General features: G+C 46.3%; 2 protein-coding genes, 3 long non-coding RNA genes and 1 pseudogene across 17 annotated transcripts; 2 read left to right on the forward strand and 4 right to left on the reverse strand.

Annotated features, from left to right (window-relative positions):
- Positions 1–40783: 40783 nt before the first annotated feature.
- LOC117186474 lies at positions 40784–57262 on the reverse strand. Its single transcript, XR_004471538.1, has 4 exons — positions 57097–57262; positions 56955–57037; positions 48274–48408; positions 40784–40993 (listed from the first exon to the last, which is right to left on the reverse strand). It is a non-coding gene; the product is annotated as an uncharacterized LOC117186474 (long non-coding RNA).
- A 7952-nt stretch (positions 57263–65214) lies between these two features.
- LOC108151471 (teneurin-a) lies at positions 65215–213518 on the forward strand. 6 transcript variants are annotated; one of them, XM_033387339.1, is made up of 18 exons: positions 65215–65530; positions 70860–71777; positions 72004–72076; positions 150033–150362; positions 152278–152384; positions 161318–162622; positions 163266–163460; positions 165579–165788; positions 167893–168078; positions 171668–171814; positions 171882–172089; positions 174825–174851; positions 191095–191214; positions 195870–196037; positions 196108–196300; positions 196719–198103; positions 200527–201065; positions 206396–213518. In XM_033387339.1, exons 1-18 carry the CDS (start codon positions 65272–65274, stop codon positions 210271–210273), a joined length of 10248 nt encoding a protein of 3415 aa, XP_033243230.1. In that variant the 5' UTR covers positions 65215–65271; the 3' UTR covers positions 210274–213518. The 6 variants fall into 6 exon arrangements, with proteins under 6 accessions (XP_033243230.1, XP_033243231.1, XP_033243234.1 ...); XM_033387343.1 differs by lacking the exons at positions 65215–65530; positions 70860–71777; positions 72004–72076 and adding exons at positions 77786–77876; positions 78358–78731; positions 103392–104124; XM_033387341.1 differs by lacking the exons at positions 65215–65530; positions 70860–71777; positions 72004–72076 and adding exons at positions 77787–78084; positions 78358–78731; positions 103392–104124.
- On the reverse strand, positions 107128–108190 carry LOC108151472. Of its 2 annotated transcripts, none has more exons than XM_017280099.2 (2): positions 107595–108190; positions 107128–107536 (listed from the first exon to the last, which is right to left on the reverse strand). In XM_017280099.2, exons 1-2 carry the CDS (start codon positions 108064–108066, stop codon positions 107439–107441), a joined length of 570 nt encoding a protein of 189 aa, XP_017135588.1. In that variant the 5' UTR covers positions 108067–108190; the 3' UTR covers positions 107128–107438. The 2 variants fall into 2 exon arrangements, with proteins under 2 accessions (XP_017135588.1, XP_017135589.1); XM_017280100.2 differs by having other exon boundaries at positions 107416–107508; positions 107595–108187.
- A 3277-nt stretch (positions 213519–216795) lies between the features above and the next one.
- Positions 216796–217883, forward strand: LOC108165610. 7 transcript variants are annotated; one of them, XR_001775981.2, is made up of 5 exons: positions 216796–216982; positions 217097–217186; positions 217246–217409; positions 217469–217609; positions 217669–217883. It is a non-coding gene; the product is annotated as an uncharacterized LOC108165610 (long non-coding RNA). The 7 variants fall into 7 exon arrangements; XR_001775978.2 differs by having other exon boundaries at positions 216797–216982; positions 217240–217409; XR_001775979.2 differs by having other exon boundaries at positions 216798–216982; positions 217117–217186.
- A 2952-nt stretch (positions 217884–220835) lies between these two features.
- On the reverse strand, positions 220836–223168 carry LOC108165267 (annotated as a pseudogene).
- A 4604-nt stretch (positions 223169–227772) lies between these two features.
- Positions 227773–228987, reverse strand: LOC117186710. Its single transcript, XR_004471648.1, has 3 exons — positions 228724–228987; positions 228316–228667; positions 227773–228147 (listed from the first exon to the last, which is right to left on the reverse strand). It is a non-coding gene; the product is annotated as an uncharacterized LOC117186710 (long non-coding RNA).
- Positions 228988–259826: the final 30839 nt, after the last annotated feature.

Consider the following 259826-nt stretch of genomic DNA (forward strand, 5'->3'; position numbering starts at 1 on the left):
GGGGGACCTGCCACTCTCCGTGGCAATTCCCATTGCCATGCCCCAACAGCCATCACTTCGCCGGTGCCTCCCGCCCCGCTGTGTGCCGCAGAGCAATGTATCTAATGGCAGGGTCGTAAAATGTATTGCGTATACGCCTCCGTGTACCATGGAATGCTTTTAAATGTTAAATGCGCAAATTACGCTGCATGTGACTGTGACTGCTACTCCGACTGCGACTTGGAAGGTGACTTCAGCTGCTACTGACAGCCGTGCTTCCCCTACTGCCCTGTTTGTGTGTGCGGGGGCATGGCCTTGGGCTCGAATGGGTCCGAATGGGGCGTGAATCTTCACAGCCTCTCCTGGCTGTGACGGCAAACAAATGCTTTGATATTTATTGCCCTCGCAGTCAGCCGCAGTTCTCCATCTAAAGGCCCCTCCTCCAGATATTTGTGCGTCGCGTTCCCCCTCCCCATGCCCCTACACAGTCAAGGTGATGGGGCAGGCTCCCCTAAGTGCACAAAAAAACGCGAATAGCAATGTCATCGTCGTCCTTATGTGGGCCATGACCGTGCACTAGGCGGGCAGAAAAGGAGAAGAGAGATGGTGAGAGAGTCCAGAGTTCCATCGTTTCTGTTGTTGTTGTTGTGGTGGCCGAGTTGATTGGTGGGTGGGTGTGGTGCAATAGGCGTGGATTTGAGGCCAGAGCACGCCACAAAATAAAGTGAGAGCTTAGGACAGGAATCTGGGTTGAGTTCTACTCAATGCTTTTACGAGAGCAGTGACCTATAAAGAGTTCCGCTCTGAATACCATAGATGGAACCATTTTAATCATTACCATATACGGGGTAACCGATTTATAGTACATATAAATTGATAATTTTGGATTGGTTTCCTCCAGACATATGTTTTCAATCGCTGCCAAAAACCTTTAACGTGCCTTGTAATCATTTTTGGTGAATAAAGAGCTTGAAATGAAAAACCTGAAAACTACCATTACAGATGGGTGAAGTCAGTTGCTGGTGTTGGAAATTTTGAAATTTTATGGAAACATGAACAAGGCAATTTTATCTATCGATACTTCAAGAAACCCTCATTCAAAGATTCGAAAAACTCGGAATAAAGCATGGTTTTTTGATTTTACCAGGAGAACGATTCTAACTATACATATGTAGGGAATTTCCCTAAAATTACTAAATCCCTTGACTCAAAAGACTGACTTTAAATGGCATTCAGAATTTTTGCTCGATATTGTATCTAAACGTTATAAACAGTCAGAAATTACTTACAGAGGAGTGGGGCCACAAACAATAAAGGGCGCAAAACAAATATTAATTTTAGGTTTAAAAGTAAAATAGAAACAAACAAGTTTTATGAAATAAAACAGTTTCAATCGAGCTGTGAGATGGAAAGGTGCAGTACTTTGATTTTTAATTGTTGAAAATGTTTTTAAAACAGTTTTAGAAATATATAAAGCTAATTATGTTTAATCTTAAATATATGTCTATCAGTACACTTTTGATTTTCTGTGGTAGGTTAAACAGCTCAGATGTTATAACACTTTTCAATTTGAAAAGTGCTCTGGTTCATGAGCCACTGTAGGGCGTTGGAAGTTTTCAGATTCTTGCGAGGAATGTATGTGGTAGTTTGATGGCAATGATGTGCATTTATTGAATAAGTATGTCGAGGTTAATATTATTACTGCTCTAAGCTTTGCAGTTTAACTATGCGCGTTTGCACCTGATGCGGGGCTTTACTGAGAACTGAGTGATCTCTGCCTCTTTCTATCGGCTCTCTCAGAGCTGATGTCTGCTCTATACAGATGATGCGAGAAATCTGCGACCGCTTCGTGTCTTTCTCTGTCCTTCGTTTCCTACATGTATTGTATGTACAAGTCTGTGACTATTTAAATGAAACACAGGTTCTTCGATAAACAGTCATTTTATTTTTCAGCAAAGTCTCCTTCTAGCTCTATACACTTTGTCCAACGTTTCTTCAATTTTTGTATCCTTTCCAAAGAATGGGAATTGTCGAGGTTCTCAAAAAATGCATTTGATTGTGAGATGACTGCATAGTTGGAATCAAATCTCTTTCCGCCGAGCCATTTCTTCAAGTTTGAAACAAGAAATAAGCACTCAGGGCTCAATCCGGAGAATGGGGCGGTTATCCGTAGGTAATTCGTAAGCTTAATTAATAGAATTTTGACTTGAAAATTTTGTTATCTTCAAAAATCTTTCGCACTTTCAATCTCCGATCAGCCAACACAATATCGTGAGTTTTTTTAATTTTTTCAGGTTTAGAGACCTCTACTGGGCGTCCAGGACGTTTTCAATCGTTTGTGCTTTCTCGTCCATAACGAAATTCAGCAAACAAATTGTTTACCATTTAAATTTATGGTGCAGAGTTCTAATAGTATTTATTAAGCTAAGTCATGTTAGAATAATGGCAGGAATTCACTTTTTTCCATTTACCCAATTACGAGGAAGTCTGCTACTAATGGCCATAAAACACAATTAAAAGAACACAGCTTCCCCAAATTTTGACAGGAATCAGCTGATAAATGCCAGTTGACAGATAATTTCCCTAATAATTATGCCGTTATATTTGTCCCGAGAGTGGAAACATTGAAATGGTAGTGTTTTCACTCACGTTTTGAAATTAATATTAAAATATTTTTCCTAAATATATGTCAAATTTAAAATAAATTTATATCATAATTAAATTAATTATATAAATTTCCTAAAAATTGTATATACGTATTATATTTATTAGAAAGTATTTTATATTTCGACTAAATATGGGTTGTATTTATAAGTCATTTTACTTTGACTTTTATTTAAATCAAAGTGAACTCTATTAAATATCTCAATTTTTTTATTAAAAACAGCCGAGTATTTAATTTAAAAATGGGTGTGTTTCTTTTTACCATGCCGTTTTTCTCCCAGTGTACGTTTATAACGGAAGCAATGCGTAATCGACGGTGGAGAGGGTTACGATCCACACACTCTCCTAACTAACAGAAGTGACGGGTCTATAAAGAGAAATTGTGGGTTTTTTTCTTCTTTGTTTCTCTTTACTTTTTCCTTTTTATTTTTATTTTCTTTGCTATTCTTTGCGTGTATTTTTGAGTCTTCAAGGGGTAAGACGATTCTGACCATTAGTATGTTTAATGAATATAAATTTACTATATACATATATACATATACATAATACATATAACACACGTATTCAAAATTGTATCAAAATCAGAGTACCTTGTGATGGCGTTGACATTGGGAATGTTTGATGATGCATTGCTAGGGTGTGTGCAGCTTCGGTCTCTTTCATTTTTCAATATTATTTTCCAATCTCAGGTGGAATGAAATAGGTGGAAAACGTGTGAGGCTTGTGGCTTGGAGTTCTGTTATATTGAATTGACAAGCCAATATTCAATTTGATTCACCTGCAGCAGTCGCTGATGGGTGCGGGTTGCGGTAAAACACAAGAAGAGTGTCGCATGTGGCAGAGGAGGAGGGATGAGGGTTGCAATGGTTGTATAGATGCTTGCCACGATGCTCTCTCTCTCTCTCTCTCTCTCTCTCTTTGCCACAATATCTGTTTATGGCGCATTTATGCGTTTGTGCTTTTCTTCTGCTTCTGCAACCAGCAGCTAAAGCAAAATCAATTATGATTTTTATTCCTGGCAGCGAAATGCGTAAAGCGAATGAATGGTGGAGAATTGTATTGGCGCCTGAGGCGACAGCTATAATATTTTTTTTAAAGATCAGCCCGGAAGTCGGCATCATAATATCAATCTTCCAAGTTTTACTTAAATTCGAACGTCCGCTTTAAAGGCTCCAACATATCTTATAATCCTATTTGACAGGACAGCTGGCAGGTCCTTGCTGGTGTTTGCCTTGGATGCCTTGGAAAGCTCGGCTTTGACACTTGACAGATCAAAAGCTAAAGCTGAAATCTTCATCATTTTCTGGTCGCTAACATCCATCCACTTCGTTCAATCCGATCTGACAGCCATTGATGGGCGAGACTGTTGAGTCTGCGTGCTGAAAAACATCTCATGTACTAGTGTGGGTTTATGTGGATCATAGGGATAGCCACTTTTGCCTTTACGTACCTTGAGCTGCAATTCCTATCGCAAGGATTCTCCGGAAATAAGTATGGTTGCGCAATGTATAAGGGCTCTTCGATGCTTAGAAATGCATCTCAAACTTAATTCGGTGTCACCTGCACATTTCCTTGGGCCAACGCCAGAAGCCAGACTTAAAATAATAGACTTTGCCGTTACGCTGTGTGGTTACGTGAGTGGTTATGTTCGGGTCGTAGCTCAGCATATTCGTACCTCTGCTAGTGTGGGAGTATGTGCTGTTGACGACGTTGACTTTTGATCGCTTTTTACCCCAGCACTTTCTTGGGAATGGGGTTGGAGGTGCAACAATATGGCCGAAGCTGTTCTCTCCTGCCGTTGGGCGAACGGGGCGAATGGGGCGAACGTATGCGCAATATTTGTATTACAGTTTCATATTGCAATCAGCCCCTCCAGGACACGTGTATGGGAGTGTGTGGGTGGGTGGGTGGGTGCGTGTGTGTGTTTGTGCAAAACGGCTTCGGTTATGGATAACGAATGCTGCGACGCTGTTGGCCCTTAACTCAAATGTACAACATCAATAAATAAAGAAATATGGCAAGGCAGCAAGGATATGAAAAAAGGATAATAAACAGGGTCCCCCAAGAAATCTATAACGGAGTAAGCCACATCAGAGCGCACACAAACACACAGACACATAGATGTGGCACATGGCAACACATTTTGTGCTGGCAGCAAAATATCGATGAGGATATGGAAGGACATGTTTGTGACTCTGGCGGTTCCCACACACACCTACATACACACACACACACACACGTTTAAATTTAAACGATTTGGTGGGTGCATGCTCGCATTCGTGCCACACTTCCACACTGCCACCCCTGCACACACATAAATTTCCATATGGCGAACGACTCATGCAATATGCAAGATAACTTCGATGAAAAGGCGATAAAAGGCACCAAAGCCTCTTACGCTCCCTCCCACTTGGGGTCGGTCTCTGGATGTGGCTGTGGCTGTGACTGGTGGTGTGGGTCTGTGCTTCAACCTCATCTTCGTAATGTCGATGGCATTCAAAATGTATAAAGCAAACGCTTGAGCCCTTCGCTCTCTTCGCCTTCGCGTTTGTCCACATCTCCTGCTTCCATCATCACACTAATGTATCCTTGGCCAAATTATGAATGACAGTCGCGAGGCGAACGCAGAATGCGCCAAAGACATCAAGTTGGTATTTTTGTCTTCGAAATTGGCATGATGAGTGCAAAAAGAGGCGTAAAAAGCAGGAGATGGAGAATAACAAGGAGAAGGGCCAGGGGCAGGCGTACGAGGAAAGCACTGAGGCCGCTGAAAAATGCTAAGCTCCCGCAGACGGAGGAAAATAAACTGCATCGATTTAAGCTGAAACTCTACCGAGAACATCTTCCAGTCAGAGACTTTGACAAAATGTACGAGAAAAAATATGAGGCGAAGAATACAGGAAAAGGCTGAAAATGTTATACTTACACTTAGAAAAATCATCTACTTATTTGAAACCGGAAATAGTAATATCTAGGGGTGTGTCCTGGTGGAACATTTTTTTTGTAAATTAAGTAGGTATAATATCTTAGCCCATACAAAGTGTAAATATAATTAAGTATGTTTTAAACTGTTTATGTGTGTCACGTAACCAAAAAAATACATCGAGCATTCGAGTTCGAGCCAAATATTGAATATTCCGCTCATCCGAAATTGCTGATTGGTGCTATGGACAAAGAATGTCCACATTATCATGCACTCAAATTCAAACATGGGACAGATGGCATGTGTAGCGCATCAGGAAAAGTGCAACGACTTGAAATTGAGACATCACCAGAACAATTGAAGGGACAGCTCATCGGCACGAGCCCAGATTCAAACCTGGTCCTGAACTCCATTTTCGCATTCAACTCATGCTTCCAAATGACATCGTTCGGAACAACAGAACCAGCAAAACAATACTGCCACAAATGGTTTGCCGGGTCAGCTGGCAATCTATAAATGTTTTCTCCCCTTAAGAAACATATCTGTCAAATGTATGTGGGAAGATTGTTTTTAACCGTAGTAAATCTGTAATGGATGGGTACTTTTCCAGTACTTCTTACCTATTTTTTACTATCGATTGGAATACGGTATACCTTCCAAAGTGTAAACATTAATGGGTTTCTTTGAATCAACACCCAAAATACCAATCTCCTCCAACGACACCTGTTGGGAGACAAACTCAGCTGAAATTAATGCGATGGGTTGGATCTAGATTCGGATGAGGATAATGATGATTATGATGAAGATGATTATGATGATTATGATGATGATGATGGGGGTGAATGCATAGCATTCCATCAGCTTTTCAACTGGCCATAACCATTATTGCAATTCATTTTCCAGCTTAGTCCCGCAGACTTCGTGGAACGAGTGGGAATTGGAACGTGGCGGCAGCGGCAGCCGCAGTCCCCCACAGGCCGCTGCCGATGTGGCAGCCACCGCTGCTGCCGTTACCACTGTCTCTGCGGCTGCCTGCTGTTGCCTGCTGATGGCGCGGTTGGCGTCGCTGTCGGCAATGCGAAAAGAGCTTGAGCGTGCGCCAAATTAAAACACCGCAAAATGTCAAGTGCCACAGAGAAAGAGAAAGAGTGGAAGAGTGAAAGAGGGATTAAATAGAGAGTGAGAGAGTGAAAGAAAGAGAGAGTGAAGGAGGTGGCATGAAAGTGGGACAGACAGAGCGGAAGGATACGCGTCGCAGTTATTTTAATGAGCATTAAATGATGTGGCAAGCCAATGCCAATAGCAGACCCACATCCAAGCAACCAAGCACCCAACACCCACTACCCCTTTCGTGCCCCACCTTGGTAGTGCCACCGCCACTGAAAATCCGTTCCTGCCCTGCCAAAAACTGTGCGCCTCATTTACGGCTTAATTATGGCAATCGACAAATATGCATTAGCGTATGCAACACATTTGTAATCCACCCCTTTCCTCCTCTCAATCAAATATCCAATTGCAATGTTTTACAAGACCAAAAGACCGGAGAGGGAGGGGTCTATATGTGTGTGTGTGTGTGTGTGTGGGTGTGGGAGAAAAAATTCATGACATTGCTGCAAATTTATGGGACACACAAAAATCCATTGTGCTCGAGCCCAGCCCCAGGCCTATTGCCCCAGTCATAGTTCCAGGCATGAAACCCGGCTCCAATCTCACTCGCAGTCCTCGAGTCCCATCCCCGAATGCCGACCAGGCTCAGCCGTTTCACGCATCCCAGAATGAGGTTTGGGGAGAGATGAGGGGATGCATTCCGGTATTCCGGCTGTGGCAATCGTTTGTGGGCCATCCGATGTCACATCCGTTGAATCGGTTGAGTTTGGAGATTGGATAACTGGACAGAGCGGCGGCACCAGGATGTGGAAAATGTGCAGGATTGGTAGGGGAAATGGAAACAAATGTTTTAGAGATATTTATTTGCATATTTGCATAATTCTCTTCTTCTATTTCTGGTCCCATTTTTTATGCAGCTTTTCCATTATTCACATAGAGATGCACATACGCGTACAACCCTCCAAAATGTAGCAACCCAATGTGTCATCCTCTCGCCAATCATTGCATTCCCTATGCCCGCAGAGCGAGACCAAAAAAAGTTTATTTAAAAAAAAATATCGCTGTATTGTATGGTCAGTGACCTTCCAGAGTCCATTCTTCGGGTAAGAACGATAAGACAATACGGAATCTGATCTAAAACTAGCGAAAACATACTCCTACTAGCTTTTTGTATATTCATTGCCACGATGGGCAGCTTAATATTTATTATGAGAGGCAGAGATTTATATGTATTCCCCAGAATGTGGTAGTCCCACGCTCTAGATCGAATTTATTATATATCCATTGTCTTTTTCATGCTCTAGGTTAAATGATCCAACTTCCAATTCAGCTGATGTTAGTACAATATAATATATAATAATATAAATTTAGGCTATGCAAGGTCTTGGTATATACATATTGTTAAGTTATTAAGCGTTTTTAATAACTTTTTCTAGTTTAAATTTAATAAAAGTCCAGTTTCAATAATATTCCGAATTAATTGGCATATATAAACCAACTCATTGCGTATGTACAAATATATAGGTAAGTAGGTGAACGATCGATGTGGCGATCTGTTAGCTGCGACGATTAGCTCGAGACTAAATGCAAGTGCCCTCAGACGAGCTTACACGCGAGCGAGAGAGTACGATGCAACGAGAGCGTTACAGCTGCTCGGGGCTGCTGCTGAGCCGAGTACGAAAGATCAATGGAGGCGATATACAGGGACGAAAAAACATACATTTTGTTCAGTTTGAATCGAACTAAATACAGATGAAAGAAGGTTTTATTTTATTTTATTTTATTTCTTTTTCAGCTTTGATCAGATATACTGGTAATGGATATTTTGTTGAAAACTTAATTTAAAATACAATGTAGGGAAGCTGAAGGCCAAAGAGAAAGAGTAGAATAAAATGAATATTATAGCGAAAAATTATCAGGGAATATAAACTTGAGAAAGCTTTTTCTCATTACATTTCTTGTTCGATTATTCCTCTAGAGCAGCACCGTATTAAGAGGAGCAAGACTGGTTGCTCGTTTTAAAGTTTTCTTTTGAAATAAGTGTCAGTTGCTGTTCCTCCTCATCTTTGGCAAATTGTTTGCGCCAAACGATGGTCGGACGGCAGGCGTCGCACTTGCACTCTGCCACTCTGCCACTCAGCCGCACTCTTGAAGCTATGACAAATGCCATTCAAACGGGGTCAATAGTGTTTTATGTGGCACTTTAGTCAATTAGCCGAGCAGATGTTTCAGTGTTTGTTTTTAGTAGTTTTGTGGGCCTGTGTGACATCGGACATCGGACGTCAGTGTCCAGTGTCCAGTGCCCAGAGTTGGGCTAGATATTTTAGCCGACTCCCGTTCGAATGTCCATTCCGGCACTCCAATTTATTCATGATTCCGATGGATTACTTTGCGAGATGCAAACATAACGCAAAATAAATAATACACAAGCTGAAAATCATGCGAAATTATTTATTAACATTTTTGCTCTCCTCTTTTTATGCGAATAAATTTTGTTGTTTTTGGTTTTTTTTTGTTTGTCTTTGTACCGTTGTGTCGTTGTGTTCTTTTTGTTGTTGTGCCAAACAATGCGAAACAATGAGCAAATTGTCCATCTATTCGTATCTGCAGCTCTTGCTGTCATGCATATTATGTATTTGCATTCAATTTTCGATCATTGCCTGCTAAATGTTTGCCATTTCCCCCCACGGACGACAGCACACATACATCCAGAGCGGTAGAGGGAGTGGCCAATCTTGGATACCAATGCAGGGCACTTTTTGTTAATGAATGTGAATACTAAATAGTCTTCAACTGATGCGGAAATAGATAAAGGACTTATAGAAGCATCGACTGATTTTTAATGCTCACCAAAAATGTAAGCGTACATAGAAATATATGTACAATGTACATAGGCTGAAATGCACCCACAGTACATACACTATGTATGTATTCTTCTTTTGGTTTTTCTTCGATGCCTTCGATGCTGGACTGTTCAGCACTTATGTATATATTGCTTTAATCAAATATTATTCCCTGAAATAAAATTCGTTTTGTGTAGATTCACTCGTGCAAGCACTTGGGAAATATCATAATAACCTTTGCACATCGATAGATACGCAGAGAATTAATTTATTAGCATAATCAATGAACAGATTAGGCGCGTGGGAGTGGGATAGGAACTTGGGTGCGGTTAGAAGACGCAGCAGGCTGATATTGGGGGCGGAGGATATTGAGCCTCATCTGCTGTTGCCCTTACATCGGTGGAAGTCTTGGGATTCTCTATCTTTTCAAGTTGCTTGTTCAATTAGTAAATGCTTAAAGTAATACCCGATTTACTGGGACGAAGGTCTTGACAGTTGTTTACCACTGAATAGTATTTTTGGGCAGAGTGGTCATGAATTGGGCAATCATTTATTTCCCATTTTGGTTGGATGCATCGAAGATCTTTTCTCTGGCGCTCCATGAAGATCTCAGTCTCCATCAAAGCCGACCTCATAGTTCTCCCCTCACTGGCTATTAGCTTCAATTTGCATTATTTTTGGGTGAGAACCTTTTTTGACTTCCGACCGGGTGGCAGGCATAGGCCCAGGCCCAGACCCAGGCCTGTCTCCCACAGCATCAGCCACAACCGCAGATATGCTGGCCATAGAGCAAGGTCGTGGCCGGACGGGGTCTGTGAGGGTGAGGGGCTCGCATCATAGCACATTACCATTCATGAAATGCAATTTCGCAGCCAAAGGATACACAAAGCATAGATACAAAGTTCCCACAGAAATACGCAATACATACGCACGCACGGTGTCAAAGGGGTGTGGAAAGCTGGCCCAAGTAAAGTGCCTTTCGATACCTCGCACACGGGACAAACTTGTCGAGACACGACTGATGGTAGGCCATGAGTATGTGAAGAGTAGATGCTAGAAAATTCCAGTGGCTCCTTTACTATAATGCTCGGGACTAGATGGAGTGCACTCCTTGAAAGCTTGGATGTTGCCCCATGTATAGTGTAGGGTCTCATTTCAGAGAAGGGCATCAACCACGTCGATCAACCCCCACTGTTGCCATTTTGGGGATTTTCTTCTTGTTTTGCTTCAATGATTTTCAGGCTTGCCACATTAATGTGCGTCCGTCTCCGTATCTGTGTCCTCCGTCCGTATCTATGCGTTTGCGTATGTCTGTGTCTATGTCAGTGTCCGTGCCCGATCTGTGGATGTATTTGTGTTTATTAGGATGTGCGCGCATGTGTGCGTTTGTATTTATATGCATATGGAAATTGCTGAGGCTGTCGTTGTTTCTGTGCTAGTGTTAGTGTTTGTGTGTGTGTGGTGTGGTGTGCGTGTGTGTTGGCCACCCCTCAATTATGTATGCATAAGTATTAGCCCAAAAGCGGTAAAGTTCTGTGCTTTTGCCCCTGCCACCACCACCACCACCGACACCGACACCACCTCCCAGTCACCATTGCCGTTACCATTCTACCCATCCAAAATGCAGGGCGGCAAAGAGATGGTAAACGAGGGGCAGGATAATAGTGGCTGGCTGGCAGGTCTGTTAATTAGCGTGCCACACAGAGCACAAAATGCGGCAGTGGCAACAAAATTCTGCAAATGCGACCAACTTTGCCCGATAATGAAAATAGAGTTCGTTGTCGTGGTGCAAAGTTCTTGCGCCAAAAAAGCGTTCATCAAAGCTTGCAAATTGTGGCAGGCCTTTTGTCTCGCTTTCACTCCCTCTCACTGGGCCGAACGGGGGTGATGGGGCGGCATCGAGATACTTTTTGATGCCTGTCATGGACACCTGATTATATAATTACTTTGCGGAGCCGTTCCTGATTCCCACAGTCTCTTTCTGTCCCAATCTTGTAAATTATTGACACTTTTTGGAGCATTTCCCTTCGACACGCTCCTTCTGTTGGGGCAGTAGTATCACCGACGAAACACCCATCCTTGTCCGCCGACTTCCCCTCATGACGATCGTTGATCATTCCTTTCAACATCCGTCGGATCTGCCACCCTTGTCTGGCATCCAACCAGCGACGGAAGGAAGTGGAGGAAGGCCTCAAGTGGTGGATGGTCTGTCCCTTCAGTGGGGCGGGGAAAGGCAGAGAATATCCAAGGCGAGCCAGGACCTGGTCAACGGAACAGCAGCTGTACGAATGTCTGTGTATGCTTGTACGAATGGTATGTGGTTTGGCTGGGAAAATGTATAATAAGAAATCAACAGGGCAGGAAACCGTAACGAGGGCCAGAGGTTGGGCCAGAGCCAGAGACAGAGCCACAGACCGACTCGCTGTGCCCCACTTAATTTGCTTTAAAGTCCTGTTCAGAAAAGTTGAAAAGCTCTCTCTTCCTCGACGGAGGAGACAACTGTACTTCCAGTTGAAAATTAAATATAATTGCATATTTTCAAAATTAGATGACTCGTAACCAGAAGGACTCGAGCACATTCTCTGTTCTCTGCTGTTTTATATACCTTTAGTCAACGAATGGTAAGGTCTGCCATTATGCTTTTATGGAAAAATAACAGAATTTAAATAATAAGGTATTCTGATGCGCTGCGTGTAGGTAGATTTTTCGATAGATCTACTTTTTAGGCAGTAGAGATCTCTATGGACTCTCAAAGGGAGCGATACTCAGTGGGTGTCCCCATAACAGATACAATTACCTTAATTGATAAATCAATATTCGAGAGACTGACATTTTATTTTTTAACTGTTTATAGCTGCAAAACGCAGTGTAACATGGGTTTCCTTGCATTCCCTTCAGCCTTGGAAAGTGCCACCCATTTTTCCCAGTCCCCTTTACAGTGAAAGGAAAATGATACTTGATATTTTTTCGTTCGTTTTCCGAATATCGAAGCCGGTGATTGATGGCTTTGAGCCCTGTCCAGCTCGCATACAGGTACCGTATATGTCCTGTCGTTTCTCTTGTCTTCTGTCTGGTGTGTGACGTCCGACGGCTTTTGTCCTGGTCCCTGTCAATTGTTTCCTTATTTATTTGCATGATTGCTCCGCGTCTTGGCAACAACTTTTTGAGTACATGGGAAAACAACGAACGACTGACATTTGAATATTTTATAAGACCTAAAATCGAATGGCAATCGAAGGAAAAACGAAGAGTCACTGAAAAATGCTGCACGAAAGTTTTTCGCCAAAATAATTTCGACTTTTTCTTGTTGGCTTTTTCGGCTGAAATCGCGCGTAAAACTGTCAAAGAGAATCGTCACAAAAATGCGCCAAAGGTAGGGTTCGGGAGTGTATAAATAGAAGGACGTCGGCGGGTGGGCGGTTTTGTGACGGGATGGTGAGGTCCCATGGGGAGCCAAGTGGGCTTCGGGGGTTTGCCTTAGCACTTATTCAATCAAAATCCAAATATATACACTACACTACGGTGCAGTACATAAAAAGAGAGACGGAGTGATGCGAGAACTCCTGTCAGACCCACTCTCAGATCCTGTGCGGCAGTCCTGCTTTATCTTGTCACTCCCCCTTCCCCCACCACTCACTTCCTTTGGGAACGATTCCCGATTGTCAAATTGTCATTGTTATGCATTAAACGAAAATTGCGCATACGACGCGTGTGTCGCTCTATCCCTTTGTGTTTCTTCTGCATCCTCCTCCTGTCCGTTGCCTGTATTGGCGGAGAAATAAACTGTAAGTCCCATATAAAATGCAACTTTGGCAAATGAAACTGTTTCTTCCTCCCTCCCCCCCTCGCTCGAATTTCCCCAAACTCGTTTCCTCTGTTCTTTCTTCGCAATCAAAGTGCACGCAATAAAATTTTCTTATTCCCATTCACTTTCTCGGCTTATGGCAGAAACTCGTTCTCTTATTCTGTGATGTGATGGCGACCCTCTGGGGGAATTGACTCATGAGGCTCGAGAAAATTCACAAATGAATCGCAACAATATTGAAGCAAGCACTTGTCCCGGCCATCAAATCGTATTAGTAACGAAAATGTTGTGCGCCTTGAGGTCTGCTTGCTTCGCAGAAACCTGCATTGTTTTCTCTAGACTTTATTCGAAAAAGAAAATTCAATTATATCTATATAATTATCGTATGAAACTCACTTACTATTAAAAGAGCCCTGAGCCTTTTCAGTAGAAAAATCACTTTTCTTTTGCCCTTAATGATGGAGTTTGGTCGGGATTGAAATCATTTCTTACAGTTTCTCAACGAAAGTTCCTTAAAGGCTTCCATTATCATATGAAAATATAGCTCTCCTTCGATTTCGATAGTACTTCCAGGGTGTTGCACGCTTCGGTTCGCAGGAATTATCCGGTGCCTCCCACGTGGTTCGCATGTTTCGGATGCCCCCGCCTCGCTGTTGGCATACAGCTCACGCACTCGCAACGGCGAACGGGATATGGTATTTGGGATATGGGCAAGAGGTGTGTCCTTGCCAGTTATTGTTATGGCTGCCTGCCCACTGTCGCTGCCTCTGCCACTGCCACTGCCACTGCCAGTGCCACTTCCACTGCTGCTGTCACAGTCACCTTGCCTCATTCCAGTCCTCGTCTCATAACTCTTCCCGTGCCGCCTCAATCCGTGTCTCGTCCGCGTTCCTCGTCTGCGTTCCTCCTCCTCATCCTTCGTTCATCAATCATACGCAACGCTGGCACGTGCAACAGAGCGTAAACGCAGCAACAGAGCGGAAGGCAGTCTAGGGCCTCTGACCCAGGGCAGGCGAAGCGAAGGTTGAGTTGTCCTGACAAGGCAAAGTGTCATAACGGAGCTCTAATGAAGCGTCTCGGTTTTCCCCCTGTCCATAAGCTGCAGGCTCTGACTGCAATCGCCCACAATTACAAAACTTCAAGCTTCCCCTGCCAAGCCCTCCCAGGAATTGTTGGATCGAGCGGGAAATATATATATAAAGACAAGAGTAGATACAGAACTGAGTGAAGTGCAGTGGAAAGGAGTGACGAGGAGAGAAAATAAGCAGAAGGAATCATTTATTATTAATTATAACACATTTTATCGATATGTGCAATTGGTAGAATGCGCGATAAATGTTATTTACAAATGTGTTCTTATAAACTATCTTATCTTTGTATTATTCCTGCTATGCAAGGATATACGAAACTTCTTATCTGTCCACTGAATATGGGCGTGGCGGCGTGGCCTGTCACATTTTGTTTAAAGTTAATATTTACATGCCACACCATCGACCTTCACACCCCACACACGCCCTTTGTGGAGCGCCAGAAGCAAAGTAGCAAAGTAGCAACAAATTCTTGTCATTTGCAGCTGCTGGGAGAAGACGACAAGGCAACAGCGACAGCGACAGGGACAGCATATCAAAAAGGATCAAGACAGCGACCCAGCGCTATGGGGCGATGGGGACGGGATGAAATGAGACGAGATGAGATGAGCAGAGGCGATGGTATGGCAGCAAGTTTTGCTGGGGGTCGCGTCGGGCAGTGACAACTTCAAGTTCATAAAAGCGCAACTAATGTGCAGGCGGAGAGATACTCACCCTCGAAGCAGCACCAACTACCAGCCGCATCGCAGCACAGCACACCTGACAGCCCTACGAAAACACCCAGCCGAAACCCTCTTCCTGCCACTTTATGGGGCGAAATGTGTTTCCCTTTCATATTTCGTGAACAAAACATCAACGTGAAAACTTTGTACACTCTTGTGAAGGGTATCACAGCGTTGGTCGGCTATGCTATGTCTGCCATGTCTGCCATGTCGATCCGATAAATAATATAACGATTAAGTTAGGCCTCAGGCGGAAAACAGTATAATGGTAATATTGAGTGTCAATCAGAAAATCAATCATACCAATGCGATGCGATGCGAAATATCTAAAAGAGTATTTAAACCTTCGGCTTTTAAAGCTAATTTGAACTTCTTGATTCGCCTTCTTCGCACCCCATCACCACCAACCCACTCCTTCTATCCTCTCCAGAATTTATTCTTTCCTCTCGAAATTGTTGTTTTCCTTATGGTTTTGCCCCCTTGCAGACCCCCCTCCCCCCCCATCCATCCATCCTCAACCACCACATTCAGCCCCATTTAGCCATGAGTTCCAATGAGGGAGAAAAGTTTCAAAGAAATCACAGAAAAAAGAAAAGAGTGCAGAACGAAAGAAGTGAAATAAAGAAAATAACTTTTCACATTGACATGTTTGGAGCTAGCCTCCACTCCTCGAACCCCTCCTCCATTGCCGGTCCACCATCAATTTGCGCACCCTTCAACCATTTTGTTTGCCATATTTCTTCCATTTATCTGAGCTCCCCTCCCTACGTTGTCCCATCTGAGTCCTTGGATGTGTATGTGTATGGGTGTGTGTGTGTTTTCTTATTTTTCTTGGCGTGGTGTGGTGTGGCTTTGTTGTAATGCATTTTTACGTTAGAAAGCTCAAAGTTTCTTTATATTCGCTTATTGTTTATAAATGGTTGATAAGTGACGCCCCACTCAATATATTTACTCCTACCCGTGCCACAGCCGAAGCCGAAGCCACAGCCATAGCGAACAACCTTCCTGGCACTTCCTTGTTGCTCCTTCTGTTTGCTGAGTGCCATTGGGGTTCGATTTTGATTTTGATTTTGCAGCGAGTGCCACAGAAGAGCTGTGCAAAGTCCCTCCGACTGTGCAGTGTTGGTTAAGTCTCAATTGTTTTGATATTTGTCCATTTTGAGGCTCTTTTTGTGCGAGTAAGGCTAGTCTCAATTTTTATTAGTTTGTTCATTTTATAGGGTCTTATCCCACTCGTGTGGCTCTGCCATATCTGGAGATGTATATAAAAATCTACTCGTGGTATTATGTATTTAGATCTCCCAAATAAAGTGCTGAGTATGAGTTGTTTTGTTACAGTATTCGAAAGCTATTGGGTTTTTATTATACCAATATTTTGTTCGTTATTTTTACTCCATTTTGGATTGAAAGTGCTAGTATGTTTCTGGATCAAGAAATGGCTGGAGTAGTCTTTCGTTGAGTGTCGAGTAGTTTCCGTAGCTAAAAACCCCTATTTCATTAAAGTACTCCCATGCTGTTCTATACTGATGATATTTCTCTTTTAAAATACCCGGAACCGGAGTATCGACACTGATTTGATTGCCATTCTCGGGTAAATCGATGGAGCATCCCCACTTCTTCCAAAGTCTTTCGATTTAACCCTTTCAGGTCCTGAAAGTACGAGCATCTTGTAACCAAATCAACCAGTTTTGTGGCTGCGGGAGGGGAATCGCACTGCGGCCCCGCCCACTTGGCCATTAAGTGCATTTCAAACTCTCAGTCTCTGATTCTCGCTCATTCTGTGACTCCTCCTAACATTATCTAGATTTTTATGCGAAAAGTTTGTTTCTCCTTTTCTCCTCCTTTTTGAGTGTAGTGAAGTGCAAAAGGGAAACTTCTCCCCCACCTTCCCACCATCCCACCCAGCAGCAGCACCCTGAACTTCGCCCTCCCCGCTCTGTGGTACACTTCGCAGGCAGTGCGTTCCTGCCTGTGCCCTCCACTGGCGGTGTGGCAGTCTGGCACCCTGCAGCATCGACCCACCACAATGTTTAGCTAATTTAACTATGTCTCCGAGTTGGCTGCCAAACAGCAAACTAATGACACTCGCTAAAACCCCGAAAATTGTACGAAGCTCAAGAAAAATTAATTCTGAAAGCAGCTAGGGACGGCTGGTGCTGTCCCGTCCTGTCCTGTCCTGGATGTGACCCTCTCTAAATGAGGGGTTTGGGTCGCGGTTTCAGCCAACTTTTAATAAACAAAATTACAGAAAAACCAGCGCACGCTCCCCGCCTCGGCCAAAGTGTTTGGCCAAATAAAAAGCGAGATAAACGGCTAAAAGAGGGTCGCTAATTTTTCGCCTTCTCTCAATCCCAACCCCCTCGCCCGCGCCAGCAGAGAATGTTTTCGGTGCAGTGCGGGACAGGAGTCGTCTGGTTGGTCTACTAAGTTGTTTTGGCTCATTGCTAGTCCCAGTCCCAACCCCAGTTGTAATGTGCCAGAAATTCATATTCGTAGAGGTGTGAGATTGTATGTACGGATGGAGGTTGTACATACTTTTTTTTGACGGTCAGACACCAATAGTATAGCAGGATTTCGGAACGTGTACCTCTAGCTATGCTCTAACTAGCTCGCCGGAATGTCGTGGGATCTTTCCTACTCTCCTATCTGCTATACGAACACATTCGCAAAGATGTTTTAGGTACACTTGATTTAATGTTCGAAAGGAACTCTACAAAAGAAATCAAAAAGAAAAGAATGTGAATTTTAACTAACTGTTTAACCGACTACCGACAAATAGTCAGGCTATATTCCGTCGCTCTTGGGGAACTCAGATGACGTTGACCCCTTCTCTACCCTCCCTACCTTTGTATGCCGTTTAATCGACAGCATAACCCTAATCGAGCGCATCTCTATTTGATCATCGGACTTCCTCAGGCTCTACTCAGGACAAACACGAAAGGTTTAATGTTCCATTATTATCTACTAATTATTATTTAATAATTCAAAATTTAAGGGTTTGGACTTCATGGTTTTCCAGATAAGTATAAACTTAGCATAAAGTAATTAAATAAAGAAGGAGGAAATAGTATCCAGTTATTCCTAGTTATATGTATATATGTATATAGGACTTATGTGTAGAGAATATGGCGTAAAAGAAATTAAATTGGAAAGAAGAGAAAAATATGATAATTATATAACTAGAAGGCAAACGTGAAAGAAAAATTAGTAGCCGATCCGCTTTAAATTATGGCACGGATATGGTTGTTTTCTATACCGGAATAGAAGTTTTATAAGACAGATATATATTTCGAAAATACTCGAGAATTCCGTTTAAGGAAGTTTCGTAACTCACTCATACTTTATACGAATTATCCGGCGTGTCCGTTGAGCTCAAGGGGCGACGTAGGAACATATTCTGAGGAAGGGAGAAAAATTATGAATATACAGGTCTTCACTTCTAATTCGGATGAAACACCGATTTTCTTTCCATTTCCATACCCGTACGACGACGATTTGCCACTCAACGGCAGATCTTAAAAAAATGTGGTTTTCATTTGCGCTAATTTCTAATTATGGGTAATTATATACATTATTGGTTTTTTTTTTTTCTTTTTAAATCTAGACAATACAAAAATAGTTAGTGCGTAGCCCAATCTTTAATAAATGGAAAATCTCATGACGAGACTCAAAACTAATACTTTGGTACATTTTCACACGACGACTATTAAACGGCAGTGTGGATCGCCGCAGAATAATGTTTTATTTTCACAGTTTGAGAGCCACTCCACACATTGCGAAGAACTACATGCGAAAGCTTTAGCCGCGCGCTTAATTCATAAGAGAGAAGGGTGACGAGTGCGGCATATTAGTTTCTCCGAATTCGCAAGATAACTATTCTTCTCGTCTTACTCCAAAATGTACTTCAGCTCAAGTATGCCTCCGCATAACTTGGGGTTTCACTCTAGTATATCTTCGGACGGCTCTTTCTGGTTTATTTGGTTGTAGTTATCGTTGGTTTATGTAGATGCTGGTTCCTGGGAAATCCGAGGTCTTTCCCAGATCTACTAAGAAATCGATGGACTTTGACGACCTCGTTCTTGGAGGGGGGTCAATTGGTTTTTCTTTCCCAGTGTCGAACGTAGTAAGATTTCCAGCCCTATGATACGAGACTGTTAAAGCTGTGTCACTATTGTAAGGTCCAAATACCTTTTATTTTTTCTTAATCCAAAAGGAATAATGTAGTCCACCAGAACTTCAATTTACTTGGCACGTGTTTGATTGCACAACGTTTTCAAATTCACTTGGATCTATATATTTGTATAAAAAGACACATCCGAATTCGCACAGCTTCACTATAGCAATGATCTAGCCAGAAGTTCTATTACTTGCATTAGCCCTTACGATCGGAACTTTACCTTCCACAACCAACGGGGTAATCGTACGATTTTAGACAAAGCTTACACCTTGCTTCCCTAGATAACGGAGTAATCGTACGATGCTAAGCAAAGCTTACACATAGCTTCCACGACTAACGGAGTAATCGTATGATTTCTAGTAAAGCTTTAAAACATAACTCCCACAAATCCACGCTGCTTCTCTAAATTAGACATTAAGCTCTTCAATGGAAGCTTTAACTACTGCTCTCTTGTAATTGATCTCTTATCTTGTTTTTGTAAAGAGCAGAGTTAATGTTAAACGCGAGGGCCGCACTTCCCAAGCTGTTCTCTGGAGTTTTAGAGTCACAACTGGCCACTACACCATAGTTGAGGAAGCGCTAGTTTTAACTGGCGAAGCCTAAACGGAAAAAGGACAGTTGCCTAGTGTTTCACTTGTATGTCTTTGAGGTGAAATATTCCTAAGTTTTTACCCTGTTCGTTCTTCAGTTGATAATAGGATGAGCCAACTCGTCTAGATACCACGGCTGAAATAAAAACCTAACTTTGCATTGAACTTTTTAATAGCATTGCTTTGGCAGAAATTGCGGGCAAGTACTGGCTCTCCAACCTTAAACTCTACTTTCCGAAAGCGTAGATTATATCGCCTAGCATTTTGTTCATGTGACTCTTTCACCTTTTTCTTTGCCGATTCGCGAATAATTTGTAGTGCTTCCGGATAACTAATGCGGCTATCCTCCGATAAGAGTCTTAAGCGGCGAAGCAACTCATAGTCTTTGCCATTCAGAATCATATTTTGTCCAAAGGTTAGGAAATAGGGCGAGTACCCGGTGCTTTGGTGAATGTTGGATCTGAGAGCAGCACTGATTTCCGGTAATTTGGTATCCCAAGTGGAATGATCCCGGCTTATGTAAGCTCTTATAGCTGCTAACACCGATCTATTGAGTCTCTCACTGGCATTCGCCTGTGGTGAATATATCGCCGTACGAATATGTTGTATCCCAAAGCGGGTTAGAAAAGCCTGAAAGGCTCCAGAAACGAATTGAGATTCGTTATCTGTTAATATCACCTCGGGGACTCCAAATGTACAGAACAAATAATTTTCGAGGTAATCGCACACCCGATTGGAAGTAAACACCCTAAGGGGGCATAGGAAATGAAATTTTGTGAAGTGATCTACGATAATAAGTAAACCAATATGCCCTTTCTTGGATCGGGGATATGGACCCAGCAAATCCATATAAAGCTTTTGAAACGGACGATCAGACCCCATTGGTTTTCCCATGGGTGGTTTCAACACGGTGTTCGGGTGTTTGGTGTGACGACACACTTCACAATGAGTTACATACTCACGTATCTGCTTGTTCATTTTTGGCCAAAACAAATATCTTTTAATCTTTTCGATGGTTTTCCCTACTCCACTGTGGGCGGCATTGGGCGGATCATGGGCCCGTGAGATTACACCTTGGGTGAGTTCCCTAGGAATCCACAATTTCCAAGATAGATTATCTACACCATTATTTCCCTGATCAGGTTCGGTTCTTTTGTAGACAAAATCATTGAGAATCTTCAAGTCTGGTAATTTGTCTTGCTTAGCGCGAATATTATCAATTAAGGTCATATATTCTGGTGATTTAAATTCTGCGGCAGATAGATCAACTATCGGACCCTGCTCTTCCATTTCAGAAACAGTAATTTCCTCTTTACGCGATAGGGCATCCGCTACCACGTTTAGTGAGCCCTTCCGGTGCGTTATCTCAAAAGAGAATCCCTGTAGTTTTATGGCCCATCGAGCTAATCTACCAGACAACTCCTTCTGACGCATAAGCCATTGTAATGAGGCATGATCGGTTATCACCTCGAATGCCTGACCTTCTACATAAGCACGAAACTTTTTAATTCCCTTTATCACCGCGAAACATACTAATTCCGTGACTGAGTAGTTTTTCTGAGCTTTAGATAGCTTCTCGGACATGAATGCTACGGGTAATTCTTCTCCTTCTTCGTTTTTCTGAGCTAACACACAACCAATTCCTACAGTACTAGCATCACATAACAGCAAAAAGGGTTTTGAGAAATCAGGAGTAGACAAAATGGGAGCTGACGTCAGGCACTGTTTAAGTTTTTCAAATGCCTGATTGGCCACGCATACGCTTTCGGTTTCTTTAATAGTTCTGTGAGGGCGCAACTTACCGTTGCATAATTGTCGACGAAACGACGGTACCACCCAGCAAGACCAAGGAATCGTCGCAATTGTTTTACCGTCTTGGGAACGGGGAATTCTTTAATAGCCTCAATTTTACTCGGATCCGTCTTTACCTGTCCGTATCCAATGATGAACCCCAGATACTTAATCTCACGCATGCAAAAGTGCGACTTGGCAATGTTTATCGTAAGATTAGCCTTTCGTAAGTGTACTGCAACTTCTCTCAGTAACATTAAATGGGATTCGAAATCGTCTGATAAAATTAGTAAGTCATCGAGGTAAACAAACACTCTCGTACGCAAGTTAGCAGGTATTACCTTATCCATTAAACGACAGAGGGTTTGTGAGGCATTGGTTAGACCAAAAGGCATAACTTTGTATTGATACAGCGGTCGGTTAGGTATGGTAAACGCGGTGTATTGGCGTGAAGACTCCTCTAGGGGAATTTGCCAATAAGCATGCTTCATATCGAGTCCCGTTATGTATTTGGCAGGTGGCAATCGACTGAGTATCCCATCTATATGGGGAAGGGGGTATGCATCTTTTCGGGTATATTTGTTGATCTCTCGAGAATCAAGGCATAACCTATTCTTGTTCCCTTTCTTTACTAGGACGCAATTGCTACTCCATGGACTATTTGAAGGTTCTATCACGCCCAGCTTAATCATCTTCTCTACTTCTTCGAACATCACTTTCTCTTTCGCGGGGGAAATGGGCCAATGTCGTTGTTTGACGGGTACTTCGGCATTGATTACCATAGAATGTTGTATTAGGTGTGTACGACCTAGTCCGTCGCATTCATATGACGGGAAGGTTCTTATTACCGCCTCTAATTGGTTCCTTTGTTCTTCATTTAGGGAATGCATTTTAGGCGTTTCCTTCATAATCGTGTCGTCTCTATTCTCCAAACAGCTCACAGTTCCTTCTCGGGTCAATAATTGGGATAGAAGACAGAAATCTTTCTAAAAGTCAACTCCTAGATAAACATCTTGCTTTAAATCTGGTATGATAAAGAACTCTACTTCCTTAACTATTTTACGAAATTCAATCGGAACCACCAATTTGGACACTACGGTACAAGCTTCGTTGCTGGCAGTGCGTATGGTTCCCAAACACTTCTGAGATTGTGGGTGATGTGCTAAAAAGGTTGCTGCTCTCCCACCCAAACAACTAATGGTTGCTCCTGAATCCAGCAAAGCCTTATAAGTTTGCCCTTCGATCATTACCTCCGTGTACAATCGGTTATCTGAACTCAGAATAACTGCTGAGACTAAACGTTTTCGAACAGATTGGACCTTTTTCCAGAACGCTCGTCTCCGGACCGTCGATCGTTTGGGGTTAACTATCAATTTAAACCACGTATTCACATTTTCTGAATCTAACTCTTTGCTCTCCATCGTTTGAGTCGCTACATCTATACCTGTACAAATTTGGTGTAGTATCATATCCGGTTTTACGTCAACTACTCCTTCGGAAAGCCCTCTTAAGGTAGTTGGTTTACTTTCGTTTAGTTGCTGCTCTTGGTCGGATGTACTGACTGGGCTCCGGTCGGTACATCCCGTTTCAAGTTTTTCGCTGGGTTACATTTGACGCATCGAGGTTTATAAATATCCTTAGCACCACAACCATAGCAGAAAATTCGCCTTTCTCCTAAACAATCATCAAAACGATGCCCTTCCTGGTCGCAGTTCCAGCATACTAGTTTCTTACGATAAATCTGCGAAACGTCTTCTTCCTCCATATCTTCATTGTCCGTAAGTATTTCTGCTACATTCGGTTTGCTGAATTTACCTCGTGGAAAAGGGTTATGGTTGTCTTTACAGAAGTTTTCATGCTTGCGAACTTCTTCTCTCAGGCCAGTTCGATCGCTGATTTTGAGATGCAAGAGTTCATATCTGAGGGCCGTTTTTGCGTTACGTTTTAAAATGTCTACTAACTTATTTTCGCTAACCTCGTGTGAGAGCCTGGACACTAATTCTTCGACGGCCGTCTGGTAATCGTCAAACGATTCACCCTCTCTCTGACGGCGTTTTCTAATCAACTCCCACAAGTCGAAATCATCTTTAGCATCATCGAATCGTTGTCTAAATGAGGCAGAAAAAGTTTGCCAAGAAAACTGTGGGTTCTTTCTATGGAAGTTCCAAAACCAATCGCTGGCTTTAGACGAGAAAAGCAGATGCATATTGTCACAGAGTAATTCGTAATCGTTATTTAAAGTGGAGGATGTAAGTGAACGAACCCTGTACAGGAATTCGTCGACGTGCATAGCGTCTTTGGATCCGTCAAACTTTAGTCGCCAACTGGCTAAGATATTAGCGGCCTTCCCAGGAGCTATTGCCCTGTTAGAGACATTTGGATGTGGTAATCCCCTTTCCCTTTCATTTTCTGAAGACAACGAGTTTCCTGTTATATTAGGCTCGTGATTTTGCCTTGTCGCTTGCACAGGCGTGCTATCTGAAGCTATAGTCATCCTACCTAATTGTCCGCGTAGATTTTCTTCGATCAAATTCTTAACGAATGAACTTAGCTCCACCATCATATCTTTCTGCTCCCCTTTTATCAGGGCTTGTATAACCTCAAGGGTTCTTTCCGACATATCTCCTTCGCCCGACCTATGGCTGATGCTGCCCAAAGAATTATCCCGAAATTGTTGAGACTGCAACCTAGTATGCATCCCTCTGCGCGATGTAGTTCCTCGTCCCTGTTTAGGCCTAGCCCCTCTTGACTTTTGAAGTCCTCTCTCTGAAGCGTTTGACTCCGGGTTGGATCCCCCTTCTAACGGCACTATACCCGAACCCATGTCGGGTGGTAATTCGGCTGCTAGAGTATTCTCATCAAACGAAAGTTCCTCCGGATTCAACTCCGCCCTACATACGGGGCAATTTCTGTTATTTTTCACGAATTCTTTCATGCAAGTATCATGATACCTGTGCCCACAAGATGCAGTACATATTAGTTGACTTCTTCTTATGGCTTCTTGACATATACCACAGATCTGGGCGTCCACGTCACCCGACGCCTTGCTCCCTGGGGTACGTTGTACTGGTGACATGTTAAGATAACCCAGTAATACGAGCTCTGATCACTAAATGTGGAAATCCCTAATTATAGGACCAAAGCTTCAATAAATTCTACAAAATTTTCCTAAATACCCAATATTTGTCCTTTTCGAGCTTGACTCCGTCCGATATACGCTTTCTCTTGTCGCCGGAATATAACCTCAATGAAATCTAATTTGGTCTATGGTATGTTTATGTGGTCAGTAACCTTGGCAATGGCTAATTTCCAAATCTATATCTAGAAAATTAGACTTCCGAAAGCCATCGATACTCTTCCCTCATAAACTCTTTTGGGGTTATCCTATTATAATTTGGCCGACCTATCCGCCTTTGTGAATAGCTGTCGTATATTCGCAAATTAATTCTGGTAACAAAAAAAAAAATCAGTTTCCATCCCTTGCTACCTGGCGGATTCTATTTGGTTAGGTATTCCGAAACTCAGAATCTTAAATCCAAAATTCCATCAATATCCTCCGTTACAGTAGTTGGACGGGAAGTATTAATTTTAATGTGGAATTTAAAATTGCAACGAGCAAAGTTTTTGGGGGTTTTAACCAGTAGTAACTCGTACTCGGGCCCCACGTTGGGCGCCAATCTATGTAATGTGCCAGAAATTCATATTCGTAGAGGTGTGAGATTGTATGTACGGATGGAGGTTGTACATACTTTTTTTTGACGGTCAGACACCAATAGTATAGCAGGATTTCGGAACGTGTACCTCTAGCTATGCTCTAACTAGCTCGCCGGAATGTCGTGGGATCTTTCCTACTCTCCTATCTGCTATACGAACACATTCGCAAAGATGTTTTAGGTACACTTGATTTAATGTTCGAAAGGAACTCTACAAAAGAAATCAAAAAGAAAAGAATGTGAATTTTAACTAACTGTTTAACCGACTACCGACAAATAGTCAGGCTATATTCCGTCGCTCTTGGGGAACTCAGATGACGTTGACCCCTTCTCTACCCTCCCTACCTTTGTATGCCGTTTAATCGACAGCATAACCCTAATCGAGCGCATCTCTATTTGATCATCGGACTTCCTCAGGCTCTACTCAGGACAAACACGAAAGGTTTAATGTTCCATTATTATCTACTAATTATTATTTAATAATTCAAAATTTAAGGGTTTGGACTTCATGGTTTTCCAGATAAGTATAAACTTAGCATAAAGTAATTAAATAAAGAAGGAGGAAATAGTATCCAGTTATACCTAGTTATATGTATATATGTATATAGGACTTATGTGTAGAGAATATGGCGTAAAAGAAATTAAATTGGAAAGAAGAGAAAAATATGATAATTATATAACTAGAAGGCAAACGTGAAAGAAAAATTAGTAGCCGATCCGCTTTAAATTATGGCACGGATATGGTTGTTTTCTATACCGGAATAGAAGTTTTATAAGACAGATATATATTTCGAAAATACTCGAGAATTCCGTTTAAGGAAGTTTCGTAACTCACTCATACTTTATACGAATTATCCGGCGTGTCCGTTGAGCTCAAGGGGCGACGTAGGAACATATTCTGAGGAAGGGAGAAAAATTATGAATATACAGGTCTTCACTTCTAATTCGGATGAAACACCGATTTTCTTTCCATTTCCATACCCGTACGACGACGATTTGCCACTCAACGGCAGATCTTAAAAAAATGTGGTTTTCATTTGCGCTAATTTCTAATTATGGGTAATTATATACATTATTGGTTTTTTTTTTTTCTTTTTAAATCTAGACAATACAAAAATAGTTAGTGCGTAGCCCAATCTTTAATAAATGGAAAATCTCATGACGAGACTCAAAACTAATACTTTGGTACATTTTCACACGACGACTATTAAACGGCAGTGTGGATCGCCGCAGAATAATGTTTTATTTTCACAGTTTGAGAGCCACTCCACACATTGCGAAGAACTACATGCGAAAGCTTTAGCCGCGCGCTTAATTCATAAGAGAGAAGGGTGACGAGTGCGGCATATTAGTTTCTCCGAATTCGCAAGATAACTATTCTTCTCGTCTTACTCCAAAATGTACTTCAGCTCAAGTATGCCTCCGCATAACTTGGGGTTTCACTCTAGTATATCTTCGGACGGCTCTTTCTGGTTTATTTGGTTGTAGTTATCGTTGGTTTATGTAGATGCTGGTTCCTGGGAAATCCGAGGTCTTTCCCAGATCTACTAAGAAATCGATGGACTTTGACGACCTCGTTCTTGGAGGGGGGGTCAATTGGTTTTTCTTTCCCAGTGTCGAACGTAGTAAGATTTCCAGCCCTATGATACGAGACTGTTAAAGCTGTGTCACTATTGTAAGGTCCAAATACCTTTTATTTTTTTTTAATCCAAAAGGAATAATGTAGTCCACCAGAACTTCAATTTACTTGGCACGTGTTTGATTGCACAACGTTTTCAAATTCACTTGGATCTATATATTTGTATAAAAAGACACATCCGAATTCGCACAGCTTCACTATAGCAATGATCTAGCCAGAAGTTCTATTACTTGCATTAGCCCTTACGATCGGAACTTTACCTTCCACAACCAACGGGGTAATCGTACGATTTTAGACAAAGCTTACACCTTGCTTCCCTAGATAACGGAGTAATCGTACGATGCTAAGCAAAGCTTACACATAGCTTCCACGACTAACGGAGTAATCGTATGATTTCTAGTAAAGCTTTAAAACATAACTCCCACAAATCCACGCTGCTTCTCTAAATTAGACATTAAGCTCTTCAATGGAAGCTTTAACTACTGCTCTCTTGTAATTGATCTCTTATCTTGTTTTTGTAAAGAGCAGAGTTAATGTTAAACGCGAGGGCCGCACTTCCCAAGCTGTTCTCTGGAGTTTTAGAGTCACAACTGGCCACTACACAGTCCCCTCTATTCCATGCACGTTCCATGCACCTCTGGGTCCAAATGGCCAGGGCCCAGGCGAGATTTCTAGGATGGTATGGATATAGAAAGAAGAAGTAGATTAAATCGTGGACTTCAAAGTTAATCCCTGGAATATATACTTTCAATACACAGCTTGATTAATATTGTTCCCGTATCCATTTCGGGAGCAGTATGAATCTTTCGTGGAGTACTTTTTCCAGAAGAGAGATTAAAAGAACGAACCCATGAGAGAGACTAAGAACTGAACTGAAATAGTCATTGAGGCAAATAGAAGGCCACCTTATAGAACGCTGAACAGAAATCACTCGCCAGGTAAGGACTGGGGTACTGGTAAGGAGATTACACCATGATTGCGCAATAAGAGGAAATCTGTTGAAAGGAAACAGGAAAATATAATCAGAGAAGAGTGAACAAAAGAGAAGCATCAATAGAAAATAAGGGGAAAACCGGGAGAGAGGATGCTATGAACAGAACAGCGAAATCGGACTAGCAAAATGTGCAAGAGGATTTCAGATCAGAAGAAAGATCTGATAAAACTTAAGCAAGGTAATTTAGAATAATCTTCTCGAGCGAGTTTCAGTTTAGTGGACTGTTTTCATTTATTTTTATTCTTGTTCGGTTCGAGATCTATTTGATACTGATTCCCGTTCCATTTTTGCGATTGCGTCTTTGCTAAGAGATGGACTTATATCTTTTAATGTCATACAGCTATTAACATAAAGAGACAAAGTGAAAAGTGAAGTTTAAAGAATTCGTAAGACATTCCGCTGGAAACATCGGCAATCAATTGTCTATAGCTTCAACTCCAAGCCATCTCCATTTCAATTCTTAATTGATTAAATTAAGAGTCTTAATTTAGGCTTAAGAACATTTTGGAAAAGGTTTTAGCTTTAGGAAATCAACGATATCCCAATGAACCTTTGAAAAAAGTCGGGGAAGAAGAGCAGAGCCCTGTAGTACCCCAAATTCAAAAGAATACTAAGAGACAAATCAGTAATATCTGTAATAATTAGAGCCTTTAAAGCCTTTCTTACGGAGAAGCTTAAGTCCCACAAAATGAGCAGAATTCGAGCAGGCGAAAGGGCGAAAGCCCTTAAAGAGCTTCCCGGCCACAACAAAATGTTTACAAAAAGCAGAGCAAACAGTCCAATCGACATTCGAACAGGCCAAAAACGAGGCGAGGCGAGGCGATACGAGTCGAGGTCCCAAATGTAATCAGCGAAAATGCGAAATGACAGGCAGATGGTCAAAATATCAAAATATTTCAGGGACCCACTCCATTCATATCTCTCGCTCACTGCCTCCCTTTCTCTCTCTCTCTCACTCTCTCTCTCTTTCGTTCCAAGTAAGGTGTTTCAGTGGGTGTGAGTTTGTAGAGATAAAATTGTTGGCATCGGGGTCACGTGTAAAGGTCGTAAATATCCAAAAGCTCAGACACATTGAAAGAAGGCCAAATCCCTGACCATTGGCTGGAGGATGGCATAGTGGAGGATGGCGGATGAAGCGGGGATGGCTAATTATGACAGGCCATTTGCATGTTGACTGTTAATCACGATTATGCATAATTAATCCTAATTATGCATAAACACACAAATTAATAGACAAAATATGCATATTGCAGCTGTCGGATCAATTATTCCTCTCTCTCTCTATCTCATGCCATCTCACTCCCTCCCCCTCTCTCTCTCCCTCGCTCACTATGTCTCTCTAATGATTGGTATATGCGCTTGGCCTAAGGAGAGGTCAGAGACAACCTTCAATAACTGATGGCCGCATTTCATGTTTAAAGACCCGAGACCCAAACGGTCGGCACTCACCGGGTGAGGATGAGGAGGACCAACCATAAATGGAGTTATCGTAAAATATGAAACAAGTCCCCAAACAAATCCTTGAACAATGGCCAACAGATAGACACATACATGGGGGTGGCACGAGCACCGCCAGTGTGGACATGGAGAGGACCGTGCAGGACGTGTTGAAGCAGAAAGGATTCAACGCTCTACTTGCAATTTCCGTTTGCCTCAGCTCGTTTGTACGTTCGCTGTTGTCCGTTTGTCTGTGTGTCCGCTTTAGATCCTATATAACACACACACACACACACACACATACGAGGAGAAGGACAGACAGAGATAGGGACGGGCACACAAGATATAAACATAAAATAAAATAAATCTTTGTTTAAATACCCGAAGAATGTTTGAAAATATTTTCAAAAACCACACGTACAACGGACATCACACACACACTCGTACGTACGTACATACATGCATGGGCAATTGCTCTTAAGGATACGGGTCCGGGTCTTTGTCTGGGTCTGGAAATAAAAGGCATCCCATAAATAATATTCAGCATCAAATCCGCTTTAAACGACGTAGCCTCTTGGTCCCTTCTCCATCCAATGGTCTGCTGACCAGTGGGTTGGGGTTGGGGTTGGACCCATCGCCAACGCCATCGTCATCGCCAAACATAGATGGAAGGATATGGATGGTTGGTTCGTTGGTTGCATCGATGGGGGATGGGGGATGGGAGTATGCCATTCGCTAATTTGCAGGAAACTTCCAGTACTAACGTTTTGCGAGACCTCCTTAATCTACTTACTTCAGGGAACAGAGGTGATGTACAGAGTCCCATGCTTAATGCTGACATCGGTGTAAATGTCATCCGCCTGTAAGTCTCCTTGAAAGCCTTTTATGATACAAGCCGTAAGCTCTAATAAATTTGTGGTCGTTGAGATCTTCGCTTGATAGATCCATGCTCAGATAGAGACACAGACATATTTCAAGGAGGCTCTAGAATACACGAGCAAGTGATGAGGATAGAAAAGAATCGGAATCGAATTAGGATGCCACTTAAAATAAAATACGTTTGTGTACCAGTGTCGGTTCGAAACATTAGCTCGGAACAGACAGCGGAAGCCGCCCTAGAAATGCAAACGGAAATTCAGCTGCTGCCATGGGGGCATACTCGTGTAACTAGGAGTAAAACAAATCCAGATTTTTGCCAACTTAAATCCGTGTTTATGTCGCTTATTCCCAGCCTTCCAGCGAAATTTCCACCCCCTCCTACTGCCACTCCCACTCCCGCTGCCACTCTCATTGCCATTCCCCGCATTTTCTTCTTTTTTTTTTTTTGTGTGTGTGTGGAGGCGTGACTGTCTGTCTATATGAATGAGCGAGCGCGTTACGCCCTAATAACCTACAAAATAGTTGGCAAACAACTCATCCTATGTGCTAGTATGACGTACCCTCTTGCCGCACATCCAGCCATCCAGCCTCTCCTTCGCCATCGCCCACTCCCACTCCTACTCCACATTTTGGGGCACATGACTTGAACTATGCAAAAAGAGTGCAAAAAAATGGAAGAAATCCAAATGGCAGAATGAAAGCGCAAAGCAATGACAGGAGCAGATGCGAACAAAATAGAAATGCTTTCGAATGCTTTAAAGGGAACACAAACATTTTCGAGTACGTACGTACATATCGCTCGACATTTTCCTTATCCCAGGACGCAAAGAAGATGGCCAACAAGATGGCAAACAACTTTGAGTTGACTGAACAAAGTGAATAAGAAAAGAGCTGTATGCAAATCTACTGCTTTCGATACTATATGATGATTCCGACTCCCAAAACTCTCTCCCTCTCTCTCTCTTTCTTTCTCATTTTATATGTTAAATTTTAAATTGGTGATTTGGAGAGTTGGAATAGCATTTCCATGTGTATATATGTTACTCCCCATGTATATAAAATATGTTCTATATGCCAATCTCAATATTTTCTTTATTTATTGCAGCACTTTATGGTATTATCTTCAATAAGAAAAAACGTCTATAAGCCATTGGTGAGTATAATTATTTATGTTACATTTATATGATTATATTTACATTATTATTTTTATTTTATATTCCATAAATTCTTAAAGTATAGCCTTGACAGGCGGCAACCCTGTTCAGTGGCAAATAATAGCAGCGAAATAAAATAGTTTAATTTAAAAACCTATCAAATAGCACGAGGCACACTCACTTGCATTTGGCATCGCTTAATTTTTGTTGCCGACGATACATTTCATTCATTCCATACTCGAACATTCCATACCTGCCGAAAATATTCAATGAAATCTATTCAGAACATGCACTCACATTCGTATGTACTCGTATATATATATGTATATGTACAACTCCCTCGTCTACCCCTGCCCTGCTCCAGTGCCAGTGCCAGTGCCAGGGACTGGGACTAGGACTGGGCCAGACAGACGGCTCGCATACGATACGTACCATACGGTTGAGTGAACCAGCCCGATGTCAGACTGTGAGGAGGAGCATTTGTGAGTGACCCAAATGCGAGGCTGCAGCGCGCTACGATCCGAATCAAAATCAAAAACAGATAACTTCATTTCCAGACGATGGAAAAGGGAGCACGCGTTCCGCTAACGATGGCATGGTTCTAATTGAAAATTCTGCCAGTAAAATTGCCGCTGTCAAGTGTCAAAAAATGCAATTTTCCCTGGCACCGAGTGGCGGATGGTTATGGTGATGGTGTGTATCGCTCAAAGGAGCTGGTATCTATCGGGGGTATGCATTCAAAAAAATATCAAGTTGGCGGGGTGCAGCGGGGTATCAATATCATAAAATGTATAAATCATAAAGTAATTCTGAGCAACAACAAAAAAAACAGGCTGTTGCTGTGAAAGCTTTACGACACTTGGCCATGGGAAATGATGTCAAATTCAAGCTCAGCCAAGCGAAACAGCCAACAACAAGGACCCACGCTAGACTCAGGAGAAGGCGACCTCAAGTAAAAGTAGAGAGTGGCAGTACCATGGCCAGAACGAGAGCCAGAACCGTACCAAGATCCACGGACAGGGGCAGAGCAAGAGCCAGAGCCAGAGACGGAGCCAGACCCAGACGAAGTGCAAGTAAAGGAGTCAAGGAGTCAAGAGCCAAGTAAAGTCGGAACGTGCAAATGAAATTTATTGTTATGACTGCAGTTTAAGCCTGACAGAGAGACGAAAAGGGCAAGCGGAACACATACAGAGGACACCAGAGCACACCAGGGCATACCAGAGCACAACAGAGTCGACCGGAGGGAACGAGATGCTCGCATGCCCAAGGATTAAATCGCTTAAGTTAATATTTCTGTTACAAGGCAGATCAACTGGGTCAAAGGCGTTATTCGTTTGGCTGTTTGCCTGCAAAGTCTGCTACGAAAAGGTCCCATTTTCTAGAATACTTTTATTCTGGCTTGATATTTAGTCTGGATAACACGTCTAGATACTCGAAACACTTACGAGAGATCTCTCCAGCCCGTCCCAGCTTTCAAGTGCTTCCTACTCAAAGTTCGCAGACCTTTCAATCGATCGAAAGCTGTGAAAGTAAACAATACTGTCCTAATTAATAGTTCTTCTAACATGGAAATGTTTCCTATCGATTTGGCTTATCGATTATTCGTTCAGCTTTCCTCTTTCCTGCGCTTTTTGGCAGCTCTTGCTATGATTAGCCTTCCGTTAATGAACTATCCTTCTGAAAAATTCCTTTACCTTTACCTGTACCTTTTTCCCATCGACTTTCACTCTTTTAGCCATCGGCAATCGTTTGGTTGACGGTTGACGGTACCATTCATCAAAGTTGGAATTTGTGCCTCCTAGGGCCAGTAATCCCCCTCCTCCCAAGGCTTCCTGTTGCTCTGTTCGGTTGTTGTTTATTAATCATTCGGGCTCCAGTTTTGCCAGCAATTTTCCTGCCAACTCATGGCAAATAAAATGAAAGTTTCCCGTTGAACTCTTCATCATCGGCTTCAACTTGAAATGGCAAAACTTTCTCTCCCTCCCAGTAGTTGTATGGACGTTCGTGCAACTCTTCCAAATCCACCGTCAACCTACAGTTGCGCCCAAAAGAATACAGAACACACACAAAAAAGAGGCACTCCTCTTTCAAAAAACTCATTCATCTACAGTTATTTTCTGTGAATTATTAAGTACAAATACGTATGTACATATAATTATAACATTAAGTGAGAAGTCTCACAGAGATGGGACCCCGCATGGGCGATTTATGGTCTATTGTGGTTTGTTGTCGGAATTTTCCCGATTAAAGCATAGTTATAGGTAAGTTAACTAAGGTAACTGAATATTCTTTATACTCGTAAAAGGCGTATACTCGATGAGACCGTTAGATTCTATTCGAATCCGACTCATGAACTCTTGTTTCCTTTAATTGCCTTTGGAATTCTTTTTGACATTACTATTATTTTTCCCACTGCTGTAGTCTGGTGGCAGCGTGTGCGTGTCTGTGTATCTGTCGGTGTATGTCTGTGCGGAGATGTGTTTGTGTGGAGGCTAGAGGCAGTTTATAGACCTCTCTCTGTGTGTGGGCTAAAAATATAATAAAATTTGCCTTTTGGAAATTAGTTGCACTTTGCTCACGTTTCACTCCGTGGCCGGGGGTTAGGATACCGTTGGGGGCGAGCACGGAGAAATGGTGCCGGGCCAGGCCGTCTTTGTTTGGGGAACAACAAAAAGCAAATACAGATGTGGCTTGCGGAAATTTAATATTGATTGTGTGTGTATGTGTGTCAGTCTCTTTCTCGGTGTATATCTGTGAGCAGAAACGGTTTTGGCTTCAGTAAATTAGAACGATATCACGCCACCCCGCCTCTTCCTCTGCCAGACAGATATCGGCTTTAGCCTTAGTTTTGCGGATTTTGGTCATATTTACAGCTTACACATCTCCACCTCCCTCCTTTTTTCAGTTTGGTGTCGCTCTTCGGGAAAGTTAATTAAAATTCTCTGTTGGGAAATCCCCAAAGAGATAACCACTTGGCCTGTGTCTGTAACTGTACCTGTGTCCGCGTCTCTGGCAGTGCATTTTAGATGCTCCATAAATGCTTCACTTCCACTTCTTTCAGATTTCATTGCTCAGGCTGGCATCCTCTCAAACGGACTTGTGTTTTCTTTCCATTTCGAAGGTTGTTTCCCTTTAAATATCAAATACAACTAAAAGATATAAGATATGTTTCATTTCTCACGCCACACTCAAAGCTCAACTGTCGGGCTCCTTGGTGGATAGCAGCCTCCTGCCTGGGGCATACCACGGGTGGAGTGAGCGAGAACTCCACCACAGTGAAAGATGCAACGGTCTCCATAAGGTACTCCACCATCCATAGAAAACGGAATAGATACTCGGGGAATCGGTTGTAGAATTTCAGGCAGAAACTACATATATCTTCCAACAGGCCAAGCAGCTTCTCGTATGATTGAGTAGTATGTTTCGACCCGAGCCTTTCAAAACGACGTCAGTAGAGATAAGAGTACTCGTAATTGTAGTTCCACTAGCATAAACCCACCGAAACACCAAAGAATCCATAAAAATTCCCAGATTATCACAAATTTACTGTGTATCTATTATTAACTATTTCTGTTGCTCCGAACGGTGTAATTTAAAAGCACGAATTTAATGCACGAATAGACTTCAGAAATGGTTTTGAAGTGGTGCTGGTTCTGCTGGTGTGTCAATTAGTTTCAGGTCAGGTAGTTTCTCTTTTAATAATGCGAAGCACATTATATCTGATTCATGCTTGAATTTGAGTGACATTCTTTGTCTATAGCACCAATCAGCACTTTCGGTTGGGCGAGATAAACAAACGAAGCGGATGATGTGGGCGACGTATTTGTTGGCTTTGTCTGCCACTTTCTCTGGGAATGTCAATTACGTACCGTAGCGCTTGCCTCCGCTCCAATTGTCGATGTTGATTTCGTTCATCTCGTGCCCTTTTTTAAATTCGATTTTTATAGGACTTTATTGCACTTCTACCATACATATGTCTATATTGTTTACCGGCCAGAAAGATTCTGCATGCTTAGACTTGTAATAAAGTAGAGCACTTTAGTGGAGCAGTGCAGAGCATTCATATATGACATGTTCCAATGTATCGTGCTCCCTTTCACTGAATCTACAGGAGTTTATTTCTAGCAGTTTCAATTTAATGAGGGACATTCATTAGTATCGAAAGCCTCTACTCCGGGATGAGAAATTTCTAGGCCTGCCTTTGGCCTGCACTATCGTTCCAGTGTTTCATTTCATCGATAATTTCCGATATGTCCTTCTGGCCATTAATGGCCTGTTTTCCCATTTGTAATGAACAGTTGCCCGAACGTAATATGTAAAATGCAGTTAATAAACTTGTGGTTCCAATTAGGGTTGTGGCAAGTCAGCGGAACCCTTTAGCATGTGAAGTGCAATTGGGTGTGAGATTTTGGGTGAACCGAAAGATCACGCGAGCTGGCGACCAATCGCCTACGATATCAACGGGAGGAATTAGGTTCCCAATCGTGGTATTTTGGGCGAGGGAAGTTAGGATGTTACACATTCTTGAGCGTTGGACAAAATGGAGTAAGAGAAGAAAACGAAAAGGCAGGAGGCATCACTCCGTTAAACATCAAAAGAACGATCAAAGAATACAGGGAAGTATTCCAGTCTCGATACAGCGTCCTTCCTACAAAGCTGATGGTTTTATTTGTCTTTTAAATTAATGTTTTATGAGCAATCTGTTTTAAACTAAACAATATCTAATAATTAACCGGATGGTTTGAACTCCAGTGAACTCAATCCATATATTTACATATTTACATAATTATATTGCTATCCACTATCTATTTGGCAGGTCCAGGACGTGGGATCTTTTTAGACCCTTCGGTTATTATAAGTGTTATCTAGTAGTCCTATTGCTAAACCATTGCCGTGGTCATGTAGCCATTTTATGTATCTGTCTGAGCTTCTTTTTATTTCCTCGTTGACAAGAGGAAGCTTGAGGTCTTTGTGAATGTCAAAGTTGGTGATAAACCAAGGAGCACCTGTTAGTGTTCTAAGAGTCGTAGACTGGTATCGCTGCAGTATTTCAATTTTTGATTTGCTGGATGTTTCCCAGAGCTGCAACGCGTAAGTCCATACTGCGTTAGCACGGCCTTATTTAGCCGAATTTTATTTTCAAGGCTTAGTTACGAGTGCGGCCCTAACAGCCAGTAAATTTGTCTGGTCTTTTCTTTGAGCTGTGCTAGTTTTGCTTTTATAGGCTGCCTTCTTTTAAGCCGCCGGTACAGATGCTCTCCCAGGTATTTTACCGTTTCGCCTAATCGGATGGTGGAGCCATTGGGTGAAACTGTAGGACAATTTCCTGGTCTGAGCGAGAATGTGACTTACACTGCCTTTTGGGCGTTCGCCACTAATCTCCACTTTTTATACCCAATACTCAAAATGAGTATAAGGGTATATTATATTTGTGGTGAAAATGGATGTGTGTAACGTCCAGAAGGAATCGTTTCCGACCCCATAAAGTTTATATATTCTTGATCAGCATCAATAGCCGAGTCGCTTGAGCCATGTCTGTTTGTCCGTCTGTCCGTCTGTCCCTATGAGCGCCTAGTGCTCAAAGACTATAAGAGCTAGAGCAACGACATTTTGGATCCAAACTTCTGTAATATGTCACTATTACACGTATATTTCAAAATTTCGCCCAACCCGGTTCCGCCCCCGAAAAGGACGAAAATCTGTGGCAACAACATTGAAGATACGAGAAAATTAAAAACGCACAATCATAGAAAATGACCCTATCTATCAGATTGCCGAATCTGGATCAGATCGGATTATTATAGCCAAAAAATTATATTATATATAAAAAATCAATTTTCAGTCGCTACGCAGCGCTCAGACTGATTTTTTGTATCTCTTGCACGCACTCTTTGTCGTGTCGTTTAATTTTCCCGGCGTCTGCCGGAGGAGAGCCATACTAAGTATCGGGTATAAATGTAGAGTTGCGGTCGCCGCAGCAACTCACAACGTTCCCCGTCGTTTAACCCAGCTTCAATGAGACCAAGTTTTTCTTGAAGCAGGTTTTATGATGGTCTGATGCCTCCTTTCTGTGGGGGCTCATGATCAGCGAAGTAGCTTGTAACAGTAGCAGTATCTTGTATTTATATGTATCCCCGCAAAAATATAAGAGACAAATTTTTCAATATATATCTGAAAGGAGTTGCATTGAAATCTTTAGTTGCTATCCCCTTAACAGATTAGTTTCTTGCAAAGACCCTGTACCAAAGGCAAGAGTCAAGTCGATTTTTTTTAATTCTTTTCACTCTTGAACTCATTTTTGTTTGGATGTATTTAATTTATTCTAATCGGACCTCCGAGGTTGGGGGACTGTATTAATTGCTGTCAGAGGTACGATCGATCTGCAGAGGAATCAAATGCTTCGGACCCTAATGCTAGCTTTCGTTGGTTTGTTTTTGGGTTGAGCGGTCAGCGTTGACAACAATGACAGCGACAGCGACAGTGCCAGTGCCAGCGATAATTAAAAATATTTTTTCTGCTGGCGAAATGAAACCGGGACTCGACCTGGCCAACAATGCTAGCCGCACAGAAAAAGACAGGCAGACAGACAGTACGAATTCGGCGCAGTGGGGTACTCGCATTCGTTGAATGTCAGGCAAGGGTACACGGATTGTTGGGGAGGAGACAAATCAGACAAGTATTATACTTGAACTGAGAAGATAAAGCAGTGAGAGCGGAGAAAACAAACGCTAGTTATGTTCCAATGTTAATTCTTGCACTTCTTCTATCTTAATTCCGCCTAATGACCAATATGCTAGCTGTTTTCGAGCCTCTCTCTTTTCACCAAGGAATAACCATCCTGAAAGTGGCGCACTTTGATAGATTGTGATGATCCATTGATCTATTTATGTGCCTTAGAAGGTATATTTTAAAGGTTCGAAGATATCTAGAAAATGTCGCAATACCATTATTTGAATGTTCATGGAACTCGCTTTAGAATGAACTTCGTGGCACGGAAGTATCCTCTCAGACACTATCTTCGTTTTGGGGTTGGTTTTAATTTGAGTGACATGAAGGTGAGTGCACAGAGTGGGTTGCCTGTTGCCTGTTGCCAGATCCGACCAGACCACGCGTCGTAGGGCAAGAACACATGGATCCGTACCTCAGAACACAGCTCCGCGCTACAATGACAGTGCAGGAAGCTTTTAATGCAAGTGGAAGTGGAATCCAGCCAAAGGCAACGTCACTGGGTCGATGGGTTGTTAGGATACTGGGTCGATGTCGATGCTTTCCCTGCCATTCCCTTTGCCTTGACTCGTCCGGTAGGCAAACAGGACAGCAAGGGCAGGCAGAGCAGACGGGACATGGAGATGGAGCAGCCGTCACTCAGTCGAACAAACAACCGAATCCACAAACAACCAAACAGATGTAGGAGCCGTCAACTGAATCCAGATGGCGGTGGGCACGGAAGCCCGTCAGCATGGGGCCAGCACCAGTCGTCAATCCACACCCGGAACTGGTTTAATTCACTCGACTATCGGTTGCTGGGTTAAGAGTTAAACTCCTTTGTTCAAGCCCCTCTCTCCACATCGCTCGAATGATGTATTATCGTAGTTGAGTTTATTCTTCAAAGAACTTTAAGTACTGCCCTTCTGATACCGTACTCACGAACAGCAACAATAACAGGGACAAGATCTAAAAGATATTGGAAAAACCTGTTTCTCTGGAGAAATTTGTATTAAATGGATTTATATTCAAATACATACTGGTCATACCCTTACGGAATATAAGAGTTTTACAGCAGGATGCAGATTTATGTGCACCCTCATACGTGCTGGTGCGTTGGTGTGTGTGCGATTTAATTGCGTCAACGCCATTGCACCACACGGATATGTTTTCGCCAATCGCCACTCGCCTCTTGCTATTTGCCTCTTGCTTTTTTTTATTATTTTATTTGGCACTTCCACGACTCTGGATGCCCTTACAGAGACAATCATGGATGCGGCTAGTCGATTGTGCTGGATTTCCAATATGGAAAGTAACATTTAATATAGGATCGCTTCAACCATTTAACACTCAAAGGACCAGTTGGTTGAAGCGACTTTTTTTCAGGATGCCTTATTTATCCTATATGGAAGATAACGAAGCTAATTAAAACACTACAGATTCCTATTGTTTTTCGCTCCATGTCGAACTGTTTTTCTTCTCTCGAGAAGAAGAACGTGTCCGCTGTCCGCTGTCCGCCTCCTGCTGTCCGTTGTTTGTCAGCTGGTGACCCCTGCCGGTCGCAACTGGAAACCAGCCTGGTGCCATTCCATCCCGTTCCTTTTCAATTATTTTCTTTACTTTTCATTATTTCCCCCACTTGATATTGCTACTGGACCTGTCCTGTCTGTCCTCTTCTGTCTCCTGTCTCCTGCCCAAGGATCGATGCGGTTGTTGCAATTATTCGTGCACTTTTCGCGCTCGCTGGCCATCTGACGGCCAACGCATTGCGATACCCATAATTTATGCATAAATATCGAGGAAAATCTGCTCCTCCTGTCTGTCTGTGTGTGTGTGTGTGCGTTCGAAAGCATTCAATAAAATGCCAGCAGAGGCTACAGACAAAAATTGCAGAAATTGTTGCCACCATTTTCCTGGGCAGCAGTGTGTGTGCGCGTGTGTGTGTTTGTGAAAAGGGAAAACGCACAGCGATAGCGATTGCCACAGTTACAGCAGAAATATGAGCGGCAACCGCATAGAGACCAAAAATATGTGACAATTTTTATTATGCACGCGGTCAAGCGGCAAAAGCCAAGCGATGATGTTTCCCAAAAAAGGTGGCTAAGCGAATGGAAGGAGCCGTCCGAAGTACTCGGGCGGTGGGGGAAACTGCTTGGAAAAATCAATTGAAATTTTCCTATTTTTTGGCTTAAAATATTTAAAATTACCCTAACGAGCGGAATTCCCCAGCGGAAACGCCAAAGGAAACACATGCAAAACCAAAAACAAAATAATAAAGACTGCACAAATGCAGCTAGAAAAATGGAATTAGATTAAAATGTGTTTCCGATTTTAAAACAATACAACGGATAACGTTGAAACTTCGAAACCAACTCGAAACTAAAATTAATTTTCCTTTTCCTAGCTAGAATTGGTTGTTAGATGGTTAATTAATAGAAAGGACAAAGACACGGTGATTTTATGCTGATTATACTTAATATACACCCAGTGAAAAAAGCCTCAGGGCCCCGAATAGTTACACTTAGATTTAAAAATTGTATGCCAGTAAATTCGCACCGTGATCTCGTGGGAGTATTAAAATGGAAGAATTTTTACTCACATTAAAGTAAAAAATATTTGATCAAAACATATTTCATCAGGCAGGCTCCGTTTTTCATTTACTTTTGCGGATTACGTTTTCAGCCATAACGTTTCGTTTTCGTTTTAAGGTTCTCCAGCTTTCACATATTTTTGCTGTTCGCAATTTTTTGGCCAATTTTTTCCGAGCCAAATTTGAGGTTGAGCTAAAATAAAATTATTTATAAAGAAAGCAAAAGTTAAATTACCCTGATATATGTAGGTGTCAAGCTTATGTTAATGCATCAATAAGTCATCTATTTTTTTCCTTTTACAATTAAGGTTCGTTTCGTTGTATAAAAGGCCGTTTACTTTTCATTTCGTCAACGAAAATTTTTTCGTTTTTAAATCGAATAAATCTTGCGGAATGTGAAAATGGGAGCCCCAATTTATGTGTATTCAAAAGTAAATCGGAAAACTTTTGTGAATGCATAAAAACGGAACCTGGCTGAATATATAAAATTTATATATTTCATATCTAAATTAATGAATGAAAATACTTTTGAATACACTAATATTAAATAATAAATTAATAAACCTCAATTCTATTTACTTAAACTCTGTTTGTATTTAAAAACCGATGAATATTTAATTTAAATATGGGTGCGTTTCTCTTTACATTGCAATTTTTCTCTCAGTGTATAAAGTCAAAGTCGTTTTAAGAGTTTTACATTTTTTAGCAATACCTATCGCAGACCGTCGATGCTTTCGAAAGAGCATACATATGATTCCGCCACAGTGTGTAATCCCATGTGTGTTTAATGGATATGTTACGCTTTATGGGTACATATGTATGTATCTTCCTACACACACACACACACACACACACACACACACATATGTTGTGTATGTATATGCAAATAGAAGTCAACATGCGTAAATATGAAAGCAAAATGTTTTAATCGAATCTCGACTTGGAAATACACTTTGTTCGATAATTGACCAGGAACCTCCGAAAACGCAATGGAATTCGCCGCATGCCGCATGCCGCATACCGCATACACAGTGCACCGCACCGAACCGCGCTCCATCGATGGCGGGCCTCCCAGAAGAGGATTCGCTGACTGAAACGAATCACCGAAAAACTATTTTCGCGCCCGATACATGCTTCGACTGCGGCACTACTCCCGCACCCGTATAACCGGAGTGCACATACATACATACGTACGTATGCGTATGCGTACATATGTAGGGCGATTGTTCAATATTCATTGGCCGTAATTTGACTGAAATAAGTGAAGCGCGCCTTTGTGCGTCGCCCGAGTGAGCAATGAACGGGCGGGGGCGGGGACAGGGACGGGCAGAAGTTCTGTGTGTTTGAGAGCCAGAGAGTTAGCCAGGCTCACGGTTTCATCATAAATTTGATTAAGCATTCGACCTGCTGGCACAGGAAATTAAAATTATCAAGCGTCACTTTTTCGACACCCCACACCCCTCGCTATCGGATATCGGATATACACGTGTGCATACACCCACACGTACGGTGTATGTGCACATAGATATGTGTATAGGGGATAGTTACTCGTCTCAAATGCACGGGAGCGAGTGTGTTTAAGGACTGCTGCTGCTGCTGCTGCTGTGAATCGCACACATTGTAGGGGTTTTTATGGTCGTTGTCTACAGTGTTACGGGCACTTCAAAAAGCCCGTTAAAAACAGGCCAACATCCTCTCGCTATCTGTTCCGCAATGCCCTATAAATCCCGACAACATTCAACTTAATCGCTCGCACGAAATTCACCAGAATTAATTTCTTTATTAACAGGAGCAGCCAACGATTATTTGAGACCTGTCATATGTACGAATCTATCAAAACCAAAATCTGCATAATCATAATCATAATCATTCGAGTTCTCCCGCAACTCTCGTATACACTGTGAGAAAACTTCAATATAGACTTGGTCTTCTTCTTGTATGGTGAAAATCATCTACTATATCGTCTTAAGTAATGGCTTCTTGCAGCTGTTGACTGTTTAGTTCCTTTGGCTGTGGAATTCTCTGGGCTCCTGCGTTAAAGCTCTGGCTTTCCTTGAGTATTCCTGCCCGATTACCTGTAAGAATTGCTCAATGAATCGAGAGCAATCTTCAAAGACACTGGCTCACGTTCATGCCAGCAAACGGCTGCAAACGGCAGCCGACTAAAGCACATGGTGGTTCGCATGAAGTCCACAAAGTTTGTTCATTAGAGAGCGCATGACTGTAAAGCAAATATCAGGCGGCTAGTTCAAATGTAATGAAATAAGTTGAGCAAAGTCGGGCCAAAACATGGAGCACCCAACTGATTCCTTTGGGGAGAGCTCCAGGTTTGGCGGGAAGTTTTCCGGAGGTAGAGGCGAGGCGCTGTTTGGCTCTAATTTCGCAGCCAGGCAAGCGGTCGTTCATTAAATTTTGCGTAGTTTTCAGAACGCGTCTGAATCCACAAAATGATAATTAAAATTTTCCCAGCTCAGCCCGGTGCGGGTTTCTCCGGAACCTCTAGAACCTCTACAGCAGAACCTGAATCTCCTGCCCGCATCATGAATTATTCCCTGGCGGCACTTAACACCCAGCACCCAGCACCGAGAGCAAGAGATAGAGACCGAAAGCGAGGGCAAGAGTGGGGCGGCGTGCTTCGTGGAAAAGTGGTCGGGGGACTGGGGAGTGTGGAGTGGGACCTGGGCCGAAGGGTAACGTAACTCCTTCAGTGCGAGTCATAAATGTTGTGCTACGGTCTCGTTACCGGTGCTCCGTTCCCGTTCCCTGCTCCAGTCTCTCCTGAAGCAACACTTCCTTTCGTAGGAAGGTGGGCTCTTTAGCTTTGGCTGGCATACGCTGCGTATGCTTGATACAGTGAAAATTGCCAAATAGATACTAAAAGACGTAGAAGCTTGAGGTACAGTACTGTTTTAAAGCCAGGGGGGGGGGCGAGAATAATTGTTTGCCTTTATAATTGAATTGTTTACTGATCAATTATCCCCGTTTTTGCTTGAAAATAGTTCGATCGATAAATGGAGAGTGTCTTTGCTAGACCCAAGAGATCAAGTGATGTCAAACATACCCTTCTTTACGAGAATTAAGGTACGAGTAGCTCTCTCCATTGATCAATCTTCGAGGGTGCATTCATAGCGAATGAGTGCTGTGGGCGGGCCATTTGGGGCTGTTCCTGTATTTGAGCGAGAGTGTGTGCGCTGTGCTGTTCAGCTCAGGTGAGCTGATTTATTGCATTGAGGTAACTTTGGTATCGCCTCCGCTCTCCCTTATGCGTGGCCTCTTTTTCGCTTAAAAGACAAACCGCTAATTTGTTATCATTTATCACCACGCTGAGCACGTGTGTGTGTGTTCGTGTGCGTGTACGTGTGCGTGTGCGTGTGCGTGGGCTGCTGTGCTTGCCTTTGTCCATCCGTCTGTCTCTGTCCTGTTTGTTTGTTTGTTTGTGTGTGTGTTTGTTAACAATTTGTAAATGTGTTACACTTAAACCCTAAAGTAATGTCTTCGCAACAACCCCCCCGATGGGATCCAGCCCTTGCCCTAGGCTCCAGACTCCAGTGATTTTGTCATTGTGATAAATACTTTGACGTAAGCGTAACAGCAGACATTCCGCCCTCTGCACACCCCCGCACACATGCTTGCTAATAATTTATGAAGCGCAGAGCCTGGATTTGGTCCAGTCCCTGAATATGACAGGGCAGAGCCCAAACCGAAAGATAAATATTTTTTATGGAACAAACGGACATGGACACCGCGCCAAGCATTGGGAACACCTTCGGGAATTTCGTGGGCGGCAAATGCCTAGCGGATTACAACCTACTCAGTCACAGTCCCCAATCAAGGACCGACGACACGCAAATCGAGCTCTCCCAATGTTTGCCTTACACTTACCATATGTGGCTGGGAAGAAACTGAGAAGAAACGTAAAATACATCAATCGTTCTCTCTCCATCATATATGTACATACATATGTGACATATTTGAAGCCGTAAGCCCCATGTGGAAGATGTGGAACCAGATCGTAGCATGTCTTGTCATCCTCTAAAATGTCAGATCAGATTCTCTCAGAGCCCACCATCAATGTAGCCTTGGCTTTCAAGCCCGTGAATATGAAATACTAAATCATTCTCTTATTGAAGCCTAAGCAGAGCAGTTCGTTCGGGGCTCACATTGTAAATTTTTTGTTTTCGTGAATTATTTGTATTTTTGGAAAATAGTTTTAACTTGAATTTTTATTTCCAAATTACATACTCGTGAAAATGTGGTCTGCCAAGCTATTACTATTTGCCGCAGCCGGTGTGAGCTTTTTAGGATACTGCATTTACTTTGATCGGAGGCGCTTGGCACACCCGGACTACAAGCGCAGGGTCCATGAGCGTCGTCAACGCGAGGCGACGGCCCGGAAGTTGTTGGAGGCGGCAAAGACAGACTGGAAGAAGTCGAGCGAGCAGGAGGTCCAGGAACGTTTGCAGATGCAGGAGCGGATGGGCATCCGTGGAGGTGGCATGGTGCCATCGGTGAATGACGATGCCGCCAGCGTTGGACGGAAGTCGACCGTGCAGCTGCACTTTGAGTCGGAGTTCATGCTGGGCGAGAACCTGTTGATAAATGGTCACGTGGACGAGGGTCTGACCCACTTGTCCAATGCCATCCTGCTGTGCTCCAAGCCGGGCAGTCTTCTACTGAGCATCCAACAAAGCCTGCCGGAGCAGCTGACTCATCCGCTCTTGATGCGGGTGGCGGAGCTGCAAAATCAAAGCACGCGGGAGCTCAACGAATCTCGGCGCAGAGAGGTTCATGGCGACGATGCTCTGTGGGAGGACGATCACGACGACAATGAGTGGAACAGCGAGGCCGGCAGCTCTTGCGATGAGTGGCTCATCGATGGTGATGTCGATTCGTGGACCATCGCCGACAGCTCGAGCATTGCGAAGTCTTCAGTCATTAACAGTCCAGACCCGCCCCCAATCGTTTTAGCAGCCCCCTCGTAATCTGGCTAATACATCTGGACGGGATCATCGATAACGACTCGAACACTGCGAGCTCTTCAGTCGGTAACAGCCCAGCCCTGTTCTCCAGGATCGACCAGAATCTTCAGAATTCCACAAAAGGCATCAATAAATTTTAGCTCAGCTTTTTAAGCGGTCCCCTTGAATCTTTATAGAGGAGTGTTGGTAGCCAGTATCCCATTATCCTTCACCATGGCATCGATCCAATTAGATCGAGGTCGCGTGGCAAACGCAAGTTCCATGGAAGTTGTTTTCGGCATGGAATTTGGGTCTCTCTTCTGTGCTCCGTCGTAGAATACCCTTTTCCCTTGGCAAATTTTTGACGACATTTGTTTGCCTTCGTTGCAGGTAATTTCTCTGCCGGAAAATTTTTGTTTCCACATTGCCGACGTTGTTGTGTGTTTTCCGTCTCTTGGTATTCTCTTGGTTCTTTTGGTACTCTTTTGGTACTCCCCGGACGACCATCTTAAAGTTAGGGAATACATTGAATTTTCACTTGAACTTTAATGAAATTTTTCTTCCAGCCTCCGCTCTGCTTCGCCTGTCCCGCTGTGTGGGATTGGACTCGGGGCCAAAATGATCATATGCATATTTCATAAGACCTTTTTCGTTCTGTTCTCTTTTCGCTGGAAGTTATGGTGAAATTTTTACAACTTCGGCGCTGCGGAACGGAATGGGATTGTACGGGCGAGTGCGGCGAGTGCGGCGAGTGCGGCGCGGCGGTGTGTTGAGAACAATAAAAGATTGAAGCCGGGCGGAATGGAAGGAAAGGACCCATAACGGAATGTTGCTGCCGCCATTACCTTCTTCTTTCTTACCGTAATTTGTCGGTGATTCATTTTTCTCTGCCTCCCTCCCGTCTCAAGACCCCCCTTTCTCTTTCATCTTCTCTTTTGGTTTGCCATCCAGCCACCACCATCGACTGCAGTCTGCAGAAGGCTGTGCTTTCTTTTACCTTTTTTTGCGTGGCTCTTTATTAAATGCTTCGTGGCACTACTTCTCGGCTTCGTCAACGTAAGCCCTTTCCTACTCCGCCGAGTCCCCAACTCCCACCCCAGCCCCCGGAACAGAACCCTAGGCCTACTCTACATTAACGTGGAAGGAAGTAAATGGGGCTAAAACATCTCTGAATCGGCCACATCGAACGGCGAATGCACTTTTCCCCACCACAAGGATGGAGATAATATCTTTGGTGTTAATGCAAACAATCCATAATTATTCTAGAAACACAGAACAGAAGAGATGCTTCACAACATTTTTCTTTAAAATTGGAATCTGATTTACGAAACTCTTTCTTTGGCTCGTCATTTCGGTCAAAGGTTAGGGTATTCCCTTCGTTTCGGCCGTTCGTGCTTTTCATTTTCTAGCTAAATGTAGTTTCTTTTTTAGCTGCTGTCGCCGCGCTAACCCGCATCCGGCAACTAGAATTAGAGGGGTATGGCGCATGACGTTGCCCACAAAGGTTCGGCGGATAGTGGCCAGGGGGCTGCGGGCTGGGGGCTGCGGGCTGGGGGCTGGGGGCTGGGGCTTAGCAAATAACATGCCAACAGCGCATATGAGTGATACACGTGTAAATTTGTTGAAGTACTCCGACAAAACGACACAACGACAAAGGCGGCAAAAGCTGGCAAAACTACAAAGGAATATAGGAATTTCCAGCCCCCATCATCGCAAGCGCAACCCAGAATGGCTCAGAAACAATGTAGATCCCGACCTTATTGTTACCCCTAGTTCTACTGGTTGTACACATATTTAAGGTAGTGCTCAAAGGGATATACATTAATGATCAGAAATGATTTGACCAACAGGAAGTATAGATCTAAGCTCTCTAAGATCTGGCTGGTTTCTGGCCATATTTTCAGATAGAAGATTGAACAAAAAGAAAAAACAAAATGAAATTATCCGATTTCAACCTTAAAGAACACAAATGGATCGCAAGATCGTCAAAAGCCTAAATATCCGTGTATGGGTGATAGGGAATATAGAGACTTCCAGCGATTGTGCGAGTATATGGGGGAAAAGACTTCATATCCTTATGGAATGAGAACGTGTCTAACCCAACATTTTTCCTGGGATTAAAGGGTAAGCAACTGAAGAATAACAATTGCATTCAGATCCACTTATACACTCACACACACATACATACACACGCACACGCAAATATATGTACTAACACACTCAACGGGACCTGCACTCATCTGTGTCTGTATCTGGCTCGCGTATCTGTGTGTGTGTGTGTGTGTGTGTGTTTGAGGAGGCTCTCCGCCTGAAACTCATGTATTTATGAAGTGTCAACAGTGTCGTCATCATGATGCATGGCACCCAGTGCTATCTGCCCCTACCACACCACACCTCACCTCACCTCAGCCAGAGACACCTACTGTGCCCCTACAGCCAGCCTTCAGGCTTCTCTTGTTGCAACACATTCTTCTGCCCCCTTTCCCCGTTCCCCCAACGCAGTATAAGCACTCACCTGAGCCGAGCACGAGCACTCGTCAAATTCTTTTTGCATCTCTGTCTTGTTTTTTTTTCCTTTTTGTCACGAGGGTTGACAGAAAATGTCGGGCAATTGTTCTGGGTTCCATAAAAGTATGCCCCGTAAATTATCCTAGAAAGAAATATGATAGTTCAGTGTACGTAATAGCATACATTGTTGGGGATAATAGCAGAGTTAAGACCGAAGCCCAGACCATCGAACGAATAAAGTAGAGCGGAAAGAACAGACGAATGAATATACCGAAAATGTGCGTGTGAGCACGTCGCAATTGCGTGAATCTCAATCACAAGAGTCTCGACTCTCAGAGAAAATGACAGACAGTGCCAAAAAGTTCGTCGAGCACTTTCATCCGCTTCGTTAACCGCTTTCGGGTTAAAGCCAAATAGTGAATATTCCGTTCGTCCGAAAGTGCTGATTGGTACTTTTCCTGTGTTGCGCTTTGGGAAAAGTGCAACAACCTGAAACTGAGACACAACCAAAACCATTGAACGGCCTGATTCCTAAATCACAATATTAGCTATATATAATTGCTAGTTTCTTTGGTATAACTTTTATTGAAATCATAAAGCAGAATAGATGTATCGTTTGAGCTCAATCAATAGTTAGTAGGTGCTGGAAAATCTATCTTGGACAACTCTGATGTATGTAATTTACGAGCCACCCATAAATTGTTGTAAGCTTACGCTTTATTGCATGTACGAGTATATAATCAAATATAGAAACACGGAAAGAAAGTCCCAGTACAATTTGTACATATGTATGTACACACGAGTATGTATTTGTCTTCCCCGAATCCCAACTAAATTTGTTAAACGAGACCAGAATACCGCAAAGCTCTCTGTCGCAGACATGTGGCTAAAAATCATACAGATTGTATAGTATTTCTTAGCTGCCGAGAAGAGCACAGTCGATTATTGATGCAGGCCCTCCAAAAGTTGAGCCTCTGCCAAAACTCAAGCAGATACTGAATGCTGAAGGAATGCATAGTTGGCGGCAGGTAAACTGACGGACACTCGACTGATGATGCAGGTCAGGACTACGAATATATGCGGTGCAAGCACCTGGTGCAAAGGTACAATACCCTCGACACGGGGCCAAATAGAGGCACGGAAGGGAATAAGAATAAAATGGCCGTCAGTCAGCGAAAAATCGTGTTTCTATGTCAAGCATAAATTTCTACCCTCTTCTGTCACTGTTTCTGTTTCTGTTTCTGCCGCTGTCGCTATTTCTGCCCCTCCCACGTCCCCCTCTCTCTGCTCCAACCCCATCCACAGCCCCTTTCCACCGTGTGGCATGTTGAAGGCAGACGATTATGGGGGGGGGGACTCTAGCAGATTCAGAGAGAGAGAAAGAGAGAGAGAGTTTGTTGACATCGCCCAGGGAGATGAAAGATGGTGCACTTAATGAATGCAGCCGAGTCCTTCTGCGCCGCCGCTTGCTCCTTGGAGTCACCGAAAACCCAAGGCACCCACGCACTTATATCATTTCTCTCGTAACGCAAATAAATTATACGGAAATAATTTCATTAAAATGAAGAATGAAGATGAAAAGTGTTACAAGTGCGGCCTAGAGGAGCCACGAAGGGAGCACAGCCACAGCCACAGACACAGACAAGGGCCAAAGGGATGGAACGGGATCCACTCATGTCACAGAGCACACAGAGCCTGCTGCTGCCTGCCTCTGAACTACTCGTATAATTTGCCAAACAATCACTCGAGCCCGAAGCATTTACCTCGAGACGCGAATAACTTGTCCCCCGAAATAATGACAACCGAGGGATGTGCAGCATAATTTCTACAAATTGGGGAAATTCTTCCACTCGCACTCTGAACTTCATTTTAATTCTTGTAGATTATCGCATTTGGACAAAGAAAATAATATACAAATGGTAACGACAAGAAGGGATCTCATTTGAGAAATTAAGTGCCGGTATAAGATGCAGAACATGTTCTTTCATCACAATAAAAATAGAGAGTAGATAAGATTGGAAATAAATAAAAAAAAAGGAAGAGGAAACTAAAATCTGAAAATATAAGTATGGGAACCTCGGCAAAAAAAGACTAGTTAATGATAGAGCAACATTTTGCAACCTTTTAAATAATTTATGGAACAATTGATTCAAATTCAACAATTATATGTAGTGCCTAGTGTTTCAGTAAGGAATCTGATCAGCTTTCCAAAGATCATTATTCCTGCCGAAGTTTCCCTTAAAAGAATCTGTCTCGAAAAGCCAGACAGTCAGTCAGTCACTCACAAAAACGTTCATCTCCTTCGAAGCGTGTCAGGCGGGGATTTCGCGCTTCCCTTATGGCCAAAGTTTTGATGGACATGGCCTTGTGAAAGAATTCCGCAAGCCAGAGCTCAAGAACTCTGTCTATAAAAACTCAATAAGCAACAAGAGGTGCCAGCGAAGCCAGCAGCTGAAGAATTCAGAACCAAAACCAGTTCAAAGGCAGGCTATAGAGTTCACAAGAAAAAAAACGATGAACACGAGTCAAGGATGTGCTGAAGAAAGAGAAAAAGATAGAGATAGAGCAGAAGAGAAAAGGGAAGCCGCAATATAAGCAGCCGCATGGTTACCCTTAAATTGTTTTCCAACCAAATTCAGCGCCAGAGCGAAGGCGTCGAGAATATTTTAAAACTCAGCTGAAGTGCTTAATTACACAGAAAGAAGCAACTACGAGTGGATATCGGCCAAAGAGACAGAAACAGAAACAGATGGACAGAGACAGAGACAGAGACAGAGTACAATTGTAGGTGGCCGAAACAAAGCCAAGCCCCGAACAATGGGGCCCAAACACTCCCTACTAATGCAGCAGCTACAAAATCAAAACCCACTGAACAACTGCTCGGTTATTTGTGCAGGCGGCAACCACAGCCACAGAAACAGGAATAGATAGGGACACGGACACGAACACGGGCACAGACACAGACATGATGCACGGCACACGGAATACGGAATACGTAACACGGGACATGGATAGGAGACGGAGATTCTCCACCGACACGCCACGAAACAACAGGCACCACAGGCGTCACCCATCCATTGCTAGACGGGATTCCTGTTGGAGTCGCCCACTGCTGGCCCTGGCCCCGCTGCTTAGGTGGCCATTAGTCCTAATGACTTGGGAGCCAGCCGACGCCGACTGCACTCTATCGTACTCCCCTTTTTCGAAGTACAGCGAAAGCTGTTTGAGATGCAGCTGGACTGACTCAGACCCCCCTTATGCCTTTCAAGTAAAGCTCCTTATTGACCAAATTGGTGGGAAACAAGATCCAATGTGCTTAAATATATCGAAAATTATAGAATCTTGCAACCGCCAGTAACCGAAAACATGGCATTTCTCTCATTTACAACTTGGGAACCAAAACAGAAGTGACAAAAGTGCTTGGAAATTCGATTCAAACTATTTTGCACGTAGATCTTTTCGAAGGATACGAGCACACAAATTATCCGTCTATTCGTAGTAATATTATTTGCGCCCTTGTATTGAGGTTTCTATCGCAATATCAACAATAAAACCACGACCCTGCTCGTAGTTTCCCAGAATTATGGCGTAGGCTTGGGAATACCCGGAGATAATTAATGTCGATATGCAATATAGTACAAATAGTCTGATGTATCAGGGAATTTCCTGTTACCCTTTAGCTCTTACCAAAAAGGAAGATCACAGGGAACCATGGATAGAGGCAGGAGCCTGGCAGGGGGCAGGAGGCAGTAGGCAGTAGGCAGGAGGCACGAGGCAGGGCGGCGAAGTGTGGCAAAGGAAAGTTGCTTTGTGTTTTTAATTCATTGTTCGTTGCATTGTTTTCTGTTCTGTTCCTCTCACAATATCTTTTCTCTTTTTCTTTGTTTTTGTCTATCTCTCTGTCACCCTCTCTCACTCTCGCACTGTGCTTTTCTATCTCTGTCTAGCTGCGTGTGTATTCTTGCAACGCTGCAGTTAAAAGAACTTTACGCGCCACACGCCACTGCCAACTGCCACGGTTTTAATTCCACTTTGCCATACGAAGGGTAATTTTTAATGAGCAGACAACAAGGAGCAGCAGCCACCAGGAAGTGGAGCAGAGAACACGGTCTTGGAGAGGGAGCTGTATCTGTATTTGTATCTGTATCTGTAGCTGGCAGCGGCAAGGAGTCATCGTGCCGCTTTATCATCATCTCAGGACTTCCGTTTCAGTCCAGGCTGCTTTCGCCACAACAGGCAACAAATAAAATGCAAAAAAAAAATAGAATACAACCAAAAACAAAATACAAATACTTTGAATACCCTTACATATCCATTATTCGTACCTATGAGATATAGTCATTCGTTCTTGATCAGTTTTCTTCAATGAGCTCTGGAAAATTCCAGTAACTTATTCATTTATTATAAATTTGGTTGGATTGTCTCTAACACACAATCCAACACCTCACTCGCTTTGCAGAGACTCGTTTTTGCGCGATATTTGTTCCATGAAAACTATATGATATAGGGATCCCTACTTGGGAGTATTTTTATCTGAGCTACTCTTCTCAGCCTTGCAAACATCTGCTCAAAATCATTATACCCGCTGCATGGGTATCATGAATAAAATGAGATGCGTGGGGAAATGTGGGGAAGTGGGGAAGCGGGCAGCTACCTTTTTGTTTACGACCGCCGGGTTGTGGGGCGGGGCTGAGGCTGAGGCTGAGTCCTGCATCCTGCGACACCAACATCCTGCTGCACTTAACCCATATTCCAGGCCGAGCTGCTCTTTACCGCTCGCTCTGGTTGGTGGCATTGCCAGAAAAAGGCATAATTTGCACGCATTCGTTTAGTCATTTTCATAAATTACCCCTTGCTCGTACTCGAACAAGGGAAAGCGAAAGAGAAAGAAAGTGGAAGAGTGTCTGAGAGAAATCCCTTCCTGCATGCCTGCCACGAACCTATCATTATCGAGCTCTGTTTTTCGTCCTTGTTTCCACCTCGAACGCAATGCATTTTCAATGATCCAATGAAAGCGGAGATTTTTGTTTGTGTAAATGAAATATGGAATATTATGGAAATTTCGGGCTGGTAGAAAGTTAATATATCTCGGCCTCATCGCCTGAAATGCATGATATTGAGAAGGGATAAATATATTATAAACTGGACCGTGATTTATAGGAACGGGGAAGTAAAGAAAAATAATGCGACGAGAATCGGATGGACTTCACAGATAAAATAGAGCTATTGACGGGTAGACATTGTATAGGATAGAACATGCTATAAAATATGATACGAGGATGTTTGCACAGAAATATACTTGAGTAAGAGAAAACTACTCGAAATTATCTCGAAACTTTTCGTCAAACCATTCTCATCCTGTTCCACTTGAATGTTCACCAGACTCTTCTCCAATCGAACCGAAAATTGAGAGATAATGAAAACATTACTGGAACAAACATTCAAAAACGGAGAACAAAAAAAAAACGAATTCCGTTCTGCTTGGGGGGCGGAATGGCGGAGGTTCCAGTTCCCTGGCCTGCAGGATGAGGATGAGGACGGGGAGGGGTCATGGGCCAGACCCGCCCTCGGTTCGCTGCACATTCAAGCGCATTCAAGTGTGCTTGCAACAATGCAACACTGTGCCACCGAAGTGGCAGGCGGGGACGTGAACCGTAGAACGGGGAACGAGGAGCAGGGAACAGGGAACAGTGAGGGGGGAACGTGCCCCACAAGTGGAGCAGGGAGTCAGAATGGCACAGTGGATGTGGCAGGACAATGGATCGGATCTGTTGGATCGGTTCCGGGAATGCAGTTCCGGCAAAATTCAGTTTGATGTGATGCCAAGAAAATTGTTGCAAAATAATTGAGATGACGGTTTTCTCAGTTTCGGGCAAATCTCTTCCACTCGAGTTGTGCTGCCGGCGGACGCACAGTGGGTGTTTTGCCATTGTGACCACTGTGAACGCCCCGTGCCACCCTTGCCACGTGCCAGATGCCCCTTTGGTACAGCTACAGCTACAGTTACAGTTACAATGGGTGCGGATAAACAAGAGGGAAGAGAAAGCAACACTTGAAACAATAATAATAACACAATCAAGTGCCTGTTCACACACGTTCTCTGTCTGTCTCTGTCTATGTCTCCCAATGTGGGTGTGCGTGCGTGTCCGTATCTGTGTGGCACTCTGAGTGCACACATATGCATTCCACCTGAATGCATTACGTATACGCCACCTGCACCTCCGCCTCCCCGCACACAGCACATTTCTTTTCACACATGCATGTGTACTAGTGTACTCGCATGCCCATGCCGATGACCCAGGAAAGGGCAGGCCATCCACATCCACATCCATCCATCCATCCTTTTGTTGGTAAGCCTTGAAGCCATCGTCCTCCATAGCCGCCCCCACATCTTCCACTCGCCACTTCTCCTCTGCCGACGCTGAGACGTGAACAACATTCTGCAACAATGAGGGAGTCATCAGCAGCCAGGGTTCGCCAGGTGAGGGCGGCGGTGTTTGCTGCCCTGTCTGTGTTTGCTTTGGGTAATCATCTTCAAGCGACCAGTGCACATCGCCTACTGTCCGACGTGTGGTCGTGGTCGTGGTCCTGGTCCAAGTCAAGCAGTCAGCAGTCAGCCGGCAGCAGCTAGATGAAAGACAGTCCACAACTCCTTGGGATAAAGGCCAATCATAAATCTCATTCTCATTCCCTCCCCCACGCGAAGAGGGACAGAGGGAAGCCATCATGTCAGAGTCCGGTGGTGGCTGCTGGCTGCTGGATGCTGGATGCTGGACGTGCAGCGATCCTGTGCAGCCTCCCTGTGAATGGATGATCCATGGCTGTGTGTTAGAACTAAAGATACTTACTCGTACATCTAAAGGACCTTCCTTCATTCGTATTCACTCGAAATTCATTGAAATTTTGTAGATTCTATATACATATTTTGAAAGTTCTATGAAGACTGTTTTGTATCGTTTAAGGATTGCTTTTTGCCCAGTTTTGCAATGGTTCTGTTGCTTAAGATCAGATCTCAAGAGCAGATATATCCACATATGTATGTATGTCTATAGTATCAATGAGCCGATTCAGTAATCCACTGCAAGCACGGCTCTCTTTTTTTGTTGACTTTTCTTTTACGAGTAGAGTACACATTTGAATTTCATTTTCAGATTTCCCTCTGTTCGATTCCGTTTTCAATCTCAGTTTCTTTATCAATTAAGCTTCCTTTGCATTTGCTTTGGAGGTGGAGTGGTGAGAGTGGGGGCGGGAGCGGGAGCGGGAGGCAGAGAAACGAACTCTCTTAGTTGCAGTCGTCCTCTCCATCGTACTTCTGGCTTATACTGGCGCTGGCAGGGTTTTCCTTTGCCTTTTGGCGAAAGAAATAAAAGCAGGCCAGGATCAAAGGCTGTCCATGCCTGCAGCTATAGCAATATCCTTCCATATATGTATGCAATTTCTGAAATTTATTTGGCATCCCAGTGCCAGCCAGGCAGCCCCTCTGCTCCTCCAAGAGTGTGTATGGGGCAAAGTCAAGTTTGCAAAATGTTGCCAGCCAACACCTTCTAATAGTTTTTCTTTGCATCTCCGTCCTCTGCTTTTCGCTTTCAATGGCAGCCACTGCTGACACCATTCTGGATCCAAATCCATAGGTCGGGGTAGGGTCCATGTGTGTCTGTGGCTGAGTCCGGGTCCTTGCCGAAGAGCTAAAAATTAAAAATGTGTATAAAAAAACTTTTGCCCTTTGACTTTTGACGCCGTTATGCATTTTTGTGCAAGCACTTGGCATCTCTCGTTCGTCCTTTGGCCGCACTTTCGGTGAAACGGAGCAAAAGGGAGCTCTTAAGGCTAAAGGAAGTAAAGCCAGAGACGTGCCGCCGCGTGCCATGAATTTCATAAACCAACTCCCTCTACTCAACTCAACTAAGCTCAACTCCACTCCACTCCACTGTACTCCCTGTTTAGCCATTCCTCTTCGTGGCTTAAGCGAGTTGCTGCTGGTTGGCTGTAATAAAGCTGAGGCCACAGTGGAGAAATATGTATCTGCAGTCGAAATTCATATCAATTACACGCTGAATTACGACGCTGTGGTACAGTTGTTGTTGGCGAGTGTCACTTCCAGAAGCGAAGCGGCTGCGGCATCCGTTTGCTGCCACTGACTGACTGACATTCCCCACATCTCACATCCCACATCCCACATGAAGCTGCCCGACACAACCTCAAGCACATGACACAACCAGTGCAAAACGTGGACCGGGATCGGGATCGGGACCGGGACCTGATGGATTATGAAAACTATTCTGATGAAAAGAAGCTCAGGCCTAGCTAATGGACAGGCGGCGTCGTGCTGTAAAGTGAATATTCAGATGGAGCTCAACACTCAAAAGCTTCACTGGTTCTAAGGGTTCTAACGGTTTGCCAAAGCCCAAGCCAAATCCAAATCCAAAGCCATGCTGGAGGTGGGGGAGTTCATTAACTGGCTTTGGTTATTTTTAGCATCATCCTGGAAGGATGAATACCGTGATACCATTGATAGACAAGCCGTGGGCGGTTCCTTTCGCCCGGAGCTGGAATCAGGCCTCTCAGGGGGTCGGTGGGCGAAACTTAGTCAATAAATGTGTTAGCAACCCCGCAAAAAATAAATTTCTGGTGTACAGGAAACAATTATGGAGCACGAAGCACACGAAAGTACTGAAAGCCAAATCGCACCACAGTGGTGTGGACCAAAGGGGCTCCAACCGCGAAGGATTCTATTCTGAAGCTTTCCAAATTGTACATTCATCGGAGAGAAACTGCGGAGAGAAATTTTCTTTTGCATTGAACTAGAATAATCATTACTTCAAAATATTACTTTTTCATTCCTTTTTATAACATTTTGTATGGCCAGAATGGAAGTGCCCATACACAAAATAATGCCAACGAATTCACTCGCGAATATAAACTTTTTTCACTTTTTATTTCCCCAATAAGCAGACGCTAAAGAAGTTTCGAGAAACACAGATTAGTGTGACCACCAAAGGCATCTTGGTAAATACCATTTACACAAAAGAATTCATCGATAAATTACCAAAAATTGGAAAACCCATATGCTTAAATATTAATATATTAATATTAAAATTAATACTTCTATAGAAACAAATGTGTTCCAAATAGCTTTGGACAAGTTTTTCAAGCCCACACGGCTGCGAAAATGCTTACCGAAAATATCGATGCCAGCATAGAGCCTTTGCGATAGTTTTAATCGCAAAGATCGAAAATAAATGAACGTGTTGGCATTACCCGCAAGTATTAAATACAAAGAAAATTATTTTGTACAATAAATATGTCGCGTGGATTCAGACACTGGACTTTGGAAGAAGAGCGGATATCCTGGATAAACGGAAAAGCGGAAATTGAACAGATCTTCGGCAGAGTGGAACATACTTTACAGGCCGTTCAGTCGCTCATTACTGAGGTGGCAAAGCCGCGCATGCTCCTAAAGCGTCACAGCGCACGCATCGCACATTTGCCCGCGAAGATTGCCAAGATGTCGAAGGAACAGTCGGAGCCCGTCAACTCTGTGGCCGAGGAAGCGCTAATGTCGGTGGATGTCAAAATGGAGTAAACTCCGTATTGTGTGGACTGGCAAATTCAACAAATGGCAGGGTCTGTCATAAAGTCTTAAATATAAATTTGATTTGTGATTTGTGTTGCTTGTGATTTATTTTATTCAGCTGTATAGTTGTTCTTGTTCGTATCTCGCTGCAGTATCCGTATTCGCTAGCCTGCTAGCCTTCATTCCTGTTCCCTGTGGCATCTGTGCTTCCGGGTTGACGAGCTGTGATTGGCAGGCGCCGCAGTTTATCTTGACGCGGAGTGTGCCCCCGTGTGACGGGGTGCGCCGTGCGCCTCTGTTCTGCTGCACGGACTTTCTGCTCGACACACAAGTACGAGCGAGTATCTGTGTGCTGTTTACACTGCCGGTGCGGCGCCTGATGATGAGGCCTCGGGTGCGAGCGCGAGCGCGGGTGCGGGTGCACAAGTTTGTCTGTGTGTGTGTGTGTGTGTGTGTATCTGTGTTCTGGGCCCATGTTCTGTGTTAGTAATGAGGTTGTTTTTGCATGTTTAGTCATAATACAAAATTTTGAGCTGTAACGTTGCGCGCTTTATGTGGATCTATGGGGAACAGCACTGCTGATGGAGCGTCAGCGGCTCAGGAAGCGGGCGAATGGGAATGTGTAAATGGGCTGGTGGGATGGTAATGGTTCCTGTGTATTTCTCAATGCATTTCGCATTTTGACATGTAATTAAACGTTTTGCGGTTGACAACGTGTAACGGTAAAGAGAGCTTGTGGTTTCCAGAGTCATTTCATTTGTCATTGGATATGGCTACCATCCGATCTGGTTCTGACTCTGGCATCATACCCCTCCACCGCCTCCTTCGCCACCACATCATCAAGCACGTAGCACATGCATATATGTATCTATCTGCTACAGTCACAGCCGGTGTCTCTTTTGGCCCATAACTATTGTGGCTAGAACAATAAAACTCAACAGAACGATTTATGACGTAGGAAATGCTGATAGAGAAACCGACAAAACGACAAAATTCGAATTGAAATCAAATCAAATCCCATTCGAAAGTGCAATAGCAACCACCCCTAACACACAACCCACAGCACATATGTACATCCATACATACACATCTGGCTATGACGGACAGTGTATCTTATAGGCCCCATTTCTATTCCAGGGACTAGTGGCGATGGCCTTTGAAAACCTTTGAATACTCATCAGCAATTCGCTGGATCCGATCCGTGGATCCCCCGACGATCCGGTGGTTATATCGAAAGTAGAAACGAAACATTGGTGTTTCCATATATAGTGCATATGTATATCAAATATAGATATGTATGCATAATGATTGAGCATTCAAACTGTCCGAAATTTCTTGATTAGTTGCAAGAACAAGTGCTTGATCGATGGCGAGGGCTTCAGGGAGTGTATTCGTCCGAGATATAAACCTGCTTTGGTTCCAATTACATCGTTTCCTTTGTGAACGAACCGATTTTTATGAAAGGATGATTTCCTTAGTGGGTGGTGTGCCAGCTGGCTCTACACCTCCTTCGGAAGTCTCTGTGGTAGTGCGAGTATTATTATCTCTTTGAGGTCATTTCTGAAGTGAAATTCTTAGACTGCAATTAATTTAAGGCGTCGTCTGATGGAACAGCTGAGACGAGGGGCAAAGTTTTTGTGGCAATGAGAGAACGAGGACGAGGACGTAGACGAGGCTGGGACTGTGGTCGTGAAAAGTTTTGGGGGGAAATGAGGAAAATAACGTACTTTTAGGGCAATGCAGCTCGAGTTAACTCAATATTTTCTTAGATCCTTGTGGCATTTCGTACTCGTACTTGAGCATGCATATGAAAATGCTGCCGCCTTGCCTCACAGCTAGGCTTTAATGCCCCACTTTGCATGCCCCTGCAGCTGGTAGGTGGAAATGGAGATGGAGATTGGGAGTGGAAGTGGCAGTGGCAGTGGAAGGGGGTGGGGGTGGGGCAACATTCAGTCGCTTGCGCTGCCCATTCATTCATTCATTCGTTTCCCCATTTCACCCGCTCACTTTTCTTTCTCCTTCCCCGAATTGTTAAAATGGAGCATGCAAAATAATTGCGTACATACCCCACCCCCAGCACCAGCACCAACCACACCCCCCTCCCCAAACACCACTCAAGCACCACAGCACTAACCGGCAGCAGTCCTGTTGTCCCCCACTTTATGCAACATTTTGCCAGGCATATAATATTTTGCTCTTAATTCGTTAGCAAAGTTTCCTCGCAGGCAATGTGCGGCCTGCACTTTAAAACTGCAATTGATGCTGAGAAATTTTTGCATTGCATTTAGGCCTAGCCACACGGGTGGGGCAACGAGCAGCGGGCACCAGGCACCGGGCACCGGGCACCGGGCAGCACCCATCATGCTGCCATGCACTATGCACGATGCACCACCACTTGCTGGAGGGAGGGGGAGGTGGAGGGGGAGGTGGCAGCGACAGCAAAAGAGAAATGCCTATTTGATTATCTTTCGGGTCGGGCTTTGGCTTTGGGCCAACAAAGCCATACAAATGGATGCCACAAATATGCATTTTGTAGACCAAAATGTTCATTTTCCATGGGGGCAAAACCAGAGAGAAATGTGGTGTCCAAGGACTGGCCGGAGTCACTGCACCGTCACCCTCCCAGTACTGACTTCACTTGAATCCCAAAATGCAGTTCCATTCGATTAGGCTCTGTTTAGTTTACTGCAGGAGCAAAAGTACTTCAAAGACGGTCCTTCGCAGCGCCTTGCATCAGCCGCTGTATTATATGTATTGACCCTTTTGAAAATTCTAAAAGCTGCAGTTATACGGTAAAGGATTGAAGCTATCCCTGACAGAGAAAACAAGTTAAAACAGGGAACCACACCATTTACATACTTCCACAAATTATAATTTTGTATTTTCATTCTAAGAATGCGTTAGAAGAACATCAAGTGATTCGTTCTTCTCCAGCAAGCAATTTATAGACGCTACGAGTATCAAGTGCCTGTATAGATATTGAGTTTGAATCCATTCGATTGAGGTAAACATGCTGAAATTCCGCCGATTAAATAGAGATTCAACAAAATACAGCAGAACTACATTCTGTTCATAAGAATTTCAGTCGAGAGTTCAGTGCTAAATTTTGAAGAAATTTATTGAAGAGTGTGAATTGGTGTCGAAGTGCGCCTCTCTTTTTTTCGGCCGTTGAAAACCGCTCCTGTTCGGCTGTAAGACTATTCTCGTTCTGCTCTTCTTCGCCAACGAGGATTTGAACGTCTTTAAATGTCTTAAATGGAAAAAACGCTAGCAAGTATATAGAGCACTTCCACCCGCTTCGTTTCTTCGTCTCGCTTTCGAGTATGAGGCAAATATTGAATATTCCGCTCACTCGAAAGTGCTGCTTGTTGCTATGGACGAAGCATGTGCCCAGTGTCATCTTCTCGGCCCGGATAAAGATGCAAATCATCGTACATCGCTCGGAGCAACAGAAATAGTTCACCATTCTGCGTTGAGGAGTTTGCTAGGTCAGCTACGATATAACATATACGAACACAATTTTTGGTTTCTCTCTATCTAGTAGAGTATTCTCTGGCTGTCTTGTAACGTCCAAGCTTAATTCGGCTAAAATCCCACGATTGGGAACCAAGTTCCATCCGTTGATATCCTAGGTGATTGGTCGCCGATTCGCGTGATCTTTCGATTCGCCTAAATCTCACACCCAATTGCACTTCACATGACTCGACACAACCCTGTTTGTTTGTCCTCTGATACCTCTGATAACTTGGCTAAACAATCTACAAAAAGGGGTTGTACCCGATCAGCAGAGCGAGTATACATAGGTGGTTTGATTGATGGTGGAGTTGTCGGGGGGGACTCTCTGGCGTCAGCTAGCGTATCTTCCTGGGGGGGATTTACTGCTAAAAGAAGAAAGTCAGAACAAACCAAATTCTGGATTCTTGCTAATGCCTATCATAAACGTTTTATCGTCTTAATACAGGCTTTATACTGGAATTTATACAGGTATTGCAGTGCTGAGAATTCCTACCTATTCTGTATTCTAATACCTAGACCTATTCTTGGTCTTTTGCTCTTTTTTCACGCTTTACTTTCGGTGGCAATCATATAAATAAACAAGCTAATAAATAGATACCATGTTAGTACCTCTGGTTGTGTCGTAGGCACTCCCTCTTTATGTCTGCCGAAGGCCTTCGTCGTTGCGATGAGGTTTGAGGTTTTCTCAGTTCTAATGGCACTAATTCAAAACGGATGATTATTTATTTGAGGCACCACGTATTTTCTACATTTCGAGCAACTTGCGCGTTCAATCCATTATTTTTGCATTTGTTTGGATTTCCTCTTTGCGTGCTTCTTACCCTTTTTTTTATTCCTCTACGTTTCTTTGCTTTCGTTCGGTTTGACCAGACACAAAAAGAGAAGAACAACAAAGCACAAATATGCTTCCGTTGTGGAGTCGACTACGGAATACTCTGTTATGGGTATCCACGCTCGCTGAAACTTTAGACGCTACTGTGGATCATGGAGATATTGCCGTTCTAGATGAAATTTGAGACCTGTAGATAGTTCCCAATGCTACGATCAAACCGTATGACCTCTTGGTTCTCCGAGCTTCCTTTGCAAACTCAGATCGGGGACACCGAATGCCAAGGTTAGAAAAAGGGGCTGCCTGGTTTCTTCACTAACTGTACACTCACCCAACAAATACGTATTTGCACTGATTTGAATTGTTTTCACGTAAATTTATTTCCATTTTATTAATGCAAATGCCCGCGGATGTTTTCAATTTACTTGGCTTTTTGGGATACAAGTTGCTGACTTTTCCCTGGGGCTGCGCGTTTGTATGTCGGCACATTGGAGTGGCTTGGAAGGAAAAACGACGATGGTCAGCCTTCTGCATTGCTCCATGCTCCCAGTAAGATGTCAGAGAAAGAACGAAGTCGAGCGAAGGAGAGAGAGAGATGTCTTCTATTGCCCCTATTACGTTACGGCGTAACGTAACCTCTGCTCACTGTTCTGACGTCATTGGCAAAACTCGCACTTTCCCATTGTAGATTATTAACTCCATTATACATAATTTGGACGTTGATATGCAATGACTGCATCTTTCAAGTGGCGATGCAATTACTGCACCATCGAGTGGCCCGTGCGACAGAAGGCGTAACAGAAGGCTGTTACGCGCGGATCCCAGGCAAAACGCAGCCCTCCTTCCACCCAACCGACCGAGGGGCGCTGCCGCATAAACATTTTACATTCCTGCAAACTGTTCATTACAGTCTAAAGATGCATGTTTGGGGCGATATGTGAATGATAATGTTTCTAAAATCACAAATGTATCGCCAAGCGACTCTTAAAATATTAAGTATACGTCGGACAAATTTCTCCACCAAAATTATTCCAAAGTCGCTCATTATTATGCAGATAAAAAAGCACTTAAGAACCTCAGTTAAGCGATAAAAAAGGTTAACATCAACAAGCAATCTCTTAATATTTAATTGCTAAAATTTGGAAAACTTTAAGAAGTTCATTCCATAGAAATTATGCGTATAGGTTTCAAGTTACTTCAGTTGAAAGTCGTCTGTTCGAGGAACGTTACGCGCTACGGGGTAAAATTAACGATCCGCATCTGGAGCTAAATACAGTTTCCTTATTGATTAATTCATTTGGGTTTCTGGACTTATCTCGTGTAATCCTTGCAAGACAAAATTCCAAGGTCGAGTGCCTATTCCTCAATCACATATTCTTTAACTTCTTTGAGCTAAACGGCATTTGAGAACGAGAAACATTTTTCGCAAGTCAATGATTTCTGGCAATCATGAAATATCGCATATCGGTAGGCAGGCATTGTAGTGCTTTCCAGAAATATCAGCGGCATTTGGAGAGCAGGGCTACCGTTTGCGGCTTATTTATTATATACTTTTCGGTATATTTTGAGGTCGAAATTGAATTTTTGGTATATTTGGGGTATATTTTAATAATTATAAGGTTTATTTCTGAGGGCCAGACGGTATTTGTTATCGGTATTTTTGCACTGTTGGACAGATTTGCAAGTCAAAAGCCTAAGATTTGCAGGCCTTCTGTAAAGGAAAATAGATAGAGGTTCGGAAAATGAACTTGGTGTCAGGGGTAAACTGTGGGAAATTTAATCACTTGATGGAAGGGACCCTCCTCGATACACTGGAACGTGAGATAATGGATTCAGAATTGAATATTCACAATGTGAATATTGTATTCTTGAGAGACGATTGTGATTGTGAGCAGAAGGCCATGGACAAGCTCCTGAGGGCTCGTCTAGTGCGCGATATGCTGCCGGAGGACAAGCATTTGCCCCGGTCCCGATGGCCGCTGAGATGCCGATGCAACAAACGACCAGTAGCACCGCTCGGAATTTTGACGATCTTTGCATTTAAATTTTGGGAATTTACAATATAGTCTTTACAATAAATGAGCACATTCAATCTGCATTTGGGTTCTGGTATCCTATAAGATTTTTTGCCTCAGGAAGCATATTTCCAGCATACTCGTATCTACATGTTTCTGATCAGCATCGACATTCGTGGCACATGCTGTTGGAATTACCCTTCGTCTCTATAGAAAAATGTAGATGGGGTAGTGCCTCTACTGCCAACCCTAGAGGGTGTGAGGGGGAAGGGGATTGTGGCAGTAATGACCCACTTGTCCCTGGCCCTGGCCCTGCTTTAGGGCATTTAAATGCTCGCTCATCAAAATCAAAAGTCAGAGTGTCTGTCCGGACACCGGTAGCCAGTAAACGAGGCCCAGCAGCAAAACAGGCAACTGAAACCAGACGGATCAACCGGGCGGGCCGTTTATGGTAGGACTGGGGGTGGGGGCCGGTGGGCGGTGGGCGGTGGGCTGGCTGCAATTGCCATTAAGCTCACTTTACGCCCCGGAGTGAGTCCAGGAGTCAAAGGGAAAGTGCCCGGGGGGCGATTGAATTGGGAGGGAGACCTCCATTTGAAGCTCGGCACCGGCTGCTATTTATTTTCATTTTCGTGCATTTATGGCTTCATCTCTCGGCCGTGTACTACGGCTGTTGTATCCTCTGCAGTAGCAGGAGTAGTAGCCTCCGGATCCATTTACGGACGCACAGCACTCGACTGACTCATGCTCTCTGACACTTTGTCGTTTTTATCGTTGCAGCGTTAATTCGGTTAAGCACTTAAGGCGAGGTCCTGTCAGTACCCTGCCGTCCCGTTCCGTTCCGTTCCGTCCTGTTCGGAGGAACACATGGACTGGTGGGGAGTCGTCCAGCCGGACGCTGGAGCAATGCGTTAACGGCCACAGTCACTGGAGCAGGAGCCCTGGAACAGAAGCTGCTTCAGTTCCGGCGAGGAACAAACGAGGATAAATTGCTTGGCAAAAGCCACGTTCATAGTTCAATTGAAGGTGAATCCGAGAAGATCCAGAGCCCCGGTCAGGGCCCTGTCCATCATGTCCAGCAGTCACTCCGGCACAATTGGCCGTAAGCGCGCCGGGAGCGGCAGCGCCAGTGCCAGTGCCGCCAGCAGCGAGTATTTATACGGCGGCGGCGACCAGATGCGGCGCCAACGATCGGCCGAGTGGCACAGCCATCGGCACGGCCACGGCTACGGCAGCAGCAGCGAGGACGAGTACCAGAACACGGCACAGGCCACTTCGTTTGATACACAGCTCCTGGCCCAGTTGCTCCTCCAGAGCCAGCAGTTGGCAAGTAAGTACCACACCCACTATCCACTATCCACTATCCACCATCCACACTGAGAGTAAGCTAATGGGAAGAGCGAGCGGGCGGGCACACCATTTACTCGCTCTAATTTTGTAATTACGAATTTTCGGAATGCATTTGCAGGATCTCAGGCTATACTTGCGGATGAATCTTTTATCGCGGCACAAAGTGCCCCTCGCCCCCAGTGTCATCCTTCTCCTCCTGAAAGCCACAAAAACTCTAGACAACCAGGTGCCTCTTGCTTGGAACAACTTTCAAGGCCAGGCCTTGTTCATTTGACTGCGCTCCGCATTTGTTCCTTTTGTTTTGAATAAACAGCCGGTGTTTTCCTAACTAAATTCTAATTATACTTTCTAACCAGACAACAATCTGGAAACCTATTCATTAACGCGAGTGCATGCCTTTGATTTGTGTTAAAACATTATTTAACTTTTTATTTTTCGGCGTCGGCTTGTGCTTTTGTTTGTGTTGTTGCAGTGAGTGAGTACGCATTACATTGCATTGCAGTCCGCTCTCGTCTGGTAGCTTTTGTTGTTTTATCACTCTCTCGCTATCACCTCAACTTCAATAACTGTTCTTTCTCTCTCGCTCTTTAAACTTTCTGAGCAATAGCGCTCTCTGCTTAGTAGCTCTCGCTACTACTACAATGAATCTCCGAGGCGCAAAAAGGTCACTCCGCGGGATCTGCAATTGCCAACCGTCACTCAGCCGTGCGCCGCCGAAAAACTGACTCCGACCACTCCAAGTGTGCAGCAGTTGATCTCGTTTGCCACTCCAAGGGCAACGACAGCTGCTGGCGATGCAGATTCGGTAGCCGAATTCATCGCCTCGGAGAATCCACGCAGCCAAGTACGTCTGCAGCGTCCGTGTCCGTGGTGTCCGCAAGTTCGCTAGTTGTCCCGTCTATCCCGATCCCACCAGTAAATAGACGTTCCGGACCTCCGGATATTGCCACCACAGGTACTAGGTGGGAGTCCCACCAAAACGACAAGTTTTTGTTTCTCGGCTGGCCCCTGACCTCACATCTAATGATGTAATTGCTTTTATTCAAAGCAAAATAAAAGCCGTGGGTTTAAGGGTGGAGAAATTTAACTTCTCTTATGCCAGGGGACACCATTTGCTCCGCCAAATTTTGGCCGGAGCATTTGGTGGTGAAGGAGTTTAAGGCTAAGAAGAAGAATAGGCCCCCCATATCCCTTCCAAATCTTTCCAGTGTGCCACCCTCACCTCAACTTCCTGTTCCTCAACTTCCCGTCTTGCTTCCACCTCTCCAAAAAACTAACTTCTCTTTTAGTGACCTATCAGAATGTAAGAGGCTTGCGTAGTAAGCTCAGCATTCTTTTCCGGGACAGTGTTGCATTTGCTTCCCACGTTATTGTGTTTACTGAAACCTGGTTAAAGCCGGACATTCTTAGTTCCGAGGTTTTGGCAGGTCGGTACACAACTTTTAGAAAGGACCGTTCGTCTCGACGGGCAGGGGGGGTTCTAATTGCAGTGGACTCTTACTTCACGTCGGAACACTTCACAGTCCAAGTTCAACAGGAGCTGGAATTCCTGTGTGTTAACCTGATTCTTCCCGCTTTCGCTATATTCATTACTTACTCGTATTTCCCACCTTCTTCGGATATTTCAATTTATGAGCAGCACTTGTCCGCTTCTGATAAAGATCGTATGATAGTTCTTGGCGACTTCAACTTGCCAGGAACTGTTTGGTCTTCGGTAAACGAGTCTAGTATCCTAGTGCCCATGTCATGACATGACTTTGTTGACGGCTTGCTTGACCTATCCCTGTCTCAAGTCAACCATGTGAAAAATTCCTTGGGTCGATTGCTTGATCTGTGCTTTGTATCGGATCCGACCATAGTGTTGTTAACCCGAGCCCTTCCGCTCACTATACCTGAAGACGCCTACCACCCTACTTTCGAGGTGTCGCTAGATATAGGACCAACTGTATTGGATCGGTCGAGTAGGCTGCCCGAACGTGTCCGCTGCTTTCGTAAAGCCGAGTTGCGAAGCTTAATAACCTCATTAGGGATTTTGATTGGTCCGCTTTGTACTTGTGCACTGATATCATAAAAGGCACAAACATTTTTTACAATGCTCTTGGCACATTTTTCGATTCTTGTGTCCCGCTTTCTTGTCCGACTAGATCTGGAAAACCCCCTTGGTTTACCAAAGAGTTATCCAGTCTAAAAAACTTAAAATCAAGACTTTATAAAAAATTTCAAGAAGTGGGTTCTCCTACTTCTCACTCTCGCTATGTATTAGCTCGGTCAAACTTTTCAGTTCTTAATGCTCAATGCTATAAGAACTACCTATCTCGATGCAGGATACGTTTTTCTCAGGACCCTAAACAGTTTTACAGCTTCGTAAACAGTAAGCGTAGAACGTCCGCACACCCATCCTCGCTATCATTTTGTAATACGTCGGCAAATAATGATCAGGCAATTGCCGATCTTTTTGCCCAATTCTTCCAAACCACCTATTCTGAGGAAAGCTACTCTGGTCATCCGTACCCATACGGTTTACCGAGGTCGAACGGCATTTTCAGTCCCTTGTTAAATGAATGTTCCCTACTTCATGATCTTCGACTAGTTAAGCCGGTGTTTTCACCGGGTCCAGACGGGGTTCCAGGTTGTGTACTCAGGCACTGCGCCGAGGCTCTGTGTGGACCTTTGCTTAAACTATTCACCCTGTCCATTGATTCTTCTTGCTTCCCCCCGATCTGGAAGGAGTCGTTTATAATTCCTCTCCATAAAAAAGGTAGCAAGTCTGATGCAAAAAATTATAGAGGTATAGCAAAGTTATCCGCTATTCCTAAAATGTTTGAGAGGGTTTTAACTCCGCACTTGCAACATCTCTGCAAGTCACTTATATCTCCAACTCAGCATGGATTTATAAGGCGGCGATCAACCACCACGAACTTGTTAGAGTTTACCTCTTTCATTATTAAAGGCTTTCAATGTAACTTACAGACGGATGTTATTTACACCGACTTTAGTTAAGCATTCGACTCTGTAAACCATTCCCTTTTAGCGCATAAACTTGACCTTTTAGGGTTTCCGCCCAACCTCCTGAGATGGATTTCTAGCTATCTTTGTTCTAGGTCTCAAAGAGTCCTCTTCAAAAACTCCCTCTCTTTACCAGTAAAGGTTTCTTCGGGAGTACCACAAGGCAGCCATCTAGGCCCCTTACTCTTCACACTCTTTATTAATGACTTACCTTCAGTATTAACATACTCTCGAGTACTTATGTATGCGGATGATGAGAGAATTACCCTGGTAGATGATCTGGGTGTTATGTTAGACCCCAAGTTAAAGTTTTCCGAACACATTTCTACCATGGTAAATAAGGCCATGGGCGTGCTTGGGTTTATAAAGAGGTGGTCAAAGGAATTTGACGACCCCTATATAACAAAGACTCTCTATACGTCGCTTGTTCGTCCGATCTTAGAATACGGTGTATCCTGTGTATGGTGCCCTCAGTACAAAGTACACCAGGACCGTATAGAATCAGTACAGAAAAACTTTTTACTCTTTGCTCTGCGGGGCCTTAACTGGGATGCGGGTGTAAGACTCCCATCTTACTCTAGTAGACTACTATTAGTAAACCTCCCATCCTTAGTTAACCGTAGAAAAAATGCTTGGTGTGATTTTTATGCACAACTTGATCAGGGGTGACATAGACAGCCCTGATCTGTTAAGCCGCATAAACTTTACGATTCCTATTAGACTTACTGGAAATTTTATACCGTTGTTCCTTCCACTTTGTAGATCGAATTATTCCTTGCATGAACCGTTTAGGGTCTTATGCTCGGATTATAATTCCCTCTACCATATTATATCCACCACTAATTCTCTTCCTCTTATTAAATTATTAATCCTTACACACCTTTCTATTAATTAGTAACTGTAGTGGTATTTGTATTTTGATTGCATGCTTAGTTTCTTAGTAAGTTTAGTACTAATTTTCCTCGAATGTTAGTCTAATAGCTATCTTTCTTGCAGTAACTGCATCGCCTCTTGAAAGATGCAGTCATTGCATGTCAACGTCCAAAGAATGTATAGCCAATTCATTGGTAGCTTGAGTTTGAATAAATACATGCCTACATAGAAATATTATGTACTTGAATCGAGGTGCGCCGCCTCCTTCCCTAGCCTCTAGGACAGCCACCTCGTTCAAACACGTCCTGGAATGTTTTCGTCGGTGCGGTCACCAGTTGCCCCTCCTTTTGGATGTTCTCGATCTACTCTGTTTCACAGCAGAACTCTGCGCAGAAATTTTCATCCTCTGGGGTCCACTGATTACGGTGATCATACTCTAAGGGATCCCAAACGAACATTCTTTTGAATTATAGCCTCCTCGTCAATCCAATTGCTATCAGCAATGGATTTCGAACTCGAATTGAAATCTGTGTGTTTCGGTTTTTGCAAGCTCTTTCTATCGGTAGTCTGAAATATGCCCTCGTTTTGGCAATCCCACTATATGAAAAATTCGTGAATTAAGGAAAACAAAAAGTTGAAATCGATAGTTTATCTGTCAACGAGTGGACGGTCTTCTAAGGGCTAATCCACAGCAAAGCGGAGCAACGGTTCAATGTCAAAAGAGAGTCAGAGTTCTCTATCGAAGATCGCCCAAGCATCGAAAGGGTCTACCTGACCCTCATGATAGGTCAGCGTTGCATCGCTCACCACGAATAGTCATAGAAAAAGCAGTTACAGCCGGCCGCTTTGTATAGTTCAAGAAATCTGCGACTTGGAGTTGAGTTAATAGTCTATAAAGTCGTATTCTCATTTCAAAACGAGCAGGAACGTTGTGAGTCGCAGCTAAGGCCGCGGCTCTACTTTATACCAAAAACTCAGTCACTATGGCTGTCCTCCAGAGGGCGCACACATTGCACGACGAAGAATGTGTGAGAGAGCGAGACAGAGAATGAGTAAGCGCGTGGAAGGCCACTGCAAACTGATTTGTTCATTCTGGCTTTAAGAATAATCAGATCTGATTCAGATTCGCAATATGGTAGATATTGGTCATTCTCTGTAATTCTGCGTTTTTGATTTTTTTGTTTCTTCAAATTGTGAATGCGCAGATTTTCGGTCTTCTTGTTGGCGAATCTTTTCGGTTTCCTTCTAAAAAAATCATATCTATGCTCTATAACAGACGAAACTGTACCTGCAAAAACACGATAACTGAAATTGGGGAAGATTACCCCCATCGTTTCTTTCATATATAAATCGATAGAGCCATTGAGGAGCAAATACTTCCCATATTCCCATAAGAATAGTACTAAGTGGTGTTGTTATTTTTGTTGCAGGCATGGAACACTACAATTCGGACTGCGAGCCGGAATATCTACGGCAGCGAGACTGTCGATTGGGCCAAGGAGGCAATGGCCCCGGCGCCGGCTCCGTGGCGACAGCCTCCGCCTCCGGCCAGGAAGTGACCTACGCGCAGCCGCACCAACGAGGTGCGGCGGGCAGCGTGGTCTCGCCACTGAAGGTGGCCACCGTGTCGACCAGCAAATATCAATCCAATGCCAATCTGGGCCTCTTTCCCAGCGGCAGTGCCACTGCCACAGCCACAGCCACAGCCACTGCCACAGCCGTTGCCACACCGCGCAGTACAAACCCCTTCCTGAGCGCCAAATTCACGGCGGACGAGGAGGCCACGGGCACGTTCTTGCTGCCCGCCTCGGCCTCCTCCTCGACGGCTGCCTCCAGCCACAGTCGGAGCCACCGGGGCAGCAGCGGAGCGGCGGCACGCAGCACCCTGAACCGCCTAAGTGGCATGACCAGCTCCAGCAGCGGCACCTCGGCCCTGTCCGTCAATCGCAGCGATTCGCTGCGGCAGCGGCATCCCAGCCACAGCCACAGCCACAGCCACAGCCAGGCACAGCATCTGCACCCGAGCCAGCAGGCGGTGCGGCAGCAGCACTCTTTACTGCAGCCGGAGGCGCGGAGCATGAGCGGTGCCAGTGGTGCCAGTGGCGATGGCGATGGAAATGACGTGGGCGTGGGCGAGGGCGAGGGCGAGGGCGAGGGGGACTTTGACGATTTTGCCGGAAGCAGCGGGGAGTCGGAACCACCGCCAGAGCCGGCGCCGCCGGAGATACCGCCACGCACGCAGTCGCTGCTGATGTCCTTGCGCAAGCACTCGGACTACAAGCTCAAATACGAGGAAAAAGGGGACCAAAAGCACGAGGAATTCATCCCGACCAGCAAGCTCCAGATGGGTAAGTGCCACAATGGGAAATTACTCCCACGAAGCTTTTTGTGACAAGCTCCTTTGCTGAATTTCCCGAAAGCTGCCGAAAGCTTTCAGTTGGCTCGAAAAAGTGCTAACAGAGACAGCTTCTGGCCCAAACCTGGCTGTTAAGTGTGGAAATCTGTGGAAAAGCTTTGCGGGAAATCGTTACGTGGAGTGCCTGCCTCTAACTGTTGTGCTCTTCTTTCTTTTAGATTATATCATCAGCGATAACTTACGTTCAACGGATCAGCAGTTGAAACCCCAGTCGCCGGTCGACACGCAGGGGTAAGTACATAATGGGGCACAAAAACACACCTCAATGGGAATGGGAATTAAGATACTATTCCATACATATGTTGAAACACTCGTAGCTGAAATCGATCGCTTGCTTATCATAGACCCAGTATGAATGTCTCTCTCAAACCTAAACTGATAATCCTCTCCATCTGGCGTTGGATGTTGTATGTTGTATGTTGTATGTTTTATGTTGGTTGGCGCTGCAATCCTCCTGAAATCGGAGACTGTTAATCGGTTCATCGGTATTGGGATTGGGAAGGAGCTGGAGCCAGAGCCGGAGCCCCCACGATGTCAACGCTTGCCCTCTAATCTGCGTGCGGTCTCTGGGCTCGCATCGTTTGAGGCTCCTATTACAGCAGCGACAGCCTGGACCTGCGTCCTACGAGCTAGGACCTAGGACCTAGGATCTGGGGTCTGGGGTGTGGGAGGTGGGAGGTGGGAGTGAGGAGAGTCCCATGTTAGCGGCAATTAAATCCGCAAAATGGTTTCACATCGCCCGTCGTTGTCGTTGTCGTTGTCGTCGTCTGGACTGCTGTTTGTTTGTTTGTTTGTCTCTGGCAGGAGTCTGTTTGCTTCTCGTATCTCATGTGCGAGTGCATCAGCATTGTAATCCTTGCCAAGAGGAGCGCAAGGAGGTGGAAGGAAAGCCACAGTCCCAAACTTCAAAATGACTGCCATTGGTGGTGCCATCGGAGTCGCTCTTTTTTGTGTCCTTTACATTTGCCCTCACTCCTCCTCCGCCTCCTCTTGCTGCTGCCCCTCTTCCAGCTTGTGGCGCCTCTTATGTTGCTGGCCAAAGATTTCCGTAGCATTTTGCGGTTGTATAAGCGGCTTTTGCTTCGTATTTTGTTTGCTCCTCTACCCATGACCCAGGGCCCAGGGCCCACGCCCACCCCCACACCCATACACAGGTTTCTGGTGCTGCTCGTTCTGGCCACGACATCTACGCCTGCAATGGTGCTGTCCTTTGGGATCGCCTCCTCTTTCCCAATTACTAGCCAGGCAGCTGGTTCCTGGCTCCTGCTGCCACCTGCCACCTGATGCTCCTCTGCTCGCTGTGCTGTGCTTCTTGCAGCATAATTAAAGAACTCACTTGGAGATTACGTGGTTTTATAGGTTTAACCGTTACCATTGGATTCCCTCTCCCGTTCCCCTTCCGGACAGGTGCTCTCCTCCTCCGGGAGGGGTCTCCTTTCAGCCGGATGCGAGCAGGATGCAGCAAAAGGGGGGAAGTGGAGATCTGGGACCCGGGTCCCTGGGTCCCTGGGTCCAACCGCAACACAGACGCTAATGTTTCAGCTAATGATTGCCGTGGCGCACTCACAGTAGCAGCTACAGGCTGCAGGCCGCAGAATTATGAATGAATCATGAACCGAAATATTCCATGAATCTGGATGGATATATTTATTCCCCGGGGACTTGCACAGTTCCATAAATAGTAAAAGCTAAAAATATCTATAACAATACCTTCAAGACTTTCTATATCAAAGCGCTATGATTAGGGTTTCTTCTATTCTAATAATTCTTTTAAATAAAACTTAAGGATGATTCGGCTATATTCTCGAAAAGTTTGATGCTGCTCATTCAATAAGTGTTTCTGTCAGAGAGAAAAATATATATAGAAACCAGTTGAAAGACGCAACACCTTTAAGAGGCCGCCGCTGTTTGAGGATTTGGGACTGCCACAGACGTCAGCTCTGTGGCCACGCTGCAGTCGATTGACCGCTAACTGTTGCAGGCTGTTTCGCAAGGACATGGGCGGGGAGGGGCCACGGATACGGACACGGATACGGACACGGACACGGAGATTGCGGGAGACAGGACAGCTTAAGATGTGGCCAGACAGGCGAGCAGGGCAGGGCCGCCCCCCAAGCCATCCATCGAAACGGATGAACTGAAACGGGACTATTATATGGACCAGAGCAGACCAGGCCAGGGCAGAGAAACAATATGTCGTTGACAGTCGTCATGCGCAGCTACTTAAATGGACATAAAATTATGATTACAGCAAATACCACATGTTCCACACACACACACACACACACAGACACAGAGGGGCACAGAGGGGCACACAGAGACACCGGACTTACACACACTCCAGGGTGAACGGAGTCGGAGGCGGAGGAGGCCTGTCCGTGTCTCTTTGTCCCCGGAAGGAATCCGAATCCGGAGCCCGGAATCCGGAATCCGGGGGCAATTCATTACAATAAGCTCACGAATGTGCCATAAAAATCGCATCTCTGGCACTGCATTCGAAGCATGAAATTGCCAATTCCCATTCGGTTTTAGTTGTAAAAACTTTCATGATCCCGACATTAATAGAATATGCCACGTCTCTCATCCCACGCTCGTGGCAGAGGCACGTCACTCCAGCCATGCGATATGTTGTACGTTCCATCTGTTCGCTTTGTCAGACTTAAACCCGGGGATCTGCCGGGCTGGCAGCTAGGGCTGCTAAAGTGCTCAGGGATCGTCTCATTAAACAGACAGATAAAAACAATCGAACGATTAAAAAATCGAAATAAAAGTGAAAGATTCTGGCATCCCTCAAAGATGGCTCAAAGATGAAGTCTGAATAATTTGAAATTCATTCACCATTTAATTGATTTACAATTTGAGTTGATGAAAACTCTTTTCGCTGCTACGAGGATTGTTTGTCATGTTTTGCCTTTTACTTTCTCCCACGTGAATGTTTCCCGCCTTTTTTTTTATTATGGTTTCAAATTTGTGTTGGCGGCTCGTTAGCCAGGGGATTGTAAAATAAGTGGAAGTCGAAGGTGAACTGTGAACTGTGAGCGGGAGAGAGAGGTCGAAGAACGCGATGATGAAGACGATGATCGCTGACAGTCGAAGATGTATGGATGGAAATTAATAAAACAAGCGTAAACACTTAAAAGGCGCTCCGATCCGAGTTCGGTACTGACTCAATCGATGCCCTCCAACCCCTCAGCCCTGTAAAACGCCCTCGCTCGCTCGATGGGTCTCCACCGATGGATTGAGTGAGTGAGTGAGTGAGTGAGTGGCTCCGTTGCCGTTTCTGCCTTCCTTCGTTCTGTTTGTGAGGAAACAGAAAACACACAAAAAACTAATTGAAAACAATCATTAAACCGAGCCACAGATACAATGCGGCCCGGGGAGATGGCCAGACGGGACGACGGGCGAACGTTTATGTGTATCACTTAATTATAACTGTACACACACAGGTCGCTCGCTATAGAGACATGAATGCTCGTACCCGTCGACTCCCTGGGACTGGCACTCCATTAAAGGAGTCAGTCGCACACACAGCAAAACAAATGGAACTCAGATCGGAACGGAACGGAACAGATCGGATCGGATCGGTGTGGTGTGGCGTGGTGGGAGGGGAGTGAAGTGAAGTGAAGTGACCCACAGCTCACACACTCGGACAGACCGCAGAGAGACGACACCCAACTGAGTTCGAGTTCGAGTTCGAGTCTGAGTTGGGTCATTCGAGAGACCTGTAAGCCGAGACCTTCATCAGCGTGGCTGTTTATTTCTTTATTAATTATGGTCTTCTGGCCTCTCGCTTAGGTATCACCGTATCCGTATGTTTGTCTGTATATCCACTCGCTTTGGGAATGCTGATTTGTGATGTTGATTCTTGGGGATTGCGGATTGGGGATTGGGCATTGTGCCCTTCTCTGGCATCATCTCTGCGAATATTCCGGGCTCATCGTTTCGCATAATTATATTCAATTGTTTAATTGCCAGATGATTTGCCTTAATTACATTTACTTCAACTCAAAGCACAGTTGAAGGTCCAGACACCAGACAGAGGGGAGACATGCAAATATTTGATTCGAAGTTTGCTGAAAATATTTCCATAGATTTAAAAATAATTTGTGCAAAGTTAAAGAACTCTTTTCCTCTAAAGTCCTGGTTTGCTGAGCACCAAACTTTTTGCCCCAAAAGCCTCCGAATATGCCACAGATCCTCGTATAAGATCAATATCTTGCTTTAGGTACCACAAATCGATTCATTTCGAAAGGTTTGTGGTGGAATATTGTGTTACTCCGAAAAGGATTGATAAAATAATCATCTATATTTTCGTACATCGACAAAGGGGAAATCGATGACAAAAGCAACGACCAAGAGGTAGGAATGCATTTTCTTATACGGCTTACCTTATGCATTAATCTTTAATACACCTTGGCAGGGAACGGTGGACTCGAAGGGTGGATAGAGAGAGGAGGAGGGTGCCCCGCCACTCATCAGTCATGTGAAAATTTCAAAATTTCCGCTCCTCCCGCCATTCGTCTCTTAAGCCCCGTCCCACTCCACGCCATATGATGCTCTTTCTTCCTCCCACTCCCACTCTGCTGCTGCTGCTGCCGCTGACGTTGTTTTTCTTCACTATCTCTCTCGCTGTCATTGTCGCTGTCGCTGTCTCTGCGCCTGCGCAGCAGTTGATAAATGTCCAGCGTCAACGCCAGCGTCAGCGCCAGCGCCAGCTCTGCCGCCACCCGCTGTTCCCGTTGATGACCTTATTATTTGTGGGTTCGTTCCCTCCGCCACCCGCTGCGTCATGTTATTCTCTGCCGCTCATCCTCTCTCTCTCCCACAGGGCTTATTTTCGTAAGACTTAACTAATATTGAACGATTCATTCCCAAATGATAATTTTATGCAAGATTTCCCGTCTCACCAACAATTGTTTCCGAAAAGAGAAGGAGAAGAAAAACTTTTTAGCGGATTCTGCAACCCTACCCAACCATAAAATTGTATAAGCGTTGCTGCCATAAATGGCTCAACATAACTGTTATACCAGATTTCGCATGCTCTCTTTTCCTGATAAAAGGATAAGAGAAAAGTTCGAAGAGTGCGAAATGTGGAGTTAAAGAGTAATGTAAATAGTTACATAAACAACAAATATCCTTAGCTAAAGGTTGACAAAAACAAAATAGTGTTATACGGCTAAAAGCGTTGGAAAAACGGAAAATTCAAGACATTCCTTTAGACTGTTCGTCCTTAAGCCAGCTAACTTTTTGATGTAGTGATCCCATAGGGATCCCATATCGCTGATTCTAACATATTTTCTGTGTATTTTTATTGTAAGATATCATAAACGTGAAACATTTTATTGCTAAGGGATATGCAACTGTTATACTCGTAGCATCATGGGTACAACATGTTGACAGGAAACTTTTATACTCAACAGCTGTTTGGCAGGCAGCAACAACGAAATTCGCATGAGCAAACAACAACAGAAACCTGTGGCGGCGGCTAACAGAAGGTAGGCGCCATGTCAACAGCGAAAGAGCGACGTTAACAGGGAGAGAGAGCAGAGTTAATAGCAAGAGAGAGCGCAGTTAACAGCACGAGAACCGGATTTGCAGCAACATTTCTCTCTCTGAGGGCGCTCTCTCTCGCACCGAACTGTGCTCTGCCATGGAAAGGTATGGACAAGGTGCGCAAAGCCCAGCAACACCAACGGCATGCCATACGAACCGCACCTCACCTTAGATTCCAATATGCCATGAATTTTGTACATTTTCACAACAATCACGGTATGTTGGGCAAAAGGGTGAGCTGAGCCTGGCATGCGTATGCCCTTGCTGGCCGTTCTGCCTGTTGTCCATACCTTCTTTTTCCCCAGCAGCACGCGCTTGTTGCCGAGCAACATTTCTGAGCACTAGCAACATTTGACGCGGGCGGATTTGAAAGAACGGCCTTGCCGCCCCAAATTGCCCAAACTGTGAACATGAATGAACGTGCCGCGGACAAGGAAACAACAGAAGAATAGAGGATAGTGTCGAATAATTCATAAAAGTCAGTTGGTGTATCCCACGAAAATAACCATATTGATATATTCGCAAACAAAATATCACCAACGAAAATATTATCGAAAAAATATACACAAATATCCATATTCGATATATCAATATGTATTCAACTTTCGAAACTCGGCGCGAATAATATATCCGAGAAAACGTCCGCATCCAGCCGCATTGTCATCCGCATCCGCGTGTACGTGTACGTGAGTGCCAAAATCTGTGTGTTTTGTGTGTGTGTGTGTTTTCGCGTATTTTGTTAACGTTTTTTGTGTGTTTTGTTCTGACCCTAACCGAAACCCGTAACCCGAAATCCGAAATCCGAAATCCGCTTCACCATTCCCTTCCCTTCCGTTCCTACACGACCCACGACTACCTTTGTTGTAGTTTTCTTGATTTGCGCAAAGTAAAAAAGAAGGAACTTTTCATATTTATAATTTGTTGCTCATTTGTTTTTATTGTGACCAATTTTTTTCAAGTGTTGGAAAGTGCTCAAAACAAAGAAGAAAAGAACCACGAAAAGAAAACCCGAAATTCAAGATAAAGAGAGATAGAAAGAAAGGAGAAGAAAATTACAAGAAAGATTCCTTCCAAATGACAAAACAGCGACAGAGGCCGAACAGAAGCAGCGGCAGAAGCAGCGGCAGCGGCAGAATTGCATCAATTAACGGATTACAACAACAACAACATATTTTCGGATAGAAAAATCAACGGGGAACAAGGCAGCGACTGCGGCAGAACGCAGCAGCGACAGCGGCAGCAGCAGCAGCGCAGCGCAGCGCAGCAGCAAACAGCGTCGCGTCTCAACGACCATTTGGACCCTCAACGAAAAAACCAGCCACAAAACAAAAATGTAGGTCATTCTATAAAGATTTTCCACTTTCCTAGACCTTTTCCGCTGCCGCAGATTCTGAAAAGAAATACGCAGCGAAAAAGGAAAACAGGAGAACAAACCAAAAGGAAAATATCGCCGGTGTTTCCCAAGAAGCAATCCATCCAGCCTCATAAGAAAAACAGCCCAACCAAAAAGAGAGGCATTTTTTCCTCAAATGAATTTAAAATTTCAAATGGAAAATCCTGATAAATCCTCCATCAAATGGAAAACGATTTCCACATTCTTTTTCCATTTTCATATGCATATTGCACTCAGGAAATGCCTCGAAAATGGCAAACATTTTCATTCAAATTATTTGATTAATGTTTTAGGAACAGAACAGAAAGCCTTTCTTTTTGGAGTGAAGTTTTTTTTAAGTGAAACAAGTTTCCTTTTGGTTTGTTTTTGTTGTGAAGCCAGTCGATGTTTTCCAATTTTCCATATTTTTGTACGCAATCTTTTGTGGTCCTCGTTACGCCTTACATTGCCTGCGACCGCCCGCCCATAAAGTGGGTTTTATTTGTTGTTGCTGTATCCCCAGCATAGCCTTCGACCCTTTCGCTGGAGCTGTTGTTGTTTCTGTTTCTATTATTTGCGTTCAAATTATTCAAAATGAAGAATGCAAATAAATTTCAGCCACCGAAACAGAAACAGCAACAGAAACAGCGACGCGAAAATGCAGGAAAAACGAATGAAAATTCCCCGCTGAGGAAAATGAAATATGAGTTAAAAAAAAAAAAACAAACACCGAAACTGCAACGGTAATCATAGACGAAATAAAATATCTGTACACAAACCATACATTCTGCGGGGAAAGGAAAACCAGTTTTCCTTCCACCTCCAAAGTGCCTGCGTTTTACACCAGTGACCTGTGACCTGTGACCTGTGACCTGAACCGCTGGAAATTGATTTAGAATTTTGCCGTGCTTTTGTTTCCGTTTAGAACAATTAAACAATTGGCGAAAAAGCTGTGGGGGGAAAAAACCACCGAAACGGGATTGGAATTTACCTTTTTAATTGGGAATCGGGAAATGGGACTCCGGGAGGAGGAGGGTAACTCTGATTGCGTAAAACGCAATGAAAAACCGATTAAACCGAATCCCAAACCGAACACAAAGATAGCCGTCAATTAAATTCGAGGGAAAACCCCCTTAAAACACGGGCAAAGCGGATGGATTTGTGCGAATTCCAGATGTTTATTGGGATACGAAGATACGAAGTTCCATTACAAAACCTTAATGTTGCATGCAGCTTCCATCAATAGAACCCCCAGCAGATACATTAGATAGAGTGCCAAAATAGTCAATCATTCATTTGTTTTTATTTGTTTTTGTTTTCCGTTTGTTTGTGGACCGCCGCCGCCACCCGTCGGGATTTTCCATAATCCATAGGCGACTGACTCCCCAGTTTTTTGTTTCGTTTTGCTTTTTGCACATTTGTTTAATGAACAAAACCCGAAATGGTTATTGCTCTGTGTGTGCCCCTGCCCCCTGGCCCCCTGGCCCCTGCCCCATGGCACATGTTGTCCACATCCGCGATCTTCTCTTCTCTGGGCCATAAATCAATGCCGGAGCCAATCAGCGGCGGTGGCAGTGGCAATGCGAGCCCAGGCGGACAGATTTATGCCCCTTCGTGCCCCTTCGTGTTGCAATTAGGCAAACAGTTGGAAGAACTCTTTGGAGTTTACAAAAATGTTGTTTCTCTGCTTCTCCGTTTCTTTGTTTGTTTCAAAATGAATTCAAATGAACCTCGAGGGATGCCCATGAAACGCACTGTACTAACTGCAACAATTACCATTTTGTTGTTCAATTTTTGGGAATTTTCATCTGTTGAATAAACGGGGAAATTTGTTGTAATTTCATCGAAGGGCAAGGGTGAATATTTTTACTGAATGCTGGCTGATTGAATGCTGAATAATAGCTGAATACTTTCTCAAATCGTTCTGGAAAATGTTGCTGGAAAACTGAATGTAAATGTGGAAAATTCTTTGGATGGATTATTGTTAAATTGTTATATAAATGCAAATGCAGTACAAGAGTTTTTTAAACGCTTTTTCCTTCAGCCATAATTCAATCAATTTCCCATAAATTCTTTTCCAATTTTCTTGATTTTTTGGAGAATTTGCTCTGCGATTTCTGTATTTTTGTTGGATCTATACATTTCCGAGAGTTTTTCCATCTGAGAGTTGGATATTCCTTTCATTCCAACTCTCCGCAGCTGTTTCGCCTTTCGCGCTGTTGCCGCATTTCACGGGGGCTCTCGCTGGTGCAAAAGATACAGATACTTGCTACGAGCACAACCTGCCTCTCAGAAATGTGCAGAAATCAAAGCCAACGCAACGCAACGCAACGCAACGTTGATGAAGTCCTCATATTTTGTTCCCATGCATTTCTGCTTTCCCCCTGTGATCCCTGCCGACGGATCGCCGGATCGGATCTTTGCGCCGCACAGCTGTTGCAAGGGGGGAAAGATACAAAGTGTATCTGTATCTCGTGCAGCAGCAGCAGCAGCAGCAGGTACCTGTGAGCGGCTCTCAAGCGAAATGATGACCATCCGCACATCTGTTATTCGTTTTGGTGTGGCAGCAAATTAGTGCAGCGAATATGTCAAAAGTTGCACGGCGAAATGTGAGCTGGGAAGGCGAGAAAGAAAACTGCAAATGGAAGATGGGAAATGGGAAATGGAAAATGGTACTCGAGATGGTGTTGGCAGGCAGCGACGGCGTCGACGGTGTCGACGCTTTGAATGACAGGCGGCCGGCCGCGTGATGAGCGGCAGAGTGTGTGTATCTGCGAGATACTCTTGCAAATTGTTATAGTTGTAGCTATGAAAAACCCAAAATAGCAGGATTTTAGCAACAAGAAAGCAGCAGCAGAGTGAGAGAGAGAGAGAGAGAGAGAGAGAGAGCGGAGAGGCAGAGACAGAGACAGAGGCAGAGGCCAGGCCCAGCCGCCACTTGAGATGATTTATGATGCCAGTCGCTGGCATCTCTGGGCCTCATCTCGGGGCTCGTCTTGGGCTCTGGCTGTGAGCCTCGTCTTTGGGCTCAGGCACAAGTGCAGACAGCAAAAATAACAATCCACAAAAGGTTTTGCCATTGATATCAACGTCGGACCATGGGACCATCCTCTCCGTGGATGATGATGATGATGCTGCAGAAAAAGCGGGGCAAACGGAGAGGTAGAGAGGGACGGGACGGATAAGAGGTTTTTGCTGCTGGCTGCAAAAGGTGTGAAGCACCAGCGGCAGCGGCAGCGGCAGCAAAACCTTGAATTGAAAAATTCCAAAAAAAAAAAGAAACCAAAAAAATATGCCTGCAAAAATATGTATCTGTAGATGTGTAAAGGAGGAGTATCTGTATCTGTATGTGTCTGCATCTGTAGGTAAAACAAAAACAGAGCTGGAGATGCTAGCGGTGCTGCGAGGGAGCAGAAGTTGGGGCAGGAGCGGGAGGTGGAGCTGAAAGGTGCTGAAGGAGGATGTGGATGCTGTAGCAACAATGACGCAGCAGTCGAAAAGAAGTACACGACGGGCCTGTCTACGGGGCAAAATGTATACCCCTCATTTGCAGGGGTATTCCGGGGCATTCAGGCATTCCTCAAAATATGTTCGATAAGAAGAGAAAAGAAAGCTGAAGAAATGCAAGAGAGGACTGGAGGAGAAGTGCAAATATCTGTGAGATTTCAGCTATAATTTTGGACAGTGCCACTAGTTCCTAGAGTTCCCCTAGACCCAACGGCCTACCATTCTCCTGCGGATAGATACCCTGTAATGAAGAGCCAAAGGATGGGGCATGGTGCATGGGGCATGGGGCAGGCAGGCAGCATGGCGTTGGTCATTACCGTCATGCCTTGTCATAGACAACATCGTTTATTTTCCAAGCACTTGGACGATTCCCCGTTCCTCCTACCTACCCCGTTTTTTCACACCTCCCCTGCCGCCTACCTGTGGCCTAAGCCCTGGCCCCTGGACCCGGCCAGGTTCTGGCCATGGACTGGACCCGCTCTGTGTGTGAATCAGCAAAACTGCTGCTGCTCTCCGTGCGTTTCTACCTAAGGAAAACACTTGACTGATTTTGCATCAGAGGGCAAAGGGCAAAGGGCATAGGGAAATGGAAATGGGAATCAAGAAGGAATCGCCTACGAAACGAAATTTATATTTTCAATAATTATTCAAGATTTATTTCGGGGAGGCTTTGAAAAGTTTTCCAGTTCCAGATTTTCAGAAACAATAAATCGCCACAAATCGCTTCCAAATGAATTGGAGCGCGGCGACAATCGAGTCGGGGGACGGGGGACGGGGAGGGGGATGGATCGTAAATCTTGAATCAGAAAGACAGAAAAACATAAAGAGTTTTCCTCGTTTGGAAACTACATTTCGGATGAAATCCAAACATCCGACCGTCCGAAAGCCCATTCGACGGTGCAATGGAAAATTGAAATTTGATAATTCTGTTCCTCGATAGGAGAGACCTGTTGAAGAAAGAGAGAGAGGTGGAAAAGATGTGGTTTTCCAGGGAAATGAAAGATGGATGGATGTTGCAGATGCAAAAGCAGAGGCAGCATCGGGCTAATTTGCTTTGCCACAAGGGAGAGCCCCGAGAGTCGGGACTCGAGACTGGGGAGGCGGTGGCAGAGGTATTTTAGCATTTAAAACTCAAGTGGCAGGGCGGCAGGGCGGCAGGGCGGCAGAGTGGCCAAGTGCCACTCCAGGAGTCAAGTGTGTGTGTGTGCCCCAAGACGTTGCACAGAAAAATGCACACAGGCAGCATAATTAAATTTTTCGCGCTGCTGCAAAAACTGGAGCATCGGGATTTAAAGCCGGGAAGGGAGACAAGAAAAAGCTTTTGCTGCGTGAAAACTCATTAAACGGCATTGTGCTGCATTCTGTTTTGTTTTTCCATCTGGATGGATGGATGGATGGATGGAAAACTTGTTGCCAAACTTCACGCTAATGCAAGTTCTCAGTTGCAAGGAGCCCCTGCTCCGGCTCCTGCTCCTGCCTCTGTCTCTGCCCTTCCATTTCGCACAGCTAATTGAATGGAAAAGAAAGCTATGCTTAATGCAATTATAGTTCCTTATTAGCGCCAGCCATAGACCTGCATGCTCGCGTGCTTCTCAGTGTTACAAAGCACAGTTGTGCAACACTGACGTCCTCACCGAATCTGCTCTCTTTCAAGGACCATCCGTCGGTCAGCGCAGAACGTAAAACGTTTGCCATCTCTCTGAGAGCCGAGAGAGAGAGAGAGAGCGCGGACGACGTCCCCATATTAAAGAATTCATCTAGCGCCAGTCCTGGGCCCCTGGCAGCCCTGTCGTCCCTCAACTTTTGATTGCCTTGCGATAGAAGGAACGGAACGGAACGGAACGGAACGAAGGGCTCTGTCTCCGGCTCCGGTTTCTCCCATAAATAAAGCGCAAAACGCTGCAATTATTTTGGTTAAACTTTTGCGCCAAAAGCAAATACTCGTCGGCCTGGCCTTAAATCATTTTCATTTGGTGGCTTTTGTGTTTTATGGGCCGTTGGTTTATTGTTTCTTAAAATGTATACAAAATAAATGAGAGGCTAAATTGTGGCTCCCGAAGTGATTTTCCGCCTTTCTCCTCCATTCTTTGCACATTTTTTGTATTTTTGGGGCAGAGCGTGACTTTGGTTCTGATAATTTTTTCCTTACACACACACACACACACACACACAAACACACACACACACTCGCTTATAGCATTCGCATATTTATGGCTGGAAAATATATTATGCGTATAATTGTTGTGGCCCCCCTCGCTCGCTCTCTCTCTCGCACTCTCCTTTTGCACCTTTGTCTTTGCTGGCGCTTTTTGTTGAATCAATTACAGGCAGCAGGCAGGTCCGTTCCCAAAACAAAAATCCAAAGGAAAAGCGCAGAAAAGAGGGAAATAGAACAGGCATAGCGGAGGGAAAGAGGGAAAGAGAGGGAAAGAGAGGGAGGCCCTGGAAAAAATGGCAAATTATGGCACCCCAGAGATGCGCGATAAAAGCCCATTTACTTAAACTGAATATTTATTATTCCTGTCGCACCTTCCCCCCGACCCTCCACCCTCCTCCTCCCTGCTGCTTGCTCCTGCCTTCTGGCTTTTTTGGCCATTTTCATTTCCACTTCCCCGATGCAAAGCGTTTTGACTTCATCTTCGGGTGGCGTGCGGCGCGCCGGCAGGTTCCCCGCACAGAAAAAGTTGAATATCATAAACTTTGGGCCTCCCAGCCCCCCTCCAGCCCCCCCCGCACGAAAGTTTGATTGAATCGCAGGGCGAAAGTCTACCGTAAAGTGCTTCGAACCAAGTCATTAATCCAGCCACAAGCTCGGATCGTGGGATCTCTCTCCGGAGATCTCCAGAGATCTCATCCGAATGGCAAAAGAAATCGAATCAATACCAACAAAGGGAAGGAGAAATACAAAGAGAAAGAGCCAACGAAAGTGTTTCATAATTTTTGTTTTTGGATTCTAAGCGACGCCTTGGATGCCATCCGACGATGCCGATAAGGGCGTCCGTCCAGGGGCCCCACATCGGAAGAGAGCGACACAGAGACAGAGAGACAGAGAGAGAGAGAAAGAGAGAAAAATTAAATAATTTATGTTTTATGTGCCACAGGAAGAGCTCTTCGCCCTTCTGTTCGATTGGTGTTGGGCGGAGGAGGAGCGGGTGGGGAGGGAGGGAGGGAGTGTATCTTTTGGGGTGCGAGTGCCAGGGCGAGGGGCAGACTCAAGTGATTTAGGAAGTGTTTGTCTGCGTTACGCTTGGTTAGTTGATAAAAATCAGTCGACGCTTTTGTGTATTCTTTTTTGTTTGTTTTTGGCCCAGAGAGTGTCTTGGGGCGTGGCACAAGCGAAGGAGCGAAGGGCACAGGCAGGCAGGAGGCAGGCAGGCCCTCTCTGAGTCACTCACTTAATTGCATCGAAGAGTAAATTGCATTTTAAGCTCTGTTCTGTTTTTGCGAGAACCGAGACCGAGACCATATGATTTATAGGTGGGAACACGCCTCCGTCTGCCGAGCTACAAGATACAAGATACAAAAAACAAAAGACGTCTCTTAAAAGATATGCCACAGCATCTGAGAACGATTGGATCTTGGTCGGAGTCGTAGACGTAGACGTCGACGGCAGCAAATGGGTTTGTTGCGTGCCAAATGTGAATCAAAGCTACTCGTCGCACTGCCATTCGTATCCGAGAGATACTCGCAGTCGTGCACTTCCTGTGCCGAAGTTTAAAGTGCCATTAGCCCACAATTGCGAAAACGATTGGGGCATTGGAGCTACATCTGTGGCATTGTGTATCTTTTGGGTGTTTTAATTGCGGGTTTTAGCTCAGCTGCGTGTCAAAATATCATTTCTGTGAATGCAAACACAGATACACACACACACACAGAGATACCAAGATACTTCTGTGGACTGGGGAAGGCCATTAATTGCTGTGGCCTGTCATTTTGCGGTACGAATCTGTGGCTAAATATGTGCCTCCCCTCACCACTCTCCTCACTCCCCTCTGTCTATGGCCCTACCTGAGAGACACAGATACGTAGATACATAGATACACAGATACACAGGCGGCATTAGATGGCCGAACATTTCAATAGTTCGCTCCCCGACCCCCGAGGCTTGTGTGTGTGTGTGTGTGTCCTTCGAGGGAGGGTTGATTCCGTCGAGCAGCAGCTGCCGCCGCCGCCGCCGCCGCCGCCAGGACCCCGGATCATCATCGCTGCAGGATCTGCCGGATCTGCAGGACGGGCATAGGCGGCGCGCGATAAATTTCGAATAATTTGATGCGTCTTGTTTTATTTGACAGCCAACAAATTCGTCGCCCAAGGGCCCTTGGGTATCTCCCCTCTTCCATGACGTGTGTCCTGTCCCGAACGATGCCCTGGGTGGTGTCCTGCGTATCCTGTGTCCTGCGTATCCTGCATGCTGTCCCAAATGTAAACAAGTCGTAAGGCCGCCAGGGCGGCAATTAAACTGAATTTTCCCCGTGATGTTTTTTTTTCTTTCTTTCTTCTTCCACGTAGGGAAATTCAATTTGTAGATTAAAATGTCCTTTTGTCCTATCCTATTTTTGTGTATTTCTATTTCACGTTTCTTATTTGTGTTTGTGTTTGTCTGTAGTCTTCGTCCCTCATCCTTATCCTCATCCTCGGGGGGCACCTGGGGCACAGCCCGGCGGAGGGCTAGACGAGAGATCCATCCTCCTCCCTGGAGTCCACATGCATCGAACATTTCGCAATTAGAAACTAAACGAAGTCGTAATTTGTATTAGCCAATACCATAAATCACGGCAGGGAGAGGGATGGAGAGGGGGGAGAGAAGGGGGGGAAGTGGAGGGAGTGAATGTGGCACGGCAGGAGATTGATTCAATGAAAAATATAAATTTAATAGAAATAATAGATAAAGATAATTATCGATTTAAATCGAAAAAGTCCACAAAAGCTATCGATAGAAGGAAACAAAAATCGATAAATAATCGATTATACAAAATAATGAATAAATAACAAAAACTAAAATATTTCAATTTAAAAAAATCAGATACTCCCGATATCGATAGCTAAAAGTAGGGAAAACCGGGAGCTATATATAGGTCGTATGTCAGTATGTTCCACACGTTATGGATTGTGCATATGCTTTCAGGAAAATCTCTTTTCATTTGAATTTTCCGCTCTCTTTCTTTCCGCTCTCTTAAGTGCCGTCTGTCTTTCTCTCTCTATCTTTTAATGCTCGCATTGCATAGAATGCGATTTAAACCATTTAAAAGTTGCACTAAAACCAGACTTTATCCTGCCCCTTGGCCCTTGACCCTTAACCCTTGCCCTCTTGTGGGGATAATGCGCTCACAAAATGAAATGAAAGAAGAAAAAAAAACAGAAAAGGGATGGGTAGGTGGCCGGGGGGGGAGGGCGAGGAACGTGGAGACGTGGAAAACAGAAAAGAGAGAGAGAGAGAATGTGGAGAAAAGGGTGGGAAAAAAATGCAATTTCCGCACAGACGCACACATTTTCCGGCCAACAAAATATTTGTGTATAAAAAAGATATAGATAGAAAAAGAAAAAAAAAGAAGGCAAAGGGAGAGAGAGAGACAGAAAGAGAGCGAGAGAGATGTGGGTTTCCAGAGGAAACTCGCGAATTGGGGAAAACTCAATTTTATCCCGAAAACTAAAATTCAACTAAGAAAAAACATTCGTTGTGTGTGGGGGAAAAAAAGATTGTGAAAATTGTATTTGGCAAACGCATTAAACTTTCATTTTTCTGTCATCCCAAGGATAACACAGACCAGAGAGAGAGAGGGAGAGAGCGATAGAGGGGAAAATGCAAAAACCCAAAAGAAGAAAAATGCATCGGCGGATGCGTTGGAGGGGGATGGAAAGGATGGAAGATATTTGAAAATCAAAGCGAAAGTTCTCAGCTTTTGTCTGTCCGCAGAAACCTTCTTCTCATCCGTTTTTCCCGGGAAAACTTTCCACACCCCCCCCCCGGCCGCTCCCCGGCCACACACTCTGTCTGTGTCTGTGTCTGTGTGCGCCGAAAAACTTTTGTCATGAATTGAGGCTGGGGAAATGTGCGAGAAAAACACATCAAAGCAATCAAAAAGTGACGCCAGAGCAATTGAAAACTTTTCGCATGAAAAACAAAAAACGAAAAAAACGAACGAACGAAAATGGCAAATCCACAGGAATAGCAAATGCAACGCATCAATGCATTTCCCAGAGACGGGGGCGGAATATGGCTGAAATCAGAAGCTAAAGAGTCAATTTATCCATGGAAGGGAGTCCTGCCCACCCGCTCCCTTTCTGGCAGAATCGCCTCCCAATCGCCTCCCAGTTAATGGCTTTGTTTGCGATGGCCATCAGCCAAGCGCCCAGCGCCAAGAGCCAAGCGCCAAGAGCCAAGCGCCAAGAACCAGCCGCCGTTCGAGCGCCAAATATTCAAGCTCCCATCATTTGTTCCACACAAATAATGAGCAGAGTAGAGCCACACACAAACAGACACAGGCAGAGACACAGATACAGATACATTTCTGTATAAAGATACACTGGGCGAAACGGTAGATGGAATAGGAATTCACTGTAGCTTCCTGAAGGGCTATAGAGCACTGCAGCTAGAGAAAAGATACTTAAATGAGACTTGCAACCGCAACTGACCGATGAGCGCTGCTGCACGTACGTCTTGGGAGCATTCGTTGCACATTCATTTCTCTCAGTGGATGCATCAGCGCTGGCTTAATGTTCCTATTTTGCAAAACTTGTGCTTAAACTTAAATAATTTGCGCATAAAATATAATTTAATGCCTTCAACCTTCTACCCTACGAGGCACAGCCCTTCCTCCGACCCTCCTCTCCGCTCCTTCGATGTGTTTGCTTGCCAGAAGCTTGCCAGGGGAGATAGAGACAGAGAGAGAGAGCGAGAGGGTTGTGGCAGAAACATGGCTTAGCACACAAAAACGAGGTCAAATGCAATGCGGACGCGTGCCAATGCGATTCTCAATTTGGCAGGCAACAAAAACGCCAGACTCGAAACTGGAAACTGTGGCAGAGACGACGACGACTCTCTCCCTCCCCCCCTCTCTCTCTGCCACCCTCCTGTTCATGCAACCAACCATCTGTGGCAGAGAAAAGGGGAGAGGTGGAGTGGGGGAGAGGGAGAGACACACAATATTTCATAAGACCCGAAAAAGTTTCGAAGCAACGAGCCAAGAAAATGCTGTTCCCCCTTCACTGCCCTGCCCATCCCATCCCCTCCCTTCCCTGTTCATAAATGTATCTCACAGATATGTATGTTTGAGCTTCTATCTTTACGCTGGTTCCCGGATCATTGGGGAGTCTCTTTGGGAAGGTGTTTCGGGATATTAAAGGAGCGAAAGATGTAGAAAAAAGAACTTTGAAAGTGTGAACAGAGAAACGAAAAGAAAATCTATGAAGGGAAGAGGAGTACATGGGAGTACCTTCAAGGCCCGATCCGGAATGGAGTGTGCTCTCTACTCTCTCTACCCCGATATGCGAGTATGTACCATCATTTAGAGAGGGTGATCACATTTCCACAGTACTTTGAATGTTTTGTTTTCTGTTCTGAGAGAACATTAGGGCGGCCCCCGAGGCCCCTATGCTCGTGTGTCCCAGTGGAATAAGCTCTACTTTTCCCTTCCCCCATGATCTCATGATCTCATGATCATTTGGAGTTTGTTTTGTTTGTTTTTTTTGTTTTTTTTGTTTTGTTTTTGGGTCTATGATCTATGGACAAAAGCCCCGCAAATGGTAGACCATTTCCCATTACCATTTCCCATTCTCATTCCCTTTCCATTTCCATGAGTTTCTATTGGATCTATTGCAGTATCCGTATCTCAGCTGGAGTCTGAGTCCGAGTCCGTCCCTGGGTCGCCTCTCAGTGTGTTGTCCCCCGTATTTAAATAGCAAATGATTAGCTTCAATTGGCTTCAATTGATACGTTCATTCGAATCAGAGAATCAGAGCATCAGAGCATCAGAGACTCGGAGCGGTAGAGGAAGGCGGCCTGCAATCCACACACCTACAACCCACAATCCACAATCCACTCTCGCATTGTGATGTGCCCCTCCTCCTTCCGTTCATTTCTCAATGACTTTTGCCCGTCTTAAGTCTCTTTATCCCCGCCCTTTACCGCCTTGCTGCCCCCTCAGCACATCACGCACATTCATTTGAAGTATTTTCACTTTCAGCCCAGCAGTTTATGAGTTACTCTCTCTCCATCGCTCCCTCCCTGCCAGAGGGAGAGGCGGACGGGGAGCCTCTGAGCCGACGATTGAAGTGGCTGGCAAGTTAAATCATTTGGAAATTTGAGGGTTCTCCTCCATCATCGCCCACCCCCCACGATCCCCTCTTATTGGCTTAGCCCCGAATTTAAGTTTCAACAGAAAAAGATACTCTCGCACCCAACAAAAGATACAAAAGTTGAGTCTTCGGTCTCAGATTCCAACCTCTTCTCTGCTTCAATTTTTCGTGTGTAAATATTTGATTCATTATTGAGGCAGTGCTTCATGGGAAAAGATACTTTCAAAATGGTTCAATATTTGACAGCTGTATCTCCTGGATGCGCATAAATATCTTTAATGATTTGTGCAGTTTTTTAAGTATTTTTTTGCGGCCGAATTGCAACGGAGCGTGCCCGTGACCTTTGCAGCGAGCAGACCGCAGCAGCACCCACCCGCAGCACGCAGCACAGATGCACAGATACAAAGATACACAGATACATATGCTGGCTGGCTGGCTGGCTGGCTGGCTGGCTGGCTGGCGGGATGGCTGGCAAATGAAAAGTTAAACGTTGCGTGCTGCGCCTGTTTATCTTACGGATGCGCCCTGGGATGCATCACTCACTCAACTCGAGCATAGCATTTAACTCATTCGTATAAAAGATACAAGAGCCGCGAATGTATCTGCATCTGTATCTGTATCTGTGCATGTGGGATACGCACGCACACACTTGCAATCTCTGTTTAAACAAACAAATGAGAGGCGGCCTCCTCCTCTGCATGTAGTGCCGCTGCCGCCGCTGCTGCTCCATTCATGGCGTTGCACTCGATTAAAAATGTTTCGTGTGTGCCACAGATACTTCTCTATCTATCTGCTGTGCTGTGCACTCTCGCTGCTTGCCGCAGCCGCAGCCACAGCTCCTTGTTGTTGTCGCTTTTGTTGCAGGAAGTGCTCATCTTCATTTACTTTGTTGTCGCTGTTGCTGTTGCTTTTTCTTGACGTTTTTCGGTTTTGCAGATGACACTGTACTGCTCCTGCTACAGATACAGATACAGATACACACACACACGCACAAACACACGGATACACAGCTACAGATTCGGTTTGAGATTATTGCCAATTTACAATCTCCTCCTCGCTCCCTCTCTCTCGCTCTCGTTCTATCGCTCTCTGGCAGCACTCTGCTAATTAAATATCTATGAATGGCGGTCTTAGCATCCGACGCAGTCCTCTGTCGTCTGCCTCTGCCTCTGTCTGCATCTGTATCTGTGACTGTGTATCTGTGGATAGAGTATCTTTGACTCCGTCGTCGTCGTTGTCGTTGTCGTTTGTGTTTTAATTTACCATCTTCAAATTGCTACGGAAATTGCTTTAATTTCCATCGAGTGTTTTTGGTTGTTGCCCAAAAACCGAATTGCTGCCTGTTTCTGCGGTTCCTGCCAATTTGTTCGTGCACATCCCTTTGCGGCAGACACAGTCGATAGTCGATGTGCGCGATAGATACACATGCAATAAATATAATCCAAGCTTCGATATGATCTTTAAATGATGTACAGTTCTTGCACAGATCCTAGGCTTCGATCAACAAACAATCGATGCCAATCGATGGCAATCGCTCAGTTATCGATCGGAAATTCGGGTATATCTTGAATGCTTTCGATCATTTGAGCGACTGTTGTGCCAATTATCGATACTTCAGTCGAGAATCGTTAAAATGATCGCTAACTCATTCGGAAATCGGGCAAGGAAAGGGCATTTCATCTCCCTCCCTCTCTTGACGATTCCTTAAATGTGTGGCGCCTCTGCTGAAATCCGAAACCCACTAAGCGCAAGTCACTTGAAAGATTTTCATTAACATACTCGCAGATCTCATGGATACTCGCACTCGTATCTCGTATCTTGTGTGAGTGGCAGCAACCCACAGTCATGGTTTTTGCGTGCAGCCTAGAGCCTCCGCAGGGAAAACTTTCAACTGAAGTGCGAGAGAGATAGAGAAGGAGGCGTGGGGGGGGGGGGGGGGGGGGGGGGGGGGGGGGGGGGGGGGGAGGAGAAGTGGATAAAGACATCAATCAATGGAATTTGTTCGCTGAACTGATTAGAGCAAAATCTTCATTAATCTATGCCCCATGCCAGGCCATGCCATGCCATGCCACGCCATGCCGCACGCCGCACGCCACGCCACGCCGTGACGCAAAGAGTGAAAAGTGAAACTAGAACACGCCGCGAATTAAAATCCAATGAAATGTCATGAGAAAGCCAATTTGGTTTTTGGGTTGTGCTTTGGGTTTTCCTTGGGATTGGTCTGGGGATTGAGGCCTGTGGTTGGTTGGGGATTCTAGATTGGGAACTGGGGACTGGGGACTGTGGATAGGCGGGCACTCGAAAAATCAAAGCGAAGGCAACGGCAACGGCAACGCCAAAGAGGAGCCAAAACACTTGAGCTCATTTCCCAAGCGTTTTTCGCTTTGGTTTTCTTTGATCTTTTTTCCGTGGAAAGCCCTGCCACAAGGGAGGAGAAGCCCCGAAAGGGAGACACCAAATCGATTGATTGGTCAGCGTCTCTTTATACACACACACACACACACAGACAAACAGGCAGATGTGGCAGATGGGACCGATGAGGTGTGGACGAAGGGAGGGAGGAAGGTGGGTCTGTGGCTGGGGGGGCGGAGCAACTGAAGTGCGAAACCCGAAAGAGGCTGCCGCCAAATGGAGCGAAATGCAAAGGCGAACCCCTGCCCCCGCCCCCGACCCAAATGGCAAAAGTTTCAGTTCTTTTAAGCAGTTTTCGAATGCGTTTATGCGTCCGAATGCTACGCGCTCGTGTCCGTTCGCTTAGGGGAAATTTGTACAGCATCTGTTGGATATCTCGAGATTAGAATCAAACAAATAAACGGAGTGGAAGTTATCCAATAAAATATACGTATCTTATGGTAAAGACATAGAAGTCTAACAGATACAGATACTATTTAGAAGGCAATCTTGTAGATGTATTTACGTTATTGAGACACGCATAAACGCACGAATCGAATGCTTTTTTTGGTCTTCTTTTTGTCGAATTTAATTTGTTCTTATTCCTTTTCGCTACAGACACACAGACACACGGACACTCGGCCAAAAGATACACTTTTCGAATGGCCAAGGCGTCAATCGCCCCCCAGGGACCGAGCTCTGGGAACGGAGCGCGCGTTCCGTTGGATACACTTCGATTTGGTAGATTTGACAATGGCCAAAGAAAAAAGCCAACGATGTCCCGAGCTGTTTATCTGTATCTATGCCAGTGTGTATCTTGTAGCTGTGTCTGTCGCTGGATGCTGTGGATTTTCATTTGAATTTAGTGGCAAATCGCCCGCTGACTAATGACGAAAGTGTGACCCAACTTTTGGGGGCTGACTTTGGCAATTTATTACAAATAATATATCAACTCCCCCTGGCCCATGCCCCATGCCACATGCCACTGATCCACTCTTGCGTCTGCTGTCCAGCGCTGCGCCTCTCGCGGTGCGAGTATTTGTCAGTGTGGCATCACTAATTGGTGATTACGAGCGGAAGTCGACAAAATATTTTATGCTTTTATTTATATTTTGTAAACATGCGGCATGGGGCATGTGCCGGGGGGCAGGCGGCAGGGGGCAGGGGCAGGGGCAGGGGCATGCATCGTAAAGAAGAAAACGGCGGAAATTCAAGTGGCTAAATTTAAATCGGGGAAAAGCGCGTCAGCGAATGAGATGCTCTGGGTTAAGCATCGCTGTGTATCTGCCAGATACATATCTGCTGTGTATCCGTGTATCTGGCGGATCTTCCACTGCCGCTGCCTGCTTTTCATCAATGGACTTGGAATATCCCTGGCCCCGTGCCAATTATTGTTGCACGTTTGTCAAGAGGCACGCACGCAGGCACTCGCCTCGTGCGCTTCGTATCCGCATCTTCATTCATTGAAAATAGCAGAAAGTGCGAATGGAAGGAAATCAGCCAGCCTCAAATGCACACTTCATCTCTCAAGCCGAAAAAGATTGAGACCCCAGAGGAAAGAGTGCCGTGCCCCAGAAGGAGGCAGAAGGCAGAAGGCAGAAGGCAGGCGGCAGGAGGCATAGTGCAATGGCCGCCTAATTGCGCTGCTGGCAAGTGCCGCGATGATGCCACCTCGCACCACCTACCACCCCCCCGACACTCGGGCACTCCCTGACACTCCGACACCCGAACGTGCCAATCAACACCCCTGTTCCCGGCACCCGGCACCTGCTGCTGTCACGCTCCTCCCCACACCTCTGCGCCTCTCCTCATTTATCAGATACTTTGTGTGATTTTGGGGCATAACCGTTTAGCGCTGCAGTAGTCTCGAAAAGTATCTCAATGCACAAGATACATAGATATATCTCAGGAGGGAATACCGCCACGAGTACTGCCGCTTATGGCACACAAAATCTGAGCAAATCTTCTTTGTCTCCACACAATCTGCTCCCCCAAGTAAGATACATGTGTATATAGTATCTATATCCGATTAATGTCCGAAAACAACAAGCAAATCGACAGCTGCCAAGGCGTGTGCTCTTCATCTTCTGTCTGTCGGTTTGTAAATTTTTGTGTGTATAATTTCCTCGTTGCAAGCTTTGTTTTATTTACCATGCAACTCATTTAATGTGCTTGTATCTTTGTATCTTTCTTGTGTGTTCTGCTTGTGGCCTGTGTTTGTGTTTTTGTGGCATGTTCCTCTGGTCCGCGCTGTGTGTCTGTGATAATTATTATGGCGCTCTTGACGCCTTTATTGAGTGTAAAACGTTTCGCAGCCGGTCGGTTGGCGGTGTGGATGGATATGCGATGGAAATGTATGCAGATGCGGATGCACAGATACAGATACAGATGCAGATGCACGCCTCCGCCCACACGTCCCACGTTCACGGATTGAATCTCATTTCGAAGGCAAAACGATCGACGGCGATAAGCCGATCAGAGTTACAAGATAGATCCCCCAATACCCCGCCAACCCCCCCCAACTGCCCCTAAGATCCCATGCTGCCTTTTTGTGGCAGCCCCGTTAACGATCCATGTGTGTGGCAACCATCTTTGCCCCTGCCCCTGCCTCTGCCTCCATTTTCACCTCCGAAGACTGGGCCAGAGTCTTGGGGCAAATGGCTTGTTAAAATGCAACAGCAATGAAGCACTGAAGCGGAACGTTCTCGGGGGTCCCAGTCCCATGTGCCATGCCCCATGCCCCATGTCGCATGTCCCATGTCCCATGTCTCGGGGATTCATCCAATTTCTGTGCCTGCTGAAGCGACAAATAAATGTTACTGTCTTCTCCACTGAATTGTGATGCGATTTGTGGCGTGTGGGTGGGGAAAGCAACAGCCAGACAGACTGACAGACAGACAGACAGCCGAACAGAAAAGGGTTTTCCGATGATCATCAAAGTTGGGGCTTGGCCCTGCCATCGGGGGACGTAGGCAGATGCAGATGCGCCGCAGATACATTTTACGAGTAACAAGCTGTCACTCATTCACTCGTTCGGCCTCCCATTTGGATGGCAGGCCCCTCAAGAGGAAGTCCAAATTAGCCCGAAATCATCATCGATGGGAATCAAGCGATGCGAGCAGATACATTCGGTCTTCGAGTGGGAATATCTACGAGCTTGTATCTGGTAATTGTCTCGTGGGAAAAGAGAAAATGCGAGGGCATCTTCTCTAGTATAATATTCCCCATTGCTTCCCATTCAAGCATTAAATCTCCCCGAAAAGGATACGCCATCCGACCGAGGGGTGCTGCCGTATGACAAGCGATATACAGATGGGATAAAATATGGGGATACTGTACTTTAACTTTCTTTGAGTTTTCCCCCCGTCATGGAAATCCATAAACCAAATCCTAGAGAACTGTCCCTCTTTTCGCCTCGCGTATCTGTGGAGCACAGAAATTGCCCTACAACAGTTTTCACTTATCCCCGACCCAGTTTTTCCCATTTTCCCTTAATTTTCCGTGCCCCATGCCCGTCTCCTCCGATTTCCCGACCACCTACAGCCGAATTCTCGGCGCTCTGCTCTGCTCTGCTCTGCTTTATTAGCTTAACTTTAGTCTCTCTCGCTTCGGGCTGGCACTGTGTTAATGCAAAAGATACAGATACAAATGTGTGTGTGTGTGTGTGTGTGCGGCTAAGCCCAAGTCGAGGCTCTCCCTCTCTCGGAGCCGCCGCTTCGATAATAATCAAAAGACACGACAGTTTCTGCCTCGGCCTCGGATTCCGATTCGGTTTCGGTTTTTTTTTTTTGGCTCTGATTCTGTTGTTGGATTTCCCTGGAAGTCCATGCCCCATGCCCCATGCTCCAGAGTGTGTGTGTGTGTGCATATGATATTAGCATTCTGTGTGTGTTAATGCTTTCATCTTACAGATACATTTTTTTCTTTTTCTCTTTTTTTCCCTGCTGCCTGCTGCCTTTGCCTTTGCCTTTGAGTTTATTTCATTTTCAGTTTCATTAAATAACAAATTGCTCTTTTGTTGAGCACCCATACGTGTACCCAAGCCGAGTACTATGTCCATGTGTTTCTCTGTGTGTGTGTGCGTATCTTTGTATCTTCTTCTCGTATCTTGAGCTTAACTTTTTTATGATGTCTATGCAAGCTTATGTGTATCTCTCATTCCCGTCGCGTCGCCGGTCCCCAGTCCTCAGTCCTCAGTCGCCTGTCGTTTGTGCACTTTACTTGACTTTACGTTACTTTACTTTTTCTTTATTTATTCGCTCTGCCCCTACCTCTCCCTCTCTCGCTTTTATTAATGTTGTTGTAATAAAAAAAGCTGCGAATGGGGGAAGGGAAGCAATGGGATGCCGAGAAACGGAGGAGGGAATGGAACGGAACGGCGGCGGCTCAAAACTTTGTTTGTGTCTCGTTTCTATTTTATGCTTTCAATAAATATTAACATTTTCCCTAGAAGAACCGACCCCTCCACTCGCTTCACTCGCTCCACTCGCTCCACCACCACTTTTGCCAAAACTTTGGCTTTTCTTTGTTTTTTCCTGCTATATTGGATGCCCTTTTACAAGGGGCCATTCAGACTTTGATCAGATGTTGGAAACCGCACAGAAGGAAGATCGATAGATCTCGCACCGAACGTATCCGTTCGCTTATGGGAAACTTTATGCAGTGTTTCCCCAGATACTCGCAGAGTATTTGTATCCGTGCGTATCTGAAGGGTGCTTCTTGTTTTAGTTAACGCATATTTTTCAAGTTTATAAAATGTTCTGAAAGATTTTAATCTCATTTCGAAATGAAAAGAGCCACTGGAACGTGCACCGTGTGAGTGCCACGTCCTCTGATAAGCTGCCCCCTTCTCCTTCGACCTGGTCTCGTGACAGGACCAAAAAGTTCTGACACATTATGCTGCCTCTCTGACGAGAAAAAACATTTGCCGCCTGCCCTGCCGCCCGTGCGAAACTTTTCATCCTCATTATCATCATCGTAATCATAATCAGCAGAAGCAGTGGCAGCAGCAGTGGCAGCCGCTTCCATGGAAAACGAGCCGTGAGGAAAAATCCATCCCCATTTTCGAAAAGGGGTTCATAATCGAAACCAGAACCAGAATCCGAGACAAAACCGAAGGCAGTCCATCAACAGCTGCATATTTGCTGCCTGCAACTTTGTGGCTTCCACTTCCACGCGTACACTGCGGGAAACGGGAGTGCAGTAGATAGAGAGATAGACCACGCGAGTTCTTTGCGCCTCCCCCCATTTCTGCCAGTGCAGCATCTTTTGGTTCGTATCTTCCTTGTAATTATGTAGGTGTGAACAGAGGGATCTCCCGCTGCCTCACCGATCCACGATGCACGATCCACGATCCACGATCCGTGCACTGGGGATCCGCGTTTGGGGCGCGGGAAAGGGAGGCCCGAGAACAAGCGACAAAAGTCATAAATTTAAAAGCAATAAAACTTTCAAGACAAATAAATGCCAGTCGTCCCTCTTCTTCGCTGCAATTGTTGTTGCAACACCACCATAAATCCCGGAGCACGCAAAATATTTAAACAAAAAACGCAACAGGAAAAAGGGGGGCCCTGTGGGGCGACGCGTGCGTTCGCGACGGTTCGCCCCAAAGGGAAACCAGACCTTGAAATGCGCAATGCACGGCACACAGCGCACTCGCACTCGCACTTATGACAGGGGCGTTAATTTATGTGAGAGGAGGAGATCGGAGGATCGCAAGATCCGAAGATCGCAAGATCGGGAGGAGTCGAAGTCGACTTTCTGGGTGATCATGTGCCTCAGTGCCATTGAGGAACGTTGCGTGCCAGAGATGCATCCTGCCCTGAGGAACCCCACACACAGATCGGATCGACAGATCGTTTTTCATCTTTAAACTTCAAGGATGTTTGGTTCTGGGCAAGCGAAAGAAAGCGCGAGCTTTGTTTGAGAGCGATCCATCGATCTATCGAGAGTGATTGACTTTTCCCTTAACTGTTCCTTTGGTGATCTCCCAGCCAGATCTCGATCTCAAACTCAATCGAGAGTTCAGTTCAAGTAGTTCCCAAAGTTTCACCCGAAAGAAGATTCCATTTCCATTACAAAAACAAAAAAAACGAAAACAATCGTGACAAGAGCTTTCGCTTAGAGTGATCGTTGCAGCGCAGTCCCTCGATGATTATTTTGAGTGATCTTTCGTGGAATTAAGATGAGAGATCGTCGGGGAGGGAGGGAACTGCTCTCTCGCTCTCCAGCTGTTTGTGGCATCATGATCTAGCCACCGCAGTTGTGACACTCGCCACCCAATGGCTGGCCCCCTTTTGGCCAATTAGCTTTGGCCCCAAATCAAAGCCAGCCCCCCTGTCCACCCTTCACCCTTTCTTGTGGCACCTCCACTCCGGCACTCCGCCACTCCGCATCCATGGCATCTGCTGCCTTAATTATTCGGTCCCTCAACTCGGGAATCATCTCATCTCTTCACAGTTCCCTTCGCAGGCGTGGAGCGGAGAATGAAAATGAAAAACCAAATAAACGCTAATTGGAAAAACATATTTTATATGGAGCGACGACTCCCTCTCTCTGTGGCACGCACTTCCCACTCGTAAAAACTGGAAACATTTTTGGGAGACGACACCACGCCACGGCACGCCACTCCACTCGACTCCACTCGACTCCTCCAGCAGAAAACACACATAAAAATGCTGTTGGGCAACCCTTTGGCTTGTTGTCTGTCGTTCTGTCCGCGTGTCGCCTCCCCCGGAGGAGGAGGAGGACGGGGCGGTGGAGTGCCCCTCCTCATGTTGTCAAATGAAATGCCGTGTTGGCCATCATGATTATTTCTGACATTTGTGGCAAATGTTGTGCCCCGAAAACTTTTCTCACTCTGTCACCCTGCTGGCTGACACTCTGCACAGCAATCGTCGGGCCCTCGGACTCAGATCCTCCTCTACTATTTATAAATAATCAAAATTGTTGACACAAATTGTTGTGGTGCGAGTGTGGCATGGAGGGGGGGGGGGGGGGCGGGGGGAGAGCGGAGAGCGGTGCCCCTAGATTTCGGGTTAGACGCCATTTAATTGTTTTATGTTCAATTTTCGTAGGGAAATAAAATCAATTTTAATTACATTTAGCCGTTGACATTTTCAAGGGGATCTCGGATGAGAGTGTCGGGGGAAACCAGTTTCTGCCCCATGCCCCATGCTGCATGCCATGCCCCCCTCCTGCCTTCCAGCCTGTGTCGGCGTGGTGTCAGGCTTAATTCCAGTCTCCAGCCAAGACCCCGTTCGAGCTGCGGCCCGTTTCTGTTTTCTGTTTTCTGTTGGGGAAACCAGTTTTGCTCCATGCCCATCCCCCCCGCCCTCTCATTCTTCATTCTCGACTCTCAATATCAGTTACAGTCGAAGTTCCAGTCTCCAGAAGAGTCGAATTCCAGAGGTCCAGTCACAGTGTCAGGCGCGCAGTTCCAGTCTCCAGAAAAATGCAAGTCTTCCAGTCTTCGAATCTCTGTTTTAGTTTCGACAATCAATCAGTACAGGGGGTGTATCTCTCCACATTCCTCCCTGTAACGGCCGTAGATGGTGGGAAGAGGGAGAATATTTGCCATTATTTTATTGTCACAAAAATCAGAGTTTCAAGTCCAGTGTCCAGTCTCCAGTTCCCCATTCGAGAGCTGCTGTGGGTCTGTTGCATCCTAACGATATGCGGGAAACTTGTTGCAACTGGCTGCGAACTCGTTTGGTAGCATTTTGGGGCAGGCAGGAGTTCCGGTAATGCGGGGGAGCAGGAGACCAGAACAGAAGGAGAGGAGAAGGCGAAGGCGAAGAGTGGAGCAGGCAGAAGGAGTTGTGGGAAGAGTAAAAGTGGGAGGCGGAGGCATTCATGCGAAGGCGGAGGGGCGTGCTACATGATTTGCACCACAAAGCAAAGCATTTTTTTTTCAAAGGAGTCGCTTGCATCTCTCTCCATCGGTAGGGGGGAAACCTTAATGATCTGGAAAGAGAAAGACAGAGAGAGAGAGAGAGAGAGAGGGTACGGCTACGGGTACTGCCTCTCTGTTTCTACCTCTTTTTCGCGCTGCATTTTTTGCGTAGGCCGTGGAATGGAGTGGAGTGGAGTGCAGCGAACCTGGTAGCCAGACGAGAGATTAATGCGCTGCGAGACAAACCCGAAACTCGGGAGCATTACATGAGAGGGGACCGAGTGCTGACGGGGAGGGGGGTAGTGGCAGATGGGGGGGAGGAGGAAGGGAAGCAGTGACAGGGCCATGTTCGTGCCTCTGGCCACTAAATCTTGAGCTGTTTGAGCCGCTTTCTGGCCTGCCTTTTGCTGCGGCTTTGGACTTCGGCCAACAAGTAGATTTCGTATCTGTAAGATACATTTTGAGAGAGAGAGACAGAGAGCGAGAGAGAGAGAGAGAGAGAGCAACGGATCAGTGAGCGATCAGTCATGGGAATGCCCAAGATATTGAAGAGCAAATAAAAGTTTAACCAGTTTCCGAGAGAAATATTTGATCGCATCCCAAGATACAGGTGAGGAGTATCTGTGAGATACAGATACAGATGTTTTAGTGAATGAATTAATAATTGTATCTGCAAAATGTATCTTCCAGTAAAATACTCAACAAATTGCAGAAATACTCTATAAATGTCTTCAAAAATGTATCCAATATTTGGAACATCCCAAAGATACTTTATTACACAATTCGATTCCGAAGAATTGCAATTAAAAACCAAAAAATTATTCGAAAATTCATCGCTTCAGCGATGACATTCCACCATCTGTGCGGCGATACTCGAACCCTCGTATTTTTTGTGCCCTTTCTTAAACATTTTAACACTTGTCATAATTTGTTCATCTTCGGGATGTATCCGTCTGTATCTCACTCCAACGATGTTCTCTTTCGGTTGCGTGTGGAAATAAGTGTGGAAGATATCTCTTTGCCTTTTGCTTTTCTGCTTTTTGCTTTTGAATGCTTTTAATGAACGTGAAATTACGTGTATTACGTGTATTACGAGTGTGTTTTGTTTACGAACGAACAATGCTCGTATTTCATTAGCTCTTCGGACCTGCTGTTCGACCTGCTGCTGTTACAAAAGTATCTGTATCTGCGGAATGTGCTAGTTCATTCTGCTGCGTGTTAATTAATATGCGACATGCCGACCAGCACTGGTGCTGTATCTTTGATATTGTTTGATTAATGGCAGAGTTTCCATTTCCATTTCCATCTGCATCTGCATCTCTGGTGTTGGCCCAAAAAATAGGCTCCCTCTGCATTTCGTATCTGGGCCTCGGGGCAGGCTTGCGGCTCACTTGAGGTGACGCTTTTCGTTTTCTCTGTGCCTGTGGTGTTTCATTCAATTTTTTGCCATATCATAAATTTAATTTGAGATGAAAATCCCGCAGATATGCCACATTAACCCAAGACGAGATACTCCATTGTGCGAGATACATTTCGATCTTTTCCGCTTGCCTTTCTCCATCCTACATCCTCCCTCGTCGCTTTCCCCTTTCCCCGCAATAACGGATTACATTCGAAATTGTTTGGAATTGGCGCCCGTGCCCGTGCCTCAGCCCCTCCGCTCCATCGAGTGCTTTTCCAATATTACACAATGACTTTGAATATTTGGTCCGTGCCGCACGCCGCTTGCCGCCTGCCGCCTGCCGCCTGCTGCCTGCCGCACCGTGGCGCACATCATGGGTGGGATTTTGTGATTAGAGCGATACACCAGCCAGCCAGGCAGCCAGCCAGCCAGCTAGCCAGCCAACAGTCCGTCCGTCTGTCCGCCCAATCGGATGAAAGCAAAGAGAGCGGAGAGCGAACGGACTGTGGCGGAGGCAGTGGCTGTGGCTGTGGCTGTGGCTTGGGCTTGGGCTGTGGCAGTGTCAGTGTCAGTGGCAGGGATTGTTGTAACAAATATGTTGTGTGTGAATGCTGGTTGGGTGTGCATCGAGATACAAGATACTCTCGTACCAAAATCTACAGCAGAATCTACACTTATTCTGATTGTTTGTCCAGCAAATGCGGCTTTGCTGGCTGGCTCCAGACCCACTCTCCCGTTTCGGCCCTCGCTTTGGCCCTGTTTGTGGCCCTCTGGCCGCCCCTCGAAACCAGTTTTTGATATTTGAACATTCTTGAACGAAAGCCAAGAATGATTTTTGCTTCCCTTCGCATTTGGGCAATCGGTGGATGGGTGGATGGGTGGATGGGTCGAAGGGGATGGCAAATGAAGCCTGCGATAAATTAAGGTGGACACTCGTGATCGTGAACTCCAATCGGGATCGATCACTCGATGAGAAATCTAAAGACTGTGATTAGGGTTACAGAATGATCAAAAATAGGTGGAAAATGCGGCAATGTAAAGCGTAACGAAGGGTCACGGAAGGTGTTGCAACCGCGTGACGCAAGCCTCCAGCTAATCTTTTGCAAACATGTATTTATTTGAATCCCTTTAGATGCCAATGAAAACTATGTGAAAACCATCGACAAAGAACCACGAAAATAGGAATTCGAATAACGAAATCGAAAGGATACTCGGAGGATCGGATCTGCAGAGGAGGATCGTTCATTGGGAAGAGGAGGAGAGAAGATACTTTCAGCTCCCGGTGCTCCAGGCGGCTGGCTGCGAGGCTGTAATGCCACCGAGGCGCCCCCACGGGCCATGCCGCATGCCTCAGCGATGACGTTGACGACGACGATGACGAGGGCGTGGCACTGAAGCGGAGCGGAGAGGAGAGAGGGAAAGCCCTTTCGGATGATTCATGATGCGAGTGCAAATGAAATGCAAACGTGGCCAATAATAGTGATAAATAATAATAAAAAAATAATTAATGCAACATTGCAACATAATTAACGCGAAGAACAGCAAACAAATTAAAAATTCACCATAAATATTCGTGAGTGAAGTGCTCGCTCGCTTCACGAAACCAGAACCATTATTCCCCTGAAATACTACAGTGAAAACGCTGACAGAAGGACCCGAAAAGCGAACGAGGACGAGGACGAGACCGAAACCGAGAACGTGGCGCAGCGCGATACCAAAATGACTATGAAATCGATGAAGTACTCCGATTGTGATACCATTATGGATGGCTATAATCCGGTGCCGCCGCCACTGCCACGGCGCGTGCCACCCGTTCGCAACATTTACGCGGAGCCCTTTGCCCATGAGCCGAACCATTCCAGCAGGTAAATATACACTCATTCACTCATTCATTCATTCGTTCGTTCGTTCGAGTGGACAAAGGATGGATTTTGCCACATGTCCACGTGTCTATGCAAATAATTGTAATTAAGTGAAGTGTCTTCTGTGCTGTTCTGGCGGCAATCAAAATGCCAGAGACAGAGAATACGGGAAAACAGGCATTCTGTGGATGGATACTTGCCACTTAATCGAAGCCACTAAGCGACACTAAGGTGTTGCAAACTATATTAAAAAATACAAAAAAAAAAAAGGTAAACGGGAGAGAAATTGTTGCAGGGAAATGTCCCATATATAATAGGGGATGGGGGGGTGCTTTCACTATGCATTTTCATATCTGAATAAATAGTCATAGCCGTCGTCGTCGCAGGCGGGAGAGGAGGAGAGATGGATGCACCTTCCACGCCACTTTCCTCGACAATGCAGCCAATGCGGCCACGCGGAGGAGAGAGGAGCCAGAAGGACAGACAGACAGATGTAGGAGCTTACGAGGCACCCAGGAGGCACCCAGGAGGCAACACAACGGCCAAGTGGTAACCAACAGTCAGCCAACTGATACGATACAAGAGCCTCCTGCGTCGTGCCGCCTGCCGCCTGCCGCCTGCCTGGAGAATGGGTTTTAGAGCTTCGAGGGGCTCTGGGTTCTAGGGAGGTTCTGGGGGAGGGTAGAAAATGCGGCAGCAATATGTTCGCCTGTCAGTTTCATGCATTTCATATCGAAAACCATTCCTTCTTTTACTTGAGTGAGTTTTATGAGCAACGAGCCGAACCAGAACTGCTGCTGCATGGAGTGCGGGTGTGGGTGTGCGTGGGGGGGGGGGATTCATCTATGATGATGCTCCACTGGATACATTGTATCCTTGTATCCACCCCATCATCATCGTGCCACACAGATGGAGTAGCATCAGTGGCCCCGTTTATATGCATAGTTTTTGGTTGCTGCTGCGATTGTGGAGAACTGTGGACAACAGAAGAGCGAACCCGTGGGGGAGAGAGGCAGAGAAGAGAGAGAAGTGAGAACTGGGTTAGAGATTCGTGTGTTCCGCTGCTGCTGCCAGTGTTGTTCTCCTCTTATATTAAATGAAAATTCCAATTACTTTTTATGGGATGTACAGCGCGCACACACACACACACACACACACACACACACAGACACACTGGGACGCCAAACACTTCACTCAAATGCAAAATGGAGGAAAGGAGAACACTGTCTGAATGGTTTGGTTGAGGAAATTGTACTTTAAAGCGGGACCTTTTGTGGCACCTTTCAGGGGAGACTCGAACGATCTCGTGCAATGATCTCCGAGTGTCTGTTCGCTTATGGGAATGTGCGCACACAGAACATTCAACGGAAATTGCAATGAATATTCGCCCTTTTTTCTACTCCCGCTTTAAGGTAAGTTATGGAAACATTTGCCTCTGGGGCAGGAGTTGGTAAATAAGCAAGAATATATGTTATGTATATATGTGCCTGTGTGCTTGTATCTAAGGGGCACGCTGACACGCGGTGGGAGGGGGGAGGGGGCCACGGGGCAACGTCGCTCAACCGATATTTGATGGGGTCACCGAATGCTCGACCGAAACTTTCAACTGCATCGCAACAAACTTGCAGCGCTGGATGTGGCACCGTGGCACCGTGGCACACCGGGCACACCGTGGCAGAAGGGAATTTAATAATTCAAGTAGCTTCAGAGAGAGCCTCCACTCAGGCCGCAGGGTGCAGGGTGCAGGGAGCAGGGAGCAGGGAGCAGGGCCTGACGTCCCCTCTAATGACCTACTTGAGAAGCTTGCAACAAACAACAACTGCAAAAAAATGGATGCCTCCCACACGAATAATTTGTGTGTGGTGCATGCCACGGCCCACCGCCACCGTGTGGGTCAGGTGGTTTCTGTAGCTCAAAAACTTGTTCAGTGGGGGCCTGAGGCATGCTTTTGGGTTGACTTTTGCAAGTTTCGTTTCGTTTCGGTTTCGACAGAACTTCAAGTGCGTTCCGTCCCCGAACCCCGAACCGAAACCCGAGCGAAGGACGCATTCCACTTGCGGCAAATGTGTGTGCAACCTCTTGGCCCAGCCCAGTCGAAGGAGAGCGGACAAAAGGAGGGCTCTCTTCAAGGAGTGGAGTTGCAGGAGTCCACAATCGATATCTTTCCATCAATAGATGGATACCTATAGATAGATACAGATCAACAGTAGATTTGATGAGTCCCCTGTACCCTGTCGCTGTACGCTGTCCCCTATCCCGAGCCCTGGCTCGCATTATGATTGAAATGCTGGCTGGGCTTCAAATCATTTCGTTACGTCTTTTGTTGCACAAACAAGCAGATGGCCAAGAGGGTGGACATATCGTATATCACATATCACATATCAAACAGACACAAAACTCGATTTTGCTCGTTAGACAGCATTTGTTTCGGACAGTTGGCAACTAATTTGTTTTGAAATGGATGTCGAGCATCCTACATGGGGTCCAGCAGGGGAGCCAGAGGTCAACAAATTGAATAAAAAAAAGGCAAGGCAAGCGAAGATTATTTGGGTCACCGGATGGAGAGGGCGTATGATTATCCGTCGAAAAGAAACAGATTCGAATGTTGTAACTTCTAAGGACAGGCGGATGAAATTCTACGAAACACAGAAGACGAAACCTCCGAAAAACCTCCAAAAGATGGGATTTATCATCTATATTTATGTGCTGTCTCGTGTCACGGCTGAGCGATGCCAGGAAGGTGGACCGCTTTGGCCGTCGAAATGGTAGACCGGAAACGCACGAAAAACTGCAAAACTATTACGAAAATGTGCGTGTGAGCATGTCGCACACCATACCTGTGTAATAGCACGAGATTGGGTATTAGCTGATGAAAAACATTATCAGAAGATTTAAACAGACGTACCAATTGAATTGAAACGCATTCAATTTCCTATTAGACTCTCATTGGCAATGGCGGGTCAGCTAGTTAATGGATAGTTCAGTGATTCAAAAAGGGATTTCGAGTTCGTGTTTATGTAGTTTGTATTTTGACTGGAAAAGTGTTACAACAGAACAGCAGATGTTGTGTTCAAGTGTGGGTCGGCAGTAATCGGTGCGGTGTGTTCCTAGTATTGCTTGTGGTCTATTTGGGTCTGTGGCTCAATCCGGACAACTGATGAAGCCATTCAACATCCAGCTCTCCGGCTGCTCGCCTTCATCGCACAGGCTGGGCGGAGGATTGGAGGACGACAACTGGATGATGACTTTGAGGCCAAGGTCACTGTCGCACAGGCGCTCCTCGAAGGACACAGTGGGGCCAGTTCCAGTTCCCGGAGCTAGAAAAGGGACGTCAGCGAGTAGAGCACATCGTCAGGATCATCCTCCTGGCTTGCCTCTATCTTCTGCCTGTTTTGGGCAGAGACATGGATGTAGCCTGAGATTCGCTTTCTGTTAGTTTTCGGGATCTTTGCCCCGCATGTGGCTTTACTCACGTTGAAGCTGCTTCCGGAATTTTCGAATCGGATTCGGCTTCGGACTCGTATTGGCGGGGTCATTGGCGTGGGCATCCTGCCTCTGCTCCTCCTTCTTCAGACTCACCCTCGAAGTCACCTGTTGGGGGACCGTGGGCTTACGCTGGCGGCTGGTGGCCGGGCTCTGTCTGGCAAAGGACATCGACCGAGCGGCGATGCGGCTGGGGTTGGCGCGGAGCGATGCCACATCCTCCAAGCTTGCGCCCGTCTGTATGATGCGCCGGAGGAGGGCGTTCTCCTGCATTAAGCGGGCGCGCAGGTTGCGCATATCCTCCATCAGTCGCCCCCGGCTCTGCTCCAGAACCATCAGCTTCTGCTGCTCGGTGGCCAGCGTCTGTAACAGTCGGTTGTACATGTTGTTGTTCTGCTCCTGGTTCCACTCGGGATCCCGCCTCCGGCTCGATCGGTCGCCAATCTTCTTCATGTCGGACATCGTTACGGGCCGGGCTCTGGAGCTTTCTTTCGGAAACAACAAATTTTGTAGACTGGAATTTGGAAGTGTTCTGTGTAGGTGTTTTGTGTGCCGACTGTGCCAAACAGATCTGAACAGCTCTATTCCGACAGGACACAGGGCCGAGGCCTACCTTTTCCTTACAAAATTATTATCGAATGTGCACCAATCCGTACTTTCGGATGAGCGCGATATTCAATACTCGTTCACAAATAGATGATTGACGGGATGGGAGGAGTGCGTGCTCTTTTCTCTCAGTGTTGCGTCTGCCTTCCTTTGTTTCTCGAAGTGTGGCTGACGGCTGCCTTCCCCATTTTGTCAGTGTTCGAGCGTGGGCCTCCTTCCTGCTTTAGCGCCATTAACCATCCATCTCTGCCTTTGCATGCATCAAATTGGTTCAACTATTAGAGTGAAAAACTTTGGGCCTCCCTTCCGCGCAGACGGGGGTTCGGCTCAGACGTTCGGTTTCATGTTCTTTCCCTGGAAAGGAAGACTCTCCCGCTCCTCCTGCTCGTCCTGCTCGTCCTGCTCGTCCTGGTTCTCCTCTTCGACTGGGTCTAGCTCATATTTTGGCAGACAAACTTCAAACTATTGTTGTGGCAAGTCAATGAACTGGCAAAATCGCCTAATATTTCCACACTCCACACTCCACAGACACTTTACACTCTCCTCCATTCTCCGTCCTCCTGCAGTCCTCGAAAAAAGCTCCATTCGGGCCCTGGTCCTGTCCCTCCTTCATGTTTTGTGTGCTGTGAATGGCCAAGTATATTAAAAGTCTATTTCTTTTGGCAAGACAATAAAGTTCAGCGCGCGAGGGTGCAAAACGAACCGAAGGGATGAAGGATGAGGGATGATTGGAGGATTGGAGGATTGTAGGACTCTGGATTGTGGATTGAGGATTGAGGATTGAGAAGGGTGTGCAGTGTCGAGAGAGAGAGATAGTGACAGTGTCCCTGGTCGGGTCCACTTTTTCCCTCACTATCAACGGCGGCGCTGTAACAAAAGCACAAGAAGATGAAGTACTGGCTGTAGGAGCCCACGACTCAGGACCGAGAACGAAGGACCCAGTACACAGTACCCAGGACCCAGGACCCTGTCTCGGATCCTCAGAGAGCGAGCGGTGGGAGCCGGGCGGCTATTGTTCTACTTCGCGAAATAGCGCACATAAAAAGCCAAAGAACGACGGGCATAAATGATAAAAAACAGAAGAAGAAGCAGGAGAAGAAGAAGGAGAAGAGGTGGGGGGCATGTGGCAAGTAGAGGGCTCGCAGGGAGGAGCAGGAGGTTTTGAACGAAGCCAAAGCCAGGGCGAAAGCTGAAACAGAGGCGCGAGGCAGACAGGGAAACCGAGAGAGAGACAGAGAGAGAGAGAGAGAGAGAAAGGGAGGGAGGGAAAAGAGTTAAAAAGAAATGGATAGCGGGAAAAAGGGAGAGGGAGAGAGACAGGGAGAGTATAGAATGAAAATGGGATTGTGTCGAATGGTTACAGAATGGCAATCCAAGGCCCTACGTCGAATCGGTCTGCCTTTGCCTTTGCCTTTGCCTCTGCCCAAAGAGCCTCCTGCCCCTGCCCCTGCCTCCTGCCCCTGCCCCCTGCCTCCTGCCCCTGCCCCTGCACCCAGACCATGCCGCGCCCCAACAATGTGCGACTGTCAATTCCAGCGACAAGGAAAAGGGTTAAAAATGTTTCATTGCCTCGATTCCGACTCCGACTCCGACACCGACTCTGAATTCGGCGTCCGACCTTCCGGCTCTCCGTCGCTCCGTCTCTCCGGCTCCCCGACTGTGAAGACAACATATGCCAATAATTTACGCGATTTAGTCTTGCAAAAAAGAAAATAATGAAGAAAAACCAGAGACTGACGCACAAGAAATGGGGAAAATGTGTGGAAATGGGGAGAGGCCCAACCAGAGAGACAGCAGCAGACAGGGAGATCCATCAGAATCAGAATCAGAGGGGCGGAGGGGGGGAGTGATTGGGGGCCTGGTGCAGAGGCCAACGGCAAGAAAAGACCTATAGACCCATAGACCCATGGGATGGGATGGAATGGGATGGAATGGAATGGAAAGCAAACCCCGAATTGATGCTCAATTTGATATTTTAAATGTTATTCAAATTGTGTCACATTTCTCAGGGTAATGGCTTGGAATTGTCTCCGGCAAAAAGGAAAAGGGTTCGTTCGTTCGTTCGTTCGTTCGTTCCCTTCTTCCAGGCGACCTTTTTCGCTCTTGTTTTCTTATGTTGTGGCCATGTCTCCCATTTTATTTATTGACTGCCATTTCCCACCCAACCCCCCACCCCATCAGAACTCAGAGAGAGAGAGAAAGGGGTGTGCCCAGTGCCCAGTGCCGAGCGATGCCATAGAAATGTGATCCGATGCGATGTGTAGTTCAATAAGCAAACGATTTAACCAGCGCTAAGCTAATTAGCAGCGTAGGAAGTTTCTGGCCAACCGAACCTGAGCCTTTATCTGAACCTGAACTCGAACCCCTGACCCCTAACCCCTACCACAGACCCCAAACCACCCTCCCCAACGGAAATTGCGTCATTAACAGCCGCTTAGGCATGCACCTCCACCTGCCACTCCCCTGGACTGTGCCACTTTGTGGCCAGCAGAAAGTTATGATCTGGGTCTCAGGGCGAAAGACATTAGCCCTTGATGGATGCTCAAACAAAGAGGGCCACAAGACAAAAGACAGATACAGATACAGATACGGATACGGATACGGATAGAGACCTGAATGATGTCCAGAAAATACATATCTTATTGGGACACTACATTGCAAATGTATCTTTGTGTCTGTGGGATATCGAAACGAAGAAAGTTCAAAGCAAAAAGATGGGACATCTTGTTGATATCCTGCCCATGTCCTCCATTGAAGGAGGACTCGTTCTCTCTCTCTCTCTTTTGTACCCATCTCAATTACAGCACTTGAATGGAGTCCCATTTTGTTCGAGGAACAGGGACTGTCTCTCGTTTGATTCCTTTGGTCATTTCACTTGCCTTCGGGCCAAGCCACCGCTTCTGCCGCTGCTCCTGCCATCCTCTGCTAATGATGTCCAATTCCTTGTTCGATTCGGGTTGCCTTGAAGCCACAAGCACACACACAAAGTGAACAACGTAACGTAACAACATGACATTTGAGGAGTGCACTCCTCGTTGACTGCTAATTGGACGATACGTACTCCAAGTGAAAGTGAGAGCAGAGAATATCGAATAAAATGAGGTTAACCCAAAGAAAACGAATGAAAATGAAAACAACAGGAAGAGAGGAAAAGCAACAGCAACAGGAAGAGGAAGACAAACTGAAGACTGAAGCACACACACAGCCACAGACACAGGGGCTAAGAGGCTAATCAGACACCCAACCTCCATCTCCATCTGCATCTCCATCTTCATCTTCATCTCCATCTTCGTCCTTGCTTTGGCCTCTTCTTCATCCGACTAATGCCAAGTCAAAAGGAAAAGCTCTCTGCCAAAACCAGTGTCTCAGCGAGAGAGAGAGAGAGAGAGAGAGAGAGGGAGGGAGGGAGAGAGTCAAAAGTAGCATATTTTGCGGTCACCACGCCTCACCTAACCGACGCCTCAAATCCTCGCAGCGTCGCACTCGCAGTCGCAATCCTAGACCCAATTCCAGAGTTGCAACTCCGAGCCATCCATCCACTTTGCCACTTTGCCATTTCTTCCATGTTTCATTTTTAGTTGCCACCGAACTTCTTCTGCCTCTTCCATCCCGCATCCCCTTTTGAGTTCTCCTTTTTTAGAGAACTTTCCCCTAGCACTCACCTCTCGGCTCCACACTCACCTCTTTGTCTGTGTGTCGATGTGTCTGTGCGCCATGCCCCATGATGCTGCACAAAAAACTTCCGACAAAAATTCTGCAAACGCAAGCAGGAAAACATAAATCTGGCTAAAGCTAAAACGCAAACTTTTATTTAAAGAAAAAATACAAAAAAAAAAACAAAACAAAAAGAAACGAAAATAAGGAACAATTTTGTGTGAGTGCGTGCAAGTGATAGAGGGATTGAGGGACTGGGATAGGGCAGAAAAGAGAAGAGTGGAGAAGAGAGGAGAGGAGAGGAGCAGAGCAGAGGCAGGAAGAGTGTGCTGAGTGTTTCTCGAGATGGGTGGGGATTGCGGATTGGGCTGATGGACAAGGTCGACCCTAACGGGGCGCTGCAATTCATAGTCGAAGGTCCGAAGAGCCATATATCTGAGGGAAAAATATAGAGAATGAATGGATTGCGCCCCCCTGTAATACATAATACCCGTATAAGATCGTTCCCAAAAGTAGATGAAAGTCTGTCTGGAAGCTACTCATTTCTCAGATCTATAAAGTATCCCTGAAGAGAATCCTCGGATGCTATAAAGATGTTTTGTTTCGTCCACTCTTCGTGTGCCATCCACCGGATTGTAGAGCACAACAGCAAACCCCGAAGGCCCCGCACTCGACCGCACATAAAAATGCGAAAACAAGACTCCTCGCTCCCGTCGTCTCTCCCTGAGTGCGAGAGCGAGGTGGAAGAGACTTTGCTGGGGGGTACGACGAGTGTCTCCCCATTCTTTTTTCTTCTTTTTTTTTTTGTTTTTTTTTAAAGCAAATGTCCACATTTTGACCATTTGAAAGCCAAACATACTCGCACAGGCAACGTTTTATGCCACTGACGTGCGACTGCCTCTGCCTCTGCCTGCTGCCTGCTGCTGTTGCGGGGCATGTATCTTTTATTTCAGCTGGAGCTGGATTTTGATTGTGTGCCCCCGAGTGCGAGTGTGCGGTGTGCGGTGTGCGGTGTGTGTGTGTGGTGTGTGCAACAAACAGACTTTGGCTGCCATTGCGACGACTTGAGCTTGAAATTTTGCAACATGCCTTCGACATCGACATCGACATCTCTTGGGTATTTTTACGACTATCTCTGCTTCGGTTCGGCTCGGACACAGGAATGGACAGCGAGACGGACTGGCCACAAAGCCAGGCGCCCGAGAGCCGCGACCACGTACCGTCCTTGCCATCCTTCCCCCCTCCCTCCTTGCCACCACTTGGATTCTGATTCTGGTTCTGGTTCTGGTTTGGGCTCTGGTTTGGGTTTGGGTTCGGGTTCGGGTTCTGGGTTTATGTTTTCGGTTTAAAGCCAACGTCAATGTTTGTTGGCCAAAAAATTCATCCGTTTGCACTGGGGCTTGCTCTCAAATGGGAGGAAGAAACGAGAGAACCAAATGAAATACATATAAAAGACGCAGATACAAAGAGCGAGAGAGAGGGAAACTGAGACTGCGACTGCGACTGCGACTACGACTGAGAATAGCAAGACGATGATGATGATGATGATGCACGTGATGCGATTCCCTGGCCCCGAGACTCGAGTCCAGCTTTAGCTTCAGCTGATTTGCCGCCAATTAGCGACTAAGTGGATTTGTGGACCAGAAACCGGGCTCCCTCCCCTCTCTCTTATGGCTTGGGTGGGTTACGTGCCAGGTCAAAATGTGGGGGGAAAAGTTGCCAATATTTATGCCGATAAACAAAATAGGAATAAACATCAGGCGAAACCTGTGCTCCGGGGCGGCGCTTGAGACTAAGCCACGTGTATATGGAAGAGGATGCGTACGTGCCACCCCGCTCAGAATGGGGCAGGCATCGGCATAGGCATCCCCTACTGCCCGCGAGGAGTGTGGTACGTGCCACGGGCGAACGAGACAAGTTAAATCGTCGCGTTATTGATGGCGAATGTACGTGATAGGCTCACATGCCGCCGGACCACAGCGCAACATCATCATGCCTCTTGCCCCTGGTCCCATGCCCCGCGCCACATGCTCATCATCCTCATCATCCTCATCATCCTCATCATCATCATCATCTGGTTAATGGCCATAATGAAGGCCGGGAGAGAACTTTGTGCCGACAACAGCTTTCAACAAACAATCGAGGAGCCTGTTACCTGTAAGCGAACTTTTTCTTCGCTGGAGAATCGAAGGAGCAAAAGTTTTTAGACCTCTTAGGTTAATATGATTAAAGCGACACACGGCTCTCTCTCTCTCTCTCTCGCTGTTTCTCTTTCATCGTCACTTTCTCTACGAGTGCGTACATCCTTTAAATTCCTTCAGATTTAATGGATTTTTTTCGTCTATGCATCTTTAAGGGGTTCCCGTTTTGAGCTCCTAAGAATGTTGGAATGTTCTTTAAAATTTCGTCTCGTTAATCTCCTCACTGCCTACGTACTAGATATGAAAGATTTTAAAGATATATTTGTCTATCTTTTGCCACTCACCATCGAAACAAATATTGATTTGACTTTCGGTTCGGACACTCAAGCAAACCCCGCCCACCCTAGCCGCCCCCCTATACTCAATGGCAGGGGGAGGGGAGGGGCGAACGCGCGTCTGCATCTGACAATTTAACATTTAATTAAAAATCAATTAAAAACGTATTTTTGCACTTTGCTGTTGTGCGATGGCGATGGCGATGGCGGGAACGGGGTAGAAACAGCTACAGAAAGTTCCAAGAGGAAGCATCTAGAGCACACAGATACACGCACACACACTCACACATGGACATAGATGTGTGTGTGTGTGTGTGGCATCGATGAAAGGGAGAAAGAGATGGGAAAGAGAGACGACCCCAGCGCACAAAAGGAAGTCGAACAATGTTTTGCTGCTGCTTCGATGGGAACAAAAAACTATATCGTAAGCACTATAATGCACTGAAAGAAAGAAATAAGAAAGAAGAAGGATGCATATGCTTTCGGATAAACGGCAGAAGCGCAATTCGACTGAGGAGCGCTGCTGCATAACGCGAGACACTTCCACATATTGCGATAGCCCACAATCTGGAATTCTGAATATTTTTGTATTTCGCTCAGTGTACTGTATGTTTGTATGTATGCATGTGTGTGTGTGGCATGATTATTGGAATTGCAGTTGAAATTGAAAGAGTTTAATTGAATTAATGTTCGCCGTGGGTTTAGATCCGAGTGCCATGCGAGAGGGGGGTCTCTGTATCTTTCCCCATAACTTCATAGATGGGAATCTTTGATGGGAATTTGTAGCGCCTTTCAATGGCTGAGGCCACCGAGTGTTGAGTGGAATGCTGTTCGTTGGGGTGGGGGATGGCGATGGGTGGATGGATTTATGGATCCATCCATCCTCCTCCTTCTGGTGTTTCTGGTGGCATTTCATTTGAGCAACCTTCGACACTTTTGGGTGCAAGGGGTCGTGGCTCCTGGACACCGTTTATCTGTTGACTGCAATTAAATTGACGTGAAATTTGATTTATGAGAATATCCATCAAACACATCAAACACAGACGAAGGCACAGGTCGAAGGCTGCCCTACAATTACCTGCAATTAGAGGGCCACCAAAGTGCATGGCATTGCCCCTCAAATTATGTTCTTTGGATTCCTCTTCTCCCCATAAAAAAACACTCTTGAAGTCCTCTCATCCGTTTCTCTTGTATTTCAACAAAAACCAAACCTACTCGAATGAAATCTGATACTTTTTTTCCCAAATAAAAGACGGGACTTTTATTACACAACACATCCCCCGATTCTCCGATGCTCTGATGACGATTATGATGAAAATTATGATGATTAGAACCCAAAAAACGAACTTACAAATACATTCACATGTATTTGTTGTAGAAGATTCGAATTCATTTGAATTGGAATTGGAGTTTGAATTTGCATAAAAAACGAAGCGAAAGAACAGACGAGTATAAAATTTGTTTGATTCCGGAATCGTTTTATATGGTTATAATGTGTCAGATGCGGGCCGTTTCATGTTGGTCATGTTGCAACACACTCGTATAGACCCGCCGAAACCGAAGTCAATAAAACGCATTGGGTGGTGTCAATCCACCAAAAGAAAGAGTGAATGGAGTGGTGGGCAGGGGAGAGGAGGGGAGAGGAGATAAGTGGAAGAGGCACAAAGACGACGGCACCAATCAAACAATCTGTCCATCCGTCCATCCATGCATCCCCCCCATGAGGCCTGAGCGCGGAAGAGGAGGGGAACTGCTTTTTATTATTAATTTATTTGCCATGCCGGAAAATCCGCCAACAAAAGAATCTCAAGACGGACCACGACGCTGCAGGAGAGCTCTTAATAAGGATGTGAAAAAGTTCGGCACTGCTAATTGAGCGAACATTTAATTCCTTTGGCCCTTCTTCTCGTTTAATTACGGCAGAGAGAAGAAAGGAAATTATTATTAATATACGAGTACAGACAAAAGGAAGGCCGTGTGGGTGTTGCGGCACGAACATGGGGAGTGTGTGTGTCTTGGGAGGGAGAGATCAGATCTAAGTATGTATGATCTATCGGCTCGGATGATGAGTTATTCCAGATGAGATACCCTCTGCAAGGGTATACAAAATGTTGGAAAATTTTGAGGAATCACAGACGACAGACGACAGACGAGAGGCGAGAGGCGACTGCTGCCCGCATCTATCGAGTGGCAGGCAGGCAACAAAAGAGCCGCAGTCGTGCCTCTGTATCTGCATCTGCATCTGTATTTGTATCTGCATCTGTGTGGTGTAGAACATGTGTGTGTGTGTGTGTGTGCATTTTGCATTTAAAAAGCCATAAAAATCGGGAAGGAAAATGCTGGCGACTCCACTCCACTCGGATGGAAGCTGCTTCCTCTCTGCGCTCTCTCTCTCTCTTTCTCTCTGCTTCTCTGCCGCTCTTTAAGCTGCAATTGGCATTGAAATTTAACACTGACCAATCCATTAATTTGCTAGGCACGTTTCTTGACCCCCATACTCCCAGACCCTTACGCTGGAGCGGTACTCCCCTTCCCCACACACAAATGCATCCTCTCTCATCCTCTCTCTGATGGCGCTTTGTGTGTGGGCTGTGGCAGTGGCAGTGGCAGTGGCAGTCATTGCGGGCCTCCGACTTCCCATTGAATTAATGTGCGCAATCAAATGCGAGCAGTTCTCAACATTCTGAATGACTCCCGTAATTGCTGCACACAGAGAGAGAGAGAGAAAGGAGAGACTCATAATTAGTTAATTTGCCTTCAAAATCGAAATATTCTCAATTTCTGGGCTTGCAGGGTTCTGGGTGCTGGTGGCAGGGTCCAGGGTGCATGGTGTGGGGGGTAAGCTTATGAAAATATCCATCAGGAAGTACAATACAATTATGATTGATCGGTAATTAGAAGAATTACCTCACCTCAGAGCAACGCAGACAGAATGGGTTCCCCATAATTCCCCTTCCTAACCGAAATATCGGAAACCCTGCAAGAGCTTCCGGATGGGATAACAGTCCCACAGTGCAGGAAAGGGAAGATCGCCAGCGGCACCAGAACGGGCCGAAACCGGCCCAAGTGTGACGGGCTCCTCAGCCTAATCTAACCTAAGCACATTGAATTAATCGAGACTGCTGGAAGACACATTTAAATATATCTACCCTCTCCCGGAGAGACAGCAGCTTCTGCTTTTCCCCATTCGGATGGTGCGTTATCGTTGCCCTCTCACTTGCCCTCCCTCGTGCCATACACTTGGGTCATCAATGTGATGTGGTACACAGCCATGCTCCGTTGTGTCCGCAAGTTCGCTAGTTGTCCCGTCTATCCCGATCCCACCATAGACGTTCCGGACCTCCGGATATTACCACCACAGGTACTAGGCCTGTGGTGACTAAACCACTGGTGGGAGTCCCACCAAAACGACAAGTTTTTGTTTCACGGCTGGCCCCTGACCTCACATCTAATGATGTAATTGCTTTTATTCAAAGCAAAATAAAAGCCGTGGGTTTAAAGGTGGAGAAATTTAACTTCTCTTATGCCAGGGAGATAGCCTCGTTTAAGATAAGCATCTCCCCAACTCAATTTGACACCATTTGCTCCGCCAAATTTTGGCCGGAGCATTTGGTGGTGAAGGAGTTTAAGGCTAAGAAGGCTTCCTAAGGCTAAGGCTAAGGCTTCCCGTCTTGCTTCCACCTCTCCAAAAAACTAACTTCTCTTTTAGTAACGTATCAGAATGTTAGAGGCTTACGTAGTAAGATCAGCATTCTTTTCCGGGATAGTGTTGCATTTGCTTCCCACGTTATTGTGTATAAATTTTATACCGTTGATCCTTCCACTTTGTAGATCGAATTATTCCTTGCATGAACCATTTAGGGTCTTATGCTCGGATTATAATTCCCTCTACCATATCATATCCACCACTAATTCTCTTCCTCTTATTAAATTACTAATCCTTACACACCTTTCTAGTAATTAGTAATTGTAGTGATATTTGTATTTTGTATTTTGAATGAATGCCTAGTTCTTTTAGAAACTTTAGTGCTAATCTTCCTCGAATATTAGTCTAACAGCTATCTTTCCTGCATGCTCGCGTAACAGCCTTCTGCTGGTGTCACACGGGCCACGTGACGCCTCTTGAAAAATGCAATCATTGCATGTCAGCGTCCACGAATATAAAGCCGGTTGCTAATAAGAATACAAATTATTTTTTGCCGGAAAACAACTACAAACATATTTGCTGATATTATATGTTTTAAAGTTAATATTTATTAAATTGCAGATTAATTTTATAGATTTACTTCATATCACACCTAAAATTGTACTGCACTCAAAACAAATAAAATGGCGAATTTGCGACTAAATATCGCTATCCTATGCACACCAATGCATGGATTATATAGTATATACATTATATATTATTATGTGTATATAGGTATATCGTCTATCCTTTAATTATTTTACGTTTCCATAATGCTTATCGATTGTCAAAACTAAACGCAAAATAATTTGGGGCTTGAAATAGTATCCGAAAACCGGAGCACTCAATCGAGATCGTAATCACAAAAATGTGCGATAAACGTTGAAATCCTTTTCATTGCTTAAAACTTTATTTATTTTTCTTTAAAGGTCGATACTGCAGACATTCTCTATCAAACATAGTTTTAAATTTTAATTAGCACTTTGACCTTCCGCCGCCGCGCCTGTATGTTGGTGGGAGTGTAAATGTGAGTGTGAGAATCCATCAAATTTCAGTCGGAATTTGTTATCCAATTAGGAGGCTCCGCAAAACAATTTTTAACTTGAGAAAAAACAACAAATGTTACTTATTTTTGATGGTATTATTTTGTTTTCTTTCATTCGGGTGCGCTGTCAAAAAATGTTTCAGCTGCAGCGGCAAAGTAGATTAAAATCTAAATAAACACACAGATACACACCCATGCATTTTGGCCAAAAATAAACTGAATTAAAAGTGCAAAAAAGGACAGCAACAATACCATGCAAACGGAGATACATATATGTATATGTGCATGGGGAGGGAGATAGAGAGAAAGGAGAGATGGAGAGAAAACTTTTGAAAACAGTTAAGTGTAAAGGCGCGTCATGTTAGGACACACCGCAAGCCACTGCCCCACGGCAGGGCACGGCACGGCACGGCACGCCGCTGCACGGCACTGCCCGGCACGGTCTGGGCTCCTGGCTCCTGGCTTCTGTTGCTTGTGTCCGTGTCCTGGCACTTGGCTGACTGGACTAACTTTTGACAAAAAGTCGGAGAAAAACAGTGGTGCACAGAGAGGGGGACGCAGAGATGGCCACTCGCAAAGAGAAAGAGGGAGAGAGGGAGCTATGGAGTGGGGGAGAGGGTTAACGGACAGCCGACAGCCGCCACACACACACGGAAGCCATAAAAACTTATGGCAAAATATATAAAAATTCACCCTTTTTATTGTGGAAAACAACGAGAACGAGAAATAAAATAAAATGCAAAGCGTTTTACCCCAAAACACACACAAAACACAGCACACACACGGCGTGGCGTGGCATGGAGCGGCGTCTCGATCCTGAAGTAAGAACCGACCGACGACTGTCTGTCGTCTCCCGTCTGCAACCCTTTGGGCCAACTAAACTTAAATGCTGAGTTTAGCAGAAGCACACAAGCCAGCATAAAAAAACAATAGGCGAGGAAAGCGAAGAGCAAAACGAAGGGAAGCCAACGGATACCCTAACAAAATCGTACTTCAGCAAAGAGAACAACTCGATCAGGGATCAGTGATCAGTGAGCAGTGAGCAGTGATGGATTTCTTACGATAGTGCTAGTGAACAGATCTACAGAAATGGAGCCTTAAATCGGTACGATACATTTTCTTGATGCATTGCTGATGGCCTCTATCGATAGCTGGCATATCGATAAGAAGACACAAGTCGTTAACAAAGATGAATACTTCAGGCTTACCAAGAATTATTCCAATTTGAAGTGACTGTTTACTGGTGTGATATCCTAGGAGTTCACCAGCACTCAACACATGATAGATGACGCTTGATCTATGTTTTTTAGGTGCTTGTTTTTGAATAGATAGCCAGAGGAAGATCTGGAGTCTGGACGATAGCAATATTCAAGCTCTCTTCATGTGTTAGGGTATCAATGAAGGGCAACAGCAGCAGTGGCAGTAGCAGTAGCAGTAGCAGCAGTGGCAGCAGCAACAGCAGGAACAAAAGCAGCACCAGGAGCAATGTGGCATGCAATTGTTGTAAAACAAAGGCAATGAAAATTCAAAATGAATACAAACGGCCAAATGGGGCAGCAACAGCAGCAGCAGCAGCAGCAGCAGCAGCAGCAGCAGCAGCAGCAGCAGCGGCAGCGGCAGGATACGACCCCTCATACGTATAGGAATACGAAAACGAATACGAATAATACTCGTAATAATAATATAAAGGAATATATATCGGGATGTGTGGCAACAACGGTCGAGGCATAAATAACGGAATTGCAGGGAATACTAAATGGAACAGAAGCCGACAGGAACAGGCACGAGCACAGGCTGACGCACGAGATATGGCGAGGAGAGAAAGTGGACAGCGGAGGGGAGTACTCCTACGTATGGGGGAGCCCTGAAATGGGGACTTCCGAAGGTCTTAAACCATCCAAACGAAACATAAGGGAAAAACATGTAAGAGATCCGAGAAGACAGTGTTCTTAAACCTTAATGATTGAAGAATTCGGAAGAGCAGAATAGCGTAAAGGGTCTGCAAAGAGAGAGAACGATTGATAGATCCATGGACTATGCCTATAACCGTAGGAATACTGTAGAGAGCTCTAGAGAGCGATGACCCACTGAGGAGAGTTGTCTGTTCTACAGATCAAATATTGACAGACAGACACGAAACACACACATCTACGTATAGCCCTATGTATATGTGGACGGACGCCTGCTGGGCATAACAGGTGCCCGTCCGTCGATCCCTTGGAGTCGACAACGAACCCCGAAAACACCATTCGCCTCGTGCCTCTTGGTAGGGGAATGGAGTCCGTCGTCCCTAGGGATGCCGATGCCGATGCCGATGGCATGGCCATTGCCGCCTGCTGTTGAATTACCTTTTTTGGCTCTGGCTTTGACTTTGCTTAACCCTTCTGCCGAGCGTTGCAAGGGCGCTGCTGAGGGTTAAACACGAGCTAAATGTTTGTACCGCTATGCGGCAGAGTGCACGAGGGGCATTCAGGAGGGAGGCAAGACAAACAATGAGCCAAATGGTTAGCAGCACACACACACACACACACATACAGACAGACACCTGGCGGCACACCAGGGTGGGGAGCGGGGGGGGGGGGGATGTAATAGAAGAACTATTTTCTTCTTATGGGATAGCGTTGATTTCACATCTCCTTCGCCCTGCCTGCCTCCCCCTCTCTAACGCCTGCTAAAATATTCATCCTGTATTGCATATTCCCCCGTGTGGCAGTAATGGCTTGAGAGATTTCGCACGTGTGTGCCACCACACACTTTGCTGCATCTTTGCTATTCGTCCATCGTCCATCGTCCATCTTCGGATCTGCTGTTGGTTTTGGTGCTGGTGCTGGTGCTGCTGCTCAATGCAGCTGTTTGTGCAACCCGGGGAGGGCATGAGAGAGGCTATGGGTAAGGGCTAGTTCTAGGGGTGTTGCTGGGAGGGAGGGTGCGACAGGGCGGAACGATTGTACACATTGTGCGCCGGTCGGAAGGGGGCGCTGGAAAACAAATTAGCAAAAAAAATCCCTGTACAATCTTTAAATGTCAGACAGACACAGTGGGACAAGGGCAATTTCTCTCGAAAAGTGTGAAAATGAGTGGAAATTCGATCCGAAAATTAAGGGAGGAAGTCCCAAATAGGGACTCTCTTGTTTCTTTGCTATCTTTATGGTCTCTCTTCGCTTCCCAGCTCAAATCAAATTAAAATCAGACTGATAAGCAAATCTATTGCCCTCGGACCACTGTGTTGGCCAAAGGAGGCCCTAATCCACTTCGATTCACGCTCACTTTCACAGCAACAAAGGAGCAACCCTACAACCCCTCGAGTGCCACGAAGGACAGAAGGGATGGGGCGGAGCAGGGGGTAGGGGGTGAAACCTCAAACAACAACATCCATCTATATCGGGACGACGGGCACTGTGGGCTGTGGGCTGTGGCAGCAGGCAATAAATTTATAAGTTCTGCTAATGTGCGTTAATGGCTTGTACTCGCAGTGTTCTTCGCTTTTCCAAAAACCAAAAAAAAAAAAAACCGAACAAATAATTTCGGTCTCTGATGTGGTGGTCGGGCGTGTGCCTACTTAGCATATTTCTGTCCCTGCCCCCAGCCACTGCCACTGCCACTGCCACTGCCCCAGCCAATGCCTCCTTCCGTTGCCGCTCTTGTTGTTATTTAATTTTTTCGTTTGTATGATTAGAGGTTATTATGCTAATTTGTTTTCTCTCTTTTTTCTGTGCTGTTGCTGTGTGTTTGACTGTGTGTGTGTGTGTGTGTTGTACCCCCAAATGTTGCAAGTTTCGATCCCATTCCAAATGCCATCCATCCCATCGCCTAGCCTCGGACGTTATGGCCGTAATTAGCAATACCGTTGTGTGTGTGTCGATGGTTAATTTATGCAAAATTACTCCAAAGAAGCAAAAAGGAACTCCTCCTCTTGTTATGTTTCCTTCCTTTCCTTTCCAGCTCCTGTTTTTTGTTTTTGTTTTTTTATTTCTGTGTGGGATTCGGCTCCCTCTGTGGGCCTTCTGCCTCTGTTCCTCTCTTCCTCGGTTCCCCGGCTTTTGCTTCTGTTTCTGGGGTTATGTCACTCTCTGTATTTGAACAATGTGCTAAATGAGTCGAATGTTTGGCCACCGTTGGGGGAATTCGAGGGGTAAACATCCGAGGGGTGCCCTAATGGCGTCAATAATTGTGACCAGGGAATTATATATTCAAATGGAGGAGGGCTTGGCGCTGGCGCCACAATTCTATAACAAGGATTTTTCAGCTATCCCTCCGTTTCAGAGTGGCAAATAATTGTCGGTTTAGATTAAGATGTGCAAAGTGCATTCCCAGAACTCGATTTGAATGCAAATGATTGCTGAAAAGTGTACGAAATCTGAGATCCAAGGCTATAATCTAGCCTCAATTCGTTGAGCAGTCGTCTGGTCGTTTAGATTGGGATTTCGCATCTGTTGGAGTCATCACAAATCAATGGGTCACCAAATTCGGATTTCCCGCATGCATTTCGGGGTCACCAATGGTGGAATATAACCTGATCTGATTTCTTTAAGGCCTTTGTACTTGATTAATTCTAATTTCCGTTTGCTCTCTTTTCTTTCAGGTATGTATCCGTGAAGTGCAACTTTTGCCATGACCAATGGCCATCATCCGAACCGCAGTTCAGGCTGAGTACCAAACCAAACCACATCATCATAGATACACACATGCATATACATATATTTACATAGATAGTAGTCGGGAGTCGGAGTTGCGAAAGTTTTCGTTAGTTAACTGAAAAAGTATTACGCAGTCCACTGCCCAAAACTATGGCCAAAGCCAGGGCCAGGCCAGACCAGGGTTTCGGCCTCGAAACTTTAAATATAACCACATAATTTTTTAGGCATGACTTGATACTCGGGTACTCGGTTGGGCACTCGGTCGGTGCCTGGTAAAACTTTCCTCCACACACTGGCATCATAAATGTGTGTGTGTGTGTGTGTGTGTGTCCCAGCAGCATCCCCATCCCCATGTCCTGCCTCCTGCCACTCTCTCGCTCGCTCTCTCTCTCTACCTAGGAGATATTTTTGTGCTGAGTTTACATTATCAATGAACGGCTTTTGCGCTCTTTGCGCTTTTGTGCGGCGTGGCGCGGTACGGCACGGCACGGCACGGCACGGCGCTCGCCTAAGTATCTTCGGGGGCATTTGGCGGGGGGTGTAGGGTGCAGCGTGCAGGGGCACTGCGGCTTGGGGCGTGACGGCAACTATGAAATAACGGCACTAACGACTAACGCTCGAAAAGTAAGTAATCTGCAGGGCCCACACACACACAGACACGCGCACAAAAGGCAGTAGCGCGGATAGAAAGGGTTGCCAGGGAAGAAGCTGGTGCCTGGTGGCTGCTGGCTGGAGATATATGCATAGATACGCCGTGCCGCCTCCCTCTCCCCTCCGTCCCTGCCACCAGGATGCCCCATCGTGTGTCGTGTTGTTTGTGGCCCGCCAACAGAAATTTGTTGGGCAATTTCCAAGCCAACAAATCTCTGCAATGCTGGTGCCCGTCCACCCATCCACCGATTCCCATCCCCAAGCCCGAAACTCAGCCGCAACTGGGGAGTGGAGAGTGCCAGCCTATGGAAGAACCGGTCAGGGCAACTTCTGATTGCACCCTATGCCCGTAACGAATGACCATGTGGCCACTCGGCACCAGAGAGTCTTCTTGTAGGGATTCCTTTGCTGCCTCCTTGGCTCCTTGGCTCCTTGTTGTGTGTGGCTTCACAGAAACATTTGGCTTTTAGTCCGAAGAGCTCACCATTTCAATCGTATGTGGCAATGCCGCACTGATCTGGCACTGCCGGACTCAATCTTCTTTCGAGTGCAGCGCACCACCTGCTTCGCGCTGGCCCAATCAATGGCTTGATTCTTGGATGGAGGGAGGCGTGGCTCTTGGCTGCCTCTGCGCGGGGAGCGGGGGGACACACATGCAGCTTGTAACTTGCACATGCACCAGCTGCTGATGATGCTGCTGCCTCCCCCTGCCTTCTCCTCCGCTGCCTAACAAGCCTCGGACGAAGGACCAATGACCCAGGGAGGAGCCCTACTACAGTGGAGCTCAGGCCTGCGTGGCGCATACAAAAACTGTCGCCCAAAAACAATTTCGTTGAGCTTTAAGTTTTGTTCAACAATTTCCGCCCTATCCCTCCGCCCTCCCTCTCTCTCTACCGCTTTTTCGGGACTTTAAAAAAGAAGGAAAAAAAACAAATGGTGAAAAAGAATGAATTGAGAAAAACGGGAAGCATCACCACCCACCGTACACCACCCACCACCGCACACCAGAAGTACGACAAAAACCACATTCATAGATAATATGCAGCTTGGGTTTGTGGTTATTTTGTATGCTTCGTCGGTCTGCCAGTTTCCATGGACTGGACCCACAACCACTCCCACTCCCACTTCCCCATTTACCCATTTCCCAATTCCAATCCGAATCCTGGGCAGGCGGTGGTGGCGGTGGCGGTGACGGTGGCGGAGGCGAGTGCTCATCCAATTTTCGTTGTCGTCGTGGAAATTTTTGGTTTGCTCTACAGAAATTGCATTTTTCCCTGCCGCCCGCTGCCCGCCGCCTGCCGCCTGCCGCCTGCCGCATGTCTCTTGGCTCTTCTTCTGCTGACAATATCGCGCGACGTCGTCGCTTTTAGCCATTGTACGAGTACGTACCAGCAGCAGCTACCAGCTACCAGGGAGCATACACTCGCACACAGAGAGATAGATAGAAAAGGGAACTAAAACGGATTCGCCGGCCATGATAGGGCCCAAGCCCGAGCCTCAGTCTGGGCCCAAAGCCGCCCGAGCCTGATGTGGGGCTGTGGAACCCAAAAAGTTCCAACAGTCAAGCGGTCGGCCACAAAGTTTTGGGCACGATTTTTGGCTAGCGAAACAAAAAAAAAAAAACACAAAAAAAAACAACTGTTCTGTTCCCTCCATTTTTTTTCGGTGCCTTTTCTGTTCGCTGATGCCTTTTTTCTTGTTTTGTCAGTCAGTCAACGTTAAAATGTGCTGACTGTACTTGGCTGTGTGGTGCACTCTGCCACACCACTCGCATCCACTCCACTCCTCTGTGCTGCTGCCTTTGTCATTATCAGTCCCTCCTCGGTTGAGGGGACAACTCGGAGGAGCTGTCTCTGGCAGCGGAATTGGTGGCAAGGATCTTCCTCCATTTTTCATTTTTCATTTCTCATTTTCCATTTTCATTTCTCTCCCCGTTTAGTTTGTGTTTTTCTTTTTTAGTTCGGTTTTAGCCAAAGTTCAAAACGCGAATCATTCGATTCTTTGGGCTTCGAATGCAGGTTTTCTCGTTTCGATTCCCTGGGATTTTAGTTGGATTGAGTTTTCGAGCGGGCTCTGAAGATTCTGCTTGAGAAGATGGGACGCTTATGGTTGTGGTTTCATAGCAGGATAATTATTTTCCTTTCACTAGATTATTGGGAAAACTCTTTCTAACGCGACCGAGAGGCGCTGCCGTATGACGCGCGACAGAGATAACTCTTCTATAGGATCCAGTTCTTAAAACCTTTTTTGGATTCTTCATTTCGTAAAATAAAAACAGTTCTAACGAGCACCCTGTCTCTCTCTCTCTCTGCCGCTTTTGAGGGGGTCAAAAGTTCACGTATTGATCAAAGCCAGCAGTCGCTGTCTGTCATTCATTCACCAGTCAGTCGCAGGCCTCAGGCCTCAGGCCGGTGGCCTCCAGCCTGCAGGCTCTTTATGCGCCTGTGATCCCTACCTCGAAAGGAATCAAAGTAAATTAGGATTTGAGATACAAAACACAAGATAGAGATAGGGATAGGGATATCGACAAAGAGAGGGGCAGAGAGAGATGGAGAGAGAGGGAGAAAAGGCAACCGTTAAGTTCAATTCTCTTCGCATTGATTGCGCACTTGATTACGATAAATGAAACGTCAACAAGGACGAGGATGAGGACGAGGACGTAGACGAAGACCAGGACAGAGCCTTGTGTCTGTATGTGTGTCTGTGTGTGTGTGAGTCCCGTATCCTTGGGGGCAGCATCCTGCTGCTGCATGCTGCACGTATTGTTGCTGCTGTTGTTGTCCTCACTGATTTCTTTTGTCTACTTTCCATCATTCAAGGCTGACTTTCTGCCTCTGCCTCTGTCTCTGCTTCATGCCTCATGCCCCATGCCCCATGGCCCATGCCTTCTTCTCCTACTTCCCCCTGCTCGCTGCTCCACCAGCCTTCGTCAGAGCTGTGTCAGCGTTTCTCTCATCTCCACGACCGAAAAATCACAGAGAGCCCAAGTCGGAAAATCAGGCTGATGTCCCCTGATGGCCGGGCGTCCAACGCTGGGCGTCTCAAGGCGCCGGACCAAATGTTGACATGCTGGCAGCAGGCCGTGACTGGACTAGGGACATGGACATGGACTCGAGCACGGACATGGACACGGACACGGACACGGACAGGGACATGGATCCGTATCCTAAGCCGGACACTGCGTTACATTGCCCGCAGAGACATGGGGTCATAGGGGGTGGGTGGTGATGGTGCTGGCGAGGAAGGGGGGTCACGTCGCATGGGGGGGCCATATGTTTGTCATTTTGCCGCTCGGCCACTTAAGGCAACAAAATGTCACCTACCCATAAGAACGAGGCTCAGTGCCCATCACACACGCGCACACACACACTCGTACACACCACAATAAGGACCTCCAGTGAGTGCACTCTATGCCCCTGTCTCTTTCCTCCGTCTTTTCTGAGTCCATTCTCTTTCTCTCTGTCGTTTGTGTGTGTGTGTGTGTGTCCTTACCCACTGGAGAATTCATTCATGTTGAAATCCGCAAATTTGTTATCAACGCTTTATGCCATTATGTTCCTGCTGGCCGAAGTGGATTCTGGCTCGTCTCGTCGCTGCACGCCCACCCTTTCATGGCGCCTCCTGCCGCCATAACAACATTTGGGCAACACTTTGGCCACTTGTTCCCTTAAGATGGTTCCTGCGAAGAGCCCATTGTGTGGCTCTGCCACAATCCCCGGCTTACCCCTCTGCCAGTCCCCAGACTCACGAGTGTGTTTGCCTTTGTGGCGGCTGCCTCATTAGTTATCGATGAATGGCGGAGTCTGAGTCTGACCCAATTTTGTCCACCGAAATAGAGGAAAAGGGGCACCACAATGTCGATTATCGAACATTGGACATTCCCGGAACGAAACGTAATTAGAATTATCTCAATGTGTGCCCCAGACATGTGCCTCCTGTTATCCATTCATGCCCCCGAATTTTGCATATGGAATGAGTTGCACATTGGAAAATATTAGTGGCTTCAGCAAATGGCAAAGTTTTGCGCACTGGATGGAAATGAAACCCCCTTCCCCCCCCTCCATACACCCGAAAAACAAAAACAACAGCAGGAGAGGCAGCGGGCATTTTATTGAATAGAAAGTTTTGAGGCACACAGGAGGCTCTGTCGCTCTGTGGCAGATGCAGAAGCAGGGCCGCAGTGTATTATAAATTAATAAGCGCACACACACGCGCACACACACGCACACATATATGTATGCATTTGTGGCATAAATAATAAAGTTAAATACGCTTACATAACGCGTTTCGTGGTGCCCCCAACACCTCCCTTCGCCCTCCCCGGAAAACTCTGCAGCCGCAAACTCCGAAATTTCGCCTCGAGTTTCGAATTGTGTTCTCACTGGCTGTCTGTCTCCTTCCGTCGTTGCCTTTTGGGTAACATTTTGGCCAATTTGAGACGTACTCGTAGGCTAGGGCAGGGTAGGGCTCGGGGAGGCTCTGGGCCTCCCAGTCGCTTCCAAAATTGAGCGGAAAACTCGCCACGAAAGTTCGAAAACTGAAGCACAATTATGGGATGGCGCCGTAACTACAGTGCGGCTCATTCCCATAGCTTAATTCCGACACAGTCTCAACGACGACGACTTCGATTACCCGCGAATTTTCCACCGCAATCTGAGTGGTCGAACGGCAACTCTATCAAAATTCGTGGAATTGTCAACGCGCAACGTATTCCCATTCCATTCCATTCCCGTTCACATTCCCATTCCTGGGAGTTATTTTGATTAAGTAGCTCGAGCAAATCAATATATCAACGCGGTTGCACGCGACTCAGCAACACGAGAACCGCAGCAGCAGTCGCAGCAGCAGTCGCAGTTCGCGTTCCAGTTTCAGTCCCCAAAACCCCATCTACAGACAGACATACATCCTCAACGAAATCCATGGCCCGAGACCCAGAGACAATGACAAACGCAGGGGCAACGTTTACGCACTGCCTCCTCGGAATATGGGGAAGTGGAAGTGGATGCATACTCGTACGAGTCGTCTATGTGGGTACATACTCGCATAAATGTATCTGTATCTTTGTTTGATTTATTACCGAGTGGAGCGAACATAACCGCGCACTTTAATATGAATCATTTGACATATTTCGGATGTTCCTTTTGTTCTTAAGCGTCTCACATATTTTTGTGATTTATCGCATACAAATTTTCTCCTGCCCTGCCCTCTGCCCGGCCCTGCCTTTCGTTCACTTCCTGCTTCATTAAGAGGCAACCACAGCAACGGGGGGGAGCCAGAGGAAAAGAGAGGAAAGCGGAGGCGACAAAAATTAATAAGAAAATTTATTGCATGTCTGCTATCAGAGGGTGACTCTTTTTCCCGGGGTCACTGACTGCCATTCAAACGAAGGAGCCAAAAAGTGGCATCTTTAAGGGGCCAAACAGCTTGGCAGGTGACTGCTAGTCTACTTATTTATTTATTTTTATATATTTTCTGATAATTTTGAATATAACTATGTGGAGATTGGTTGAGTCTCGGTTCAGCTCCGCTCCGCTCCGTTCCGTTCCGTACGGGCCAGAGGGCAGATGAGGGAGGGTAAAGTGCATAAAACTGCATTCTGCAAGTGCATGCAGGAGTGGAGCTTCACACGCCTTGTCCTCCGCACCGCTGCCACAGAGGACTCCGGGAATGGGGCTCTAGGGCTGTGGCTGTTGGGTCGCCGTAGCTGCTGATGACGCTGGCGCTGCCGTTGCCGCTGCCGCTGCGGCAGCTGCGAGCTGGGAGGCGCCACTGGTGGCGGCGCTGGTGGTGGTGGCGCTGGTGCTGCTGGCCCTGGCAGAGTCGTCGCTGGGCTGCTCGCTGGTCGTCTCGCTGGAAACCTCGCTGCTGCTGCCGCGCCGGTTCATCTCGGCCAGCCGCATCATGAGCGGACGGAACAGCTGCTCCGGGAGATTGGCCTCGAGCATCTCCAGGAGGGAGCCCGGGTGGGCGCACAGCATGATGGCGTTGGACAGGTGGGTGAGGCCCTGGTCCACGTGACCCTCTTTGATGAGGCGCTCGCCCCTCTGCACCTCGCTCACGAAGTGCATCTGCATCTCCATCTCCAGCTGGTCGTCGTCCGCGTTGCGCGGCCGCGCGTCCGCGGCCAGTCCTGGGTGGCCCCGGCTGATCCCCAGCCCAGCTGGCTCGTCCTTCGCGGCATTCGCCTCCCGCTCGCGCCGCTCGTGGACCCTCTTCTTGTAGTCCGGCGCCGAGGTGCGCTTCCGGTCGAAGTAGAAGCAGTAGCCAATGAATAGGGCCCCGGCCGTGCCCAGTGCCAACAGTTTAACCGATCCGGACGACAGCATTTTACTCCACAAATTTACCGAAGTGTCGAAAAATAAATTTGTAAAACACGAACTCGAGCCAAAGTAAAATTTAGGAATGAAAAAAAAAAAAGGAAAGGAAAGGAACACTCAAAAACTTGATCTGAACTCTGTTGTGTTCAATGTGGGACTGTGCTGCTCTACGAACTATATGTGTATGCCCCCAGACAACCCAATAGACCTTTCAAATCCCAAAAACTCAAGGCCGAGTCGATGGCTTCGTGTCAGCACTTTTGTGAGTTTTTTGCGAGAGAGTGGGCTATGCTCTAAAATACATCTGGGATCCCTTAGAAAAGAAATTGAGTATCAGACGAGAGCGTTGTCACCTTCTGGCCTCCACTTTCGGATGTGGCATGAGGATAGGCCAAAGCACAGGGCGGTGATTGCTGGATTGCTGGATTGCTGGATTGCTGGGTTGGTGGGTTGGACTCCGACTCCGATTACTACAGCCACTTTGGCACTTGATTCATTCACTTGACACTTACTCAATTTCTTGCTGATAAACAAATTGAATGCCAGCATTCCAGGAAACTCCCACCTCCCTGCCTCGAAGGAGCAGGAGGAGGAGACGCTGGGGAGAACTTGAGAGGGAATAAATAACGAAAAGCGCATTGATTTATTTTAGCCCCAGCTTGTTGTTAACATTTTAACGATTTTGTCCTTGCGTTTTAGCTCTCGTTTTTGGGCTCCATCTTTCCTTCTTACCTTCTTGCTTTCATCCCTACCTGGCGACGCTCCGTTCGTTCTTCTTTTTCTTTCCTTTTGGGCCGGGCCGGGACGGGCTGTTTGTTGTCTCCGTTGTCTCTCTGTCGCTTAGCCAAATTGCTGAACATTAGTCACCGATTGACAAGGCACAAAGTCGGAGTAGGAGCCGAAACGAGTCTCAATCGATTCACACCCCACGTCCCACATCCCTGATGCCCGGCTCTACTGCTTACCTGTGCGCTTTTATCCCATGATTTACCATAAATACAAATCAACTAATTTCAAACTTCGTCGATACTCTCGATATTTGAATGAAAACACAGAAAAATGTTGGGCAGAATAGCAGCAACAGAAGCCGAACAGAAGGCGGGCTCGGAGCAGACGTGAGATATAGGGCTACTGTCGTTCTCCTGCTCTCAGACATTTGTCATTGTCGTTGTCGCCTGGTCGCCAGGTCGCCAGGTTGCCAGTCGGCACTTTGGCTAATGAAATGCCCCGAATCGGAGGCTAACGTGGGGTCATAGGCCATAAAAAGCATTAAGGGCTACCTGACTTGCCTCACATCAGCATCAGCATCAGCCTCCGAATCTGAATCAGACTCCGACTCCGACTCCGACTCCGACTGGGACTCTCTGGTGACCCAGAACGCGTTCAGATTAGCGAAAACGTGGTGCATTTGTGGATGTGGAATGTGGACTGGGACTGTGAATGATGTGCAGTCGGATGAATCAGCGGCTCCAGGCTCCACCTGAATGGTGACTCAGGTGAATGTTTAAAGGAGAAATGCCACTTGGGTGGAATGGGGTGAATGTTCTTCGGGTTAATAATTGATAAGACGCCACTTTGATTTCAATTAATGGTAAGAATGGTTAGAGGATACCTGCTGGGATGCTGGAGAAAGGGAAGCTGGAAACTCTGTGACTTCTGTGGCCTGACGACTCTATTTGAAAGTCCTCCATTCATTGGATGCTTGAAGGAAAACATTTGTGGCATATGTGAAGGCGATTCGGAAGAAGAGCCTATGCTATTTCGTAGCTGGTGACAACCCTGGCGGCATCAAAGCTCTGACAACCCTCTTCGGCTTTAGATTAGGTTTCTCTTTGCCGACCGGCTCCTTTCTCCTCTCCTTTGTGGCGAATAGTGGGGCTGGGCTGGCAGCTGCTTTTGTTCGACTGTCGGGCATCGCAACCAGCAGTCTCCCCATTCCCCACTCTCTACGGCCACCCACCCACTGAATAAGCATTTGCCGCCCAAATTTGAATAGTTCGCCATTGGCGATGGCCATGGAATGAGTGTGCGACACTTGGCGATTGCCTGTTTGCATTCTACAATGGCCAAAACAAGCAGAGCTCTGCCGCCCCACCGCCACCGCCACCCCCGGCCCCAACCTCTACCCGTACTCCTCCTGCGTTATCCTGCCCGCATCCTTGGTGGAGGGGAGGGGTTGTTGCTCCATTTGGGGGATGGGATGGGGCTTCGGTTGGGAAAATGTCTGACGAAAAATTTCAAACACGTTTCAATAAAATTCAATTTGTAGCACATTTCAACGCTTTCCGGCAGCGGCACACACAGACACACACATAGGGGGAGTCCTGCCTCCCAACCCACTCCACCCCACTCACATATGCATGAATTTCCTTTTGCACTTTTGGGTACACAACCCCCCACCCCCACCCCAAACAGGCCCACCGATTCCATCTCCATCTCTCGATTCCTTCCTCCCGAAAACCATTTTGGCACTTTGCTTTTGAGCTATGCAAAATGAACGACAACATGGGGAGGGAGTTGTATCTCTCGCCACTGCCACCCCCACCCCCATGCCCACCCCCATCCTCCATCTCCCATCCCGCAGTCGTGAGGCAACCACTGTACCCCGTAAATTTCGCGATATTTTCGATTTTTCGCTCACATTGCCTCCTGTTACGCCTCTGCCGCTGCCTCTCTCTCTGGCTCAAGGATATTTTTCATATATGTCGCACGCACGCACGCTCCCGTGCCCCACCTGCCCCACCATCCATCCTCCCCTGCTGCCCTGCAACCCTGCTGCCCTGCTACCCTGCTCCCCTCTAGGCATCCGTTTCAAGGGAGAGCTCTGCTCTCTCTCTCTGTCTCTGTCTCTGTCTCTGTCTCTCCTCCCCTCTGTCGCTGCCTACAAAATGCAAATGCAAACAGCATACGAATTAGTAAAACGGAAACAGGCGTTTGTGTTTTGTAATATTTGCCCCAAAACAACTCACACACACGCACACACACACACACACAGAACCACTGACAAACGGATATGTAAACTCATATGGGCATACACCCATCCACCCACTCGCCCATTCACACACCTCTCCGCCCCTCTCCAGATTCCCACCATTTCACAGGAAGTAAAATTTCGTGTTGTGGCAAAAGAGCTAGAAAAAAGGAAATAAAAAAACGTGGAAGGAAGTAGAACAGAATGGAAATGGAACAGCATTTTGTTTGGTTATGTTATGGCCGCGCAGTAATGTGCCACCTTCTCTCCTTTTCACCTCAACTCACCTCAGCAGAAGAGCTCCTCCCCCGTCACCACATCTTCATATTTTTACAGAGTATTTTCTAAGATAAAAATGATCTGTTACTTGCTTGGATTTCTTCCAATATCCGGAGGAATATTACACAAGAATCCAGGAAATAAAAAATATGAAAGTTCATATTTTCCATTCGTTCCATCCATGACGTGTTCTTGTCTTAAGATCTGTTAATGGCATCTTTTTTATGGGTTTCTGTTTAGAGATGTAGATGGATAACCAGATATTACCCTGTAGCTCTGAGGGCTTGTCTGAGCCCTTTACGAGACTCTATCAATCTGCCTTCGATTATGGGACACGATATTCGACGAGTTTGGCATCTTTTCTCTTGGCCGTCTCTCGGGCTCTTGTTTGCTTTGACTTTGGCTCGGCCTGGGATTCATTTTGTGATATTTTTATGCTTAAATTACCCAACAGGCACGTTCTGTTTCGGCGCGGATCTAGCTCTTCTTTTGCATCACTTCTATTAGATACCCAGCGATGCGTAAGGTTTAATAAGCAGCGCGTGATATTCATTACCCACAAAGGCACAACAAATACATACATATATGTACATACTCGTATGTATATCGGCGATGAGGAGAGGCAAATGTATTACGCGCGTGGCTCGTGTGGATTCTGCAATAATGCGAAATGAATACACAGAGGCCCAAGGAAGAAGAGCCCATCCCACATCCCACATCCACCATCCACCATCCATCAGAGGCGGTGGCCATCCCCATTCCCCGTGCCGAATGGCACCATAGCTCCTTTCTAGCGGAAAATAAATAAAGTACGACGAGAGTACAAGCGGGAAAATCAAGTGAAATCAATTTAATACACTTTTCATCTGCCTCCGCGGTGGGAGATGGTGGGCGGCGGCCATGGGCAGGGGCAGGGGCAGCGGCAGGGGCATGGCAACCCAATGGAAAAAGAAAGAAAATGAAAGGAACCCCTGATTCATCTCTGATTCACCATCTCGCATCCAATGTGTGGCTTCTTTACGTGGCCTAATTTATTACATTTTAATGACTTTTTCATACACACGCCGCACGCCGCACGCCGTACGCCCCCCACACCCCTCCAACCACCCAGCACCCACCACACGCCACTCGAGGAAAAGTCGCATAAATCGCATCTTGATATCGCCATTGATATGCACGGTAGGCACACACGGAGGCTCCGCACATAATTAGGAGGTGCCATTGCCAGGACAACGGCACTCCCCCGAAGACAAATTTGATTGGGATACGGGATACGGATACGCGCCTCGAAAGATACATAGCAGGCTACGGAACTTCAATCAAATATCCGCTCTCTATGCAACATTATTGTCTTGAGCTGCCTCTCTTGTTGTTCTCCAAATCCTGCGCCAGGGTTTCCGTCTGCGGTTTCCACAGAATTTCCTCCTGGCTTCCGACATTCCTCAGACACGATCGCGCGGCTGGCAACCGAAAGCGTATGATGTAAGTTTTTGCAGCATCATCTTAGTCATCGTGGTTGTTGCATGCAACAACATCCGCCAACCGCCATCCGCCATCCAACAGCAACAACAACAACCATCCCCAGTGCTAATCGCTTCGACAATTTGCATTTTCGGCAATCAAATAATGTTTGCCGCCGTCTGCAGTTGGCGTCAATGCAAGCGAAACCAGCCGCAATACAATGTGCCCCGTGTTCCATGCTCCATGCTCCACGCCGCACGCTGCATGACTGGGAGACACAGTGGCAGAGTGGGAGATGGGGAGAGTGGGAGAGTGGGAGAGCGGGAGGTGGGGGACGTTGACAGGCTAATTACACATGCCACTCATGCAACAGCAGCGGCAGGCGGCGTCTATGGCGATGGCGATGGCGATGGCGATGGCTATATCTATGGCCATGGCGATGGGGATGTTGATTATGCCACTGGTTGGCCGCAGCTTGCTGTTTGTCATGTGTCACGGAGTGTCGATGGCAGACATAACGCCCCACGCGGCAGCCACGTCATAAATATCAAAGGCTTATGACGATCGGAAGAGTGGATTTTGGATTTTGGACTGTCGATTGTGGACTGTCCAGCGCTCCATTGATGGATTGTTCATTCTTTGGACGTAACCTGCAATTATCACCAGGGCTGGGGCTCGGGTTCGGACTCGGGCCCTGCCCCCGTAATTACTAGTATGAGCCACGATCCGGGCAACTGTTGAACCCTCATCATAGGAGTATCGCCAGCTGGCCAGCTGGCGGCTCGAACTTCAACCGGAACCCTTCCTCCCCATCCAATCTGAGCGAGCTGTGGCACATAAAAGTATCAAAAACAGAGACCCTAATCTCATTATGCCACTTCAAACGGATGCCAGTCATTCAATCAGTCACTCACTCACTCATTGCAGCATTTCATCAAGTGGATTGAGAACTCAAAGCCAGAGAGACATGGCTTCAAAGGGAATTCAAAACAGTTTGGGTCCTTAGCTTGGACATTCTCGATTGGTATTGTAAGAAGGAGTGATATCTGTTCCAACTTTGAGTTGTTGTATCTCTCAGAATCGACATAAAAACGAACGCAATTCGAGGCAGACACTGACTTCAGAGTACCAGAGTACACCCAAAAAAAGGGTGCCAATATTCCCACAGCTAATACCCGTATTATGGGCATGCAATATTCCATCTTCACGTATATTTCTGCCCGGAAAGATGTCTTTTGTTGGGGAATATTTTCATTCAAAATTCCATTCACAGATGCGTGCAGATTGTGCCTCTGAAGTTCTGCCCAAATTTTGCTGGAATTCCCTTCTCTGATTGCATCCTCATCGATCTGCTATCTGCTGTCTGGTATCTGGTATCGCCTCGCCGCACTTTTCATGCACCGAGTGGCAAGTGGCAAATAGCAAGTGGCAAGTGGCAAGTGGCAAGTGGGTTTGCCTCTCTTCCTCGGGGCAACACCTCAACAAAATGCTTAACCCTATTAGGCTCCGCCCACTTGGTGGGTGGCTGGTTGTCTGTTTTAATTGCTGGAAATCCTTGGCTTTTCTTCATTTTCGGTTCTCCGCAATTTGCATGCGTCGATGTGTCGATGAGAGAGGTGGGTTGTGAGAGGGAGAGGGAGGGCTGCCAAGAAGTTGCCCCAGCACTTTGAGTGCGGTTTCCTCCTCCGTTCCTGCGTCTCCCCCCCCCGCTTGTGCCGTCTCTCCCTCTCTCTACTGCAGTATGTAGTTCTGTTCGGATTGGGACTCGAGCTTGGGACTGGCACTGGGACTCGTCTCTTGGCCAGGATAAACATGTTAATTTTGAAAAATGCAAAATTTCTATAATCCGATTTAATGTTTTATTCATTCTGGCTGAAAAGAAGAGGAGCATCGCACATCGTACGTCCACACAGACGAAGACGGGGACGGAGACGGGCACGGAGGTGGAGAGCAATTAGAATTTTAAATTCCATTCCTGCCTAGACATCGAATAACGGACTACCACACGACGGGGGACACTCAGATTGGGGGCTAACTGTGGAGTACTGTGGAAAGCCCATGGATACATCCATAAAAGGCGACTGTGTGTGTGTGTGTACATCTCTCACTGTCAATATACGACACACATACATATATTTTTATCGACATCGACGCACATTAACCTACTTCGGGGCGCCGTTTACTTCGGCTTTTCCTTGGGCCCCCTTCCACTGCTCCCATCTGCCTCTATCTGGCACATCTTTTGCTAATGTTACACTCTCCTCTCGTCCTTGTTAGATATTCAAATTTGTCCGAGGGGATGGCATGGGACGGGCTGGGGCTTAGGGCGAGAGGAGGTCAACATCTGATTATGCGTTGACACCAATTTCGATTTCACGAAAAAAGATTCCCAGATTTCACTTTAAGCCCGGAAGCAGGGCGGGCTCCTTTTGGCGTAGAGTGTGCTTTTTCGGAAAGTTACTGCATGAAACTGTCCAGTCTTCCATCGCATAGGGTCCAGGTCCGTAGAGTGGTTCCAGAATTCCACCACAAATACGATTTGTTGTTCCCCTTGTTTCGGCACGAGACCCATTCAACACCTCTGACGGCTTGTCAAACATTATTTGAATGTCCTGCTCTCCTGCTCTCCTGCTGTCCCCTCATTATGCCGATGAAAACAGGGTTGGGTTTTCTTTGGATATGTTTTTCGGCGGGTTTCCCTTTGGGTTCGGGACTGGCGTTTCCTCGGTTTTATTTACTTTTAATTTACTTTTAATTATAAATTCATGCTTTCCTTGGCTGGGATTAAGCTTTAAATGCAAAACGGTAAACAGGGGACTCCCTCCCGTGCTCCTCTCCCACTGGCTGCCTGGCTGCCTGCCGCTTGGTGTTTGCTTTGGCTTTTCCCCAAATAAGAAATGGAAAAGCGTTCGGGAAATTGTTTGGGGATGGGTCATAAAATTTTCTACGAGTATTTGGGCCACACGATTTATGCTACGGATTCGGTTTCGGATTCGGGCTCCGAATATTTATACAGGCGCTCTCATCATTCGGTCGAGTGGGTGGTCCGATGTGGTTCCGGGCTGGAGATCCTCTCGGAATTAATTTCAAGTTTCACTTTCAGCGGGCTCTGCCTTCCGTTTTTTGTAGCTTCTGTTTATTTATAGCGCTTTATTTGTGCCCCGCCCCAACTAATTTGGATGATGGGCTCTGGGCCCTGGGCCCTAGCTCTGGCTCCAGCATCGAACCACATCTGGCCACCGGTCCATTAGTTGGAAAAACTGTACCAATTGTCAGATTATTGCGTCTCCCAACCTGATATATCATTGCAAGCCATTTAAAATATGTCAAAATTAGGAGAACTAAGACTCTGAGAATGCACAGCCCTTCCAGCTCTTCCATTTCTGAAGGTAGATCCATCTTTAGATGATTCCGCAGAGTTCTCTCAAATTTTGATCGGAAGGAAATGGATATGAATGCAGAAGCCTCAGTGTCGACCTTCTATGAGTCTTTAATGGTAGCTAAAGTGGTTTTCCGCACTTCTTTTTCTTGTTTTCCTTGAATCCACCATCCACTCTCTCGCTCCCCCTTGCGGTTTGGTGCCTCCTCCACCTCTTTGGGCCTTGTTTTCGGGGCTTGGTTTCTGGGCCTTTGGCTGCCTTTTGGTTTTTCCATCTATCATCATCCCCATTTATACGCGCAAATATTTGCGCTTTACGTCGGATTTTTTTTTGCCTGCTCTTCTCGCTCTTTGTTTTGCCATTTTCTCCCTATCTCACTGTCTCTTTCTATCCCTATCGCTATCGCTATCGGCAGCCAGCCTGCCGTCTCCTTTGCTCTCCCCCTCTGTTGCCCTTTGTATGGATTTCCATTCAATGCGACTGCCGCGCAACGAGCCGAAATGAAAATGTTTAAATGAAAGATTGATTGGATTTTGATGAATTTCGGCCACACTCACACACACACACACACACACATACACGTTGACTTATGCTGATGTGTGTGCGTGTGCGTGTGCGGGTGTGTGGGTGTATTTTTTGTGATCCCCCTTGAGCCCGTTTTGTTGCACGTTGATACACGCGCCCCGCCCCACCAAAAAAAAAAATTACACACAAAAATTACATTCAGATTAAAGTAAAGTAAATCAAAGCCAAACCCAAACTCAAACGGAAAAAGGGAGTCGATGGCAGACGAAGCCGTGGATACACTTTCAAATATTCCAACAAATATACAGGGCAGGCTCAAAGGGAAGGATCTACGCAAATTGTCGGGCAGATGTCTTCAAGTAGAGACCAGACCTCGACTGCTGACGCCAAAAACCCTCTGCAAAGGGTATACAAAAAATGGTGGAGCAAAAAATGGTGACGGGACCAAAAAGGGAAGGATCAACATTGGTTAATACGTCACTGATGCACGCTCCCTGGAGCCAAATTCAGATTCTGATTCAGAGCATTGTGTATCGCGTATGCAAAAACGGGGCGAAACGAACCCCGACAATGACATCGACATTGACAGGGACATGGAGAGGGAGAGGGATATCGCAGGGACAGGTACAGGGACGGGGACGAGGACAATGGTTCCGTTAGCCTTTGTTGCAGTCCTGGAAAATGGAAAATGCCGGAGATGGGAATCACAATGCTCCAAAGTAGCAGCTAACCTTTTTTTCTTTCCGTTGCTGGGTTAAACACTAGTAACACATCCGATGATGTTCGGGTTCGTTGATGTTTTAATTTTAATGAGGACGTTGCTTGGTAATTCGGTAATTGATACTTTTTCCAGTGCAAAAACGTAACTGTTCGCCTGAGGGGACCAAAGTTGAATGGGGCTTCGGCTTAAAGTCCTTAAAGTTTAACAAAATATCCTTTGTAATGGACAGAATTGGAGTATCTATGATTCTTAGGGTTAGTAAACGCCATTCCTTGAGGATGGATAGCTATATATCTGTAGTATTTTTGTGCCACATATCAGCCAATAAATATTGGCTTTCGTTCAAAGATTTTTCCCCAGTGAAATTTCGATTTAATTTGAATTTTTCATTCGATAAAAGAGAAGGCAAGAAAGGCTTCCGATTTGCCCATGGAGTCAATGGGATTTCCCGTAATGCCGGAACGGATTAATGGTCTATGGCGGATGTATTTTGTTGGCTAATGCTTTGCTCATATTTCCGGATCCCTTTTTTGACCAGCGACTGGACAATGCACTGCCTCTCGGGTGGGGGTGTGGGTGTGGGTGGGGGTGTGGGTGTGGGTGGGGGTGTGTGTATGTGTGCCTGGGGCATCATTAGGCTCATATGTCGTCATCTATTGGATGCACACGGAACTAATGAATTTTTCATAAATCCCAACCACCGTGGTGCGCCGTGCTGTCAAGGGTTGATTCCTGGGGTGGCTTTTCCCGAAACTCGAGTCCTCGCCCCCTGCCCACCCACTTTTGGGCTCTGTGTTTTGCTGTTGGTCTGCGTTTGACACAAAAACCAGATTAAAAGATTATGTTCCAAATTAACTTGAGGGCGAGCTGTCGAAGGCCCGGCGAAAAACCTCCTTCGAAGAGAGAGCCTCCTTCGAATCGTGTTTTAAATTTCGAGACTCTAATGATAGTCGTGTCTCCTCCACTCCGTTCCTCGATAAGGTAGCGGCACTCTCTGCGATTCCGATCGGAAGGGCAAAAAGATTGCTGAATGGATCTACGAACGGACCCCGTAATTGATTGCCCTCAGGAAAATGGGGCGTAAAGCAATCTAAAAATATGACCACGCCCACTGATTTGATTATTAGCCAGATGGACGAACATACGAGTGCGTATTACCACGCTGCTTTATGGCCTTGACGGGACGAATGGAAATGGAAATGGCAAAATGTTCAGAGGGGAGAATCGGGGATGCGGATGGTGGTTGCACTTGCAGCTGCGATTCCTCTGGCCTCTGGTCTCTGGCCTCTGGCGGGCCGTCTAATTCAATTTATTCCATTTCAAATCGGAATCGGGCGCTGGGAAAAATCAGAGAGACAGAGGGATACAGGGATACAGGGACCTGCGGTATGGCCACGTGGCTGGAAGGACGATGACCCGCTGCGATTTTTCGATTTCGGCATTTCTGTTTTTCAGGGGTTTTCGGTCTTCGTCTGTAGGCAATTTCCGCTATTAGCTCGATTGGTTTTATTGCCACACTTCTGGCAAATATTAAAAAATCTCCCCCGCCCAGCAGGTGGCCGTGGGAGGGCGCCAGATTAAACTACAATTTTCCAGCTTTCTCTTCGTTTTTCCTTAGAGCTGCATAATCCTTTGGCAAACACCACACCCCGCCCCAGCCCAATCCTCCCTCCCATTTGCTGGGCTCGGGCTCGGGCTCAAGCTCAAGCAGCAGCCGTCGTCACTCGACAAACACAATTAATAAGCGCTTGGAAAAATGTTTGAGGCGCTTATCGCGCGTCGCTTTCATGCCTCCCATCCAATACCAACACCAGCCAGCAGCCAACGCCATCCAACGCCCACCTCCTTCCTCCTTCCTCCTTCCTCCTACCTTCTCCTGAAAGGACGAAATGACGAGCAGGCAAAAAAGGAAAGCCGAAAGAGTTTCCCAGGCAAAAGCCGAAAGCCGAAAGCCGACCAGGCAATGCTCTCCAAGTGAAGGGAATCGAAATGGAAAGACGAGTGAAACGATCTACATCTCATTCGTGGCTCGACGATATGTTGCAGATACAAATGGCGGTCCCTTCCATCTCCTCCTGCAAGGAAAGGGTATGTGTACGTGTACCTGTATACCATCCAGGATTCCGGGGCGCCCCTATGGACATCCTGGTCGATGGCTGTGTGGGTGCGTACGGGTATGCTTGTGTCTGTGTCTGCGCCTGTGTGTGTGTGTGTGTGTGTAAATAATTAATCTAGAAGTGACAGCAATTAAAGGCGCTTTTCAAACTTGCCAAAACTGTAAATATTTAATAAGGCCCATAAACAGGGAAAACGCAGCCAAAGGAGAGACAGACTCGAGTGGGTGGTGGGTGGTGGGTGGGGGCTGGTGCTGTGCGGTGAGGGGTGGGTGTGGATGTGGGTGTGGGCTGGTGCCTTTGTCAAACAAAACGGCGTGCGGCATTTGCTGATAATGACGTAGCCGTCTTCTGCCTCTTGTTGTCGCCGTTGCTGTTGCTGTTGCTGTTGGCGCTGGTGTGGTGGCATCGCAAAATTATCAACTCAACGGCTGCACAAAAAGAAAGAGAAGCAGCGCAAACAGAAACAAACAAAAAAAAAAATAGCAAAAAAGGTGGAAAAGGGGGAGAGCAGGGACAGCGGAAAGACCCATGGCACCACCACACCAGACCGTGGCAGAAAATCGACCCTTAATAACATTAATTCCGCCGTCATAACAAAAATTTAGCATGCCCCGAACCCAACCCAGGCCGCTGCCGCCTGGCATCGCATCGTCGACGGATGAGGATGAGGATGAGACAGAGTGCCGAGAAGGAGGGAAAAGGCGAAAGGAAAATGCTTTGATCATTGCCAGTCGCCGCCGTTGCCGCTGCCGTGGCTGTTGCTGCTGCTGCTGCCACCACCCACGCCCACGCCTATATCCACATCCACATCCATGTCCATGGCTTCGGCTGCGGCCTCGGCATCGGCCCCGCCCTTTGGCGGTTTGCCGGATTCAAGTTTTGGTTCTTGCTGCTCCCTCGGGGGGTTATTAGTCGCTTCAGCGGCAGCGTCAGCGTCAGCGTCAGCGGCGTGGATGCATAGAGGGGGGTGGCGGGAGGGGTGCTTTGCTCTCGGTTTCATTTTTATTCCTGCAGAATCGTTTGCAATGAGAGCGCGAAACTGATACAGCGACTCCCTTCCCCGCCCCGCCCCTGCCGCTCGAAGGCAAATTCCTTTAGCAGATCATTAACCTTTCGTCGTGCCGTGAAAACAGACAAATATATATCCGTAGCTGTGTCTCTGCAATCCTGAGCTTCTTTAGAAGGAACCCTTATCCTTCTATTCTATAATCTCTCTTCTTTCCATCTGAGACTGCGAATGTTTGCCATCTGTTTCTCCCCCGATTCTCTGTCATTCTTCCAGTTCTTCCTCTCAGCTGTGACGTGTGAATGATCTCCATGAAAGATCAGTCTCGGAGACGAAGTATCCCCCGTACTATAGGAAATTTTTCGCAAAAAGGGAAAGGAGACCAGAAATAAAAACGAAAATAAATCGAGTATACAAAATTGTTCGAGGGGTTGGTGGGTGACGTTGCGCTGCTGCCGCCGCTTGCATATCGTTTGACAGCGTTTTTGGCATTGCACCCTTGTCACTCTTCCGCTGTCGCCTCCCCACCCTTTCCCCTCGCCCTGTGCATTCTTCTCTGCCCTCTCTCTCTCCCTCGGCGTGCCGTGCGGTTCGCTTGTTGCTCTTACGCTCGATAAAAATTGCTCATATTTGTCTGTGTCTGTGTCTGTGTGTGTGTTTGGCTGTGTGTGCGTGTGCGTTTTCCCCCTGCGGGCGTGATTACCTGCCATCCTCCCCCTCTCTCTCTCTATCTCTATCTCTCTCTATCGCTTTCGCTTTCCCCCTCTTTGAGATTGTCCTGGTCCTGTCCTGGACTAAAAGCAGCAGAAAAGAGAAAATTTAATAAAAGCGCAAATTAATTTTGCGTCCAACCCTCACTCTTGTTCGCTCTTCTCTTCTCTCTTCGCTCTTCTATCGCTTTCTTCCCTGTCTTCTTCTTCTGGCTCTACTTCTACTTTGGCTTTCTCCCCCTCCCCCGCCCTGCTTTCTGCTTTCTCCATTCTGTAGTTAGATACAAGTTTCGGTTGCTGCTGTTTGTGTTTTGCTAAAAGTTTTTCCCTTCGTTTATTTTCGCCGCTTCGCTTTTCTTTTCGCTGATTTTTTTCCTTTTTCGTATATTTTTTCGTTGTCGAGAGTTTGCGTTTGGCGCTGGCTGGCGCTTAATTTATGGTCTCTGGGGCGCTGTCTACAGATTTATGCATAATTTGTAAATGAAAGTCAGAAACTAATTAAATTGATTTGCCCCCACCGCCGCCGCCGCCGCCTCCAGCGACAGCCCCACTCCTCCTTGGCCACCATCCGACCCCCCCGAAAAACTGCTCCTGTCTCTATTTGTGCTGTGTGCCGTTCTCCTCCTTTTTTGGCCCTGGGTTTTCCTTCGGATGCTTCTTTTGGTTTGGTTTGTTTTTGATTTGCTGCCTCTTTTGTCTTGTGCGGTCTCCAGAGAGGAGGCCAAACGATGGCCAAAGGATGTCTAAGGATGGTGGATTCTCGCGGGACTGCTTTATGCTGGCCTTAAATACACAGATACCGATATCGAAATGATGGGGAAATCAATAATGGAATGATATGAAAGGGTTGTGTATGGATCACAAAGGTCCTGCCACATGTAGGCATATTTGATTCCACTTAATCGTGCCTGAATTCCGATAGATCCCATCCAAATTGATGGGCTCCTTCCGTTCGTTCATTCAGGAGTTTTATATCATATCCGAGCACTGAGTGGACGATTTCCCCTCCGCCATTCAGAACAAACAACAACGAAATGCTAAACAAATTTGATGAACAGTCTTCGTGGGCGGGTGGGGGCCTCCTTTGCCTTCCTTCCCTTGAATTTTCCCCAGAGCCCGATCGAGCCTGAAGGCCATTGAACGTTTTGTTGCGAAACTTTTCAATGGATTGCAGTGGCAGTGGCAGTGGCAGGGGCACACACACACGCACACATATTTTGACACAGAATCTGTACTACAGATACAGATACACACAGTCAGTCATACGCTTCTAATGGAACAAAGTGGAACAAAACTATGAATTTCGTTTTTCTGCCCTGCATCGCATTGTTGGGTTAAGCCCATGTTCCTACCCTACCCTATCCGACCCTCCTCACGTCTCCCCTCTCCGCTCATAGGTCCTCAGGTCTCACGTTGGATGTTGGTTTCATCAGATTCGTGCCTTACAAAGCGAAAACTAACAAAACGCCCACCAAAAACGTGATTTTCGCAAAATTTTCACACACACACACACACACACACACACACACACACACACACACACATAAAGAAAGTTTTGAAGAATAAAAGGGATGGGAGGGAAAAGGAGTGAAGAGAAGAGAGGGGAAGCGAAGAGGGAACATGAGGTCTAGGGGAAACGTACGATAGATCCAAACAAAATTACACGTTGTGTGCGAGGCGGCGCTGAAAACGTGCTAGAAAAATGAAGCGCGAAATCAATAATAACACACAGAGAGAGAGATGGAAACAGCCACGCCAGAGAGAGAGGGAGAGAGACAAAACGCCAAATAGGTGAACAACAAACTGTGGCAAAGGGCTACGTGCAACATTAACATCTGCAACGGCAACGGCATCCAAATCAGAGCCAGAGCCAGGGCCAGAGCCCAGCGCATTGTCCTGTCACGCACTCTAATGCAGCTATAATGGGCCCTGAGAGCAAGTGAGCTGAGAGAAGCGGATTGCAACCGAGGGATGGAGAGGGGGAGGGGTTGGGAAGTGTTAGGCGGAATATGCGGCGGAGTTGATTGATTTGTTCCCGGCTACAGGGTACTGCGAAAACACGACCTCAGATTCATTCCCGAAATGAGATTAAAAAAAGGAAACTAATCAAGACACCGATCTGTTGCAGCACTTACAAAACAAAACTCTCTCCAACACTTGCCAAAACTCTCTTCCATTTATAAATCGAAGAAAAAAAGCAGCAAACGAAAAACTTCACTCACTTTTCAACACTTAAAGCACTTACTGCATACCCACCAATGCCCCCCGCTTCATGCACCAAAAATACTGAACGCTTTCGGCCACTTAACAATGGAAAAATCAATGCCTTGAACAGGTGATTATATTTCAATAGGGAAGTGCAGTGTTTTAGTTCAATTTCGAGCATTTGTTTTGTTCTTTTCGCCCCCATTTAAGACTTGTTTTTGTTTTATCCGAATTCCAAAAACAGTTAAAGAGACCCGATGTGTATCTGTGTGTGTCTCGTGGCTCAGCTTAAAACTGAATTTATTATCGCCTGCCCCGCACACAGCCAGAGACGGAAGGCACACAAAATTGAATAAAGGAAGAACGTTTTGCATTGTTGTTGTGTTTCATTGCAAATGAAATGAATATTATTTGATTGAATAACAAAACAAAAAAAAAACACTTGGCAAAAAATAATTGCCAGAAATCTTTGTTGCGCGCTGCTTTTAAATCCAAATTTAATTAAACAATCAACCATACACACACACACACACACACAACACATACACAGTGAAAGAGAGAGAGAGATGGAGAGAGAGGGAGAGATGGAGAGTCGCCCAGTGGCGACAACAAAATGCCATTTTTTGTGGGTTACAAAATGCGATGCACGCTGAAAAGTATGCAATGGTTTTTTTTCCCGTCTGCACTTGCACTTGTCTCATTCTGCGTGTGGCACAACTTTCGTCCGAGTGTCGAGTGGTGCACAGGGATCGGGTGCATGGGGCTCTGCTGCGGTTGGTCAACACCAATAATAATGGCAGCAATATACACACTGCCACGCACACACATTCAAAACAATGGGATAGAGCAGGACACTCACAAACTGCTGGCAAATGCATGCACAGGAAGCATTTGTAATGCCGCCAGCAGCGCGAGGAAATTTTACTGCGACCCCACCATGGCCCCAAAGACACTTCCTGCTGCCTGACTTTCCCCTTCATTGCCACCCCTCAGCTAGTGCTGCTGGTCAAGAGCACCATTCGCATTTCGATTGGAACTTTTGAGCACCCCTTAGAGGATTAAAGACTTTAAAGATAATTCAGAGACTTTGAGAACTTCGACTGCAAGTCGTTTCGAGCACCTTTAGCTTAAGACTGAGTCTGCTCTTAAGAAGCTCCACCTTTCCAGCCTTCATGTCGAAGAACCCATAGCAATGGCCGCCTTCGAGGGTATCCCCACAGCCAGGCAACAAAATACGCTGCGTGTCCTGCCAGCGAGGAGACGGAAGCGGCAGGCGGCCGGCAGCCGGAGCCCTACCCACAGGGCCGCTTGGCAGACTGTTTATGGTTTTTGGCTACAACTTAATTTAAATTGTTTAATTCTATTATTGTTGCTAATAAATCACAGGCACAGCTTGCGCTGTTCGCTGGCTGGCTTAGCATTTGCTAAGCGCCACAAAACACACACGCACACGCACACATACTTAGATACTTGCACACATAGATACAGATACACATTTGTCTTGTGCCGCCTGCTGCCGCCTGCTGCTGCCTCTGCTGCTTTGGCTGCTGCTCCTGCGGCTGTTGGTGTTGTAAGCGGCTTTCGCACTCATTTGGCACTGGCACTGGCCCTGGCACTGGCCCTGGCCCTGCGCTCTCGCTGTGGTTCTCTCTGGCCCCGGGGGTCCCATTCATTGTTTCGTGTTGCATATTTTCAGGCGCCCAGCCACATGACCCACTCCCCACCCTTCCCCCCGCTATAAATTACACTGATCTGGTTGCTTTTTGGCCCCGGGGCCCGAACTTTTGTTAATAACTCGTAAATTTTCAGCTTGATTTTTGGTTACATTTTGAACAACAAACAAAAACAAAGCTACAGAACGCTACAGCCAATGCAAATCTCTTTCGCAAAAGTGCCAGATTGGAGTGCAGTTCATTCGGCGGTTGAGCCGATTCCCAATGCATTGCATTCTCCGAATTTCCAAAAACAAACCCAAAATGAGAACATATCAAAATAAAAAAAAAAAGCAATACAAATTTTCAATAGCCGAAAAAAGAGAAAAACCCGCACCGCACCGCACGGCACACACAAAAACCGCATGTCAAATGCAGGCCAGACCCCGAAACCGAGGACGAGGAGAAGGACTCGGAATCCGGGACTCGGGAGAGAGTGCGGAAGGAGGACCAGAGGCAGGAGCGGTCGCTAGTGGGCGTGGAGTGGAGTGGAGCTTGACCAGCCAGCGACCGCTTGACATGGCCATAAATAACAAAGCCAAAATGGCGGCAGCTCAGAGCCAAAACCAAAACCAAACCAAACCGAACCGAACCAAACCAAAGCGAGAGCCAAATGTGATATGTCAAATGCACTCGACAGCAGCTGACGATGGGACTCGACGCGACTCGACAATGATGCTGCCGCCGCTGGGGCACTGAGACGGGAACGGGAACGGGAATCGTACTCGTATAAAAATAAGCACTGGAATAGATAAGCTCGACGGGCGTAACGGGTTAAACAGTGCTGCCTTTGACGTGACTGTACTTGGCAAGCAAAACTTTCATTGCATCAAAGCCGGCAGATAGCCTTTCATGCAACATTTTCATGACTTCGCGGAAGAGACTTCAAGGCTGCCTTTGCCCCATTCCATCACGCTGAGGCTGCACCATGGAAATAATTGGATGATTTCGCCAAAACCGAGATAAATACTTGTCCCTCAGTCTCTCTCGCTGTCAAAGAAAAGATACTTTTAGAAAACATTTATATACCAAGTGCTGCGCATCGACAAAAGATGGCAGAGATTGCCTTTGAGGCAGCTGTACTTTGCAAGAAATTACCTTTGAGGCAACTTCTCTTCGTCTTCTATTCTTAATGAGATATCATTTATTTAAAGTGTGGCCAGAGGGCGGTGGGACTGGCCTCGTTCTTGCCCCGCAATGGGAGTGCACTCCCAGCACAGTTTTCAAATATTTTTGCATAAAATCTTTGAAAAGTTTTTTGTAACTTCGCTCCCTTTGAGCCCTGACCAAAGCAAACGATTCTCTTGGGCCTTTGTGGCGACTGTACTTGGCCCAGAAAGTGCACTGAATTGTGTCAGGCATTTTTCTGGAATGCTTCCAATATTTTTGGCTCAGTTGTCGACAGCTCCGTTGCGTCCTTGGAACGCACACGCACACGCACTCCCCGCTCGCGCGTGTGTTTGGGTGTGTGTGTGTGTGTCCGCAAAAATGTTTTCGAGAAATAACAAAAAGGGCAGCAGCAATTTGTGCTGCATACTTGCGGGCGGCGCCTGAAAATGGCATCCACAAAGTGTGGCACGACATGGCCGACACACAGTAGCTGCCAGCAAAAAGAGGCAACAATGGCGAGCAGTTATCGAGCGCTAGCAGCACTGCATTTCCGCTTAATGTTGAGCGATAATAAAACACAAACAACGGCCGGCGGCCACCAGGAAGGGAAGGGAAGGGAAGGGACGGGCAGAGATGGGAAGGAAAGGGATAATGAAAACTCTCACCATACAATGACTGGGCTGCAGACCAGACCAAACCAGATCAGACCAGGCCAGACCCTACCATACCCTACCCTACCCGACCAGAACCGACCCACTCACATATGCATTGATTTATGTTTTTTAATTTAAAATTTCCGCATCACTTAACCGCTGAAAATAATAATGATAACAGCAGCGGCAGCGGCAGCGGCAGCAGCAACAATAAGCCTTTGTCCACAAGGATGAGATTTAAATATTGCGGGAAAAGCGGTGGAAGGACGGAGGATGGAGGACGAAGGAATTTGCGAATGTAGGACGAAAACTTGTGCACATGTTTTAATTTCCGTATTACAAGCGCTTCTCCCATTCGCATTCTATCTCTCTCTGCCTGGGAAAAGTCTCCGAAAAAATACAGAGAATCTCCTCCATCACTCCAGCACTCAACCAGTAGACCACCCACATTACTCGTACTCCATGCACTCCACTCACTGATTGTCCATTTCTCTTTTGCCATTTCAGATTGGGCGGCCACCCACAACAGATGCCACAAAGTATGTCAACTGGCAGCAACACAATCGGCCATGGCGGCATCGATCGCGGTGGCGTCGTCATGCCCATGGGCGCCGGCACAATGCCCGTCGGTGTGGGCGGCGTGGGTCAAGTGGGCGGCGGCGTTGGCGTCGGCGGCGGCGGCGGTGGTCCCAATGCCAACGTCGGGCCACCGGGCAGCGGCAATGGGGGACCCCATTGCCAGATAAGCGGCTCACAGCCGTTGGTCATGCCCGGATTCCCATTGCGTAATTCCCACTCAACGCATGCACCGCATTATTCGCCATATTCGCCATCCAGGTAAGCAGACAGACCCAGTTCCAATCCCAGTCCCAGTCCCCCTTTAACCCATTAACACATGCCCCTCTGCAACACGAGTTGAATGCCGCGGGTGCAACTCCAATCCCCAGAATTCAAGTTAAATTGAGTGTTCGCTCTGGTTCGTGGCCCTCCGATATGACTTCCAGTCCACCGATTTAATTCAGGCGCAGGCCTCGGGCGCCTCCTTCTCCGTTTTAATGGCGGTCTCATCCGATGAGTGCGAAGATTAAATCAGACCCTGTTTCCCCTTCCTACTGCTTTACTGATGTTCCTGCAGCCTCTAAGCCGTTGCAAAACCCTCCCAAAGGACAGGGAAAACACCTGGCTAGAGTCAAACCTCCAACAGGTACCATACGCCATACGGAAGATCCGACCTGGTTTTTGCTTCAGTCTACTGTTCTTCCAGAGTGTCTTCAAGCAGCGGTGCTTGCAGCCCGTAAAGGCGTAGCAGGACCACAGACAACTCGCAGCAATGTCCTTCAAGCGACTTGTCTTGAGGCCTATCGCCTTTGACGTTAACAGGGCCAATGAGTGTTTCAGGCGGCAAAAGCCAAAGAAAAACAGTCCGAATGTGGCTGCCACAAAGAAATGACCAAAGACGAGGGAGAGAGCGGAGAACTGCACGTGCCACACGTAGCACTGCCTGCCACTCAACGGGTGCCTTGCCCTGAAAAATATTCAAATTAAATTGAAATCGTTGTGGAGATATAGTGCATACAGGCAATACACACAATACATATGTATATTCAGAGTCCAAATCATTGGTTTTTTTGTAGGGTCGGTAGGGGTGGAGGGGGAGGTGGATCTCCTTTGGAAAAACCATGTGGGAACGACCTTCCTTTGCTGGGATCACTCCTAGAGTTGTTCATAGTTCAACAATGCTGGGGGTCCTCGTCCTCTAGCTCCTTGATTTATTTTGCTCCATAGCCCAGGGGGATGGCTTCGTTGGGGAGGAGGGGGGCTGCACCTGTCCTTTGAGAGAGGATATTGAGTGAGTTGAGTCACCTTTGGTAGTGGCTCGAGTCAGCCTCCCTCGAGGGACGAGAGGGACGAGAGGGACCCTGTCCTCTGGGCACTTTCGAGTCTAACCCAATTCTGGCCAAGTTACGAAAGTTTCGCCAACTCAAGAATTGTTAATTCCCTTTAAGCCACCCCACCCCACTCGCATTTCCTTCAACTTTTACGCAATTAGACGGAGGGAGGCGGGAGGAGGGCCAAGACCAGCACCGAAAGACAGCTCTGAAGGCCGGAGGCGACTGCCACTAAGAGTAGTATGTGTGATTAACACCAACACCAACACCGTTACGTAACTGTAGTTCTAGTGCCGAGTGGTGGGTGCTGGGTGGCTGTTTTCTAGGGATTGGGTGCATAATTTTCCATGCGTTTCGCCATTCGTTTCGTTTGGGTTCGGTGCGGGTGTTTCGTGGGGACTTGGAGCGGGAGGGGGACCTGGTACCTATATTAAAAAAGTTGCCAGCCGTTGCAGCAGCAGTAGCCGTGGCCAACAGTTTGACAAACTCATTGGCGTACTAACTCTTGCTTGTTGCGAGACCCAGTCCCAGGCCCCATTCTGTCTGTGCATGTGTGTGTGTGGCGGTGGATGGGGGGTTTGGGGGGTTTGTGTGTTGTTTGGTTTGGTTTGTTTTTGTGGTCCTTGTGACATGTCAAGCGTCTAAAGCCACAGGACGAGCCAAGGCAGCAGCAGCAGCAGCAGCAGCAGCAGCAGCCGAGTCATCCAGATGACGGGGCTTTAGCCGTGTGTCTTGCGGTTTCTCCTCATCGCTCATCTCCCTCCCTCTGTTTGCCCGTTTTGTTAATTACAAATGCATTTCACAGTTTGTTTAAGCCCCACTCACTCTCTCCCGCTCTCTCCCGCTCTTTGTCTCGTCCACAGGTTTCACATAGATAAGCGCTGTCAGCACCGATGTTCCTGGAAATGCTTGAGCATCGCCTTAATATTCGTATCCGTCGTCCTAACCGCCATGTTGGCATACTTTGCAGGTAAGCATACATTTACTTATATCCTACATATATATATATATATATATATATATCGTCGTACTTTGCGATTAAACGGCAAAAACGGACCCCTGTCCGCGGATGCCGAAGCGGATGTCTGTGTGTGGACTGTCATAATGCCAACATAGTTAATGAAAAATACACACACACACAGGGGCAAATATTCGCTTAGTTCCACACTCACCCAAACAATCGTATTCCGAGTACTTCGAGTACATACATACATACATAAGTGCAACGTGCTACAAACGTAGCGATAACAAGGCAAATACATCAAAGTGTTTGCTTTACATTAGCGTTAAATGGTGTTAACATGTTAACACACACACAACTTGAACGCTTGTTGTTAATTGATAAATGTGCCAACTCTTAAGGTGGTGAGTTGTGTGGAGGGGGGGGGGGGGGGGGCATCTACTACAATTGACAAGCAATTAGAAACCGCATCGCAAACCCCAGACACCTGGCATTCCCTGGCATTCCCTGGCCATCCCGTTGCCATCAAACAAACCACCAGATCGGTGATTGGATATCGACGTCTCTGCCTCTGGGAAAACCCCAAAAATCATTTTATTACCCCGATGCGGTGCTTGTGGCAATGCATACTTTCTGACAGCCTTGTGGTTGTGGTGCCACTATTATGATGAGCTCTTGGAAATTTGAATTTTCTTCTGCAGCAGAAGCTGCAACAGTCAATGGTGTATTACCACGGAGCCATTATTTCCATTCAAATGGTGTCTATCTTAAGGAGGATAATCCTTCGCTTAAGTCTTATCCTTTTAGCCTGATTTGGTGGGAACGTCTGCGCATTTCATCTAGTATGATACCTGAACCTGCCTCAATGGATCCCTTCACTTCACTTCACTTCAGTTCAGTTCAGTTGAAGTTCCATTGAGCTCCATCTGAGAGAAGGAAGTTGCTCCATCTCCTGTTGTGTCCTGCGTCCTTTCCTGTTTTTGCTTACAACTTGGGAAATTAAACACGTTTTCTGTCGCTTGCTCTCCTGCTCCTGCTGCTCCTGCTCCCTTCCAAATTATATTTACAGGTCAATTTAATTTATTTTTTCTCTCCGTTTTTTGGCCAACTCTGTCGCTGTCACTGGCTATGGCTATGGCCCCTGACATTCCACCGTGTTTGTCTGTTGTTTTCCTCTGGCTTGTTCCTTCCGTGCGAGAAGCGTTCGGCAAAAACTTTGCACATTAAAATATGTAAATTTTAATTTGAAACAAAAGGGTTGACGTGGCAGCCCCGCCAACCGTTGACGGCAATGGCGACGATGACGACGCCTCAACCACCGACCACCGACCACCTACCACCTACCACCACACAGCCATCCTGTTTCCTCTGCCACCGACTCCGACCTGCTGCGGAGCTGCCTGCCATCCTGTGGTGGCCTCTGCCCTGACGTTTTATCTAGTGAAACATTGGCCCAACTTTTTGGACACTTTTAACGTTTGTGCGTCGACATCTGGGCTGGCAGCTCTGGTGGCCCATCGTTTTGTGGCAAGGCCTTGCCACGGAGCGGGAGCAGAAGCGGGAGCTGCCATTTTGTTTTTGATAAATCTTACGCGAAAGAGTTCAAATTTATATGCCAGAGCCTCCCAACGAAACAGAGACTGTCCCTCGACTTTCTGGCTGGGGTTCGGATTCCCTCAGTTACAGATCCGATGCGAGAATGAGGCCTTCTTTGAGGCTTAAAGTGTGTGAAACATAACTGAATGTAAGTACATTTAATCGCACTTCCATCGGATGCATGAATGGGAATTAGGACCGAATTTAATTGCTAATTTATTGGTCTAATGCCTACTGCATAATCCCAGTTAAATCCTTAGTTTATGACGATTATGTTCCTGCGGGAGGGAGTACATAGTTTCCTCCTCGCACGCTGAGCTGCAGAGCTTCATCAATTTCCCTTGCATTCCATTTCAAATTCAAGCCAATCTCTCCCTCCCCCCAAAAAAGCCCCTTCCGCCCTTTTTGTCTTTGCTCACTCTCTCTCTCTCTCTCTCTCTCTCTCTCTCTTTCTCTTTTCTTTCACTTTTCCTGTGCGTTTAATTTATTATCTACGCAGCAACAGAAGGCGAAGAAGGACGAAAAGCACAAGCAGCAGCTGCTCGAGAGTCGGAGGCACTGATTTACAGTTAGCTAAAAGCTGCGGCTTGTCGGGGGGCGGATAGGGGTGGGGGTAACCAAAAAAGGTTGGGGCGTTGGAGTGAGCCTCCCCGCTGCTGCCGCCGTTGCCGCTGTTGCCGCTGATGTTGATGGGGCTGCGGTGTCACAGCGCTGCAAGTGAACGAAAACAAATTTACAACAAACCACGGGAAAAATATGTGATGCCACTTGGAAGTAACTCTCTCCGCTCCCCTTCACTCCCCACAAGCTCATCTTAGCCCACACACACATTGGGTGGAGGCTGTGGGGGTGTGTGTTTCTCCTAGGACATCCCAGTTTTTGGCACAAAATGAATTTAAGTTGAAAAGTTGTGAACATTTTGTGGATAGCCTCGCCTGCGGAGGGAGTGGGGGTGGTTCTTCGGTGGTGGCGTTGTGGAGGGCAAAGCTGTGTGTGGATTTCACTGATTTAATTGTTGGCAGCAGCAGCGGCAGGAGGAGAAGGAGCAGTAGCACATGCTTGAAATATATCCTTTAAAAATAATGTATTAATTTTTGTGGCACTCCATCTCCATCCCCCTACCGCCAGTTCCCCAGTCCAACCTCTCCCCTAAGCCACCGCCATAAACTCATTTGTGTAAAAAGCTTTTTGTCTGTGGCTGTATCTCTCTGTGTGTGTGTGTGTGTGTGTGTGTTGGCTTCTGTTTCCCCCATTGCGGTAAATGAATTTACGCTTCGCCTCTGTCTTTTTACGCTCTCTCTCTTTTCCTTTCCTACCATACCCTTAACTCCTTTCTCCTCCCTCTGCGTGGGTCGTTTTATGGTTGAATAGTTTTAAAACTGCGGGGCATGCTGGGGTTAAGACATGGCAACATCAGCCAGTTATCCTGTTAGAGGGGCAGGTGGACCAGAAATGGATGTTGTTTTCACGCTTTTCCCACCCAGCCCCCCCCGTCTACCCGTCCAGCCAGCCAGCCAGTCAGCCAGCCAGCCAGTCGCAGCCCTTAAATAGTGGCTAATACTTTTCGGAGCGGCTCCAAGCCCCCCGCTTAGCTGTTTGCACAATAATTTTCTATTAATTAAGCGCAAGAGGGTTTCATAAAATTAGCAAAACACTTGCGGGCGATGTGGATGTGGCCCAGCAGCTGCTCCACGCCCCTACGCCTTCGTCCCTACTCCTTAATCCTCTTGCTTTTAAGTGCCAGTGGATATTTAAGTATGTATGTATATATATGGAGGTACTATATGAGATTATATCTCTCAGTGTGAGTGTGAGTGAGCGAGTGCGAGTGCGAGTGTGTGCGCTTGTGTGTGTCACGCCCGTTGTCAGTTAATTAAGAGTCAGACAGACGCCATTCGTTTGCTGCCGCCTTGCACCGCACTCGTGAGGGGCACTGTACTCTTTCCCTTGATTTGCATGTCTGTCCCACACTCGTTGGCGGCCACGCCCAGAGAGACAAACAAGAGACAAACGCCCCAAAAAAAGATGATGGCTGCAGAAGGCCAGCGGATGGCAGGCCCCAATAAGTAGGCAATGATAAAGTTCGGCATCGAATATGCACTCATTCGCTTCGCGAATACTCACTGTACGCATTTCATACGGCTGTCATATCTGTCCCGATAATCGACCGCAGTGTCAGCAAAGGCCAGCAGCAAATGGAGGCCGAAAGAGATGGATAGAGCGGATGAAAAAGAGAGGGAGGGAGCCAGGGAGACGGGAAAAGGCCAAACAGCGTGGAGACAGCAGAGAGACAGCTGCAACAACTGCATCGACCCATAAAGTTGCATAAATGTTTGCCGAGCGATTTACAAATGTGCCACTTTCTATCACAACAAACCTACAGACAGACAGAGAGAGAGAGAGAGAGAGAGAGAGAGAGAGAGAGAAAGAGACAGAGATAAAGAGAAAAAGAAAGAGAGGGATAGAGACAGCAGACAACAGTTAATATGCTTGACTGGCAGCTGGCCGCTCCGCCTCCCACCTCCCACCGCTCCGCTTCTCACTCCCTGGGCAGTCCCTTCAGGATGCGCATTGCAGTAGTTATCGGAAATAGGTTAATCGATTTTTAAGCGGATAACTATCGGAAACTCATTCGATATGCACTGTTTCACAGCCAGATGGATGTTTCCCTCTCTCTCTCTCTCTCTCTCTCGCTCGCTCTATCTCCCTCTGTCTCGCCCTCTCCTGCTCTCTCTCTCTTTGTGAATTACATGCGGAGGCCAAATGGCCAAGTGCGTTCGTGCATCCATCTGTGTTGAAACTTCATTGCCCCCTCGGCTGCACGCCAGCCTGGGATGGGGCGCCACCATCTGTGTGGTTGCATGCCCTGCTGCTGCCCTGCCAGTGCCCCCCGCTCTGCTGGTCTGCTGGTCTGCTGCTCTGCTGCTCTGCTGCCCTGCTGCTTTGCAGCTATTACTGCTGCAATGACCCCATGGGGCCTGTCCTGTTTGGTTCTGGTGTGGTCTGGTCCTGTCCGGTCTGGTCCTGTCCGTCGTATCCTTCTTCTCGCTCCGATGAGTGGCAGTCCTTGCCCCTTCCCCGTCCTATCGGCGTTGTCATTTACAGCAGCTGGCCTTGTAGTTTATGCGATTTTATTTTCATTTCACTTTACGTTGCGGTTTGCTGGAAATTTAATTTGTTGCCCTGCATTCTCGTACTTGGAGACAGGTCGTCCTGCACTCGTAGCTGTAGCTCTTGGCCTGCTGTTCTGCTGTTCTGCTGTGGTGATGTCATCTCCCACCACCACCACCAGCACCACCACCCCCACCAAAGCAGAGAAGATCCAGAGGACACTCGAATCCTACTGAAATTAGATACGATGCACATTGCGTTGCCTGTCAATCGCTCATCAGTGGATGCTTGTCGAGATAAATTATCCTGAATATGGGCCACTAATCACAATCGCATCGCATCGCATCGCATGTGGGCAAGGGGCTAAATGGAATGTTTTGGCACAAATCGAACTGTTTAATTCATTGAGAGGCAAAAGCCTCCATTCCATCTCCTCCATTCACCATTCACCATTCACCCGTAAGTGGCTTATTTCTGCCACTTGAGTGCTCAAATAATTACTAGAAACCTCTATTTCTATCTCAGACGTAAAGTGCTGTTTCGGCAATTGATAATTGAGTCAAACTGATACTGTTAACTGATAGTATTAACTGTATCTGAAGACGCAGTCTGCCATAAAATGGCCATCATTTCAACAAGTGCACCACCAAGTGCACCGAGTCTGCTCGTATGGCTTTCCTTTGGCTGTAACAAAAGAAATCCTTGAAGAAGCCGATATGCAATCTGTATTCCAGGATGTGGCGTCTCCTCTTCAACTGCAACGATTTTCGCAATCAAACGCTCGGCTCCCATTCCCTCGATTCTGATGCATTCTGATGCACTTGCTGTAATAACCACAGAGAGAATACGGCCTCACTGGACCCCACTGGACCCCACTGGACCCCACTGGGCCACTCAGTGTGCGGCAAAACTGCCAATTAGTGAATGGAATTGTTCATTTTTCTGCGGTTTCCTTTGCGCCTAACGAATTATGCAAAGCACTCGGAAAATGTCCGGCTCGAATTTGGTTTTTCCTGTAGGTCAAACATCAGTCAGTCCCTCAGTTATTCAGTCAGTCAGGCAGTCAGTCAGTCATTCGGGAGGGACGATAAACGATGGTCTGCCCGGAGGGGTGGGGGGCCATGGCCGGAGGCAGGCCAATCATCCGGAAATGCGAACGTCACGCACAAACCGCAACAAAGAAAGTCAATTAGCAGACGACAGAGGAGCCACAGCACCAACTAGAGCCCCAAGAATGCCATTAGAAGGAATTTTTGTTGTTGTTGTTGTTTTTGTTGGCTTTTTGCTGGATTTTTTTGGTTAACGAAGAAATGGGAATGGCCACAAATAATGTTTCGCAAACATTCGGCAGATCCATTCAAAGGAGGACAAACATATTGAGAGACATTTCAATTTAAATTACACACACACGGCCGGGGACTCTGCGAAGGACATTTGTCACTGGCAGTCACAGCAGCAGCAGCAGCAACAGCAGTGGGAAATGCCCAGAGGGCGTGGCCTTACAATCCTCCATCCTGCCGTTGGACTTAAGGTGTGCGCATGTCGTTTAAATAAATTATTTTCCTCAAGGAAGTGCAATTAAGGAAATGTTTCATAAATTTTGCTGCTGCTGCTGCTGCTGCTGCTGTAACTTTTCGCCTGACCCTGACACTGGAGCTGGAACTAGCTCTGGCTCTGCATTTGGCTGTGGGACGTGGTTTTTGTACCCAGCAGGAGCAATTAGGAAGGACCCTTCTGTGGCCCCGACCTATGATGTGACTCATTAAAGCAGAGCTCTTTTATTCATATGTTTGTGCTGGGATTTCAAACGAGAGTTCGCCCCTGAAGGAGAGCTTCAAAAGTTATTGCCTACTTCTGGGCCAGCACACACAGTGCGCAGGAAGGAAGGCGGGGAAGGAACTAAAAGCGGAAATAATTAATCGAACACATCCGCTGCACACACCCTTTGAGGCAGCAACTGGAGCAGGACTTGAATTGAGCTAAAAATAAATGCCAACACGAGTGTTCCATGCCCCGTGCTCCGTGCCCCGTGTGTGTTCGACTCGTGTGTGAGTCCAGGTCTAATGATGTGCACACATACCATGTACCATGTATCTGGAAGACACTTTTGTATCTGGGAATCCATCTATCGACCTTCCCCGGCCTGACCGGCCTGACCGGCCCGGCCTTGCCGCCGAGAAACAACCATTAACCACGAAACTCTTGGCAGGAGGACTTTATTAGAACGAATTGTAATCAAATTTAATTGGTGGACGACAAAAAACGAACAAGATTGACGGCTGAAAAGGCAAGCACTGCCCAGCCCCAGACGCGCTGGGGGCTCCACTCGGGAGTCCGTCATTGTTTGTCTAGCGGTTGTTCGGCGGCCGACAGGGGGGTTGGGGGACACTTGAAAGAAAAGCTTGTTAACTTAATAGAACAGAGAACAAGGAACTGCCCTGCCCTGCCTGTCCCGCCAGAAGTCCTAATTTATTAATGATACTCGGCCCGCACTATCTGGAACTTTGTTTATCCCCACTCCTCGGCCCATCCGCGTTTCCATTCGTGTCATTTTCATTTCTCGTGTTTCCTTGGACAAATACATATCGCGAGGAGTGGAGTCCTGAGAGCGCATTAGTTTACATGTCAAAGAAATGTTTTGTTTCCTGTCAAGTGCTACGGAATGGGAATCAGAATGGGACTGGGAATGAGAGGATTCCTGGCAGATGGCGATGGCGATGGCTACAACGTAATTCCCTCGAAGAATGACAGACCAGCACCAGCCTTTGGTCCTATTATTCAGATATTTATGTACCAAGCGCACACACACTCTATCGAATATGGTGCTCCATTAACATAATTCCAATCGATATATGCAAAGCGAAGGACCACGGTCCACAGTCCACAGTTCAGAGTCCTGTTAATTGCTGAAAGGCTTTTGGGTTTTGCCTGGGATCGAGTCCCAGATTTGGGGACACAACTAATGATTGATCGATTGAACATATGTAGCTGCAACTGCACGGAGACTTGATTGAAGCACCTTTGGCCATGCCACAGATACATTTTAAATTCTTCTTCCCGAGATTCAGTGGTTCCTAAACCCATCCTTATCGTTCATCTTGGAGCAAATCTTATGCGCAAACGAGTCGTTCAATCATATCCTCCTTCTTCGCCTCCTGGCGTCCAGGACCTGCTGGCACCGCATTCCTGGCGAATGGCCATGGGCCATGCCAGGCCCTGCCATAAATTGCTGGCCATGGTTATCGATAAACGATAGCCCGGTCCTAGTCCCGCTGCCAGCAGCTGATGGCGTCGGCCAAATGCAAACGTGTTAACAACGGCCACTTTGTGTCCATGTGTGTGTATCCATGTCCATCCCTTAGCTGTGTGTGTGTGTGTGTGTGTGCAAAGGATAGGGGAGACGGAGGATGGTAGGGGGATTTTTGATTTATACTCGTGTGCATATTAATATGGCGTTAAAATATGATGCCGAAATTTATGTGTGAAAAAGCAGGGCCGGACAGGGGCAGCAGGCAGCAGGCAGCACTGCAGTGCTGCAGAGCATCTGACGCCATCGCCATCGCCATCGCCGTCGCCTGGCCACCAACTACAGCACCACAGAAGACATTATTGCCCCATTGCAGCTCCATGCCTGCCCCATGGCTGCTATACGGCTCCATCCTGGTGGCAGCAGCCCGAGCAGCCCGAACAGATTTATGGGTGGGAAGCGCTCTCGCATCTCTCTCGATTTATGGCCGCACATTTGGCCAAGCCGAATCGAAAGCCAGCCAAAAGGCAAAGCTCCTGCTGCTGCTGCAACAGAAGGCCAGCTAGAAGCCGACGAACAAGTTATGGCTACACTTGACAAAAAATACAAAGAAAGGGAACTTGGAAAATAATTCAAGGAACATTCAAAGAAATTGAAGAAACAGCTCCTCGTAGACATGGCTATTTCGTAGGGAAATAGTTTCCAAAGTTCTAAAGTCTAAGAAAAATAAAAAAAAAATAACTAGGAAAATTAAGAAATCTCTTGCCGGAAGAAGAAAACATATTTCTAGAAAGTATGTTACGATTCTCAAAGCTCTGAAATATACAAGAAAATATTTGTAAATTGATCAATTGATCTTAATGGTTTCTTGAGTGTATCCATGGCCATAGCCATAGGGTATCCCCCAGATACAGATACTCTTTTAATGCTCAAGTAAATAAAGAAGATACTTACCCACTTTTAACCCTTTTTCGTTTCGTTTGCACAGCTGTCAGCTCGATGAAGCCGAACATGGACAGCACCAACTGCATCCTAGTCCAGGACGTCAAGTCGCAGCCGCACGATCTGCGCGGTGGGCCGGGGGGCAAGGCGAACGACAAGAGCGGAGGCGGGGCAACCGCCTATCCCACGGAGGAATCGATACAGACCAGCACCTCGGACCACGGCAGCAACGGACACGGACTCAATGGAGCGGCGGGAGGGGCCGGCGGTGGCGGCGTCGGAGGCGGGGCAACGGGCATTCAGCAGCAGTTGCTGCTGCAGCAACAGCAGCCGCACTCGATCAACCAGCCGCTGACGCCGATGGACGCGACCAACACCCAGCTGCAGGACCACCAACTGACCTACGGAGGCGGCATCGGCAACGGCATGGGCATGGGCCCGGGCTCCCTGAACGGCCAACAGCACAACATGCTGCTGGCCCAAGCGGGCGGCGGCGGGATGCACCACCACCAGGCGCTGCAGCCGCAGCTGGGAGGAGGCCAGTGGCCGCAGGTCGTGGAGCTGAAGGAGTTCAACGAGGTGTACCACGCCAATATACCGGCCTACCAGTTCTGGACCTTGGAGTTCCGGAACAAACATCCGGCCTTCATTCGGTTCAACTTCACGCTGCCGTGGGGCGCCCACTTTGCCGTCTACTCGCGCCGGAACGTGGCCCCGTCGGTCACCCAGCACGACTTTGTGGAGTTCATCAAGGGCGGACGTCTGGACAGCCATCTGCGGCACCGTCGCAGCCCCCCGGGCAATGCCTCCTCGATCGCCGGCAAGGACTGGGACGCCGTGTACCTCGACGAGCAGCAGCAGCACCTCCAAGAGCGGTTCACGCCACGACCAAGCCCCCAGTTCAGCTACGAGGAGCAGGACCCCGATCTGATGGATGACAGCAACGACGACCCCGACCCCGACTCCGACTCTGGCGAGTTCTTCGATGTCGAGACGCCCCTGGACACGGCCAAGCACCTCCAGCGACAGATCCACTTTCAGCAGCAAAATCCACAGTACGCGCAGCACTCGCATGAGGTCAAGAAGCGCTCGGCGGTGGATGGCGGCGGCCTGCCCGCCCTCGACATGGACGCGATGACGGTGAACGTGTCGCTGCTGCAGTATCTGGACACCGGGCTCTGGTTCATCTCCGTCTACAACGACGAGCTGGTGGCCCACTCCGTCTCGCTGCTGGCCGAGGAGGCCGAGGGCGTCAGCACCACCTGCCCCAACGACTGTTCCGGTCGCGGAAGCTGCTACCTTGGAAAGTGCGACTGTATCGATGGCTACCAAGGCGTTGACTGTTCCAAGAGTGAGTTTCCGAATCTCCTCCCCGGATTTTTGTTTGCGTTTTCTTTTTCTTTTTCTTTGGGCTTTCGTCCTGCTATAAGTTGACCTGTCAACACCACCTGCCGCGTTCCGTCCCGTTCCGACCCGGCAATCTGCGAAACAAAGGAAGCCAAATCCACTCTGAAAGTTTTCGGGGGGCTACTTAGTTGGGGCATTCCTCAGGGGCACAGTGGTTCAGGGGCTCAGGCTCTGGGCTCGATTGCTTTAAATAAACTCTGAAAAAGTGTTGATTTCCTTGGGGAAGAGCACCGCTTCATAAAGGAGTACTTTGAGTATTTACTTAGGCTTGTATATCCTTTTCCTTTCTTTTCTTTAAAGAATTTAGCGCCAGAAATGATCTCTTCTGTAGAATGTATAGAAACTTCCTTGTAACCCATGATCTTTTTTACATTTAGGACCAAGTTAAAGTATTCCCTTTAGAACGGTTTCCATATCCTGCAACCCTTAGAGTCCCATGTCCCATGTTCACCATCCTCGACCCACTGTTAAGGTCCAGAACTTGCGTATTTTTTGTTCTATTTGATTTCCTTTCTCTCCCACTTGTCGGCCATCTTTCTCTATCCCTTTCTCAGAAACTGATGCCTTCTCTTTCCGTTATTTTGCAGGCGTTTGTCCGGTGCTGTGCTCGGCGCATGGCCACTACGGCGGCGGCGTCTGCCACTGCGAGGACGGCTGGAAGGGGGCCGAGTGTGACATTCCGGTGGGCGAGTGCGAAGTCCCCAACTGCTCCAGCCACGGACGATGCATCGAGGGCGAGTGCCACTGCGAGCGCGGCTGGAAGGGACCGTATTGCGATCAACGTAAGTGTCAAGGCCCAGGCCTCTTCTCTTCTCTCCTCTCCTCTCCTCACCCTGTTCTGTTCTGCTGACTTGGCATAAAAATGCTAAAATTATTTATTTGCCTTGTTTGAGTTCTATCTCTCTCCGGCCTTCGGTCTCTGGTCTCCGGCCTCCAGTCTCCATTTTTGTGTCCTGCGTCCTGCGTCCTACGTCGTGGGCCATGTTGACACTGCCCGATAAGGGCGTCACCACCGGGCAGGAATGGGGAGACGACGGGACGACCAAAGTGGATGCCAAAATATTTCAGTTATTATGCCGACATCCCTGCGCCTCTCTCCTCTCTCCTCCCTCCAAGCTTTGTGCTTGCCTTAAATTGACAAAGCGAGAGAGAGAGAGAGAGGGGCAAAGAAATGCCAACCATTTTTCAGGCTTTCATTGGAAAGGGGAGAGGGAGGATTGAGGTGGAGACCGGAGACTCCGCTCTCTCCCCACATGAGCCAGATGTCTTTGAATTAGCCAGGACAGGACAGGACAGGCCAGGCGTCGGTCGGTTGAAATTTAAAGAGTTCCACGAGAACGAAAAACAATCTGTTGAATAATTCGCAAGGGAAACAGAAAACACATTGGAAAATCATTTGCAGAAGACGCACAAATGTGGAAAGAAAAGACGACGAGAAAGCCAGTGACTGTGACTCGGCCGGGAAGGATTGCTGTGGAGGAAGGAATCGAACGTTTGCCTCAAGCTTGAAATAGTTTACCAGGCAGACTGATTGACAGTTCAGGGGGACAGCCAGTGCCGGGCCACGAGTAGTGGGTGGACCATAATCCTTATAAAGTACATGTCCATAAAGCTACGCTCCTCCATCGACCGTTACATACGTGGCCATAAAAACAATGGACACCGGCACTCTGGCACTCTGCCGCTCGGCCTCGTGGGTTGTAAAACAAACAACAACAAAAAGCGAATAAAATATGCAACATGCAACAATACATGGCTCCGAAATGCCGCCATTGCCTTGCCACCATTTTGTATATGTTTACTGTGACCTCTCACCCGCTGTGCCACCCAGCCGCCTGGCCACCCCGCCACCCCGCCACCCTGCCACCCGTCTCACGGGTGAATAACGGACCCCGTGGCATACGAAAACAAACAGGGGCAAACAACAAACAGAATCCGAAACAGAAACGGGAACAGAAACAGAAACAGAAGCCGAAAAAGTAAAAGAAAGAAGGAACCAGAGACAGAGGAGGAGGAGGAGGAGAAAGGAAAGGAGAGGAAAGGAAAGGAAAGGGAAAAAACGTTGAGCAAACATAAAACGTATAAAATCGAATTTATATGTCGAGAGCATATTTCTCATACACTCATGCACGGGGGGAGGGGCTGAAGGGGCGAACTTTTAGGCAACCGCGCCGCATGGGGCATGGGGCATGGGGCATCGAGCATGGGGCACGACACACAACACACAACAACGAAGGAGCCAACAAAAAATTGCAACAACTGCGCAAAATTACCAACTTGAACTAAACTGGAATTTCATTTTAATGACCACTTTTGTACGTGTCTAACATACTAATCATGTCATATGTGTGTGTGTGTGTGTGTGTGTGTATCTGTGTTGACCAGGCCCAAAGGGAAGAAGAGAGAGGGAGTGCTGGAGGGAGAACAGAGGCCAAGTGGAGACCTTGATGGTGGCAAGCTTTTTGTTTGGCCAAGGCTGTCACGACTCATTCTTCATTCGTATTCCTCCCGAAGGAGTCACGGTGCACACTCCATAAATTATACGATACACTTAATAAGGATAATAGACCAAGATACTGTGCTGTGATCATGTTTTAGGCTCCGAATTGCAATTAAAATTAAATATTTTTGCTAATTACTTCTTGCTCCTTTCAATGAAATGATCAAGGAGGGAAGGGGAGTCTCCTCGACGCTTTTCTCCAATTTGTTTCTCCTTACAGCCAAGCTAATAACAAACGAATTTCACTCTTATCGAACTCTACTGTACTTGCGTGTGCGACTAACAAACGTTTTGTATTTTTTCTCTCCACCCGCTTCAAACAACCAATCAACCATCAACCAATCTGCCAATCTACCCGAACCATTCCCGAACACGCACTCTGGACCCACTGGATGCACAGACGACTGCCTTGATCCGCTGTGCTCGGGGCACGGCACCTGTGTGGCCGGACAGTGCTACTGCAAGGCCGGGTGGCAGGGCGAGGACTGTGGCACGATTGATCAGCAGGTGTACCAGTGCCTGCCCGGCTGCTCGGAGCACGGAACCTACGACTTGGAGACGGGCCAGTGTGTGTGCGAGCGCCACTGGACGGGACCGGATTGTTCACAAGGTAGGTGCACCCTTTGCCCTTTGTTCTTTGTTTCCCCTTGTCCGTTGTCCCCCCTCCCCACCATCCATATTAAATAACAACAAGCATGGAGTTTTGCTGATGCTGTTCATTGTCGATAAAAAGTGCTTACAAATTACTACACTCGTACCCTGCCACACTGGCAACCTGCCACCCTGCCACCCTGCCACCCTGCCACCCTGCCACACTGCCACATGTTATGGAATAATTGTTTATTTGTGTGCTCGGGTGCTGGAAATGAATTGAATTGAATGTGCATTGTTTAAATGGCAAATGGAAAATGGAGAATGGAACGGAAATGGAAATGGAAAGTCCTCGAGCAAAGTCCGAAATGCATTTCGTTATCTTTGAGATGCAAATACTTGTTTTACAATAATTTGCCATGCCAAGATCCAGATTCCGATACCTATCGAAGCACCTCAGCAGGCACCTCCTGGTCGTGGAGGTGGAGGTTCAGGAGAAGCTGGAGGCCAGCAATTACTTTCGAGATCTTGATTATGCCTCCCCCCTCACACACGAATGATCAACCGATGCTTTGGCTCTGGCGCTGCTCTGCTGATATGATGATGTTTTATGGACACAGCTAAACCCGAAATTAGGATGCAGGCGAGCCATAAAGCCGAAGCTTCCAATTAGGCAGGAGCCAGAATCAGAGCCCAAACGACGCACCGTTCCATAATCAGTTCAAGGAGAGAGACAGAGAGAGGAAAAGCGAGAAAAAGGAGCTGGACCTGGACCTAGATCGGGGGGTAATCTCAATAAAACAAGCAGCTTACGATGCCACAAATGGCCAAAGGACACGTCTGCCTCTCTCATTGGCACGCACTCCTAATTTGCTTACCTTTTTAGCACCAGCCATCCAGCCATCCAGCCAGCCATCCAGCCAGCCATCCAGCCAACCATCCAGCCAGCCATCCAGGTGGAGGTGGAGTGACGACTCTCTCCAGGCGTAATGAAGCAGAGCTTCATAAAAATTCATTATTTATTTAATACGCAGGTTTTTCCCGGCTCCAGCTTCACTTTCATCCTTAGCTGCTGCCATCCTGCCATCCAACGCCCCTCTGGAGCTGCGAGGGAGAGGAAAATAAAATAAATTTACGCCTGCGACTGTTAAGAAGAGAACAAAAGTCATGAACCGCACACCCGCTTTACTCCGCTCCACTCCGCTCTGCTCCCGAACATAGCTCCGAACAGGATTATGAACTAAGCCATAAATCAAGCCACTGAACCAGGGAGCAGGGACAAAGCTGATGCCGTGCCGATGCCTACTCCTGAACCAATCGGTGAACGAATGAGACAGATTGAAGCCACAAAATAGGTCATCGAGGGGCAGCCTTTGACGATATAACCTCTGCTCTGATTGCACTCTTTGGAATGCTAAAGAAACTAAGATTGCAATTTGGATCTGGATCGTGAATGATTTCAAATAGAACAGGAGTTTGGCTCTCGGCTATAAACGGATCCACAAACTGAACCTGAAATGCATCTATGTATCTATCAGTTCAAGAACTAAAGCAATCCTCGAACAAAATCATGACTGAGACCGTGAACTAACGCACGAAACAACTCCTGAACCAGCAACGCAAGAGCGGCCCCAAGAGCAACCCTTAACCCAGTTAGTGGAACAAGTTGTGAGCGAACCAGTGAACCAATCCACTCTGGATTCATGCATACACCATGAGCCCTTCGCATCTCCGTCGTGGCTGTGCGGCTATGTGGGGGTAAATACGGGGGTGGCGTTGCGCAGATTGTTAGCAAAGTGTGCCACCACGTACATGTTACATTTATAATGTTGTTTTTATGGTTCAACCGTTGTACGCACCTCCTGCCACTCCAGTCCCCAGTCCCCAGTCCCCTGTCCTCAGTCCTCATTCCTGCTCTTCCTGCCACATTATGACCATGGCTGGTCCTGCTGGCTGCCGTAGAGAGCTTTAATGAATTTAAAGGCGCATATGGACAAATGTGCGGATGAACCCCGTAAGGAAAACAATCCGCAGACTTCGCATCTCTCCCTATTCTAAGAACTAGGTTCTGTATTGTGTATCCTCGTACCCTAATAGCTTATCTACGTCCGTCTCCTCCACAGCTGTTTGCAGTCTGGACTGCGGGCGGAACGGGGTGTGCGAGTCCGGTAAGTGCCGCTGCAACACTGGATGGACGGGCAACCTCTGCGATCAGCTGCCCTGCGATGCTCGATGCTCGGAGCACGGCCAATGCAAGAACGGGACCTGCGTCTGTTCCCAAGGATGGAATGGCAGGCACTGCACCCTGCGTAAGTACAACAAAATATGTATCTACTTTGAAAATGCATCTCTAGGATGCATTCTACATATATCTAGAGTTAAGTCTAGTGGGCTCATCGAAATCATGGGCCCACTGCCGGTGGGGAGATTTCCTTCGCCATCCGCCGACGGTCAATCGATTAGCACATAGAATCCCTGCCAAGCGGCAGTGCCACTGCCACTGCCACTGCCAGTGGCAGCAACCGCAGCCGCTGCTGTTGCAGCAACATTGTCGCCTCCTGTCGCAGCGCAGCTGTCCAAAGCCAGCCAAAAAAAAAAAAAAAACAGCAGCAGAAGCAGTAACAACTTTGTGGTGGCTGTTGCAAGTGCCACTTCCCACTGCCACTGCCACAGCCCTTTGCCTCGCCCTTATCCACAGTCGCGGTCCCAGTCCCTGTCCCAGTCCTAGTGCCTTATCCCCCAGCACCAGCTCCAACTCCAGCTCCAGCTCCAGCCCCAGCCGCTGTACCTCTCCTCTCCCTTATCCCCTGTCAATGTTGCTGCTGTCGTGCTTTTTATCAATTCCTTCTTTCTTTTTTCGGGTTTGCTTTTTGTAGCTTGGCGCTGGCTCTGGCGCTGGCTCTGTCCCTGGTTCTGGTTCTGGTTCTGGTTCTGGCATTGGGGCTTTCTGTCTGAGGAGTCGATGCACCCAAAGTATTTTGTACATGTTTACGCCATTTGCCGTCGCCGAGCCGCCCACTGCCGTGACACCATCGCTGGCTCTGTCCCGTTCCTGTTCCCTGACTTCCACTCCTATCGTGCCTTTCCAATGGAAGTGCGTTTGACAGTTTTGCCGCCATGACTTAACCATGTTGTTTGGGGCCAAGGAACAGGAGGCAAAAAACAGGCAGCAAAAAGCAGAAGCAGCAGCAGCAGCAGCAGCAGCAGCATGGATAGGGACAAGGGCAGAGGCAGAGGCAGAGGCACTTGGCAGCAATGCACCATGATGATAAGTAGCTATCGATTGACAGTGATTAAAACTTTTAAAACAAACAGTCATGTTGCAAAAACATCCACAACCGCAACAACCCGGAACGTGTGGCGCCTCGTCCTCACCCGCCGCCGGCTCAGGCATGCATGTAATGCCATTACATCTCTCTGTCTCTGTCTCTGTCTCTGTCTCTGTCCCTGTGTGTGACTGTCTGTCTGTCTCTTTCTGGCGATCAACATTTCGTTGACGTGTGCAAAACCAATAAAACTTCCGACGTCATTCCAGTCAGACCCAATCTTGGCTCTCGACTAGCCTTCGCCCTCCCTCCCTACCTCCCTCCCTCTCTCACGGCAAGGGCTTTCAATCGATTTGAGTGTTGCAGGCCATATGGGAGGGGGCGGGGCGGGGGTTTTGGGCTTTCCGATGGGGCACGATGGCTGAGGGGCTGAGACGTGCGAGTCACGCTTGCACGGGCTCAAAGTGCCACCCAAATACACTAATACGAGTACATGCATACGACTGGCTCTACCTCTCGTACTCGTATTCGTACGTATATCCATGTCTGCGGTGCTGAATGTATTTTTAGAAAGTACTTAACGACTTTCCCCCCTGAGATAGTACATACATATAAGAGGAGTGTGTGTGTGTACGCCTTTATGCCGCCCTTTGTTACACATGGAGTGAGTCGAGATTAGACCTTTCAACTGAACTGTATCGAACTGCAGTCAGTCAACGACTTCAATGCGCCGGAGCTGATTGAATTCGAAACAGAGATTTCTGGCAAATTACGCGCCTCTGCCTGTGATAGGGAGTTCTTTCTGTAGGAATCCGCCAAGGGGAAGACTTGGAAAACATAGCGATTAATGAATGATTCTTAAGTCGAGTCTGACAATCCTTCCAATTAAAGGATCCTTAAAGATTTGTAGATCTCATTTCAGTGCGGAGCAGCAAGGGCTGCTCAGACCCTCGACCATTGCCATTCCAGCGAGTGCGCCACCTACGCCCAAAAATATGTACAATATTCTGCCCTACGTGGTTTTTTGTATTATTTTTTGTTTCTGCAGTTTATGTTGCTTTACGCTCCCTGTGATTTTATTATGGATTGCAAAACATGTGTCGGCCTGTGTCGCGTTGGCCAGATTACAACATTTTTCAATGGCCAGACATAAAAAGCGAGGGATTTGTCCGCCAAAAGTGATAAAATAGGGCAGCAGAGGCAGTAGCAGGATAGGCAGGAGGCAGGCGTCAGGAGGCAGGAAGGGTGCAAACAATCAAAAGAAAAACAGAGACATGGGGCTGAGCCGGAATCAACTGTGAACAATCTCAGCGAGGACCCTGAGACAGAGACATAGGAATGGAACCAAGCCTGCAGAATAAACAAAGACTATGTGGGCTGTTTCAGAGGACAGAAGAACATTCTGTAGAAGATAGATATATCGGGGAAAAGCTGTGTGACAGGCATAGATCGATGATAGGCGCTCCTTCCCGTTCCCTGCTGTAACGGTTAATTATCCATTGGATAATCTATGGGTTTTTTTTACCAAGAAATTAACTTAGAGAACCTTCCTCTATAAGGTATCACTCTTTGCCATCACTCATCTTTGGATATCTACCACCTATCCATCTTAGTTTCTAAATAATTCTCGCAAAGAAATTTCCCTTGGGGAATTGGGTTTCCCTGAAGTTCGTGTTCGTCTCTAAGCCAGTCAGCATTTGACAGATTTCTCTGAAGGTGGGGGTCGGGCCCAAGCTGTCTGAGAGGGGAGCTGGACGGGCCGGGCCGGGTTTCAATATTTGCAACAACACTTGATGTTATTGCCAATATGTGTGCACAAACACGCACTCAGGACTCGGGACTCGGGACTCAGGACTCAGGACTCAGGCTAAGGGACTCGTAAACAGGAAGGCAGTAACAGGCAAGGAAGTCATTTTATGCGCCGCAAACTTTTTAACATAACGGAAGCTGGGTTAGCAGGGCTCTATAGGGACCGCTCCACCAGTAGCGGTGCCAATGCCAGTGCCAGTACCGTACCTCATTTTGCAAATGACACATGTCAAGTGACATTAACTTTGCGTCAAATGCTATCGTGGCACAAACAAATAAAGCCCAAACGAAGAGGGGTAAGGGAAAACGTGTGGAAGGAGCTGGGGAGCGGAGGAGAAGGGAAAATCATCTATCGTTAGGTTACGTTTCGTTGGGTTTTTATGTTTGTCGAACATTTCGTTGAGTGTTCGCTGATGATGATGCCGCCAAAGGTTAACTTTGCTTTTCTTTCTATCCTTTGCTCCGCAGAGAGAGAGAGAGAGGGAGAGAGAGAGAGAGAGAGAGAGGGGAGTGTGGGCAAACATTAAAATTATTTTTATATTCATGATGTTGACAATGGGGTGGAACGTGGAGGTGGTATGCTGGATGGATTGGGGGATTGTGGATTGGTGGAGTGTTCTCATTCAATTTGAAGCCCCACTCGATCTTCTGGAGGTGTACTCTTTATTAAACCGAAACACAAATTCCACACTGGAATATAAAGTGGAGGCTTATAATAATACGGGGGCTATATAATTATCCCTAGTGGGATATTGACGCAGCCGATGGGCGACTTAAATCAATCAAAAATCATTAATAATCCTCCCTTCCATCGACTCTTTAGCTGGCTGCGAGAACGGCTGCTCACGGCATGGACAGTGCACCCTGGAGAACGGCGAGTACCGATGCGACTGCATTGAGGGATGGGCTGGCAGCGACTGCTCGATAGCCCTGGAACTTAACTGCAAGGACAACATTGACAACGATGGCGGTAAGTGCGAGGAAAGCTGAATGAACCCCTTCTCTTCTGCTACGACAGTCGTTCTATCCGTTCCCAGATGGGATGACCGACTGCTCGGACAGCGAGTGCTGTTCGCACCCGGCCTGCTCCGAGCACATTATGTGCCTCTCCTCGAACGATCCCGTGGAGGTGCTGCTCCGCAAGCAGCCGCCCTCGGTGACGGCCTCTTTCTACCAGCGCGTCAAGTTCCTGATCGAGGAGAACTCCGTGCAGTCGTACGCCCACATGGATGAGTACAGCGAAAAGTAAGTGGCCCACCTTATCGATAAGCTACCTGCAGCCTGCAGCCCCCAAGGCTATACTATATATAGAGACCCCCCATTTATCCATATATCTCCATATACATATAAATATGTAGATATGGGTCTGATTCTTAGTGCGCAGTCTAGGCCCACAGGGCCACAGGGAAAGATATATAGATCGCATCTATCGAATGTAAATGCAGAGTAGCTCAAGGAGGTCCTTGCTTTCCATTGAGCGACTCTCGAGTTTCCTTCCTGAGTTCGAATCTTTTGTTTCCGTTACCGTTACCATTACCGTTTCGATTTTGCGTTCGCTATAAGTTTTGTTGGTGAACCGGTTGCAGGCCGCGGCATTATTCATCTTCCACCTCGAACGAGGACGCATCTAGGACGATCTGCCCGGCCCGCAGCGAGTGAGAAATTTTACATTGGAATTTCGTTTGAACTATTTCCGTTTCCGTTTCGGTTCTGTGTGTATTCTTTAAGCTTTATGGGTGCAATGAAGAGAAAAAGCTCAAATTATTTCCGTACATGTATCTACGTAGATGTGTGCCTATATATATCCGTATCGAACACCATATCGATCTATATACACACACATGTACACATACTAAATGTTTTTACTTTATGCTTTTCACCACAAAAGTTTCCAAAACAGAAACCAAAAGAAAACAAAAACAGAAACAAAAAAAAAAGAAAAAGAAAAAGTAAAAGTTAATTTATTTTTACCAATTTTTCAACTAAATACACTTCAAGTAGTCTCAATCAATCAATCAATTAATCAATCAAATTCCAAGCAAAAAAAAATAAAAAAAAATAAAGAAAACAGCAAAAGAAATAAAAAATCTTAACCCATTCACATTCCCACAATCCCGTACGCCTCTCTCCCCTCAATGAGTCTATCATTTATGCGCTAAAAATATGTTCAAATGAAGAATGAAAACAAAACAAATTGTTGAATTTTTGGCCTTTTCTTTTCTCTTGTTCCTCTGAGTTCCGTTCCATTCAATTCCATTCTGTGCCTGTATTACTTTCGGTGACATTCCTGAGTTCCGTTTCGATTCTCTCGGTTTTCTCTGTTTTCTCCTAAAAGAGTAGAGCATTTTCCTAGCTTGAGCTTTTTCTTTTCTTGCCTGCCTGGGAATCAAGATCAGATCGAAGAAGAGCAGAATGATGAAAAGATGCTACAAGCCCGAGCCCAAGAAACAATCCCGAAAAAGGAAAATAAATTCACAAAAATAGATTATTATTTAACCATTTAGTTGTTTTTCTGTTGAGTTACGGAGCTGAAATATAAGTGAGTGTCTCATTTCGATTTGATTCTTCGTTTCCATTTCAATTTCTGTAAGCCGCCTCATTTCTCTCATTCTCTCAAAAGAAAACTCAGAACAATACGAGAAAAGCCAAACCAAAATCAAAAGCGAATATATAATGATAGCACTTCATTGAGTATGTGTGTTGTCTAGTGTTCTACCTCCTTGTGTTCGTCTTACCCAAAAAAAAAACAACAACAACAAAATAATAAAAGAAAACCTCAACAAAATGAAATGAAACTCTATAAAAGATGGAAATATAAGGCAAAAAAAAAAAACAAAAGCAAAAAAGAGAAGTCCCAGACCCTACGATAAGTATATGTATGTATGATCACCGATCAAGGTCCTAGGTCTAACTCTAGCTGCGGTCGAAGACCCGGCTACCATTTTGGTAGTTTACTTTATATTTGATTTGCTTTCGTTTGGTTTCCTTAACCTTCAGATTACCACCGAAATATATGCTCCAGCTAGTGTATATATATATATCTATATCTATATAGTACTTGAATATTTAGCGTGTACTCTTTTGTTGTTGCTTTGATTTCGATTCCGATTTCGATTTCGATTTTTGTTACGATTACATCCTCCGCGAATACCTTCGCTGATGCCCAGACCGCAAAGAGGATTCCCAAAGAGAGGAGGAAAGATGAGCGATGAATCGATTTTGATTTACTTTCGTCTTACTTTTTTATGTTCATATCTTTCTGGTCAACGCGTGGTTTCCGTGTCAGTTCCAGTTTCAGTTTAACTTTCATTTTCGTTTCATTTCATTTCGTTTCGTGCATTAACCAACTAACCATACTAAAAACCAACCAAAGATGAAACCAAAACCCCAAAGATGTCTGCCGATCTCCGTCTCTGTCTTCGTCTCCGTATCCGTCTTCGTATTCGTCTTCGTCTCACCATCAGACTAAGTGTGTTTGTCAAATGTGTTTTTTGCGTTCGTTTCTTATTGTGTCGTTTACTGTTAGTTTCAATTTCCGTTTCGTTTCGTTTGGTTCCGTTTCGTTCCGTTTCTTAACTCTTCTGTTTACTAAGCTATGAAAGTACAAATCTCAACTTTAGGTATGCTAAAAACAAAAAAAAAAAAAAAAAACAAAACAAAAAATACCAGAAAATTATTACAAATTCTTAAGCAATATCAAAGTTTGAACAATTCGTTAACGAAACGCATTTTTGTCTTTTAATTTCTTTTTTATTGTCCTGTCAATTACTTGTGTACTGTCCTACTCTGTTGCTGTGGCTCGATACCTTCATGTTGTGTGCTAAACCAAACCAAAAACCAAACAAAAAATCAAATCCAAATCAAATTTCAACACCAACCGAAATGCATTTCCCACATGCAAATCAATATCCAAATCAAAAAAAAAAAAAATCACAAAAAACAAAAAAAAAATCCTACGTTTTCTACCCGTGAATTTGTAGTCTCTTCTGGAGCTCGTTCACACCTTGGTAAGTCGAAAAAAATACAAATAAAAAACAAAACAAAACAAAAAAAAAAACACTTGAGAATGAAAACAGGCGTAACCATTTGGGTTTCCCGAACAGAAAAGAAAAACCAAAACAAAATTCTTTGTTATAGTCGCATCTACCTCAGTTGATTCTGGATTTTATGTTACCCTCATCCAAACATCCAAACATCCAGCCATCCATCCATCCACAGAATGCATTTTGAACACGGCTTGTTTGTTCGATTTCAGTTCTCATACCGTAAAATGCATCCGAACCGCACACGAGACGTTTTTATTTGATCCTACAATATAAGATGTATATCGCATTACCGATCCTTCGATCCTTCGATCCTTCGCCCTCCCGATCTCTCCCCATCAATTACAGCTAAAAGCAAACCTTGGAATCCATCCTTCCACAGGAGAACCTCCAATACTTAGTGAAATGGATTCTCCAAGCTACAGCCACAGTTCTGCAAGCACCCAATATCGTATTGTCGTATCAAGCTTTCAAAGAAAGAATCACCAAAAGGATTCCAAAACGATTCTATAATATTGGGAACTATGATCCCCCACAATCCAATTGCGAAAAGACTTTACTTTGCTTTGAGCTTCGAATCATGCTCAACTTTTCATCGAAATCCTCCACAATACAATATTTCCAGGGCCAATGGTAGATGGTCCTCTGCAGCTGTTGCAACTGTTGCAAGTGTTCGGCTGCCTTTCGGCTGTAATTACTTTTCAAATGCGCCAGATATGCAGAACAGTTCGCTGCCATCTCTGTCTCCATCTCCTGCACCGTTCCAGCTCGTTGCACTGCCCCTTGCTTGTCGTATAATGCCATTTTGTTGATTTTAAATTACATTTTAACATGCGAAAAAACAAAAAAAAAACGCAGCGTATAAAAAAAGGGATCGAAAAGTCAACAAATCATTCATGTAAATATAACACGACAACAACAAAAACAACAACAACAACAAAAAGTAGAGTAAAGACAAGAACAAAAAAACATGTATAATGGAAAATGCATTCATAATTTTGTACCTCACTGATACAGACACACACACACTGAAACACGCACACACACACACACACAGTTGCAACCACACGCGCACACTTGCATATCATGGATATATTTTTTGCATATTTATTTGTTAATTTCCATCGTTTTTGTGTTTTTTTGTAGGGAAAAATGAGAATTGAAAATAACCGAATATCGATATATACGTATATATCCCCCCATATATATTTATATATATATATGTATGCATATACCGTATATATATATATATATATATATATATATATATGTAATTGTATGTGTTATGTGTACCGTGTCTATATGTGTATTTAGTTTGATTTCCGATTTGTGTTTTCCGTTCGCCAATCAACCAATCAACCAGTATTAACACTCATACTAACCCAGACCCCAACCCGAACCCCAAATCCATTCAGAGAACCTATTTATTCAGTTACTGCCCATCGTTTTTCCTCTATTCTACTCTACTCTATTCTCATTGATTTGGCATGTGAGCATTGCGAAATGACCTTTGGACCACTTTTCATTTGATTTCCTCGACGTTCTTCAGACACTCCACTCCAACACTATTTCTCTCTCTTTCCCTCTCTCTATCTCTACCTCAGTCACTGTCTCTCTCTCTCTCTCTCTCTCTCACCACTTACACCAGATCTTTTTTGAGTTGTACGTTTATTTACGATTGTCATCCAAAGTTTAGCCCATCACTTTTCCACACTCTCTCTCTCTCTCGTTCTCTCTCTCAATGTTTATGTTTCCTTGTCCTTTTTGGTTCCATTTTTAGTTGAATTTTGATCAAAGCTTTTTAAGGTAAAAATCTCATTAAATGTAAATCACTTACTTGGTTTTATTTATCGATTATCGATTAACGATTATCTGTTATCTGTTCATTTTTTGTTAACCAAACGAAAAATAAATTGAAAGAAATATGTATACAAAAACAGAAACCAGAAACCAGCAAACAGAAACCAGATACCAGATATCAGAGAGCAAGTCCTGATTTGCTCGATCTACCAGTTAGGTGTTCCCCCCTCCAAAAACCAAAAAAGAACAAAAACCTCCCAGCAGATCAGCCTCTGACAGGAGGAAAAGCAACAGAACCAATAACCAAAAGATATACAATCAAAGTCTATATTTGTGCGAAAAATGCAAGTAAAACGAAAGAAAATATCTATCTATATCCTTATATGTTGTCCACCCGAAACAGAAACCAACAAATATAACAAAAAAAAGAGAAAAAAATACAAAAAAAAATATATGAAAAAATTAAAGAAGAAAAAATATGAAACGAATAAAAAACATCCCAACAAACCCCTAAACGTATCCCTAAATGTCCTAATTGTCTGCGTCTAAGCCATTTGTTTATATGTTTTCCAAATACAACAAAACTCGCCCACACAATCGCATAAACCCATCCATCCATCCATCCATCCATCCATACATCCCACCGTCAACACAGAGAAATCTCCATTAAAGCTCTAACAAAAAACAATACAAAAAAAATAGCTAAATAAAAGCACACAAAAAAATACAAAAAAAATATGATGAAAAAACAAGAAGAAAAAAATGAAAAAAGGAAGGAAGAAAAAAATTCTTTAAAAAACAATTCAGAATGCAAATTATTTCATCAAATTTTGTGTTTCTTTTTTCGGTTTCTATATTTTAATTATTTAATTTTTTTCTACAAAATATCTTTGAACTGTCTATGCAAAAATGTGATATTTTTCACGGCTATTGGGCAAATGCGAAAAGCGTAAATTAAATTATGAGAAAACAGTAGAGGAAGGCCAACTTCGGCAAGCCGAAGCTTCGAACACCGTATTCCGTAGCCTTGTGGAATAGTGCCCTACATATCCAGTGCTAGTCTTAATAGATTTTTGTGGCTTGATATACGGAAAACCCTTAGATGAACTGTGGCCCATAATATATGTATGTACATACGCGTAGTGTTGCACCGGTAGTGACTGTCCTCTCGGTAAAGTTTAAACCCCCAACTAGAAGAGGGTATACAAATGTTAATGTTGAAAAAACAAATTTCATAACGTCCAACTAATACCCACTGAATTGATTAAATGAACAGGCTCAATGGGCTCCGAATTAATAAACTAATAGGCCCGACTAATTAAGTAACGCTTCAGTGGAGTCATTGACTAAAGACCACCGCCATCCATTTCTGGGCATTGCTCTGGCTTTAAATTGAAATCGCCTCTGGGAATAATCCTCCGGGATAGGAAAATCGACAAAAACCGACACCCTGCAGCACCCAGCAATCAGCATAGTGCGCTGTGCCCCCCCCCCTTTTTGCTATACATACTACTTACCTTTCATCGGCTCTGGCGATAAAGTGAAAGCTAGCCATAATGATATAGGATGAAGCATAGCTTAAGTATAGATTTAGACACAGTTACAATGCTCTATTTAACTTTTTATTGCAGCGCACGGTAAATGTCTCCTCCTTTCAGCAGCTTGTTGTCCCTGTTGTCCCTTTTGTTCCCGTTGTCCTTGCAGTCCTTGAAATTCTATCTTCCATCTTCCCTCTCCTCTGTTGCGGTGTTGCAACCATGCTGCACGCTCTAAAGAGTGCTGCGAGTAGGGGTTCCGAAGGGGGATCAAAAGGGTGTGGGTTTCAGGACCATTATCGCTGCTTGCTCCCGTAACTCGTAACTCGTAGCTGCTGTTCCTGCTGCTCCTGCTGTTCCGTTGCCGCCACCACCAAAACCAGCTCAACGCAATTACAAGGCAATGGCGAAAGAGACAACAATGCCAACCCAAAGGGAGTCCTTCATTCGGAGCCCGCTGCTCTGAATACTCTTCTCCTCATGGCTGCTGCTATGTCATATGTTAAGTTTTTTAACTTTAATCACACATCCAATCTTGACGTTCAGCAAGAATGTCCCCCACCAAAAACTTGTATATTTACCGATCGATTCTGTGGTGTCTACAATACGAACATTAGAAGAAGGTCCTATCTCTAAAGATAGGAAGGGTCTGTTAACAATATCATCGAAAGTTGTGGTGCTGGTCAGGAATACACGTGCCTTACGGGTGACAAACATCTCTTCATAACCATAATACCCTCTCCTTCTCGACGGTATAATGAGCAAAAAAAAAAAAGAATGAAAAGACTGGCATCATGGCGAAGAAGACGGATACCATCATGTGGAAGAATAGGAGGGAGAACAGATGATGATACCATGGAAACTGGGTGACTTTTTCTGGTTCTTGTTCTTGTTCTTGTTCCCGCTGCTGCTGCTGCTGCTGCTGCTTCTGCTGCCGTCGTCGCCTTTCCGATAAAGCCAAATCCAAGTGAATGTGATACGGGCATGTCATGAGGCGGAGCAAAGCTCCAGGGGGAAGGGTGCGGTGCTTGAGTGCAGAATGGAGAGGGGGGACTGGGCCAAGACGGCCGGCGTTGACAACGTCTTCGTCTTTGGCATTTGGATTTGCTTTGTCTGCCTCGTTCTTGTCGCCGCTTCTGCCGGCTATTTTCTTTTTACCTCTTTTTACTTTCTTGGGTTTCTTCATATTATTTTTTGTGTGTTGTGCCTTTGTAGTGCTCAAGTGGCATCGTTGAAAGAGCCGCGGGATGGGACTGGGACAGGGACTGCGACTGCGACTGGGACTGGTACTGGGGCATGTGGCAGAGAGGCAGGAACAATGGGCCAGCGCCATCAGGCGCCCTTTTCCCCCAGGTCCATTGTAAAAAGTTCTCGCTACTTGCAGCGGCAAATGCAAAAATTGTTAACAATAGAAATAATACAAGAAGAGGGGTCGCAGGGGCAGAAGCAGGAGCAGGGGCAGGGTGGCCCGAAAGAAAGCGAGGCAAGAGTGCTAAAGGCAGTGGCAGTGGCAATGGCAGGAGCGGGAGCGGGAGCGGGAGCGGGAGGAGCAGGAGGAGTAACAGGAAGTAAGCATAACCAGAACGGAGACTTGGATGGAGTCGAAAGTTGGCTGGCGGACGATGGAGCAACGATGTCTAAAAATTAAACAATAAACAATGGCGGAGCGACTATAGATTACTTCCTGTTTTGGCTTCCATTTTGTTTTGTCCAGGCAGAAGGAGGAAGAAGGACCTAGCACTGGTCGGCGGTGTGGGTGTGGGTGTGGGTGCGGGTGCCTTTTCTTGTTTAACTCCGGAGAAATGCGTTCAAGGATCTGGCCCCGTTGACTCCCGTTGACTGACGCCCTGATGGACTGGTGAGGTGTGGCCGGTTGCCCGTTTAAGTGGTTTCCCTGCTACTCCTTCAACTTCTCCCCCTTTTTCGTCTCTCTCTTCTGGATGTGTGTATGTCGGACACATTTGTGTATGCAAATCAAGTTGTCGGCGTTGGGGCTAAAGCTAAACTGATTAGTGTCAACTGGCTGGAAGACGTCAAGTGGATGCTGTGGAGAGTGCAGAACCGAGAAAGGAAGTCCAGATTGGAGAAGGGTGGACTGAAGAGCTGTCTAAGTCGGGGCATGGCGTCCCTTTTCGCTGCCATAATCTACTCCTTTTACGGCTCGTAATCGTTTGATCCTTGATCTTTTGGGGGGAAACGGATACGGATACGGAAATGGGCTGAGCTTTCACTCCTTATCCGACAGTGAAAGCAGTGAAAGCTTGCTAGCTGCCCGCAGTTTTTTTCAATCGGGCTTATCTCGAAGTGATATTTGTTGTTCCTGTAATGTCTTGCCTCTGGAATAACTTTCTTCCAGCCATATATCCTCCTCAGTGTTCCCTTGATTGCTGTTTTTCAGGCTGGGATATATCTCTCCCCTCCCAGCCCATTCCAGCCGATTCCGGCCCGTTCTGGCCTTTCTCCCGTATGTTCTTTGCTTACTTCGAAGACTTATGACCCGAGACACATGCATATATCCTGGATACATGTGCTGCACATCCATACATCCGAGTGCACATATCGTATATAAATTAAAAAGGCGCCATTCCGAATGTTTTCACAGTCATTGTCCTTCTCCATTGCTGTGTTATCAACGAGGCCATTGCCAGGACTATAGCTCTTCCTGCCATTGTTGTTGGTGCTGTTTGCTGTTATCGTCATCCTTCTGTGCCTGCTCCTGTCCCTGTCCCTGTCGTCGTATGAAAGACAGCATACCCTAGAAAAAACGACAAATTTACAACTTAACAGCAGAACATAAACCAAAATGAATACCCATATAAAACACAGACAGACACACAGTATCGGAGAAAGCGGTGTACGAGGGACAAAGGACATGGCATAAGAACTGCCTCTCGACTTTAAGACCTTCTCCCCAGCAATCAAACGCGGCCAATAGAAATGGCAACAAAAAACTTTCCAACAAGCTAAATAGAATGTCGTATGCTCTTCCTGGGACCTTTAAATGAGAAGATCTCTGACGCGGAATACTTTCGTGGCAAGGGGAAATTGTACACTACAGTCAGTACGAGCTGTTACCAAAGAAAGGAGGGGCTCTTGAACCAATTAGAGTGTAACTTCTTCCTAGTTGAGATTGCATTGTGCACTGGATGTGTGGTGTGTAGACTTCGAATCAATGAGAATGCTCGCTGGGAAGCCTAATGTTTTCTACATTTGGTTTTCCCTCAGTAGCTTGAAATAAAAATAAAAATTGGTGTATAGTCTGCCTTGATAGTTTATTCCACGAGCATATTATATGAATTTGAATAGTTCTGAATAGTATGGCCTTCTTTAAATTAGAAAACGTTCTGTGGCTTCATTTGATGAACAGTGCCGGTGCCCTCCAAATAAGAGCAGGGCAGCCATAATCTCCATGTGTATACATCGCTTGATCGCTGCCAACCTTATGCCCTAGTCCATATATCCTTAAGCCCCCTCATCCCACTGCCAGTGGTCCTCTTGCGCTTGACATCCGACGGGGTGGGGTGTTCGGTTCGGTTGGGGGGAGGTGGGGGAAAAAAGTGAAAAACCATAGAAAAATTCGCGGAATTTTTGTGCAGTCGCACAAAAAACCAAAACAGCTACAGTAAAAAAGAGAAAGAATGAAGCAAATATGTCGACAGGCCGGGACATGGCTGGTCAGGGATGGGGTCATGAGGAAGCATAAAATCGTTTTGAGGGTATGTGTATGTACCTATGTATATAGAGAAAGAGGTGGCCATAGAAGGGAAGAAAGAGGAAGGGAGGAGGAAAAGGATGAAGAGGGAAGAGTTGTAGTATAGTTTGCCATAGTTATAGTCTGCGGTCGACGGCTTCTACAATCCCCAGGATTCGCAGCCATTCTCCATGTGCTGTATACATACACATACAATGCTTGTGTTAGTGTGTGTGTGAGTGTGCACTCAATATAATTTAATATTTTTCGATAGCAACAACGGCAGCTGAAAGTAATTACTTTTATGTGAGATTAGATATATTTATGTGTTTGCAGAGACAGAGAAAATGCACACATGCACAAATCCACAAGGCGGGGGGGTGAGGAAAAGGACGAGGTGAGGAACTATAGAGAGCGGAAAGGATATAGAAAGCCCGTTGCATTGGGGACCCCACTCCGCGCTAATTCGACATCAGCACAAAATTTTTTAATGGCCTGCGGCGAAGCTTTTCCAAACTCACGGGAGAGAGGGAGAGGGAGAGCGAGATCGAGAACCCTACCACCCTTCCGCCACCCCCCCCACCGGCAGTCATAAGTTTGAAATGGGGCTGGGGCTTTTCGGGGGATCCACATCCGCATCCGCACCCCCCTCCAGCCAGGGCTTACATTTTCGTTATTCTTTTGAGGGTCGCGCGCCGCATTTAAGTGAAGTGCAAACTGCAAAACTACAAAACTGGGTTTCGTTCTCTCTCTCCCTCTCTTTTATGTGGAAGGGAACGCCAGGAAACGGAGGGGTACGGAGGGGTACGGAAGGGTTGGGCAGCGTCTAGGGGGTGGTGTGGCGGGGCTGGAATGGCTGTAATGGCTTCATATAACTATAAAATATATAAGCTGTGTGCCATTGTGTTGACTGTCCGACTGGCATGAGAAATGAGTGGGCGGCGCCGGCAGTTGCCGCTGCCGTTGCCATTGCCATTGCAACATTGCATGCGGCCGGTGCGGCAAAAGTTGATGAAAACTGTTTTGATTGCGGTATAAAATTGAGGAAGGCACCATCACCAGCACAGCCACCAGCACCACCAGCACCACCAGCACCCCGGCGCCCTTCAGGTGGTGGAATGATTATGAACGGAAATGGAACGACACAGCCACTCCCCCACTGACACAAAAATGCAACGAGGGGCGGAGAGTGATGGGCTTGAGGAGTTTGCCTGTTTCTTGGAACCAATTTCTATTTCCTATCGCTTCATTCAGGTCTTATCTGAAGCAAGGAGATAAATGCTAAATAAAGAAACCCTATGATAGGTCTTAAAACACAATAGCGACTAAAGTCATACCATTCTATATGTAAATACATATTCACCTATTAATTAGCTTAGAGCGGATGCAAATGTCGCCAAAGGCTGTCGCGTTTGCTCTACCCGATACTTACTCGTATTCCTATATTTTCATTCTGATGTTTCCCGAGCATCAGGTTCTTTGAAGCTTAAATGTAGAGAGCGCTCGTTTTTCTGGCTGGCAGGAAATCGAATAAATACGATACCTTTCATTAGGGGGACTCTAATCTTCTTAGGGACTGTCGACTGTCGGAGAATCTCCTTCTCTCTCCGTCTCTCTCGCTATCTCTCTGTGTGTTTGTCTGCTTCCCTGCTTATTTTTCCTCGGAGGCAGCAGTGCAGAAATGGAATTTGTTTTGTGTGCATCAAATTGAACAGCCAAAATGTGTGCAGGGTGGAAGATAGATATATGTATGTGTGTGTGTGTGCTCAAGGCATTAGCCGCCAGGTGGCGCCATAGCTAATCTCCCGTCCAGATGCAGATGCAACCGGAAACGAAACGAAACTGAATGGAATGAAACGGAAGTAGGATAAGGCGCGGAGAGGAAGGGAAGGGATGGGAGCGGAGAGGAGAGGAGAGGAGCTGCAGCAAACGAACGAAAAGAAAAGAAAAATGATGGCAAAACCCAAGCTAAATGGAAATGTTGGAACCAATGAATGGCATTTTATGCAGGCACTTGGTGGAAACCTCACAACCCCACAGCCCCCCCCCTTAAAGCGACGACACATGGTATGGCATTTACATATCGTCTCTATCTTGGACTTATGCCAGGCCCCCTCTCTGCTCCTCTGCTCGGCTGTGTGCAGCTTTTATGCAAATTTACAAAGTGCAAATTACACGCTACTAAAGGCTTTCTTTTGCTCGCTCTCTCTTTCCTTCTCTCCCTCTCTCTCTCTCTCTCTCTGTTATCGGACGGCGCGACGACTTGTTTGTTTGTGTGTATGTGTGGGAGCGTGTGTGTGTGTGCCAGTGTTGGTAAATGGCAAACTTAAAAATTCTATTCAAACTTTTCTATACACATGCAGCAGGAGCGGAGCTGCTTTGTGTGTGTCCCCATTCCAGGGCCCAACTCCATTCACACGCCTATCGTCCTCGTCCACAGCCGAGCGAGCCCTCTGCCCTGCAGCTGCTATTTATTTATAATGTGTATGGAGCTCTCCTTTCATCTTTCACTCCGTTGCTACACGTACAATGGGCAGGAGAGCCACAGTGACAGCCACAGCCCCGCAAGAAGAGTCCTTTATGGCAGCCCAGCCAAAATTGATCGATCTGTTTGGCGAAACATAGTCATAACACCTCTCTGAAAGAAGATCTCTGGCCATCATACGGTGTGCGGAATACACATATATTTAATTCAATATATGCATGGATCTATGGATATAAAAAACTCAAGCATATGTAGATCATCGGTTGATAATCCCAGCTGCCATACATATCTTTTGCTTAAATCAATTTATATTGATTCGATTGCCTCCTGATGGCAGTTCATTCACATTCATTCATTCAGACGTAATGGAATTTCGATAGTTTAGCCAAAACAAAAATATAAGGAGAAAATGCAAAAATCCAACCATTTTGGCCACTGTTCTTCCTGCATTCTCCTGTCCCTTTGGACAGCTCCTCTTTATCCCACTTCACTCGCTACTCTATATCTTGCTTGCTTTATTTTGTGCGCCTTTTAATGAAAAAGGGCGAAAGATGCAAAAAAATAAAATAGCAAAAGTGCAGGAAACATTTCATCAGGCAAACCAAACACACACACACACACACACACACAGGAGCTGGCGCTCCCCTTCATTTGCTAGGCCCTGGCACCTAGTGAGACTGCATCCGAAGGCCCCCTGCACTCGTACTTCAGGCCCATTCGCCATCTCCGGCTCTCGCTACATAAAGCACATTTATCGTGGTTACAAAAGCGTAAAAGAAATGTGTGGCCCAGGGTTCTCTTTCTTCGTTGCTGTTGCCGTGGCTGTCGTCGTCGTCGTCGTCGTCGGCGGCGGCGGCGTTGCTGAAAAATGTTTCAAAAACTGTTTCAGGCTAAATGAACATAAAGCGAACCACTCGGCTCCCCAGCCCAGACCCAAGCGCAAGCCCAAGCCCAAGCCCAGACCCAGCCCCAGACCAAGGCCCAGGACCCTTCCCAAACCACTTCGCCTACAGCTTTGGCTTTGTTTCAGAGCCATCTTTCGAACTGGTTCTGGCTCTGGCTCTGGCTCTAGTTCTGGCATCCTGCTCCCCTGGCCTCCTCGTCGCGGGCGTCATGAAAATAAAGCCAAATTAAAATTATATCCTTTTTTGTGCTGCTGCTCCTGCCACTGGCGCTGACGCTGGCGGTTAGTGTCCTTTTGTATGCACAAAAGTCAACTAAGTCGTGCTCAATTTTTATGATGGGAAGACGACCACGATGACGATGGAGACGGAGACGGAGACGCCGCCACTTTGTGTGTCGCTATAAGCCAAAATGGGGCAGGGGCACGAGTACGGGTAAGGGTACGGGCACACTGGCACCAGTTCCCATTCGGCTCGTGGTGCAAATGAATGGCAGGCAGCCGCTTTATGAATGGCCACAAATCCACCCGCTCCCCGGCTCGGCTTGGCGCGGCTCCTGTTGACGGGTCTGCCAGAGTTCAAAAAAGAAAAGAAATTAAATGCACTTCCTTTATGGGGGAGCTTCTCATATTTCGCTGCCCTTACGGCCACCTCCTCCCCACACAATGCGCTAATAATGGAAGTGCACTTTTGACACAAAAGGTGCAGTGGCGACAATGCCTCGCCCTGCTCCTGGCCAGAGTCTCAGTCTCCTGGTCTTCCTCCGCATCGGCATCGGCATCGGCAGCCTCGTTCTCGTCTTGCTTTTATTCCTGCTCCTGGATTCTGCTCCTAGTCTCGGCCCTGGCCTCCTTTGTCGTCGCCTTTATTGCTCATTCGTTGCAAGGACGATTAGTCGGAGGGGGTCGCCGCCATCTTTTGGCTGTTGCGAATGAGATTAGAAATTTTTGTGGCATTGCTTTCACTTCATTGGGGTCCCTCTCAGGGCAGCGGCAATCCCGAGATTGCTTTTCCTGAACCCTTCGTGAATGCTCGTCAATCTGCTTTTATTCCTTAGCTAAATGCTTTTATTGCGTCATAATTCTGAGTGGCCATCGCTGATGATGATGCTGATGCTGATGATGATGGGGAGCTGATTGAAAAGTTTTCCCGCAGAGATGCAGGGGGTCGTAATGCGTGTGTGACTGTGCGCAAAGATACGAGCACTCGTACAATGGAGGAAGGACATTCTATTGGCCTTTGATATCTTCTGCTGGAACGAGCAAAATGGAAGACAGAATCGTAATTTCGCTTAGATTAAACGCAGAGCTAATCAAATTTGAAGAAAAGTTCCCATGGAGATTGTGTTGGAGTAGTGGATAGATTATTAGTGGTCACGGGATGGATGGTCCTATCATAAGCTGGAGCTTGGACTCCTGAAATCGTTTTTGGCAGCTTCTTCGATTCAATTCGATTCAATGAACTCTTTCCCAAACTGAAACAGTTGAAAATGCTGGAAGCACCGAATCCCTCGTGTTATTTCTGGATTCGCTTGGATTCGCACACTCGAATGCAATTAGGCCACCGAATCGGTTTTCAAATTAACACTTATTTCCTGCCAAATATTGCCACTTCTACTCGTATTTTGTATAACTTTGAATAGTTGTTCCCACCCTCGCTGCCGCTCAATTGCGGCACCTTGTAGCATATTGTGGCACATAGATTTGAGTGCAGCTGGAGGTGGAGGTGGAGGTGGTGCAACATTTCGATGGTCAAAAAATCAAAGAGAAACGGCTCTCATAACCAAATCAAACCAATTCAAACCGAAACGAGACGAGACGAGTCGAGACGGGTGGCGACGGGAGAGGAGAGGAGAGGCGAAGCTAACCAAGGCAAACAAAACAAAATGTGCTGAAGACATTCGAGTGGGCTCTTTCGGTGGCGTATGAGTGATTTACCTGGAAGCTGGCAGCGGGGCAATAGGAAGGTGCAAGGGCAGGGACAGGGGCAGCATCATCAGACCCAGAAGGCCAAAAGGTTGGCCCAAAGAAACGTACGGTGAGTGGGAGGGGGAGGGGGAGGGGGAGGGGGAAGGGGGAGCGGAGGAGCTCCTGTTCCTTGGCTGCAGTTCAAATAAATCAAATAAATAATAAATGAAACGAAACGAATCAAATGCGAAATAAAAATCAATGGCACTCACCACTTCAATGAATTGGAATACACATACACTTATAGTCGCACACACACACACACACTCTGACAGAGGGATACTTACACACATGCAATTTGCTCCTCGGTTTGATTTCAAATAAAATTTTGCTTCATTGAATCGAATTGAAGCAGCAAAAATGAACGAAAGCCGTGGCAAGTGAACAGAAATTGAAGGAGGTGGAGGGCAATGGATTGAAGGAAGGGCATGGCGATATGGCAGGGGATGGGGATGGGCTGTGGGAGTAGGCGTGGCACAGAGGCAACCAGAAACAGAGGCAGAGGCAGAGACAGAGACAGGGAGAGAAAAAGTTGAGCAGGATTCGGCTTCGGGCCTCTCGCCATTTGGTCAATTGCAATTAGAAGTCTGTGAAGAAGTTGGCCACTCTTCAAGAATTCCAATGCGGATCAACCCGCCCGGAGACCATCACCATCCCTAATAAAAATGCAACAGTGCACATAAAACTCTGACCCACATACTGTACATTATGTGTTTATGTACACCCATACAGGCACATGCACACTCACACCACACACACACAGTCAGCAGTCAGGATGGAAAGATGAGAGGGCTGCCAGGGAATGGGTCCGGGTCCGGGTCTTGGGTCTTGGGTCTCTGGGAGATGGGAGGTCATCAGGAACAGCAAGCATCCATGGAGACGGACGGAACGGACCCTGAGGGGTAGGAGTGAGGGACAAGAGAAATTGCAACACTTGAAAACTTGAAAATGTTTTCGAGAACTTGCGCTGGCACAAAAGTTTAAAGAGGCCAACTGCAGTCCTGTCTCGGACCCAGGCCCAGGTTCACCTGACGACGTCGTTGGATGGATGCTCATGCCCATGCCCCTTCCCGTCCCCTATGGAAAAAGGTGGAGATCCTCCTAAACTGCACAGTAATTAGTGCAAACAATTGCGCCAGTTTCCGATATCCTTGGCAAGTTTTGCTCGCCCTGTCCTGTCCTGTCCCGTGCCATCCTGTCCCGTCGTGTCCTGTCCCTGACTCACTGCGGCATTTTGTTTCAAGGTTTGCCATTCGGCTCGGCTCCGTCGCCATCTCAAGAACCATTTCAGCTTTCTACAAGTATATTTATAGCCTCATAGCATCCTCCAGCACCCATTGGAAATATAAAGCATATTTCGTGTGCTCCCGTCTTTTGACTTTTGTCATAATAAATTGGCAAACTTGTAATCGGATATCGGTTCATTGTTGGCTCCGTCTGCGCCATGCAGCCCGCGATTCGTGTGACAAAAGAAAAGCCAGAACAGCAGCGGAAAGCAGCTCCGACAGGGTTGCCATAGTTTCTTTTGGGAGGAGTGCTCATTAAATGGAAATGCAAATGGAAATGATTTTGGATTTTTAGCTGAGGCTGAATGCCTGCCTGCGTGTCCCACGCATCGAATATTGAATGACAATACCACAGAAGACATCCCCCAAGGACGCGGCAAGGGCAACAGGGCACTTACCCCATAAATTCAGCCCGTGAAGAGTATCGCATTGCCGCCGATTGACAATTCAGCGATATTGTTTTGGAGTCGCCAGCCAGTGGCTGACCCGCCACATGCTTTTTGATTTACAATTGTTCTTTTCATCATGTACATTCACAGTTTTCGTTTCATTCTCTCAATTACCTCCGGTCTAGCTATCGCTAGCCACATCTATCGAATATCGCAGGAAATTGAACCAATCGAATAATGAATTTAAATAGTTTTTTCCTTAATAGTTGTTAATCAAATGCATGTCGTTTTAAATACTCTGATGGAACAGGTTGATAGCTCACGGCGGTATCGATGGTTATTCATCGCTAACTTACATTTGTTCGATGTAAATAGTGATTTATCGATTGTTTATGCTACAACCATGGATATTGAATGTGTATTCAATTAATGATCGATAACGTTAAATATTTTTCGATCCTAAAGCCTATTACTAAGATCAGAAAGAACTTCCAGCCGGCGAAAGCTGGGAACAACCCTGTTTTTTGGCAATGAAATCTGGGCACTAGCAAAGGATAGAAATATTCCATCAATTTTATTATATTATTTCATAGAAATATTCTATCTTTTGCTGGCGAACAGGCAGGAACAACAAAAATGGAGGGAAGCAAGCGAGAAAGTGCCAGCCGACTAGAAAAATATAATAAAAGAAAATAAATGAAATCTAATTAAGGCAATCTTTAATATATTATTGCTATATTTCTGCTTGCTTTCATACACAAATTGTACTTTAAACAAGCGCCTGTAAGCCTGGTTCCACTCTGCCGAACAGATTTTCTTATCCGAGTATTAGGTTTTAAGGCAAACAATATTTACTATCGATAAATAGCCCGAGCTACCAATCGAGCCCATCAACCAATCCTTTTCAATGCACATTTCTCCTCAGAACCCCACCGAATCGTAGTTCATTTGGTCGCAACTCCATCCGAATCCCACTCATACTATCATCCCGTCTCAAGCCAGTCCAAGCCACAGCTCACCTTTCCACCCCTTCACCTCTGATCAGGGTAACCAATCCAAGCCATCGATTGGAATTCCAAGCTCGAGACCTTCCAAGTTCCTCCTCTGCGTGCCAAATGACATTTGGACATTCGCTCCCCATTCCCTGCTTCCGATTTCCCTCACACAAGAGAACAGGAGGCACCAGCTGTACATACTCGCAGATACGTAGATACATAGATACCAGAAGAAGCAGGGGAAGTACGGGTACTCAAATTCTCCCCTGCTTCGGCTTCCTACTCATTTTCCTTAGACAATTGTTGGACATTCAAGTAATTCCACCACCGCCACACACACTGACACACCCACACTCAAATTCACATCCACACTCACATTCACGTACATCCAACTTTCAATAACTGAATTATCCCTCCGCCCGAAAAACGCTTTGAGATTTTCCCACAAAGAACTTCCCAGCCACACAGAACAGACAAAGATACATATGCAGATACAGATACAGATACCATGTAGAGAACGCACTCCTACTCCTCCATACATAGCTCATGTGACAAGGCCCATTCCATTCTATTCACCCCTGTCTCTATCTCTCTCTCTCTCTCTCACTCTCTCTTTCTATACATACATATACTCGTATACAATATATATATATATATACCTAGACCTATACATATGCATACTCGTACCAAGAAACAGATAAAATATTTTAAATATCTTTATATAAATATTTCTTCAAATTATTGCATACTTTGAGTTTTCTTCGGTTTGTCTTAGAGACAGAAGCAAATCAATCCAATCGTTTATTTTTGTCCCCAAGTTACGTTAATCCGATAATACATAAATACAAAAACTACATACAACAATTGTTCGATGTTTTTTCACTTTTCAATCTTATGATTTCATCAATCACCAACCACAAATTTGAAAACAGCAAAAAACAAAAAAAAACCAAAAAAAATAAAAATATCGAAAACAAAATCTAAAAGAGAAAGAAAAACAAAATAAAACCAATGAAAACAGCAAGCATTCAAAGTTTCTAACAGATCAATTTCTATCTTTCCCTATCCAAAAAAAAAAACCAAACAAATACCGAAACTCCCCAATCGCCATGACCATCTGCGCCATGGATCTTGGACACATCTCCACATCCCCACAGTCGCGTGTCTGTGATGCGAGGTCAGGTGATCACTCCTCAGGGACTTGGCATCGTCGGCATTCGTGTCTCCGTAGATCGGGACTCGCGCTTCGGGTTCACCCTCACCCGCCAAGGAGGCTGGTAAGTACAATCCATTGATATCTGTATTCATTTTGTACGTTTTCAAGGGATTCTTTACATTGTACATGCATGGGAGTGTTCCCATATACAGAAAATCAACCGCAAATTACATTTCCGTAACAGTACACAATTTATTTTGGAACTGTCTTTGGCCAGATGCAGAGGCCTCCTACCTCTGAGGAGGCTATAAGAACACCGACGATTATACGTATTTGATATATGCAAATTACTTACGTATGAGTAGATTCTCATTATCCGAGTGGGGACTGGCTCTGGCTCTGGCCTGGTCCAACTTTTAGTCTTGATTAAATTTCTGATGATGGAATCTGCAGATGATAGCCAGCAGCTACGCCAAAAAAATAAAAAACAACATCAACAAAAAAACAAAAGAAAAAAAAGTAAAAAGGTACCATACCGCAGAGCGACCAAGTTATCAAATTTTTAATTAAATCTTTTGCTTTGATGTGGCCCCCATCAGAGCTCGGAAACTTCTTCGGGCCGCTGTCCCCAAGTCCAAGTTTGCGCAAGTGGTTAGCATAATTAGAGCAGACTACAGGGCAGGGCAGACAACAGGGCAGGACAGGGCTGGCCAGGGACAGATTGGCATTGGCCAGCAGCCGCAAAGTATAGGCCGGGCCGGGCCGGGCCGGGCCATACGTCCGGAGTGCCCGAGCTGGGAACACATTAGTTTCAATTATTTGACATTTTGTACGAATTGCTTTCCAGTCAAAGAAACAGCAACAGAAGCAGCAACAAAAACAGAAACTTTAAGCAATTCTGTATAGTTCTCTAATTGAGCCCATCAAAGATGCATAGACAGGGAACGAGTGCGAGTGCGAGTGGGAATGGGAATGGGAATGGTAGTGGGAGAACGGGTATTTTGCCATCTGGAAAACGGGATATGGACGGAGAGACGGTTGCTGTAGCAGTGGCTGTTGCTGTTGCTGTTGCTGTGGCAGGGCAGTGGCAGTGACAGCCAGTCGGCAATCCAATATATCTAATATAAATATTTTTGCAGTTGTTTTTCCCCATTCTTTTGTGGGGGATTGGGGTTGGAAAAAGGATTTCCGTTTGCTGCCATCAGCAACATTGTTTGCTCTCTCCTGCTGTTCTGGCATTTTCTTTTCCCTTTTGTGTATGTGTGTTTGTTCCGTGTGTGTGTTGGCCAATTTAAATAAACATTTCGCACCCGTCCTGCCCTGATTCTATTATGGCCAAGCAGCAGTAGAAGCAGCACCAGGAGCAGCAGCAGCAGCAGCAGAAGCAAAAGCTTGCCTCACGAACAAAATCTGTGCAATAGACGGGCGGTCGGGCGGACGGACGGACCCACAGCTCCAACTGTCTGATGATTATTTGTGTTTACTCCCAGGGACGGACTTTGTTTATTTCAATCTCTCACACACACTCGCATTAGTCTGGGCAAACAGTCAGGTATATGTATGCGCATTCGTACACTACACACCATATCTATATGGGCCAGACACAACACGACTCCGCACACAACACATATCCTCGGTGATTATTTCTTTTTACCTTCTCGTACGAGTAGATGCGGCCATAATTTCTCATTAGGCCAATGGCCAAGTAAGCGATGCCCTGCCCGGCTCTGAAATATGTGCCTGTCGTCTGTCTGGCTTTCTGGCGGTCACACCTTCGGCGCCTTGCCGTCAGTTTTTACCACAACGAGCCAAAGAGGAGCCAAAGACGAGCCAGAGCCGAAGCCGGCCTAAGTGTGTCAGATCCCCACTGACATATGAGAATTTTCGTCAGTAAAGGAATATCAGCGTTTAAAACAATAGTGTTTAGCATTTTGAGATCCCACTTTACTTCTGAAGGTGCGCTTATGCAGAGAAAGTCTAAATTCCGATCGTATGAGCCTTGGGAATCAGGAGGAAAGCAACAGCATCAGCAGTACCGCACCGAATCACAAATATGTCCAGATTTCCAACTTGTTCTGGAACTACTTCCGGTGGTGCTGCTGCTTCCGCTGTTGCTGTTGCTGCCCCGTTGTTATTGTGGCATAAATTCCTCAGCTTTTATTTATGTATTTTTATTATGACAACTTTGTTGTTATTTATTTCACCGCCGCCTGCTGCACGGCTTTCTCTCTCTCTCTCTCTCTCTCTCTCGCTCTCTGTCCTTTCTTGGCTTATTTGAGGGAATTTAAAGTTTTCTCTGTGTCTTGGCCTTGTTATTTCTTATGTTGCTGTTGGCCTCCGTCTGCCTCTGCTGCTCCTGCTGCTTGTCCTGTTGTTGGCTGGCAATAATTCCTGTTTATGTTCAAATTATTTTCGGCTCTATATAGGAGGGGATATTCGCATCAAGGGAGCACAGTTGGTCAACACTCTAGGACCTCGTTTCGAGCCAGGCTGCAACAACTGGCTGAGACTGGGGCTGAGACTGGGGCTGAGACTGAAAAGCGCTGCTCGCTGAAGCTTTTCGGATTTACTTCTGATTGTTACTTACTTCCACCGAAGGTTTATTTATTTCTCTGAAAAGTTTTACTGCATCAAAACATGGAAATGGAGTGAATTGTCCCTTGTTCGATTGCATTTTCTTTTTAAATATAACTGGTTTCAAGAGGCAATCGTCTTGAGCTCATCTGACGACTGTGACTGCCGCGGTCGCTGTGGTGCCTCAGTGGATTCTTAGCCAGTTTCCTTTTCCTCTTATAATTCCATCTTTAAAGCAAATGCCGATCATATGTATAAACATATCGCTGTACTTAAAAGACCTGTTATGATTCTGATGAAGTACATTTTTCGATAATTTTTCAACTACCAAACAAGAATAAATCGTATCCTAAAGGATCCATCCTATTATCATTTGATATTTAGTTGAAATGTATCTCCTTTTAAGAGGTTTCTCTTGAATATTCTTGCTCTCGTACCATATTTTGCCATCGTACATTCATTGCGTACATATATTGCGGTTCCTTCTGCTGGTTCTTAGGCATCTTCCTGGCTTTGTATTTATAATGTTCATTCCAATTTGAGTTTACTTTTATAAGCTTGCCACACATTCTCCCAACAGCCCAGCCACCCACTCCATACACACACACACAAACACACATGGCCGAAGGAGCAACAATTGTTGTTCCACGTTGCCATTTTCCATCCCCTTATGTCTTGACGTTCTCATTGCTTTGTCGGCTGGCTCGACTGGCTCGCCTGGCTCCACTGGCTCCACTGGCTCCACTGGCTCCTTGCTTGCTTTCCATTGCTCGCCTTTTCTTAGCTTTTTCTTAGCTTTTCCCATGATTTTCCTTGGCTTTTCTTGTTGTTGTCTGACATGCATTGTTGGCTGTTGTTGTTGTTGTTGTTGTTGTTATTGTCATAGTAATAAAGGTAATAAAAGTCATTATATTGTGCTGCAGGGGATTATGGTTGGCATTTTTTTGTTGCATACGTATTGTTATTAGACTCTTTCTCTCACTCTCTCTCTCTCATTCCCTTCCTGAAACGTATGTTTCCATGTGTGCATGTGTGTGCGTGTGTGTGTGTGAGTGGTATATGTTTTCGGGTTGTTGCCTCCGCTAAATGGTCTACCCACCCACACACCACGCCACACCCCCCGGCTCTGGTCAGGCTCATAAAATCCAATTCAATTACAAATGAATGAATGCGCGCCTGAATGTATGCAATGCCCGGCCACAGCGGACTCTGTGTGTATCGGCGTGTGTGTGTGTGTGTGTGTGATAGTACTTTATACCCGTCCGCCATTATGGCAGCCACAACAGCAGTTGTGCTGGAAAACGAGGAAAAACACTAAAATTAAATTAGCAAAAATTGTAACAAATTTTACAGAATATCCTCGTTTTTTCCCCTTCTTCTTCATTTTTGCTGCCACTCTTTGTTAATGCTGTCCTGGTTTATGGTTTCGTTTATGACCCGCTTTGGTCGCCTCTTAAATGGTGGATATTTAATGTTTAATGCCATGTCATTTATTGCAACCCTGTGCCATTTTCCAGTGCAGGGAAACTTAAAGCAATTTAAAAATCCCCCTCTATTTCTCTCTCTCGCCCTCTCTGGTATATCGCTATCTCATGCTCAAAGCACAATTAAAAATGGCCATAATTAAATATTTAAAAAACAAAAGTCTTGCTATTTCTTGAGCTTTCCCCTCGTTCTCCTCGTTCTCCTCGTTCCTTTCTGGTCGGTATTATTCTGGTTGTTGTTTTGGCCTTTGTTTTCCAACAGATTCTGCTATTCTTCTCCTGCTGCTTTTTCTTCTTCCGACAGAAGTTTTGTGCAACTTTTTGGCCCCTTTGCCCCGCCGCTGGAATTGGAAAATGCTCCAGCAATAATGGCGGCGGCCTCGGAATCGCCATCATTATATTTAATGCGGCTAACGCATGACGAGGGGACCGGCCCAGCGCAGCCAAAGAGGGGAAGGGAGCACAATCAAGCAAAAGTCTAAAGTTTTTCAATTTCCAACAAACAATTGAGGTATTATCTGGCCAGACCAACAAGTCTGGATTTCTGGATGTTTGGGAATGGGTCTGGGAATGGGTCTGGGAATGGGTTCGAGTAAAGTTCATTAAAATATTAATTTGCATGTTTGCCTTCTGTACTTTTGTACTTTTGTGCTCATTTCATATTCCATTTCGTTCCCAACCACACCATCTTAATCGCTATCCGAATTGCTATCCTCAGGTTTGATGTTCTCGTGAATGGCGGAGGAGCGGTCACCCTACAGTTCCAGCGATCCCCGTTCCGCCCCTTGACGCGCACCGTCTTTGTGCCGTGGAACCGCATCGTAGTCCTGCCGCCCGTCCAGATGCAATTGAGCGATGACGACGAGACCACCAGTCGCAACATCAAGTAAGTAGCAGGGAAAGGGATCCATAGGGGATCTACAGGGGAACAGAACTTATGGCTTGCCTGCTTCCAGGGTGGCGCCACTGAATCCGGCCTTGACGTTCCTCAACTCCATCCACTACCACACGGCGGATGAGGCCAATGATGCCAGCAAGGTGTGCATGGACCACGACCACGAGAAGCTGCGACCGCAGCTGATCAGCACTTGGATGCCCAATGGCGTGGGCGCCATGCCCGGCAAGCGGGTTATCTTTGCCGAGACCCAGGTAAGTGGCCCCCCCTCCTCTCCTTTTAATAGGTGGGTCTCCTCCTCTTGTCGTGTGGCCATCTCTGTAGAGACATTCTTCGCTCCTGCCCTAATGCCATTCCTAATTAGCGGCCTGGCAGCATCTGGACCGGCGCAGCGCGCAGTTTTAATTAATTTAAAGTTTGCCTTAATGACATTATAACTTTGCATCTGGCAGTCTGAGCAGGAGCCGGAGCCGGAGCAGGGGCACGAGCACGAGCACGAGAAAGGGCAGCCCTGGCAGGACATTAATTCTGCTTGGAAAGGAGCCCGGGCCCCTACCCGTACTCGTACCCGTGTCCGTGTCCGTGCTCGGGGCACGTTTAATTGCAGCACTCGAGGCTGTCCAGCTGCGGTCCTCTGATGACCTTCTCTCTCTCGCTCTTTGTTTCCCACAGATTGTCCAGGAGTCCATACAGATACCCGGCTCGGACCTGCACCTCACCTACCAGTCGTCGCAGGCATCGGGCTACCTGAGCATCGTCCGCATGCGACTGACCTCGGAGACGATACCCACGACCCTGACCCATGTGCACGTGGGCGTGGAGATCGAGGGGGCGCTGCACGTGAAGACGTACGAGGCGGACCCCAACCTGATCCACACGTTCGCGTGGAACAAGCGCAACGTGTACCGCCAAAAGGTGTACGGCGTGACGATCGCCCGGATATCGGTGGGCTACCAGCACACCACCTGCCAGACGCCCGTCTGGATTACCCAGACAGCCAAGCTGCAGGGCTACGACGTGGACATCTCGGACATTGGCGGCTGGGGGCTGGACATCCACCACCACTATAACTTCCACGAGGGGATCCTGCAGAAGGGCGACGGCAGTACGCTGCACATGAAGGAGTACCCGCGCACCGTCAAGGTGGTGATGGGCACCGGCCTGCAGCGGCCCCTCAACTGTCCAGACTACTGCAATGGGGTGGCCAAGGACGCCAAGTTGCTGACTCCCATCGCCCTGGCCACCGGCCCCGATGGCAGCCTCTACGTGGGCGACTTCAACCTGGTGCGCCGCATCACGCCCGACGGCAAGGTGTTCACCATCCTCCAGCTGAGCGCCACCCAGGTCTCGTACCAGTACTACCTGGCCGTGTCGCCCGCCGACGGGCACCTGTACATCTCCGACCCAGAGCGCCACCAGATCCTGCGTCTGCTGCGCCTCGAGAAAGTCAAGGACCCGAGCATCAACAGCGACCCGGTGGTGGGCAGCGGCCAGCGGTGCATCCCCGGCGATGAGGGCAACTGCGGCGACAGCGGACCCGCCCTAATGGCGCGACTCTCCCACCCCAAGGGGCTGGCAATTGCCGCGGACCGCACGATGTATATCGCGGACGGCACTAACATCCGGGCCGTCGACTCCAAGGGCATCATCCACACCCTGATCGGCCACCATGGCCATCACAACCACTGGAGCCCGGCGCCTTGCACCGGCACCCTAATGGCCAACCAGGCACAGCTCCAGTGGCCCACCGGCCTGGCCCTCAGCCCCCTGGACGGGTCGCTGCACTTCATCGACGACCGCCTCGTGCTGCGCCTCACCTCGGACATGAAGATCCGCGTGGTGGCCGGCACCCCGCTGCACTGCAGCAACAACGGACAGGACAGCCGCGTTAACAAAACTGCCACCGACAACGTCCTAGGCACCGTGCTGGCCATGGCCTTCTCGCCCTTCGGCGCTCTCTACATAGCGGACAGCGACTCGCGACGCATCAACTCCATTCGAGTGGTGGACACGGCTGGAAACATGAGATACTTTGCCGGCAAGCAGGAGGGCACTGGGTAAGTACACATCTGCCATTGATTCACGAGGATCTTTACATAGGTTGGAGATAGATACAGCTTATCAGGCCTTGCAATATATACATCCTTAAACTTGTTTCACACCAAAACTGTGTAGTATTGAGGGCTCTAGCTAGATAAAGAGACTTTATTTTTCATTTTCCAGACCCTTTGGTGTTGATAACTTGTTAATAAGAACAGATTGAACATGTTTCATAACGATAGAGCACCATTTCTGTTCCTTTATCGATCATTTTCCACCAATATACGTGGGAGGTCATAGGAAAAAGGCATAAATCTGAGTAGCGGGTGTCGGATACATTCCACTATCGCATTCATGTTTGTTTTCACACTCAAATATTGACTGGGCCCGGGTCAACATGACTGCCAATGTGGTCGAAGCACCGCCGCTGGACTAAACTCAATTCGATTGCATGGTGCATGAAGCATGGGGCATTGGGAAGGGGGCAGGGGGCAGGGGGAATGGGGAAGGGGGCACGCGGCTGAATAGAACAGAAAACTGAAGCGGAGCTGGGTTTGACTCCACTCGGACTTGTTTATGCGCATACTTGACCCAATTAAGTGAACTCCGGGCTATTTGCATATTGCCGAGCGATATCACCCAATTTTTCAAAATGTCTACCACCAACGACAAACGGGACACATACACACACACACAAACGCAGTGGTAGAGGGTTAGCCGAGAATATAGGGGATATAGCGAGGCACAGCAATGGACGACAGAGTGGGCATAAATAATAAAAAATTCAGCAAGAGCAGCACAAAATATCCAATGCACCAAAACGGCCATAAATGTCATGCCAACTAGGCAAATGCCCCAAAGAGTGTCTATCTACCTCTCTCTATCTCGCTCTCGCTCTCCCTCCCTCTGCCCCTGTCTCTCTCCTGCTATGCGTTACCTCTTTCGATGTGGAGCGGAGCTCTGTTAACTTTATTTGACTTTATTAACCCGTTTTGAAGGCATCGGAAACGGTGACCAGAAATTAATTGGAATTCTCACATTGGGGAATTTCATTGTCTGATTTTTCATGGGCTCCTCCTGTACTATACAACTAGTGTGTGTGTGTGTGTGTGTGTGTGTGTGTGGACCAGAAGCACTAAAGCCATTTGCATTGCTGCATTGATTAAATCGCGGTGGGGATACCGGGGGGATACACATTCATAGAGCAGCAGCAGCAGTCAATGAACTTCCCTTTCTGGGGCAATCGAGTCAAAAATTTAAGAGAAAAGAGAAAGAAAAGTATTTTCGGGTTCAGTGTTGGACAGCGTCGCGCAGTGTTGGTACCATATCAGTAGTGTTTTCGGGGCGGATGTGAAATAGATTTTTGAATAGGAAATAAGGATAAAACGTGTAGGAGTACAAGTGAAAAAATAAGATAGGGAATATACTCGGCTGAAATAGCAAAAATCACAAGAATCGATGTACTAAATCGGAAGTACGCATCACGGGTAGTGGCTATCCCTATTGCTATATCATGAAAGGCTTAGTCGGCTACCACCACACACACACACACACACACACACACACACACACAGAGAGAAAAAAAAAACGTGGAGTGAGGTCCAGCCCGGCAGCCCGTACTCTACTTTTATGAGCCCCTCCGATTTACATCGCAAATTTTACACTAAACCAATTAATTTGGTTCTTTGAGTGGCGTCCAAAAAAACGGAGTGGCTGCTGGAAATTGAAGGGACCGGGACCCAAGAGGGGAGTTATGAGGGGAAGAGGGGGTGGGGATAGCCAGCGAGTGAACCAACAATTTGTGCAACTTTATTCAGTTCTGGACGAGGGTCCACAGTTTATTTAAGCAAATAGAATTCCAGGGACCACTTTTATATGGGCACCGAACCAGGGGTCATGGGAATGGCATCAGGTGCCGGAGGGGTCCAACCGGAGGTGGTGTTGGAGTTGGAGGTGGGATCCGGATGGATGGTGGGTCAGTGGGATGGGGGACAGTACGGAGGCGTGGCCACCAGACGTGGCAAAGTAATTAGCGGCCGTCGCGCCACAGACAGAAACTATAAATCAACTTTTTTTACCCCCTTTTTCGTTTTATTGTTGTCTTGGGTCCTTTTTCTTCGTCTCCGGTTTTCTTGTGTGTGTGTCCGTATCCGTTTCCGTCTCTCTGTCGGTGTCTGCTGTGTGGGCGTGTCCAGCGATAAGCGAGCCACCGAGCTCCCCCTTACATTAGACTTTGGAATGTTTATCGAACAAACAATGTCATCATAAATACGCGTTCCGGGTAGGACCAGCAGCAGCACCGGCAGCGGCAGCGGCAGCGGCAGATAGGGGTGCGACCAGGGATAGTCAGGAGATGAGGCAGGGCCAAGCAAAAACCATTTCCTGTTGCACCACTAACTCTCAATCTATCCATCCATCTATCTTACCGTAACCCGAGCAGCTCCCAGACCTGCGAGTGCGCCATTGGCACGGGCAGCAACGGCAGCTCGGCCTCGGCCGGACTAGGCGGGGCCAGTGGTGGCGCCTACTCGACGACCGTGAACCCGACACGCAATAATGGCGGCACTACCCCGACGACCCCGGCGGGCGGAAACGGAAACAACGGCAGCGCTTCTGCCTCCACCTCGCTCCCCACGGGCAACGGCAGCTCCGCGGCCTGCATCTGTCCTGGTGGCATCGGCATCGGCACGCTCTCAGGCTCTGGCTCTAGTTCCGGCTCCGGCGCGGGCACCGGCAACGGCGGCGGTACCCTGGCCAGCATCGTTGGTGGCGGCAGTCTCATGTCCACCGGCCCCACCACTACCACCACCGTGCTCCTGGGAGCGAAGACCACGGCCTCGGGCATCGGCAGCGGTGCGACCCTTAACGACGACGGAACCCTAAGCAACGCCGAGACCCTGCTCTCCTCGAACGCCCGCTTCCAGGCTATCTCGGCCATTGCCGTGGCCCAGGACGGCGTCATCAATGTGGCAGATCAAGGTGAGTGGTTTTTGAATGATACTTATCGAATTTATAAATTATATATCTAAGTTTATGTTAGTCAATTGGACATATAGCAAATATATATTTATGATCTACAGATTATATGTACAGAATGTGTAAATCGCCGCATGAACAGGCAACCGAATCGATTCGGTGGGATTCGGCATTCGTTTATGGGGTTTTCATCTCGCTCACTCTCCATTCGGTTTTCTGGTAGAGAGAATCAGCAAGTAATGCACTACTTTTCTGTGTTTTTAAAGAGCATTAAAGAGGCATGAGTAGAGCAGTCATTTTATGAACATTGTAGAGGTTTTATACAGGGATCTTATATCTAGCTTCTAAATATCTCCCTGATATCTAGCATATTTTCGCTTTTGATATCAACCGAATCACATTCCACACTCCAATAGATACCCATTGGGTCGTACACTTTTACTGGTATACCCTGGTATTCCTTATTTAATAATATAGTATACAATTATACATATGTACATATGTATATTCCCCATATACGCATATACTGTCATCAGATATATAAAAATTAGTCATCCTCCCACGCTGTGTGGCACGGCAGAAGCAAATTGCACACAACCCCCGACACATTCGCATGGAAAATGGAACATTTCCTTTGGCAAATTTTCCACTTCTGCTTTTGCTCCTTATTCACCATTGTTCTTTTTTTGTGTGTGTGTGTGCTTGTGTATGCGAGTGTTAACAAGCGGTAAAGAGGGAGCGAAAATAGGACGTGGGGAAAAACAAAAAATGTTAACTGCTGGCACAAGAAATACCAAAAATATGTAATCGAAGTTCGAAATATTGCAACACAAAAAAAAGCAAGAACATTGCAAAGAAAATTATATGTACAAAAAAAATAATGATGACAGCTACAACAATAAGACAATAACAACAACAACAATACAACAACAGAACCTTAAGAAGAATCACAACAACAATCTGAAGAACAACAGAAATAACAGCCACAAATAAAATACAAGAAGGAAAATTACTGAAACAAAAAACCTGACTTGAGGGCAACCACAAAATGATATTTTGTAATTCACAAAAATTTAAGAACAAAAAAAGTTAACAATAAAGTTAACAAAATCAACTATAAACCATGTACAAAACTCAACAACAGATTCCATAATTAACTTTCAAACTAAACCTTAGCAACAACGTGTACAGTGAGCTCAACAACAACAACAACAAATGTACAACAGACTCAACAATACAGTCAACGACAACCAGACCAGCAAATTCTTTAAAAATAAAAAAGCTCAATAGCGACATATTTAAAAAACTCAACAACTCCAACAACAAGGGAACAAACGGCGGCAGAAACATCGCTGAACAATGAAAAAGCATCGAAGGAACAAGCAATTGCTGTTGTAATTGGCCATTATGTCGCTCGAATGTCGAAGACTGGGGTGGGGTGTGTACCCCAGGGAGAAAAGGACCCAGTGGGGCCGGAATGGGGATGGGACTGTAATCGAAGGTACTCGAGGAGTTGGAGAGTCCTGAAAAGGAAAAAGCGAAACCAATTTCCGTTACAATTCGAACGAGGACAAATTAGGACCCACGCACACACAAACACACACCCACAGGTAGCACCCGCTCTTCAACGGAAGAGGGAGAAGGCGAAACACAAAACAAAATGGCTGCCAATAAGTGAAAGAAAAAGCGGGAGAGAGAGAGAGAGAGCGAGAGAAGAAGCCAAATGTGAAAGCGTAAGCGAAAGCTCAAAAAACATCGAAGGTATAAATTTGAGTGCATTAGCAAAGCGTAATTTGATAAGACCAAAAACGTAATTAATAAATTTCCACAATGGGAGAGGGTGGATGGATACGGATGGATGGATGGGTGGTTGGATGGACTGGTGTGGACTGGAGTGGAGTACGGCTCTCGCACTCCGGCGCTAACGATGGGTCGCACAGACTGCCGGATGGACAAAGGGTGGTACGACCATTCAGTGGCGGCGAATGCCAGGCAACGCAAATTAATGACGAGCCAGACATGGGGGCTGGGGCTGGGGCTGTTGCTGGGCAGAGGCTTCTGCTGCGGCTCCCAGTGGCCGTGGCCATGGCAGGGGCAGGAGATGAAGCCGTGGAAAGCAAATCAATGGCCATAATTAATCAAGTTTTAGTCGTCGACATTACTGTGCGGGGGTGGGGAGCCTGGGAACACGTGTGAGTGATTGCTGCCCAGTGTCTCTACCACTGCCCTCCCCCTTTCTTTCGCTCTCCCTCGCTTTCTGCAAAAGTGTGAAAAGCGAAAAAGTGAAAATCAATCTTATTACCTACGCGGAATCGAATTGGCCAACTTTACCTTCCACCCCGAATCTTCAGACCCAACTCAGAACCCACATCCCATATACCAGCCCCAACCGTAACCCACTCCCCTCTGAAACACATTAATCAACAGTCTGCTGATGTCTTCTATGGGAGTGTGTGTGTGTGTATGGGTTTTGTGTACTCGTACATATATGTGGATATACATAAATGCACCCCGTGTGTCCGCTCGGAGGCTTAGCTCAAAGTTTATGATGCTTCCCCATTGACGCTTTGCCGCTAGAGACTCCACGCTTTGCTCCACGCAAATAAGCTTCATTAAAAGCTCACAGCTTAAGTGGAGTGCGTGCTCTTCTGACCCAGCTCCCCGCTAGGAGCACGTGTGAATGTGTGCCAATGTGTGTGTGTGGGTAGCATTAATTGCGCTGCCAAGAATAGCCATAGGGAGGGTCCAACAAATGGGAATGTATTGAATGTATTCAAAAATATTTAAAAATGGACGGACGGATGGAAGGACAGAAAACAAACATCAACATTTCGGAATCAATACGTCAATACGAGTATCTATGGAATCACGTTTCTATTTATGAAATGATGAAATGTTTGAGGTTGATGTACCATTGGTGTTACCTCTTGGGCTACAAGGTCGTCTGTCTCTTGCAAGAGGCTCAGCTGTGAGACATATTCTCACTTCCACTGCAATCCATCAGCGCGGTTGAGTCTCTATCGCTTGGACATATGTCAGAATATCCATGAATACTTAAAGTTTAGAGAGAGGAGAGAGATAGAGTCCGTAAAAATAAACCCCCTCGAAAGCGGGGGCCCACAGCCAACACAGCAACACACAATCGGTGACACAATGGCAGGAACGGAACCCTTTGCACTGGGCACAAACAAGTTGTTCAGTTTATGGGGCCATTACATTACATTACAGCAGCCACCATACTCAGAGAGGTGGGGGTGGGGTCAGGACAAGTGGTTCTGGTGGTTCAACCTCCAGCGGAGTGTCACACATTTATTGCATTGAAATTCGCTCAATCGTTGCCTTGGCGCCCTGGCGCCCTGCCAAAGACCCCTAGACGCAGCCCAGCCACAGCCACAGCCCCCACCCACCCGTCACCACCCGAAGCGACTAAACCAGGCCACACCCAACAACAGTCCCAATTACAGTCCGGTTGAGTCCTCCCACGAATACCCGAAACCCAAACGCTCCTCTAAAATGAGACCGTAATGGCTTACGCTCCAACTGCGCCTGGAGCAGGAGCAGGAGCAGGAGCGGAGCAGGAGGACGTCAGGGATGTGTCTCCGATGGAGATGGTGGCGGTGTCGTTCGGCGCGCGCTGCGTCCGGGTAAATGAACTGTAACGCAATCAAATCAACACTGCCAGACCGCAGTCCCAATCCCAATCCCAATCCCAATCCCAATCCCAATCCCCATCCGCATACCCGTGCCAAAATATAGCAACAACAGCAGCCCGAATAACCCCACAATGTATTTAATATTTTTATTGTGATATGTGTGCAAAGGAGCAAAAGCTCCATGACTGTTGGGGCCAAACCAAAAAGCATAATTCGTAATCAGTGGGGAATTGTTTCATACGATAATTGTACGAAATTTATGGCCTTTCTACGTAGTACAGGCCATTGGAAATGGCGATGTCGGATTGATTCTGTGTCGAGGTTGCAAAACCTCGGAACCTGGAAGAGTAATACTTAATCATGCCAATCTTTTTCTGGATATATTTCTGTTTTAATATTGTTCAAGATATTTAAATTATACCTTTTAAATTTATTGGAAAACTGTAATCACAGTCTTCAACGCTGGACTAAGATCGAGCCATATCCGTGGCGTACTCTTTCGATCCTGCATTGATCGGTGGTCCAGATGCTGCGGATTATAGAAAGATATACATAGATTTCTGTTGTTGTCGGAGCAGTGATGATGTTACGTTAATGTCCTCTAGCAGTGTCACTCCTCCCTCAGGACCCCCCAGTCTTATACAAAACGCTGTCATCGTCTTTGTTGTTGCCTGTTTGGAATGCAAATCCGAAACGGGCTGAAGGCGTGGCGCTGGGGTGTGTGGGGTGGTGGGGTGGTGCGTAGCTGCGGAGGGAATGAGTAAATTTATGCAAATCCAAAGCGATTTCCAACACTAACTAAAATGAAACGGGGCTTCAGAGTCAACAACAGTGGGCGAGAGTGTGGGTGGCACTAGTGCATTGGTCGATGTGCACTGGGTTGGTGATGAAGCTGAGGAAGCGGTGGGCGGAGGGTGGAGGATGAGGAACAAATTGCACAAAAATACTTAAGACAGAGGAAAGACTCATAGAGCGTACCTACGCCATTTTGTATTTGTGCACTTGCAGTGAATCAAAACTTGGAGCGTTTTATGAGCAGAGAGAGGGGTGTTCTGGGAAATCGGGAAATGTGGGGTGTGGGCAGAACTGTGGCTGTAAAAACAAACAGCTGCCAGAATCTGGCGTTTAGCTTAAGCAAATGATCAACAATCCGAAGGAGACAGACAAAGAGAAAGAGAGAGAGAGAGAGGGAGACTGGCGAAGGGAAGTGCGAATAAATTTGATGACCAGTTAAAAGGAATTGTCTAAGACCATCACAAGACTCCCGGGAAGCAGAAACAGAAACAGAAGCGGCATAATAGTTTGGGAACAACAGGCCCCTCCCTCCCTGTCCGTTAACGGGGAGGGAACTCTTTTATGGGCCAGCGGAAGGCAATCAAAATGTCCAGCAAATGTTGGTGGCGGATAATAGAGCTGTAGAAATAAAGATACTCCAACAGAAAAGTGGCCAAGTGAAGGTGAGTAGATAATCATTTCCAATGATTGTGAACTCCACCGAGAGAAGTGCTGTTCTGAGAGACATTTGTCATATGGAGTGTGGCATAATCGAATGGTAACGATAATGATATCGATAATGACCTATGTTCTGTACTAAGTAATAGTTATACATATGTGTAGTAGTAGAGGTAATAGAAATTCCATCCATGACTGACATTCGTGTTTACCTTTTGCCAATTGCAGGATCCTTGCATGTCTTGGCCTTGGAGCATTATCTGCCGTCGCACGACGAAAACGGAGAATTCCACATTCCGTTCCCGCCGTCGAGCGAGATCTACGTGTTCAATAGGTACGGCCAGCATGTGGCCACCAAGGACCTGACCTCGGGCAAGACGCGCTACAGCTTCCTGTACTCGAAGAACACCAGCTTTGGGCGCCTGTCGACGGTCACGGACGCGTCGGGCAACAAGATCCAGTTCCTGCGCGACTACAGCAATGTCGTGAGCTCCATTGAGAACACGCAGGACCACAAGTCGGAGATCCAGATCAACGGTATCGGCATCATGACCAAGCTGAGCGAGAAGGGGCGCCAGGAGATCGAGCTGGACTACGACAGCAACACGGGCCTGCTCAACTCGCGCTCCTCCGGCGGCGAGACGTACATCTACCAGTACGACGAGTTCGGGCGCGTCACGGGCATGATCCTGCCCAGCGGCGAGATCGTGCGCATCACCTCCCAGCTGGCGGACAACAAAGGACTCACCATCTACGTGCACGCCTCCGTGGAGTCGCTCTTCTCCCGCGAGCGCGTCGTCGGCGTCGATGCCAACGAACTGCTCGTCCTCGGCAGCGTCCGATCCACCTTCCTGAAACGCGGCCTGGCCCACGCCGATGCGGAGCTGAAGGCCAACAACACCCTGGTCATCCACGGGGCCAACGGAGTGGTGGTCGAGGCCTCTGCGGTGGCCCGGCACCCTCTGCTTGAGGCCGCACTGCCCGTGGAGGCGGAGATGCTGGCCATGTGGTCGCACCAGAGCGTCACCATGGGCGACGGGCTGACCAACTCGATGTATTCGGTGTACAACCTGGTGGGCGATGTCCGCAATCCCCAGCAGACACTCAACCGCGAGATCTGGGTCAACCAGTCGCGCGTGATCGGAGTGGAGTTCGACCAGTTCACCAACCGTGAAACCTTCTACGACGGCCGACGCACGCCCATCCTGATCGTGGCCTACGATCAGTCGGGACTGCCCAAGTCCTACTACCCCACCAATGGCTATCCGGTGAACATCACCTACGACCGCTTCAACCGCGTCGAGGGCTGGGCCTGGGGCCCTGCGGAGCTCAAGTACAGCTACGATCGGCACGGCCTGCTCTCGGAGATCACCTCGCAGCAGGACGGCATCATCTCGTTCGTGTACAATGACTGGAACCTCGTCTCCGAGATCGGACTCGCCAGCCAGCGCAAGTTCGTGCTGCAGTACGACGACGCTGGCGGCCTCCGGCACGTGGTCCTGCCCTCGGGCACACGCCACAGCTTCAGCATGCAGACCTCGATCGGCTTCATCCGCTGCACGTACACGCCGCCGGGCAGCACCCGAGCCTACCTCCAGCACTACAGCCACGCCGGAGCCCTGCTCCAGACCATCCTTCCCGGGGACGGTGCCCGCATCGTTTACCGTTACAATGCGGCCGGCCAGCTCACGGAGGTGGTCCACGGGGACGGACGCAGCGAGTTTCAGTACAACGAGGCCAGCGGCATGCCCAGCACGGTGTCGCACGCGGAACGGGAGCTGGAGTATCGCTGGGACTTTGAGTACGCCGCCGGCCTCCTCACCGAGGAGCGCATCGACTACGTGGCCAAGACGGGGCTGAGCAACGCCAAGTTCAGCTACGAGTACGACAGCCAGCTGCGGGTGGTGGCCCTGCAGGGCCGCATCGGGGGCCAGAGTCTGCCGACGCAGGCCTTTGCCTACGACCCACGCACCGGCCAGCCCAGCCTCATCGGGCAGTTCAAGTTCACGCGGCCCGCCCTCAACCAGACGCAGCTGCACGACGGCACGGCCAGCTTCACGCGGACCGTGGACGGACGCTTCCAGACACAGCGCATGGCCCTGGCCATACATCGGCTGGAGGTGTTCCGCATGGAGTTTTCGTACGGCGTGCACGGCCGTATCTCGCAGACGCGAACCTACACCCGGAACATGGCCGTGAACAGCTACACGAACGTGAAGAACTACACATGGGACTGTGACGGGCAGCTGGTGGGCGTGGAGGCGCAGGAGCCATGGGGCTTCCGGTACGACGACAACGGCAATCTGCTCTCGCTCACCTACCGCGGCAACACGATCCCGATGGAGTACAACGCCCAGGACCGCATCGTGAAGTTCGGAGAGGGCCAGTACAAGTACGACGCCCGCGGCCTGGTGGCCCAGAACGCGCGGGAGGAACGCTTCCACTACAACACGCAGGGCCTGCTGGTGCGCGCCTCGAAGCGGGGTCGCTTCGACGTCCGCTACTACTACGACCACCTGAAGCGGCTGACCACGCGCAAGGACAACTTCGGGAACGTGACCCAGTTCTTCTACACGAACCAGCAGCGACCCTACGAGGTCTCGCAGATCTACTCGCCCCGCGACGGCAAGCTGATGTCGCTCACCTACGACGACGTGGGGCACCTCATCTACGCGCAGGTGTACCGCCACAAGTACTACGTGGCCACGGACCAGAGCGGCACGCCCCTGATGCTCTTCAACCAGTACGGCGAGGGCATCCGCGAGATCATGCGCTCGCCTTTCGGCCACATCGTCTACGACTCGAACCCATATCTGTATCTCCCGATCGACTTCTGCGGCGGCATCCTGGACCAGGTGACCACCCTGGTGCACATGGGCGACGGCCGGGTCTACGACCCGCTGATTGGACAGTGGATGTCGCCGGACTGGCAGCGCGTGGCCGAGCGCATTATCACGCCCACGCGACTCCACCTGTACCGGTTCAACGGCAACGACCCCATCAACGTGGGCCACGAGCGCCACTACCCGCAGGACTTTGCCAGCTGGATGCGAACCCTTGGGTACAATGTGGGCAACCTGGTGCCGCAGCTGGCACGCGACCTCTGGCAGTCGCCGGCCCTTTGGGGACGTCCGCCCGCCAACCCCATTGCCCTGAACATGCGCCGACCCTTCGACAATATCCCCACCATGGCCGTGGAGAGCGGATTCCTCGCCCACCTCAATGTGCGCCGGATGTCCGACTTCGAGCAGCTTTCGGCCCCGCCGCGGTCCGCCCTCAAGTGCGACGTAATGGACCCCTCGCCGCGCATCATCGGCTCCGACACGGAACCTCCCTTCGGCAAGGGCATCGTCATCTCCCGGACGGCGGACGGGCAGGCCATCGTGTCCAGCGTACCGGCGGCCAATGCGATCTATCGGGACGTGTACACGAGCGTGTTCAACCGCTCGAAGCTGCTGCCCTTCACCTTCGTCGTGCACAACGCCCAGCAGGACTCGTTCTTCTTCGTCAAGGAGGATGCGTGGCGTGCCAGCGAGGACCGGCAACAGCTCAAGCGGCTGCAGGGGCAAGTGAACACCACCTTCCACGAGATCACGCGCGAGGCTGCACCGGCCGGGACGTCTGGCTCCAGTGGCTCCGGTGGCTCCTCATCGTCGGCGGTCTCCGCTGCCGGCACCTCGGGCGGCAACTATCTCGACGTGAAGATCCATGGAGCGCACGCAATCATCAATTTGCGGTACGGCACCACCGTCGCCAAGGAGCAGCAGCGCCTGATGCACCACGCCAAGCTCACCGCCGTCCGCAAAGCCTGGCATCGGGAGAAGGAGGCCCTGCGCAGCGGTCTGACCACCGCCCTAGAGTGGACCCAGCAGGAGAGCGACGAGATCCTCAAGCAGAGCTATGCCAACAACTACGAGGGTGAGTACATCCACGACGTGGCCCTCTACCCGGAGCTCGCCGAGGATCCGTACAACATCAAGTTCGTGAAGAAAAAGGGCGCCACCGGCGGCGCTGCCGGGGTGCCCAATGCCCGGCGCAGACGCCGGCGCTCCCCGGACCGCGATATCGACGAGGATGCGACGGCCGAGGAGGCCGTTGCCTGTTAGCTCTTGGACGATGCCCCGATCTCGGAGATGCGATTACCATCCACCCAGCAGCTCTACTAAGAAGAAAGAGAGTGCCGTAACGGCTTACGGCGCAGGAAGCATAATTATTTATATATATATATATAGGACTAAATGTATGTTATCGAACAGTTATTTGATGTCAAGGAACATATATATACGGATTTTTTTTATCGTTAGGAACTAGAGAGGTGCGACAAAAAATGCATATAAGTAGGGACTCGGATCCCATGTAGATGTCATGGATCTCATGGCAGATGCATACATAATCCGAAGTAGAGGTATACCCGTACTCGTCTATGTGTGTGTGTCATCGGCTATATCTAGACAGATGCAGATACAGATAATGATACCGATACCGATACCGATACCGATACCGATACCGATACACTGATACACCGATATCGATATCGATACAGTTATAGATACTACCTAGAAGCATACATAGATATACATACATATATGCTATATAGCATAGTGCAGTAGTCATATAAACAGCCCAGAAAATCAACCTAAAACACATACATAACCATATACATATGTACATGCATACTCAGAAACAATAAGGCGTGGCAAGGGGCGTCAGATGATTGGGTAATAGTAAAAGAGTAGAACAGTAGAAGAGTAGATGGGATACAGGGGAATGCAGTAGGCAAGGAGGGAATCTTTTTTTCGTGGTACTCGAGCTTTTTGAGACTGGCATAGTTTTAAACGAATCACAAAGCGCGCGGATACGAACACACAGAAACAGACACTCGAACAGACAGACAGACGAATATCCGACGGAGTGGGCCCAGAAGGATATTCATAGCCAGGACCATCAGCCATCTTAAATGTATATAGAAAATATATGGCAATGGGAATGAATATGATATATGAGAAGCGGAATAGAATTAGCAACAGATGGAGCCCTGGCACGCCGTCTAGGCCACACCACAAGCCACACACATAAACGACTACATTTGGCGACACAATTGGGGGCCTGTGGGAGATTTTTGCTTAGCGAAAGCGTTCTCTCATTTGCTTGGCACAGTGTCTCAGCTTCGGAACAAACAGAAACGGAAATCTATTCAAAAAAATGCAGCAAAAAATATTTATTATTAAAAAAGAAACAACAAAATTTAGCTTATAGGAAAAGGAAAAGATTTTTTTTTTTTTAATTATGCATAAAGATAGATATAAACACACAAAAATATATATAGGTATAAATATATATATATATATATATACATTTATATATATAGAAATGGATATGTATGAATAGAAACCTATAGATGTAAATTCCTGATAGATAAGCTTAAGTTTTTGTCCTAACTAATTTATTCACTATTATTGCTCGCAGCGGCGGCAAAGAAGGAACATCCACGATCCAAAAAACAACCACAACTCGTCTAAGATCGAAATAAGTCTAATGATACACATATACATATATATATATATATATATACTGCTATTATCGTATGGAATGTGAAATGTTATGTTATTATTTATAAGTTTGCTTTTCGAACCCAGCTGAATGCGACCCAAAATAGAACCCACACATGAAAAAGAATCGATCTAAATAAAGCTTGAAACAGTATTAAAACAGAACAACAACAAACACAATAAACCAAAATTATGCAGGATTAAAGAGGCCGAATAAATACGGAAATCTCCAATCGGAAAGATCATTTCAAAAGATCAGTTTCCGTCCAAAATCAGATGCAGATACAGATTCAGATTCAGATACTGATACAGATTCGGACTATGATCGAGAATGAGATGCAAAGTTAGCCCCCAATTCAAGCAGACATATTGGCTAGATATAGCCTCTCTCTCTCTCTCTCTCTCTCACTTTCAGATATTAATTAATAAATTTATTAACAAAACAATTATTACTGATTTTCACTCGAATCGCTTGAAAGCCCTAACATTTTTGTTCGTTTTTTTTCCATGAATTGGTGCTTATCGAATTTATTGCAAAAACTATATGAATATATACATATAGATGTAGCTGTTAAAGTGCATGTGCATAAATAAGTTGGTCGATTCCTTGCCTCCTAGACATTAGCCGGAAGGGCACCTATGAGAATGAGAATGAGAGTGGACTCTTAGGAGAAATCCAATCCCCAAAGGAGAAACCAAACAGAAAGAATTGCTGAATTAAGTAGTTGCAAAGAAATGAAATCTTTAAGACAAAACACCGACTCAAAACCCAAAAACACACACAAAATGAGGCCAAAACGATCGATCAATTTAAGGAAGAGTATGCTGTACGCAGAGAATGCCCGCTTGTGGAGAGTCCGCATCTGTGGGATAGCGTTATATCAAAAAAAAAGAAATAAAAAAAAAACGAAAAAAAAAAGTAGAAGAGAAGAGAAATGAAATGAAACGAATTACAGTTGCTGGAGTATCTGTGTATATACATTAAGGCTAATCAAGGTAAACTAGTGTTATATCGTATATAGCACCATGCATCGTAATCTTAATACATATATAAAATATAAAGGATATGATATATATAGTATATGAACAGATATCTGTATGCATAAGTGTATACAACATATTTTTTTGCTTCTTTTCTCCATCGTTGTTGCGCCTAACTAGATGTAAAATAAACGATACAGAGCAAACGGATATAATATATGATGATACGGAGATGTAAGAGTATTGCGTAAGGTATACACAATACATATACATATATATACTTATGTATTTTAGATATGTATGTGCGTGTGTGGATATGTAGGTGCATGAATGTCATACGATATGGGGGTAGCACTCCACTCCGTGCGAGTGTGCGAGTACTCCTCTCCTCTCGTTTCTGATTTGTGTTTCGTTTCCGTTTCGTTGATTGGCAAACCAAAACCATTTGAAAAAAGAGCAGGAGTCAGTTACCTATTAGAATTTGGCAAGCATATAGGAAAAGGAAAAGAAACGAAAAGAAAACAAAACAAAACAAAACAAAACAAAACAAAACAAAAGAAAATAAAACAAAACTTAAATTGCTTCAAAAGCAAACAAAAAAAGAAAAACCAATGGCACACTAAAATTAATATTATGGATTGCCGAAAACTAAGGAGAAAATGGCTTGGAGAATGGGGAATAGATAATAGAAAAACCCACAGAGAAAATAAAAGTGCAGAAGCTGCGGACGGAACAACCAATATGTATGTGTAAATATCTCGAGAGAAAAAGCAAGTATTTTAGTGTACGAGTATTTATGTTAGAGCTACACGAAAACAAAACTAAACTTAAACAGAGGAAACAGAAATAAACCTAAACTTAAACTAAAACTAAACCGAGGGTCAGTCAGAGTCAGCCGGCTCAGCGGAGGAATATAAGTGGGCGAATGGGAGCGGATGGGGAGCGATGGCCAGAAGAAGAATACTTAGCAAATAAAGAAACAGGGAAACAATTGAGATAAATTAACATTTAAACGTTTTGCACACCACACATGAACGCAAGAAACTCACAGATACACAGACACCCACACCCACACAGAAAGACAGACAGGTGCACAGACAGACGCACAGAACATAGAAACACAAATACAGAGGCAGACAGAACTCGCCAGCAAAGCAAACAACAAAATTTAGCAACAACAAGAATTTATGAGATATAATAATTAAATAAACCCAATCCGAAGGCAGCGACAGTTGAGAATATATATAGCTATTATTAACGACAGCTGCAGAAAGAAGCAAAATAAAAAAATAAAAAAAATACAAGAAGGAAGGAAAGAACGGGAAACCATTGAGAATGCAAAAACCAAAAGATGAACAAATTATATTTATTAGACAAAATAGCAAAGGAGCCAGAGAAGAAACTTAAGAATCTGTAGTATATCGAACTATATAACTCACAAATAGCAAATAAACCGAGGCAAGCCCAGCAAATACATACATACCTAGGGTACACTCAAACCCGTACCCGTACACGTACACGTACACTCGTATTGTAGGGAGGATTCCGCTTAAAAGTACGATACCAAACACTGCCCCTAACGTTTTTTTTGTCGTCTATGTAAGCTGCTTAGTGAAGGACGAGGAAGAGGATGAGTCGCAAACGATTTGGTACGAGTATGACAGAGTCCACACCCAAAAATCCACCCAATTCCCCTAGGCGTATGCATATATCTAACGATAAATGATAAATGAACAATTATATATGGCATTATAGTACCACAGCAGAAAATAAACTAACGTAAAATAATAATTACGATAATTATTGCAATAATGATAATGATATACCATATATATAATGATTTGAACGCAAAACGAGAATATTTTAAGCGTATTATATACATATATACATATATATATATATATATATATATATACACATATATAAATATATATATATGTACATACATATATGTATATATGAAAAAAAAAGAGGAGAAAATGCAAACGCGAAAAGCGATTTAAATAAACCAAAACCAACACACACCACACAACTTCTGAGGATATCAAGGGTCTAAGAATAAATAAAAACTAATGAATTAATTAAAAATAAATAAATAAATATGAAAACTAAATGTGAACCAATCGCCCGCCGTGTTTTATTTCCATAAAAAGATCACTTAACAGGGATCTTAACGAGGATAAAAGGAATCTTGCATTGCAGCCCAAAGATCCATTAAATAATTGTAATCTATTTGTATGAATTGACTTGTCAGTCAGGCTGCTTGGGTGATAATTGCAGATTGAAGAAATGGAGCAAAACTAAGTGCTAAAGAATCCATAGAGTAAGCTTTGTATAGACGTGGATACTTAAAGACAATAGATCGTAGAAGATCCGCCGTACACCCACGCTTGCTATTGAAAACCCGGAAAACTTCTGAGGCTTCCAAGTTGGCTCGTGCCCCCAAAGATGCTCCCACGGTAACTGCGCCGCTCTCTTGGCCAGAGCGACACACATGCATGCCAGTGTTCGGGTTTGGGTTCGCTTTCGCGTTCGGGTCTGGGTACGGGGCCACAGGCCGGATTTTGGCCAAAGATTTGCCCAGTCCACGACGAGGACAGGACAAACTGACAGGTGGACAGGTGGAGAGGGGGACAGGCGCACAGGCAGGCGGAGAGCCATGGAGCAGCTGCACTAGATTTTAGTGAAATGTTACTACTTCTGGAGCTGGGTCTGGGACTGCCACTGCTACTGTCAGAGCCAGATCCTGAGCCAGTGCCAGTGCCAGTCCTAGTGCCGGTGCCAGTGCCAGTGCAGCTGCAGTTAAATATTCAAATTTATACAAAGCATCTTCAGGTGCTCGTTGAGCAGTTGTGTGTTGCCTGTTTACCAACTACAAACTATGTGTCAACAGCGGCTCAGGCCCGAGACAGATGAAGAAAGCATCTACTTCCTTCTCCTCCGGGCTTCAGGCTGCTGCATTATTTATCTTTAAGGGAGAAGCGAGGCCCATCCACAACAGCAGGAGCAGGAGAAGGAGCACTAGCTCAATCCCCAGCCCCTGTTCTAGCAGTCACCTTAGCCGGGTAGCAGGTCGAGGCTGCTTGTGATGCTCTCCATTTTCTGCATTTCAATTACAGACTACCATCATCATCATTCACATTCGCATTCACATCATCCTCATAGACAGCATCAGTATGCGCACTCGGTGCCACTGTTTGAGAGCTGGGCTCTAGCCTAGAACCTACATTCAGTCAGAGCCAGAGCTAGAGAAGGAGCGAGTACGAGTACGAGTACGAATACGGGTACGGGTACGGGTACGGGTATATTTCGATTCGAAATGCGAGTGCGGGTGTGCTGGAAATTATAAGCGACCCTGGACATGGTTGGGTGTAGCCATATTCCAAATGGAATGCATGAATGTATAATTCCAAATGTATTTATACATTTCACTAATGAGGGATCTGGCGCCTTCTCACATCTCTATCTCTATTTCTACCTCTGGCACTCGACCCCTTCGTGTCCTTGTCCTGATACTAGCGGAGTTTTTAAGCCCCGGACACGGCTAATGGTCACTGGACGGAGAGTAGAAGCAGAAGCAGGATCAGCAGAAGTAGCAGGAGGAGCAGGAGCAGGAGCAGGAGAGAGTCACGTAATCAGCTTACGTAAATGTGCGTGGCTGCGGTCAAATGTAGTTGAAGGATTTGCGCCAGGAGGAAAGAAGGAGCAGCAGAAAGGATTTCCCAGCTGTAATCCAGCGGCCAAGCGGGGTGGCACTTTGAAGCGAGTGACGATGAAGCGATGGGGCAATATATCGTAAGAGTAAGAGCCAATGCCCAAAAACAAATCGAGAGGAGTCAATGGTTTCAGGAGTCAGTAGACTTATCCTTTCTTGAGCATGCTTTGTAGGAATTGCCATGGGTGCAACTTCAAAAGAGCAATATTACGAGCATCTAGACATCGTTTTCAGTCACATGGGCTTTAATTAATGAAGTATGGTTCTATGAGAGTCGGATCGACCTCTGTTTGAAAACCATTTGACGGAAACCAGCAGGCCTTGAATTCGATTTGACTTCTGCCTCTTTCCTAGACCCTGGAATTTTTTCCGAACTTATTCAGTTAACAGCTGCTTGTAGCAGAGAAAACATCTACTTTTGTTCGGGAAAAAAAAATTCAAAATTTGTAAACCGTAAAGAAAAATCGTTTTTGGAAAAAAATTTCGATAAAAGTGAATAAAATTCAAAGTTAAATATAAATTTTTCGTTGTTGGAAATACTTGTAAATTTCCTTTCATAGTGCGCATACAGTAAGAACAAGTTCCGATGTAAATTAGAATACAAATTGATTAATTAACTAAGTAATGTGTATTGAATACATCAAATAGTTACTATAAATTAGTTTGTATTCGAATTGAATTCAGAACCTATCGTTTGCTTCTAGTGTACTCTCGTACTTACATATATCAAGGATATTTATTATTTTACTACATGAGTGCAACGCTTGTGTATGTGTAAGTGCGCTGACATATTCGTGATTCGGAGAAGCAATTGAAATTAATTCCAGTTCCAGGCTCCTGCTGCATTTCGATTGACATTATACACAACAGATTGACAAACGAGATAACGTAACGAAATTTCCAAATGGTAACGAAATTTTCTAAATTTGTCTGTCATTATGGATGATCAAGTCCCCAACGCAACATTTGTTTACATTTTTAATAATCTTTAATACTGGTAAGGGAAAGTACTCAGTTATAATAAATGTTTCCTATTAATGTCACTAATTTCTCCAGACACCAGGCGTACACACTTTGTATGAGTCTTTGCAGTGCAGCTTACATTCAACTAGACAACGACTACCTTTACTTCAATACTGTTCCAAATTGCGGCGGTCATTGTTGATGCCTAATCTTTAGATATATTTGAATGCGGCGGTGAGTGAAAGTACCCGATTATCATCAATGTTTCCTATTAATTTTGTTCATTTCAACAGATTTTTATTTACTGTCCTGCAGCCCCTGCCTTCTAACAAATAACTAATGAACACTGTTAGTTCGGTGTGGTACCGGTGCTTTATACAAGGGACGAGCTAATTGCACCCGCAATGTTTCTTTCGTTTTTGTTTTGTTTCAAAACAAGGAATACCGCTAATACAAATATTCCACATACACCGCAAGTGCCATGAACAATAAATAATATATGTTATAATTCACACGTGTAATTCCTTCCACCGATATCATAATCCCCTATGTGTTGATGCGGAGTATTGAATTAAAATTCACCAAAATGATTTTTCTGATATTTACCGACTGCAAGTCGAATCAGGTTGAAACGAGATGGGTAGATTCCCGTGTACATGTGCGTTACGGCGTTACGCGTTCAGATTCAAGACCTCTTCGTGAACGAAAGGGGCACCTAATGCCTCGAAGTATAAAGTAACGGCATTTCATCGTTCCAGTCCCTTGTTGGCTCTTTACACCCTATGCGGTGGTTCTCTCGGGAAAATTAGCCTGGTGGATGATCTTGGTGTTATACTAGATCCCAAGCTTAAGTTTTCTGAACATACGGTTTTAGAATAGGGCTCTTGTGTATGGTGCCGTCAGTATAAAGTACAGGGCCGTAAAGAATCAGTCAAAAACAACTTCTTAGTTTTTGCTCTGCGGGATCTAGTTCTAATTTTAGCTCTAATTTCCCTCGAATGTTAGTCAAATCTCTATGTATCGTGCCTGCATGTTCGCGATCGATTCGGTTTACGCGTCGCGCGTCATACGGCAGCGCTCCTCGTTCGGTTGTGCGGGAGGAGGGCTGCATTCCTGCCTGGGATCCAAATGGATAAAAACAAGAGTTCCTTTAGTGCATACTTTGTCTTAGAAATGCCTACAGGAATGCTTCTTGTTGAAATCTTTCGAAGGGTTTCACTTCTGTATTTCACATCATGCTCAAATACATCCTGAATCTCTTATATGTATATGTTGACCTGATGAGCCGCTTAATACATATTTCATCCATTCCAAAATGGCCACAAGGTATGGCTCCTTTGGTGCGGCATCGCACCGCTTCGAAGCCGGGATCGGAGACATGTGGTGACAACGGAGCAGATATAATGACCTCCAAGATGGCCAAGAGTGGAGTAGTGATGCCCCTTCACTTGATGTCAAATTAATTGCATTGTTTTAACCACAAATTACAAGGCTGCACCAGGCACCAAACACCACAAACGTCCACGTTGGCTTCTTCCGCTTGGTCCGGTTCCTATTCCTGCCCGATCTCCAACTCTAGGTCCGATTTCCTGTCCTCCCCTAACACCAACCCAGCTCCAACTCCAACTGCAGCTGCATACAGCTCTCTTCAAGGGCCAACCTGTGTGTGTTTACGGCTGTCCGTGGGTGGCTAGGTGAGAGTAAGAGCACCTGTAAAAGAATCAATTGTGTGTGACCAAATTAAGTTCCCCGACTCACCCGCTAGGTGCGGGCTGGGAGCTCCCATCGTCAAGTGGAAGCAAAATGGGGATACATTTGAATAGAGTGGCGAGGGCTCGAGCGCAGGACGCAGGGCGCAATGGTGCAGGACGATTCGGGAGCTGACGGAGGTAGCCCGATCCAGGTGTTGCCCAGCCAGAGGAAACAGAGCACAGCAGTTGTGTGAAGGGGGAGTTTGGCCAAATTAAAAACACTCTGTGTGAGAGGCAAGACATGTGTAACTCCGTTCGGTCTCCGGTTTTAACTTTTGCAAGAAATTTCCGATTTACTTTTGTAATCGCAAAAATTAGACGCTTCCATTTTCCGTTTTTAAAATGCAGGGAGTACAAACTTAAACGAATCTTATAAAAAACAACAGAATATAAAGGACCGTTTGAGGCATTAACAATTAGAGGAACTTAGCTAGTGTCTTTTTATAGTTAATTTTTTATGGTGCGCCACATCCCAGCGATGGATATCGTGGTGCGTGGTAAAAGTTACAAAGAAATGGCTGGAAACTTGGAGGGACTCGGACCTTGAATTGGCAAAATCAAAAATTAAATTGAGAATAATTAATTAGGAATAATATTTTGGTTGATTTCTCAAATGTCGTTGCTTTCCCTATTGGCATCAAAATATAATTATCTGTTTTTAAAGACTTAAAGTCAACATATGTACATATGTATGCACTATTTAGTACATACATATATGTAGGTGTATAGAACATTTTTGTAACTTAAAAAGATTCCGGTTCATTCCTGGCACCAAGATATACTCGTAAGTAATCTACGGAATGACAAAAATATCCTGTCCTAGAAGCTGGTGGATGTGGGCTGTGTGTCTCGCGTTTGGACCCCAGGGCCAGGCGTGTGCATGTGACAAAAGCAGCTGCCTTTTGTTTGGCCAGGGCAACCCTGACTCGTGTGTGTCTATGGCTTTCTGCTCTGTGCTCTGTGAGAGCTGAGGCATTCAAATAATTAAACTCATCAGGCAGCCATCTCCTGTTCCACCTCCTGCTCCGCTTGGTCTAATCTTCTTTGTCTTCCTTTTATTACAGCGCCGAGTCCTGGGTCGAGTCAGGGGCCCCCGCCCCCACCGCATCCCAGGCACACACGAAGCACGCATAATCCTTGATCTTTTGTTAGTTGTTTGCTCAACTTCTGCTCTCTGTCTTGTTCCCTAACCCCCACCCCCAGCCTCACGCCCAGCCGCATCCCCACCCCTCTGCCGCTAAATTATTAATTAAAGTATTTAACAAATATGCAAAAGTTTGCCATGAGTCACCGCACCTAATCCTGGTCACGCCCCAGCCTTGGAGGCATAGAGTGGCGAGGCGAGGCGAACCGAAGCGTGGCGAGTGGAGTCGAGTTTATTCTTCCGAGTTAATAATGTGGCCAGCACACAGGGAGACGTAGACAATGAATGTGTGTTGACAGTACATCTTTTTGATGTTCCGTTTCCGCATCAAAGGCAACTCGCAAAATTGTTCAGATTTTAATGCTGCAGACTCCTCCGGGACCCATCCTCAGACGCACCCCCCGCTTCCATCCACAGAAAGCCATTGGTATCGCAGAAAGTGTTTTAGATCAGCTGCTCACAATTGTACATGCATATACATATGCACATTTATGTCGTAAATTATTTCTTGAACTTCCACCTCAGACCACTTACTACATAGGGTTTCTGCGCGTGTTCTGTAGGGATTGGTTTGTATTTTAAATAATCTTGATTTGGCGAACATCCGTTTCTTATTCTCAGATTTAACATTATGACTAAATACAATTTAATTTTATGTTCAAATGTAGCTGTGATTGTATGCATATCTTCACTGGATAAAGTACATGTATACATACATAAAATATCATTCATATCTTCCTACTTTGAGTCAAGGTGAGTTCTACTCCTGTCCTATTCTTAATTTGTTTTTTTTTGTTCTTTTCTATCGATCTTTGCTTGATGTCAATCACTGATCGCTGCTGCTGACATCCACTCGCTGGCGAGAACTTCCTCCAGATTCGGACGGTCAACGGGACTCCGTTGAAGGCACCAGATCACCAGCTGCTTAAAGGCTGAGCTAGCACTAAGCCAGCGCTCAGATTGCTGATTGAAGGACTCTAACTGGATGCGCATCTTCAGGACCACATGGGCGTTGCAGCTGTGATCCACGTGATCCGCCTGGTCCCGGCGAAAGGGAGCGTGACCCACCAACATGGTGTACAGCATGGCACCCAGGCTGTAGACGTCGACAGCAGGCGAGTAGGTCACCAAATGCAGGTCCGAAAGTAGCTCGGGGGAAGCATAGTTGACCGTGTAGCGCGGCGAGTCCTTCCAGCTCTGGAAGGTGCTGTTGTAGCTGTAGATTATAAAAGGTTATACTCGAAGAAATGGCTTAGAAATATGAAGGACCCTCACCAGGCATTGCCAAAGTCAACCAGATTGACAGACAGATCCTTGCTGCCCACAAACACTACATTCTCGGGTTTCACGTCCCCATGGATGAACTTCTTAGAGTGGACATGGCGCAAGGCCTGAACAATCTGGCGGATGATCGCACGGCAGGCGTCCTCATCCAGCTGGTTGCGGAAAATGGGCCCGGTGAGCTCCTCGCCGCACAGGAACTTCGTGAGAATCCAGACGTCGCATTTGTCGCGGAACGTTTGATAGTAGGTAACAATGTTGGTATGTTTTCGAAGGCCCGAGCTGTCCAGGGCGCAGGAGATCAGGGCATCCACCTCGGAGACCCGAAACTTGGACAGCGGGACAACCTTGGCCATGAAGATCATGTTGGTGGGGCCATCCACCGCAATGTGGCACCTTCCGTATGCCCCGCTCGTGAAGTGGCTGCCCAGGGGTCAACGGCTGACACTCTTGTATGCGTCGAACGATTTGCCGATTCTCGAGCTTGGATCCAAAGGGTGGCTCTCCGATGAGCAGCTCGAAGGTAAGGACTCCCAAGGACCACCAGTCGACGGCGTAGTCGTAGCCCTTCGGCCGCGATTGAATCATCTCCGGGGCGATGTACTCCACGGTGCCACAGAAGCTGTTCGCTCGATACGCATTCTCCGCCGTGAGAAACTTCGACAGTCCGAAGTCAGTGAGAACCACATGGCCGTCTGCATCCAGCAAGATGTTTTCGAGCTTGATGTCGCGATACACGATGCCCAGGCGATGCAACTCCTCCAGGGCCAGCACCAACTCTGCAATGTAGAATCGAGCACGCGCCTCGTCGAAGGGCCCCTGCTGTATGAGGTGCGTGAACAGCTCCCCGCCTATGGCAAAGTCCATCACGAGGTACAACTTTGACGAGGACTGGAATGCATAGTGGAGGCTTGCGATGAAGGGGCTGCGGGGGCTGCACGCGCTCCGTGCGTGTGTGAACGGCAGTACGCCATTCCCTCACCACATCCGTCTTGTTCAGGACCTTCATCGCATAGAGTGCACCCACGTCGGATCGCGTTAGTTTTCGCACCAGAAACACACGGCCAAAGGCTCCTGAACACAGAAGCTGCAGAATTTGGAAATCATTCGGACCCACTGCCTGGTCGTGAAAAAGGGTACCGTAGAGACTCAGGTCGGTGATGATCTCCAGTTTCTGATGTTCGGAGCCGTTGCTCAGCCTCAGGGACATTTCATATACAGGTGGTTCATGTTCGGAGGCCATTGCGCCTTCCAAAGGCTCCGCGTCCACGTCCACGTCGAGATGCCATTCAGAGTTCAGGGCGCGAAAGTCCGCTTCCATGTCCAAGTAATCGTGTTCCTCGCTTTCGGAATCGGAGATGCAGATCACCTCTGTCGTATTTATGCTTGGGGTCGAGGACGAGGGCGCAGACAGGGGCTGCTTGTTCTTGCTGGGCCCGTACCTCCAGTCAGTCGTGCATCTGACGCCCCTCCGCTGTCCATTGCTATTCGGGTGCAGGACTTCCATTCTTCCCGCTGCAGTCGAGTCAGGTGGTGCCACCTGCTGTGGTGCCGCCGGAGTTAGTCCGATGCCACTGACACTGCTCTTAATCATCCATTGGCACCTTTACGCGGCACTCATCTCTCCCCTTTTGATTTCATCCTAGACAATGATAAAATTCTTGTATTAGAAATTAGTTTCAAGCTTAAACGCGCGTCTAATGCCGAAGAAAAATGCATCAACGAAGTTTGCAAGTCTCAAGAAATGCTACGAAAAATTATTTTTAGAAGAATTTCGAAAATAAAGAGACGTGAAAAAACATCCTGAAGCTTGTGCCCTCGGCTTCCACAATATGTAAGTATCATACGAGTACCATGCTTAAGAATTTGAGGGCCTGGCAATCGCCGAATCACAGTGGGGCCTTCGGCCATTCCAGCTTAATAAATGAATAACTTCTGAAGGAATAAAGATATCTTCATTATAAAACTTCGTTCGAAAGGAAAATGTAGACGGTGTTCCAAAGTCCAGAATCTTACCAATAATTTGGTATCAATAATTTGATTCCTGTGCATATTTGCATATATAAGATAATAAATTTGTATTTTTCTTGGATCCATTAGAAACGTTTAATTGTCAATTTCGCCGCACATACAAATAAAGCTTGGTCCAATTGTTTATCGTTGCAAAAAATAATCATCCAAATTGGAGCGAATTTTGTGATCTCCCATGTATAAGGGATATATACATAGATACATAGATCATATAAACATCACAGGGATCATATACATTCATATATGGATTCATTAGTATATGGATATTATATTCCTGAACAGCACTGGCTTTAAGAGCAATCTCTCCCAAAGCGGACAAAGTAGCGCTAACATATGTTGTTTTATACCTGCGAGAGCTCATATCTCCTTAACTTAAACTATCCTATTTTCATAAATTTGTGAATTCAAGTTCTTTGATGTGTTGTCATATCAATTCCATGTACAAATCTATGCTTTTTAATAAACGTTGTATAGTATTCGGATTCATTCTTTGTCCAAGCAGAATCTGATTGAATTTGTAAGTTAGTCAATAAAAATCAAGCGGTTGGCGGCGCAGCGGAAGAGAAACGATATTCCTTTTTTGTAATGTTAATGGTCGTATGATATAGATAAAGCATAACTAAGACAAAGAGGTAAATTGCGGTCTCCGTCAAGTAAAGTATAACAATTGATCATTTCAGCCGCTGTTCTTTTCCCGTGAGGAAATCTTTTTCTTTCAGATAAGAGAGGTAGTGAAGTCTGGTGTCAGACGACCATAATTTTGCTATTCAAATGAACTGTGCCCACCAGTGGAGGGAGTGTCAGTGATCCCCTTGCGGGGAGATCCAAAGCCTAGACCCCTAAGATCGCCTTTCCGTCTGACTTCAGTTTATTCTACGCATTTGTTTGCTTACTTTGTTCACGAATTTGATTCCTTTTTGAATGTACGTGCAATAATGGTGTTTTCTGTTACTCGGATGTCGGCATGGGCGTCTTATTACAGCTTTGTTTGTATAAGCATTTTTACACCCGATAGTCAATGAGTATAGGGTAATATTAGAAATGCGCTGAAAGAGGATGAAATGTCCAAAACTAAGTGTTCCGACCCCATTAAGTATATACAATCTTGATCAGCATCAATAGCCGAGTCGATAGAGCCATGTCTGTCTGTCTGTCGCTCTGAGCGCCTAGTTCTCAAAGATTATAAGAGCTAAAGGAACCAAATTACACTCCTGTGATATCGCCCCTGCTCAGGTGTATTTCAAAATATCGCAACACTCCTTTCCGCCCCCACAAAGGACGAAAATCTGTGCCATCCACAATCTTAAACATACGAGAAAACCAAAAACGCAGAATCGCAGAGAATGCCCATATCTTGTGGACTGCCGAATCCGGCTAAGATTGGATTATTATAGCAAGAAAGAACAAATTAATTTGCAGCCACACACACTTTTCGTAGTACTGACTGAGTATCGGGTCTATATGTAGAGTTCCCCCTTGTTTATCCTCGATTTCGGCAGACAGAAAAATAAGACTAGACCTAGAGGCGCCCCCGTACGCACATTCTTCATTTACCGGAAGGCATCTTTTAATTAATTTAAGCCAACTGACACTGTTTCACGGGACCACTAAGTCTCGAATTTCCTAAACAACCAATCGCAACTGCGGCGATCGCCTGGGGCTCACTTGTGCTTCCGGTCTTCCATCTACTACGTTGCAGATACAATGAACTATCAGCAATCAGAACATCCAATAATTCGAGCCCCATTTCTTTTCCTTCATTCACTTTTTAAATATAATTATTCGACCATCGGATAAACCACACTGGGACCAAAGGTGACCATGCTTCCTGTACAGGAACAGAGGGGAATGCCTTGTTGGCTTTTGCTTAAATAGTTGATTCTTCAGAATCCACATATTTTCCCCAAATTTCAGACGCTTTTCTCTTTGAAGCAGATGCGTACCATGGCTCGGGGATTCTGCCGAATTAGATATTCGATGTGCACTTCATTCGGTTTTCTTGTCCGACTCGGTTTCAACTGAGATTTTCGTTTATGAGATTCGCCATTAAAGAAAAATAATGAAAACTGATTGACGCCGCTCTCCAGCTCTTGCTTATAAGGTGCCGGTGTTCCCGGCCAGAAGAAAGCTGGCAGCGGCCCAACATCTAACTGTCCCTGTCGCCCGCGGAAGGTATTCGCCCAGCTGGAACCAACACAAGCAAGAGCCCCATAGATCACGCACGGTGGAGGAGCACCTCGGCCTCAAGAGAATATCGCATTCTTCTCTTTATTAAGAGCTGATAGCCCCTTAGATCTTCCATCAGTGAGTTCTCATTTGGAATCTCTAATCGGCTGAGCTCTATAAGAGAGAGCTTGAGCTGAAAGAGCAACTTCGTAAGAAAGCTCTTGAGCGATGGAGAGACTCAAGCTGCGATCGATTGCATATCTGTGTTCGCCATGTTGCAGACTCATGGAATTGCAGCATGTTGGCCAGATGAATTAAATGCATTTAATGTAATTATGTATATGTAGATAAAAAAGCAGCTGATGAGCATAAAATTACAAAGTTTTGGTCTGAATTGTGAAGTTTTTACAATTTTAAATTAGTAAATTGGCTATATTGATGGCTATAATAAACAATCCATACATGTACAATAAACGTTACTTTTTGGACTCCTTTAAAAAGTGCAGCAGCTCTGTTTGGAAGTTGGTTTGGCCTTGGCTGCTCGCAATTCGCTGGAGTATCTCTCGCTTTGTGTCCTGGGGCTCATTCTGTAATATCTGCTGATCCTTCTGGACTTCAAGGATTTTCCGAGCTACCTCCTCCAGATTTTCCAGTTTAATCTGCTTTGGTGCGTCGCCTTGGTTACAGAAATACTACTAGAGCCGTAGTTGGATCTGTGGTTGAATCGATATTAACGGAATTATTTCGGGACCCCCGGAAATCCGCAGTGTTATCATGCCAAATGTTTATACCGAGATTTTCAAGATATGCAGTCCATTTCGACTTGCGTGTGTTGTACCAAACGACTATCTGGAAGTCGCAGCATTACCGTTTCGTCGTCTAACACCCGTTTCCGACCGGCCTTATGAACGGGGCGCTGATCACCCTCGACGATACTGTCCTGCTCTACAATGCCCTTGACACGAGGATGGCTTTCGAGCTGCAGGACAACGCGCAAGTGCACATCACGTGTGCTGCCTTCCGCCCCGGCAGCTCCGGTACACTTGCCGTGGGATGTGCTGCAGGGTTATGCATTTGGGAAAATAACAGCAAAATGAGTCTGCTGAGTGTCCTGGGACACAAATACGTGACGTCCTTGAGCTGGAACAAGAATGGAACGCACCTGGTGAGTGCGGCAGTTGGCACCCACCACACAGTCCTCTGGGATATGGACTGGGCGGCCTTCTGACTTGCTACCATAAGGTGCTCCACAGCCCTGACTTTGAGTGGCTCCTCTGTGCAGACAACAATTCTCGGGCAAGCATCTGTTGCATGAATCAAGGCTAAAATAACTTGGATCCCGAGGCGGTGCAGCGGGACCTGTTCGTCCTGAAGACCACACTTCATTCTTCAGTCTGGGCGACCATCGCCAGTTGCCAGTATCTGCTGCTCGTCCATGAGGAGGACTCCAACCTGTACGCCATCACTGGCCGCCCTGACGATCTGGAAAGTCAACCCGATATGATTGTTGTCAGCCCACAAAACAACTTTCTGGCGATTAAGTTGTAGAAGAAACACTTCGCTAAGTTCTACCAAGTTCTTCCCCTGTGAGAACTCGCCCCCGAACATCATTCCCTCTGGATCATTCCATCGTACTAATAGCAAAGGAGAAGAAGATGAGGAAATGATTCCCGATTGTATAGAGTTTGGCGAAGGCGCGTCCCCCGAGTCCAATCTACTATTGCTTGGTCTACCGGATGTGTTCCCGGAAGAATCCCTACATCCATGTTTCACGATGCATTGCACTTTTCTAATTAATTATTAGCTTTTGTATCACTTTGTTTGGAAATGTACGATTTTTCTGGTCTTACTTTATGGCTCTACTTTCTACAAACGAAAGTTGCGAAAGGCAAGGAGTTCGAGAGTCTGCTTTATGATGTAGTGATCCAAGTCTGGCGGCTCTGTTCTGCGGCTTATATGATCCAATTTGGGGATAAATATCAGCCCTCCTCCTTTATTTATCCTTATTTATTTATCTTCTTATCTTTATTAATATCTTTATCTTTATTTTCTAATTCAATTTCCGTAGGCTTTTCTGCAGGTTTACTCTGGCTGTTGAAAATGCTCGTGTTGTCCGGACACAAATCTGTATATAGTACATTACCCTGATAACTGTACCCCAGATTCGCAGATTCGATGATTCGCAGTATCGCAGATTCGCGGTGGCCTTTCCAGTCCCTGTGCCGCTGGGCCAACATCCAATTGCGCTGGCTGCCATTCAGAAAGAAAACTTTCGAGTGATGTGATTATCCTGTGCTGCATTCGAACTGCGGCTCCGGGTGCCGTTCAGGTTGCAGGCCCCCGGAATGGGAGTGGGGATGGAAATGGAAATGGAAGTTCGAACGAGAGTTGGCCGAGACCTGGAAAATGAGGCAAAACAAATGCGATGAGCAGAACGCAACGGAACGGAGGGCATTCGCCCGGAGCAGCAGTCAAGTGGAGAATTACTGAAATTAATTTTGAAACATGTTAGCAACTTTAATGAGATTTGCGGTGGCCTCTCTCTTCTCTCTCCACTCGCCACTCACCCAGCACTCTCCAGTCTGCGGATGTATGTGAGAATATCCCTTGCTATCCAAGTGTGCGTGTATCCTGTGGCTTTAGTGGGTTAAGCGGCTTATGTTGTTGCTAAGTGGCAAAAGAGCAAACCACCGAATGGTAAAAAGCATAATTAGTTGCATGCAACATCATGGCTACTGACACATACACGCACACACACACATAGCCATTCATCGCCCAGCCCTCCGAAGGGACTTTCCCGGAAACCCATTACGGTTGCCCCTGACAAAACTGAAATCAACTGAAAGCTGAAAATGGTTTTACGAGTATGCTGCTCTGGATCCGCTTTTTTCCCTCAAATTTGGTTCGAGGATACCCTTCCTACAAGTATATACATATGTAGGTAAATATATTATTGATCATAAAATGTACGATACTTAGTTGTCATATTTGATTGAATCCATGTGGCCTTTATATCAGTGCTCGACGAATTCTACAAACATCTCACATAACCTTTTTTGAACTCTTGCGGAAGGTATTATGATCCATCAAAAGATTGTTTTGTTGGTATGCCTTCTATCTTGTATTGTATATTAGATCTCTATACCAAACATTTTCATATTTTAATCAGCCTCATTAATCATCTGAATATCTAATGACCTAAATTCGTACATTGATACTACAAAAATATATTTTTCATGAGGGGCAAGACCATTAAGCACTCGCCTCACTTGACAACCAGCCCCCGGCTCACTCGCTCCTTGATATTCTTGATATTCATATTCTTGATCAGCATAAAAGTCGAGTCGGTGTCTTCATATTGTCTCATTTTAAGAAATATCAATTTATTTTTGAGATATCATGTATCGTAAGACTTCATGTCTTATATATAAATGATACATTTATAGGGATACGTATATCTGAAGTCTTTATTTACAGTTACTTTTTTTAGCTTGTTTCTGACTTTAAGTCTAAACCTATTTCAAGAGGAGATCCATGGCACCTGTCGTCCCGTTCTCTAAGTACTCCTGGTGCTCCGATGTCCCATCTAAGTGATTAACTAAAAGGAATATATGTATGTACTCGTGTGTGCACATATCCATCTATCGATACAAGCCCAGACCCAGACCCAGACCCAAGCCCCACAGCAACCACTCGCTTCAAAGTTTTCCGAGGGGGAGGGAGCCCGAGACCGACCACTAGAGTGGAGCAAAGTAAAGTAAAAAGCAAACTGAACGAAGAAAATTGAATTTGTAAAAGGGTGAAGACAGGACGCCCCGGACCAAGGTAGACTGGCCACTGCGGCACAACCAATTGCAAACAGTGCAAGAGAGGGGGAGAGAGAGTGAGAGGGGCGCCGGGAGAGAGGAGAGAGGGGAGAGAGAAAGAGCAAAGCGAAAGAGAAAGAGATGGGTAGCAAGTGAATTAGTGGGAAAAACTAAAACTGAAACTAAAAACTCAGCAAGATTAATAGGAACACGTAAAATGTAATTATTTTCCTGTACTTGTGCTATTTGTGCCCAGGCACTCGGGCACTCTATACTCCTACAGACACACACACACTCACACATGAGAGACTCTCGGATGAAGAGAGTCTTCTGCGTGTGTGTGTGTGGGAGGGAAAAGCTTCACGCGCCTGGCATGACAACTTTGAGCATTTTTAGCCTGAAACAAGGACTACACATGGGGATTCTTGCTCCTGGTGCTGTGTGTGTGTCCCTCCCGTCTACTTTTCCGTCTATCTATGTGTGGGTGTAAACTGTTTTGCCCCAAGTAGTTTTCTTGTGTAATTATAATTGCATAATTTATTTATAATATGATTTTCATGCTGTTTTCCCTCGCACACAGAGATCCGTGATGGAGCTGGAAGCAGCAAGGAGCGCTGAGCGCTGAGCGCTGAGGCAGGAGGGTGCATTACAAAGGATGGGGATGTGGGGCCTGAGGAATTTTGTGGACTGAGTTCTGCAGGGGGACGGAGATAGTCCAGGATGATGGGAGTCCTCACGGCACAGTTTATTTATGTTTCACCGAATGCATTGGCAAGTACTGTCCAAGGAGGGGACAGCTCCTGCTCTCCTGCTCTCTCCACTTAGGCCCCCCTCACCATTTACCCCCTTCGCTCTAACCACACTTCCCTGTGGGGCAGCCATGAATTGCCTAAAGGACCAACACACTGAGACCCACACAGTCGAGGCCAAGTCAACCAGCCAAACTGCACTTTGGGCCAAAGTGAAATGTTACCAAACTTCCACAGAAACATAGGGAGAAAGGAGGAGTGAGTGAGACAGAAGAAGGCACATCGAAACAGACAGAGATAGCGACAGGATACCCCTAGTAGGGGTAGTGGCAGTGGCAGTGGCAGTGTCCTGAGAGTACGGGCACGGGGTGTACGTGCCAGTGCTCCAAGTTCATTATGTCTGGGCATATAAATTTCACTTGGCCGCAGACCGAAATCGGAGTCAAACGGCTCCGGAGGCATTTAGGTGTATAATATGTCACGTGGACACAGATACACACACTCGCACATGCACACACACACACACACACACAAAGGACACTTGATGAAATGTGTGAGGCCATGGCTTTTCCCAAAAATATGAAAAATAAATAAATATTTTGGTTTCCCGTCATTTTTGGTTGAACGCGACTTTAAAGAAGGTTGCACAGATTTCGATGCTAAAAAACTTGCAAAGTATTAGATTTCAGGGGAAAACCAACCACTGGAATAATGAGAGGGGCAAATAGATATAGAGAGAGAAAGGACAGAGAAGATTACCATGGAACACCCTCTAGCACCCTCAGTACTATCGTATAAAGCCCATCTCCAAGGGCAAACAAATGTAATGTCATCGCATATTCATCACTTTATATTGGCTATTAACTGATTAACGTTTACATATTTTGACGTTTTATCGCTACCTGCCGCTCCCGAAATTGGCTAATCTGTCACACCTGGCGGGATACTGCACAATTGGCTCCGATGACGGATTCAGGGGAGTACACATTCCAGATTCCGAAACAGAAAAGTTATATCACTTGGAATAGTTGGATTATGTGGTTTCTTTATGGGCGGTAGCCACCGCTGCCCTTCTTCTCGCTGTTTTGGGAATATCCTTCCACTTTGCGCAGCCCGATGATATCTGCCAATCGCCATTAATCGGATAACTTACCATTGATCGCAGTCATTTGTCATGCTCACTTCATTCCAAAGAAAATAGAAATGGCAAACGGGATACATCTCTGGCGAACTATTGATATCCCAATCAAGATACAGCCATTCAGCATTCAAGATGCAGTTTTGTAATTAAACTTATTGTCAGTAGGTTGTTGCGAGTCCTACCCACAAATGGAAGGGGCGTCCTGTCGATGTTATTTGATGTAGTATTGATCCGATTGAGTTATCCATTTCGGCAGTGAAATGATTAGAAAGTTTGGAGTGGTCTGCAAAGAGATACAATTATTATAATTCATAATCATTATATCGCACTGTCGCCTTCATGGGGTTTCCCATCCCAATGGTTATTAGGGTTACATACGAGTATTAATCAACTCTAACATTTCTCGCTCATTCCCAAAAACCTTGCCAAGAGCCAACAGCAGTGCTTACCAACACTGGCCACGTATTAACAACACAGATAATCATTAAAATACATAGGCAAACTTATTTGTCGGGATCGTGGACTTTCGGGGGGTCACGAGCACAGGAGCCAAGGAGCCAAGGAGCCCAGGAGCCACGAAGCGTGACAATCCATGCAAATGCACTAAGGAGAGGAAAAGATATGGCCTTAAGGGTGGTAACAGGTGGGGAGAGGTGGGGCAGGAGGACGAGGACATGGCCTTAAGGGTGGTAACAGGTAATCGTAATTGAAACAAAAGTTGTAGCCAAAGAAACTGTGGCATACGTTGCGGCGCCTTAAAAACCCATTTCCAACAGTTGACACGTGCCGCATCGTGCCGCGGCCTCGCCCCTTGCCCCAAGCCCCACAGTCTCACAGTCTCCGGCCCAACCGTCCCCATCCCACTATCCCCGCCCCGCATTCAGTGGCAGTGGCAGTGATCTGGAGATGCCCCCGTATGAAAATCACGCGACCGCATGCGAAGTAAACAACGTGAAATGAAAGTCATGCGTCGCATTTTAAAATACGCCGTTGTACCCGGGACATGTGCACCTTGTACATGTCCTCCCTGCCACCCAGCAAGACTCCACACCTCCACAGCTCCACAGCTCCATCTCCACAGTAACAGCACCACAGAAACACACCTCAGTCTTCAGTCCTCAGCCCACGCACAGCACCAGTGTTTTTGGCACAGAGATGCGCATAATATAAAAGACAAATTTTCGTTGATACGGACTGGATAAAGGTACTCGTTGAAAAAAGTACGAATAGGAATGGAATGGAATGGAATAGGAGGAGTATGGACGCCACTTCCAACTCCTGCTCCAGAATGCTGCATTTGTGAATGCGTCTCATTAATTTTATTGTATTCTGCGCCGAGGTAGCCGTACCTCTACCGACCTCAATCCCCTCACAGCAGAGCGCCACTTGCCACTTGCCACTTGCCACTTGCCCCTTGCCTCACTGCATTAGCATTCGTCACGTCGCATGTTTGGCTGCTGTCGTGCAGCGAAACGGAAATGGCTCCAAAGTACAAAGCAATTTAATAAATGCCGGAATCACGTGAAGGTGTTAAACAAAACATTTCAAGCCCAAAACAAGAAGAAGAAGTTTAATTGAAATTTCCCCAGCCCCATACGCACCTTAGAAGAGCAACAGGTGTGAACGGGTGAAAAGGCTCTACGTATAAACAGCAACAGCAATGTTTCCCACAGAAGCTACAGAAGCCAATCCCATCTTAGTGGTAACAGGATTACCGTTTTAGTTGCCGCTTTGGTTACCCTGGAACCCGAAGCCCTACAAAAGATGTATAAAAAGAAGGATACCATCCACGATAGTTTGTTAAGCCACTCTTCAACAGAACTGCATAAAAATTAAAAATAAATGCCCTTAACTAAACACCCTACCCTAAAGCATCAGCTATATAACAAAAAAATAATTAAAATCTATCATGTTTTAGAGAAGAAACTCCTCTGCGATCGCTTAAGCCTAACGTAACCGGTGCTCGAATGGCCAAAATTCATGTCTACTCCGAGAAGTTCCACTTAGAGAGAGAGAGAGCTGTTCCGGTGGCGGGCCATTGGGACTTTTTCCATCGTTTTGCTCCTCTTTTGCTCCAAAAAATGCCCTACTGTGATAATCGCAGATTTTCCATTTAATCGATGGTCGGGGATGCTTTGTTTACTCTTTTCCGTGCTCTGATACCTTGTAAAAACTGTAATTGGCATTTCACGCTGTATCTCCGCCTCCATTCCCCTTACTCCCGACCGCTCTGCTCTGGCTCTGGCTCTGGCTCTGGCTCTGGCTCTCACTGCCGCCCCTATGTTGCATATTTATTGCACTGACACAATCACAAACTCACACACACATGTGCATGTGCTTTTGTTCAAAGGCACTGCCAGCTTTCCAGCGCTAAGAGCTCCATTCGAATGCATTCGACCAGTCGACTGCTGCAAATTGTAGAGAGTCCTGTGAGCCCGTGTTGCGGGAGGCTTTTGGCACCACTCTAAATTACGCTTTTGTTCTCTTAAATAACTGTCAATACTATGCCCAGTCTCAGACTCAGTATCAGTCCCTCCCTCCCCTGTCTTTTTTCCACTCTCCTGGCGTCCGCATCAGCTGTTAATAATGAACGAAGCGTGTCGGTATTAAATGCGAATCTGACCTCAGCTGAGCTCAGCAGCAACAAACGGCACCGCGGTAACAGCTCCTCTCCCTGTTTCGTCTCTCTTTACAGCCTGGCAGGGGGTATTTTTGATATGGCCTAGTGCCTACCACACATCGAAGGATGTATTAGCTAGGCTATAGAATACAGTCCTAGTCAGCATCACCTTCATATAAAGATGGATGGAATGGTGTTTTGATGACCTGAACTCAATCATTCGCGCCATCATTATGTGTGTAGTCTCTTTCAGATACATATGTACGTATATGTATATGCTCTCGGTATAGTTATCCCTATATCTGTATCCCTCATTGCGAGATTGTGCTCTTGGATGGTTTTCCCTCGTTGATGGATTCTGTTGAGGTGGTGGGAAAGGGAATGAGGAGAGAGAGGGGAATGTTGTGGAGATTTTGAGGAGGACGCGGCTGGCATCAATTTGTAATTTCAATTAAAAATTTAAACTCCAAATGAGCATTCGCTGGCGTGGACCCGTCTGTTGGCCATTTAACGATAAAATGGATTTTCACTATCTTTCCTTCTCTCTCTCTCTCTCTCTCATTCTCTCCTTCTCTGGTGCATGCTCCTTCTCTTTCTCTCTGTGGGCCATAATTTGATATAGCGTATGCTCAAAATGGCGGCCCCGAGGCACTTAATTTGATTTCTTTCTTAAAATGGCTTTTCTATATACACTTCCCCCGGCTCCAGTGGGTGCAAAGGAGGGCAGAGTGTGGGAGTGCGACAGGGAGATACCACCTCCATTTTGCAGTTTGCTCGCATCGAATGCGTTCCTGTCCCTTCCATAGCTTCGTTAGAAGGCAAAGGTGAGGAGCAAATTGGATTATTGGTGTTCCCCTTACTCTCCCGCCCTTCCTCCATATCACCGTCCTTGGGATTGGATTTACAGGAGTGCATAAGTTCGATCAAATGGAGGGATAAGCGTCTGAAATAAGCATGGAATATGGAGTAAAATTGAAGAAGAAACAAACTGAAATATTGGGAGTAGTCCATCGACTATTCGCTAGCAGCGATAACGTAAACATGTCTTCGAAAACAATATATATCTAAGGAAAACGATCACTTCACAAAAGTATTTTGGTAAAAAAATAACTATTTATCGAACTTGACTTTATTAACTTATACTACAATGTTAGTCGCTATCTTCATGTTAAAGTTCCTCAATATTTCTTCTCCTTTTGTCTCTCTTTCTCAGCTGTGCCATCCATTCCTTCATTTATGGAATAGATTTAGCCATTTAGCGTGGATCTTGAGCACTTTCTTGTCATCATTCGGTTGGTTGAGTAAATGTTTTTTTTGCCAGATGCACAGCTGAATAATCAGCGATTAAAAACTACCAATAGCTGTATGACATTCGACTTTAAAGCTGGACTAGCTGCAAAGCAGCGATAGCGAGCAGCGCTGCGGCAGAGATTATCAATTGTTGCAATTTTCAGAACCAATTTTACTGGCTTGGTGCCTATGTGTCTTGTATAATATTATAGTACAGTGTTTAAACTTTATAAAAAAATTAAAGAAGAAGAAAAAGTAAACAACAAATGACAAGTATATTAGATTTAAACATATACGGTCTCAGGGAATGTCCCCTACTGCAGCCGCTCGTATCCAGAAACCCTGGTTCAAGTGGCAAGTTCCATGTAATTATGCAAAGAATCACCAACGTGGGTGGGCTTCTTCACAAGATTAATAAGCAAGTTAAAAATACAAAAATGTTCAATTTATCGATGTCTATCGTGCTATCTCTCTCTGTCCTCGCAGTAAATTTAGCAAAGTGTAGTGTCATAACAGCTTAAAGCCCTGTTTGCTTATCCATAACTGATTCTTTACTATTTTTATTTCTGTGTAGTTCTGTTTCCCGGGAGATCCCTTGAATGTTTCCCATTCAAGCCAAGAGCAATTGAGGCTAACAAGAAATTCACCGTTGCGGGAGAGACGTTAGGGGAAGATGGAAAAAAGAAGTAGTAGATGTTGGGAAAGAATGCGAGGTAGTGGCTGGAGAGTCTCTTTTCCTGGGGGTCTGGCGCAAAAGGCGGTTGGATTGGGTTGGATGTCCTGACGACGGCTGTTTCTGTTTCCGCTGCCATCCTTCAGCCCCTCCGATAGACTCGAAAGTGTCAACTTCCGCCCCACACACACACACACACACACACTCACACACGACACTGGTGTGTGTGGAGGGGAATGCGGTTGGGGATGGAGCATGAAGGCTTACATGTATTGTTGTTGGCTAAAAGCATGTCAAATTTGTGCACATCGAGAAAGAGCAGAGAATCGATGGGGACACAGAGGCACATGCTGATGCTGAGGCTGAAGCTGAGGCTGAGGCTGGCGAATGCCTGCGAGAATGCATGATTGAATGATTGAGAAATTAAAACACACACACACACACCACACACAACACACAAATAAAGACAGAGGAAGATATGTATGCGAAGAAGAGAGAGAGAAGCCATCAATGGCGGCAGCTTCGTGAAATTATTCCATTTCACTTTACAACTGAATGCAAATTACATGCTGTAATTTCCTGCAAGAAAGCGAGAAATGAAGCGAAATGAATGTGGCACACATGCACGCGCACACACGCAGCACATACAGATATACAAATATACAGATATACTCATACGCAGACACAGGACACACAGATACTGGCACAGATACTGGCACAGATACAGTTGCAGGCAACAAATGTATTTTGCGCCAGGCGGAAATAAAAATAAATTCGAAAAGTTAATATTAAATGTGCCACATTGGAAACATATTGTGCCCGCTGTCTCTCTCTCTCTCTCGCTCTCTCTTCATCCCGCTCTCCCTACCACCCACTCTCCCTCCCCCTCTACCTCGGCTACCCCCTTCTCTGTCTGTCTCCACAGTACGCTCCGTTTGGTCTGGCGCTGATTTTCCACATGCCTAGCAGACAACAAGGCCAGCCTTTGATTCTCGCAAGACCACCCACACAGCCACCCACCCAGTGAACCAACCCCAAGCCATTACCCATCCAAAAACACCAAATACACATGCCCACATCCCCCCTGGCCATCGTTTTGGCAATGCCCCTGCCTCTCTACCCCTCAAGTACACTCCAATACACGCCACGCACATTGAGCCAGAGGCGCCGTCGGGCAGTCAGCCCCAGCCCCAGCCCCTCACAAGCACCTACCATGCAACCACCCACTTTTCAGAGCCGTCCTACACGCCACTCTCCCTGCCATAAACAATTGCGCATTTTCAGCACCGTTTGCTTACAGTTTCTTTTCATTTGGTTCTACTGTACCTCCGCATTCGGCTTTTTATACTTATTTGTATTTTATATTATTTTTCCATGCGTTTTTCGTATATATATACATTTTTTTTTACCACAGCTTCTTTTAATTTTTATTTTGATTTTTTCCTTTTTTCCCGGCTTTTTTTTCTTTGCTTCTTCTGTGCTTTTGTGGCAGCGCTTGGCGCATTTTTACATTTTTATAGAGAGCAATTTTCATTGGATTTTTATTCTTTTTAATTTGCGCGCCATTTTTTGCACTTGCAGTTAATTTTTTTATTGTTATTATTTTCGCTGTCATTGTTGCGACCACCCTGCTTCTGACGCCCCCGCCCCCGCCCCCGCCCCGCTCCCACCGCTGCAGTTGGTCAATGGCCGTTCCGCGTTTGATTTTCCGTTTCATTTTTTTGTTCCAGCCAACGCGTAAAATATGCTTAAATATTTTAAATTTAATCACACGCTCCGCTGACTTCGGCAAATACGTCAATGCATATGCAAACAAAATGATGTGGCGCCACTTGTAGGAGCGAAGCAGAGGGCAGGGGAGCCACCACCCTATTGGGTTTGTTTTGGCTGGTTGAACCACCCCAAACATATGCAGAGACGCACCTGAACGTTTTTTGTCAAAATTAATTGTCAGTGGAAAACCATTATGAAGACATCTTTCTGCTATTTCCATGTGTGGAAAACGAATTAGAAGTAAACTCACTTGACTTCTATAGACTGATGCTCCGATAGCTGGACAAATAGACAATTCTGTCCAGATTGGGGGAACTTCATTGTATTTTTGTTTAGGTTGCTTTAAAGTCAAGTACGTGTAAGTTCGGAAAGACCTTTGAAGGGGCCTTCCTTCGACATTCGTGTATTCGTGTGATTTGTTTGTTTCTCTGTCTCTTTCTCTGAAGTCAAGAGTTCAGAGAAGCGGAAAGAGTGGTCAACAGGGAGTGGTATGGTCTGGTATGGGGGTGGTATGGTACATTGGCCAGGCATGGAAGTGGTTTGGAGAGGGGAAGGACCAATTACCCGCCAATTAGGGACGCATTCAATCGCTGCAACATGGTCATTGTGGCCACAATCATAATGATGGCAGGGATACTGCAGGTGTTCCATTCAGAATATTCGGATGATACTTTGCGACATCTGCTTTAAAGCATGTACTAAATTCAATTGGCCTCTTCAATTCGTTTCGTCTTGTATTCATCTATCTATTCTACTCGAATGAACTATTGCACTTAGTCCCTTTGGATTTAAATACTATCAATTCCCTTTTAAAGGTTTAAATGAAAGATGTCCCTTGCAAAGACTTTGGGTGCTCAGCAATCATTCCAATTGAAAGCTTAAAAAATGGTTTGATTTTGATAAATTGAATTTCTTTAAGCTTATCGAAAGTGATCCACTTGCATATGTACATACATGTGTACTTTATGTGTGCAATCCATCTTACATGCATTTCAATCCCTTAATAAAATCATTTAATTGAAATCAGTCATACCATTTCAATCTGAATAGTTCTCCACCTGATAATCCATTGGAGGTAGGACCTGTCCAAGTGCATGCTGCATCCTTCAGTGGATAAGAAGTTTGCTTTACATTCGAGGCACTTATGCAAACATACCTCAATTCTGAATTCATTTCATTTGATTTTATTTAGTCGATGAATAAGTTAGGTAGCATTAACAATGCTTCTCCACAAGGCTCCTGCACCTGCTCCTACCCCAAACTGCTCGAATGCATATCCTTCTTAGCTCTGAGACTCGAAGTGGGTCAGCGGTAATCCTTTCGTCCATTCATATTACATGTGTGCTAATGCCGACCGATTAACGACACCCTGGCAGTCCCAGTCCTAGTAGGACTAGTCCTCGCCCAAATCTATGTCCAAGGCCGCAAGTCGTATCCATTTCATGCATTTTTAAGCTCTAAGCAAATCCGAAAACGACTCGAACGCAATTCTCGGTGCCATTCCCATGCTGAAACTGAAACTGAAGCCTGAAGAGGTTCTTGGGCGGATGAAGGGCTTACCTGTTGGCAGCGCCAGCGCCAGCGCCAGTGACAGTACGAGTCCGGGTACGGGTACGGGTACGGGTACGGGTACGGGTATTTGTTTTCGATTCTCCGTGTGGAGTGGTCGGTGGCATAAATGCATCTGCAATTAATGTAAATGTAAATGAAAATCAAAACCCGAAACCAAATTCCATTTCCGTTTTAACAAGACACTTAATTACATAAGTGAGGAGTGGGCCGCCATATGGGGAGGAGGGGCCAATCGGGGTTAGGTTTATGCGGCATTATAGACACATTTAGTTTGGCATTCATGCATATTGCTCATACGCCACGTGACAGACAGAGAGAAGGAGGAGGCAGGAAGGCTGCAAGGTTGGGGAGAGGCACAATTGCAGCCCGGAGCACTTAGCCAGCATCTCCATTTCCATCTCCAACGGCTTCGGCTTTGGCTTTGGCTCTGTCAGGTATTCCGAAATTTGCATCTCCATCTGCATTTGCATTTGCATTTGCATTTTGCTGCTTGCCAGTTGGCCACGAGTTCGTAATTAAGTTTCAAGTGCAATTCCAGTTTATCGGCTAACCGAATTCCCAGAGCTCACATAACTATCCATAGCTGTGCATGTGCATGTGCACGTTAGTATGTCGGGACATCGAGCTATTTAATAGGTAGGAGAGGCAGAGGCCCTATTCCGACTGTGGCATATCCCTCATAAGGATTACACGCGGCATTGGCTCCTGTCCAGCTGAAATTCGCATCACAGCAGGACACCAAAAGAAAAATCTCCGCTATTCCAATAGATGGTCGCTATATTTCTACTCATTTGAAGAACAGGTTGCTTCTCCCATCACGAATACAACATGCAACATGCCCCTGTGTTCTGTTTGCACCAGGTGTAATAGTCTCAAGCTTATTTTGTAATGGTGCAAAACTGAAAGACATTTGACATACTTAAAATCGATTTGCAGCTGCTTTTGTGGGCCTGGGCCTAGGAATTAATTGGATGAAATCTATTGATGGCATCAACACCTTTTTTAATTAATAGTAATTAATCGAATGTCTCTGCATTGTCTTGGCTGTTGATTGTGTTCTTTGGGAGAGGGCTGGCTGGTTCTGGTTCTTTACATCATTTATTAATTAACATGCATGGCGATGACTGTTCGTGTTCTGTTCTCCCCATACATCCCCCATCCATGACCCAACAATGCCGCCCCTAGAATTATTTTTATCGCTGCCATCTAGCCTGGGCACAAACCTCATGCTGATGAATTTATAGCAAAACCTGTGAAAATTATGGCTGCCTAGCTGAGAAATATTCAAAGAAGTGAAGCCAGAGAAACAATCATTGGTTAAAAGCGAAAGAGAGAGAGAGATAGTGCGAGAGAAGAACGCTGAGAGTGTAATAGTAAGAGCATGCCGTTCTCGGACAGGCCCTTCCTTTTCCATTTTCTTTGTAGGCTAAAGGGATATACTCGTATGTGGGTGGTTGGGACCCCAGGAGCGGGTGCCGTACAATAATAAACAAAGTCATGCAAGCAGCTCGAGCCCACATCGGAGGACGGGGAATGTGCAGGCAAGTGTCGGAGAACCAATCGATTTTCAATTAAAGAAGTTACCCCAACTATTCGAGATACCTGCTGTCTGAGATTTATGGGGTCAAGGGAGAGACATAAATATATAAACCAATCATATTCTTGGGTTTAGAGGGACGTTCGTTTGTCAATCGATTGAAGGTAGTAATAAACGATTAAGTTCTGCAAATGGAAAGTACCTATCGATAAGTACCGATTCACAATTAAAAAGTTGCAGCCACAAGCTTAATAACTAATGTTGTGGAGATCTACTAGATAAACAAAAAAAATAACGAAAATTTGCAGCTTTTTCTACGGTTTGGCAACAGATTTAAAGAATATTTACGACTATTTCAAGGCTTTTCTTTCAAAGATTTATTCTTGCCCCTCTCAACGAAATACTAAGATTAAATAAAGGCGAAAAACTGCTCAACGGTGGATGAAAACCCTAAGTATAACACTGGAAAATAAAGGAATACCAAAAAAGGAAAACTAATTTTGTCATCTTGGTTGGCGTTGCGACTGACAACTGGGACTGACTAGGACCACACCACCCACCGCTCACCGCCCCTCCTTCGCCCTGTCCCAGATACCCCCTTACCCTCTTTTTGGCATAAATAAAAATTTGTTTGGCAATATGCGCGGCGCGTATTTTGTTGCAAAAGTCTTGCATTAATCTAAATATTTGCATGCTTACGCTACCCCCTCCATAGCCAGCCCCCTGTCCCTGTCCCTGTCGCTGTCGCTGTCCTTGTCCCGCTCCAATCCACGGAGGTCCTCTGCATGGAGTTCTAAATAGTGGGTAGAGGGGGTATAACTTTGGTTGGGTCTTTCGGCCGGTCGCTGCCTATTTATTTATTTTCATCGTCGCAGTCACAGTCGCCGTCGCCGTCGCCGTCTCCGCCGAATTGTCAACGAGTTTCGGTGGTAAAAGCCGAGCGGTGGATAAGGACTGGGGGATCTGGGGGGACTTGGGCAGCGCTGCATTCCGGACTCCCGCCCCGTTTTGTTTTTCGGACGGAGTCGCATTTAAAATGCATTTCGCATGCGACGGATGGGCAGAATTTCCATTGCAAATGCAGCGCCAACGGCGACAGCGGCAAAAGCGGCGACAGAAGGAGGAAAAGCAGCGGCAGATGGAGGAAAAAGGAAAAGCAGCCGACGATGGATGGAACAAAAGCAGAAGGAAACGACAAGGCAGATACAGATACAGCTGCAGTCAAAGTAAGAGCACCACCAATGACTCTCAACATGAAAGCTGAGATACAGCTGTATTCTCCAGCTCTATTTTTCCCGAGTCGGAATCCCCGTTACCTGAATAGACCTGGCACAAAACATACCTGGTATAAAATATACCTGGTGAAATAAACTTGATCTAACCGAAGTCAAGTTTCTGTTTACTTTAGTTGGACTAGGGGAAAAAAGTGCTGATATGGAAGTGCAATCCCTTACCCGGGACTGGAAAAATTCCATAGCTCTATCTCAAGTGATTACCCATTTATCGAATTATCAACGGAATGGCTTTGATGTATGAAAAGTAATGCAATAACGTGTTGTGGGTCTGATGACACCAAGCGGATGATTAATATTTATTTATTTATTCAAAAATTCGCCAGCGGACACCTCATATGGGGTGATGGATGGACACAGTTCACAATGGTTTTCCGTTCACAATGAAAAAATCCATTTCTTTCGCTTACAAATTATTCCTTGTGGATGACCATGAATGACTTGCAGAACATTTAGCCAATCAAGCTGTTCCATATATTGGACAGAATTTCCCCACGAACCATCGATAGAAAACTTGTCTTGCTGGCTTGGATCTCGGGAAGCATAGGGGTATTTCCATCCGAGCACTCTCTGGGTCGAACGGGGAGAAAGCGGAATATGGAAGTTTGGCAAAAATACAAGTATCCGACATTTTCAGCCTTTTTTCGAGGCCATTCAACGCCGCCGCAGCGTCTATATGTATGTCAAATTAATTGATGACCAATTTGCGTTTTCAATTAAAAGCAACGGTGCACTTTTTTTCCAGATACAATTTCATGCGGCTCTCAGCAGACCCCTCTCTCCCTACTCGCCGCCACTGTCCTCCTCTGCCCCTCCGACACTCTGCCACTCCGGTATTCATTCCAGCGACAGTCGTTTCCATGTTTGTTGTTGTCGCCGTCAACACACACCGAAATTGCCCAGTACTCTTTCGTGCCCTTCCCTCACAGAGGGTATTGCGATTATGCAAAGGGGTATTCACATGCAAGACAGAGACAAAAAAGACAACAAATATTCCTGTTGATCATTAAACTAGTCCCTGCCCGATTCGTCACCTGCACCTCTTATATATAATATTACTATATTATAAACATATGTATGGAGAAAATGGATTTGCAAGTGTATTAACAGCTTCGGCCCCCGAAAGAAGACATTCTTTCTTGTTTTTTTGTTGCCTGGCGTTTGTTTCTGTTTTATTTCGAGAAGCTTATGAAGTACAGCCGTAGATAAAGATAGACGCTTGAAAAGCTCTCTTTCACTCTGTGTGTGTGTGTGTGTGTCTCTGTCCACCCATACTCGTATGCATGCTATTGGGCCTGGCGGGAGGTCTAGGTTGGAGGCCTGCCGCGACTGCTGCTGCATGCACTGGCCGCTCAATTACAAAGTAAGACAGCGTTTCTTTAATTAAGTTGGACAATTTGTAGCCAGTCGTTGGCAATCGATCGAAATGGAATCGCACGGTATGGTATGGCATAATAGAGTTTTTGGTCCATTTGCCAGTCGCCGTTTCATTGGATGTGACACAAAAACACATACACACACAGACACACAGGCACACACACACCTTGGCATGTACGAGCGCAGATCTCGGATTAGATGGACGCGTATTTGATGCTTTGTGGCGTGGATGGTCGGGTCGAGGGGTGACGGAGAGCAGAGAAATCGTGTCATTGATTCCATGACCAAACACCGAACATCCTTGTCACTCGTTGAGGGATGTGGCATATGGAATGAAGGGACGCGTAATTCAGTGGTACAGCCGCCATATGTTAGTATTGGTTACGGCTGCGGAGGGAAGAGCCTAAAAGAAAAAAGCTGAAAAGAACTCCGATGTTAAATTCCAATCGAATTCGCAAGCAATTTTATATATGTTTGTATTATCCCTTAATCAGTCAATTAATAAATCAAGTATCTATAGAATAGGTTTCCGGTGCTGGATCTCTTAACCGCACAAGAAAAGGTGTGGCATACAACGTTCGGTTTCAAAAATACTCAAAGAACTAAACTAATTTTCAGAGGGATCAATATCAGAAAACATTAGCATAGCATTAATTCGAATCATTTTAAACTGTCCAATGCAAAGCCAAAGAAATTACAAAGGTCTTCAGTGCATATGGGCATTTGGACTGAATCCATACATATGGACCTATGAACTCGTTGATGGTTGAAGACCAAGGATAAGTTACAGCACATTTATTTTCTCAGGCTAGATACGATTGGGTATGCTAATGAGTAACGAGAAAGATCTTTCATTGTATTTGAGCCGTATCAAAACCAAATTTTAACCACAAATAGGATACAAATAGGAACTAAAAGGATTTCTCATATCATATCATATTTCTCATATTTTATATCTGCTGGGTCGATGTCCCCAGGCTGCGCTGTTAGTTCCCACTTTCCACTGCTACGCTTACCAGGGCGAATGTAGCAGCAACGGATGACGAGGCAATTGGATGAATGACCGCGGTACCGAGGACAGGTACCAAGGGTCGACTTATGTATGAGCATATTGACTCCGTACATTCAATTAAAATTGGTCGAAGATTGTGCAAGCGGAAATATCTTTCTTCGGAATCAGAGAGTGCTAATTAGGGTTTTTTTCTCCAACTGTGTGATACGGGAGTGGCCACGCAGGGTCTGCCAAAGGGTCTCGCGCCATACCAAAAATTCCTGGGGTGTCTTGCTGCATATACTCGTAGGTTATTCGTCAGCTTTTATACAGAGCATCAGGATATCGCTATGCTGTACACTTTGCCAGGGCGAAATCAATGGATCGATCAGCTCCCAGCCATCCACTTGGGTGGTCCTCCGCGGAGGTGGTCACCAGGTGTAAGTGGCGCACTAAATGCAACAGAAACGGTTGTGCCGAGCACTGTTACTGCAATGGCTCATGCATAAATCCATTGAACCGCATTGCGAAGCTATCACCACCACATCCCCACAAGTTTGATGTTTTCCTCGAGATCAAGAAGAAGCAGCCGCAGCAGGACGATGAAATTGTGGGTGCAAAACTCTACACTCGCCTCGCCAGTGCCAGCGTCTGATTCCCAGTCTGAATTCAGTAAGGGATAGATTCAGCGCCACAAAGCTGGCCAGAATGTCTGATCTGAATGTCTATTCAGATCCCTTTGGACCCCGACACGGCCAGAGTCTAGAATCAAGACTTTTTTTTTGTACGTTTAGGCCACAGGAACTGCTGGCCTATTCTAAAAACACCTCCATTCTCGGGGTCTTTAAAACCACATAAGCACTCCCGCGATGGTTCATACCCCCCCTATCCGGATAACTCAGGGCCATATTGGCCTATGCGTGGCCCCGCTGAGGGCCGTCCTGGTTAACCTAATCTAACCTAACCTTACGTTTGCTTAAAATTATACGGTTACCATACGTTTCAGGGTTAAGTGTCACTCTTCTGTTATATTCCAAATAATATCCCCGGAGTCCCCAACCGCAACTGCAAGCGAGAGCTGCAACCAGCTACTCGTCTTTAAATCTTTATCCAGCTTACGGGTAGCTCCTGCGGTGACGGCTTTTCAAAACTTTAACGGTTGTACGATGGGCGCTCTGTGGTGGTAGGAGCCTACCATCTTCCAGTTATAAGTCCGTGTGTGTATTACAGCTAACAATGCCATTGTGCCATTTAACGAACGAATCCAGCAAGATAACGAAAATGGGCGTGTGAGCATGTTGCAAATGCGTGAATCACAATTAATAGAGTGCCGAGGTAAATGAAATCAACAACGACAATTGCAACGCAGACATGTGAGCCGGTACGTAATTGACCCTCTCAGAGGAAATGAAAGACATTGCCAGCAAGTACATCGAGGGTCAACATCCGCTTCGTTCCTTTCTCTCGCCTTGGAGTACGAGATAAGTATTAAATATTCCGCTCATCCGATAGTGCTGACTGGTGCTATGGACAAGTAATGTATCCATTGTCATCCTCTAAAATTCAAGCATGAGGCAAATGGTTGCGCATCAGGAAAAACTTAACTACCTGAAACTGAGACACCACCAGATCCATTGATCGGATTGCTCATCGTTCGCACAACAGAAATAGTTCCCAATACTGCGGTAAATGGTTTGCGGGTCATCTGGAAATAATATAGTATTTTCCTATTCATAGTTCCATCTTGGCTTTTAGTAAGTTCTGGAATTGGTTTTCTCCCGCGCTTTCCATCGGACTGTCTAGTGGTGAGTAATGTCAGAAACCATTCGGGCCCAGCTGTCTGCATTCAATTTAATAAAGTTTTTAATAAAGTTCTAGTATCTGTGCTTTAACTTGTCAAATTAGTTTCAAAACGAATTAGTTGAGACGTTTTGGTACTTACAACAACCTCATCAGCAACATCGAACGGGATTTGGGGCTGTCCTCAGGTTGAGGCTCGCACTTGGGCTTCTGTCCGCGACCCTGACCCTTGGGATAAGTGTTGAAACGTGGGCTTGAGCGGCACAAGTACTCGGCAGGGTCTTGGGATGTCGTCTGGGATTGGGTCGTGGACTGCGACTGGGAGTGGGAGTGAGGCTGGGGACATCGCCAAATGAAGTGACAAGCAACTTAACGCATTTAAATTAATTAAAAATGTGCTTAAGATGTTTTCGACTTGCTTTGGCGACGATGCGGCGACAAAGAGCGAAGCTCCTGCCTCGGCTTCTGTAACTCCAGCTCCTGGTTCTGACAGCCGACGAGGGCATAGGGGAAAAAGAACACAGGGACAGGGCTGGGCTGCGCTTTGTTTTTTCATTTAGCTGGCAGCTGTAATTAGACAATTCACTGTGGCCCCACTCCGACTCCGACGCCGAAGCCAGGACCTGGACCTGGACACTTGCCCTGTTTTGGGTCTGTTCAGTTGGAGCATCAAACATTTTTTGTTGACGGCACAGATTCGAGGCCCGCGATGCGCCGCATTGGCGGTAAAGTTTGCGCCAACGAACTTTGTCGTCGTCGACGTCGACGTACTCGCTCTCGTAGTCGTAGTCGTAGTCGTCGTCTCCGGTGTCCTTTTGTCTCCGGCCAAGAGTTGCCCATCCCATCCGAGTCTCCTCATCCCGCTGCGAGTGTGTCGCGTCCTGCATTGTCACTTGAGTGACGGCAAAAGTGTTTTAGCCTTGCTGGCGCATCGACTTTTAAGTAGTTGTCGCCTCCCCCACAGAACAACAGACCCGACCCGCAGACACCCGAGCACTTTGATTCTCTTCTGCTCCTGCACCCACACCCACACCCACACCCGCACCCGCACCAGACCCATCTAAATCCAAATGCATTGGCCATCTTTCCCGGGAGTGGCTTAGAGGGTGGTCCTGAAGGCGCTCACTCGTAGGCGTTAATGAAAATGCTTGTAATTAGTTTTGTTTGTTGGCAGCGAAGAGCGGAAGTGCTCCACAGAAAATAGACCCAGGGCTGAGCTCTGTTCATGCATTGAACTAATTGATTCGCCTACATTCGTGTCCCGGAGTCGGGGCTGTGTCGGGTAAGAGTCGGGGATGAATCGGGGATGAGTCGGGGATGAGTCGGTGCATCCGATTGCCTGCCAGGATGCCCTGCGAGGCACCCATGGAGTGCTGGAGCAGCTATTTTAATTAGAGTGGCCTTAAATCCGGTCTGATTGTTACGAATCGTAGAGGAACTAAGCAGCCGCCCTTTAAATAGCCGCCAAGAGAAAGGGACACCTCTGGTAAAAAAAACCTCTGAATAGCCTATAAAACACCTGTAGAGAACCGATCTAATAGAAGCTGTTGGAAAGATTATCTAACCTTTTTATGACACATCCTAAATGGGTAAAGTTTCATGTGGATTAACGAGCCAGAGCAAGGCTGAATCCCAATGCCGTGAAGCTCAGGCTCCGCTCTGGCAGAGCATGGCAAATGGCATCTTTTCACTTTCGACGCCACTGTCGGGGAACACCTTAATTGCCTCAAATTTAATTTCCGCTTTAAGTTTGTCAAACGTACACACACGGACACACACCGAGGACATTAATATGCAGCTAAAGTCAAAGCAGCAGCAGCAAAAACAAAAGGATGTTTTGTGGATAAGCTAAGGCCGGGAATGATGAGCTCAATAGATGCTTGGGTTGGATAGGGAAGGGGATGGGGATGGGGTCCGCTGTTCGGTTGGTCTGTTGGTCCAGGCTGGTCGCCTGGTCGGAACAGGAACAATTCATCATCCATAGGACAAGCAGTCGAAAGCAATCGTTTTGTCATCTTCTGTGTGTTGCTAAATTGAATATGCGCCCAGACTGACACCGGGCCCCCTCTCTGCCCCATCACTATCGGAGCTGAGCAGATCCACAGATCCAAATCCAGTCGTCTGGGGTGTGGGCGTGGGTGCCGTGCCAGGGATATGCCAGCCGAATGAAATGAATGAATGAATGAGCACACATGTGGATGGGAGTGTCGTGTGTCGTGTCGTTTGTGTCTCTCCCCCACATATGCATATCAGTCGACGCATTCCAGGACAACACTGAAGGAGGGATGCGAGGGGCCGGGGGAGACACGGAAGCGGAGAAAGGGGTCAGGGTACGAGGCAGACACGCATTCCCGCACGTTCGCTGTAGGCAGAATCGGACCAGAGAGGTCGGGAAGCGAAGGATGAACGGAAGCCTTACAGACTGATAGATGCTAAAGATGTGCACACACACGCAAGGCACAAGTTGCGCATACAAAGTAGTCGTCACGAGCTCTGACTCTAAAAACCACCAGACCCCCACCCCACCCCACTAACTTTACACGGACTTAGGCCTACCGCCTGCCGATACTCCACTCTAAAAGGTGTCACACTGGAAGGAAATACGCAGCAAGTGTCAGTCATGCCAGAGCTACAGCCATAAGAAGCCTATTACGATCTTATTTGCAGGCTATTAAATTCCATATTAGCTGACTTTAGTTAAATTCAAAGATTCCTTATCACACAGGTTTGCATGAGCCCATTTTTTCGCTCAGTGCAGAATGTGTGCCCAGGTCGGTACTCCTTCCGGCTCCTTGTTTCATTCCATTACTGTCTGCCCTGACAATAGATCATCAAATTCATCACGTTACATTTCATAGATATGTATATCTGTGCGGCTGCGGTGTCCTCATTTGTGCGGCTGGCACCTTTCCAGGCGCTTCTTGGGCGGGCTCCCAGTGCGTGACCATTGCATCACTCCCTCGGAATAAGCCAAATTCAGAGAATCATCATTTGGCCCAGCGAGGAACAGTGGTGCCCCCTTGGACCCACAAGCCAATCGCCACTTGCCACTCGACGGAGATTGAAGATGGGCAGGGGCTCGCGGGGTCAGTGGCACTGCCTCCCAACCTCCTTGCAACCCTTGCAACCGCACTTGACCGTAGCCAGTTTTTGTGGCATGCAAAGCGAATGCTTCTGCTTCTGATTCTGCTCCTGTCTAGACCAAGTGCATGGGAGGGAGGATATGGGTGAGTGAACATGTGCTGGTTGCACTTGGCGTATGCGCAATTTATGAGCCACCAACAGAGAGGGGCATCAACATCATCAACATATATGTATACCGTGTAACTATATCGAACTGAATATGCCATATGCTAATTAAGTGCGCTGTCCTGATTTGATTTGGATTTGATTTGATTTGAGCTGTCCTTCGCCTTTGATGATGTTTTTCACTTGATTAAATGTATTCATTCGCTCGCACGTACGCGTATCTCTGTGTGAATGGAACTCTGCCCTGTCAACTCAACGGCGTTTGAGTTTCGGTCTGGGCGTGTGTGGATAACATTGCTACATTGCTATCCTACGTCCTATAATTATGATGGATAATCCCGAACATTTTGTAGAAAACCGAACATCTTAAATAACGTAAATGCATCTCAGACCTCTGCATAAATATATATTTTGAGGATGTAAAAAAGTCCCTTAAAGTCCCTCTATCATTCGATTAGCTGTATCTAAGTAACATTGAAAAGCCATATCCAATTAGGGTTTTGTACTCTCCATTCAAGGGTACACAAACTTCGGCATGTCATCCCTTCCATTTGGGGCTTCTGCCACCCTCTATCTTATTTCTTTTTGGCTGGGCGTGACAGTGCTAAGTGGGTTGACCTCCTCCCACTCCACTTACTGCTGCGTGCAACCCTCCACATCCTGAGTAAAGTCGCAAATTATGAAAATTGAAGGTCCAAGGACGGGGAGCTCGAATGCGGGAAACTGGAACTGGAACCCAGACCCCTCTTCGGAGCAAATTATGCGCGAAAAATTATGGCCAGGAGGGTGTATTGATGATGGGCGGTGGCCGAGTGTTGCACAAAGGGTGGACCCGGGCTAGACGTGGGCTTCTACCCCTCCTCGTAGCATGTGGTTCTGGCCGAGCGAATAAAAAAAAAATGGAAGCGTAATTTAGGGAGCCGAATCATTTTATACCCTTGCTTGCCGGTTCAGCATTTCATTTAACGACAACATGATGTAGTCATTCGATTCGGATCCCCTTTATCTATAAAGCCGAAGGATTATTTGAAGAAGTTGTTGGCAAAAAAAAAATACTGGCGGAGAGTCAGACAACTGTTGTTTCTGAATACATTCTTACGGCACCAAAAATTCTCCTTTCTTCTACGTTGCAAACAGTGTATTGAAATCATAGAACTTTCTGCAAAATAAAGAAGGGAAGAAAGGCAGTGGAGTAAAAAACTTTTACCAATACACAATTACGTCTCGACAGGAGCAAACAGGGAAAAATTATGCCGACGCACTCCAGTGCTTATTGTCCTGCCTTCGACGCGTTTACTGCCCCTGCCCCCAACCACACCCACACCGAACTGGCCTTATCCTGCCCCCATTCTGGTGGCGCCCTTCTATCAATACGGGAATCGAAGCCGTTTTGTTTGCCATATTCAAAGTCATAAATCATAAAAAGTCGAGGAAAAACCCAGCTCCAGGATATTTTATCATAATCACATCAGGAATCGGAATGGTGGGGTGTTGGAGCACTTCTCCCGTTGGCATTCCGCTCAATAGAAAAATGACATTATCCATATTTTTGGCATTAAGTGTGGCAGGGGCTAAGGCTGAGGCTGAAGCTGCTGCCACTGCCGGTTCGCTTTTAATTTCTACTCCGCCCTCGGATCGGCCTGGCTGCATCTGACAAGTGACTTTGTCAGGCCCATGTGATGATGAGGAGGCGGCCTCTGGGGGGGGGGAATTTGTGGGGGTTGCATAATTCAGCGTTTGTCTGTCTGTTTGCATATGAAAGTCAATAAATAATCCTTGCCCCATCCACACATGGCTCTCGGCCCCTCCTCCCGTTCGATTCCGCTCATTAGGCATTCAAGGAGTCGCCCTAATAAATGAAGTGCCTGTTATAACCTTCCCATCCCTAATTCTAAGTGAATTTTGATTTTGCCATTCAAGCGGAAGAGTTTTCCTGAAGAGAGAATTGTCACAGACATCCACAGATTCTCGAGTACTTTTAAGAAGCTTGAGGCTGAGAGCTTTGAAATCTCCAAAGGGTTTTTTAATGATTAGTATCCAGAGATATTTCTATAATTGAATCGCCTGATTTTCAGCTACTTACTTCGGCATCTTAAAACAAATGAATTCTCAAATTTTTGACTGTGGCATCCACGAATTTGAAGATACGAAAAAAATAGAAAACGGAGAATTATAAAAATTATTACCACATTGCAAAATCTGGATCAGATCGGATCTTTATTGTAGAAGGAACGACAAAACCGATTTCCCGACTTTGAGTCCCCTGCCACGAGCTTGCTCTCTCTCGTTCGCTCTTCCACGTCCTTCTTCATCCAGTGCGCGCCCTCTGGCGGAGTGAGCGAGATATAGTGGCTAGATGTTAGTTCGTTGGTGTAAATAGAGATATGGTAAGAGGCATACACACACATACGTGTACTTGTGCACATCTTTAAGAATTTTTTTGTATATCTTCATCTTTAATATCTGTTTGCAATCAATTTTATAATTGAATTCACATACTTGCATATAAGCACATAATATTTTGCATAAGGGTATTCAGGCGGTATCCAGGCGATGATGATGTCGATGTGCACAGGAGTGTCCGATGAGTGTGCCGGCAAGTATCCAATGACATATCCAGTATGCTTTGACTGTATGGAAGATGTGCCGAATGGCCACGCCTTTCTCAAGGCCGTAGACAAAAGCCAATGTTGGCCAATATGCAGAAAAATATTGCACATGAATCGTGTCGTTCCCTTCTATCCCTAACCTGACCATTGCAACAGAAGTTTTCTTATGAGAATATATGTAGAACCAATCGCATCGAGTCTTTTACATTGATTTGCGACCCATTTACCAGGGCTCCTGCCTGGTCCTTCAGCAATCTCAGTAGAACCACTTTCGTTGGCGAGTGAGGATGATGAGCCTGTGAGGGACTCTGCCTCTGTGTGGCCGGGCCCTAGATGACGGAAGCAATTGCGGCTAATGCTCGTTTGCCAACATATGTTTTGGCCAAATGCTGTCATAAATTTCGGGGCCACGACCGGGGCGACGACAGGGATAAGCAGGCCTTGGACTGGGGATTGAGGCTGGTTCGGGCAAAGTGCAAAGAAACAATGTGCAGTGCCAAGCGGCAGGACAAAGGCGTAAGCAGGGAAATGAGTGCAGCTGTCTGGCAGGCAGTCGGGTTGTCGGGTAGGATGAGGCGACAAACAAGGACAAGGCAGTGCTAAGCAGAGCAGAGAAGAGCAGGAGGGCAAGAGAGAAACGAGGACAAGGAGCAAGTTGCGGCAGCCGTCGCTAGTTGGCAAAGTTGGCAAATGATCTGCCAGAAATCAGGAACGTTAAAAAGTAGCCTTACCCGCTGAAAGTCCTTGGCGCGACTCCTTCAGCCGCACCCTCTCCCCGAGGACCAGGACGAGTATGCAAAGCGATTAGAGCTGAATGTTGGAGGACCGAAGATGGGATTGGACATGGAGCAGACGGGCGCAATCAGGCAAAGTGCCTCCTCCTTTGGCTGCTGTGTTGTGTTGTGTTGTGTTGTGTCTCATATCCTATGCTATCCTTTCTAGTCCTGTCCAGTGTTGGTCAACCCAGCGTACAGTGCATCTGTACATGGGACTGGGAGTGGGTGTTGGAGTGGGTGGCCGCAAACGATAGTGCGAAGAAGATCGAGTCGAGTCGGGAGAGATAAGGGCACACAGACAGTGCTAAAATAATTGCATAATTTGCATATTATTTTCTGCTAAACATGCAAAAAGCTTCGCGCAACGTGTGCAACATGCACTCATGTATGCACATCCTGGTGTCCGTGCAGTTGAGAGTGTACGTCTGTATACGTCTCTGTGTACGTATATCCGTGCATCCGTGTATCCGTGCATCCATGTGTCCGCATCCGTGTGTGAGTATTAAGTGCAAAGTGTAAATAACCAACTCAGCATAAATCGTGATTACAACATTTTGTGTGCGGATATTTGCGGGCTTGGTTTTGTGGTTTTAATTTAATTAATATTTTTTCTCTTGTTTATTTCAACCGAGATTTCCCTCCCTCTCTCTTTCACACTCTATCTCTATCTCCATCTCTATCGCTCCCTCGTTCTCTTGCTCTCCCTCCTTCTTTTCATCTCTTTGGTAGTTCGTTGAGAATTTCAGGATGAGCTAGATGCACTTGCAGAATCCAGGAATTAAAAGGTGATGCTTAGCGGTCTAGGAATCTTGGATTATGAAATATTTCTTAAACAGTTTTGTAGTTGTGTCAGCCTGGTAGTAGGACTCTTATGGCAACCACCTGTGGCTTTCTGTTGATATCTTTTAGCTTAAACGAAGCAAACTTTCGAGGAGCTTCTTCTTTGTGTGACTTTTAATTTGTGCTGCCCGGCTTAAAACATTTATTCAGTGATCAACTAGAATCAAGTGCAAGTCTCATATCGAATAGTACAGCTCTTATAGGAATTATCGCCGTGAATATTACCTCTCTGATCTCTGGGACAACCGTAAGTAGTATATCAGACATAGAGATACTCAGACATAGATGTGACAGCATTCATCTTCTGACCTTTCCTGTTTAACGGGTTGGGTCGGGTCGCATCGGGCATCGGTCATCGCCTGTTGCCCGGTGGCTAACGTTATTTTGTGTAGTGTAGGGCGCCGCTTCAATGCGCTCATGCAACAATTTGTGTTTACTCGTATGTACCTTTTGCCCGGCAGTCTCCCACACTCGCCACTCACTCAAAGGGGATGTTTTTTGCCGGTTCTGGCTTTGGCCTGGCCTGGCTTTTCATTTCGAGCTTCATTGGCGGTTGGAACAATGCGGTTATGTAATATAGTGCAAATATTGCGTAAAACTTAGATAAATACATTTCAGCTATGCACTCGCTTGGCCGACAGCGGCAGCGGCTACAAATGGGTCCAGCGACAGGCTTATGCGTGCCCAAGTCTGCGAATCTACTTCAAGGAAGAATATGCTAACTCAACTTTAGGGTAGAAACAAATGCAGTTCTTTACAATAACAATTTTCATATCGATTGGATGGTTAATAGTACCTATCGTTGATCGATAGATCGAATAATTCCAAATAGTATATATATTTTTTATTCCAAATGTACTAAACATTTTAGTATCGACATTTACATTTCTAGAAAATTTGCTTTATTTTTGTAATATTTGCCGCCGCATAAACCTCACTTCCGCTTCCGCCTGTGTGTGCGTGTGCGTGTGTGTGTGATAGAAAATGCAAACGTGCGAAATCGCATTAAATGAGCATTAGCGCATTGTTGGTTTTTGTGCAGGGCGCCCCAGCTGCATTCTCCGAACCTCAACCCACCCACATACATACAAATGTATGTAAATGTAAGGATACCCACCGCCCAGCTAATATTCAGAATTAAAGTAAAAATACAAGTTCCATTATTACATACAGCACGGGGCCTAAGCTCCAATTCGGATTATTTTTATGTGTAGTTTCCATATCATTTAAATTCATCTTTAAATTTGTTCCCTAATAACTTATATTTCTATACAATCAAAGATGCCATTCTAATAATAATATCCATTAAAGTTTCAATTTCCTTTTCAATTTTTGACTTTTCGGAACTCCTCTTTTTGAATTCCTGCTGATTGACCGCGGGTCAATGTTTAAACACCCCGCACCCCCCATTAGTCCACCAGTCCCTTGGCCACTAAAAAGCACCTATTGTGTGTGCCCGCCAAGAGCACTTCAATAAATTAATTTAAAGTTTAATTAAAAAATTGGTCTTTATTTTCAATTAGTGCCCGGAAAAGTGACTCACCCCCACCCCCACCTCCACACCCACACCCACACCCACCCACTAGTCAGTCTCTTTCTATCTCTCTCTTTCTTATTCAGTCACTCCCTATCCCTCTCGCACTTGCAGGTTCTCTTAATTAATTAACAAAATTAAATTTATGCACAACAGCGGTAGAAGCAGCAACAGCAGCAGCAGTGCGGCAGCAGAAATGGGGCACAATAATTATCAATAAACCTGACCGTTCCACCTTTTTTCGGTGGAGCAGGGGAATGGGAGTTGAAGGGGCAGGGGCAGGGGCTGGGACTGGGTCTGGGTCAGGGGTAAAGAAGGCGCCCCAACAATGGCTATTAACTTACATTACCCAAGAAGTGCCACAGAGCCAGACTCCTGCAGAGACACAAAAGAAGAAGGCAAGAGGTCTTTTGGGTCTAAGAAGTAGCTGGACCTGTGACCTGGAGGAGGAGATGGAAATGGGAAAGGGAAGGTAGGTGGACTTGGAGGAGTACTCTCACTGCTGTGGGCACGTAAAAGAAACATTAACGCGCCCTTGCCCCGTGACCCGTCCGGGCACGAGCGCCACACGCTCGCTTGCCCCCAAAGCTTGTTAGCCCAAGGAGCGTCAGCATTCTGCACGTGATCCGGACGAGGCAACGGACCCGGAGACCGGCACCCAGACCCAGACCAAGACCAAGACCACTTTGCGGAGCCATGTGCTCCGGGGGGTGGCTAGTGTCGTCTTGAGTGGCATGCAAAGTTGTCCCACTCGCACTCGTCCTCCATCGCAGCTTCTTCCTCTACAAAATGACTCTCCCTTTCCCTTACTCTCTTCTCTTCCCTCTAGCTGAACCACCTTTCGCTGGAGTGCCAAAAGCCAAAGGTGGTGGCGTCTCTCGGTGTTGGCCTCTCTGTTGTTGCCCGAATGCCGGCAGTGTGGAGGCTTTACCTGCAGAACCAGCAGGCTTCGGGTAAAAAGGTTTGCGAATGGGAAACAGCTATGGCCGGTAGATTAGGAAGAAGGGCTTCAGCTGTAGCCAGAGACTTAGATCCAAGAGGACCGGGAAATGGAGCAGGCTGCATCCAAGGGCTTAGGTGAACAGGTATTAAAAATGTAAAACTGGAACAAAGAGTCATCTCTTAATCCTCCATAGCTATCCGTCCCCACATGCACCCCTTTCGAACTGCAACCATGAAGTGTTTTGTCCAACCATCGCTTCGTCTCGCTGGCATCCCGGCTGTGGACTTTGGTCTTTCGTGTCCATTAAGATGTCTCAGGTAACTAGCAGAAGGAAACTGAGCCACAGTCAGGGCCAGAGTGGAGCTGGAGCTGAGGCTGGAGCCTGAGCCTGAGCCCGGGGCGTGGGTTAGGTCTGGCCGTGGGGTTCATGGAAGTTCAATTCAGTTTCCTGTGGCCCGGGGGCGGGCTCTTTCACTCTATTATGGCCACACGATCGAGCGGGACAACTTAATTTCCGTCTACATTTCAATAATAGCAACAACAGCAGCATCAAGATGCGAACGAGGCGGTGCAGAGGGCGGAGAACCAATCCCAATCCCCGTCCCAGCGGCAACAGGAGCCACATCAGCAATGAATTTTAAAATATTCATAAATGAATGCAAAAAGAGTTTGTCGGGTGCTAATGGGATGTCATGGGATGGGGGCTGGGTGCCAGTTGAGGTTGAAAGTTTACATGGCTGCCGTGGCCGTTGCTGTTGGTGTTGCTGTTGCAAGTGAGGCAGCAATTAGTGCAACTCCAGTAGGAGAAACAGAAGCAGGAACAAAGCGGGTAAAATCAATGGCAACTGACAGTGGAAGTGGAAGCAGCAGCAGTGGCAACAATGCCATCGGATCCACATGCAAACCCTTTCCTGTCCTTTTCTTTCCTCCCTGATGCTCCTGTTTTCCCTGTCAGTTGTAATCAACGTCCAAGTCACACCCCACAGCTCAACATCCGCATCCACCTCCACCTGCACTCCGTAGTGACCCCCCCCCCCCCCTCACCGCTTCCCCATCCATCTGCGGCAATTAGAAAATGTTACCGACTTAGAAATGCGTGGCGCCTGACTAAATGGACGTTAATGGCCAGCTGCTGGCAACCAACTAATGGCAAAAACACCAGCAACAACAGCAGTAATGAAATTATCGCCAAAGGGTGGAGAGTGGAGGGTGTAGGGTGTAGGGGTGAGGGTGGAGCGATCCGCTGTGGCTCCGAGTGGTGTCCGGAGTGGGGCCCTTTATGAATTGCTCACACGCCCAGGTGGACACGGAAGCCGACAGAATGGCAGGAAGGACGGACGGGCGGACGACAGGAAGGAAGGAAGGGCACTTCGGTAGGCACATTAAAATTAAATTGCAAATTAAACATCAAAGTAGTTCAACGGCAGAATAGTGAAATGAGTTCATAATCGGATTTGACGACTTGTGAAATGGTTTTAAATGGCTGCCAGAGCACCAGGAGAGTGGCAGACAAATGGCTGCGCATCGGATCGGACCGGACCGGACCGGACCGGACCGAGCCGGAGCGGAAATGGTGGAACCAATGGCAGTGGAAGGGGTCTAAAATCCAATGGAATTATAATCACAAAATGACAGCAGCACCAAAAAGTACCCGTTAATATGGATCGAAATGGAAAAAGTGAGCCACTGAACTTATTGAAGACGGTTCAACGTCAAGGGCAAATTGGATGTTGGATTCAACAATTCCATTGTGCTTTTTCGAAAAAACTATATTAAGATCATTACTAAAGCAAACCATTCACCTTCACAGAAGAGCTTAAACAGTGGGATGCCCGAAAAGATTTCCACCCTTACCCATGGACACACCTGATGGTCGCTGGTCATCCGTCACGAAAAGTTTTATACATTCAAATTGGTGTGTCAAAGGCGCAAAAAGGCGCGCATGTGCAAAAACAGCAGCATCTGATAGATGTATGGCACAGAGATGCCGAGGAGTTCGCCGGGCGAACTAGAGGTTCAATCGGAATAGGGCAACGAGGATGTGCCATACGCCATTCCTCCTTGGTGTGTCCCGCCCAAAAACTGGTCCAAGGCCGTGCCACTGCACTATAGAGATCCGATGTTGCAAAAAGCCCTGACAGACGTCTTTGGCAATCACAAGCTACCGCCGCATACCGATAATGCAGTGCTTAGTAGTTGAGCATTTGGTCGAGTCTTTCTGGAAGCCATGCAGCGCATCGAAACTATATAAGCCTAGCCTAGCTAAGCCTAGCCAGAAGCGGAGAAACTCAAGGGCAGTTTGGAGGAGCTCTTACTGGCCATAGAGCAGCTCCATGGCAGTCACATAATGTACCGACACGTGAAAGCTGGAAAATGCTTGAATGCTTTTGAATGCTATAGTCTTGGTCGACAATATTGATGGCTTTAACTACATGGCAATAGAACACATTTATATGAAGAGTAGCTGTATCGAAAGTTCATATGTAGGTATATCAAAAGGTTTCCCTTAATACATTTTAAATATATTAATAGAAACTTTGAAACAACTTCGAAACCCTTTCCCAGAATAAAATTATTGCTTCAAAAAGCTAATCTTTAAAAAAACAATGAGAATTCGCAGAGGCTTTCTTTCTGTATACGGACGTAAATAGACTGGGCCTGGGCCCTGGGTCCGGGAAGAGTCTGTGGTGCTCGGACTACGGCGACATCTCCGCATGGTTGCACACCCTCCCATATGCAGGACTTGATGCGCATTTTGTTGTTTGTGCCCCTCTGCTGTTCCTGTGGCTCTGCTCGTTGTTGCTGCCACCGCCAATAAACATTAAAAACAGGCGTCGAAAACCGGCAAACGGCTGCTGTGTATCTGTATCCAGCGTCTAACGAATTCTTCAAAAATCGATACACATATGGAAGAGTCGTGGAGCAGTGCCAGGGCTGATGTTGTCAGCTCTTCAGTGGCTACGGCGGTCACAGTGGCGGACGCCTCCGACACCATCATGCCCCATGCCCCACCCACCTCATCCTCCTACTCCTCCTCCTCCTACTCCTCCTCCTCCTCCTCCTCCTCCTCTTCCTTCTCCGGACTCTCTAATGTTTCCCGTGGATGGCGAAGCGACTCCTAAAACTGTTGGCTCTGCGGCTTGTACCAGCGGTTGACTGACGCGTATGCGTTATTAAATCTGCATGTGTGTGGCTCTGTCTGTCCGTGTGTGCTGTTGTGCGTTGTTGTGTATGCGGGTGTATCTATGTATGTATCTATGTGGCTCTGCCTCTACGTCTATGACTGTGCGTGTGCTGACAGCAATTTGCGTATCAATATGGGCACATAATGCTTCGAAAATGATTTCCAAAATTTGCATTTAAATTAAAAATTATATTTGCAACACAAATAGACGAACGTCGATGTAGTGCTTCGGGACGGGTGACGGGTCGGGTGGCGGTGGTAGGTACTGCCGTCCGACTACAACGAGCCGCAAAAACGTCAAAAAATGCAAATTTAGCAAATT

This window comes from Drosophila miranda, chromosome XR, assembly GCF_003369915.1.
Source record: "Drosophila miranda strain MSH22 chromosome XR, D.miranda_PacBio2.1, whole genome shotgun sequence".
NCBI lineage: Eukaryota > Metazoa > Arthropoda > Insecta > Diptera > Drosophilidae > Drosophila > Drosophila miranda.

What these genes read in the sequence shown, in the direction of transcription:
- LOC108151472 (XM_017280099.2), bottom strand. Translation starts at nt 108,066, where the DNA reads ATGTCCGACATGAAGAAGATTGGCGACCGATCGAGCCGGAGGCGGGAT. An exon ending in ATTCCGGAAGCAGCTTCAAC is followed by an intron (nt 107,537 to 107,594) that starts GTGAGTAAAGCC and finishes AGCGAATCTCAG; the next exon opens with GCTACATCCATGTCTCTGCC.
- LOC108151471 (XM_033387339.1), top strand. Translation starts at nt 65,272, where the DNA reads ATGTCCAGCAGTCACTCCGGCACAATTGGCCGTAAGCGCGCCGGGAGC. An exon ending in CCAGAGCCAGCAGTTGGCAA is followed by an intron (nt 65,531 to 70,859) that starts GTAAGTACCACA and finishes TTTTTGTTGCAG; the next exon opens with GCATGGAACACTACAATTCG. An exon ending in TGGAGCTCGTTCACACCTTG is followed by an intron (nt 174,852 to 191,094) that starts GTAAGTCGAAAA and finishes ACATCCCCACAG; the next exon opens with TCGCGTGTCTGTGATGCGAG.